This window comes from Misgurnus anguillicaudatus, chromosome 2, assembly GCF_027580225.2.
Source record: "Misgurnus anguillicaudatus chromosome 2, ASM2758022v2, whole genome shotgun sequence".
In the NCBI taxonomy this organism is placed as follows: domain Eukaryota; kingdom Metazoa; phylum Chordata; class Actinopteri; order Cypriniformes; family Cobitidae; genus Misgurnus; species Misgurnus anguillicaudatus.
Window position 1 is genome coordinate 46,373,932 of NC_073338.2, and position 256,553 is coordinate 46,630,484.

General features: G+C 37.2%; 6 protein-coding genes and 1 pseudogene across 33 annotated transcripts in view; 5 read left to right on the forward strand and 2 right to left on the reverse strand.

Moving 5' to 3' along the window:
* Nucleotides 1-20,224, forward strand: part of acsl3b (acyl-CoA synthetase long chain family member 3b) — a 23,393-nt gene extending 3,169 nt beyond the window's left edge. Inside the window, exons 2-17 of the mRNA XM_073856597.1 lie at nt 5,908-6,125; nt 6,227-6,377; nt 6,637-6,837; nt 7,129-7,306; nt 10,042-10,151; nt 10,281-10,419; nt 12,526-12,676; nt 12,943-13,066; nt 13,486-13,557; nt 13,654-13,793; nt 13,883-14,055; nt 14,433-14,507; nt 14,645-14,836; nt 15,375-15,487; nt 17,726-17,885; nt 17,987-20,224. Coding sequence (XP_073712698.1) covers nt 6,228-6,377; nt 6,637-6,837; nt 7,129-7,306; nt 10,042-10,151; nt 10,281-10,419; nt 12,526-12,676; nt 12,943-13,066; nt 13,486-13,557; nt 13,654-13,793; nt 13,883-14,055; nt 14,433-14,507; nt 14,645-14,836; nt 15,375-15,487; nt 17,726-17,885; nt 17,987-18,144 — 2,136 coding nt within the window. The 5' untranslated portion in view covers nt 5,908-6,125; nt 6,227 and the 3' untranslated portion in view covers nt 18,145-20,224. The remainder of the gene's footprint in view (nt 1-5,907; nt 6,126-6,226; nt 6,378-6,636; nt 6,838-7,128; nt 7,307-10,041; nt 10,152-10,280; nt 10,420-12,525; nt 12,677-12,942; nt 13,067-13,485; nt 13,558-13,653; nt 13,794-13,882; nt 14,056-14,432; nt 14,508-14,644; nt 14,837-15,374; nt 15,488-17,725; nt 17,886-17,986) is intronic.
* A 25,227-nt stretch (nt 20,225-45,451) lies between these two features.
* Nucleotides 45,452-48,434, forward strand: scg2b (secretogranin II b). 4 transcript variants are annotated; one of them, XM_055203497.2, is made up of 2 exons: nt 45,452-45,604; nt 46,167-48,434. In XM_055203497.2, the coding sequence occupies exon 2, from the start codon at nt 46,172-46,174 to the stop codon at nt 47,909-47,911; it is 1,740 nt and encodes a 579-aa protein (XP_055059472.2). In that variant the 5' UTR covers nt 45,452-45,604; nt 46,167-46,171; the 3' UTR covers nt 47,912-48,434. The 4 variants fall into 4 exon arrangements, with proteins under 4 accessions (XP_055059472.2, XP_055059475.2, XP_055059473.2 ...); XM_055203500.2 differs by lacking the exon at nt 45,452-45,604 and adding an exon at nt 45,744-45,764; XM_055203498.2 differs by lacking the exon at nt 45,452-45,604 and adding an exon at nt 45,904-46,040.
* A 757-nt stretch (nt 48,435-49,191) lies between these two features.
* On the reverse strand, nt 49,192-70,941 carry ap1s3b (adaptor related protein complex 1 subunit sigma 3b). Its single transcript, XM_055203501.2, has 5 exons — nt 70,797-70,941; nt 58,140-58,318; nt 54,241-54,349; nt 52,045-52,182; nt 49,192-49,715 (listed from the first exon to the last, which is right to left on the reverse strand). Exons 1-5 carry the CDS (start codon nt 70,797-70,799, stop codon nt 49,680-49,682), a joined length of 465 nt encoding a protein of 154 aa, XP_055059476.1. The 5' UTR covers nt 70,800-70,941; the 3' UTR covers nt 49,192-49,679.
* A 694-nt stretch (nt 70,942-71,635) lies between these two features.
* Nucleotides 71,636-85,189, forward strand: dhrs12lb (dehydrogenase/reductase (SDR family) member 12-like b). Its single transcript, XM_055203502.2, has 10 exons — nt 71,636-71,786; nt 72,376-72,509; nt 75,297-75,379; nt 75,463-75,558; nt 75,667-75,748; nt 77,761-77,822; nt 78,067-78,171; nt 81,187-81,277; nt 82,498-82,635; nt 84,330-85,189. The coding sequence occupies exons 1-10, from the start codon at nt 71,731-71,733 to the stop codon at nt 84,470-84,472; spliced, it is 990 nt and encodes a 329-aa protein (XP_055059477.1). The 5' UTR covers nt 71,636-71,730; the 3' UTR covers nt 84,473-85,189.
* A 2,576-nt stretch (nt 85,190-87,765) lies between these two features.
* cul3a (cullin 3a) lies at nt 87,766-126,248 on the reverse strand. The gene is made up of 16 exons (XM_073856739.1): nt 126,038-126,248; nt 120,983-121,180; nt 120,381-120,495; nt 117,927-118,086; nt 117,315-117,429; nt 110,043-110,271; nt 109,655-109,800; nt 109,133-109,309; nt 96,896-97,066; nt 96,674-96,781; nt 93,113-93,237; nt 92,565-92,661; nt 89,034-89,168; nt 88,721-88,907; nt 88,371-88,516; nt 87,766-88,294 (listed from the first exon to the last, which is right to left on the reverse strand). Exons 1-16 carry the CDS (start codon nt 126,119-126,121, stop codon nt 88,163-88,165), a joined length of 2,325 nt encoding a protein of 774 aa, XP_073712840.1. The 5' UTR covers nt 126,122-126,248; the 3' UTR covers nt 87,766-88,162.
* Nucleotides 126,249-126,682: 434 nt separating this feature from the next.
* Nucleotides 126,683-221,594, forward strand: mbnl1 (muscleblind-like splicing regulator 1). Of its 25 annotated transcripts, XM_055203509.2 has the most exons (14): nt 126,683-126,699; nt 153,082-153,202; nt 176,849-177,452; nt 204,823-204,993; nt 205,407-205,640; nt 207,206-207,445; nt 207,995-208,048; nt 208,886-209,039; nt 211,959-211,994; nt 213,020-213,070; nt 213,335-213,425; nt 213,928-213,982; nt 215,327-215,396; nt 218,477-221,594. In XM_055203509.2, exons 3-13 carry the CDS (start codon nt 177,279-177,281, stop codon nt 215,381-215,383), a joined length of 1,317 nt encoding a protein of 438 aa, XP_055059484.1. In that variant the 5' UTR covers nt 126,683-126,699; nt 153,082-153,202; nt 176,849-177,278; the 3' UTR covers nt 215,384-215,396; nt 218,477-221,594. The 25 variants fall into 25 exon arrangements, with proteins under 25 accessions (XP_055059484.1, XP_055059485.1, XP_055059481.1 ...); XM_055203510.2 differs by lacking the exon at nt 126,683-126,699 and having other exon boundaries at nt 153,063-153,202; XM_055203506.2 differs by lacking the exons at nt 126,683-126,699; nt 153,082-153,202 and adding an exon at nt 159,107-159,274.
* A 1,320-nt stretch (nt 221,595-222,914) lies between these two features.
* Nucleotides 222,915-226,376, forward strand: LOC129443093 (tripartite motif-containing protein 16-like; annotated as a pseudogene).
* The last annotated feature ends 30,177 nt before the right edge of the window (nt 226,377-256,553 follow it).

Below are 256,553 nucleotides of genomic sequence, written 5' to 3' on the forward strand. Positions count from 1 at the left end.
CTATGCTGATATAGCCAGTGGCTGGTACAACGGGTTTGTTTAACTCGTGGGTAAACTTCATGTGGCGCCACAACAACCAAAAGGCAGATGACATCCAAATCCCTTGAGAGCGATTGACGAGGAATCATAAGAGGAGACTGCTTCCGAAATGCTCTCGCGCGACTTTGATGTCATCCACCTGTCGGTTCTTGCAGTTGCATTTGCGTGTGGTCACAAAAACGTAACATTTGTACATATATTTAAGCACAGCAGTTTAAAAACAAGTGAATTTAAGCCATTCAAACACAAACAACAGTGCGTCCGCTGTTTCTGTGTCAGAGGAGCACGCTAGCCGCGCATTCGTTTCTCATTGAGCTTGTGTTGTACGTATTTTTGCCGCTTTATTGGCCTTAAATAACACATATGCCTCAAAAATCCCGTCTTTGCAAATATCCTCATATAAACACGACCATTTAGGTCTTAAGAGAAAGTAAACAGCAGAAACATTGCGCACAAACTAGCACATCAGCGCTGCCTCTATTGTAACATAATAATTTGTTGATAAAGGTACAGTCATTCAATTTACAACTGTCACTATGGTTACAGACATCCTGTGCGAATTCTACACGCGTTTGACTCGAGTTACTCGTTCAGGGTTTATATTCATACACATAACCTTACTGTATTAGAGCTGTGACTGTAAGCTGTTGTGTGAACAGAACAGACCCTGGATTATTTGTTTATGTGTCCTGAATAATATGATATGAAAAAGTTGTATTTGTTCACATTAGTAAATGCATTATATAACATAAACAAACAATGAAAAATATAGAGTATATAATCATTAATTAATTCTTGTTTATGTCATTACAGTAATTGCCGGTGGTTCATGGTGCATTCACTAATGTTAACAGTTTCAACTTTGATTAAAAAATTATTAGTAAATGCTAAAATAAATACATTTACAATTAATAAATAATCAATAAAAGATTCATTAAAGGTGGTGATATTCATGTTTTCTTTTTATACAGTATAGTGAGTTATTTAGCTGTTTCGCCTTAATCTGAAATGCCCTGCAAACTACAGCTAGCTATATGCCACATGAGACTTCAATATGGAATTTATGGCAAAAAAATCTCCTCTTAAAATGCTATTGGTCTCGCCTACATAAAGTGTTAGGTAAAGGAATATGACTTGCCCTGAAAAATATTTCAGTCAAAAGAATTTTTTTCACTTTAATTCTTTTTTGTATGTTATATATGTCAAAATCTGTGTAAATAATAGAAAGGTCGCTGATGAACACTTGCAATTCAGTGTCGTGATGGTTTTAAAAAATATTCTGAAGGTAGTAAAAAAGGTAGTAATAAGTATTAATTTTAACTAAAGTATTTCTGTATAAACCCTGTCTTTTTAGTTTTACAAGCACTTACACAGTGAGCCGGAAGACAACGTTTGTGCATTTACATCTGTTTGATCACAAGAGAAAAGGGGAACCGTTCCCTAACTTAGCCCACAGTTCCTCTTACCCACATTATAAAAACAGATTCATCACCTCCTTTCAGTATGCTTGAAGTAGTAATGCTCAAGTCTTTTGAATGTTTGGTAGTACTTTGCTTTGTGGATACTAGAATATTATGGATAGTTGCTTTCTGACCAAGTCAGAGGAGACCACCTCCAAATCTCTGATACCTAGATATGCTTTGGGTTTTTTCTATAATGTTAGTGTATGGGATTTCTTCTTACTCTGGTAACTATTTAATACTAAGCCAAAGTATTAACAATCATAAACTCAAAACATTTATATTAACGCATGCAAAAATAGTGGTTATGGGAATATATGTGTGTGTTGTAGAAGTGAAGTCCTGGTCTAAAGTTGTATATTCAAATTATTCAGGGAGCTATCAGTATTGTGATCTTGGTTGTGTTGTTGCATCATAGGTGAGTTTGAACAGGTTATTGAGAGGAGATAATATTCGATACCTGAATTTGGACCTGAAGATATTTAGTGCACCTCTATCTACTACAAACTATAATACCTTATACCAGTTCATCACATGTGCTTGTATTAAGGCCCATAAAATGGCTGTAGATTAAAATAGTGAATGATGTAGTAAGGACTGGAATTACAAAGAGGTGTAATAAGTGGGTTATTATTGTGAATGGCCAGAACATTTGTTTATGACGTCAATGGTAATGGTTGTTTGATTGCACCTGGTTATGTCTGTCCCACTATGTTTGAATTGTAAATATGACGATAACACATTAACTTGGAAAGTATAAAAATGATGTTCCACAAGTTTCAACGTTTCCAGTTTAGGTAGGTTCATGTCGTTACGTGTTTGGTCTCTTGTAAGTAGGTTTAAACTTCTCTATAGAAATTACTTCTGTCATGTATGGCTTTTCTCTGCATACTGACATGGTTCACTCTGTCATTTTAAAGAATTGTTTAAATTGTTAAATGTTGTTAATGTGGTAATATATTTACATGTGCTGTATTTGCAGTTTCCATAAATGGCCTGGGCGCACTGGAAAGGCAGCTTAAAGTTATAAACATAGAGTATGTGTCTACATTATACACTTTTCTATAGTCTGTGACATTCCACTGATAGGAAAGTGGCATGTAAGTGCTACTGTTGCCAATCAAACATTACCTGGTTTGTCAGCGAGTCCATTGCGTTATCACAGCGCTGGAGGCCATTTACTCTCTTAAATAATGTTTATAACAGCAACGTTTTTCCAACAAATATTTTCTAAGAATCGTTTTAAAAAGCCTTACTTCTCCCCTAAAGGTATGTTGAGCCCTAATATAACTTTAAATATAGTATTTCACAAGCATTTCATTGTTAGTTTCAGTTAGTCTGATGAGATCATGTTTTCTGGTTCAAGAGGAGCACATGTTCTGATGATGCACCTAAAGAATGCATTGCTCCGATTAAGTCAGTTGTTAGTCGTAATGCAGGATCACACCACAATGAAACCATAATATTTTACATCTGTGAAGTCAAAATAGGATATCATATAATTATTCAACCCATTCTCACCAAAAAGCGTACAAATGACACGCAGTGTGATTATCGTGCAATAGATACGCCAAATTCCGATTTTGCGTGCATATGATACGCCAGTCCTTCCCATTCACTTATATGGCGAATCGTTTCGTGATGTTTTATTTATTGTTTTCTCATTTGTTTTCTGTTTTTTTTACCATTTTCGCTTGGGTTTAGGGTTAGAACAACTTTTTGTTATATAAAAATGACATCCTAACCCAAACCCCAACTCTAACCCCAACTCCAAGCGACCATGGCTTAAATATAGATAAAAACATAGAGAAACCTGTATATTAAATAACCTGCTTAAATAAATGTGAAATCTAACCCTAAACCCAAGCGAAAATGGTTTAAAAAACAGAAAACAAATGAGAAAACAATAAATAAAACGTCACGAAACGATTCGCCATATAAGTGAATGGGAAGGACTGGCGTATCATATGCACGCAAAATCGGAATTTGGCGTATCTATTGCACGATAATCACACTGCGTGTCATTTGTACGCATCTTGGTGAGAACGGGTAGAATTATTAGTTGTTAGCCACTTTGCTCATACTGGAATCGGATACTCACAAACCCACATTGGTCAAGCAGCATCCATGATGTCCTTTAACCTCTCTTCTGTCTGATGGACTTTACACTGAGAGGACATTTCCGCCGTTCTGGTTTGTCTCTTTGACTTTTCTCTCGAGTTTTGACATAAGACACATGGACTGCGGAAGAAGTCTGTGGTTTGTGTTTTTCCCAAAGAGACCTTGGGAAAAGGAGACTGTTTCCATCTCAATATTTCCTTTTGTATTATAACATTGTGAAAGACTGTTTTGTTTGTTTATGGCTGCACAAGAAGGATTTTTGTCATTGAGAACAACTAATCCATTTCAAACGTATCAGATTACTACAGTGTATGGTTCAGTATTGTTCTGTCATTACATTACATTTATGCATTTAGCAGATCCAAAGTGTCTTACAGTGCAGTCAGTTGTTACAATTGTATTGTCACATTTGTTTTGTGTCCTCTGGAGACCGAACCCAAGACCTTCTACATATTGAGCTACCAGATTAAACTCACTGGACTGAAAGGGTATACAAGTTCTGCAAACGTTTATAATAAGATTTTTTGATTAAAGCCAGGTTCATGCCGCACGATTTTTGGCTGTCCCAGATGAAAGATGGCCGTGCAATATTCATGGTGAATATTCAATATTACGGTAAATGCGTTAATGTAAACTACATGCAAGCTTACCGTGCAAAAGTGGAATTCGCCGTTAACAATGGTGTTTGTTTACAACTAGTGCATTCTGGTGACGTTTACAGTAGGTGTCGTCACTGTACAGTCTGCAAATATGTCCCACCCAAGTTTATTAGATTTATGTCGCACAGTGCGATCTGTCATGATCTTATAAGATGGTTGAAATCACACAGTCTGTAGCAGGCTTAAAGGAACAAAGATATGATGGAAATACCAAGTGTGCATATCGACAGTAAAGACCAACATACTCTATTGAACAGTTCACAATGATGAGTTTTAAAATGTCAGTTTGTAACCAGACAGCACCATAATAAAGAGGTCATTATCAGGTTTTAGATTGCTGATTTTTTCGCTTTCATGGATTGGAAATCTGCCTAGCCACCCTATCTTTTCCTCCTTTTTTGTGTTAGTGAATGCACGTATACATTCACTAACACAAAGCCCTGTCTGTTTGTTTGCTGATCTCAAAGTCTTTACTATATTCCAGCTGTCCACAGTTAAATTAAAAACATTACTGAACCCATCAGAGCCATGGCGTAACTTTTATGAGGACCTCTTAACAGAAATGTAATATACACTCACCTAAAGGATTAATAGGAACACCATATAAATACTGTGTTTGACCCCATTTCGCCTTACGTGGCATTGATAGCATCTTGCAGTTGATGGAGATTTGTGGGATGCACATCCAGGGCACAAAGCTCCCGTTCCACCACATCCCAAAGATGCTCTATTGGGTTGAGATCTGGTGACTGTGGGGGCCATTTTAGTACAGTGAACTTATTGTCATGTTCAAGAAACCATGCTGCATTATTCTGCTGGAAGAAGCCATCAGAGGATGGGTACATGGTGGTCATAAAGGGATGGACATGGTCAGAAACAATGCTCAGGTAGGCTGTGGCATTTAAACGATGCCCAATTGGCACTAGGGGGCCTAAAGTGTGCCAAGAAAACATCCATTACACCACCATCAGCAGCCTGCACAGTGGTAACAAGGCAAGATGGATCCATGTTCTCATTCTGTTTACGCCAAATTCTGACTCTATTATCTGAATGTCTTAACAGAAATCGAGACTCATCAGACCATCATCAACAAGGCATTTTCGCCCACAGGGCTGCCGCATACTGGATGTTTTTCCCTTTTCACATAATTTTTTGTAAACCTTAGGAATAGTTGTGCATGAAAATCCCAGTAACTGAGCAGATTGTGCAACTGACTCAGACCGGCCCGTCTGGCACCAACAACCATGCCACACTCAGCTCTGGTGTTAATATAACCGTGTGAGTTTAATGTGGCATTCACACCAGCTGCGGTAGAGGCGGCAAAATTTGGACCCTTTAACATTTTGAGTCTACTCGCATCATTCACGCGTTAAATTCTAGTCATTCACTAGGAAATTTGCGTCATGGGAGGGGCTTCTGCGACTCTGCTTGCTCCCTGTAATCAGGTCACTATAGGGTAAGCTACTGATTGGTGAACGCGGTGTGAATATCCGCCAAAGTTGAATGCCTATTCGCGTCTTGGCATTGACTTAACATATTAATCACTCGCGCTTGCCGCCTCTGCATATCTGTTCATACGAGTCTAATTTTGTCTCAAAGTCTGTGTTTGTCTTTTTTTTCCCTCACAGGATATCTCTTCCTGATTCCCAGGTGTCAGAGCAAGAAGCTGAGCAGGACATAGAAATGGAACAGGAGGTTGCCCTATCACCCTGTAGGTTTGCCTAAAAAAAGCAGAAAGACGCATTATTAACTTCATATACTGGACAGAGAAAGTGGCAAATAAGATCTTGTTAAAAAGGCGAAACGCAATACGCACACTCTGAGAGAAAATAAAGACCAATACCAGGTGAGTAGATGAACCCGATGACGAAAAAGATTGTGTACAAATACATTTCCGAATTGACTAACTTTACTTTTCTCCTTGTCCTCTGTTGTCATTCCTCTCAGGATGAAGTTAAAAGAAGAAATGTCCCCTCTCTTGCTGAAGGTCTTTCAATCTGTGGTTTGGGTTTATTCAGTCATCACTTTTATACCGTGGTACCTGTTCTCAGGGGACATCGGGAATCAGGCCCGAGCCAAACGGCTAAAAGCACGTTCAGTAAGTAAATCTGTGGGATTAACAAAGCTTTGTAATACGAACAATGCATGAATAACTGGGTGTGACATGATCACAGACATGAGATTAAAATCTCTTTCATTACTTATTCATTGCACTTAAGTGAATTGCTGAATGAATACTGTAATACTTTAAATGATGTGATGAGTCAAGTGGGTTTATAGCAGTAGTACCTGGCATGTTTAGGTGGGCCACTCCAGATTTGACCCATGACCTCATTCTGGTTTATCTTTGCTGTCAGGTAAGCGGGAAACCTGCTGGGCCGTACCGAGCAGTGAACAGCCAACATCGACTGGTGTCCCAGTTTCACGTGGGCGTGGACACTTTAGATAAAGCATTTGAATATGCCGTAGTCAACTTTCCTACAAGAGACTGTCTCGGCACCAGAGAGCTGCTGAGCGAAGAGGATGAAATTCAGCCTAATGGCAAAGTCTTCAAGAAGGTAAGACGCTTTATATTGCCACAAACACTTAGTGGCTTGTGTTCACACCACATGCAATTCTGAATTGGATCTGTTTGTTCGTGCATTGTGTAGTCAATGTGCAGTAAGAATGTTGAGGTTCATTCAATGCAAAAAAAGTAAAACGACAGAAATTCCAGAGGAAAAGCTTCAGTCTCTCTCTGTGAATGTTTATCTGCAGTCTATTATTGTCCAGAAATGTTTACACGATACTGGAGACAAGATGTCACGTGGTGCTGATAGTGTGCAACTCAAATCTTTTTCTCTCTCTAGGTGATTTTGGGCGATTATAACTGGCTGTCATACGAGGACACTTTCTGTCTGTCACAGAGGTTTGGTAGCGGTCTGGCAGCGCTCGGTCAGAAACCCCTGTGTAACATCGCCATTTTTTGCGAGACGCGTGCAGAATGGATCATAGCGGCGCAGGCCTGTTTCATGTACAACTTTCCATGTAAGCACACACAGACAGAGCCATATAGTGGATGACGCCGAGTTGAGGAAAATAGAGAATATATATCTCTCAAAATATCATCACTGCCTTGACCTGTCTATAATAAATCCATAATCACCTCATGGTGAAGTCCAAACTGTTATTTGCCATTCAAACGCGCACACACACATAAGCTGTGTCCCAATTCAAGGGCTGCAACCTAATAAGGTGAGCACTCGGTCTTTCAAGGTGGAAGCCTCGGAAGTTCGCGAAGAGAACTACAATAAGACGGTCTAAACCTTCGGAGGACCCATAATTGGTGTCACCTGCTGCACGCGCCCACCGCGCCTGTCAGCACGACACAGCAGAGACGTTTCTGACTTATTAAAATAAATATGGAATCAGAAATATATTAATTTATTTTAGAAAATATGACACGTTGATGTAGATTAAACTATTTAACAGTATATCAAATTAATCAACCTTAGAAATATATGCAACATAAAAAGAATAATATTTACACAAAATATAACTTATAATACTAAAACAGTGACAAGAAAAATGTTCTGCTAAATACATACTTTTATTTAATAAAGGTTTTAATTGTTTATTTTAGGATATCCAGCCGTTATATGCAGCCGTTGCAGGCGCGCAATGAATCTTGGGATATCCTCGGCTGTTAAGGATCCATTGGTTCTATACTTAAAGGATTAGTCCATTTTCTTAAAAGAAAAATCCAGATAATTTACTCACCACCATGTCATCCAAAATGTTGATGTCTTTCTTTGTTCAGTCGAGAAGAAATTATGTTTTTTGAGGAAAACATTGCAGGATTTTTCTCATTTTAATGGACTTTAATAGAGCCCAACATTTAATACTTAACTCAACACTTAACAGTTTTTTCAACGGAGTATCAAAGGACTATAAACGATCCCAAACGAGTCATAAGGGTCTTATCTAGCAAAACAATTGTCATTTTTGATAATAAAAATAAAAAATACACTTTTAAAGCACAACTTCTCGTCATGTAGATCCGGTCGTGATGCGCCAGCTGACCCCACGCAATACGTCATGACGTCAAGAGGTCACAGAGGACGAACGCGAAACTCCGCCCCAGTGTTTACAAGCGTCTTGAAAGAGGACCGTACCTACATTGTTGTATGTCAACTAATACTAATTAATGTCTTTGTGGCAGTTTATTGTTTAAAATGGTCCGCAAATGTGCGTTTTATATATGTAACACGTGACCTCCCTATGTCACTACGCATTTACCTTAGGTCGCACTGGACCGGACCTAGACGAAAAGTTGTGGTTTAAAAGTACATATTTTTTATTTTTCTTCATTTCGCTAGATAAAACCCTTATGCCTCGTTTGGGATCGTTTATAGACCTTTGAAACTCCGTTGAAAAAAACTGTGAAGTGTTGAGTTAAGTGTTAAATGTTGGGCTCTATTAAAGTCCATTAAAATGAGAAAAATCCTGCAATGTTTTCCTCAAAAAACATAATTGCTTCTCGACTGAACAAAGAAAGACATCAACATTTTGGATGACATGGTGGTGAGTAAATTATCTGGATTTTTCTTTTAAGAAAATGGACTAATCCTTTAACAGCGCGAAGAAATAAGGACGCATTTTTAGGCTTTTTTCTAAGCATCCTTTGAATTGGGACGGCCTTACTAGCCTCAAGTCCCGCTGCTGTGACGCAATCGGTCTTAATATACGTCCCTAGAAGGTCGCAGCCTTTGAATTGGGACACAGCTATAATCTCACTTATTAAATGGCAATCTAAAATGCTTGATTCTGATTGGCCAGTCGCAACATTTCAAGATAACAACTGCCTGAAACAAATTAAACACGGTAACCCAAAAGCTGCAAATCATTTTGAAAGGAACAGTTTCATATTATAATATAATTGTCTTTTAATAACATGCATGACATTATATTTATATTACATGTCTTATCTTAAAACCCGAAAGTAGACAGGTTTTCCTCACATAAGGTGTGCATTTGTTGAAAATGAGAAATCAATATTTACTGCTCCTTACCTTGCTTTCTTCTTTACTTTTGTGATAACAACCTGTCGCCTATACATTATCTTTTACCTGTTGCATCCATACTATCCATTCAAAATAGGATGCAAGGTTTGAATGATCATGTCCCAAATTATTTACATTTTTATGCATTATATCCAAAGCGACTTACAGGGTATACAGTATGTGTGTTTCCTGGGGTTCGAACCCATGACCTTATGCACTGCTGACACAATGCTCTACCAATTAAGCTACAGAAACACTTATAGCATTATAGTGCAAAAAAACATCCCTACGGTGTCAGGGTGGCATGCTACTTTTGACAGATTTTCATATTACAAACATTGTAGAAATAATTTTACCCACAATTCTTTGCACTGTGAAAGAGAGGGTCTTATTTTCTTTGGCTTTTTCTATCAAAAAACTACCCTGAACTACTACCTCTAGTCAAAAGGTAGAGCAGTTTTTGAATGTAGGAACCTCAAAGTTATGTAATAACTCAATTTAAGCAATAATGCCGAACACCGCTGATGCTTAAATGCAAAATGTTAGCAAAACAGCACCTGTACCATGTATCAAAAGTATGTAGTTTCCTCTTTACCAGCAAGGTACATACTTTTGTTCCATAGTGGATGTATGCATAAGAAGGAGTGTCTTGTTTATTGTTTCTGTAAATGACAGGTAAAGTTAAAGTTCATGTTGTGATTGATTGTCTCTCTGTTTCAGTGGTGACCTTGTATTCAACATTGGGTGGTGCAGCAATAGCTCATGGTCTGAATGAGACTGAAGTCACTCACATCATAACAAGCAAAGATCTGCTGCAGAGCCGCCTCAAGGTGAGAACATCATACATGCATACAAACTTGAGTTTAAATAATGGATGTCTATATTTGAAACCATGAAATTGGAATAGCCAATCGACTCGGAGCTTATGACTAAAATGTGTTTTTCTCTTTCACTTTTAGGCGATTCTGATGGACATTCCCAGACTGATGCACATAATATTGGTTGATGAGAAAGCCAGCAGCTGGCCTGATCTGCCCCGAGGCATCTTGGTCCATAACATAGCAGCTGTGCAGGAACTTGGGGCCAAACCTCAAAACAGTAAGAGACCAAACTTCAATATCACTCACTAACAGATAGGAAATTTCAGGCTACTCAAAGTCTCACACTATTTTTGCGTTTTGCATGTATATTTTTCACAAGTGGTATGCAAACTGTGAGCTTGGAGAGTGCCCAGATGAACTATTACATTTGCCTAAATTTGCAGCATAATGGATAGGATCAGATACTGTATCCCACAATGCAATGCACTCAACCGATATATTTCACTTTAAGTGCATTAATTTGCATCTGTCTGTATATACTTATTTTAACATATTTTCTGATGTTTTGATGTGGCCAACACAATAAATATACTAAAGACAGAAGCAGTGGAGATGGATTTTGTTGGGGAAAAAACAGATCTGATATTTCTGTCAGATGAGGTAAAAAACTCAGAAATCAGATCAGTGTTATGAATTTGAAAAGGCGTCATGTTAACACCTTAATCAAAACGATTGAGGTTGATCGAGTCAAATTTTTATCGTATTGAAAGGGGTGGTGTAGTTCGATCTGTGATCCAATAATCAGGAGAAAAGTATGCATTTCAAGTGGATGCAAAAATACCTTGTGCACATGTGCAGAAAAATTGTGCTTAAGTTCATGTCTTATATTTACCTCTTATTTACATATCACATGATTCTAGTCACAGAAATAGCAAGGCAATGGCAACAGGCATCATTAATGGTAATGGGGTCACGTACTGAACATTCTGCAGCGTTCATGTGCACTTTCATAACATTACATAACACAATATAATCGGGTCATGCTATTTGAAATTGTGTTTTCATTGCCTATATCTGAAAACCTCTTAAGAACAACTTTTTCCAACTCAGCTTTGACTTTGTACATTTATCCAGAGATAAAGCGTAAACTCGACGAGAGATGCTGTGCGCAGCGTTGCCAAGTCCCCTTTTTTTATATTTGGGCTACTTTTAAACCGTTTCCACAAGTTTTTTTTTTCTGTGGGTTAAAGATAATTGATTTTGTTTATTAGTTATTGTCATTTGGGCTGTGAATAGTCATTGGGATGCTTTTGGGCTAGATTGAATGTCCATTGGGATGGTTTTCATACGCAAATCTGGCAACCCTGGCTGTGCGCAGTTGGGGATGCATAACGATTAATCGCGATTAATCTATAGCACAATAAACGTTTTTGTTTACATCATGTATTTGTGTAAACTGTATATAAGAAGTTTGTATAGATAAATACACCACATGCATGTATATATTTAAGAAATGTTTGTGTGTGTGTGTGTGTGGGTGTGCGTGTGTGTGTGTGTGTGTGTGTGTGTGTGTGTACCTGGTAATTATCACGTTGTGGGGACCAATTGTCCACACAAAGATAGGAATACCAGTGTTTTTGTGACCTTGTGGGGACATTTTGATGTCCCCATGAGGAAACAAGCTTATAAATCAAACGGAATGATGTTTCTTGAAAATGTGAAGTAGTAGAAGGGTTTCTGTAATGGTTGGGGTTAGGGAATGGGGTAGGTTAGGGGAATAGAATATACAGTTTGTACGGTATAAAATGCATTACGTCTATGGAATGTCCCCACAAAACATGGAAACCAGAATGTGTGTGTGTGTGTGTGTGTGTGTGTGTGTGTGTGTGTGTGTGTGTGTGTGTGTGTGTGTGTGTGTGTGTGTGTGTGTGTGTGTGTGTGTGTGTGTGTGTGTGTGTGTGTGTGTACATTTGTATATTTATGTATCATTTATATTTTAAATAAATATAAATACTTAATATATATATATTTTTCTTAAAATTATACATGCATGTGTTCATATTTATATATACATAATTATAATTCACACAAACATATGATGTTAACAAAAACTTTTATTCTACTATTAATCGCGATTAATCATTATGCATCCCTAGATTATATAGAATGTATATGTAAACAGATTTTTTTAATCAGATTGCAATGTTTAGGACACATGTAAATTGTACTGTCGTAACCTGCAATCAGATTAAATTCAGTCGGATTCACATGGTTACTGTCAGATAAGAGCAGCTGTTCAGGATCTTATCATTATTAGCTGGAGCATTAAGACCTGTCTGTGTCTCTCACCTCTGAAATGATTTGTGTTTTTTGTCTCTGGCAGTCGCGATCACCCGCAGGCAGCCAGTTCCGACTGATATCGCAGTCATCATGTATACCAGCGGCTCTACGGGCATTCCTAAAGGAGTCATGATCTCCCATAGCAACGTCATCGCGGCCATCACCGGCATGGCCGAACGCATCCCGAACCTGGAGTACGTCTCTCTCACAACCCTCTTTCCCATCAAATTTATTTACTTGATAGGACTTCCTTTAAACTGTGTGAGATCTGTATTTATTTAATTGCGCTAGCTAACGTAATGTTGATTACTGATTTGCTATTGTAAGGTTTATTTTTATGTAAATAAGTGTGCAATATCTGCTGTGTTAGAACATTTTTGAGGCTTTGATTTCATAATCGCTGTGCTGGGTGTTTTCAAACGTATTTTATTTGTTAATGCGTTTTATTTCATTCGAGCAGTGAGAATGACACCTATATTGGCTACCTGCCCCTCGCTCATGTCCTGGAGCTCAGCGCCGAGCTGGTGTGCGTGACGCACGGCTGTCGCATCGGATATTCATCACCTCAGACGCTTGCTGACCAGGTACAAACACACATTCAGGTCATATGCCACATTTCCACCGCATATTACGATTAGGGTCTGCTTTACTTTGGCTCGGTTTGCTTTTCCACTGCAGTGTAGTATCACTTCAAAGTGGGTGGGATTATGGACGTTTTCTTTTAGTTGCACCGCCTCTACTGCCATGACATCATCGTAAATTAAAAATAAAAGTTTTTGAAGTTAAACATGCAAATGTGCTATTAAATGATCAAATTATATTTCCTTAACATTTCAGGGGGTACTTCAAGTAAATAATAGAGTTAAGGGGGTTCGGCTGACAAAAAAAGTTTGAAAACCCCTGGTTTTAGCCATGAGAATACACAAATTTTTGTCACTGTCAAATATGTAAGAACATATCAAAATGTTTATATTGGTATATAATTAATTTTTTTCCCCAACAGTCATCTAAAATTAAAAAGGGCAGTAAAGGAGACACAAGCGTCTTGAAACCAACGCTGATGGCAGCTGTACCTGTAAGAAAGTTCATGTGTACACACATATACATACACTAACAGCTGTTGTGTTTGATACGACAGTGAAGCATCTCTTCCTCTTTTGTCAATCTGTAGGAGATTATGGACCGCATCTATAAGAACGTCATGACTAAAGTTGAGGGGATGAGCAAAGTCCAAAAAACGCTTTTTGTTCTGGCGTACAACTACAAGATGGAGCAGATCTCTAAAGGATACAGCACGCCACTGTGTGACAGGTACTGTATATCACTTTTACAGCAACGTTTTTACTATTTTCCCCTCTCGTTTCTGACGTCCGACCTCTCGTTTTTGTTGCTGCGTGTAGGTTGGTGTTTAACAAGGTTCGCTCATTGCTAGGCGGTAAAACGCGCGTGCTGCTGTGCGGTGGAGCTCCTCTGTCTGCAGCGACTCAACGGTTCATGAACATCTGCTTCTGTTGTCCTGTGGGTCAGGGCTACGGCCTCACCGAGACCTGCGGCGCCGGGACCATCTGCGAATGTAAGCATCAGGACTGAAGCTAGGAGTTGAACTTTTTGTTAATGTTGCTCGATTGGTAGAATGTGGCGCAAGCAACGGCGAGGTCATCGGCTTGATTATTAGGGAATACACATTCTTGTGATTTATCATTTAAGTTTACTGCATGTGTCTGCCATGAATGTGACTTCAGGTAGGAGTAAAGAAAGTGAAACTAGAAGTACAAGAAGGAAGAAAAAGCAACGTGGGTTTTAAACCTACGACCTTGGTATTTAATAAAGCATTCATTCATGTGAGCAGGACATATACAGTGAGACTGTTAAATAAAGTTTGTTTGGAGAAGATTTTGTCAGTGATGTTTTAATGTTTGTGTTAAATGTTTTTTTGTGTGTGTTTTGCAGTCGCTGACTACAGCACTGGACGGGTCGGAGCTCCTCTGGTGTGTTCGGAGATCACTCTTAAAAACTGGGAGGAAGGTGAGATCTTCTGCATATGTTGGCATTTACGTTTTGAACGTTACATGTTTTTGAAGTAAATGTTTTATGCTTGTGAAGATTTGGAAAAATTTGATTTGATATTACGTACAGATGAGTCTGTTTCTTTCCATCTGTAGGTGGATATTACAACACAGACAAACCAAATCCACGAGGAGAGATTCTGATTGGTGGGCCAAACGTCACCATGGGTTACTATAAGAACGAGCAGAAAAACCGGGAAGATTTTTGTGTGGATGAGAACGGCCAACGTTGGTTCTGCACCGGAGACATCGGAGAGTTTCATACTGACGGCTGCCTCAAGATTATCGGTACAGACAGATGATAATGTACTGTATATACACATACTGTATTATTTAAAAGTTAAGGGTCACTTGACTGAATTTTTTTTTTACTTGATCTGAAGATATATGGTCTGAATGTTAATGTCGAAAGGGACAACATAATTTCCATAGTTTGATATTTTCTAGTTTTGATATTTTCAAAATGTACTATTATTCTGAAATGTAAAAAATAATAATAATTAAGTGACCCTAAACTTTTGGTGTTAACTTTAATATGTTTTATTTTCAAAAGCATTTGAGTGTCATGCGTATAAATGATGTGATTTTATGTTTATTTGTCTTGTTTGTTTGTTATTTTTAGTATGAATTTGATTACATTGTGGAAAGCACATTGGTCAACAGCCGTTGTTTTTTTGTGCTGTTTAATATACAGCATATTTATTGTTTGAGTACAAATGGTTTATACAAACTCCGTCCGAACAGACAATTATTCAAGATTCAATAGCAAAGTTTATGTCTCTTGATTTAATTTCCTTAATGTTTGTGTGTGTTTATGTGTGTGTAGACCGTAAGAAGGATCTAGTGAAGTTACAGGCTGGTGAATATGTGTCACTTGGGAAAGTGGAGGCCGTCATGAAAAACTGTTCACTTGTTGACAACATCTGCGCTTACGCCAACAGTGAGATATAACACACATACACACTTAAGTACACGATTTATACTTATGCGTCGAATTGTACGGCATTGGTGTGAGCCAATACTACGCAGACCACAAGCGCTGTGATTGGTTTGCTAGAAACCAAGGGGCAACCTTCCGGTCTCTCTCATGAATCCAATACGGAAGTGACTGCCGTTAGAGACCATACGAAAATGTCCAACTTTACAGCAGAAAATAATGTTTACAGCCTGGTACCAAAAAAATTTGGTCTGCATAGCTAATTTTGCCTTCATGGCAACTGTGAGAGGGGTGAATTTTTTTTGCAACTTATTCGTTTGAATTATATTAAGCCCAATTAAGTTTTGCATAATTAAGGGCGTGTCCACTTAAATGAAATGTGGATTGCTGCTGTGGTCGATCTAGGCTGGCGTGGTTTTAGCAGCCAGGCATCTCAGCTCCCCCCATGTTCCACCTCTTTTTTGCCCATTTTGGTTATCCAGGAGTGACGAGCTGCCAAGAATGCGATGCCCAGCTCCGCCCAGTTTAAAGACCTACGGGTGATGTCACAGACACAACGTCCATGTTTTATACCAGGTTTTTCACACTGTCTTAAGTCTTAAATTCGCTGTTCTAGGTCTTAAATTATTTTAAACAGGTCTTAATTGTCCATGTAGTTGAGGTAACTTTGCGTTACTATGGTAAAAAACTTACTGTCACAAGATAATAGATAACAAATGTCCCTCCTCTTTTAATAAGCATTTAATAATTTCTTTACTCTGTAAATATCCAAGTATTTTATGATAAATATAAAAATTTAGTGGTGCGGTCTCTCACTCTGCCATGCATGAAAGCTCACGTATCCTGTGCATTAGGCGTGCCAATATCTCCTAAATTTAATTCTGTCTATTTTTGCCATAAAACATATCACTGCACTGCCATTTTTTTGTCTCAAGATGCACACAAAGATGCACAAACTCCTTAAGGGGTGGTTTTCCGGACAGGGATTAGCTTAAGCCAGGACTACGCATTAGTTTAGTTAGGAAATATAACTAATTTTACCAAACATGCCTTACTAACAACATTACTTTTGTGCATTTTGAGACAAAACAAATGACACTGATATATTTTAAGATATGTCAATGCAAGTTGTTTCCAGTTTGGACAGCTCTTAAATTTATTTTAGTCTAGGACTAGTCTAATCCCTGTCTGGGAAACTGGCCCTAAATGTCCTAATATAAATAAGACTTAGTCCTGGAATAATCTAGTCTGGGAAACCACCCCCATATATTTTAACTTTGTTTAATAAAACCATGTGTTTATTTGGTTTTGATACTTTATTTAAACAAATAATTTTTTCTCATTATTGATTTCATTTTAAGAGCTTTTGTCCAGTTTAATTTCAGATTACATCATCGTTAGTGAAAAGTTTAGATTGGTTAAAAATTTCAAAATTGTGTGATTTCAGTTAATTTAAAGGCTATTTTATATTCATATATTTCATCATTGAGGATTTCTTAAAATTTCATCCTCAAGTCTCATAATATCAACAATAATATCAAGTGTAAAATACAATAACATATTGTAATATTCTTGAGAACCCAATCTCATGTCTCGTTTTCGTCTTGTGGGGTGTCTTGTCGCACCCCTTGTAAATGCATCTTGTTTTATGTCATGAAAGATAAAAGGTCTTAAAAAAACACATGGACGCATGCACACTGGACTATAACATTGGACTTTATTGTCGTGATAACGGTCTTAAATTTTGACTTTGTGAAACCTGCAGAAACCCTGTATACAGTCTACGACTAGAAGCCCTCCTTCTGGTCAAAAAAAAAAAATAACCGTCGCATTTCCATTTGTAAAAGCAAATATGGACCCAGTTAAGGAGGATATTTAACAACTCAGGCTATTAACAGTTGCTGTCTCTTCGGCTGTTTTCTTTATACCCAGGTAGCCAAAACAGTTTGGCCCACTAATGGCCCAAATCTGGCAGCCCAGCCCAGATCGGGATGAATGACGGCCCAGAATCTGCCCATGTTCGGGTGCTAAATGTGAGCCGACATTGCTGTTAGTGGGCCAAACTGTTTTGGCTACCTGGGTACTGTGGTACTGTACACCAATAAAATGGCTGTCGACAATGTTGTACAGCTAGTAGACAATGAAGAGCTATGAATGAAAACAGATGCGTAAAAATCAGCCTTTACTGTGAGAACTATAAGCATTCAAGTGTTAATGCAAAAAGGTTTTTCTCTCTCCAAAGTGACCAGTCTTATGTGATTGGGTTTGTGGTGCCCAATCAGAAGCAGTTAACCGCCCTCGCCCAGCAGAGAGGCATCAGAGGATCATGGGAAGAGATCTGTAACCATCCAGAGATGGAGAAAGAAGTTCTGCGTATCATCACAGACGCGGCTTTAACAGGTCCGAAGTGTACAGTTTTAGTCTTTGTGTGGGTGGGGTGCTGAAACTCTCATTCTGAAATGTTTTGTTTATGTTACATACTAACAATAGTGTCTTAACAGGTAAGCTGGAACGCTTCGAGATCCCAAAGAAAATTTGCCTGAGCGCCGAACCCTGGACGCCCGAAACCGGCCTGGTCACCGAGGCCTTCAAACTCAAACGCAAGGAACTGAAATCACACTATCAGGACGATATCGAGAGGATGTACGGCCGCAAGTGAATAAAACCCAGGGTCGGCCAACGAAGTGATCGAGGGTTGAAACACTCCATACCTATATATGTCTATATATATACAGAAAACATCTACAATCCTCTGGCTTCCTGCTCCCTGTGATACTCCACGATCAAAACAGGGACACACTTGAATATGGTTTGAGGCCAGATTCCAGACCAAAACAAACAGAGGGAACAGGTGACACCTGCTGGTGCAGGTACAAAATAACAGAAAGTTTACTACTCGACTGTTGTGATCATTTATCGTTGTTATGAAAATGAACCACAAGAGTGACTCTCCTCCCAGAGGACATTCGGAATCCACATATACTGCTTCTTTCTGATTGGCTTGACATGCCAAAATTTTTAGCGAATTTTGCGGTCCATGCAGGGAAACATTTTACACATTGGTGATATGTTTTGTTTCTTTTATTAGTTCAGACTTTTTTTATTGAGGTTTATATGTTTGGATTGTGAGCATCAAATGCTTCATAATGCATCTGTTACAATGTTACTTTTCCTTAAACTGAACTTCATTTGTGTTTTTTGTACTTTGAACCTCCGTTTCTTTTGTTTACCTGAGGCTATTACAGTCGGCCTGTGCACAAGTTACTAAGAGTTAATCTGCACATTGAGGACCTCACAAAGAGTCGTGAGATTTTGTAATAGGAGGAGATTTAATCCGGATGATAAACTGTGCAAATGTAGCATATAGAGCTGTTATAACTATCCGGTTAAGAGTGATTTAACCCTTCACAAGCATTAACAAAAATGCACATCATCAGTAGTGTCCACCTCAGGACGCAGACTTTTTGGATTAAAGCTTTTTGTCGCTCGCATCCATTCATGCATCGGATATTTCTTTGAACTCCATATGTATGAATTTGTAAAGCCTATAAACTTTTTCTTTTTTAAATTTTCATGTGATCTTTTGTTGTCAGCCATCGTGTTGCATGCAAGTTTTTGCAGGGGAACAATTACGTGTTAGATCAGTGTTAGAGAGAGATGTCAAAGCAGTGCAGTAGTTTGGCCTTCAGACCCTTTTAAGGTCAGTTCATTGGATGATTAAGCATTAAGTTGTGATATTGTTATTGTGGGAACAGATTTGTGACATCGAAGAGGAAAGGTAGAATTTGAATGTGCAATATAAATGTGAGATGTATGAAATGAAAGGCACAGTTCAGCTCTGTTGTAAGCATGAATGTGTCCGATTCCCTTTGCTGTAACGGAGACGCTGTGCCGATATCTCATCCTACAAACGTTGTTATGAATTCGACGACGTATGCATGATTCAGATGTAAGCCAAACCAGTAAGCTTAGACTACAAACAATACGAGCAAACGTTTTCTTAATCTGTACAATTATTCATTGTTATTACTTATACAGCACTTCACGTTTTCAGAGTAGTTTTTTGGATACACTTTTGTTAGGTCAACCTGTTGGTTATAGCAACACTCCAGCTGAATCGCTGCCATGTGAAGCTCTTTGTCGTTGTTTTTTATATCGTGGGCAAATGGTGTTTCATAATGAGATAAGTCTGCCTTTCTTTAGCTCAGTGGAGGATGTCGATTGCCTTTTTTACACATTGGAAATGTAAAGTAGGAGTTTATATTTGTGATCATTTATTTTTGTGACTCTAAATCCTGTAATGTCATCGGTTCTTGCCACAAGCAGCTGACCAATCAGACAGCTTATTTCTTCACACAATTGTAATCTGATTGGTGCATCGGCCTGTCTGTCATTGCCTGGAGTATCACGGGGTTCAGTATATTAAAAGTGCTTATCCATTAAAGTGTGTTTAACCGCATACACCTGTGATGCTCTTGTGGCTACGCAAAACTTCAGGGTTGTGATAGAGAAACAAAATAAATATGCTCTGCTTTTTGTAAATATGACTTTTGTGTCAGTCCGTTGCATTTAGCAAATGTACTGAATATGTTTAATCGTTCGTTATTGAGCAGGTTTGGGATCTTTCCTCTGTGCGGGTGACTTTTCTGTATTATGACAGAAGGGTCATAGTGAGCGACTCCTTTATTTATTTGTCCTTGAAAATATGTTATACAGAATAAAAGTTTTGTGACTCCTGAGTGCGATGTCATTTTTACATTAAATGGAAATGAACATTAATGTAAGTTTTTAAATGATCAGGTTAATTATATTTTTGTCCCAATAAATATTCATTTACGAACGTAGTGCTATTTTAGACACAAGGAATGAATAACGTCAAACAGATAAGCTTTATCTAAAAATCCAATTGTATTAGTCTGTGTTTTTATCAGATGATTCATAGATGTGTGGTTACTCAACACACAATGTGTCTTTATTTTAGTCTCAGTCTCTTTTGAAACATGTTGTTTCTATACGGTCTATAAATATATGAACTACAGCAACATTATGTATTATGTAGAAGTAGAAATGGATCAAATAATCTTTATTTACCAGTAGGTGTCAGTATGAGATAAAGCTGAACTCCATATCTACTGCTTTTTAAATAAAAAAATAGCTATTATAGATGTTTAAATAGATGTCAAAATGACTTTCTAGGTATTTACATACTTAAAATGTGGAATATGTGTGTACAAATATAAGGGGTAATATTAAAACCCATTCAGAGACTTGGTTTGAACACAGAGCATGGCCTCGCCCCTAAAACAATTGCGGGCACCCATTCAAGTTGTAGATACAACTTGTAAGGTGACAAATTCTGAACATATTTATCAGATTTATGTGGACTTTACAGTTTTTTCACCACCAAGGAGTTGCATCTTTTCTCTAATTTAACAAACATGTTTCAAACGCACAAAGTTATAGCAGCCAAAACAAAAAACTAACAAGTTAAGAGTCAGGTCTAACTAAAACAAACATTGATCACAATAACGGTGACTTTAAATGGAACTGCCAGCATCTAAACCTAAGCTAAGAAAATAACTTTAAAAGATGGAAATGCAATTTTAGTTTTCAAACAATGATGGTGATAGAAGGATAAAGTGGTCTGGTGTTACTTTTGTAACACTGTAAGATTGGGAAAATATATAAACCCAGCAGTGTTCATTTAACTTTGGGGATTTTGCTGTGCAGCGAAACTGTCAAACTCACAACTTCAACCATTTTTTATCCTGTAAGCCATCACAACCACACTATTAATAATCCAATTAATATCAAAATCTGTCTAAGTGCATGTACAGTACTGTGCAAAAGTCTTTTTTTTGCAATGTTATAGTGATCATATATAATTGTTTCTCAGTCTCTTTAATAAAATACATCCAGAAAATACAGGAAATGTGTATATAGTATTAAAAACTGTGTAAAAATGTAAACTGATGTGTCAAGTTTATAGCAGGAAAATGCAGTATCTCTTAAAGCTAAATGAAATTAAATCCTAATTTCTAATACTAAAGAAATTAGTATTTTTACTTCATTCTGGTCAAAATGAAGTAAAATATATTTCCTGATATTTCCTGTATTTTCTGTTTATTTCTTAATAAAATAGTTTTAAAAATAAATATGGATGGACATTAAACCTTCTAAAACAACAAGTCTGGTGGTGGTGGTCTAAGACTTTTACACAGGACTATATATTACATAAATATCTTATGAAATGTTTACAATGTCTGCTAAACTGGTGAATGACCTGACATTGCTATAAAATTGCAATCACAACCAATCAACTTTGTAAACATATTGTACATGTAGTTTACCCACATCACAATTACAATACTACATTTTTTCGAGATTGGAGAACTGTCGCAACCCTATAAAGCAGCAACATGCTTGTGGAAAAGCAATCGAAAGACGTGTAATTAATATGGAAACTCCTTGCAGGGGAATTCAAGGATTTTTCCCCCCAGTGCATGGCAGGGGCGTAGGCAGAAATTGTATTTTGGGCGGGCCGGGGCAAAAGTGAGTGGGCCAAAAGTTTATCCTAGAATAAAATGACTTAAATAATAATTAAACCTTAGAGTAGAAAAAAGAATAGACAGTCTGCAAAAACGGTGACATCTTTCCTTTGCAATTTTCGGCGAATGCAATAATAAAACACTGTCTAAACATGTTCACCCAACACATAGCTCAATAAAGGACAAACCAGGCCAGGCAGTCTTATTTAGGCTAGTTAGTAGTGCAAAAACAGTTCACCTGAAATAAAGTAGGCTAAAAGTAACAGGAAATTGAAATAATGAAAACTCTCAGCAGAGCACGGTTTGAAATAAATAACAACACACTGCCTAATTTATATTAAATCAACCATATACAGTGCAATCAGCCTGGTGGAAATTAAGCTTTTGTGCCAAAAAATAGCAACTCGTTTAAATTAAACAATGTAACTTAACCTATAAGGCACACATCTATACACAACACACCACTTGGTTAAATCACTTCCCGAGCAAAAATTAAGGAAATGAGTTAAACAACAGGCTTACCTTTGTTGTTTTCATTCTACATAACAAGACGCAAACGCCTGGGTTTAATGTTGAAAACAGAAATGATCTCATTATAGTCCAAAGAGTCACAGAGTTATTTTTCAAAAAACAAAAGGCACAGGTTTTTGAGGCGAGTAGTACTCGTGGATTCAAATTGGGTTGTACGTAGTTCATCAATTGCCGTTAGATCGGCGAGTCAACCTGTGTCAGTCTGACCAGAGAGCGCACTGGAACGGCCGCCAGGGAGCAAGCGGCAACCGGTGCGACCAGCGCGCCTGACTAGGCGCCTTGTGGGTTTATGAGTCTGAAGAACTGAGCTGGTAGGACTCAGGCAGTGGCGTCTTCCTCAACTCTTGCTTTTTTAAATAACATATTAAAGAAACTTTAGCCATTATTGTGGCAATTTTATTATAAGCTAAAAAGCAGTTAGCAAAGTTAGCTGGCTGGCTGCCAGAGCCCGTCGCTCCCCACAGAGTCTACCTGTCAGAACCCCTAGCAACCAATTACGTTCCGGAGGCGAATTCCTACAACTTGTTTTAACAACTCCATTTTATTTAGAAAGCAAATTATACACACACCGGTCAACAATAAATCAGGATTATATTCATATATTTTCTTAAATACATTTGAATAATAAAAATAAACAAAAAATGTATTTTGATTAAACTTGCCTGGGCGGGCCAGGGAGTTATGTGGGCGGGCCAGTGCCGCCCTGGCCCATTACTGGCTACGCCCCTGGTGCATGGCAATGGAAAATATCAAATGTGATATTACTGAAAATATGTAGCCATGCAGACCAACAAGAGCGACAGGATGCCCACCAAGAATATTTTTTTCATGGATGATATTTTGTAGCAATGTTTTAGTAATTTTGGTAACAAAATGTGAAATTTACAGTAATTGAACAAGCGATTGAATTTTCAATCTAATAATGTACTGTTATCAATAGAAATGTTCAGAGTCTTTTTCCATTTACTACATCACTCACTACGTTTACATGCTGTCAATATTCGGGTTATGGTCGAGTTAAGGTCGGGTTTCGGGTTTCTGAAACATTCGGAATAACCCGTTTACATGCGTGAGCAGAGAGATTTACCCCTGTATACATGGAATTGGCAATATCCTGATGTAAACTGTGATTAAAAGGTAAATGCTGTGATTTTGCGTGGCTCACTAGTGCGCTTTGCGGCTTTACTGCCTTCATTTACTAAAATAAAAGTATTATTTAAATCCAGAACAAGCTGCACCGATGTAGAAGCAGGGTAGGCTAAGTTACATGTCTTTCCTTTTTTTGATAAAAAGATTAACAAGCTATATACTAGCCTTCAGCTAAATATATTTTTGAAAAAAAAATTAATTGAAGAACAATTTTCTAACAAGAAGGTTTTTAAGTGCAAATTTACAGAGCATCGGTAAATAGAGAACACAACCACGTCTTAAAGAAATTTAAATTAGTATTTATGCACCTATAAATGTACAAAACGAATGCAATAGCTTACAGAAGGCAATGAATATTTATTTATGGCATTTTCAATAATATATTAGTAGATAAATTAACATATATATAAAGTATGAAAACGAATAAATCATTATTTTGGCTAAATTAAGCAGGAAAGATCGTTTTTATAATTGTCATCCTTTCAGAACAAGCTTTTATGCTATCTATAATAACTTACACTATATCCTGAGTGTTACTTGGCCGAAAATATGTAGAAATACATGCAAGTAAAAAAGTACAGAACAAAAATGTTTAGCTCACGCGGATAGAACGAAAAGCCGTTAATTAAGCGGACTGAGGACGTGCAGAAACAGTCGAGTCTGCAGATGATCATCAATGTTTAATGTTTCGCGCAGGTACTGTTGATGGTAAACTTTCATATCTAAATGTCAGGTAAGAGTCAAGTATTCAGTCAGTTAATAATAAAGCCACCGCCGTTATTGCAACATCCTAATCCACAGAGCGGACGCTGCATACAAAGAAAAAACCTAAGGTTTTTATTTTAAGTGGTTTTAATGCTGGTAAGCAATCAGTTATATTATGCCGCTTTGTATTTGTGTGGATCAGTTAAATTAAAGTAATTTTAATCTTAGAAACTGCATCTATGCAGACGACGCTATGCAGTTATTCTGTCATCTTTCACTTTTTTCACACATTCACTGTATTTAACGAAATATGAATAGCATAGTATTACATTTTGAATTCAAATTCACACAAAAAAACCAAGTTAGTCTCATAACTATTGACAATCTATTTGAACTTTATTATACATGTATGATGTGAAAAACAAGAAGGGCATAGCAATATATTAATTTAACGTGCAAAGCGCGGTTGTTGCAATTGGTTTCCTCCTCGCTCTAAAAGTGTATACAAGAAGTTCCTCTACTCAAAAGACCAAGATTCCTTGCGAATAGAACATGCGCAGAACACAAATCAATGTTCCTTTTGATGGGAATATCCCGATGCGCGTTTACATGACCAAAATTTCGGGCTAGAAAAGAGGTAACCCAGGGGTAATATTCGGGATTTTAAAAACAGGAATATTAGCATATTCGGGTTTTTGCCGGTGTTTACATGGACGTGCGCGACCGGGTTATTGCTAATATTCCGGATTTGAACGGGTTATTGGCTGCATGTAAACGCAGTCATTGACTCCTCTCAACAAATATCAGATTTTTTAAAAACCTTAAAGGGGGCATATCATGAAAATATTTTTTTGTTTGTTTGTTTAAGTGCTATAATTGTGTCCCAGTGCTTCTATCAACCTAGAAAATGTGAAAAAAAACACCCAGTAACTTAGTTTTGATAAATCATTCTCTTCAAACATGTGAAAAATGTATATTTGGCTCCCATTGTGATGTTAAAAGGAAATCTTATATTAAGAATACCGCCTCTTAATCTGCACTATCCAACAACGGCCCTACCATTTAGTGTAGAGAGAGAGAGAGAGAGAGAGAAAATGACAGCACAAACCACCATTATGGCGATCAGTGTTTGCATTTTATCAGCTCATTTGCATTTTAAATGACACATCCAAAAACGGCACATTTTTGCTCACACCTACAAAGTGGGATTTTCCGAGCTAAAACTTCACATTGGCCCTCATTTATCAAAAGTGCGTACACCAAAATTCCAGCGTACACCTTGCGTACACCCAAAACCACGGTGATTTTGAGATTTATCAATATGGACGTTGGCGTACGGCACGCTCAAATCCTACGCCTGCTCAGGAGGTGGTGTACGCACATTTTGAGTTAGTACAGAAATGCGCAAACACTTCCTAACACCACAAAACGCACTGACAAACTAAAATATTTGATATATTATGTTATGACCCACTGTAAAAAAAACATAATAATTACAAACTTCAGTGTTTATTTTTATGCAACATGGACTTCAATGTTTAATTTGAGAGACTTTACCAGAGCATTTGATTTGTATGCATATGTATTCCTTAAGTTGAGAGCCTGGGCGCTTTACCTGATGTTTCAGGGCAAAGCATGTGAGCGGAGCGGAGCGGAGCCTTGAGCGGTACGGTAATATTACCATCAAAGCGCCTTTCTAAAAAGTCCGCTCGCTCAGCACCGCTCGTTGAACCCAGAACGCCCTTTGATAATTTGCTAGTTCGAGAATCTGTAAAAACGTCTAGCAATAAGTTGTGGAATTCAAGCCTTATACATAAATGTAAAGTAAAAATCAAAGTTAAGATTGGACAGAAAGAAAACATTAAAAGGAAGTGCGGAGAGACTGTAAAAGTTAGCAAATATTCATCCTGGAATCTGAAGCGGCACATTGCAAGAAAGCACAAGGATGGTAATAATGCATCAAAAGGTAAGCTAGTTACATACCATTCGATGATAAATAAATAGCTACACATGAATAGGTAAAGTAAAATGTTTGTGTTGAATGGAGCCATAAATCCGATCATGATGACATGCGGACAAAATCATGGCCACGAATGATCTTTTATCCTACATTATGGACACTTCTTTTTCTTATTTAGTCTAAAGTATGGCCATAAATATAAAATTCGTTCCCAATATTCAACAGTTTGTTCCTTGGGATTAATTATTATAATATTTCGTCATTACCATTACAATTATTATTACTTCAAATTATGAATTAGCCTAGTAAAACATGTGGATGTCGTGGAAACAAATTGTTAATTTGAATTATATCCGGAGCTCCGTATGAAACTGGATCTTAGCTAACAAACAACTGTATATGTAAATACAGAAAAACACACTAAAAAAGTTACTACATCATTATAAAATATTATTTTAAAAAAACTTAACCGAACCATTAAGCAGACATATAATTTAGATGTAGGCAACAGTAAATAATAATAATAATAATAAATAATTATTATTCTAAATATCAATTAAGCGTCATTAATAATAAAAATAATAATACAAATATTACAAAATGTCATGCAATTATTAATGTGTCTTTAATCCCGCTCTTTAAACTCCCAAATAAAACAATTTTGTTTCTTTCCACTTCCCCGGTTTGTCTTCTTTGCCGTCTTCCATGTGTCAATGTCGTAAAATGAGGGCGTGGGGGAGGTGGAGACTTGAATTTATATGGGCGTGTTATTCTAATGACGATCGTTTTCAGCCGCGGCATTTATGAAGGGCAGATATTGCGTACACCTGAATATCAACGGTACGCACAGTTTCATAAATCAGGCGGTGAGAGGAGTGTAAGCATATCTTACGCCAACATATACGCCCGTTTCTACGCAAGAATGATAAATGAGGGCCATTATGTCCTCTGGGGAAACCAAAGATTTATTTTACATCTTTAAAAAATGAAAAGTCCCCTTTAATTACGTAACACGGTCTCAATTACCGGGTTGACTGTCATGGTGAAAAAAACAACTAAACATTTTGACCAGGGTAGCTCACACGATGACAAAAATATTATATTTTGGTGGCTTTCACCAAATTACTAACACAAAAACTAGGTTTCGAAGCATAAATGAAGTGTTTTGGGTAAATACATTTTACGACTTTTTGTGCCAAAGCAAACTGTAAACAATTAGAAACCTGTAATGTTCTAATATGTCTAAATGTACCTATTTAAGAAAAGTTTGCAAAAATGTAATGAAAATCATTCAGATGAAACAAAATTTCTAAACAATTATCTTCAGGTTTAACACGGATTGGGGTGACGCGTTTGATAACATTTTCATAGACAAACGGACTCTGTGGCCTTGCATGGTTGACGTCAAAGGTTTGATTCTTTTCTTTTGTGTAGTCTTAAGGACTTTTGCACATCTGCAGCTCAGCCATATATGAAAACACTGAAGTCAGTCCTTAGAACAAGAATCAGTGTCCATGGAAACCAAGGCCGCAAGCTGACGGCGGATGTCTTTTGTAGAGATCATAAGGATAGAGACGAAAAGATACAAAAATATTCATTTCAAGGAATGAATGATCTGAATGAAACTACTGAATGTCACATCAAAATGGATAGATGGATGGATAGATGCCATTTGTGTATAGCATAATTCATGGCTTACTAACACACACATAGCTACGCGGTTTCTAGATACAGCTGTGGGTTCTGTAGTGCATAGACATTGAAGTGTGTGTTTGTGACAGACTGTAGGAATGTGTTTGTTTTGCACCATCTGTGCTTCTTGTTGTGAGCGATGCATAATGACAAATAAGAAAATGCTAAACAAAATAATCATCAGCGAATGATGAGGGAAACCTTCACAAACACCCACACAAGAATAAAAACATACGTGTTTAAATACATCCATGTATACACACAGTTCAATACATTAAAAGTATAATGTGGACACATATGAGTCAATGTTACTTTGTCTATTAGATTTTGATTTAGCTACAGGTATGGACAAAAGGCTGCAAAAAGTAAAAAAAAAAACTACATTGATTGTATAATGTAATGTTAGGCATTCATATGAAATGTTAATGGCTGTTTTTTTCTCCAAATCAAAACAATATTCTGGTCCTTAACTATCACCCAGGTTTCTTGTTTAAAGGGGCCATGGCACAAGACTTTTTTAAGATGTCAAATAAATCTTTGGTGTCCCCAGAGCGCATATGTGAAGTTTTAGCTCAAAACACAATATAAATAATTTATTATAGCATGCTTAAAGTGCCACTTTGTGGGTGTGTGCGGGGGTGTGCCGTTTTGAGTGTGTCCTTTGAAGTGCAAATGAGCTGATGAACTTCAAACACTGATCACAATGATGGTGGTTTGTTGCAATTAAAACTCAATTGTGCTTTTCTCTGCATTAAATGTCAGTGCTGTGGTTGGATAGTGCAGATTAAGGGGCTGTATTATTATAATAAGAGCTCCTTATGACATCATAAGGAGAGCCAAATTTCAACGACCTATTTTTTCACATGCTTGCAGAAAATGGTTTATCAAAACTAAGTTACTGGGTTGATCTTTTTCACATTTTCTAGGTTGATAGAAGCACTGGGGACCCAATTATAGCACTTAAACATGGAAAAAGTCAGATTTCCATGCCATGGCCCCTTTAATGTATATATTTATTTACCCATCTTAACATGATCAAGTTCAATCCTTTAGAGCAGTGATTCCCAACCGGGGGTACGCGAAGAGTTTCCAGGGGGTACGCGAAGATTTAGATTTTGCTTTGATCTCATTTACATTTAATAAAAATGTATTTCGTTTGTTCAGTCATTGACATAAGATTGATTTTTGAAAATGAGGACTGCGGAGTGTGAAATTCCAGCTAAGTAAAGTACACTAAGAAGAGCCGGAGGACGAAAGATGAAGAAGTTTTGAAAAACCTGATTTGACTTCTCCTCGTATTTAGTTCAGCAAATTATACAAAGCATAGGTTTGGCAAAACTATATATTTTTATATTTTAAAAAAAAGTACATCCCATTTAATACTCTCCTCCCATTAATGTTGCTTCTAAAAGGAAAACTTTTACAAATGAACTTGCAATAAGGTCGCAAAAAGAACACCTTTTCAGAGCTAAATATCTACCGCGTGTCTTTACTAAGTTCAGTCGTTTTTTAACGGCAAAATGAATGATGGTTTGCGCAAGCTGTTAGTAAACCTGGCCCTTAAAAGGGTCATATAATGAATTTTTTAAAATTTGTAAAATAAGTCGTTGGCATTCCTAGAGTCCGTATGTTAAGTTTTATCTCAAAACACCCTACAGATAATTAATTATAGCATGCCAAAATTGCCATTTTGTAGGCCTGAGCAAAAATGTGCCGTTTTTGGGTGTGTCTTTTAAAATGCAAATGAGCTGATAAAATGCAAACACTGATCGCAATGATGATGGTTTGTTGAAATAAACATGCTTTATCAGTCAGTGATTTTTACTTTAATGTTTAAAATTAATTAATCAATTAATATTTCTAATTATTTGTCTTTAAAACACAACTTTGGTTTAGTTTCGATGAAGGGGTACTTGAGCCTTACTGATAGGGCTGTCGGGGTACTTAGGGCTAAAAAGGTTGGGAACCACTGCTTTAGAGGCACATGACTTATTTGTGTCTGCAACACCATGATGCACATTTGTTTAAATCTCCCAAAGTGAGAGCAAAACAAATAGTGTATAAGATTTTTATTAAGATGTAAAATAAGTGTTTAGTACGTAGGTGACGTTTTAGCTCAAAATACCCCACGGATAATTTGTTACAGCATGTCCAAATTGGCATTTTGTAGGTTCAAAAACAAAAATTTGTCGTTTTTGGGTGTGTCCTTTAAAATGCAAATGAACTCATATTCAAACACTGATCACCATAATGGTGGTTTGTTGAAATTAAAACTCAATTGTGCTTTCAATTGTGTTGCTTTCTTTCTCTCTGCACTAAATGGCAGTGCCGTGGTTGGATTGCAGATTAAGGCGTGGTATTATTATAATAAGACTCGATACTTAGGTCACAAAACAGGCGAAATCTGAACAACCTATTTTTTCACATGCTTGCAGAGAATGGTTTACCAAAACTAAGGGGCTGTCCACACGGAGACGCGTATCACTGTATACGTATACATTTGTTATCGTATTGGCGTTTCATCCACACGGATCCGGCGTTTTGGGAGACTGAATCCACTATTTTTTGAAATCGGGTCCTAAAGTGGATAAATCTGAAACCGACACCCTTGCGATTTCGTCTGTACAGCCAATCCGTATATTTTGTGAAGCGAAAACGTCATCACATCAGGTGTCGAAAGCGTCACACGTAACAGCAACAACAATAACGGCGGACTACGTGATTGTGTTCGTGCTACAGAAGCTACTAAAGCCTACTAGCTTTATTACCGCAAAATATATTGCTTCTATGCAATTGTGGTGACCAACAAGCAATAATGGACAACACGTTGGTTATGCGCATGCTCACAGTCTTCTTCTTCGTGTAAAGTGTATATCTGTGGCAGAATTACAGCGCCCCATACTGGTCCGGCATATATACTACACCGCTTTCAGTCGGTGGGTTGATCTTTTTCACATTTTCTAGGTTGATAGAAGCACCGGGGACCCAATTATAGCACTTAAACATGGAAAAAGTCAGATTTTCATGCTATGACCCCTTTAAGTAAACAGAGTAATAATAAAGAAACTAATTAATAAAAGATAACAATTAAAATGAGACTTTAAAAATCAAAGTATAGCAACACTGCTGTGGTCTGATGATGTAAATGTGCTGTGTGTGTGTGCGGATATTGATATGTCTGGTATATGAGTCATCACTGGAATATATTTATAGCCTATTTCCACCGAGAGAAAGAGAGAGAGAGAAGGGGAGGTATGGTATCTCTGTTTATGTGTGGGAATGAGACGACTAATGAGAAACTCACAGTATGGTCAAACAGTTTTAGCTTTATGACACAACATGTCATCCTTATTCCTAGTGTATGTGTCCACTACCTCTCTCTCTCTCTCTCTCTCTCTCTCTCTCTCTTGGTGAAGATTTTAATGAACCTAGAGACTGAAACTGTGCTCAGCTATGCAAACAAAGGTCACTGTCCTCTCGCCCATTGGACCGTCCTCCCTTCAGTGTTTTTCACAGAACTCAGATTCATTAAAGATGTGAAAACTCACCAGGCTTCTTTTCACTATAACTCTCTTAAACACACACATGCGCGCACATAATTATATGATCTTTTCTTCAGTGTTTATATTTATAATCTTCTCTCTGATGAAGAATCGGATTCACACAATCTGCCACAATAACAACAGTTCATTAACGCTGGTGTGTGTGCGTGGGCCAGTGGGTGTGACAGTAAAACACAGCAAATTCTTCTGCCAGAGATTCATACGCGTTTCCTACAGAGACTCAAAACCAAGTGTCTACAGTATTTCCGATTGATCAGATTCTTACCTGATGTTAGATCAGTGGTTATTAATCCTGATGCTGAAGATCCACAGCACTGCACACAGCATGTGTCTTCATTATCCAACACACAAGTCAGAAATCTCACTGATAATGAGCTCATGATTTAAATCAGGTGTGCCGGACTTACAAAATGTACAATTACAAACCATACAAATAGCATAAACCTACAATCTGTGTTACTATATTAATACCATGTTTTTGCATGACCATGATTTTTAAAAACTACACTTTGTGAATGACACCACATTAGAACCAATATATCAAACCAAGTGGCATCTGCAAGCAAATGCTATGTTTCTTTACGTTTCCTGTCATAACACTTACAAAGCATGCTGGTGAACTATGATCGTCACACTGTTCACCAGCAAGACTGATAAAGTTTCACACAAAAATGAAAATTCTGTAATCATGTTGTCTTAAACCTATAAGCAAAAATCCTGGGGGGGGGGTCAGGGGGACAGCACCCCCTTCTAAAATAATTATTTAAATCATAAATAATGTAAACATATATATATATATATATATATATATATATATATATATATATATATATATATATATATATATATATATATATATATATATATATATAGGGATGCAACGAATCCAGGATTAGGATTTGGCCGAATACTGGGCTTTTTGACGGGGTTCGGCCGAATCCTGTATTTTTTTCCACCGAACCCTAGGCTTGCGCTATGCTGATCGACGTCACGCGGCCGTTGATTATACACATCGGGTGCTGACGTGGAGATGAGCTTTTTCTTTCGGTGAGCCTTAGGGGCTGGACACACCAAAACTTTTAAACGTGTCTGGAAACGCCTTGAGGACGTCAAGTGTCAGCTGTTTATCAGCCGAGCGCTTGGTAGCTGTGATGCTTCAGCTGTAAGTCGGTTGGTTGCTGTGGTAATGTCCCACCCCTCCTCCACTGTAATTGGACGACCGTGTGAAAACTGACATTGACGAGCGGAGCTTTTCACTCAAAGTTGAATATTTTTGAACTCTCGGCGCTCAGCGCTGAGCGTGGAAAAAACCCGAGCGCCGGTTTTCAGCGCGGAAAAAAACTGCTAGCTGCTTGCTTATTGGAAAAACGAGCGTGTTGCACGCATCGCTTTCATTATGCATAGGTAATTGTCAAAATAGTTTTTCCAACTTGTTATCCTGGCATAATGTTGCCTATCCTTTTTTTACAGTTAAAATTAAATAAAATTAAAAATACACTGCTGTGGACGTTGTTTACTTCATTAATGTCATTTACTGTGTTAAAGGAATAGTCTACTCATTTTCAATATTAAAATATGTTATAACCTTAACTAAGAATTGTTGATACATCCCTCTATCATCTGTGTGCGTGCACGTAAGCGCTGGAGCGCGCTGCGACGCTTCGAAAACATTTAGCTTAGCCCCATTCATTCAATGGTACCATTTAGAGATAAAGTTAGAAGTGACCAAACACATCAACGTTTTTCCTATTTAAGACGAGTAGTTATACGAGCAAGTTTGGTGGTACAAAATAAAACGTAGCGCTTTTCTAAGCGGATTTAAAAGAGGAACTATATTTTATGGCGTAATAGCACTTTTGGGAGTACTTCGACTCGCCTGAAAAGTCCGCTCCCCTTCTCCCTCTCATAATGGTAGAGGGAGGGAAGTTCTCCCAAAAGTGCTATTACGCCATAAAATATAGTTCCTCTTTTAAATCTGCTTAGAAAAGCGCTACGTTCTATTTTGTACCACCAAACTTGCTCGTATAACTACTCGTCTTAAATAGGAAAAACGTTGATGTGTTTGGTCACTTCTAACTTTATCTCTAAATGGTACCATTGAATGAATGGGGCTAGCTAAATGCTATCGAAGCGTCACAGCGTGCTCCAGCGCTTACGTGCACGCACACAGATGATAGAGGGATGTATCAGCAACTCTTAGTTAAGGTAATAACATATTTTAATATTGAAAATGAGTAGACTATTCCTTTAATGGAATAAGGATGCGAGTAGGAGTCGGTTTTGGATTCGGCCGAATCTTAAACACTGGATTCGGTACTCGGCCGAATCCAAAAAATCTGGATTTGGTGCATCCCTAATATTAAATAATTCTGTAAGTAAACAATGCAAATGCAAATAGGGCAGAAAATGAGGATACACAAAAGATGATATTTTGTTAAATGATGGTAAGCACATAGTTGTTGGTACCCATTGACTTCCATAATAGAAAAACAACTATTATGGAAGTCAGTGGGTACCATCAACTGTCTGCTTACCATCATTTATCAAAATATCTTCTTTTGTGTTCAACAGAATAAAGAAACTCATGAAAATGACTCAATTTATTAAAGTATATTTTCAAGAAAGTACCATTTTATAGTGACAAATTGTTCCAGAAGGAAGCAGATGGTATTGAGATCATCACAGCTGGTGTTAACCTTGCACATCTGCCTGACAAACATGCACTGAACGCACGGTTAAAGTCACAACAAGAACACATTTCATGAAATCCCGATTGCTAATGAAAGTCAGCTGATGTGTAGTGTTTATGAATCATGAAGCTGTTGTGAAGGGTTGTTAAAGATACAGAAATGAGATGAGAGTGTAGGAGACCGGAAAACGAGAAGACTGACTGACGTCGAGGTCCATTTCTTCTCATTAGAGAATGAAAAATGAAAAGAGCCTTCGGTCCATACACACGCAAGCAATAACGTCATTCAGATCATGAGTCAGAGAAAGGTGAAGGAGGGGGGATGAAAAAGTGAGAGAAAAACAGGCTTAAATGAATGTGTGAGGGAATGTAAACCAGTACAATGTCAGAAAAATGATCCCAAGCAGTACTCTTTTAAAAGGTCCTAATTAGAGATGCAGCCATATATTGCCCAATAATTCGTATTGGTCGATAAAAGCTATTTTTCACACTATCGAGAATGAATTTGAGCTCTGTGTATAAGAAATGTAAAGAAACATCACTATGTTCAATATTAATTATATGAATAAATAACATTCAGAAAATTGTATGTTCAGCTTTTAGCATAGCTTAGCACAATCCATAGAATCTGATTAGACCATTAGCATTGCGCTAAAACATAACCAAAGAGTTTCAATATTTTTCCTATTTAAAACTGGACTCTTCTGTAGTTACATCATGTACTAAGACCATACTAAGACCGGGCAGTGCGTAATATCACTACGCCTGATGCAGTCATGTTATAGCTGCAAAGTCCTTGATTATTACGCCAGAATGAGAGACTGTTCTAGCCATATCGGCCTAGAAAATCACAACTTTTAATTTTCCGTCAGTCTTAGTACACAATGTAACTACAGAAGAGTCAAGTTTTAAAAAGGAAAAATATTGAAAATCTTTGGTTATGTTTTAGCGCGATGCTAATGGTCTAATCAGATTCTATGGATTGTGTTAAAGGAATATTCCATTTTCTTAAAAGAAAAATCCAGATAATTTACTCACCACCATGTCATCCAAAACCTTGATGTCTTTCTTTGCTCAGTCGAGAAGAAATTATGTTTTTTGAGGAAAACATTGCAGGATTTTTCTCATTTTAATGGACTTTAATAGAGCCCAACATTTAATACTTATCTCAACACTTAACAGTTTTTTTCAACAGAGTTTCAAAGGTCTATAAACGATCCCAAATGAGGCATAAGGGTCTTATCTAGTGAAACGATTGTCATTTTTGACAAGAAAAATAAAAAATATCCACTTTTAAACCACAACTTCTCGTCTAGATCCGGTCATGATGCGCCAGCGTGACCCCAAGCAATACGTCATGACGTCAAGAGGTCACAGAGGACGAACGCGAAACTCCGCCCCAGTGTTTACAAGTGTGTTGAAAGAGGACTGTTCCTACGTTGTTGTATGTCAACTGATACTAATTAATGTCTTTGTGTCAGTTTATTGTTTACAATGGTCTGCAAATGTGCGTTTTATATATGTAACACGTGACCTCTCTACCTACGTCACTACGCATTTACGTTAGGTTGCGCTGGACAGGACCTAGATGAAAAGTTGTGGTTTAAAAGAGCATATTTTTTATTTTTCTTGTCAAAAATGACAATCGTTTCGCTAGATAAGACCCTTATGCCTCGTTTGGGATTGTTTATAGACCTTTGAAACTCCGTTGAAAAAAACTGTTAAGTGTTAAGTATTAAATGTTGGGCTCTATTAAAGTCCGTTAAAATTAGAAAAATCCTGGAATGTTTTCCTCAAAAAACATAATTTCTTCTCGACTGAACAAAGAAAGACATCAACATTTTGGATGACATGGTGGTGAGTAAATTATCTGGATTTTTCTTTTAAGAAAATTGAATATTCCTTTAAGCTTTGCTAAAAGTGGTAGGGCCAGAGCCGGAGATCTTCCAAAACGGTAAAAATCAAATGTTAAACTCTAAGGGAGCTGGAAAATGAGTATATTAAAAAAAGTGGAGTGTTCCTTTAAGGTACAGAAATGTACCCCAAAAGAAAGATAGAAAAGAAAAAAAAGAAAAGGTACAGTTTTGTCCTTTTTTCCTGACAGTGCATATCTCCGATTAACTTCGCAGCTATCCTAAATGAGAAGACCTCTGAATTAGCCTTCATCTTTATTCTGCAGGAGCTCGTGTCTAAAAGTTGTTAAAGAGTATCCCAAGTTCCAGCACATTTTCTCATTAGACCATATGAGAAAGAGAGAAAAGAGTCTCCATATTACAAGCCACCTGTCACACGCTACCTCACACTTCTGCACGTATACAGAACAAGAGAGATGAGTGAAAGACGTAAAGAGGAGGGTCACCATGGAGACAAGGACTCGAGAGAGAGAGAGAGGAAGTGAGGGAGGAGGAGAGATACAACACTGATGCAGAGGATCACCAGTTTGTGTTGAAAGCTCAGAGATCTAATCTGCTAATAAATGAGAAAGATCTTTAAACAACAACATTAAAGGGGACTTTTTTTAAAATATCACATAAATCTTTGGTGTCCCCAGAGTACATATGTTTTAGTTTTAGCTTAAAGTACAATATAGATAATTTATTATAGCATGTTAAAACTGCCACTTTGTAGGTGTGAACAAAAATGTGCAGTTTTGGGGTGTGTCCTTTTAAATTCAAATGAGCTGCAGAAATGCAAACACTGATCACCATAATGTTCCCTTTTACTCCGGGTCTAAAATACCCTTAAAGGGGTCATATCATGAAAATCTGACTTTTTTAATGTTTAATTGCTATAATTGGGTCCCCAGTGCTTCTATCAACCTGGACAATGTGATAAAGATCAACCCATTAACTTAGTTTTGGTTGGTAAACCATTCTCTGCAAGCATGTGAAAAAATAAGTCATTGAAATTTGGCTGCCCTTGTGATCTCAGAAGGGGATAATACCAACCCATAGGCTGTTTTCACATGTGTAATTCGGTTCATTTGGTCCAGACCAAAAGCAAAAAATGATAAATTGTAACTTTTTTAGCAGTTTTGGTTCCTTTTCACACCACGCTGATTGCTCTGATCCACACCAGTTGAAACAACACAAAATTCTGTCATGTGATAAGATCCACATCACTAATTGGCCACATGTATTTGAATGCATTTCCCAAACTGCTTCTCGATTGGTCAGAATCAATGTGCGCGAAATTCCAACGGAACCCCGGAACGGAAGTAAACAAAAAGAAGGATAATACAGCAGGATAATGTCTCCGTGGTTGTTACACATAGTTTGTATACAGCACTCTAGACAAACCGTTCATTTTCTGAATGAATCGCGGATGCTGCTTAAAAACAACGTTTTAATGCACTACAAACGGCGAAGACACCAAATTTCTGAGGCTCCGCCCACACCTCCTCGCAACTCCAGGTATGTCCGCGATCTGTCATTGTGCTAATATTGCTAATAGAAACTGTCAACAAACAATTCCTCATCCAATTATGCACTGCGCAGCTGACTACGGCAGCAGGTTCAGTCCAAAATGCACAGTACTTTTGCAGTTAGGTCGGTTAGATTTTGGATCGTGTGCTCACCACAAACGAACCGCTCTAGAGTTTGTTTGAAAGCGTACCGAAACCACCTCTTCAAGTTGGTCTCGGTCTGTTTGTTTGGTCCGCTTTTGGTTCGGACCAGAGTTCGATTGCATTCTCACCTGCCAAAAACGAACCGCACCAACTGAGCAATGGAACTCTGGTACGATTCAACCGAACTAAACAAGGCAGGTGTGAAAACACCCTTAATCTGCAATATCCAACTACGTCCCTGACATTTAGAGGCTGTTTACACTTGGCATTAACATGTGTTTTTGTCGATCGGATCACAAGTGGACGACGTTAATGCCAGGTGTAAAAGGTGTTCAAAACGTTTTGAGCTCGTCCACTTTCGACCACTTTCAACCACAACCAGAGGTAGTCTAAACCACTTTTGATCGGAACGCTTTGGAGTTGCGGAACGCACATGTGGTTGAATGTGTTCTTCTCTCCGCCTTCTCTCCGCCCATTTATCTAATCTGAGGTATAAAACACAAGTTTTACGTCTTTTTTTTACTTCTGGCGTGAACATACGGTGAACAGCGCTATTTTTAGCCTTTCATTGATAAAACTAAAGCGGCTGATCTCCGTAGTTTCGTTTTGAAAGCGTGTGTAAGTTGCGCGATCATTTCATCAGTTGCGCCGAAAATTCAAAGAAAGCTCTTACATACACACGTACAAAATTCTGTGCAGCATGTTTACTTGCTAAACAAGCAGTGGCCTCCGACATAATATTAGTTTGCATCCATATAAACTCATTACTCCCGCTTGGGTTTGAATGACAGCAGAGAGACTCGCCCACCGTCTCACAGACCACCCCCTCACAGTATTCAGGACAGAAGCGGTCGAAAGAGGACAAAAGAGACAGATTTAAATACCAGGTGTAAACGTAATGGGTCTCTCTCGTCCACTTGTGATCCAATCGATGAAAACACACCTTAATACCAAGTGTAAACAGCCCCTTAGTGCAGAGATCAGCTAATTTGCATTTTAAAGGACACACCCAAAAACAGCAGATTTTTGCTCACACCTACAAAGTGGCAGTTTTAACATGCTATAAGAAATTATCTATATGGTATTTTGAGCTAAAACTTCAAATACGCACTCTTGGGACACCAAAGATTTATTTGACATCTTAAAAAGTCTTGTGAAATGTCCTCTTTAACAACCAAATAGCATCATCCTAGCACATTTCCTTCAAATAATGAGAACTTATCATTTGGTGAGAAAAAACATTGTTGTAACAAAACCCATTTGTATGGGTGATCACCAAGTCTCCAGAATTTCTGAGCAAACATGGACATTTATACTTTTGTTACAATTATGAGTCATTCCCACACACTTTAGTGGCTGTCTCATATTCTTCATGACACACACACAGACTACAGGGAAAGGAGGGCAACTGCAGCGCCGGTGGTTTCTGTCGACTCAGGAATGACATTCATTGATTCTGAGAGCCACACAACGGTGCTGTCAATCTCCACGGCAACCAGAGGAAGTGAGAGACAGATAAAGGACAGAGAGAAAGAAAAGTAAACGTATTAAGGATCTGGTGAAGGGGTAAATTGACAGATAGGTTTCATTCCTCATATTTATTGGATGAATGACAGTTGGATGATGCGTTCCTCCCTTTATTTCTCATTTACATCTCTGTTGTCTGTGCCTGTCAGCTCGTGACAGTGTACTGAACACACGTGACGTTGAGCTGAACGAAAACAACAGCCTTCAGAACAGATCTGCTTAATCTAAACGCTTTAGTAAACTCATCTAAATCTGTTTCGTATCAGTAACAATACACAAAGGATTGTGAGATCTGCTCAAAAGCAAGCAACAAAAAGAGCATTTGTTTCAGTGTACAACTAAACTATAATATAATATGCTAATGATTGCTAATATTGCTCATACTTATGTTAAGGGATTTTAACAAACCTTTAGCGAACCTTAAAATCACTTAACACACTCTAATAAATGCTTGGTTATTGCATCGTTGTGTCAAAAAGGACAAACCCAAGTGTAGTTCTAAACGTAGATTTGGGAGGAGCCTAAACATTCAGGCCTGTCAATCACCATTATGGGCGTATATAAGGCAGCCTCCTCCTCCCCATCTCCTCCTTCACTGCTCTCTTTCTCTGTGCAGTTTCTGTTGTGGGGGGGGTTGAACTTGGGGCTCGAGCCCCGGCCTCAGGTTCGCTCTCTCTGAAGATTCTCTCTCGTGCAGAGATTTCGGTAATTTGTTGGCGATACACAGCCCTACTGTATGGTGTGTGGACAACAGTGGGGACTGGTGACTTCTTTAGCGCCACTGGTGGACAATAAGGTTTTTGTAACCTTAAACCGTTTAAACATTTCATAACACCAAATACTCAAAATAATGTCTAGCAACATCATAGGACCCCTTTATATCTAAAATCAAAACTCAATATTATTGAAGATTTCATCTTAATTCAAAGATTTGTCATCAACAGTGTTGGGGAAAGTTACATTTAAAAGTAATGCATTACAATTAGGGCTGTCAATAGATTAAAATATTTAATCGCATGATTTCATGAGTTAACTCGCGATTAATCGCAAATTAATCGCACATTTTTATCTGTTCTAAATTTACCTAAATGTAACACTTTTTAAGATTTTAATGCTCTAATCAGCATGGATTTGGATAATATATATGCTACATGCAAATGTATGTCTACAACAGCCTGTTTACATTTTCAACAGAACCATCAGTCATAGTTTTATAAATGTTTTTGCCTTTAGAAGACCTTGTTCTTTCTCCATTTCTGTTTGCTGCTGCATCATTTGTGACCTGTGCTGGCAAATTGAGTTGGGATGAGCAAATTTTCAAAAATGTGTCATTTATATTTTAACATTCTCAATTAAAAAACTTCAAAACTATTGGACCAATTGTTGGAATCTGACAAAGCATGACAGAACTATACCTGTTAATGCAGAGCAAAAACAATATCAATATACATATATGTTTTTCTTTTCTTGTTTAATTTTGACATTGAGACAGACCACTTTAAGACTGTAGGATAATGCAAGGGTTTAATATAAATGACAGATGCTTTTCCTTAACAGTTAACCAAACATTCACTTCAGATATAACAGATTATTTATAGGTCATACCTGCGTGAATTCTTGTCAAAACAGATATTTTTAAACCTGTAATTTTGTGTTAGATATCTATATATATCGAGCCCAGTCTCCTGAAGATGCGTATAAATAGCACGAAGCACTCGCGCGTTTGTGTGCATGCGCTTCAGACGTCTGCGTCAGACATCGCTTTTGAGCCTTGTCACTCTTAATAACTCTTTTAACATCAATCAGATCCCGAACTTTATCTCTCTTAATAATTATTTTAACATCAAGAAAGTCCTGCGGTCTATTTTCTATAATTTCTGAATCCTTTTTAAAACGAAACTAAAAAGTGAAAGAAGACGCATCTTTATATGGATTTGGGACGGTACACCTCACAGAAAACGTGCAGATAAAGAAAACTGCACGTGCAGAAAACGTGCATTTTAGATGTTAAATGACCATTTAGAGCATTGGATTCGCTAGACGAGAGCTTAATGTTATTATTTTTATGAAAAGCTCCGACTCATCTAGACAGCGCCAGTCACTTGCTGTGTCTCAATTCATCCAGCTGTGAGTCAAACAGAAATTGCGTGTTGCCTTAATCGCGCGTTAATAAAATTAGTGCCGTTAAAATGAATTTGCGTTAACGCGTTTATTTTGACAGCCCTAATTACAATATTAAGTTACTCCCCGTCAAAGTAACTCATTGCGTTACTTAGTTACTTTTCATGGAAAGTAATGCTTGAGTTACTTTTAAGTTACTTTTAAGTTACTTTTAACTTACTTTTGCGTTACTTTTTCTTACTTTGCAGGTGTTTTTTATGACTGAGAAGTTCTGCATTCAAAAACTGCATATTTCCATCACAAAAATGTCAAGCTCTGGTCTGCCATCTCCATTTTTGACTGAAACTGTTCACGCATAGAGTGTGTAATTCTGTGTTAATATGTTCAGTTTAATGCAGTACATTGTTTTTTTACATCTAATTAATTAAACTGAAAAATAACTCACATTACTTTAAAGAAAAAGAACTCGAATATTAATGTGTACATTTATAAAGTAATGCGTTACTTTACTTGCTACTTCAGAAAAGTAATATTATTACGTGATGCACATTACTTGTAATGTGTAACTCTTAAAATTGGTCATCAAATTATCCAAATCCAGATGATTTTTCAAGATGATTCAAGTTTTTTTTTTCAAGTGTAAGTTACACTGCAAAAAAAAAGATTTTCAAGAAAATATTTTCTTTGTATTTTTGTCTTGTTTTCAGTACAAATATATACAAATTCTTAAATTAAGATGCTTTTTCTTGATGAGCAAAATGACCCAAGAAAATAAGTCTAGTTTTTAGACCAAAAATATCAAATTTAAGTGATTTTGTGCATAAAACAAGCAAAAAAAATCTGCCAATGGGGTAAGCAAAAAATCGTGAACATTTTTCTTAAACACTAAATTCATGAAATATTCAAGAAAAATTTTCTTACCCCATTGGCAGATTTTTTTTTTTTTTTTTTTTTGCTTGTTTTATCCACTTAAATTTGAAACATTTTGTCTAAAAACTAAACTTATTTTCTTGGGTTGTTTTGCTAATAAAGAAAAAGCATCTTAATTTAAGACTTTTTAGATATTTTTACTGAAAACAAGGCAAAATACTAAGATTTTTTTTTTCTTGAAAAGCCTTTTTTTGCTGTGTACAGATGTCAGTGACAATGCTAAGTGTGAGACTTATGCAAAAACTACAGCAATGTAGTATAAAGAGTTAAGATTTAAGTAAAAAAATACAGTATTTACTAATTTGGTATATTTACAGCTCTTAATGTATTTTTACAATTCCATTTTTATTTTTCCTTAACAATTTTAGTAGAAACATTTATAAGACTAAGTTGATATCAAAATTAATAAATGAAACACAACTGAAAAAAATCAATAAATCTTCCGAGCAACATCTAATCATTAAATGCACTGTTCACACACAAATGAAAATCATGTTATCATTTTTTTTCACTCTCATGTTTTTATAAACCTGTATGAGTCTTCTCATACAAAAGAAAATATTTTGATCATATGGTAAGCACACAGTTGACGGTACCCATTGACTTCCATAGTATTTGTTTTTCCTACTATAAAAGTCAATGGGTACTTTGTGCTTATCATCATTTATCAAAATATCTTGTTTTGTGTTCAACAGAATAAAGAAACTCACACAGGTTTACAACAACATGTAAATGATGACAGCATTTTACAGTCTTTAACTATTACTAGTTTAAAAGTCACGTTCTTCCTGATCTCATTTTTCAAACTTTAGTTAGTGTGTAATGTTATAAATAATACCTGCAAAATGATAAAGCTCAAAGTTCAATGCCAGGCGATATATTTTCTTTAACAGAATTCACCTTTCAAAGCCTACAGCAAATGGCCGGTTTGGACTTCAGCCCTTCCTGTTTTAATGACATCAATAAAAAAGTTTTTGACTAAACTCCGCCCACAGGAATATGTCAGTCGCCAGCTTTGGCTAAAACGGCTTTGCTAAGCTAAGCTGCTGTCAAATCACAACACACCAACAAACTACACAATCAGAACTCATTACATATTTCTGAAGGAGGGACTTCATAGAACAAGGAAGACATCAGCCGTTTTAGGCGCTATACAGATAAGTAATTGAAATACGCATTTTTTTACACGTGAAACATGAACACATGTTATATTGCGCTGTAAACACAATCAAAGCTTCAAAAAACAGAAAAGACGGGACCTTTAACTAACCATACTATACTGATGAATACATCAAAAATGCTGATAAAAAATAAACAACCACCCTTCATTTGGAAACAGCTGAAATCATAAGGTCGTCCCCTCTAGTTTTTCTTATTTTAGGCCATCAACATACAGAATCTTCATGAGATTCCTTTATCAACCCCGCCCACATTTATCTCAGCCTATCAGATTGTCCGTCCAACTGCAACCTCCTGCTGACACCTCCACGGCATCTATTTATAGTCAATTCCAGTAAGACATGTTTAAGAGTCATCACTGTTTTCCCCATCCACAAGCGGAGGTTGTGCTAAAATAATCGTCATGCCAACACAGTAGGATGCTCTGATGATGTTAAGAGGAAAAAATTGTAAACCGTGGATCAATTTTTATTGAGGATTTAGTTTTCTAAAGCCTTTGAAACACAGCTGCTTTCACTCCTTCTGATTGCTAAAGGATAGATGCAGAAATAGAGTGGATTGTTTTATATTACAGGCGTGAAGACTCCCTCCAAACATACACACAAACAAACACAGGCTCATGACTCATACAATCGTGTGACGTCAGGAGAGCCGTCTCTCCCCAGAGTGCAGTCAACTGGCAGTAGAGAAATGAGCTTGTGCTAAAAACAGTACGGCTGTAGGCTGCGAAGAACTTTACCAGGTACAAAAATAAAGTCTATATAACCAGTTTATGTGTATTTGGTTATATTGAAGTTTTAAAAAAAACAATATTGTACAATGCCATCACCATTTCGGCATCAAAACAAACATGTCTTGCTAAAATGACATTATACTTTGTTTTTTATTCAACCACATTGGATTTGGCTGCTTAAAATACTTCAGATAATGTGCCTTAAATAAATTGAGGACAAAGCTCTCTATGCAAAGACCCGGTACATTATGTTTTCCAGGAAAAGTGATCAGGCCAAGTGTCACCCTGTTACTGATGGCGTCTAATTCACAAGGATGCAGAAAGATGCTCAGCACATGAGGAGAGAGAGAGCTAAAGCATCATCTGAACATCTATCAGAGGACTTTCTTCCTCCCTCCATCTCCATTGAGCTCTGCAGTGTGTGCGTTTGTGTGACTCATCGCCAGCCGATTTAACTCCGTGATGGCCATGTGTGCTAAGGACAATGAAGGAAACATTTTTATCTGGAACAACTACTGCAGTTTTCATTTTGTGTTAAGCGATACAACCGTGAGATAGAAATAAAAGTACTGTGATTCACATTTTGATATAATGGATCAGAGAAATGTTTAATTTTGCATTTTCTCTAAAATAAAGACTTTAGAAATTATACAAATTTAATGTTTCCACCAAAATGCCATTGTTTGTTAGATCTCAAAGTTTATTATATTATATTAAACTTATGCTATAATATAAGTATGCTATTATTATTTATATGACATTTTAACAGAAACCATGGTACATTTTTGTAAGGATATATGCAAAAATCTGCTATAAATAGCCTATATTATACAATTAAACTACTATGAGGTGTGCTATTATTATGTATATGACATTTTATCAAAAACTGTAGTTAGGCTATATTTGGTTTTAAAGCAATATCCAAAAGCTAGTTCTGTAAAAATATATAAATGAAACTATACGTATACTACACCTTGTCTATCGTTTACAAAATTACAATATATCGTGATTTGTGAATAAGACTGGAACAGCAAGCGGCTCATGTTAAAGGTTGGTTGATGAACGTGCGCGCAGGCTCGGCATTGCGTGCGCGCGGATGACGCATGGGTCAGGTGACGCCTCATATAGCGCGAGGAGCTGTCCAGTGCTGAAACACACCGGGCGCGTTCACATACACGGACATGCTGTTTAGGCTCATTCAACTGATCTGAGATCTGCAAAAAGGTAAGGGGGTTCGTTTTAATATTCATTCACAGCGTTGGATGGCACGCGACTTGGAGCTTTTTCTCCTTTTCCTTCCTGCTTTGTTTGTTTTGATTTAATCACCAAGCGCACCTGATCTGTGGTTTAGAGCTCGAAATCTCTTTGTTTTGTTTGTGATAAGGTTTGTAAAATGTGTTTTGAGTAGAATAATGCTTAACCAAGAGCTTTCTTTTAATAAAAATGTAAAATCTCTCATTGATCTCTATAAGAGATGGGTAGCCACAAGTGAAAGGTTACCTTGACAACAGGCGGTGACTCATCCGGTGCTGTTGTCCTTTATAAACATGTTGTGTTCCGACTTTCTTTCATTACCGCTTTGGTGCTTGCAGCATCTCTTCTGCTCACTCCAGGAAAAAAAATTTGGGTTGCAAAGCAACTCTGAAAGCTGCACAAATAGGTTGTTTAAACTTGGTGAATTTTAAATGCTTTCTTGTTGTTACATTACAAGCATATTGCCTTAAAAAAGTATAGTTGCAATATTATGACAAATCACTAATTTTCCTGTTTATTTATTTATCTCTAGGCGGTATGATGTCGTCGCTACCAAAACTGTCTGCCGGAGGAGTGGTGGTGCTGCTCGCCTCCCTCCTCCAAACTCTCACCGTGCAGGGCGCCTCCATGCGTCACCACCGCCTGCGAGGTGGAGACCAGGGTGGCTTCTTAGCTCCCAGCGCTGATATGATCAAAGCTCTGGAGTACATCGAAAGTTTGAAGCAGAGAGCCGACGGACCGGAAAATCCTACCGGAGACTACGATGAGGTGGACAAATTCAGGTTTCTGGTGCAGCTCGCCTCCCTACAGGATGAGAACCCGGCCAATCGTGAGGACGCCACCCACTGGCCGGACAACAAGGTGCCTCAATGGGTTCGATCTTTGCTTAGGATGCTGGAACAGGCTGGAGAGAGCGTAGACACCCCGGCAGTAGCCGGCAACGAACGACGCCCTCACAAGAGCAGGCGCCCGATGGCAGACGCGGAGAGCCCCATCGGTGACTACGCTGGCTCTGTGAAGCCACACAAGAAATATCCGCTGATGTTTGAGGACGAGGAGAACGGCAGAGACAGCAAGCGAGCGACTGAGGATCTGGACGAGCAGTACACCCCTCAGAGCCTCGCCAACATGAGATCCATATTCGAGGAGCTTGGTAAACTGTCAGCCGCACAAAACCAGAAAAGAGAGAAGGATGAGGAAGATGGCGAGAATGACGATGACCTATACAGGGTGAGAAACCAGGCGTACGAAGACGTGACTGGAGGAGAGGAATGGGTGCCATTGGAGGAACAGATGGAAACAGAGGAAATGGTTAAAGGAAGTCGTGAGGAATATGAAAGAGGATTGGCAGATACCGGGGAGCAGAGTGAGATCATAGAAAGGCGAGCCAGCCCCGTGGACGAGGACGATCCAGACAATGACACCAAACTTGAGGATTACTACCTACTGAAGGTCTTGGAGATGACAGATCAAGCTCAAAAACGAGATCTGACGGAGGGAAGGAGAAGGCTCCCATCACGACCCTCTCTAATCGACCCCAGGGCGATCAAACAACTGCTATCGGCTATTTCGACAAAGCTCCAGGTGCCTCCTGAAGACCTGGTTGGAATGCTATTTATGGAGGAAACCAGAAAGCAACAGCGCCTTCCTGAAAATCAGCCGATTAGAAATCCCAGCCAGCCTCGGTACAAGAGCCGGGTTATCAAGTATTACAACGGCCGACAGCCAGAAGTTACGGTGAGCAACATCCCTCATGACGTCAAGACTGAGGATATCTTAAAAATTCTTGGTATGGGGAACCTGGCCAACAAAAACGCAAAATTATCTTTTCTAAAGCAAAGGCCCTACAAAACAGCCATGACGAAATACTTCAACCCAAGCGGAAGACGGGGAAGCTTGATCCTGTCTGACTTAAACAAACCTCTAAGCAAAAGAAATGATGATTACGACGATGACGACACCGTAGACGAAGAGTCGACCTTTCTCGCAGCCAAACTTCTCACGGAGTACCCGGACACCGATCGCAAAAGAGCCATCGATTCTACCCCGAACGGACAGCTACCTTACGAGTTATACGAGGAGGCTATGAAAGATTTCTTTGATCAGGTTGACAATGGAAAAAGCACGCCCTCCAAAAGAGACACCCAGGCGAAAGAGGAGGCCGAGGCGCCCCAAAAGCCGCCCGCTCAAGATTCAGAGAGCGGAGGGCAAACACCGCCCGCACCTGGAACAGAAGAAGTTAAAGAGCATCACGGGAAAATAGCTGCAGGAATGTGAAGGGTCCGATATGTTTTTTCCACACCCATACCCTGATAAGTCCAACCTTTCATCTTTTGACGGGGTTGCAACGAACGACTTCTGAACTGTCCAATTGCAAACTGCTTGTAGTAAGATCCAACCAGTCAGTCCTGCCGCGGGAGACTCTTCAGATTATGGGTGGGGTTAAAATAACACCCATGGGACATGCCTATATCTCCTTAAAAGTCATTTTAAAAAGTAAACCAATGTTTAAAGTGCTTTAGTTTTCATGGAATCCTATATGATGTAAATACATATATATGGTATATCAGTGTGCAGGGAAGTTTAAGTGTATTTTATCTGTTTGGTGGTCCTCAAAACGTTTTCTTTATTTGTTGGTATCAAGAGAATGTCCCTGTGTAGTCGTATAGGACTCCTATTGCTGCAATCTTACAAGCTATTTCATTATGAAACCAATAAAGGTGGATGTAATTCTCATTTCTACATCATTTTGTACGTGTTCTGACGTGTGAGAAGAGAAATAAAGCATTACTGTATTATTTTTCCTCTCGTTGCATTGTGCTGCCTTATTAAACAGAGCTGTGGATATTTCACACAAGTGTGTACAAGTGCGTTTGAAAGCCGAATTACAACTAAAAAGCTTTATCTCTGCTAGGCTACTATAGATGTGGTACTATTTTCCATTTGTATATAGAATGCATTTGCATATACTTATATTTACATAAATATCACATAAATTACATTTGATTTCAAATAATGAAAGATGCCTACTAGAAAGAGAGAAAGAGAAATTGATAGCACAGTTGAATTTCATTTCAATTTATGGTGATCAGTGTTTGCATTAAATCAGCTCATTTGGATTTTAAAGGACACACCCCAAAACGCCACATTTTTGCTCGCATCTAGAAAGTGGCAATTTTAACATGCTATAATAAATTACCTGTGGGATATTTTGAGCTAAAACTTCACATAAGCACTAAAAAAATCATAATATGACCCCTTTAAAAGGTTTTTCAGTGACAAGAACCATCTCTGGTTCCTCAAAGAACCATTTCTTTTTTTACATTTTTATAATCAAAGAAAACTTTTTTCACCACAAATAACTTTTTAAGAAAACCATGTGAAAACAAAATATTTTTTCTATAGCATCATGAAGCACTTTTGTAAAGAATCAGAGATGCATCGGCAGGGATAGCAGAGAGATTATAAACCGTGAAGTAATGAACAGACTGTCTGTCACTTCCTTTTCATGAGTCATACTGAACAGACTCAATCACAGGAATAAACATGTGACAAGATCATATCAAAAACATTTTTAATAAGACAACATCAACAAAGTGGGCTTACAAAGCAGCATTACAATTCCTTCGAAGACTCTTTTAACTCTCCATCTAAACATCTCCTGAGACACGCGACATGTTAAATAACATGAAAAGGCACTTTAAATAAACCAGCTTCAAATATATAATCCTATTATAAAATGATTTTGGTAAAAAGTTGAGTATTATGCACACTGCAATTATAATATCAAAATTCAGTATTAATTGAAAACACAAACATACTGTAGCCAAAATTTAAATAATTAATTTGTGAAATCCAAGTATACCCTGATACAGTTGCATAAAAATTGAGTAGTACGTCCATCTCTGAAATAATAAATACAACAGTTCTTACGTAGCCCTCATGTATAAAGTTACGATGAGAAATTGTGTCCTGAATGAAGGACACAAGCTACATTGCATTGACGAATCGTTTCCTTTGTCATCTTTCATTGCATCTGCTGTCATCAGAAGGCTGGTTTATTCATGTATTCTTCCATCGTCTGAAGAAGAAAAAACAATGCGTCACACACGTGACAAAGACTCGTTATCTTATGAATATATTTTAATATAGAACAGATGCAGATGACAAAAACAAAACAATTAAATGTGCTAATGTATACAGATGTTAATGTGCACCCATTTATGTGAGGCATGCTGGGAAACCTGACATTTCTCTCTGACTCTCTCATCTTCAAATCAATAATGTTTTATGAAGGTGATGTCCAGAGTAAAGCTTTATAACTGAGAATCATTAAAACAGCTGTAGGTTCATTTCCAGGCAGGACGCTCAGGGACGTTCGGCTCAGAAATGAGTATTGATGAAAGCCTTGTGTTCAGAAGTCATACAAATTAAACCTACAGGCATGTTCAAGGACGACAAATAAAAGGCTAATCTTTTATGCATGAGCATACTGCTGAACAAAATGTACTTATTTTTCTTAATTCTCAATTTTCAATTGCAATATTCAATTTCAAAAGTGTAATGAGGATCACATCATCGCTCACTAATGCTTCTTGATAATGGCACAAACTCATAAGCTACATATTAAAGCAAATACCTTATGAATAAAACATACAGCATAAGCTCCTACATGGTATAAAACCAAACTGAGCTGTACTTATTTCTGTAGATACATGAAACAGCTTGATGCTAAGCATGCCAAGGTCATGGGTTTGATTCATGGCAAATGCATGTACTAATAAAAAAATTCAAGCCTGAATGCAATGCAAGTCTGCCAAATGCATTCAAATAAATGAAAAATGAGGTTAAAATATTCAAGCATTTTAAACAATAAGTGAATAACTCATGAGAAAAAAAATCCACATCCAGGCATGCACAAAGATTTTATAAACCTTTTTTGCAGGACTGGACCACAAAACCAGTCATAAGTCACTCGAGTAGATTTGTAGAAACAGCCAACAATAAATTTTCTACCATAAATAAAAAACATTATTTATCACTAGTAATACGTGTTGCTAAGGACTTCATTTGGACAACTTTAAAGGGGATTTTCTCAATATTTAAATTTTTTTGCACCCTCGGATTTCAGATTTTCAAATAGTTGTATCTCAGCCAAATATTGTCCTATCCAAACAAACCATCCATCAATGGAAAGCTTATTCATCTCAAAGGTTTTATGGTTCAGGATCACATATTAAAAACACCAAATGGGTGATTCTCACGAAACCATTGAAACACCACGGCACTAATGATTTTAGCTTTAAAATGTGTAATATAGTAACATTAAAAAGCATCAGAATTAACACAATACTGTGTTCTACTTTGCACAATGTGTGATTTCAACATAAAAATTTATTATTGTAAATTTTATCTCATTTTCCGCTGAAATTCTCATTACCGCAATGTATCCGGCTGTGTTTGAACATGCGTTATGTTGTAATTTAATCAAATTAACACAAAAATATTAAGGAAAAAAATAAATGGATGTTTTGCTAGACTACTTTAGATGACAGAAAAAATATTTACTGAATATTCATGTATTATAATAATGAAGAAAAATTAGGAAAATTATGTGTCCATGTCTGATGTTCTCATCCTCCGCAACACTTTTTGAGAACAGTTTAAGCACACATACAGAATTTTAATAAAGTTTGATTTTGAGTGACCAAGCACATGGACCAGTTACTTCAAGATGGCTACCAGGTAAGATCATTTTTTTACAGTTAATTTGAAATATTGTCTTGTCAGAATGCTTACACGACATTTTGATTATCATTACCGCAACAGATGCTTATTAAATGTTAATTTAATTAATAGAAGCATAATACTTTGATTTTAAATGCATGTGCAGAATCTCCAAATTATGTTCTTGGTTTGTCATGTCATTTTGAAAATATGTCAGTGTTGATGTTTTCTGACTGTTGCGGTAATGAAATTTTTTAAGACTAATTTTTAAAATTATGTTACAAAAAGTGTTAAATGATAAGTAAAAGTTTTTAAATTAATGTTCCCATTTACTCCAGACTTCGTTTTTCAATGTCTGGTGGGGGAAAAAGTAAATTTAAGCAATTTTTACATTTTCATGCTTGACATTTTTAAAACCAAGTTTTCGTGAGAATCACCCAAATGCTTTTGGAGTTATAAGATGTTACACTACAAATAAAGACATTTTTTAAAACAAAAATCAATGCATTAATAATTTCTTTGAAGTATTTTGAATGGCAGCATTGTAACAAAACCTATTATGACAAAAACATATTATACCTAGGTTGGTAGCTCACTAGAATTCCAGTCATCTATACCTTTAACACAAGTTCAAGATATCTGATCTGAATTTTTAAGATTTGTGATAACAGCACTGATCTTACCTCCTGCAGCATGTCTGATGCTTCCACAGACTTTGCAATAGACTGTTTGGACGTCTCTTGTACCTCACCACCCATCAGAAACTCATCTAGAATAAAATAAGCCTTCTCGAAATTAAAGATGATGTCGAGCTCACACACCTGTGATCAAGGTGAGACAAAAAGACCACATCAGACAACCATGACAGATCTGTTCCTAAGAGGTCTGTGAAAATTAACCTTTGTAAACATAATGGCCCTCATTTATCAAGTGAGCATACGACAGAAAACTGTGTGTACGGTTGTTTCCCCGTAAGACTTGACATTTATCAATATGGACGTGAGTGGCAGCTACGATCAAATCTCACATCAGGTTTCAACTTGTGTACACAAGTTTTGAGTTAGCATTAAGATATATGTTTAACTACATTAAATACTTAGTAATTATGTGAATTATTTCATTATTGGAAATTAATTAAACATTGATCACCATAATGGTTGAACAGCCAACATCTAAAACTAAGTTGAGAAAAGAACTTTACAAGTAAGGTGTAAAATGAGTTTTACGTCTCAAACAGAGATGGTGAGAGAGAGAATAACAGAGCTTTTAACTCTGCTTCAGTGTTACTTTTTAACACTCTGTAAGATTAGGACAATATGTACAGATTTTGATGTGCAAGAGATTTCATTTTAACTTGAAAGGTCAAAGTTCAGTATCCATGGAGACGTGGCCAGGTTACAATCTTTAATGTTGTGAACTCTAGGAGTGAGGCATCATTTATATGGGAGCAATATTCAAATTACGACTGATTTCTGCCGTCACATATGTTAAAGGCGGAGTCCACGATGTTTGAAAAACACTTTGGAAAAGGAGACGGGACGACTACCAAAACACACTTATAGCCAATCAGCAGTAAGGAGCGTGTCTACTAACCGACATCCTTGCCGGGTTGCGTATGTGTGGGGCGGGTCTATCAACAGAAGGTCCAGATTCTATTGGGGTAGGGGCGTGTTTGTTTAGGTGATTTCAAATATCAACATTGGCTTTCAAACATCGTGGACTCTGCCTTTAACAGCCGTTCATTTGTGCAACGAAAGTGGTTGCATATGAAACTTTAAAGGCGCTCTATGCATTTTCTGCATTTTTGTCAAACAGCGACCCCTAGAATCGCTGGAGAATACTTGCAACCGTCGTAATTTCCCACCCCCACTCTGTACACCTCCGAAGATGTCTACTGTATCATTTCATTTGTGTTCTTTTATTGTAATGTAAACATTACAAAATGCATGACAAAGTTAATTGTGTACGTTGCATTAAATAACATGGGTGTTATAATGTCACTATACATGATTATTGCTATTTATCATTATAGTTTGCAAATTGTGCATGTTTACACTATTTACAACCTCTAGGCTTATTTGTCCTGATATTTATGTGAGATATTGACAACTGTTGTCATGATAATCGCATGACATACTACAAGCAAGCGCAACAATATACAACATAGACCGCAAACAAGTTTACAAATAAGAGATTTACTTACTAGTCCATCAACAAGATCGCCAGATCAGCATCCCATCCAGTGCTGTCTTTTAGCTCATGCCAACGAGTAAAAATCTGACCGAGTGGGACTTTTGTCCGGTTCCTAACGCGGTCAGATTCTCTTTTCCTGCTCTCTTCCGAACGCACTTTCTTAACTTTTAAATAGTTTGGCATCACGTCTCAAATTCGCGTGCGCAGTTGTTGTTATAGGCTTGATCGACTTCATGCGGCGCTGCAAGAGCCAACAGCCGGATGACCTCAAAGTGCCGTCTCGGATCATTCTCGCGGTACTTTGACGTCATCCGGCGGCTAGTTCTTGCAGTGCCGCACGAAGTCGAACAAGCCTAACGTGTGTGACGTCGTTGCCGTAAAGCAAGTTGTGATTCTCGCAAGATTTGTCAGGGGCGGTTCTCTCAAGCTTGCATTGCTGGTTTTTCTAGCGGCGTCATCACCGAGCTTCAACAGGAGGATGATTCGCCCTACTATGACTTTGTTTACCACCGAAATAACTTTGAAGCTGTTATATAAGGTAAAATAACTGCATAGTGTGTCTTTAATAAATCAGATTTTTTTGCTCGGATATACGCTGGTTTCTACATCCGTGGATAAATGAGGGCCCATATGTCAAATACTTGACCCTGAGATGAGACATAAAATGAATAATTATTCTCACACACATTGCCAAAGTATTTGTCAAGTAGTTCCACGTAACGGTGCAAAATCTCTAAAGCAAGAAGTTCGTTGTCTTCATTCTCCAAACCACAGCAGAAGTATAAACTGGCGTATCTATATAAGCAAACAAAACACTATAATAAGGTGCAGTACAAAAGTCACACTACAAATGCTAATGCCTCTATTCTGTTTCATACTTTCTAACTTATTACATTTATGCATATGGCAGACACTTCAATTCAAAGTGGCTTACAGTGTATTACAATTTTATCAGTATGTGGATCGAAACCTACTCTATTAGTACTGTATCCATACCATCTTAAACATTTTTATCTATAGTTTCTATTAAGCATCAGTTGGCAGGAAGGTGTAAAATACCCAAACAGTGTGATGGCTCAGAATTATGATATTATTAGGACCTACTGTAGCATAAAATCGCTGCTGTGACCTATAAAACAGATACCCTTTACAGAAAGAAAGGTTAGAAAACAACTTTTAAATGAAACATTTTTAATTAAACTGTTCTTGAAGCGAAGACATTCGCCTCCTCTTTCCAACAAGTCCTCTTTCCTACAAGTTTTTTAAACCGACCCCATCATCATTTTATGGGCACTTCCCGTGGAAAAGCACGCTCACACATCAATCAGAGTGAGAGCGAGAATAAGGACGCTCATTAGCGTTGTTTCTTCAAGCAGAAGTCACAGGAATCATTGCACGCGACAGCTTTGTTTTATATCAAGAGTCAACAATGGCATGAAAGAAGCAGCATGTTTTTGGATATGAGGAGAAGAAAGCCTTGTTCAGCTTTCCAAGCCAGCCTTATGGAAACAATGGATATGGTTTGTTTATCCGGAGTAGCAGTGAAGTTTTGCGTGTGTGTTTGTTTAAAGCTGGATTTCGTTAAAATGGGGTGGTCCCAAGAGGGTCATGAGTTGCAGGCGGTATGTAAAACTGCATCAAATGTCTGTGTTTTGTTGGCGATGGCACATAACTGCAGATAATGTAGATGACACAAACATGTAGTGAATCAAAAGTTATCTAGAGATAGCGGAAAAATGTTTTTTTGTGTGTTGCTTGCTAGTGACTCACTCCTGACGCTGGATGCCTCCGGGATGCCTCATTTTTTGGAAAATATCGCTAGAGCTGATCTGTGTTTTAGAAATCGGATAAAACTAAAGACCTTTCAGAGATAGGAAGGATGTAATACTACTGTATATGAACTCAAGATTAACATGAGATGAGCAGAAACAGCACGTGTTATGTGAGCTTTAAAGGAACAGTAAGAAATTTATCTCAATTAATCATAAACTGGCCCTGATATGTTACTAGACATTAAGAATTCATTTTCATTTCAAATACTTATATCACTCACAACACTTGTCTGGCCAGGATATTGTCATTTAAAAATTGGAGTTGCAGCCCTCAACTGATGTTTATGTTGTCATTTTGTGTATTGGCCACCAGTTGTTTGATTGCAGTACCAGTTTTAGCCACAAGTTTTGTTATTGCAATACCAGTTTTGGCCACAATCCTACATACTGTTCCTTTAATAATAAATACACATTTTTGTTTTGGTATCTGAAACTTCTAAAAAACGCCAGCAGGACAACTGTCAGAACAAATTTGCAGTTTAAACCAAGTGTTAAAAATTCTGTTTAAATTATACAAAATTCAACATAAGATACTTGGGCATTAATTTATATTCAAAACCTTTCCTATATACAAATTTCACGAATATCAGTAGTTGTTGTGATGTTAGGCTAATTGAAAGCTTTTGTAAAACAAGGATGTTCTCAAATGTCAAGGTAGTACAACCACATAATGCGCCTTTAATTTTAAGACGATAACAAGTATGAACAGTAAACATGATATCACATCTAGTGAACCCCAGGTGGTCTTTATGGCTAAATGAAAAGTTTGTAGATTCCCACAAATACTGAAAAAATTGCCACTTTAATGTAATGAGTAGGTTGGTACACTCTGTGTCAGCTGGTACAACCAATGTAAAACTAGAAAAAATGCCATTTTATCAAACACATTTTAATTGCTTTCAAAAAGTATTTTTATGAATTTTATATCACAGGCAAAATTTTATACCAGCATTAAAGTAGAGGTCTGTTAATTGTAAATTCATTGCAGAGGTCAGGTGCTGCAACCAGAAAGTCAAAGGGTGCATTTGCTATAAATGCCCCTACGCAATAAAACACATTAAGCTAAATTATTTTAATAAGCTAATCATTTAGCTAATCATTTTAGCTTTAATAAATGCAAGCTAATGTTGTTTATAGTTGGGCGATATGCCCCATATATAGTGAGATTGTCCTACACTGTAAAAATAACTTTGCTTCCTTAAATTTTTTTGTTGAATCAACTGGGATTAGCGGAAACAGCACGTGTTATGTGAGCTTTAATAATAAATACACATTTTGTTTTGGTATCTGAAACTTGTAAAAAATGCAGACGGGGCAACTGTCAGAAAAAAAATTGACAGTTTTTCCATTTAATGGTGCACTTTTGAACAAAACTCTGGTACGGCATGGACACTTTTCAACCATCTATTTATTCCTGATACAGTATTTACACAACTTCATTCTTTAATATAAGGTTTTGCTTTTAAGTGTGTAGCATTTACAGAAGTGACTATTAAATGATAGATGGATAATGCTTCAGAAATAATAAATAGGCAAATATTGTCATACAATATAAGCATGTGGGTATATTTTCAGACTTTGCACTGGGGTAATAGGACTCCATTGTTTTTGAAACCAACAATTCAATTCAAATGTATTTATATAGCATTTCAACAATGTTGCATTGTTTCAAAACAGCCATTTTACTTGAAAACAAGAAGCACACAGACTGAGCTCTGACATCAGCCAATGACATCTTTAATGACAGCACAAAAGGACTGAACCGCTTTAGAAACTAACACAACTATGGGTGACAAACACCACTAGGGTTTACAAAACTCTGAATGTGGGATTTTTACTAATAAGACAACATCAGACTTTGTATGCTGAATGACAAACTGTAGGGTATGTAAGAATTTAGCTCACACCAAAAATTAATGACCAACATGGGGCCCAAGATCAAAGGCTGCGTAACGATTAATCGTGACTAATCGTTTGCAGAATAAAACTTAATACATCATATATATGCGTGTACTATTTATAGATGGTTTCAGTAACAACATAAACACGCGGCTTTCGTGGTCATCACGTAACTTCCGGTAAACTCTGTGAAGAATAAATAGCAACAAAATCTTTTTAAAGTAGTTTATTTATATATCAAGCAAAATAAACAACACGTAGATTACATAGGAACCCAAAAATGGTTATTTTCGACGAGGTATTTGTTTAAGAGTTCAGTTTCAGCAACTAGTCAGACCATTAAACAAACAGAAACGGGAAGTAAAGTTCGGATAAGACACTTATCGCGTCACTGCACGTGCGCCCAATGAAACGGTCTATAATAATTATGTATATAGTAAATACACATGCAAGTACATATTTAAGAAATATTTGTGTATATACATTTTTATATTTATATTTAATTTATTTAATACATCTTCTTAAAATTATACATATATGTGTGTATTTATATATACATATGTGATGTAAACCAAAACGTTTATTCCGCAAACAATTAGTCGCGATGTATCGTTATGCAGCCCATGTTTTGTCAGCGCTTTCATGTAGCTCAGCTGGTAGCTCAAAAAGTCCTGAGTTTGATTCCCAGGTAGTGCACATACTCATAAAAAATGTATAGCATAATGCACTTTAAGTCGCTCTGGATGAAAGCGTCTGCCAAGTGCATAAATATAAATGTTTTATAACATAGAGAAAATGGTTAATTTCATTCATGCTGTATATGACACTCCTGACTGCCTGGGATTAACCCTCACCTCTTATAGACAATCTTTAGGTCCCTCCAGTGCAAGAAGTTACACGTGCGTGGTTTCCGTGCCAACACCATAGTGGTCATGTCCTTCACGATCTTCTTCCTCTCTCTCTCGGGAAGGGGCAGGAACCATTTCTGCAGACGTAACTTTCCCTGACGACTGAACAGTAACAGGAAATGCATCTGTCAGATAGAAACAGAACGGCATTTAATTGGACTTTAATAAATGGTTTTCATCATTTCATTTTTGGGGTGGGCGTGGTTGGTAACCTAAAGCCTGTAGGTTAAAAGCCCAGAGGTAATGAGTTACTAACATACCCAAGAGTACAACCTGTTCTACCCAAGAGTACAACCTGTGCACTTTTCATTAGCCTTTGCATATGAAGTAAATAACATCAACAATCGTTTAATTAACACTTTTTTATGTTGATATATATTTATATAGTCAATTTATTAGTTATGCAAAGTTCATCTGACAGACACATTTATATTCCCCTTTAATCCTTCCCTTGAATGCTTAAGCGCTTAACTGAGTTAAAATTTATAATTTGTACTTCATTTACTTAATCAAGCAGTAACTACCCAAATAACATACTGATGTCAAGTTAACGTGTGAGACAATCATTGTTTCTTGCAAATCTCATGCCAGCGTGTTTTCTCAGGCCAACTAGTCGTGAAACACACAAGAACCCAGTCAATATGCCATGTGTGGCACGCCATCTCAACGTTGGTAAGTAAGCCTAATAAAAAAAAAGATTGTCTATTTAAATGGCAGTCACATTAGGGTGATTCCCGCGAAATTAGACTTATGAGGTGTCATTAAACATTTTGATAAAAAAAAGTAAATGCAAAGTAAGAGTATCAAAATAAGAAGCATACAGTTAAACATCTTTTTGTGTACTATTTTGCACATGATTTCAAATGACATCATACAAAACAGTTTTGTTTTTTTCCACATTTAAGGGGAAATGTGGATTTTGGTTCTTTGACATGGAAATATTTATAATTAAAAAAAATCTAAAAAATAAGAAGCTTCAGTGCATGTTATACTATAAACATTTACAATAAAGAAACATGTGGTATTTGGTGATCATTGGTAAATGTAGAGACAATAATAAGGAATATAAATGTGTCCAAGAAATGTGTCTCATCCTCCGCAACAATTTTCAATCATTGTTTAAGCCCTAAAAGAAATAACATTTTCAAAAAAAATTATTGGAAGGAACATAATTGACTGTGACACTCAAGATGGCTACCAGGGAAGCAGTTCTTATTTTTTCTCTCCAGATAAAAGCTGAAATTTTGTTTATCATAATACCTAGACAACGTTTTAGTTCTCATTACCGAAACATAGGTTTGTAAATGCATATATTTAATGTAATATCATGTTGCGGTAATGATAATTTTTGATAATGATAATCTAAAAAATTGTAATAATTTTATAGGAAATATATTTTTTAAATCCTCTAAAAATAATGGTTATAGTAAGTCCAGACCTTAATCTTATATGTGCAAAAAATAGGCTTTAATGGCTTTTTTAAAAAATCTGGTGCTGGACACCTTTTAAGTCTGGATTTCGTAAGAATCACCCCATTACAGCTAACATGACAATAATCATTTCCAACATATAGAATAGAAAAATATTGAACAAATATACAGAAAACGAAAATATACAATTAAAATATAATTAACATAAAGAATAAAATAAAATTAAAAAGGTAGAAGATTATCATTCAAATAACGTAAAAGCGTCACATATAGACCTAGTTCAGTGGTTATCAAACTGGGGGGCCCTGGGATGGTGCCAGGGGGCCCACGGTTTAATGACATTTTACATTTTATAAAATACATTTATTTTCATAAATTCTGTGTTATAATAATTAAATCTCAGACAAATAATGCTACTAACCAACAGCACTACACTGAATAATTTAAAGATTTGTTTAATTCACAATTTAAGTTATGGAATGTTTTATGAAATTCATTTTCTTTGTGGGCCCCAAAGTGATGCACGCTGAACGTATACGCTGAGAAAGTTTGAGAACGTAGGTTACGCATGTAACCATGGATCTGTGGGACCGAGGGATGACCGTCACTACGGTCTAAAAAGGAATGATCGCCTTCGTTCTGCCTGTCACCGAGACCATATGTCAACAAAGTCATGTCCATGACCTCCGGAAGCAGAACGACCCGCGTCTATAAATAGCAGAGAATGCTCCCGGTTCAGTCTCCTACCTTGAGCGCCTCAGAATGGTCCGAGCGACAAGGATAGTGACGGTCATCCCTCGGTCTCACAGATCCATGGTTACATGCGTAACCTACGATCTGTTTCGACCTCACTCTGACCGTCACTACGGTCTAAAAAGGGATGACACATACCAACAGAGTCGCGAGGAACCCAGGATCAATTAGAACCTCGCTCAGTCACAGACATGAGGGCAGCGTCGCCGACCGGAGCTGGTCGAGTCACATCCACCCGGTAAAATCTTGTAAAAGTGCATGGCGTAGACCACGAAGCCGCTGCACAGATGTCGCTTGCTGCCACACCCTTGAGGGCAGCCCAAGATGTAGCCATACCCCTAGTAGAATGAGCCCTTGTACCTGTTGGAACTGGTATCCCCTGAGCCTTATAGGCATGGGAAATAACCTCCACCAGCCAATGAGATAACCTCTGTTTGGAAAGCGGCAGTCCCTGCCTTGCCGCCCCATAACAGACAAACAGTTGAGAGTGCGTTCTTCTTAAAGCCTGTGTACGGATCAGATAGGCTTTCAAGGCCCTGACTGGACACAATGTGCTAAGCTTGTCATGCTCTGCCTGTGAGGCAGCGGAAGGCTGGAATTGGGCCAGCTCCAACACCTTGTTCATGGACTGCTGATCAAGCACTTTTGGCAGGAAAGCTGGATTCGGCCAGAGTGACACGCCAGTGCCCCCTGCCTGCCACCTCAAACAGTCATCACTAACGGAGAGAGCACACAGCTCCCCGACTCGTTTAGTTGAACAGAGAGCCAAGAGAAATGCTGTCTTAAGAGACAAAGACCGTAGATCTGCGTCTGCAATAGGCTCATAAGGACCTTCAGTGAGAGATGTCAGAACTGTAGGCAGGTCCCAGCTTGGTGCCCGCAAAGTGCGACCTGGACGTAACCGGCGGGCTCCCCTTAAGAACCGGCTAATCAGAGGGTGCCTACCCAGGGATGTGTTATCTGCCCCCTGGTGAAAAGCTGAAATGGCCGAAGCATAGACCTTAATCGTACTGGCTGCTTTGCCCAGATCAAAATGGGACTGCAAGAAGCATAATACTTGTGGCACGGGACAAACCGTTGGCTCGATGCCCAAGCCAAAACACCACTCTGAAAAGATCCTCCATCTGAGTGCGTAGCCAGCTCTGGTAGATGGGGCCCTGGCATTATTAAGTGTCTCCTGTACAGCCTTATCTAGCTGTCCATCGATGGGCTCTGCAGGGGCCAAACCCATAGACGCAGGGCTCCCGGGTTCGGATGCCAAATCTGCCCGTCTGCTTGCGTCAGGAGATCTGCTCTGCACGGCAACTGCCATGGCTGACCCTGCAGCATCCGGAGGAGTTCTGGGAACCATGGCCTCGCCGGCCACCGTGGCGCGACCAACAGGACTGAGTGTTGGCCCTCTCTGATCCGTCGGAGAACCTGAGCTATGAGAGGGAGTGGAGGAAAAGCGTATAACAAGCCTGTTGGCCAGTCTTGCGACAGAGCATCCAGGCCCGAACTGCCCTCCTGCCCCATGAGGGAGTACCATTCTGGGCAGTGTGTTGTCTCCGCTGAAGCAAAGAGATCCATCTGGGCCGCACCGTAACGCATCCAGATCTGAACAACTACGTCGGTGTTCAACCTCCACTCTCCCGGGAGTGGCCCTGTCCTGGAGAGAATGTCGGCCGCTCTGTTCTCCACACCTGGGATGTGCACTGCCCTCAGTGAGGAAAATCGAGGCCATGCCCATATCAGCAACTCCTCTGCCACCTGGAGGCATCGCTGGGACCTCGTGCCTCCCTGGTGATTGATATGATACACTGCCGAAGTGCTGTCTGTCCTCACCAGAACATGTTGGCCTTGCAACTCTGGCAGGAATTTCTGAAGAGCAAGATGAATGGCCTTCAACTTGAGGACATTTATGTGCTCCTTCATCCACAGCGGCTGCCATGTGCCCCTCACTGCCCTTCCTTCCCAGACAGCCCCCCAGCCTGTCAGGGACGCGTCCGTTGAGATGACCTGCCTCCTGTGGGGAAGGCCCCCCAGTGGGACACCTTGTAAAATGAACTCCCGGTTGCTCCAAGGGCGTAGGGCTTTGATGAAGGTTTGAGATATACGCAGTTTCCTCTGCCTGTCGTCTCTGGGGTGAAGATGGAAAGCATTGAACCAGCACTGCAGGGGGCGTGCCCTCAGCAGGCCCAGAGGAATCACTGCTGCTGCTGCGGCCACCAAGCCCAGTAGCTTTTGAACTCTGTGAGCTGTGACAAGGCTGCCCAAGTGGAACTGCTTCGTCATGTTGATCAAGCTGTCTGCTCTTTGTGAAGTGAGAGATGCAGTCATGCTTACCGAGTCCAGAAAGATGCCGAGGAACTCTGCCTGTTGGCGGGGTTGCAGGTTGCTCTTTCTGTGGTTGACCGTGAAGCCTAGCATTTGAATGTGGGCCAGAACTGTGCTCGTGTCTCGTACTACCTGCTCCTGAGAGGGGGCGCACATGAGCCAATCGTCCAGGTAGGGCAAGATCTTCAACCCTCGAGCCTGGAGGGGGGACAGCGCAGCTGACACCACGCGAGTAAAGACCCTTGGGGCCAGAGAAAGACCAAAGGGAAGGACCTGAAACTGGAATACCCTGCCTTGAAAGGCAAAGCGCAGGAAGGGCCGGTGTTCTGGACAGATTGGGACGTGGAAGTAGGCGTCTTTCAGATCCAGGGACGTGAACCACTCCCCCTGCTGGATAGACTGCATCACCACCCTTGTGTGGACCATTTTGAAGGGTAGCACCTTGAGATATCGGTTCAAGGGCCTGAGGTCGAGAACAGGCCGATGACCGCCGTCTTTTTTTGGAACAATAAAGTATTTGGAGTAAAACCCAGTGAGCTGTGCGCTGGGCGGTACTTCTGAGATGGCCCCTTTCAGAAGTAACTCCTGGACCTCTTTGACGAGGACGGACATTAAAACAGGGTCTTTTACGGACGTTATCTTGATCCCTGAAAACGTTGGGGGTCGCCGCCGAAATTGTAATCGGTAGCCGCGAGCCACCGTAGCCACGACCCAAGGGTCTGGCACAATGCCTTCCCAGGAGGTCCGTGACAGCTGGGAAGGACAATCGACGGGCGACCCGGAACTCCTATGCAGGACCGCCACCGCGGCCTGCACCCCTGCCTGTGCCCCGCTGTGGTCCTCGTCGTCCCTTAATTCTGGAATTTGAGGCTGTACGTCGGTCAGGTGCACGAAATCGCCAGTCCCGTGCCTCTGGGTTGTCACCTGCTGATGGAGGCCGGGTAGGCTGCCGCAGCCTATACCTACTGACAGGTGGGCGGCTGGCAGTTGAAGCAGACCTAGAGCAAACCCTCTGGACAGCTTCCCTAGATGCTGCAGTCCGGTCAATCCGATCAAGCACCTCCTGGAATCCAGGGTAAAAGACGTGTCCTGGTACCACAGGGAGGTTGAGTAGCTCCTGTCTGATGGCATTTGGCAGGGAGGTTTGTGCCAGCCAAACTTGTCTGCGACACAGCACTGCAGAGGCCATAGCATCCCCCACGTCACGTGTCAGCTGGGACTGGGAAGACAGAGCCGCGTCGACCAGGGCCCTGGAATCATGATCGTCTGGGCCCAGTGTCTTCCGTAGAGCCGCCAGGGTGATGGCTAGAGCGTTACCCATAAGGGCCGCTCGAGCTGATGCGTTGAAGGAATTAGTGACCAGACGGTCCGTCTTGGCACACTCCTTGCGAGGGCACCGTGGATCGGAGGATACACGGGAAAACCCCAGAGACGTCAATGCAGCCATAGGCGACTCAACTGGTGGCATGTTCCCCAGTCCAGTTTCAACCGGATAACTAGCATTTGCCAGCTGGCGACAACCTGCATTAAACTGGGGCCGTTTCGAATTTGTACCCCATGATGACCTCAGCATTGCAGTATAGTCATCTGCTACAGGTATCGAAGGCCGTGGTTCAGGTCGGGAGATGCCCTCCCAAACACCTCCAGCGGGAGCCGGAGCAGATGTAGGCCCCTGAAGGCCCAAAACCTTGGCAGCGCTCAGCACCCGTGACATCAGGGAACTGACAGGGGCCTCTCCTGGCTCCGTGGAGCCGTCAGCTGGCTCAGCAGAGCTGGAACGTAGCTCCCCTTCGAGGTCGTCGCCACCTGTGGTGTCGTCCACCACTGTGTGTGAAGCGCATAGGGATAACACATCTACATTGTCTTGATGTTCCTCCTCGCCGAAGCTCTCGGGCCTGGCTGAGAGGGGATCCTCATGTAATAAGTCCTGTTGGTTACCTTCTAACTTGTCCAACCTCCGTGACAGAGCCTGGAGAGCCGCAAGGATCTCGAGTGACCCCGTGTTGCTGCTTTCTGCCACCGCAGCTGAGGCAGGGGGCTTAACAGATTTGGGTGGCTCAACCTGGGTAACTCCATGGGGGAAATCCCGCTGTCGATCACGCGAACGTGAACGCTTGCGCTTGTGTTTATGCCCATACCTACTGGAGAGGGACGGCTGGTCAGGGGAGCGCCGCTTCCCGCTCCCTTCCTCACGCACATGGCCGCGCACCTGGCTGGCCCGGCGCCGTCGCTCGTCCCTGGAGAGATCGCAGGCTGCACTACAGGGATTGTCCACGTCTTCCAGCACGTGGGCAGCTCCAAGGCATGTGGGGCACTCCCTGTGCCCATCCCTAGAACTCATGGAGGCGTTGCAGATCCTGCAGTAGTGGGAAGCCATTGCAGCAACACAGAATCCCAATATAATGCCTGGAGTCCTCCTCCAGCAATCCGCAAAGGTAATACGGTGGGCCGCACCAGCGCACGAATGCACTTAGCGGTCGCACACTAGCCCCACCAGCTGCAAACAGGGGTATAGGGTGTGTCAGAGGGGAGTATTGCAGGAAAAAGTGTGATTGTAGCCGCCACTCAAGGCGAAAAAAAGCACCTAAGAGCAGAAAAGCACAACACACAGTATTATGATGGCCCGCACCGGCGCACGAATGCACTTAGCAGGCACACACTAACCCCTTACCAGCTGTGAACAGGGGTATAGGGTGTGGGGAAATACTGCCACAGCCCGCACCAGCACGTAAACGCACCTAACAGACTGAAATAGTGAACAGAAAACACAATAATAACAGGGCTGTTTATAATGTACTGGAAAAAACAGCCCCCAACCAAATAATTCAACAAAAAATAGCACTAGCAGCAGACACAATACACAAGCTGAAAACAGCAGTAAATACAAACACAGATAAAATGGCGGCCCACACCAGCGCGCGAACGCACTTAGTGGGCTCGCACAAAGCCCACGGCTGCGAACAGCAGTAGAGGCACACGGATAAACAACTTAAATTACCCGGAAATCTAGTGCATATAAGTTTAAATGAAAGGTATATACCTAAAAATAATAAGTCAATACACAAACCACAACAATTCTCGGGGGCACAAGGCACCCGCACCGTTTAGGTAGCGAATTAGTGGAATGCAACAAGAAAACAGTCAGGAATTTCTTACCTGAATACGTATTCTCTTACTCACGGTCTCGTATGAGGCGATCAAGGTGAGAGACTGAACCGGGAGCATTCTCTGCCATTCATAGACGCGGGTCGCTCTGCCTCCGGAGGTCATGGACATGACCCCGTTGACACATGGTCTCGGTGATAGGCAGAACGAAGGTGATCATTCCTTTTTAGACCGTAGTGACGGTCAGAGTGAGGTCGAAACAGATCCACTGATCTAGTGCATTATGCTTTAAGCTTATTATTTCTCAACCAATGTAGTAACTCCATATAATGTTTAAATCTATCTGAAATAACAAAAAGTTGGGTTACCCATTTCTGGTAAGCCAATCATTGGCTCTTGCAAGTCTTAACTGTGTGTTTTGTCAAAGCAAAACACATATGAGGAATAGTCACAAAACTTTTGAGAACTCATGACTGTTTTACCTATACCGACATAGAGCGATTTTAGGTTTTAGATAGATAGTGTTTACCCAAATGTTTAATGTCATGAAGATTATTAAGATCTATTTACATTACTTATCCAGTTGGCTACTTTATCCATGATTTAGCTGGCTAAGCCGCATATGTAAAGTCAATAACGAGAAAAAGCAAACTATATGCAGCTGTCAGCTAAATTAAAATACCCAACAAATCAAAATCTGATTTTAGTTCTTTTTCATCATCACTGCAATAGATCTTTTTTGTTATTTTGAATTGTGTTAAAACATAAGCAAATTAAGTACAAGACTACACATATAATATACATGTATGTAATTTCGATGTTACCAGTGCTATTTCACAGACGTATTTACTTATTCATATAATTAATATATTTTTAATTATACATTTATGTAATGTAGCACATTTTCATGGTTCAGTACTGTTGTTTTTAACTTTTTTTAATACATTTCGTTACTGTTTTACTTTAAGTGTTTAGGCTGTTTTTTATCCAGTATCAGTTGATTAATCGATTGTCGGCAAGTACGGACCAACCTAGTTATCGGTTTCTGTAAAATTATGTGACATAGAGACAAAAGCTGAGACAGAAATAAAGTCCATTTCAGATTGAGAACTAAGTAAACTACACAGACATGAACAAAATCAATATGACCCTCAGCAACAGTGAGACAAAGAGTCCATGCAGACCTCACGATTGATCTGTTTGTGAATATTTTTTCCCACATGGGAGCTGATCAGCTCAAGGCAGTGATACTGAGAGCAGAACCTGTGAAAACCTCTTCTCGTATTACACAAAACACTTGTTCTAACCAAGACGCACATCACAATTGAGCAGTAAATATACCACAGCCTATTTCTTGTGGTAAGTCATGCTATAAAATTCATCTAATAGCATAGATAAGACTCAGATTGAAACAGGTGACACTAGCTGCGTTTCCATTACCCTTCAAATTGCGCAATTGAAACACAGCAATTTCACATAAACTCCTATTAGGGCTGGGATGATTAATCATGCAATTATGTTTGCTATTCTTCTCCATGAATCACAGTGAAATTCATCCAAAAGTCAGAGGGCGCTCTTGAGCAGAAACTCAATGTGCACCGCAGAAGAATTTCCAGTTCCATGAAAATGCCGATAAGCATTTTTAAATCGCTGTTCTACAAACCTTTCAGGTATTTTAATGATGATAATAAAGAATATTTATACTGATTCTGTTTGACGAATATTGCCTTTTCAAATGCATGTTAGAAACAATTAAAACTCACAGTGATTTTAGATTGATAAGGACTTCCTACTCATCAAAGAGCCATAATAGAGGTATGCACGTGACGTTACCTTTGGCGAAAGTGACTGCAGTTACGCCCACTGAGTGGCAAAAGACAGAGCGGCAGAATGTGTACAGTGTGAAATCAGCAGAAACGCATCTAAATAGGAAAAAAACTGTTATGCGATACAGATTAACAAAAATTCGGAGCTATCTATAATTTTGTTTTTTCATAGTACCTAGATGACTTTTTTAGTTCTCATTACCGAAACATGAGTTTGTAAATGGGTGATTCTCACGAAAACTTGGTTTTAAAAATGTCAAGCATGAAAATAAATTAAAAATTGCTTAAATTTATTTTTTTTCCCACCAGACATTGAAAAACAAAGTCTGGAGTAAATGGGAACATTAATTTAAAAACTTTTACTTTTCATTTAACACTTTTTGTAACATAATTAAAAAAATTAGTCATTAAATATGAAAGAACATAATTTGGAGATTCTGCACATGCATTTAAAATCAAAGTATTATGCTTCTATTAATTAAATTAACATTTAATAAGCATCTGTTGTGGTAATGATAATCAAAATGTTGTGTAAGCATTCTGACAAGACAATATTTTAAATTAACTGTAAAAAAAATGATCTTACCTGGTAGCCATCTTGAAGTAACTGGCCCATGTGCTTGGTCACTCAAAATCAAACTTTATTAAAATTCTGTATGTGTGCTTAAACTGTTCTCAAAAAGTGTTTTCCTAATTTTCCTTCATTATTATTATATATGAATATTCAGTAAATATTTTTTCTGTCATCTAAAGTAGTCTAGCAAAACATCCATTTATTTTTTTTCTTAATATTTTTGTGTTGATTTGATTAAATTACAACATAACACATGTTCAAACACGGCCAGACACATTGCGGTAATGAGAATTTCAGCAGAAAATGAGATAAAATTTACAATTATAAATTCTTATGTTGAAATCACACATTGTGCAAGGTAAAACACAGTATTGTGTTAATTCTGATGCTTTTTAATGTTACTATATTACACATTTTAAAGCTAAAATCATTAGTGCCGTGGTGTTTCAATGGTTTCGTGAGAATCACCCAAATGCATATATTTAATGTAATATCATGTTGCAGTAATGATAATTTTGGATAATGATAATCTAAAAAATTTAAATAATTCTATAAGAAATATTTGTTTAATCCTCTAAAATTAATGGTTATAATAAGTTCAAACCTTAATCTTATATGTGCAAAAAAAAATGTCTTCAAGGGCTTTAAAAAAAAAATCTGATGCTCGACACCTTCAAAGTCTGGATTTTGTGAGAATCACCCAGCTACACGTCTAATATTATTCTACTTCTGTACTTCCATCTTATATAGCGCTTTTTTACAACGTTGCATTGTTTTAAAGCAGCTTTAGATAACGAAAAGAAAACTGGAATTATTAAATATGTAGAAAATAGAATATAAAATATGCCAATATTTCACATTTTATTATCCTCATAAATAGATTAAAATCTAATAAAATGTACATGTACTTTTTTCAGATTGTTTACTTTTTGTCATTTTCAGTGTGTACAGAATACCCGGATGATCAACTGCATTTACCAAAACAGACAGTAGGCCTATACACTAATAGCCCAATGTGTTAAATCATGAACTGCACTTAACATGACTCAAAACCTTATAGGACCGTCAAAAATCATGTGAACATCTGCACCCACAAACATAAAAATGTACATATCACTCAAGGTGTCTCTCATTGTTACAACAAAAGGAAAAAGTGAACTTGCTTCCTCTATAAAAATGAAAACATAAGGAAATAACAAGGAAACAGACGTCAGCTTTGCTATTGTGCTCGGGAGGAAAACTAATTTCTTCAGTGTGACACACATGGCAACAGAGAAATAAAGAGGAAAGAGTGTGCGACAGAGTGTGCAACAAATATTAACACACACAACATACACACTTAATTCCTCCTCTGTGCAACTTTGTGATTTCATTTTCCTTCGATTGTTGTAGTCGACACAGCTGCGAGCGGATAGTAAACACAGGACAACATGCTGACCAAAACACACACAGACTGCAGAAATTAAAATGACTGTTCAGTCACAGACTATTATTCTGATGTATACAGACAATATCAGATAATGTGTTGGGTTTCTTCCTAGTGTTTATGTAGATCACTTACTAAAGTATTGTGTTAGCAACATGGGTTCCATCCCAGGTTTTACACATATTGATTTAATGTATAGCTTGAATGCACTGCAAGTCACTTTGGATAAAAGCAAAATGCATAAATGAACAGTCTGCAGAGATCTGGTCATCTTTCACCATATTATATTAGGTTGCTTAAGCTAGTTTGTTAATTAATTTACCTTAAAAAGGCCACATTTAAATATGACAAAAATTTCCATTTTTATTACAACACCAGATAAATATTTTGGTTTTAATGCAATTATGTACATTGTAATATGAAGTCCTGACTGATCACAACACTTCTGTTAAAAACAAAAAGCATTTAAAAAACTTTTAACAATTAACATTAAGTTATTTAACTTTGTAAAGCTTTTATTCTTAATTATTAAACGTTTTTTAATGATTTTTTTCTTCTTGCATATATCTATTAAGGGTTATTCTTGTAAATGATATACTAGATATACTTATATATTTATATTTTATTCAATATATTTTAACAGCAAAATGTTTTCATTACGTTTCAAAGCAATGCTGTAATTTGTACAGTAAAGCACTGATTTAAATCCACACCCAAATATTAAACTCAACAGTGGAAAAGTTTACCGAGACTTTGAACACCAGATAAACGAGTTAACCGGGTATCCCAACACAAGTCAAAATTTGAGAAAAGTTTTCTATTAAAAAAAAAACTAACCCACATGTGTCAAAGTTTAATGGTCAAACTGATCATGTGACTCCCAATGACCCAACCGGTTTATCCAGGTAGATATGATGACGTAAATAATCTCCAGCGGATTTTATTACAGATTCGTACTTTCAATGAAACAAGTTTTTGTAAATTATAGCTGCTATAAGCGACAGTGTTTGCTTTGTTCGTGAAAAAGGAAAGGCAGATCAAGTTTTAAAGTCCGCAGGTGCGCTCACGCGCTTCGACAGGTGCGCGTTCACAACCAGTTCGTGTTAAATTACCACATTTGTGATATAAACCTGCGCTTTCAGCCAAGAATAAAACATATCTTTGCAAACTTACCATCTTGAATCGAAGACGTGTGACGGAGATTGAAATAGACAAAATTCCCACTCACTTCCCGGCTGGTCAGCGGGGAGAGTGAGATGCGCATGCGCAGCGGCGCCGCTCTCCTTGGGCCACATCTGTGTGAAATCTGATTGGTCGGAGGGATACACCTGCTCTTAGAAGGGGCGGAGCACAACAGTTATTATTATATTTTATTATTACAGTAATATAATTATATCATATTCCTAAAAATATATATTTTACAACAGAAATATATTTTATATTACAATTTATTAATATAAAAAGTAGGCAATTAAATAAGTAAATACATAAATAATACATTAAAATATTTGCTTTTTAATTAATTATTTCGTTTTAAAAGCAACTTTTGTGCAAAACTAACTAAATAATCAGAAAGCAGCTGCAGAAGTCTGTGTGTAATATACATACTATGCTTATTGTTGTCTCTTAAAGCACGCTCCATCTTCGCTTTAAATGTCGCTTCTATAAATCACTTTGGATTTAAGTGTCTATTAAAAAATACATGTGTAAGTATAAACTTAAAGGGATAGTTCACACAAAAATGAAAATTCTCTCATCATTTACTGACCCTCATGTTGTTACAAACCTGTATAAATTCTTTGTTCTGATTAAAATTAAGAGGGATATTTTGAGAAATGTTTGTAACCCAACCGTTCATAAGTCCCATTCACTTCCATAGTATTCTTTTCCTACTGTGGAACTGAATGGGGATCGTGAACGGTTTGGATGCAAACTTTCCCTTTAATTTCTACAGTCTATAAAGTTGACTGCATTATCTAGCTGGGTTGTAAATCTGTCATGCGTCACTAGAGGGCGCACTATAAAGTTACAGTACAGTAGTGACATAATGTAACTTTCAGCTGTCATAACACTTGAGAAGTCTAGTTGAGAAGAAACGACAGAGCAAATGTCTCTCTACAGGAATATAGTGTGGTTTATTAAGGGAATGCGGGAGTATACAAGGTAAAGGTCTCTATTTGATACAAAATTAACTTTTTTGTTGCACGAGTTTCTTTCATTTCAGTTAACTTTTGTGTTCGCAGATGTTTAGTGCACTCTGTTTGCAAATTATTTGTTTCTAAAATCAAGTATGTGTTATTGCTTCAATCGTTGCATTTACTAAAACTCATTTTTGTTTGAACGAACACTTGGTGCCTACTCAGAAATGTTAGAAATCACAGCCTTCATGTGTCCTGGCAAGCCAAATGTTGTTAGTTTTAGTGGTCTGCTTAATAAATGTTGCTTTTGTAGTCCACCAAGTCATGTTCTTTGATACGCATTCATCCAAGATCTGGGTTTAAGGTGAGTCATCATCCCATTACAACAATGGGTCCTATTGAGACCCCTGCTGCTTACCCAAGTGCCTTGTCATTGCACACAGAAGATCCTTTGGCCCCTGATCAGGGCCTCTGTGTTAGGAGGAGCAGTGTCTCCGTGTGCAGAGGTCATCCAACAATTCAGAATTGTGTTAAAACACACAAAAGTCCAGCTCAAAATAAAGGCCATGTTTCTGAAACAAGCATTTGATTTGTTTTTTGGATGTTTTGAACAGGTCTGGATTTGAGAATGCCAGTAAGAGCTTTGCAGTAAAGGACCTCGAAGTGTCCATGGTGGGACGCTGCTTCATGATCACAGGAGCTAACAGTGGAATAGGGAAGGCGACGGCCATGGCGATAGCCAAAAAAGGTTTGCACTATAATTGCATAAATACTCAGTTTCACCACTAGTTTTACCAATATGGACTACGTTCAGAATGGTATGTTATATATGAAGAGTTTGGTTCCATTTTTTTTTTTTAAATGTTAGTTACCACCAATATCAGTATTATCAGGTCAGTATTAAAAAGTAAATTCTTCATTTTAAGCAAAATTCCATTTCCGCCGTGTTATTCTGTCACCTTTTCTCCATTTTTTCCCAAAACGCGATAAACACCACTCCTCATTCTATGCAGAATCCAATAAATCTGCTTAACCAATCAGAGCGCACCATTGCACGCATCGTAAACAACAATGGCGGTGCTTTGAATACACAGGGAATCCTAGTTTTCCTAATCTACTTTGTACTTTGTGATCAACAAACAAACAAAAACAAAATAATACTTTTGATTGCATTGATAAACCTGTGGTGGTTTTCTGTGGTGGGGAAGAAACGTAAGCCATCAAAATCTAATAATTTAGATTCTCGGGCAAAGGAAAAATGCCGGCTGTTGCTAATTTCTTACACGAAAACATTGAGTTTCTGTCATGCTTGACCCCAGATGATCTTATGAAATACTTTACATTATTTTACTCAAAGTCAACGAAAATCGAGCAGGACTAAAACATTTTACAGCTAATCGCTGTCAAAAAGTTCAGAGACGACGTCCCAAAGATCACAGCAACAATGACAGTGTTCTTAATAACAATGTAAGTTTTTTTGATTAATGCCATTAATGTTGTTTTTAATCAGTGTATACCACTAGTCAATTAAATGAATATAACATGGCAAAGATGAATGCACATTTATATATTGATTTAATAGATTTATAGCATTTTGGGGAAAAAATGCGGAAAAATAATCAGTTTTTATAATAAATCTTTGAAAATCTAATTATGGATTAGAATTTTTAATGTTATTATACTTTATTACACGGCTCTCTGGAATGCTTGATTCTGATTGGTCAGTTGAGACATTTGCAGGTTCGTTCTTTTCAAATAATAACCGCTCCAAAGTAATAACGCATAGCCGGTACTACTTGTACGAGTAAAATCGCTCCGCGTCAATAAAGATCAATAAAGATTACTGTTTGGCGCCATCTTGTGACAAACACTGAACAACCACGACAAGACATAGAGAGCTTACTGAGACTGAACTTGACAAAATAGAGCATGCCAGCTACGAAGCCAACACAAAAAAATACAGAATGGGCATTAAAACTTCTCAAAGACTGGCTAAAAGAGAAAAAATGGAGACAGACAAGTATGAAGCAGAGGATCTTAATAAGGTATTACGATCATTTTATGCATCTGTGCAAAGTTTCACGGAAGGATAAAAATGTTAATTTAAAACAAATATGCCAATAAAATGTTTCAAGTTCATATTCATGTCCGTTTTTTTTCTTATGTGACAAGTAGCCATGTAATAAGCGGGATAATGTAGAGGCAGCCAGTAGTTATCGGGAAATAAGCCCCTTCAGTGTGATACCTGATCACACTGTCGGGGCTTATTTCCCGATAACTACCGGCTGCCTCTACATTATCCCTTACATGTATAAAGATGTGTAAAGATACTATGTAAAAGTTTGTAACAGAAAATAGTGTATTTCATCTTGTCACTTTCTTGGTATAGAAATATATAAATGGATTTATTGCGTTTTGGAACAAAACTCTTCATATATATATATATATTCATATTTATTTGTCAGTCTGTACCCATCTAGCAGAATTTAGCAGAATTATAATAATGAGACAATAAATCTGGGTTTATGAATACTTGGTCTGATTTTAGTAAACAAAACTGTGTGAAAGGACACTGTTGAGTAAGCATTGATAAATCATTGCCAAGTAGAGTGATTTGTGTATTTTGAATGTTGTAAAAAGACAAAAATAAATACATTTGAGAAAAGTATAGGAAAGGCTGGGGCAAGTTGTCACACTTTACTCCTATGAATATTTCTGTGTGTGTTTATTTTCTGTGTATGTTTTGGCTGGGTGAACTAAGACAGACACAGTGACTGTGGCATTAGACCTTAAAGAGGCGTTTACTTAAAGTAAATAGGGAATTAAAGTTTCCCATAAAATAAAATAGTGTCCAAGTGAAAGGTGTCCTCATGTTGAGAAGAGAGTGAATGAATGAGTTTGATGGGAATGAATGAGCCAACCCTAGCTCACGATGAATTCGTACTAATTTGCACGATTTAACCAAGTGGCTAAATCGTCAAAATCATACAAGCTGGCTCGTAGGAAATCGTACAATTTGTTTGAGACTGATATCACGGAAAGTAGTCACAAAATTTTTTATTAATTTATTTGTGTCCATGGCATGAAATTCAGCTTTTTTCTTTGTTTTTTCGTGTCAGTCACAAAAATGTCTAGGTTTTCGTGTCTGTGGCACGACTTCCTTTTTTGTGTCATTTTATGTATTGTTTTCTCTTTTTTTCTTTTTTCTTACCATTGTCGCTTGGGGTTAGGTTTAGAATCACTTTTTGTTACATTTTTAGACATCCTAACCCAAACCCCAACCCCAAGCAACAATGTTTTAAAAATAGAAAAAAAGAGAAAACAATACATAAAATGACACGAAAAGGAAAGTTGTGCCATGGACACGGAAAAATATTTATAAAAATTTGTGCGAGTGACACGAAAAAGACATTTGTGTTCAAGGCATGAAAAAGCTGAATCTCGTGCAATGGACACGAAAAAAATCAATCAAATTTTTTGTTATAACACAACTTTCCGTGAGATCATGTTGCTTTTTCGTTCCGTTTTGTCTAAGGTGGCACCGTTCATATGATCTGCCGAAATAAAGCGAGAGCAGACAGAGCAAAAGACGAAATCATCTCAGCCTCTGGAAATACTGTGAGAAACTCTTAGCATCATATCATTAGTTTACAGTAGTGCTTAAACAACTGAAAACAGCTAAGTTATGGTATCTATTACAGGAGATTTATGTCCATGTGTTGGATCTGTCAGAGACGGGAAAGGTTTGGGAGTTTGCAGAGGCCTTTAAGAAGGATCACCCTTCCCTCAATGTTCTGGTATTAGCATCATTCCTCACCATATTAAACAATATGTCATTATTCAGCTAATTGTCACAGGACAGATAAAGAAATATGCCATTTTTTTTCCCTTCACACCAACCTCAGATCAATAATGCCGGATGTATGGTGAATCAGAAAGAAATGAACTCTGATGGACTGGAGAAAAACTTTGCCACTAATACTCTTGGTAAGACACAAATAAAGGAATTATTCTCAATGTTTATCTAAAACTGTCAAATTGTCAGAAATTTGTATAAGGGCAAAAACATAATTGTCAATATGCCATTAAGCAGATGCTACTATCCAAATTGTAGTATCAATCCTTGGAGGTTCAGTGTAGTTTGCCAAATATTATTAATAATAATAATAGGATAAGCTTAAAATTATTACATGTGGTCCCTGTCATGTGTGGGAAGACAGAACCCAAGTGCAGACAGCTCCCAACCAAAAGACTTTTATTATATAACAAAAACACCCTCGAGGGGGTAAAACAAAGACAATAATCCAAATGAATAACATAACATGACACTAAACAGGGCAGGATGAGACAAAACATGCACACGACATCATCATAAGATGAACAATGATCCAGCACGAGACAGCAGACACAAGGGCATTAAATAGGGGAGAACTAAACTAGGGAACGTGGACACACAGGTGAAGGGAGTTAACTAATAATGAATAATTAACAAGGAAACGAGGGGCAGGGTCAAGACTTAAGACAGGAGAGCACGAGGTTCACAAACACAAAACACAGGCCACGTGACTCTCCACACAAAACAAGACAACAGTGAGGGCTGCCATGATCCTGTCACATGAAACACATAAGACATACAAGGCTAACAGGATCATGACAGTAGGCCCCGCTTAACGGACGCCTCCTGGCGTCCCCAGGAAACAGGTACACAAGAATAACACATGACAATAAAAAGTCAACAAGGCAAGACAGTGCCAGGGATCCGGACCCCCAAGACAAGAAGTGGGACTCCAGTCTCCGCAAGGAGGTGGGCACAGGATCCCACGCCGCTCTAGGCTCACCAGCCAACCATGCCCCCGCGGGGCTCGCCAACCAGGAACACGCCTGCAGAGCTCGCCGAACAGACACGCACCTGCGGGGCTCACAGACCGGGAACACTCCCGCGGAGCTCGCCGACCGGGAACAGGCACCCGGAACTCTCCCTCCAAAAAGCCGGCACTCGCGGCACGCCGTCTGGGAAGCAGGAACTCCTCCTTAGCTCCCCAACCAGAACCGGCACCAAAACAGCCATCCCGGAGCAGGAACCCACGGCTAACAGTCCCGGGACGCGTGCCCGCGTTCTTACCGCCCAAGATCTCGCGACTCCCTGAACAGGAACGCCTTCTTGCAGTCCTCCCTCCAGGGACCCGCGGCTCACCGACCAGGAACACGGGCCTCACGTCTCGCCGCCATGGCTCACCATACCGGGACACGGAAACCAAACAAGACGACACCAGATGACAGGAACACACTTGACGGACGCGAAACTAAACTTGGTAAACAAAACGAAAACAGAGCTGTCTGCTGGGTTCTAGAATGGCTGGATCATTCTGTCATGTGTGGGAAGACAGAACCCAAGTGCAGACAGCTCCCAACCAAAAGACTTTTATTATATAACAAAAACACCCTCGAGGGGGTAAAACAAAGACAATAATCCAAATGAATAACATAACATGACACTAAACAGGGCAGGATGAGACAAAACATGAACACACGACATCATCATAAGATGAACAATGATCCAGCACAAGACAGCAGACACAAGGGCATTAAATAGGGGAGAACTAAACTAGGGAACGAGGACACACAGGTGAAGGGCGTTAACTAATAATGAATAATTAACAAGGAAACGAGGGGGCGGGGTCAAGACTTAAGACAGGAGAGCACGAGGCACACAAAACACAGGCCACGTGACTCTCCACACAAAACAAGACAACAGTGAGGGCTGCCATGATCCTGTCACATGAAACACATAAGACATACAAGGCTAACAGGATCATGACAGTCCCTCACAGTCATGAACATCTGGTTAAATCCTCAATGTAGGTATGATTACTGTCCTTCTTTACAATGAAAAACATTAATCTTAAAAAGGGTTTGTTTATCTTGTCAGTACAAAAATCAACCCAATGGCAGAATAAACCTCCCTCGCTTTCTCTCTTTCTTTCTTTCTCTCCTTGCAGGTGTTTATATTCTGACTAAATGTTTGATCCCACTGTTGGAGAAAAGCAGAGACCCACGAGTTGTGAGTGAAAAACATTGAACGCTTTACAATCTGAGGAATGACTTTCATTCGCACAGATAATATAATTCATTAAATCTCTTTATGGCATTGAAACTGTTCTTGTGTGTTTCCATTACCTGTGATAGATTTGTTTATATTTCTTATGACAGTAATGCGTATGGAGGTCGCTGGTTCTGTCTTGTGTTATACATATTTTAAAGTTTAGTGGTTGTCTTGGAGAGATTTATGTTGATGTCTCTGGTAGATTACGGTGTCGTCTGGAGGAATGCTGGTGCAAAAACTCAACGTAGAGGATTTACAAACAGAGAGAGCTCAGTTTGACGGTACCATGGTATACGCACAGAACAAGGTATCCAGACAATTAATACCCTGTTTATGAAAGTCTTTCAGAACTCACAAAAGTTTGACACAGCAACACGCTTACAACCACCCTGACAACCACCAACACTCCAGTATTGTATGTTATGCCAAAGTTATTGGATATAACAAGATTGAGTACTAACTCAACATGATCTCACGAAAAGTCTTGTTATAGTCACGCAAAATGTTATTAATTTATTCGTGTCCATGGCATGAAATTCAGCTTTTTTCGTGCCTTGAGCATGAATGTCGTTTTTGTAAAATTTGCACGAATTTCTAAATACTTTTTCGTGTCTGTGCGGTACAACTTTCTTTTTCGTATCATTTTATGTATTTCTTTCTCATTTTCCCTCTATTTTTAAATCGTTGTCGCTTGGGGTTAGATTTGGGGTTTAAGTTAGGATGCAATTTTATGGATTGGTTTCTACTTGTTTTTCTTCCGTTTTTAAAACTATTGTTGGGGTTTGGGTAAGTATGTCTAAAAATGTAACAGAAAGTGATTCTAACCCCAACCCCAAGCAACAATAGTAAGAAAATGAGAAAACTAAGAGAAAACAATATATAATATGAAACGAAAAGAAAGTTGTGCAACAGACACGAAAAACTATTAATAGAAATTTGATAGAGTTTCACGAAAAATACATTCGTGCTCAAGGCATGAAAAAAAGCTGAATTTCGTGCCATGGACACGATTAAACTAATAAAATTTTTCGTGACTATAACACAACTTTCGGTGAGATCAGTTTGTCTTAACTATGGGGGACAATGCAATGCTCAATATGGGCACCCTGTATGTCCCGCCTTCCAGTTAAAAGAACCAATCATTGATTGATAAAATCTAATATTTATTTGGGGGCGGGGCTGTGGACAGCATCACGTGAGGCACCTGACAACCTGTTGGTACAGTTGAAATATGTTGTTTAATTGTGATTTTAGCATGCGATTGTAAAGATATATGTCTTTCCCCATTCAAGTAAATAGGACTTTAGTCGTGCATGACTGAAATAACTGCCTGGAGGCGTTGCAAATATGACCATTTACTTTTCCCCAAAGGGACTTGTTATGTTGTTTCTTTACATGAAAAGTAACACAGTATTACCATGAAAATATACAAGGTAAACATGTAGTAATCCTTTTTTTTTTTTACAGTATGGTACGACTGTTTTTGAGAGCATCAAATTAGGACATCTTGTAGTAATGTTTAGCACCATCAAAAACAAGTAGCATAGTTTTACCATTTGATGCCATTACTGCACCATAACAGAACTGGACTAAACTTAAAGGGGTCATATCACGAAAATCTGACTTTTTCCTTGTTTAAGTACTATAACTGGGTCTCCAATTACTTTTTTAGCCTAGAAAACATGAATAAAACACTTCAGTAACTTTGTTTTGGTAAACCATTCATGTGAGCATGAAAAAATTTGAAAAATTAGGTCGTTCAGATTTTACCTGTTTTGTGAGGTAGGTAGCAAGACAAATTACAAAAATACCGCCCCTTAATCTGCACTATCCAACCACAACATTGCCATTTAGTAAAGAGAGAAAGAGAGAGAAAAGATCACTGACAGCACAATTGAGTTTCAATTGCAACAAACCACCATTATGGTGATCAGTGTTTGCATTTCACCCACTCATTTGCATTTTAAAGGACACACCCGAAAATGGCACAATTTTTCTCAGGGCTACAAAGTGGCAATTTTAACATGCTATAATAAATTATCTGTGGAGTATTTTGAGATAAAACTTCACATACGCACTCTGGGTACACCAAAGACTTCATAATATTAATATAAAAATTCATAATATGACCCCTTTAACTTGCGGCCTTTATTTGTTTAATGGTTTGGAGAGTCTAAACTGAACCCTGGAAGAAATACAGTCAAGAATAACAAATGTTTTGGTTTCCTAAAGACGAGAGGAGATTGAGATTATCAATCATTTATGGATCATATGTGAAGGGTTTGTTAGCCGATCTGTAGTTAAGATTGTTTACATTATATAGTACACATTTTGCACAGTATTGTTAACTCAGTGTAGAAATGTACTACTCTTAAAGGGACAGTAAGTAGGATTTTGCTCCATCTAGTGGTGAAATTGTATTTTGCATTCAAACGAAAAGTGCTCTCTAGTGCCTCGCTTTTCCAAATGCGTGTTGCAACTACGGTAGCCGTTATGTACTCACTGATCTCCTTGTCTGTTTCAGCTAGTTCACATGTTTTGAATGAAAACGCGTTGTGGAAATGCGTTGTTAGGCTAGTGCTCTTTGTCCCTCTCTGCTTTTATAGTTTATCAGTATGGCGGAACGACATGGAAGCCTCCTTGGACTTACCCGTTCAATGCAAGTAAAGAGAAGAAATTTTAAGCTTACAAAGAAAAGTCAGATCACTGGCAGAGGTCATTTGACACCAACGAGGACATATTTATGAATAAAGACATTGATTTTGATTAATAAAACACTTAATAATAATAATGCATTTTATTTATGGGCGCCTTTCTCAACACTCAAGGTCACCTTACAAAATCAACAATAAAACACGCGTTATTGATAATTTGCGGAAGTTTACCGGATGTTACGTTTGTTCCACGAAAGCCATTTTTTTATGTTGTTACTGCTAAAACCGTCTATAATGGATCAAGCAGGTACTTAAGAATATTAATGTATTGGTTATCTAACAGTACAAAAAGCACCATGGTATTACCATCAGATACCTTTACTGAACCATGGCACTAGAAAAACACTTTAAGCATTCACTTATCAGTTAATTTGCAAGATTTCCCACAAGATTATGGTTTAAAGATGTTTTATTCATGAAACGGTAGGGAAATCAGCAATGTGTATTAAACTGAGATGAGCAGGGTTACCTTAAACTCAGCTGTTGCCAAGCAACAGGTGACACAGAGTACAGCTGCACCAATTTCTCCATTAAACAGCATCTGACGCCGTAATGGCCGTGACCTTTTACTAAACACTCATTTTGTGTATGTGTGTGTGTCTTCACAGAGACAGCAGGTTGTAATGACAGAGTTTTGGGCAGAAGAAAATCCCAGAATTCATTTCTCTGTAATGCACCCTGGGTGGGCAGACACACCAGGTATTGATCATGTCAACCAACAAATCATAAAATTACTGTTTATTTGTACGTAGCACAGTGATTATGAATTGGTTTAATGAATTTGTTGACAATACTTCAAGTGTAAATATTTGTATTAGTGGGGGCTCAAAGGTAAAGTACTATGCATGGTTGTTTCAACACATGGTTGGGTCACCACTGATTTAAACGAATCTGGAAAATGTCCATATTGACTCAATCATGGGTTGAAACGACGCAGGAATTTCGGAAATAAAAGCTGTCACTGCGGCAGCAGTACCCTTTAAAACGTCCTAATATGTACAATTTAGGTACAAATTTGGTACTAATATGCACTTTTTTAAGGTACAAAGGTGTATTTTTAAAAGGGTACTGCCCCAGTGACAGTTTTTGTACCTATTTCAGTATCACTCGATTTTCCATTGAATAAAATGATTCACTGAATTTAATCAATTTTTTAAAGGTAAGTGGTTGCAATCAATTTATTTAAGCGACATTTAAACAAAACTTTTATATTTTATTTTACTTTACTAATCTTTTTTGTTTAAATGTAGCTTAAATAAATTGATTGCAACCACTTACCTTAAAAAATTTATTAAATCATTTTTTCAGTGTGTGGGGCCTGACCTTTAAGAATTTAAATGTTTCCTAAAGTGTTTAAATCCAATTGAGTGTATGTAGTGTACTTTTTTCCCAGGAGCGCATACTCTTTAAAACAGTCCTTACTATAGCATATTTATGCATAAAGTGACTTACAGTGCATTAAAGCTATATATTGTTTCAGTATATGTATACCATGGGAATCGAAACCACGACCTTTGCTTTATCAATTGAGCTACAGGAAGAGATGGTTGAATGTAAATATATGCATTTTAAGCTAAAGGCTGTTTTCCTGATTCACTTTTTATTACTAAACATAGTCATTTGTGTTAAGATTGCATTTGTTAACTATATTAGTTTACATGTCATGATGAACAACTCAATATTATTGTATAGTGTAAAGCATTTTTTATTGTTACAAATGTAAAATGTTTGGTTAATTTTTAAATTTTTAATGCATTTTTGTATGTGACAATATTAAATTGAACCAAGTAATTATTATTTGTAACTAGTTTTTTTGTAAAGCAGAATTGACAGTAAATGTAAGCTTTCACCAAACTTAATTAAAGACGCATTGATGATCTTGTGTCAAGCTCGTGATGACTTCTTATCTCTTTACTCAGCGGTTGCCACGGCGATGCCTCAGTTTCATCAGATGATGCGAGAGCGTCTGCGTACAGCGGAGGAGGGAGCAGACACGGTCATCTGGCTCGCTGTCTCACACGCAGCCACTGCGTTTCCCAGTGGCCTTTTCTTCCAAGGTGACTATAAAGTGTGCTTTGATATGTTTAAGATAGCAATATTACAGACACTGTTTTTGCAGTTATGCAGTATGCTGAACACAAATATTAATTTATTAATTTAAAAGTGCTGTACAATAAACAATACATTATGAATAAATCGATTGAGCAAAACTAATCATGTATTACTCATCATGTATTTTTAAAGGGGCCATGGCATGAAAATGTGACCTTTTCCATGTTTAAGTGCTATGATTGGGTCCCCAGGGCTTCTATCAGCCTAGAAAATGTAAAAAAGATCAATCCAATAACTTAGTTTTGGTAAACCATTCTCTACAAGCACATGAAAAAAATAGGTAGTTGAAATTTGGCTCTCCTTATGATGTCATAAGGAGCTCTTATTATAATAATACCGCCCCTTAATCTGCACTATCCAACCACAGCACTGCCATTTAGTGCAGAGAAAAGCACAATTGAGTTTTAATTGCAACAAACCACCATCATTGTGATCAGTGTTTGAATTTCCTCAGCTCATTTGCATTTTAAAGGACACACCCAAAACGGCACATTTTTGCTCACACCTAAAGTGGCAATTTTAACATTCTATAATAAATTATTTATATGGTCTTTTGAGCTAAAACTTCACATATGTGCTCTGGGGACACCAAAGATTTATTTGACATCTTAAAAAAGTCTTGTGCCATGGCCCCTTTAAGACAACCAGGTAACTTACTTAAAAGGGGTCATATTATGAGATTTTTTAAATAAGTCTTCGGTGTCCCCAGAGAACACGTGTTTTAGCTCAAAACACCCCACAGAAAATGTATTATAGCATGTTAAAATTGCCACTTTGTAGGTGCAAGCAAGTGCTGTTTTTGGGTGTGTCATTTAAAATGCAAATGAGCTGATGACATGCAAACACTGATCACCATAATGGTGGACTTGAAATTCAATTGTTCTGTCAATGTTTTTTTCTCTTTCTCTCTGCACTAAATGGGAGTGGTGTGGTTGGATAGTGCAGATTAAGGGGTGGTATTAATTATTGTAATAAGACTTGATACCTATGCCACAAAACAGGCAAAATCCGAATGACCTAATTTTTCACATGTTTGCAGAGAATAGTTTACCTAGGTAAACTAATGGCTCTTTTCCATTTCATAGTACCCCACGATTTGGGTCGGGTCAGCTTATTTTTTGGGGCTTTTCCACTGGGTGCCCCAATACTTTTTTAGTATCACTTCGGGGGTTCCAAGCAAGCCAAGCTGATACAAAAACGTGACGTGAATACACTGTAGATCACTGATTGGTCTGAGAGAATCGTCACTACCAGCGTCATCTCTATAATGTAAAAGATTAGCTTTACCTTCGTGCTAGCTTGTGCTTTAAACCTGTTGTCATCTGTGCTTTGCTGTATTTTTCCAAACTCCCTTTAGCGATGAAAAACAACCACAGAGAATCCGGAACAGCACACCATTTTTTTTCCAGACTTGCAGTTTGGCGGCACATTCGCGACGAGCACGTCCACATATATTCTTAAATGCAACTTAAGTTACTGGGTTCTTCTTTTTTACATTTTCTAGGTTGATAGAAGCACTGGGGACCCAATTATAGCACTTAAACTTGAAGAAAGTCTGATTTTCACGCTATAACCCCTTTAAGTTGAACCAACAAATCGTTTTTTGCAATGTAGTGTTATACAGTTTCGTTTGTTTCAGATCGGAAGCCAGTTTCAACCCACCTGCCACTTGCCTGGACGCACAGCTCGCAGCATGAAGTCAAAAAGTTCATGGGCCAGTTGGAGACTTTGGCAAAAGCGGTCAAACCTTCAGAGGCCGTCGTCACATCTAGTGATACCTAAAGAAACTATAAGATGTTTTAAGTTTTAATATATAAAAAAAAACATAAAACTGAGAAAGCAATAATCAGCATGTGAAGCAAAACTTTAACATTCAAGCTAGCATACAGAGTTTCTTTTTTGAAGTTTCTGGAAAAGCAAATTTGAAGTCAGCTTAAACCAATTTTATTGAGAACATTATTTAGATTTATGCATTCCGGAGACACTTTTATCCAAAGCAACTAACAGTGTATAAATGCAAGGTATACATTTTAATCAGTTTGTGTGTCCACTGAATTCAAACCCATGACTTTTTGCATTGCAACACAACACTGACTCTGTTCTCGCTTTCTCTTTGAGTAGATTACAAGTCTCTCCAATCTACTAACACCTTAAAACAAATCAATTGTGTTTTTATTAGCCAGTCATTGTCAAACATGAATCACAGGATCTGTGATTTTACCTCTTGGGCCTTTTGACTGCAATGCTTTTGTTATAAATTGAAAAAAAAATAAACTCCAAATAACTAACAAGCTTCAGGTTGGTTCTTTAAAAGGATAATAAAAGCATGCACCTGTGACACTGCGTCATCATTTCTACGTGAGCGTGCATCTCCCAGAGGTCATCTGTGCCAGGATGAAATGCAAATAAAGCTTTAATTTACCACGCTGGTAGATAATTCATCACGCTCACAGTACGCATTATAATACTCTTGCCTCAACAAACCTCAAAATAAATCATCTTCATAAAACCATGTTAACACAAGCATTTCATGTGGAACAGTTCACACACATATGGGTGATTATATTTTTGCACATATACATATGGTGCCCAAAGATATTTTTTTAATATTTATATTTTTAATTATTTTAATAATTTGGTACTCATTATCATGAATCAGAAGACGTTACAGACCATAACAATACATTTTCTGTAAAAAGTGTCTTGTATATCTGAAAATCCTGATTACGGTTACTGTACTGTTGAGTAATAGTGTTGACAGTATGTAACAGAGACAGATACTACATGACTGTCAACACTGTTACTCAACCTTATTTAATGTGACCCTGGAGCACAAAACCAGTCCCAAGTCACATGACAAAAATTGTAACAATAGCCAATAATACATCGTATGGGTCAAAATTAGAGATTTTTCCAATGCCAAAAATCATTAGGATATTAAGATAATGTTCCATGTAGATATTTTGTAAATTTTATACGGAAAATATATTTATCATTGGTATTTATCATTAGTAATACGTGTTTCTAAGGACTTCATTTGGACAACTTTAAAGATGTCATAGAATGTAAACTGTATTTACGTAGTCATGGATGAATAATAAGATCTCTGTACATGGTAATGAATATCGTAATCCTCAAACACGATTGTTTCCTCCTTATTTAAACCTTGTAAATGCAAAAGACTGCTGGAAAACAGACCAATCTCATGACATTACAGTCAAGATGTATGCCCCAACCATAGACTGTAAAAAAGATGGACGTAGTGTCCTTGACGTCACCAATAGGTTTCTGAAGATCGTTTTTGAAGCTTAATGTAGGCGGTGCCTGCCGTCGCCATCTTGGCCGCGCGTCACTGCGCATCACTCGCGGATATCCGAAAACGGGTAAAGAGGCAGGATGTGGGTGAAGCTGAGGTGGCTGGTTGCTGAAACCACGCCCCCCTAGCTCGACTCTGGTGACCGCAGTGGCAGTTCACCAATCACTCAAGTGACCACGCCCCTAAATACGCAGAACTTTAAGGCTTAATATAATTTAAACGGATGCGTTACAAAAAAAATCACCCCCTCACAGTTGTCATGAAGGGAAAACTTCTATTATAAAGACCCTAAACAATAAAAATAAAGCTATAAAGACCCAAAACAATTTTTGTACCAGGCTGTAAACATATTATTTAATTAATATTTTAACATGGGGGGTCTATAGGAATTGACTCCCTTTTGAATCCCCTAGTGGCCAGTCGATGAATTGCTGTTTTAACCACTTCCGTATTGGCTTTATCAGAGAGATTGGAAGTTTGCCCCTCGGCCCCAACATTAAATTACCAGTTGTCATGAAGGGAAAACTTAGCTATAAAGACCCCAAAATTTTTTGTACCAGGCTGTAAACATATTATTTAATTAATATTTTAACATGGGGGGTCTATGGGAATTGACTCCCTTTTGAATCCCCTAGTGGCCAGTCGATGAATTGCTGTTTTAATCACTTCCGTATTGGCTTTATCAGAGAGATTGGAAGTTTGCCCCTCGGCCCCAACATTAAATTACAATGTTGTTACAATTCTAAAAACAAAGTAGTGACGGCTGATTTAGGGCTACATGCTAGTTAATGCTATATGCTAACGTTTAGACTGAAGTTCTTCTATTGACGTTACAGTTACGTTTTGCAGGTCCATGCTGAAAAATACAAACTTACTACTATGAAACATCCATTTACAATCTCCAATTAATTGGTTATTCCTCATATTCGAACTTCGTCTGATACGGACTCAAACATAAGGTCTGTTTACACACACAGAGAGCTACTGAAGGAGCTGCTCTGAGAAACAGCCAATCAGAGCAAAGGTCAACATTATTATTCATGACCCTTTCAAATAAGGTAATAATAGACCATTTTATTGTAAAGGGAAATTCTAGGGTTGTAAATGGACATGCAAAACCTCTCTGTATAATTTTTGCACTTACTAAAGCCACAAACCTTCTATGTAGATATCAGAAAACAATTTAACACATTATTTCAATGCATTCTTTGGCACCTTTAAAGGTGATTTTCTCAATTTTTTGATTTTTTGCACCCTTAGATTGCAGATTTTCTAATAGTTGTATCTCTGCCAAATATTGTCCTATTTAAAAATGGACACTTATGACTGGTTTTGTTGTCCAGGATCATATATCACAAGAACATACTGTGAAACAAAATAACATCAAACCCAAATGGTTTTTAACCTTTATTTCCTTCTTAGTAATGTTGTTACTCTCTTTTCATACAACCTTCAGTCCCGGAGCCTGCTGTGCAGATGCTCAACACTTTTAAGCTTTGCCCATTTATAAAAACAATCAAATTTTGCCCAAACCAGACCCACACATAATTCACGCTTGGCAGTAATGGCATTTCAGACCTTTAATGGCAGGAAATTGGAGATAGTGATGTACTCTGTAATTCTCTGAGTCATCTGGCTGCTTTTCATTTCACAAACCTCGAGAGTCACCTCGGACATCACGACTGAACATTCATTCGTTTAATAAACCCAGAACAAAACTAGTTTAGCATCCAATCCTTGGCAATAAAATGGCAAGCAGTTCGATATCAACATTTTTTTTTATTAGATTTTTTTTTGTCTTATTCCGTAGCCATGATTTGGCTGTTTTGTTAGGGTTTTTAATAATTTTGCTTTTTATACAGTATTGGAAAAAAACAACAACATGTGCAGTGCATTCACATTTCCCAAGGGATTCTTTTCATTTGATCTCTACCAGGGTAAAACAGTGAAGCTGGATCCATTCATAGCTGAGATTGAAAGTGATCTAATTAAAAATCATCTACAACACCGTATGCTTTATGATCTTGGTTTGCGCATTGAAATGAGATCCTCTACCCAGAGTCCGTCTTTTTAAAAAGGAACGTCCCAGTTCATGCGAAGAGCAGTCCAGAATCTTTCTTTTACCTTCCTTTGCTTTTCTCGTTCGTGCAGATCCACTACGCGACGTAAGTGTAAACTTTACGATCCTCCGGCGTTCGAGCCAAATATTCTCTTTCTATAAGTCCTTCAATTCGCTTTTTAATCACCACGGGGCTCGGCAAAAACCGCGCCCTCAGCTGCTGGGTCACCTGTCAGACAACCAAATATTCAGATATGAATCACAATTTAGGATTTACAATGCAACTAGTGAAAAAAAATAATCACCTCTGCCACCAAAACATTGTGCTGCATCTTCTTTCTGGATTTCATGATGCGTACGATTGCCGCCTCGATTTCATGCTTCCTGTCGTCGTCCACTTTCTGCCGCGTCTCCTTGCGTTCTGGATCCGACTCGCCCTGCTTAGCAGCAACTGCAGGTCACAGAAACACATTTTAATCCAAAGACTTTATGAACAGCTAAATTTCACTGTTAAAAGCTTTGTAAGTTTAAGCATGAAACGATTAGATAAGCATTCTGTTAAATAAGCAGAAGTAGCTGAAAAAAAAAACAGGCAAATAATAATTGAAAATGAGTTTCCAAGGGTCAACAGTGCCCCCTTGTGTCAGCACTATACCTGTTTGTATTTTGACTCTGTGCAGTTTGGAGGTAAACTGGTCGTTGACTGTAAACACGTGGCCGCTTTCGATCTCTTTACTCTTAGGCTCTTTCGTGAGCACACGCTGGGTGGGCTTCCCGCACGCGAGAGACTGCAGCCCCCGGACTAACTCCCTCTCAGGGATATCCGTCTCCTGCTGGATCTCCTCGAAGATCAGAGGACAACAGGAGTAAATGTTAGAATGGTCATACCGAATAATTTTATTTAAAAGAAAGACAATGCGGTGTGAAAGCTTTATTTTGGGTGCTGGGTAAATGCAGAAGGTTTGTACCTCGAAGGTAAATTTGTCTCTGTTGTTAAAAAGCATGAGAATGGTCATCTGGAAAGTTGAGACTTGCAGAATGTGCTTCCGTGTGTTTGACCCCGTTAGCAAAGCCCCTCCAACACCGACATCTGAGCCGTCCTCCTGCAGAAAATCATTCAATGTCAAATTATAAAGTGCAAATTGAATATTTAAGAGTCTCTTCCTGCACATAATCAAGGTTTTAATTTAACTCTTTAACTCTTTCCCCACCAGCATTTTTTAAAAAGTTGCCAGCCAGCATTTTTATAATTTTTTATAAAAGTTGAATGCCTTCTTGAAAATATTCTTCTTTAAATATATAAACGTACAATATACTCAGACCCTCTGCTTTCAAACAACAAGAAAAGTTTTATCCTATCTTTATTTGTTCTCTTTTATCACCTCTCAAATATGGGTAGGTTTCTTCAAAAATACCAAATTTTTAGCAAAATTGAAATAATTGCAATTTTGTTTATTTTTTAGAGATCAGATTTAGAGCAATGATCAAAACATACACAGTGTTTTGACTATTTTTGGATCAGTGGATGCTTCAGTGTTTTATAAGTTGGGTAAGAGCGTCAACTTGTGCATAATACAGGGTTCCCAAACCTTAGTTAACTTCAAATTCAAGGACCTTTCAAGGACTTTCCAGGTCCAATACTCTCAAATTCAAGGACTAAATGTGGGGAGACATTTCAAGTGAGAGCAAAGTTACATCTTGTTACCTTTTAAAGATACATTGTTACAGTTCCCTTTCGAGGGAACTTGCACTACGTCACTGCGGTGACACTTTGGGTACGCTTCCATAGGTAAGTTCGTCTGAATGTGTACATCAAATTCAACCAATGGTGAGGCTTAACAAAAAAACAGGGTGACGTGGGAGCCAGGAAGTATATCGCTATCTGAAATATTGCCAAAGACGGCGTTACAGGGACGCAGGAAGTATGGCAAGGGAGACGCAGCGCCTCGTTCCCTTCTCAGGGAACAACAGTTACAAACGTAACCCGAGACGTTTTCCGGTGTCAAACACAACTATTCAAAAAAACATTTTAGTATGAATCAACATTTTTTTAATACAGAAGATATAAGCATTTAAAACGAACAGTTTAGCATGTGTGTCTAAAAGGCTAGAAATTTTATGATATTATCCTACATTACACAGGGAATAATATGGATATTTTTTCCAGAAAACTTCTTGCATAAAATAGATTTTAGCACTTTCAATGACCTGTATCTATGTATGTATATTTTCTAAAACCTCCCATGGCCTTGAATTATTTTCCCCAGATTCACAAACTTTCAAAGGTTTCAATTACCCGTGGGATCCCTGATAATAGCGGAAATATGGATTGCCATAAAAACTCGTCATTGGGAGGCATTGTCTCTTAATGGTCAATGGCGGGAAAACAATTAATATAAACTTGTGAATAGGAGATTTAAATATGTGACACTGACCATGTTAACCGCAAAATACACAAAGTGAAATGTGATAAGGTTTAGGTAAGCAATAAGGTACGAGAGGCTGTGCTTTATCGTGGGAAATAAGTCACGACTGAAGGGTTTTGTTAGGCACAACGTGAAGCGAAGTCGATGCGACCCCTTCAGCACTGAGTTAGTCACGATCCCTAATCGGGACGATTACCGGTTTCACGATTAACCATGATAAAATGTCCTGACGGTTAGTATTATCGTTTAAAATGTAAATATCATTACAACCGTGTTTGATTACCGTGATTTTGAAAACTCCCGGTAAATCCTTTCCAGTCAGAATCAGCTTGACGCACGCGCGCGTGCAACATTGGTTTTTGCACGAAAAGGCGTGGCGGATGCAGTAACAGGTGCACTGTGTTTTAATGCATTGCTTATGTGTGCATTTGATGTTCTTATTTAAAGGTACTGTTCATTAAAACAGGTTCATACATCTCAGGGCTCCATGTTAATGTTCATTTAATGCAGGGGTGTCCAGTATGACCAGTCGATCGCAAATGCAATGCCGGTAGATCGCACATAAGTTAATAACCCTTTACTTAAAACAAAGTGCCAAATTGGCATTATGGTCTTAGAAACAAGTCTTTTTGAGTTGCTGCGCATTTCTTCTCAAGTGTGTTTTTATCAATCTTATGCCTGCCTGCTGCAGCTGAGTCGTCTAACTTCCGAAATTTGGATGCACATTCTTGTATGTGCGCGCGACCGACCGACCGAACGAGAAAGAGAGAGAGAGAGAGAGAGAGAGAGAGAGAGAGAGAGAGAGAGAGAGAGAGAGAGAGAGAGAGAGAGAGAGAGAGAGAGAGAGAGAGAGAGAGAGAGAGAGAGAGAGATTCATCTGATAATGTTGTCATTTTCTAGTTTATTTCATCAAAACCGCATCTCCGCTATTCCGCTATAAGGAGTACTCGGCATGTACTCAATGATTTTTTTTAACTCCTCAAAAAGAATGGAGTAATGGTGACAGCCCTAAATTCAACGTAGAAATAGTCCTCCTAACACACATTTAAAGTGTTATTAAAAAATGTAACAGTGTTTTGTTAAAAAATGTTTTTAAGCAGGTAGTTTTTGTCGGCTTTATCATTTTAAAAGTAGTTTGCCACACAAAAAAGGCTGGACACCCCTGATTTAATGTTTATGCTTAAAAAAGTGCATATAGCTATAGCTTTAATCAAAAAGTTACCACACAAAGCAAAAAATAAAATATAACGCAGCTTTCATGAAGAAAAATTACTAAAAGTCTTCTCTTCCGCTGGAAAAAATAGTCCCTGAGCAATTGTGAACAGTAACAGAATGTTTTACATTTGTTTGTTAACTCTTTCACCGCCAAGAGAAAACGCTTCCCCGCCAATGACGAGATTTTCCGTCTTTCCGTCTTTCCGCAATACCGCTATTATCCACCAGGATAACCAGGACTTCTGCAACTTATACAACCCGCAAGTAGCACCTCACGCGAAAGAGAAAGAACTCCGTGTATGTTTTAAAGATCGCTCTGCATCTGATCTCTATCAAAAGTCCTTCGCAAAAATGGAATTATCTCAAAATTGGCTGTTTTTGAAGAAACCTACCCATGTTTGAGAGTTGATTACAAGAGAACTAATGAAGGTAGGATGAAACGTTTTTTGAAAGCAGATGAAAGCAGAGGGTCTGTTCTTTCATCTGATATATTGTTTGTTTATATATTTAAAGAAGTACATTTTCTGGAAGGCATTAAACTTTTGTGAAAATCATGAAAAATGCTGGCGCTGGCTGGCAACTTTTTTTTTAAACGCTGGCGGGGAAACAGTTAAGGGTGCTGTGCAGTGATCAGAATCGAGGAATGGAAGTAACCGTTTTATAAACAATAATAAACATTTTTGGTCCCAATTGAAAAAGATATCAAGGCACATCTAATGTTATACAGCTATATAATCCAGGTTTTTAGGCCAATGAGATTCCATTGTAGGCAGAGCTAAGCAGCATATAACTTTACGGGTGGTTAGGACAAGTTGTTTATGAGATAGCATTTCCAACAGTAAATGTGATTGGCTGTACCTTCTTAATAGCGCCGTAGAAGGTGGCGTTGAGGTCTGCGGAGCCCATGTGATGCTGGAGTGTGAGCTGTCTGCCGCTGTGCTTAGCCAAATAAAACCTACAGGAAATACAAATCATGTAAAACCCAGCAAAGCAGATTTCAGAGATCTTGAGATATATGCATACAAAATGCTTTTGTAAACCCTACAACAATTAAAAATTAAAATACGCAAACATAATGAAATTAGAAATACACTTGATTGATCTCATGGTAATATGAATCAATTTTGAGCATCAACATTTGATTTCAAATTGATTTCAATCTTTGACATGACATTACTCAGTCAATATTAAAGATATCAAAGTTTTATTTTCACACAATGATCTTTACATTATGTAAGTTGATTTTATGTAGACAACTGTGAATTATAAAAAAAAGACTAGCTGGAATTTCATTAACTGTGCCATATATAAAAAAAGAAAGAAATGTCTCATATGCAAGTCACTTTGGATAAAGCGTCTCAAAAATTAAAAACATAAATGCAATGTAAATGTATCAAAGTTTTCACCTTCTGAAGACCTCGAAGGCGTGACGGGGAGAGGGTGGGATGTTGCATTTGGGCGTGGCCGACTGCGTGGGCCAATAACCTGTGGTCAGAACTCTCACAGTGAGGTCAACACCACAGAGAGACACCTGGGAACGAAATGTCAGGATTCATGTTATTCATAATATTATATATATTTTATGCGATATTAAAGGGGGTAATGGTATTTCATGCATTCTGAATTATAAACACAGTTAAAGAGTTGTAATCCTCATGCTAATCAAAGGCAAACTGTCAAAAAAGTTTTTTTTCCCCCCGGAAAAGCACGCCCACACGTCAATTAGAGTGCTCAACGCTCATCATCAGCATTGTTGCTTTGAGTACAAGTCACGAGCATCACTGCATGCAAAAACTTTGTTTAATATCAAGTTTGTTTTTAAAATGAAGGAGAAGAAAATCTTATTCTACTTTCCAAGTAACGCTGTCTTAACAGTGGATGCAATTTGTTTTTCCCGGAATGGGTTTATATTTGTTACCTGCATTTCGGAGACGATTGCTTTACAAACAAGGGCCAGTTCGACGCCGAATTTGCCAATGGTTTACAACCGAGTGATGGAGTGGTCCCAACGTTAAAAGATTCCGTCAAAACCACAGGTGTAAGTAAATAAATATTTAATCTCAAGTGTTTTGTTTGCAATCAGCACATAAGTGCATATAAATGTAAACAACACAAACAAATAGCTGCGCTGTACTCGTAACTCTTTATCTCCTCCCATCGTACGCTTCCAAGGGTTTGGCCTTTTTTGGAAAAAACAGAAAGGCTGTTCTGTCTTTTATAAATCTGACAACATGAAAGACTTTTTCTGGACATATGAAGGATGAAATACTACTCAATATATATACCCAAGATTAACATGAGATTGGCAGAAAGTGTGTGTTATGTGATCTATAAAACGTCATGAAAATTCTCGTGAAGGTGAAAAGCTGTCTGGAGATCAGCATAAAGTTGTGTTCGTGGCTAAACCTTTCACAATGCCTGCATTATATTATTCTGTCTTTTTCTGCGAGTTAGGGATGTGAAGGTAAGAAAATGTTCCCACTGGTTAACCAACGTGTGACAAACCTAGTTTATTCATTGCTTTTGTGGTAACCATGGTTTAATTATAGTAATCATGGTTTTTGGTTTTAACTGTAGTATAACCAGGGTTAATTATCGTAAAGGAAGTGCTTAAAGTGGCCTTGTGAACACTGGTACTTCTGAAATGTTGTTCGAATTAGAGGTCTACACGGAAGACCAGAGACCCGAAGACCCGGGACCCGACCCGAGACCCGTACCGGTTCGGGTCTATATTTTAAATAATCAGCCGGGTCCGGGTCGGGTCTCAATCTATTACTTCGGGTCCCGGGTCTGTTTAACATTGTGGGTAATACCCGAGGTCGATTGGACTCGGAGAAAACACACTCACATTTAAATAAAATATTTCAAAAACAGCATCAAAAACTTAGATGAAATGTCACATAAATTTTTTCTATGACGCTAAAATTGCATTAAAAAGTTTCTATTTGGTCGCTCCAACCAGGAAGCTAACGCGCATGCGCTCTTTTAATGTTTCTCTGGCTACCAGTCAGGAGCTTCTGCAGTGAGAAGCAATGGCTTTATGTTTTAACAATTGGCTCTTTTATTTAGAAGGCGGGACCTATTCCGCCGTACCGCGCATTTTGCACTGACTTCTCTCATTTTTATAATAATATTATAAATTGACCATCTTGCTGTTATATCTATAGTTTTCACGATCTGTTCAAAGAGCACAGAGATGATATCAAAGAAGTAAAGCTAACAAAAGCAGCCATGGCACTGAACGAGCAATCGTTATTATAATCCACATGGGCAAACATTATTAAGCAAGCTGACCCGATACACAACAAATGTAAAACTGCGTTATTAATCACCATGACTGTAAAGTGGACTTTTAAAGCTGGAATAAGCATTAAACATTTCAATCGTCAAGAGAGGAATAACACGATGGAACTTTCTTGGAAATAATGATTGTGCATCACACAGTCAGGTACAAGGAGGGAGAAGACTAACTTCTGGGTAAGACAAAAAGTTTAATTTTCGCTACTTGTTTATTGACTTATTAATAACATTTAGCTAAAGAATATTTGCCGGTCGGGTCTGTGTCTTCCCGGACGGGTTCGGGTCCAGATTTTAAATAATAGACGGGTCCGCGTCGGATCCGGGTCCAGCTTTTAAATAATAGACGGGTCCGGGTCGGTTCCGGGTCCAGCTTTCAAAACAACAGACGGGTCCGGGTCGGTTCAGTGTAGCACATTTACGGGTCTGATCGGGCTCGGGTAAGAATTTTTGGACCCGTTTAGACCTCTAGTTCAAATGCCCGCCCATCCCAAGCTTTGTGCAAATATTTAATGGAAACAAAGTTAGAGTCTCGTATATAAAAACAAATGTATATATAAATACAATTTTTCTTACATGTATTTGTGTATTTATATATATATATAAGAGTTTGGTTCCAAAACGCAATAAACGCCATTTTTGAAAAAAATGAGTTACTGCCAAAATCAGTATTATATCAGGTCAGTAGTTAAAAGTAAATTCTTAATTTTATGCAAAATCCAATATCCGCCGTGTTATTCTATCATCTTTTCTCCCCTTTTTCCCAAAATGCGATAAACGCCACTCCTCCTTTTTTACAGAACGCAATAAATCCATTCCTGAAATTACAGCCCACTAGTCACGCAATGTAAACAAACAATGGCGGCGCGCTGAGTACACAGAGTCCTAGTTTTCCTCATCTACTTTGTACTTCGTGATCAACAAACAAAACAAAATTATACTTTAATTGCATCGCTAAACCTGTGATGGTGTTCTGTGACGGGAAAGAAACATAAGCCATCAACATCTAATAATTTCCGCAAGAGGCACTCGGGTGCTTGTTCTCCAGACAGCATCAAGCCTATCATGCTAAAACATTGACCCCAGAGGATCTTATGAAAAACTCAAAGTCAATTAAAATCGAGCAGGACCAAATTTTTTTACAGCTGATCGCTGTGAAAGATGTAAAGAGACGACGTCAAGTATAACCGCAGCAATGACAGTGTTCTTAATATAACAAAGTAAGTGTTTTGGTTAATGCCATTAATGTTTATTTTTTAATCATTGTATACCACTAGTCAACTAAATAAATATAAAATGGTAAAGATGAATGCACATTTATACATTGATTTAATAGATTTATAGCAATTGAAATAAAAAGCTGTCATGGATTTATTGCATTTTGTGGAAAAAAGAATTCGTTTTCATAATAAATCTTTGAAAATCAAGTTATGGATTTAAATTGTTTATGTTTTTATAACCTAAAGATGCTATGTGAAAGTTTGTAACAGAAAATAGAGGTTTTCATCTTGCCACTTTCTTGGTATAGAAAACACGTTTTTACCGAAATTTGTTAAAATGGATTTATTGCGTTTTGGAACGAAACTCTTCATATATATATATATATATATATATATATGAAACAAGAAGTCTTTTGAGAGATTGTCAGAATCATTCGCACACAAACACACCTGTGATGTTTGCAGGTGATGGCGAAATTCATCCATCGTTGTATTAGAGATGCTCATGTCCCTGAACATGCCCTCCAGTTTAGAGGTGAACTGACAACCACACTCCGTCTATGAGAGAGAGAAAGAATGAGAGCATGTGTGTGTGAGAGACAGACAAAAAGAAGTCACAGACATATGTTGGACACATAGATGAATGATGGCAGTAAAGGACATGCAGTTAACCTTTAGTTTAGAGATCATGTTTTTCTCAGAGTCATCCGAGACGCTCTTGTTGGTGAGAAGTCTTCTAGCCAGATGTTGTTTGTAGTATCGCTCAAACACGTCTTTCTCCTGCATGAATCTGAACAGCACCATAGCTTTATCCAGGATAGACTCCACCTCCTGTTCTGTCAGCTAAACACAAAGAAGAGATCGACTTATCGCATGTTGTTTGCTGTGTGGATGTTAATTTATTCACTAGTTCATCCTTTTAGATGGCTCTTTGTAATATTAAATGCCGATTGGCCAATAGTGAAATTATGCTATCAAATGGGGGGGCAGTCGTAGCATAGAGGTTAGAGAGTTGGGTTTATAATCCAAGAGTTGACAGTTTGAGTCTCACGACTTGAGGTTTAATTATAAAGAATATATAATAAATTCATGTATTTTATAAAATGTCATAAAACTGGGCCCCCCCTGGCATCCCCCCATTTGAGAACCACTACCCTAGATGAAACCCCTAGTAGCACCCTCCCAAACAAGATCATACAATTTTATATGCAATATTAAAAAAAAAAAAAAAAACACAAATCATGTAAAAATCATGTGATCATGTAAATCTTAAATTCAAATAAATACAAAAAAAAAATAATAATAATTGTACCATTTTTTTCTTTGTCTATTAAAGTTTAATAATGGAAAATAATTTTGTGTGCTTTTTACTGAACCAATTTTTAAACTGACCTTTGATCTAATGGTGGTGTTAGGTTAGGGCAGTGCTTCTCAAATATTTTCTGTCACGCCCCCCCCTAGGAAGAAGTAAACATTTCGCGCCCCCCCAACTCTCTGCTGCGACTGTAAATAGTATAATTTGTCTATAAAATTTCACATCTGCAAAACATTGTATCCTTATTAACATTAAAGAAAACACAAAAAAAGAAATATCTATCAACTTACAACAAAGAATAACTTTATTAACATTGTTTTTTAGTCTGAAACAGAAAAGACTTAAAATGCATCAATTTGCCTGAAAAAAAAATCAATCCTTATTTAAAGTATAATTTTTTTGACCATTTGATACTGAAAAATGACATTAAATATAATCAATAAATAATAATAAAAAACTCAGCGTGATTGGGTTGTAATGTCTTTAAGTGACGGTGCAAAAAAAATCACTTCCTGAAAAAGTATTTTCCCCGGGGTCTCGTGCGCCCCCCCTGGTGTCGCTTCGAGCCCCCCCTGGAGGTCCCGCCCCACTATTTGAGAAGCACTGGTTTAGGGCACTAAAATGCAAACTTTACATGTAATTAATGATCAGGTAGTAACTGATAGCCCTCTGATCCAATGGCATCAGATTGACAGTAATCCAGCCTAATGGTGCTAAGGGTGGGGCGGCAGTGGCTCAGTGGTTCATGTAGGTTGTCTACAAACCGGAAGGTTGCTGTGCCCAGGTTGTGCTAGCCGTTGGACCAGGGGTAGGTAAATATTTTTGACTCAATAGCCACATCAGGTTTTGAAACACATTTAAAGAGCCAAGACAAATTTAGCTTTATTTATTCCAAATCACAATTATGTACTAAAGTTATATAGGCATTTAACTTTACCCTGATTTTAAGAACACAATTTCATATTTTGGAAAAAAATTACCACTGTTCTGGTGCATATCACATTAAAAGGTGAGGATTCTGAGGGAACAGGGTTGGGGGACGTGTTAAGCAGGACAATTGTTAATCGTTTATTAGGGGTCAAGCCCCGAAGGGGCGAAGACCCCTATTGTATCTGTTAGTTTTCTTCTTTTTAGGGGTCAAGCCCAGAATGGGCGAAGACCCCTATTGTATCTGTTAGTTTTCTTATTATTATTTATTCTTATTAGGGGTCAAGCCCCGAAGGGGCGAAGACCCCTATTGTATTTGTTAGTTTTCTTTTTATAATAATTATTATTATTAGTTATTCTTCTTCCGCCATTGCGGTCTATGGCAGCCCATAGAACCGTACGTAGGAAAGTTATGAAATTTGGCATACTGATAAAGGACACTCCAGTGTGTCCCCACAGCAAATTTGGAGTCTCTATGTCTAACCCACTAGCGCCACCAACAGTCCAAAGTTGCACTTACATTTTTGCTTATAACTTCTGACCCGGAAGTCCTAGAAATTAAATTCTTGTTTCCTCTGATTCCTTGGCTCAAGACGATTCGAATGGACCCTATGACGTCATTTTCCGTCATGAAAATTTTCCCGCCATTTTTAAATATTCTTAAAACCTACTTTTGCGAACTTGTCCTAGAGCTTTTGCCGGATTGCCTTGAAAATCGGTATGCACCATCTAGAGACACTCAAGGCAAAAAGTTATTAAAAGAATTTGGATAAACCAATCCGTTGTCATATAGCGCGTCAACGAATTTTACGTAGAGCGCAAAAAAACGGATTTTAGGCTGTATCTTTGCCAAACTTAGGCCTATTGACACGATACTTTGTATTTGTGATGCCAGTCAGGAACTAAGGGTGCATGCAGAGTTTCGTCACAGCGCCACCTAGTGGTCAGACATATGTTTTACACGCCTATAACTTTGGCTCCGATTGACGTATTTTCACGGGACTTGTTTCCTTGGAGTTCTGAATAGTTGCCGAGTCCAACGGTACCAAACATGCCAGAATTCGCCTTACGGTTAACCCTGCGCAGCAAAATAGCGCTTAAAAAACACGCGTGAATATCTCCGCGAGCTTTTTTCCGATCGACTCGAAAACACCATAGGAAGAAACTAACCTTACCTTCTGAATAAAAAGTTCTATTGGCGTTATATTAAAATTTTCATCAGAAATGGCCGAAAATTGCAAAAAACGAAAAATTACCTTCAAATTTTGTGTTTTTTACACATAAATGGTTGTAACTTCGTAACGAAAATATATTTTTTCACCAGATTTGATACGCTGATGCATGAGCACATTCTGAGGCTACACAAAAAAAATTGTATGCTTGCACCACCAGATGCCCTTATAATTGAACAAAACCTTTGATAACAAGCCAGTCCTATGGTCATACAACTGTGTCTTCACTAAACTAAAGTGTATGGACATAAAACTAGCCAGATGTAACACAATCATGACCTGATGTTGCATGCACAATTTTGTCATTGCGCCACCTACTGGTTTTGAGATAGAAATATGGTATTTTTGCCTAAAACTACTGCAATAACACATCTAAAACCATGAGTCATCATGGATTATTCCTTTCATGGCTTTGACTATGATCACTGGTGGTTGCCAATTCACTCCCTAGCAACCATTGAGAATACCTTACTAACCGTTTTTGCAAAAGCTATATCTCTGCATCAGAACATTGTAGAGACACGGGGATGGTCTCTTTTGACTAATTAAACTTGTTATAACATGATGTGACCCATGTTTTGCCACTGCAAACACCACTCACATGTCCTTCAGTCCTCTAATGTTCCCTGATTGTCAATAACAGAAGGACGATTGCAGTAGACATGAACTTAGATTATTTTTGTGGATAACTTTTTTGTTTTTTCATCTAAAATTATTAGGTTTACTTAGGTTCTTCAATCTGCTTATCCAATCTCAATTTTACATCCTTTTGTGCCCTTTTCGGCTTGACCCCGGCATTGCTGCTTGCAGCTATATTTCTTTTTCTTATTAGGGGTCAAGCCCCGAAGGGGCGTAGAACCCTATTGTTATTGTTAGTTTTCTTATTATTAGGGGTCAAGCCCCGAAGGGGCGTAGAACCCTATTGTTATTGTTAGTTTTCTTATTATTATTATTATTATTATTATTATTATGTTTCCTCTTCCGCCATTGAAGTCAATGGCAGCCCCTAGAACCGTACATAGGAAAGTTATGAAATTTGGCACACATGTAAAGGACAGTCTCAGAAGTTACTATAGCAACATTGGTGTGTCTGACTCAAACCCTCTAGCGCCACCAACAGTCCAAAAATCCACTTATGTTCATGCTCATAACTTCTGACCTGTGAGTCCTAGAAACTAAATTCTTGTTTCCTCTGAATCCTTTGCTCATGATGATTCAATTGCACACATTGATGTCATTTGTGTCATGCACATCTTTCCGCCATTTTGAATTTTCCGTAAAACCTACTTTTTCGAACTCCTCCTAGACCGTTTGTCCGATTTTCATGTCCTTTGGTATGTAGCATCTAGAGGCACCCCAGACAAAAAGTTATCAAAAGCTTTTTGATAGACCAATGCGTTCTCGTACAAATTGCCAACATATATGGCGGCGAGCACGCCAAAACGGACGTGAGGCCGTATCTTCGCAAAACTTTATTGTATCGACACGAAACTTGGTATATGTCATTACAGTCATGACCTGAGGGTGCCTGCAACGTTTCGTCACAGCGCCACCTAGTGGTCACGAGATTCGAAAAATGCCTATTTTCGCTGATAACTACTTCAAAGTTGAGTCTAAAATCATGAAATTGGTCTTGTTAGATTCCTTGAGGCATGCCGAGTCAAACGATACCAAACGGTTTTCGGTCGGCCATTTTGGGTGTCGGCCATTTTGAATTTTCTCATTAAGTTCAGTATTTCACAAACAGAATGGCGTATCGCTATGAAATTTGGCATGGTTCATCAGTGACATGTTCTGAGCGCACCTATAAATCTTTAGGACGGCGCCACCTAGTGGTCAGGATATGTAAATAAATTGTTTAAAATCTTTATATAATTTGATTAAATTGCCACTATGACATAAGACTTCACTCTATTGTTTCCTTGGCTCATGCTGAGTCCGACTGTACCAAATATGTCTGAGTCAAACCTACTTCCTGTCGGCCATTTTGAATTATATTGAACACCTACTTTTTCGAACTCCTCCTAGAGCGCTCGTGTGATTGGCTTGATTTTTGGTATGCATCATCTAGATACACTCTAGACAAAAAGTTATCAAAAGCTTTTCGGTAGACCTATCCGTTGTCGTATAACGCATCAAAGAATGCGAGGGCGAGCACGCCAAAATGTGTTTGAGCCTGTATCTTCGCAAAACTTTTGCGTATTAATATGAGACTTGGTATATGTCATAACAGTGATGACCTGAGGGTGCATGCACCATTTCGTCACACTGCCCCCTACTGGTCACGAGATATAAAAAATGTCTATTTTTGCTTATAACTACTGCAAATTTGAATGTAAAATTATGAGACTGGTCTTGTTAGATTTCGTGAGGCATGCCGAGTCAAACGATACCAAATGGTTTTTGGTCGGCCATTTTGTGTGTCGGCCATTTTGAATTTTTCTTTAAGTTCAAGTATTTCAGAAACGCAATTGCGTATTGTTATGAAACTTGGTATGATTCATCAGCAACATGTTCTGGGAGGACTTGTAAACTTTTCGGTGCCCCCTAGTGGTCAAGAGATTTGAAGCTATATCTCTGCATCCCTTTATTGTATTTACACCAAATTTGGTGGGTGTCATCACAATCAAGACCTGAGTCACAATTTATTTTTTTGGTCAGTGCCCCCTAGTGGTCAAGTCATTTAAGGCTATATCTCTGCATCTCTTTATTGTATTTACACCAAATTTGGTGGGTGTCATCACAATCAAGACCTGAGTCACAATAAATTTTTTGGTCAGTGCCCCCTAGTGGTCAAGTCATTTAAGGCTATATCTCCGTATCGCTTTATTGTATTTACACTAAATTTGGTATGTGTCATCACAGTCATGACCTGAGGCACCATCTATTCTTTCAGGCACAGTGCCACCTAGTGGTCTCAAGATACGAAAAAAATGTTTTTTTTGTTCATAAAACTAATGCAAACTTAGATCTTAAATCATGACAGTCATCACGTATGAATCATTTTTTGCCATGTTTGGCTTGACCCCGGTATCGCTGCTTGCAGCTATATTTATTCTTGTTCCTCGTTCTTCCACCCAAAAGTCAATGGCAGCCCATAGAACCGTACATAGGAAAGTTATGAAATTTGGCACACATGTAGAGGACAGTCTTAGAAGTTACTATAGCAACATTGGTGTGTCTGACTCAAACCCTCTAGCGCCACCAACAGTCCAAAAATCCACTTATGTTCATGCTCATAACTTCTGACCCGTGAGTCCTAGAAACTAAATTATTGTTTCCTCTGAATCCTTGGCTCATGATGATTCAAATGCACACATTGATATCATTTGTGTCATGCACATCTTTCCGCCATTTTGAATTTTTCGTAAAACCTACTTTTTCGAACTCCTCCTAGACCGTTTGTCCGATTTGCATGTCCTTTGGTATGTAGCATCTAGAGACACCCAAGACAAAAAGTTATCAAAAGCTTTTTGATAGACCAATGCGTTCTCATATAAATTGACAACATATATGGCGGCGAGCACGCCAAAACGGACGTGAGGCCTTATCTTCGCAAAACTTTATTGTATCGACAAGAAACTTGGTATATGTCATAACAGTCATGACCTGAGGGTGTCTGCAACGTTTCGTCACAGCCCCACCTAGTGGTCACGAGATTCGAAAAATGCATATTTTTGCTTATAACTACTTTAAACTTGAGTCTAAAATCATGAAGGTGGTCTTGTTAGATTCCTTGAGGCATGCCGACTCAAATGATACCAAACGGTTTTCGGTCGGCCATTTTGGGTGTCGGCCATTTTGAATTTTCTCATTAAGTTCAGTATTTCACAAACAGAATGGCGTATCGCTACGAAATTTGGCATGGTTCATCAGTGACATGTTCTGAGCGCACCTATAAATCTTTAGGACGGCGCCACCTAGTGGTCAGGATATGTAAAAATAAATTTTTAAATCTTTATATCATTTGATTAAATTGCCACACTGACATAAGACTTCACTCTATTGATTCCTTGGCTCATGCTGAGTCCGACTGTACCAAATATGTCTGAGTCAAACCTACTTCCTGTCGGCCATTTTGAATTATATTGAACACCTACTTTTTCGAACTCCTCCTAGAGCGCTCGAGTGATTGGCTTGATTTTTGGTACGCATCATCTAGAGACACTCCAGACAAAAAGTTATCAAAAGCTTTTCGGTAGACCTATCCGTTGTCGTATAACGCATCAAAGAATGCGAGGGCGAGCACGCCAAAATGTGTTTGAGCCTGTATCTTCGCAAAACTTTTGCGTATTAATATGAGACTTGGTATATGTCATAACAGTGATGTCCTGAGGGTGCATGCACCGTTTCGTCACACTGCCCCCTACTGGTCACGAAATATAAAAAATGTCTATTTTTGCTTATAACTACTGCAAACTTGAATGTAAAATTATGAGACTGGTCTTTTTTAGATTTCGTGAGGCATGCAGAGTCAAACGATACCAAATGGTTTTTGGTCGGCCATTTTGTGTGTCGGCCATTTTGAATTTTTCTTTAAGTTCAAGTATTTCAGAAACGCAATTGCGTATTGTTATGAAACTTGGTATGGTTCATCAGCAACATGTTCTGGGAGGACTTGTAAACTTTTCGGTGCCCCCTAGTGGTCAAGAGATTTGAAGCTATATCTCTGCATCTCTTTATTGTATTTACACCAAATTTGGTGGGTGTCATCACAATCAAGACCTGAGTCACAATTTTTTTTTTTTTGGTCAGTGCCCCCTAGTGGTCAAGTCATTTAAGGCTATATCTCTGCATCTCTTTATTGTATTTACACCAAATTTGGTGGGTGTCATTACAATCAAGACCTGAGGCACCATCTATTGTTTCAGCACAGCGCCACATAGTGGTCTCAAGATACAAAAAAATGCTATTTTTTTATAAAACTAATGCAAACTTAGATCTTAAATCATGACAGTCATCACGTATGAATCATTTTTTCCCATGTTTGGCTTGACCCCGGTATCGCTGCTTGCAGCTATATTATATTATTCTTCTTCCTGTTCCATTGCGGTCTATGGCAGCCCATAGAACCGTACGTAGGAAAGTTATGAAATTTGGCACACTGACAGAGGACAGTCCAAATAATATCCATAGCAATTTTGGAGTCTCTATCTCAAACCCACTAGCGCCCCCAAGAGTCCAAAATTGCACTTACGCTTTTGCTTATAACTTCTGAGTCCTCGAAACGAAATTCTTGTTTCCTCTGATTTCTTGGCTCAAGACAATTCGATTGGACCATATGACGTCATTTTCCATCATGAAAATTTTTCCGCCATTTTGAATTATTCGAAAAACCTACTTTTGCGAACTCGTCCTAGAGTTTTTACCCGATTGCCACGGAAATCGGTATGTAGCATCTACAGACACTCAAGGCAAAAAGTTATTAAAAGAATTTCGATGCACTACTCCATTGTCATATACCGCGTCAATACATTTTAAGTAGAGCGCCAAAAAACAGATTTTTAGCTGTATCTTTGACAAACTTAGGCCTATTGACACGACACTTGGTACTTGAGATGCCAGTCAGGAACTGAGGGGGCATGCATAGTTTCGTTGCAGCGCCACCTAGTGGCCAGACGAATGTTTTATAGGCCTATAACTTTGGCTATGATCGACGTATTTTCATGCGACTTGTTTCCCTGGAGTTTTGAATAGTTGCCGAGTCCAACGATACCAAACATGCCAGTATTCGCCTTACGGTTAACCCTGTGCGGCAAAATAGCGCTTAAAAAACACGCGCAAATATCTCCGCGAGCGTTTTTCCGATCGACTCGAAAACACCATAGGAAGAAACTAACCTTACCTTCTGAACAAAAAGTTCTATTGGCGTTATATTAAAATTTCCATCAGAAATGGCCGAAAATTGCAAAAAACGAAAAATTACCTTTAAATTTGGTGTTTTTTACACATAAATGGTTATAACTTTGTAAAGCAAAGAGATTTTTTCACCAGATTTGATACGCTGATGTACGACCACAGTCTGAGGCTACACAAAAAAAATTGTATGCTTGCACCACTAGTTGGCCTTATAATTAAACAAAACCTTTGAAATCAAGCCACCCTATGGTCATACAACTGTTTCTTCACTAAACTAAAGTGTATAGTCCTAAAACTAGCTAGATGTAACACAGTTATGAACTGAGGTTGCATGCACAATTTTGTCATTGCGCCACCTAGTGGTTTTGAGATAGAAATATGTTTTTTTTGCCTAAAACTACTCCAACAGAACATCTAAAATCTTGGGTCATCATGTATTACTCCTTTCATGGCTTTGACTATAATCACTTGTTTTTGCCAATTCACTCCCTAGCAACCAATGAGAATACCTTATTAACCGTTTTTGCAAGAGCTATATCTCTGCATCAGAACATCGTAGAGACTTGGGGGTGGGCTGTTTTGACTCATTAACACAACTGTAACATTTTGTGAGCTGAGTATTGCCACTGCAAGCACCACTTACTTTTTCTTCAGTTTTCTCGTTATTATGATTATGCTAGTCGAGAAGAGAGGGAGAGATTTCATTAAATGAGAACACAGCTTTTTTGCTGATAACTGTTATATTATTTTGTCTGAAATCAAGAGATTTTCCTAAATTCTTTAAACTGCTCATCCGAACTCAACTTTACTTTCTTCTGTGCACTTTTTGGCTTGACCCCGGTAATTGCTGCTTGCAGCTATATTTGGTTATGTGTTTGTTGTATAATGTGGGACGTATTGTGATGTATATGAAACAGCTATCCTTGTGCTTTAGGACCCCCTCGAAAAAGAGATGGATCATCTCAAGGGGCTATCCTTAAATAAATAAATAAATATCATATTTACAGTTCTGAAGTAAACATTATAATCAAAGTAATATATTTAGTATAGTAAGACACAACATTATCATGAGGAAAATTTACCATGGCTTTATTTTTGTACCATTTGTATTACCATAGTTTTACTACAAATAAAAATACCATTGTTATTATGATGAGAACAGAATAAATTTGTGGTTACTTACCACAAATAAAACTATGTTTACTATAGTTTAATCAAGATTCATTTTCTTTAGAGCAAATTATCACAAGTGCATAATATGAGGTAAGGGCTATGTTAACTTTCACATACTGACTTTTTGCGTTCTGGTGAGATCCTATGACAGCACCATGCTTAAAGTTAATGAGTTCCTCAGAATTACCCATTTATTTAAAAAATGTTTGTAAATGCAGAATGTATGACTAAGCGCTCGGTTTTATAAACATGTGGTAAAGGAACAACCGAATTTAATATTAAAAAAGGTGTGTCAGTACATTGTCCTTATAAGGGCTTTCACGCTGCACTTAACCCCAGGTTATCTTCGTTCTAAACCCTGCTTTTAACCCTAGATTAAGGATCATTTCACACTTGTAATTTAGAAGCTGGGTTATCACTGAAATTAACCTAGGGTTATGAAACCCTGCTTGGTAATTTGATAATTACAGACAGGTGTGTAGAAGCAGGGTTGGAGACACCTGACCTAGGGTTTAGGATTGATTATGAATACCCAGGTTTGCCTCTTAACCCGTGGTTAAGTAAGAAAAGTGTGAAACGCGAAACAGAGTACTCCGTTTCCGTTAAAGGGGTCAAATTATGAGATTTTTTTTTAAGATGTAAAATAAATCTTTGATGTCCCCAGAGTTTGTTTGTGAAGTTTTAGCTCAAAATACTCCACAGATAATTTATTATATTTATTAATACCATTGTCAATACTATCATTATTAATATTATTATTACTCATCATCCCTATTACATCTACTATTATCATTAATATTATTGATATTATATTAAGATTACCATTATCAATATTACTATTATTTATTTATTTATTTAATTAATATTATTATTGCTATTACTACTACTATTACTTATTATTTATATGATTTTTTTATCTTCTTCCTGATCATTCACTCTCCCCCTAAGTCCGGATGAAATTAGTATTTTTGTTAATTTGTCTATCATTACTATTATTGCTATCTGTCATTTCATATTAATATAATTTTTCATTATTATTATTGTTAATAATATTCCTATTATTATTATTATTATTGCTATTATTATAGCATGTTAAAATTGCAAATTTGTAGGCCTGAGCAAAAGTGTGCCGTTTTGGGGTGTGTCATTTAAAATGCAAATGAGCGTTTAAAATGCAAACACTGATCACAATGATGGTGGTTTGTTGTAATTGAAACTCAATTGTGCTGTCCATTATTTTTTCTTTCTCTATGCACTAAAAGGCAGTGCTTTGGTTGGATAGGGCAGATAAAGGGGACAGTAATATTGTACCGTATTTTCCGCCCTATAAGGCGCACTTAAAAGCCTTTAATTTTCTCAAAAAATGACAGTGCGCCTTATAATCCAGAGCGCCTTATATATGGATCAAGGCAAACTCCGGGTCAATGTCAAAATGTTCCGGCCGGCTCCCGCGAGGACGCTTCCGCGGCCAGACTATTTCATTTACAATGTGTTTACTGAATTAGGGAAAAGTTCCCTTCCACGTTTGGGAGAAGAGTGAGCAAGGCTGGGAGATATTGTTTATATGCACATCAACGTTTGAACAACGTCACCATGGTGAACTTAGTTTTCAGAAGGCCTAATAAAGTTTGACTTTATCTGACATTCCCTTAAGCACAGCTCCATCTAGTGCAGTGTTTCCCGGTCCTGTTCCTCGGGCACCTCCTCCCAGAGGGTTTTGGATGTCTCCTTGGGTGGAACACCTGATTCGACTCATCAGCCTCCTTCTAAAATGGTAAACATGTGTCCCTAACAAGCTGATGAGTTAAATCGGGTGTGTTAAATAAGGAGACATCTAAAACTTTCTGGGAGGGGGTGCCCGAGGACCAGGGTTGGGAAACACTGATCTAGTGGATGCATAACGCAAACCCAGTCAAACGTTTGACTGCAGTATCTTCTATTCTATGCGCCTTATAACCCGGTGCGCCCTATATATTAAAAAAATTCTAAAATAGGCCATTCATTGAAGGTGCGCCTTATAGTGCGGAAAATACGGTAATTCGCCTTGCTACCTATGTCACAAAAAGGTGAAATGTGAACGACCTAATTTTTCACATGATTGCAGAAAATGGCTTACCCAAAGAAAGTTACTGGGTTGATCTTTATCACATTTTCTAGATTGATAGAAGCACTGGGGATCCAGTTATAGCAGTTAAACATGGAAAAAGTCAGATTTTCACGCTATGACCCCTTTAACCTGGGGTTTAGAATAACCCGGGGTAACTATTTTCAGTGTGAAAAGCCCTATAGTGTATTTTTGTTGTCCCACACAACATGTCTCTGCTGTTCAGGTTACTCTGTATATCGTTTTTCACATTACTTTATGTTTATTTGAACCTTTTGTCAATATTTCACATCTCTTACCCCCTTGACTCCTTTCTTGAGCTTGTCGTCAATGAAAAGCGAGAGGTATTCGGGTGACCTGGAGTTGAGGTTGAGGAAATACTCAAAGTCTCCGGCAATAGTTTGTTTGAAAAGCCTGTCGTCGTTGAAGGACTCCTGCAGGAACCGGTCGAAACGCGACTTCAAGTCCAATAAACCCTGGATTCACACAGAAAAAAAAAACCCATGAATGAACTCCGACAAGATTGACTAATATATATACAAATTCTAATATATACAAATTTAGAGGCCTGTATTATTTATTATTACAAGTGTGTATTGTAGAAGCCTACAGTCCTGGTCCTAAAGTCCAGTTAGTTTTAACTCTTCTAACCATCTTGACATTGCATGAAAATAACAGGCAGGTGAGTTCAAGTAGGATTGAAGCAGTGATCGGTCAAGACCCTTGATAGATCATCTTCAATACTGCAGCTCAAAAAATGTTAAACTTTTTACTACTTCATTTCCACAGACAGGGTTCATGTTGGGTTAGCGCCAGTGTACCTGGATGTAGTCGACGGGATTTTTGCCCTCTCCCTCCTCTGACACCAGCGCTTTGCCTTGCTCCCTCAAATACCAGCTCATACACTCGCACATCGTCTTTAGTCCGTTCGGTACTCGACCAAACAGCTTATACATGCACGCCAGGTCTGAAGAGAGAGAGGAAAAGTGTATAGAAGGGAGAGAGAGAGTACTATGGTTATGTCTGAACTCCTAATCCATATGCATTTATATTGTACCAAATATCTATTGTTATTTGGTTTATCCATCCATATTGACCTTAGAGGAACCCTTATTCTCAAACATTATGCTTAACCCACTAATATTTCACCTAAAGGCTCATTGAAGAGGTCAAAGCTTATTGTTATAAGTTAACACATTGGAACTGAACCTTCTGTTTTGCCATTCTTGAGCATATGGACCAGTCCAGAGTTCTCCATCTCTACGATGGTCTTCATGTGTTTGGAGATGAGCTCTCTCTCCACCACCTTCACAATAGGCTCCTCTGTGGTTTTGTCCAGGCAGTGCATCACTCGCTCGATCTCCTCGTTTATCCGAGCCTCCACTTTCTTGATGTAGACGCTGGCGCTGTTCTCCGCCAGAAACTTCTGACTCTCCATCTACACACACACATGTACAAATAGTAAGACAGAGACTTTAAAAAAAACTCCAGACTACCATTACAAAAAAATGACGAATGAATGAATTTAGTTGGGCTGCAACAAGGCATGGGCTGGTATGATATTTTGGCGATATGATAACCTTAAAAGGTCAAGCGGAGATTTTTCTTTTTCCGGGTGGATCATTAATACTATTGGTCATCCTAGTTGTTAATCATTCTGGTGGTATGTTTACGTATGGTCGTCGTACGTGCTCGTCCCTAGGTTCGCTTACATGCACACTTTCAGGTGTATATGTGTGGTGAGCTACGGTTTCAGCCATTCATTAAAGCTTGAGTTCTCACCGTTTTTTTTTTTTTCAAAATGTCTGAGGGTCGCAAGAGAAAAATTGTCTATGAATTGTATGACAAAAAGAGAAAGGGCTCTAAAGAAAGAAACAAGACCAGAGTGTTTTTGGAAGAATATTTCACACGCTGGCGTGCGCTAAAAGCACAGAATGGGCTTCCCACTGACGCTTCAGTCGCGAAGTTTCTACTTGACAGGTAAAGTTCACCATGCTATTTGGAGAAATCCATTTAAAATCACTGCTAGTAAAAGTTGATGTAAGCTATGATTAGCGATGCTAGCCCTGGCACAAGTCACAAACCGTGCAGACACGGTAAACATCTCAATGTATGAGCCATGACGGCAGCAACTTGTAAACAGAGCGTGCACGAGAAGAACTAGGCTCGTGCATGCTCTCTCGTGCACACGTTTAATAGGCGCTCCCTCTCTGGAGCAGGTAGAGTGTTGCGCAATTGCATTTTTTTTTAAAGTGGAGAGGGCGTTCTTTTCTAAAATTCAGGAAAATCTTCCGCTATACCTTTAAGCAAAAATACCACGGTTTCACTGTGTTGCGGTATTGCCATTGCAACAATAAAATGTGTTATATTTAAATCAGGGTTTCTGCAGGTTTCACCAAGTCTAATTTAAGACTTTTTAAGACCTTTTTAAGACCATAATGAATTAAATTTAAGACCTATATCACCACAATGAAGTCCAATTTTATAGTCCAGTGTGAATGCATCCATGTGTTTTTTAGAACCATATATATTTCATGACAAAAAACAAGATGTATTTTCTAGGGGTGTGAAAAGAGACTTGTTCCGCAAGATGAAACGAGACTGGGTTCACGAGAATAAGATCAGACAAGATTTTTTATCTTTGCTTGATATTACAAGTTTTCACCTTAAATGTCATAAGAAGTTTTAGGAAATCCCCAATGATAAAATATATGAAGAAAAATAACATTATAATTAACTAAAAATCACATAATTTTAAAATGTTTTAACCAATCTAGGGGTTTCACTAACAGTTATTTTGGTAAGGATGATGATCAAGTAATCTGATTTTTTTGGTAATAAAAATGGAGCTAAATGGGCCAAAGCATTTACGATGACAATAATAATGAGACAATAATAATTGGTTCAAATAATGCATAATGTGCATAAAATAAACACATGGTTTTATGTAACAACAATGTTAAAATATTATGTGTGGTTACCCAGATAGAATTTAGATTAATCCAGGACTAGGTCTTATTTATATTAGGACATGTAAGGAGGATTTTTTATTAAATATAACTTACAAAATACATTACTGGTGTGCATCTTGAGACAAAGAATGGCAGTGAAATATTTTAAATAAATAGAAATACAGTAATTAAATTGATGAGACCAGGGGCCTCATTTATAAAAGTGCGACGTAGGAACTGTCCTACATTTCATCTAAGACCATTTCTGAAATGATCGTAAGTGTGATTCAGAGAAAAGGAGCTTACGCACAAAAAAACGTGCGTACGCCTTTTTTCCAGATGTGCGGTTTATAAATCACATATGATCTTAAAATTGTGCGCAGCTGAATGCTTTTAGAACTCCGCCTTGTAAACGCCCCTAATTTAATTCATTAGCATATAAATATTAAATTTTCAAAGGCCAAATTCAATGACTGCTACAATGGCGAGTGGTAAGAAAACATATTTGTTGTCGTTTGCTTAAGTTTTTAATATTTCTAAATTCTAACATGGAAACTTTATTGACATCACTCAAGTTAAGCCGATTATAAGTGGATCTTTAAATTCACGTGTTTCATTTAAATATAGTTTTACACGTAGGCTAAACGTAATATTTGTGTCTTTAAAGTTTTGTTTCAGTTTGCCATGCCTCCTGCGCGGCGGTGTTAAAATAAGATATTTTCGACTTTAAAATTCAAAGATCGTATCTTAAACTGTCGGAATATATTCCATATTGATTCATTTGGATTTACAGATGTTTAACATTAAAATCGATGCATGGGAATAATTTATATTAATTTTTGAAATACCCATCACTCTTAAATGTCGCATGTCCCTTATTGATACATCGAGGCTTCACAATTTAGTTCCTTTCACTACGTTTTAATCATTAAATTCGATCGGTTTTACTTTTATTCAATAAAGCGCATGTTCTGTAACATTTACGTGCGTTAAACACCGCGAAACAATTTTGCTATATTTTTAAATATTTTTTGAAAAGATGACGAACTACAAAATCGTTTCCTGAACATATAGCTTGGGCGCCATCTTTTTGCATTAGAATAGGCCTACATTTTAAAATATCAAAATAGGCCAACATATTTTGTTTTAAAATATATTCTAAAACCTGGTTAAATTATTTTGGAGCAGCCTAGTAGGCCTTCTCCACAGTTCATTCTTGTTCATTTTCTGTGTGCATCATTGTTGCATGTTTTTATGTTTCTATTCTGAATAAACAAACAGCGCAGTTTACACGCTTCGTCCTTGTTGCATTAGTTCATTAAGATAATTCTAAACAGATTTCTGTAATTCAAACAACTCTGAATTGTAGTTGAGAACGTCACGGCGCACTATTAAAACATTGTCGGTAATGTGTCGGTCGGGCCGGGCTCGGACACAACGTGCAGAAGCTTCGGTTATGGTTTTTTGTGCCCGGTCTAAGCTCTTATACAGATGATGTTGACGCTGTAAACGTTTCGAATATTTATTAATTTTTTATCAAACATATTCAACACTTTTTTTACATTAGCCAGGGGATGAAAGAGAAAAAGAATTAAATAAAAACATGGAAATTAGGGATGGGCATTTTCCAGTAATTTACTATTCGAATATGTAAGCTCATAAAGAACGAATATTCGAATATTCGTTTATTTAAATTATGTTAATTAAGACATGCGTCTTTTGTATTTTTCGTTTTGTCATAATTTCACAGAAGGCTTATAATAAATAAAATATCCACAACAAGCTAAACTTATATTCTGTATGTATATGTATGTATGTATTTTTAAGTTGAATACAAACATAAATTGTATATATATATTTTAAATTCTTCTTAAAAAATATCCTACAGAAAAAAAGGCATTAAAACCCCATGCGGAGCGCAGTCTGAGTCAGTCAAACCCCAAGTTTCAAGTCGATCGTTAGTATGAATTCATTACTGTTGGATCCTACATACATTATATTATACCAAATATTATACATTAACCCCAAATCTAAGCGAAGTTTGAGGACTTGCGAAGTTTAAAGTTTGAGGACTTGACAAAGTAGGCTATCATCATTTAAACCCTTAAACAGACTCCAAATAAGAGCCCGGAGCAAACGAAAAAACGCATCTACATAACCGACTGCTCAGTCAACATATAAATATCTTCTCAGTTTAGTTTGACATGTATTTGTGAATGAAGAAACCATCTTTACCCTACCTGCTTCGGTGAAAGCCCGTTCTTCTGACTAGATACATAATGCCGGTGCTGCGGAGAAAACTCTTCCTCGTGTTGCACGTGATGATGATTATCGGATAAAAACAACAGACGGATTGAACAAGATTGAATATCTGTATTTAACATTATTTTACAAATAACGTAAGCTGGCTCGATAGATTATTGGTGAGTGTGCAAAGTTAGCGTTAGCTTAATTTAACAAGATTTCACAAAGACGGAGCTTTGCTTTTAAACAGCCATGTGCAGTTATCCGGTTCATTTGTGAAAGAGCACCGCATATTATAAATGTTCTCCGTTTCATTTCGTTCTCCGTGTCTGTCTCGTTATTAACAAAATAAAGTAGACTTTATAACAGAAAGCTTCCAAATCTCTCATGATGTGTTGATGCGTGCGGCGGAGAAGCACGTTTAATAACACGTGAGCCTTCACTGAGCCAGTTGCCAAATATGGCGCTGCGCGGACAAACCCGTAGATAAAAGAAAAAAAAACTTAAATTCGTCTGCAATCTGCATTGCCAAACAATCAGAAATATATACGAATTAATGTTCATGTATATCTTACATTTAAGTCTGTAAAAGAGGATAGATGAAGTGAAAAAGCATTAAATAATTCGTAACCCTTTGGTGGCACATTAAAAACAAACAAACATTCGAATAGCATTTTTTAAATTCGAATTATTATTGCCGATCGAATATTCGAATATTCGAATATCCGTGCCCATCCCTAATGGAAATGCTGACATACATCAATACATTTAGCAGCTTTCTTGTTTATCAGATTATTAATAGATTTTAGGTAGCCTATTGCTTAACTTCTAATAAAAAATACGGAATAATGGTTTATAATCACCATATTTACATTTATTTATAATAAACGTTGCAAACAAAAGTGACACATTAATCAAATAATATTTCTTATGTAATAAGATATCATAAGAGAAAAAAACTAATTAAATATTTTCCAAACAAAGTCTTAAGCAAAATATATGAATTCTAAAAAAAGAGGGCAAATCTAACCATTTTTTTTTTTTGAATAAGGACAACTCCATAACAAATGAAAATTTTTTTCTGTATGTTGACCACAAAAGGTACAAAACAAAAAGTTTCGAATATGCCTACCTGCAATACTGCAATATTGCCACAAGGAAACCTGCGTACGTCAAGTCGGAACCTGACGTGGAGGTAAGTACTTTTCCACGTCAAAGACAAGTTTTATAAATCTGAGCGTTTGAGTGGATTTGAGCGTACGCACGGTCTTAGATCAAATCTGTGCGTAAAAACGCTTTATAAATGAGGCCCCAGGAGTAAGGGAAAAAGTGTAGTAGATTCACCCTCCGGAGCAGAGGGGGCGCTAATGCACCTATAAGCTAGATGCCAACCGCCATTAAAAGAGATAAAGGAGACAAACGTTTATCGGATGTCTGATAGAGCAGATGCCGCGGTGCTTAAAACTGCTCATGAAGATTTGCATGTCGTGGTGCTCTTTAGGGCTACTAATGGTGTCACAACAGAACAGAACAGAAAGATGCCGGGTGTTTTTTTGACAGGTTTCTGCAGCGGCTTTATGTTTCTTATATTGCATGTGTGACACTAAGGCTTTGAATCCCATTGTTCCGAGTTTTAAAACTTAAATAAACAACGGACCCCGTACGCTAACTGGTCTGTAAAACGGATCAAAATCAGGGTTAAGTAACCAGTTTTCACTAAATGTGTACTTCCCCATAGCTAAAACTCACACTTTTCTCCATTTGCTTATACCCGGTCCACGCACTTCAGCGAACTCCCCGCAAATTTGTGCTTTAGTAGATTCCAGTTTTCCCTGACACATGAGACGAACCTATATAAAACAGTTATAATCTTCTTGGCGTTGTTGGTTGGACAACATTTTAAGACCTTTGATATGCGGATTTAAGACATTTTAATGCTTATTAAGGCCTTATTTTCATACTATGGAATTTAAGACGTTTTAAGACTTTTTAAGGATCCGCGGACACCCTGTAAATGTCTGCGTATACAAACAAACAACTTTTCAACTGGACACAATGCATTTTATTTTTAAGCAACATTTATGCCAGGTAAAAAAGCATTAATATTATACTATTCTTTCAAAAATAATGGTTATGAAGCTCTTTAACATTGGTATACGTGGAAAATGGTAACCGGCCCATGCATAGCTGCAACGAATAATTATTTTGATAATCAATTAATCGAACAATCATTTTTATTAGATAAAAGTATAACAAGTACTCAATTAGATTTTTCACTTTTTACTAAACAAAATTAAGTCCTAAATCAGGGTATTCATGTCCACTTTAAAAATGCATTTTAAAAAGCGTAAAAGTTTTCTAATTTAATCTTTAATTTTGGCTTTTTAAACCTTGAATAAAATGTTTCTTGAGTTTTCAAACAGTAAAACCTCTTTAAATGTCAAAAATATAAATAAACAAAACATACTGAGTTGCACCCTTTAGCATCTTTTTTCGAACAAAAATACTTATTTCGAACAAAAATATTAGTATTTGTTATTAACAAAACAAATAAGCCAAATGATATGAAACTGATATATCTGCGTTATACCTGCCTAATATACAACTGGATTTTCCCTTTAAAACGAATGTCCAGTTTGGGGTTCATTATTATATTTATAAAAACATAACAACAAAACATTAACACACATACATAAAAGGAAGGTTTCTTGTGCTTTTAACCTGCATCATCTGTGTGCTGCGGTGGGCAAGTAATGTCACAAACTAACTAATCGATAATTACATCGGTTTTTGTCATTATCGATTTTGCATAATACAAATAATTTTCATAAAATACAACATCATGACATCATTTAAATTATATGATATCCTAATATATTTTATAAAACATTTTATCAGCTGCTAAACAGATATTGCAGGGCTCAACAATAATGATAGCCCAATGGCTAGCATGAACGATGCTCAGTAACTTCCCTGACCGGCCTAGTGTGGCACCGTTATGAAAGTTTATCAATTGTTCGCGTTTGGACGCCCTGCCAATTTAAATATTCAAGCAGAGACGAGAGATGTCAATGCACTATTCATCGCTGATGGAGAAGTAAAATGTAATGTAATAAAATGGGAATCCAGTGATGTGACCATAAACCACATGTAACGGCCGATTAAGCTTTTGTGTTTGGAACAACTGCATAAAGTGAAGTGCTTCATCTCATCCGTGCTTCATCCAGCACCTGCACCTGTGTCCTCAGCAATGACACTGAAAAAGCTGAAAGCTGATATCACCCACCTGAAAGAACTCGGCAGACATGTTTAAGAAAGGGATTTCAAAATCTTCCTCGTAGACTGAACGACCTTCTAAGCCCAACACCATCAGCATCTGACAGGCGTTTCTGATGGCCCCCCTATAATCACAAATGTTAGGAAAGTTTATTCCTCTACAACTACACGGAAAGGAGTTTTGTATGTGATCAGGGGCAAGTACATAGTTTCCTTTAAAGGGGACAAATCTAACTTTTTCCTTGTTTATGTGCTATAATTGGGTCCGTAGTGCTAAAAGAGCACATGAAACTGCAAGCATGTGAAGAAATAGGTCATTGAAATTTGGCTCCCCTTGCGATGTCAGAAGGGGATAATACTGCCGCTTAATCTGCACTATCCAACCACGGCACTGCCATTTAGTGCAGAGATTAGCTCATTTGCATTTAACAGGACACACCCATAACGGCACATTTTTGCTCACACAAGTAGCAATTTTAACATGTTAAAATAAATTATCTATATGATATTTTGAGCTAGAGCATCGCATATGTACTCTGGGGACACCAAAGATTTATTTGACATCTTAAAAAAAGTCTTGTGAAATGTCCCCTTTAATATTGCATTGACAGACAAGACAGACCTGTCGACCACTTCTCCCCTGCGCTCTCGTGCGATCATGTCCAGTAGAGTTTGTCTAAGGTGATCTCTGATGCAGCCGTACCGCACTACCTGATCTCTAAAGATGATCAAGCCAAGATTATAGACGTTCTCCACATTATTCTGCTGAACATATACACGGTCCATAAAGAGAGCGACATAAATAGACAGAAATGATTTACAATGAGTTATGACCTCTTAAAAGATCATACAAAGTCTTTCATACACACTGGTGTATGTTTTTGTCCAATAGTGAATACAGATTAGGGACGAAGCCCTATATCGAATCATATCAGAGATGGGAAAAGTACAGACATCCTTTACCCAAGCAGAAGTAGAAATACTCATGTGTAAAAGTTAAAGTATTGACTACACTTTTTTACTCAAGTAAAAGTAAGGAAGTATCAGCTCTCACATTTACTAAAGTAAAATGTAGCCTTTAATACTACGCAAAAAGATTTTAGCTTATGAAGCAGCTCACCTGTTTAAAGCGGAGGTGATTATTCCTCATTTTTTGTCTGTGACAGAAGGCACTTCTCATAATAATTTATTTTTAAGATTTTTTAAAATAAATCGTTACATATGTTAAAGCAGTGGTTTGGGCCACGAGATGGTGCCAGGGGGGCACCAGTTTTATGACATTTTATGAAATACATTATTTATCATGAATTCTGTGTAATTACCCCTAATAAAAATAAGACTACTAACCAAAAGCACTACTTTTTTGTATAATTTAATGTTTTTTTATTAAAATGTAAACAGTTTTTTGTCACAAATTTTCTTTGGGGGGCGCGAAGGAATGCACCGTACACAAGGGGGGCCACACTCTAAAAAAGTTTGGGAACCACTGTGTTAAAGGAATAGTTCACCCAAAAATGAAAATTCTTTCATCATTTACTCACTCTCACGTTGTTACAAACCTGTCTACATTTTTTTGTTCTGAAAAACATGAAGATAAATGTCTGCTGCCTAAATGTAAATGGAATGAAGGAAGATATTTTGAGGAATGTTTGTAACGAAACAATTTGTGAGACCCATTTACTTCCAAGTAAATGGGGCTTATGAATGGTTAGGTTACAAACATTCCTCAAATATCTTCCTTCGTGTTATTCAGAACAAAGAAATGTAGATTGGTTTGTAACAACATGAGAGTGAGTAAATGACAAAATTTTAGTTTTTGGGGTGAACTGTACAACTCTGAATTCTTTACCAATTTATTTGAATTCCCTTACACTCATGAATTTGGTTCATGCTCAACAGATTTTGTACAAAATAATCAGTTCATACTGAGACCATGATCTTCTTTAGCATTAATTAGCAAAATTACTAAGTTACTAAAAAAACTTATTCATGAAGTTTTGAGATTTTGGTTTATTTTGCTCATGTTTCATGTCTTATTTTAGTCAAATGAAAAACTTCCAAAATACACAGTAAGGGCTCAGTCACACCAAAAGCGCTTTAAACGCTTGCAAACGCAATGCGCGACGCACTGCCTTTTTTAAAAAAGAGCAGTGCAGCGCGGCTTTTCATATTGCTAAGCAACCACCGAGTCAGCTGTCTTGTCAATCAAATATTGAAGCGTGAGCGCTCTTTTGCTGTTAACTGTCATATTAGCAGAAACTTTAAAAAGAGGGCGCTTGCTCTGACCTTGTTTGAGGATAAGAGGAGCACAAACACGCAGGAGAGAGTGAGCGAGTGGAGTCCGGTTCTTCAAAGCAACTGTAAACTTCACTCGCCACAACGTAAGGCCCGCCTCTCCCCTCATTCGATTGGACAATGGAAGACGCGAATGACGTCAGGCGCTCCTCCGCTCTCAGCGCTCCTTCAAAAACGCGTGCGCGGCAGGCGGCGAAAACCGCAAGGCGCTCGGTGCGCATAAACAGCGCGCAAACGCGCCCTGCCCATAGAATATCATTCAAAAAAGGCGCCTGCAACTGCCATAAACGCTTTTGGTGTGACTGCAGCCTAAGATGGTATTTGTTTTAAGTCTACTACCCTTCATCTGTTTTTATATGTAATAGATTTCTTCTAAATTAACCAAAACATGCTTATCTGTATATTTAAACATAACATTTCAGGGGAAAAGTCATTGACGGGGAAGATAAGTGGTGATACGCCTTAGTTATTTTATTTATCCTATTCACATGCAGTGCTTTGTCAATACAATGCACATGACATTAGTGAATTTTAATTTGCATGTGTTGATTATGATGGCATTATTAGATGCAAATTTGACTGTATCCACCTGTAGTGTGTCTATAATGAATGGACTAGTGCAGTACATTAATCTGTATGGCCATGATATATTATTGCATTAGCAAAACTTTAGCTAACTTATTAGCCTGGTTTAAAAAGTACAGAAATTTGAAGAAAAATGTAAGGAGTAAAAGTAAAAAGTTTGATCATAAAAAGATGAAACATTCAGATAAACAACCTACCATATACATTAAGATATCTCTGATCATGACCATGGCCGTCTGATGATCGTTCCATGCTTGGTTTAACGTTTGCAGGAAATTGTTGTTTAATGAGTGCAGTACATCTTCTCGTACCTGTGAACAGGTAAAAAGGCAAAGCATTTATTGCACCTGTGTGTAAAGTGACTTTATCTCAATAACTCCTTTAGGGCAACACCTGCTTCTGCATCTCCACCGACATCATTAACCAAAGCTGGAAACCCTTCGAGTCTTATAACTTCATGTACATACAGGGCAGTCTTATATATGTCCCAGAACATCACTGTGTAATATGCATATATAAAAATCACATATACTCAAATTCATCGACTCAATTTAAATTCATTTGTCATGAGATGCTGTGTGTTAAGAGTGATTTTTCATCATGCGGACACTTCCACATTGCTGTATGGAAAATGCTGCTTATTGTATTTACAAAAAATATCTGTGCACAGACATGAGCATCTATTTTTAAAAATATTTCTACTATCTACTAAGTTTAATATAGCTGTGAAACCTCATATTCTCCAGATCTGATCAACCTGAACCAGCTGAATATGAAAATCAAAAAGGGAGGGCATACTTTGTTGATGAGGTGTTCGGTCACCACCTCCCTCAGGCCTGTGTAGAGCTTCTCCCCATGTTTGTGAAGCACCATGGTGTATGCGTTCCTGTATAGCTCCTCGAAGCTCAGCCCACTGTTGTTCTTCCTCTGGATCTCCTGAATGGCGTTCTTCAGAAGATCCCAGATGTTATTGACATACTTCTCATCCATGGTCATCTATAAAACAAACAAATCACACAACGTCAATATTTTTGCATTTGTTATTTAGCCAGGCATGTTCAAGTGATTTTAAAAACAATGTTTAGGGACATAGCAAAGCCTCAACTTCTTTGATGTTCAAAAACAAATGGACATTTCTCCAGCAAGCACATGGTGATTTTAAATAAATGTACGATCAAGAACGTAGGCTATGCGTAGTTCTGCGTAGCCTGACGTGCACCTCTGCAAAAATGTAAATGCATTTCTGTTCTAAGCGGGCCACAAGTGCTGTGATTGGTCCGATTGTTCAGGTCCCAAAAAAATCTGCATCGCATTTCCTCATACGAAGTTTAGTCCTTAAACCAAAGCATCTGTCCACACAATACAGCGACTGACTAACCCAAAACCAAACAAACCAAAAGCCTATGTAATAAAATGTTAACCTATGCTTATTTATTAGACGGGTATTACACAACATCTGACTCAAGTCTTTCTGCACAAATCTAAATCTCATTACAGGGGAGGAAAACCTTTGTGCCCACACAGAAATACGTGATCTTTACAAAAAATCTATTACAGTGGTGTTTAATTTATGAATAACACCACAGGTTGATCTTCATCACTAACCCCTGGTAGATGCTGGACAAACAAAAATCGATTTCTCTTTACGGCTCGAATCTGGAGCTACAAGTGCAGGTGACTCAGCATAGCTAATCTTACTAAAAATAAGTGTGACCGGAAGTTCGTGTCTAATCATGTGTGTGAATTACACACGTCAAAACATTACACTTCAGCACAGCACCGAGACATAGCTCCAGTTAATTATTATTCACGTCACGGTGTCACAAAAGCTTCTCCGGCTCGGTTACAAATCTGCCAATGTGATGGTAGACGGGTGTACTGGGTCAAACACAGAATCTGCAAACACCTCGCCTGTCTGTCTTTCTCTTAGTCCTGCAGACAGACAGGTCATCATGAGATAGACAGACCCGTGCAGGCAAGCCTGTATCTGATCAGAAGCCATAAGCGTTATTAAGGATGTGCGTATGTGTTGTTATCGACTTGAATAGTGGTTCTGCACTGACTAGATGACCAGTAAAAACAGTTTTTAAATGTTGACTAGTTTAATACAAGAGCTAAGGGTTTTTTTTGTGTTTCACAAACATCAAGAAATGTGTTCTGATTTATTTTTTGCATGCATTTTTTCATTATATAATCTACTCTCAGACAGACAATACAGGGAGTTGCCAAATATTGTGTTGGATATAAACATAAGCCTCAGAGGACACAGCGGTGTTTGACAGCGGTCAGAGCAACATAACATCATGCACACAATAATAAACAATATGAATAAAGGCTCATTAAACTGCACCTATATGGTAAATAAAAAGAAATGAACTGTGGGAAGATCTTGTCAACATTATTGACTTTAGATTAGATTGGGCTAATTGTTTGCTTTGTGGGAACAACCCATGGTGTGTCCCTATAAGTACAGACAAATAAATGTTTTACAGTTTACGATCAAATAATCTAACAATTACTAAGAAGGATTAAAAGCAGCAAGACCGGGTGAGACAGACACTGTTTGTTGCAGAGTAAAATATTGAGAATTGTTAAAACCAAGTGATGGCATTATTGAGTTGAGCACTGTGAAAAAACAGTTGGGGTGTATCAGCACTGAACACATGGAGGTTGTTGGGAGGGTAAAGCTATGAGAAAGATGTTAAGACAGCTGTGAGATTACTGATGAATTCCTATGGCAGGGTAAGACATGTCAGATCTCAAGAATAAAGACAACTTATCTGAACAGGAAAAATATCTTTCTCACTGTACCTGCGATTGAACCATGTTTGTTGACTTTTTGGCAGGTGTCTGACTCTGAGAGGTTGGATGGGAAAGGGGTTTTCCAAGAAAAGTATTAAAATGTAAATCTTTAGATAAACATTTCTGTACGTCTAAAAATATTCTCATTTCTGAACACTACAGGTTTAACGATATTTCACAACACACACTATATACTACCTGTTCGATATCGATTCTGAATCACAATGGCAATAATATGCACAACTCTTTCATGTACTACAGCTATTTGATTAAGTTCTTATCAATCTAAAAAAATCGCTGTTAGTTTGAGTCGTTTATAACATGCATTTGAAAAAGTAACACTTGTCAAACATAATCATTATATATATATTCTTTATTATCATAAAAATACCTGTAAATGTTTGAAGAACATCGTTTATACATTTCCTGGAGCTGCCTGTGTAATGGTACTTCTTCTGCAGTTCATTTTGAGTTTCTGCACGAGAGCGCCATCTGGCTTTTGGATGTAGCAGCATTTCACCATAATTCATAGGAAGCAGAATCGCACGATGTATCGTTACACCCCTACTGAACACTTGACCTAATTCAATTTATATGAGCACTACTGAAAACCAAAAATCCTGCAATGCCCCTTTCTGATCTGAATGGGGCTTAAAAAGAACCGAATGCATAAAGTGTTGCAGTGTATAAAGAAAACACCACACACCAACATCACTGAGTGTGTTACATATGCAAAATATGCAGATATCTATAAAAAACTGTTTATTACAGTAACCTGTTTTAATACGTCTACATGCAAATTAATAAACCGGCTGTGCAGAAAACTTTGTCAGCTATCTCACAGGCAGTAAAGTCAATCAAAAAGCTGGCGGGAAATCTGTCAAAAACTAAACTGTATAACATCTCTTCTCATGTCTACAAACTAGGGCTGGGGAAAAAATCGATTTGATTTTAAAATCGAGTTGGTAGGTCAAATCGATTCATATTTTCAAAAAAATCAATTTTTTTTTTTATTTTTTCTCCCCCTCTGCAGTATAGCGCAGTACATATAGTGTTTCCCAAACATAGGCTCTACTGGGCGTTCCGCCCAGGTAAATTGCGACCCGCCCAGGAAAAAAAATCACTTTACGAATTTCCGTATTTTCTGAAATCGACAGGATGACCCGTGTTGTGATTAGAGAGTCCGTGAAGATGCACGCGTCATAAACTCATCATCCAGCACGGCAAACTGGATCAACTGCAGCACATACTGAGCAGCCAGGGAACTACACTGCGACCAAAATGGTTGCATATGCTTATGTGCATATGTGTTTATAGCATCCAAGTTGGCTTCATTTTGCGTGCAAGCACATCGTGTCTCTCCCGTTGAGTGTGCGTTCACGTGCTCTCTGTTTCTCAATGAATTGGATGCGACACGAAGCAACCTCAGTGTCACAATGCATCCTTCCATGTTTCTGAACTTGATCAGAGTTTTACCATTAGAGGTCTTTCTTCACTGAGAAGACCCGTACTCAATTTTTTAATAATCTTACTATTAATAGACCATATCTTTTCTAAAATCTAAAAAGTTTGCACAGAGATTGTAGCAAAAAGCAGTGCTAATGTCAAGCCCATTGCACTGAACGAGCAAAGCTCAAGCTGACTCAGGATATAAAAAACGCTAAGCTGTATTGTAAAGCCTGTCATCGGGACAGCAAGTAGACTTTTAAATCTGAAATAATGAGTGGATTAAGCTTTTTTATTTGGCAAACGAGAAATAGAAAGCAGAAGCAGTAACGTGCCTATCTAATAGAAATTATTACCATTATAACATCAGTCACATTTATAATAAATATATAAACCTGCACTGTCTATTAATATACTGTACACCACTAATACAACACCTTCACCTGACTATAACCCAAAAAACACCAACAAACCACACAACATCATCCATTATCCCAAACACCAACCATGAATACAACACCTTTACCTGACAATAACCAACATACTACACAATATCATCCATTATCCCAAACACCAACCACTAATACAACACCTTCACCTAACAATAACCAAGAAACTACACAACAGCAGTCACTAGAGAGCAAGTATCACTAGTAAAGCATTGCTTTGCTGGCCCGGTTGAGCCAGTACTTCAGAGCTGTACTTGCCTGACCCAACCAGAATAAAATGATTCATTTAATCTTTAAAAATGTACCAACAAAATGCTGGCACACCCATTCAAAGGAAAAGGGTACAGAATCCAAAAACTAACCCAAAAAGATACCTTTAACCAAATTGTATCAGTGATGTCAAAAGTCAAATGAAGAACTATGAATGGGCTCGAAGTGTCACTAACAAAATCCTGTTATGAGACATTTTACAAGTGTGCATCTCATTGTATTTTAGCAATGTATTCTTATGTGTCAAAGATATTATATACATGTTTTATACATGTGTGTGTTACTCAAAACATGACAGACAGTTATAACTAGTAGGCTAGTATGTGACAGGACTGTTTGATAGCTATCTTTTCATAGTTATTAACTCATTCAACTGAGGAACATTGTAAGTAAATTTAACCTTAAACAAAATATCTATGTCAGCTAGGTTTGGAAGAATTTTCAACAACATTTTTAAAAACATAACAGAAAACGAAATGTTTGCGTTTGTAATAGGACGTCCAAAACCCACAAATGTACATTACGGATACAAAACAGCACCAGCCAACTATGACAAGTGACAGAGGTGTATTAATTAGACAAAAAAAAAAACCCTCTTTCATACTGGACCCATCCTCATTGCTAAGCCCTGTGATAGCTAGAGACACAACATCATACCACAACACTACAAGAAAATAAGAGCAACAGGATAGAGCTTATATCCTCTGCAAGATCCGCACTAATGCCATTACGACTGCGATCGTCTTTTGCTCCAGAGCCTCCGTAAATCTTAAAAATTGTGACTCAAAACATCTAAAGCCGATGTGGCCTGCCGCTCTTTCCGATCCCCGGCCCTCGAGTGATCCCCGCTACCGCCTGAGGTGCACTCATCCCAGATGATACTCACGGGAAATGCGCGGATCCGCATCTTGGTGTCCTTCTTGGTGCCGGGTTTGAGATTGGACATGTTTGGGTTAGGGAGCGATGCCATCAACAGATATTAGGATGGGTTTGCTGAGGGCAAACGCGGACAATTCTCGCCCTCTTTCCCCCCCAGGTTTGAGTTTCTCGATCTCACTCGCTATCGCTACAGCGATGGCGGATGACGAGATCTCGCGAGATCGAAGCTTAAGCATGTAGGATTAAACCTAATATCGCGAGAGCATAGGCCAGCTGGGGTTGACATGTGGTAAACAGCGGCCGTCTGTGAGGAAAGATCAACGTTCATTAACGTTCATCAAAACTTAACGACAAGAAGTTTAAACATAACATTACTACCCATTAGCATCGAATAGTATTGTTTTTTGTTTGTTTGTAGCTGTTCCTTCTTTCTTTGTTAGTATAACCGTAATAATTTGTCAGGTAAAATACACTTTAACATCAGGTTGCATGTAATTACACTTTATGCATTAGAATTGTTGCAAAATACTGTAAATATAGTAAGTAAAGTTAAATTTATATTATATTTATATTCAAGTTGTAGTACATAACCTAACATTACATTATTTTTTATGTAGTCTGCAGGTCCCATGTGGATGTGATTTCCCTTCGGATGCAGGATGCTGGTTTGTAAGTAGGCTACTGCAACCAAACAATGATGCACATTTGTAAAAATGCCCGTGTTCTGGGGTGTAAGATGCTGTGTTTGTTTGAGTTTGAAAGTTCAGTCTCTGTGTCTTAAACAATAATTCCTACAAAACACTGATAATTTAATTCAATTATGGTATCACAATGGCACAATAAAGCCACATAAATAAATACAAACTATTGTCATTGTATGTAGAAACGTTGATGTTGAAGAACACAGCCTTACTGAAAGTTATTATTTGGATATTACAGTATGACTGAATAAAAAAGGTTAAAGTGCACCTATTTCATTGCTAAAAAACAACATTACTTTGTGTTTTTGCTATAATGCAATGTGTTTGCATAGTTTATGGTTAAAAAAAACGTTATTTCCCACATACCGCCCTGCTGAAAAAAAACTAAAATCATTACAGATTAAAATACCAATAGGTACCATTAGCTTTTACCATTAAAACCACTACACTGTAGTGTGTTTTGGGCCATATTCCATTAGAACCAATAAAATTCCCAATAAAACCATTAGCATTTTCTGTAATGGTTTTATTGTTTTTTTCAGCAGGGCGTACATTTTTGTAGCTCCAAATTTTACTTTCTACCTGAAACGCATGGATGTGAAAAGCTCTGTGTCCCTGATTAGCCAGCTAATCTGTACGTTGTGATTGGCCTGAATACCTCTGACGTCAACTGGAAATGTGACCCTCCTTACCATGTTTGAAAGATTCGGTTGCTAACAGGAGTTAACTTACAGGCTGTGAGTCCAAGCGGGAGGAATTATGATAATATCGGTTTTGTCCACGTCAACAGGCCCAGGAAGTAAACTATACAATCCGTGTGTTTGTTGTAGTCCAAGAAAAGAGATTTACATTGGAAATATTTGGGGGGAGGTTAGCATGCAGGTTTGGGAAACAGTGATAAAACTTTTGCAATAATTTTTAAAACTTATTTTTAAATAGATTTTTGCCAGGCATATGCCTTGATTTAATTTAGGAGACCTGGAACGTTTGAACTTTTTAATGAGTGCAAATTCATTTTCATAAAACCACAAACTGCTTGCCTGTCCTTCTGCCTGCCTGTTTGCTTCTCCTCAACCACCTGCTTTTCAAACTGGCATTGCTTTCGTCCACACAACAGGAGGTATTAGACATTATGTTAGGTACTAACAGAGTCTCTATTAACTTTTATTTTTTATTATAATAAAAAATTACATTTGCATCATTTTTAGTAAAAACTGATTGGACCTGAAAATGTCAAATGGTGTAGCCACCAATTGCGCCACAGATGTTGCCTTTGTTATATTACTTGCAGCCTATATCAGTGGTTCCCAAACTATTCATTTTGCGACCCACTCAAATGGATATAATCTATCATGGGACCCACAAACATATTTTTATAAGGACAAACCAGAAAAATACACATTTTACCTATTTTAAAATTGGTAGTACATGATGGAGGCAGGCTGGGGCTGAAGCCAAGATTCCCAGTAAGCAAAAGCCATAATTTCACCGTCTAGGTTAACTATAGACCTGATATAGTCTGGCTATAAGTAACCCACTTCTAGCCAAAATAACTTGTGAGATGTAAAGAATAAGAAATATACAATATTTTATCCACCTTGATGGCATGTAAGCGTAATCATCAAAAAAAAAAATATATATATATTTTATTAGTTATTTCTAAATGTACATTTTAATGCGTTTTTGTAATATTTGTCCTGACATATGCTGAAAAGCTCTGTTTTCTAAATAATCTTTTGACAAGTAAAAATGTATATAACACTAAAGTAGATGATTATATTTGATTCCACATTTGTTATAAATATATTTATATTTTCATTTAAAAATACTAGTTACACCAATTGACACAGACCGGTTACACCACATTGACATTTTTGCAATTATCCCCAAATATTCTTTTAAAATGAAATAAAACCAGAAATTTAACTTGTTCCTCAAAAAAGAGAATGTATGTAAGTAATCTGCAAATTTATTTTGAAATTTTAACCCTTTTGAATTTAATTGAACCATACGGACACAAAATAATTAACTTCATTTAGCTGTAAAAATCTCTTAAGTTAAATATCAAAAACATTATTTTTTGCACTGTAATTGTTGGTCTATTAATATGCAAATAAAACATTTGAATAGTCGTTGATGCTAGATTTGTTTACTGGGCAGAGATCAGCAGACTAATGTTTAACTGTTTAATCCCATACGGCACAAAAATATTTTCAAATATAATTTTTTATATATTTCAAAATATAAAAAAATGGCAAAAAATATGTTCAAATATAATTTTTAATATATTTCAAAATATTCAAAAAATGGCAAAAAATATATGTGCTGAAATATACTATGAAATATGTTTACAAAAATGTATTTTTCACCCATATAGTTTTTTGGCATTTTTTTATATTTTAAAATATATTTTAAAAATAAATATATTTTAAAGCATTTATATTCACACCGCATTGGAAGAAAAACTTAGTATGTTACAAACCTGTAAACAACAGGTTTGAAGAGGTTATAATTATATTTTCAACTGCAAAAATATACTTCTAATTGTATATTTTATAAATACTTATACATTTTAAGGATTTTATACAAACTTTTATATTTTGACCAGGATTTTTTATTTTGCTATATGGGTTTTAAAAATTAGAAATAGTGAAATACTTTTTTGAAATATATGTTAATATATAAAAAATTTTTTCAAAGAAATAAATATATTGTCAAATAAAAATATATTTAATTAAGCTTTACTTTCTACAAAATGTATTTAGAATATATTTAAAAACATATTTTTGGCCAGAAAATTTATTTTTTTGCCGTATAGGATGCACTTAAACGACACATTTAACATTCTTCAATACACAGTTCACTTTGAAATGGCTTAATTTAATTTCTTAATTTGCATATTGTAAATAAAAAACAAAGCTTTGTTGGAGCGGATGGTGGGCAGTGCTCTGACATATGGTGCAGAGGCACTTCTGGCGACCCAAGTTTGAATCCTGGCTCGAGGTTTGCCAATCCCATACCCCTCTCTCCACCCTGTACTTTCATGTTGTCTCCTTAAATAAAGGGAAATCAAATAAAGGCAAAAATACACCCCCATAAAAAAAAACATAGCTTTGAGTACCTGCATGTATAGCAATACCTGCAATATTAATCAATCCAGCATTATACATTTTTGAAAAATTGCATCCCTGATTATGAAATTGCATTTTGTTTCTTCAATGCCAATCTGAACCACCAGGTGGGAGTGTAGTAGTTTTGTGTGTGTCTGTGGGTGCATGTGTGTGTGACAAGTATGCAAACATCTTTGCCAGCCAGTTGGATATCTTAAATACTAGGCTGTTATTTGATATAGATAAATATATGTTACTTCTTTGGTATGTGTTGTTGTAAAACGAGTTTCTCCACTAACACATGCACAAGCAGTTATTTTGATTGACTCTTTATTTTATGTGATGATTCATAAGCGGGCAGCCTAACCCAGCATTGCATTTCAAACATGGTGTAAACTAAATCCAAAGTAAGAACCCAGAAGCTGTATCTGTAAAACCTGAATTGTATCATTCCAGTTTATAGCTGTGGACTTTAATATTAATATCATCAGATTTCTTTTATTAATAGAAGATATTAAAAAGTGTAATAGAGTTGGATTAATATAATTCTTGCAATTTTAGGACCCAGCATGCATTGCCACATGAATAAATTATGCAGATTGGTGTTTATTTTCATGATTTACTGCTTAACTTATGCTGTTGTTGTTGCATTTGTTGTCATACATATTTGTCATGTGTGCCGGTTTTAAATTCTTGACTTATTTATGAATTTAATTGGCTACAGTATATCCGGTCTCTCACCTTTTTGAGGTATTAAGTGGTAGCTTTAATTTGCCAATTAGGAAGTGTTTACAAACAAATAATAAAGCAGAGGAAGCAGATGGTGCTTAATGCATTGCATTAGTCATTTGCTGTTTAAAATGCATTGCAAAGTTTAAAAAAGCATGTAACACATAAACACTTAACATTGCATATAGATAATTTACTGAGATAATAAGAGAGCAATTAAACGTTGTTTACAGGAATAAATGTTGAAATTTTACAGTCATGTAGCTAATATTGAACCCAGCAAACCTATTACAGAGTCGAGCGGCACTTTGTGCATTAGTGTGATTTTGAGTATTGCTGATGGAAACCTCACGCTCAGGTGTGAAAACTGTGTTGCTTAAGACGCTAATGATACAAGCCAAGACAAAGCAGCGATCGGGCGTGGTGACATGGGCGTCGGTACTGTCTTGATACATGTGTCAGCAGAAGGGGATTTTCATGCGGTCATTGCTAGATATTCATATGCCTGTTGGTCAACTACATGTATTTTTGGAGTTAGTTGTGGCGCTCGGCTTGCTGCTTAGCTGAGCATGGTACTGTAGTCATGCATTTCTGGGTGGAAGATCAGATAATGCACAAAGTGGATCATTATGGATTGTTATGAACAATTTCTCAGTTTAGATACAGTTTAAAAAACCCATGAGGTAAAAAGTATGAGCATTTAAAGAAATGTCCTTGATCTCAGTGCGTTCTTATATTTTATAGTGCACTTCATTCAGTTCTTATGGTGTGTTGGTGCATTGTAAGGAAGTCACTGTAAAGATATGGTGCATTTATGAAACAAATCATAAAAAAACATTAAAAGTCTGGACACACAGATTAAATGTTAGTCATTAAAACTGATGCATAATTCATACTTCATAACGATTTCTGTCCCTTTTCAAATTATGGCTTAGTAATCAGTGTTATTTATCTGTTTTATGCACATGACTGTGACACTAATAGTGACTGTGAACTATTTTCAGACATTATGGTGAAAGCAACTGGGATGGAATTTAATATTGCTAATAAAATCTAAATATAGTCATTTGAGTGCATCAGCGTTTCTATGCAGGGGTCAGCAGCATGGGACTCTAATGATGGAGCATAACAGCGAATTACTTTTTCTTTTTTCTTTCAAAGGCTTCTAAGTGCTTCGTGCTTCGTAATTTGTTTGTTCATTTTACATTTTCCCACATTTGCACTTACATTGTAGATTTCTCAGTATGCAAAATGCCAAGTTCATTGCTCTGGAATAACATGTATCGATGAACCCTGCACAAAACTACCAGTAATTGTGTGACTTTGTGTAAATTATAGAAAATGATAGGCTCCTGCAAGTGACCAACAACTATTTGTTTTTACAAGTCACATACAGTATAGGGGGCTGTAAATTTGCAAAAGCAGACAAATATAGTAGCATCCTTACGTTTTTCATCGAAAGTGAAACTAAAGGAAAATTTTAAGTTAAATAAACTTACATTTTTAGTTACCAATTGAATTAATTTTTTAAGTTGATCCAACTTTTGACTTTTTGCAGTATGTATGCTTTTAGATCTCTATGCAATACAAGACCTGGGCCCGTATTCTGCTTTTTTATAATCCTCTTAGAGAGCTCCTAATTCAGCTTAAAAACCTCTATGTAGGAGTCTTAGTTTAAGAGCAATTCAGGACCATCTCAGAGCAACTCTGAGCAAGAAAAATACAAAAACTTTTATGTTAGTGAGGAGGCTGATCCTGTTGCTATGTCTTTTGAAGACTGTGATTGGTTGGTTGTCCAAGATGGAAGAAAAAGAGTGCTTTAATAGGGTCTATTAAAATCCATCAGTTTGAAATTAAAGGTATACTTCCTATTTTATATAAATAGATATTCATTTTTATAATAATAATAATAATTTGTTACATTTATATAGCGCTTTTCTGCAGCAATCAAAGCGCTTTAAAGGGGGATTCTCCTTAACCACCACCAATATGCAGCATCCACCTAGATGATGCGACGGCAGCCATATTGCGCCAGAACGTCCACCACACACCAGCTTATTAGTGGAGAGGAGACAGAGTGATATACCCAATTAGTATGAGGAGATGATTAGTAGGCCAACGGGTAAGTTTGGCCTGGATGCCAAACCCCAAGCGACAATGGTTTAAAAATTGGAAAAGAATTGAGTAGTTACCGTCCAGAAGCGGCATGATCCTGCCGATCGTCGCATAACGTGACTGCATCACCTTCGGGCATTCCCTTTCGTCTATATCCGACGCTGATGGATTAGCATGAAAGCAACAGAGTTCCCATTTCGTCGATATAGTGACGCATAGGGGCACCCTTCGCGTCTTCATACTGACGCTGAAGGCGTTTGAACATGCTTCAGATTTTGACGCCTTGGGAAGTGAGAATGTGTTGATACAAAATACAACAATATTGGAGTTTAAGACCTCTTTTAAGGGTTAAGAAGATGCTTTCTGATTTACTTCTTTCTTTACTAGGATCTTTTTTTTAATCATAAAGAGGAAATGCACACATTTCTAAAAAAGTTTTATCTCTAGTAGCAACTCTTTGCGCTAAAATGTTTCATGAATACAGGCCCTGATCTAAAATAGCCTAAAATAGTCGATATAATGTAACATAAACCCTGTAAAATGTGAAAAGCTGAATCAACATTAAAAAATTACGTCAATTGGTAACACCTAAAAATGTAAGGTTTTTTTCTCAACCTAAAATTTTACTTTAGTTTCACTTCAGGTGAAAAATGTAATTTTGAAAAAATATTTTTAGGGGGTTACCAATTTAAGTATTTTTTTTTATTGATCCAACTATTTACTTTTTACATTGTAAAAAGGAAGAGTATTGTTATGTTAAACAATTTACGCTTAAAGTAAAAGATTATATGAATCTTAGCATTCATAGTAACTTTTATTACCCTTGAATAAGAAACGGTAACAATGTGGGATCCAGCCGGCTGTCGTTTGAACTGCATGACCATCTGTGAATTTAAACACTTTCCACAAATAATCAATCATCCATCAGTCAAAATCAAAGAGAGAACAGTCACGATCCAGACTGCATCATTTCACACACCTCATCTCTCTCTCTCTCTCTTTCTCTCTCTCTCTCTCTCTCTCAGATCCTCTTCTGCTGAGCACATGACCTTCGATCCATGTGAAATTGTTCTGTTTGCAGAAACACAGAACCTTGATTTTATTTTGTGAGGCTTGTTCATTTGTCAGCGTTATCAGTCGTCAGGCTGTCTCTCTGATTGACGGGCCGCTCTGTTCGTCACTCCACTTGATTCTGCAAATAAAGCAATAATATCAGAGAGAACTCGCACCTAAAACACAACTCAGCATTCAGTTTAAAGCCCAACGCAATGCAGATCCTCGTCTTAGTACAATGTTTTTTTTTTTAATTACATGGTTTTAGAAAAATTTGCATGCATTAGAATTATTTTGTACTGAATTAAACCAAATTAGTTTAACAAGAACTACACAAACTTTATACTGTATCTAGCGTTTAAATTAATCCGGGATTATGAGTAGTTTTTACAAAATCGTACAAAAAACAATACTGGTGTGCAGCTTGAGACGAAACAATGGCACTAATACTGTATTTGTTAAGATATGTGAATGCAAGATGTTTTTAAATAAAGGCAGCTCAAAAATGTTTTTTTAGTCTGGGAATAGGATAAGCCCTGTCCGGGAAACCCTTTGAGTTCCCGGATAAAATTCAGGCTCCACAAAGCATTTGGACATTAAAGCCACACTTAAAAATTTATGAATGTCAGTGTGCACACTGCAGTACTGTTTGTGGCATTAACCCTGCAACTTTGCAAACAGTACAGTCCATCCAACATGATCTCACAAAGTTCTGTGGTATAGTCACAGAATATTTTGCTCATTTATTCGTGTCATTGTCACGGATATCCGCATTTTCCGTACCACGGACTTTCTTTTCTGTGTCGGTTTCACGTATTGGTTGCTAGATTGTTTTTCCTATTTTTAAACCATTTTCGCGGGGGTTTGGGTTAGATTTGGGGTTTGGGTTAGGATGTCACTTTAACTATTGGTTTATACTTTTTTTCCGGACTTTTAAACATTTATCGCCTGACGTTAGTGTTAGAGTTGGGTTTGGGATGTTTGCAGAAAGTCATTCTAACCCCAAACCCACGCAAAAATGGTAAGAAAACAGGAAAAACAATTTAGTAACCAATACGTGAAACTGACACGGAAAAGAAAGTCTGTGGTACAGAAACAGAAAAATGTGATAATCCATGACAATGACAAGGATAAATGAGCAAAATATTCTGTGACTATAACACGAAAATTTGTGAGATCAGGTTGATCCATCCTAATAGCATACTTGAGATTAATTTAAGTGTGTCTCAAATTGTAGTATGTTTAAATGAATATTAATAAAGTACCCAGCGGGTCTCCTGTTTCCATGCACACTATAATGGCTGTTTTATCCATAACTCTTTACTGAATTTATTACTCATTTAAAGGACACACATTTTTACACAAAATAATACAAGTCTCAGGTGTGCCTAGAATAGGTGCGGCCAGTGACTTCTTTTTTCGAGGGTGCTCAATGCGAAGTTCGTCACAACATGTGTGTAACCCTTCATGTGTGTGGTTCATAATTTCAAAATATGTGTTCTGCGCGTTGAGTGATCCTATGTGCATCACGTGTCTTGTCAAAATAAGTTCCTGCTGCAGACGCGTCTAAACAGTTTCTGATAAAAGAGACGCTTGCGTTTACCAGATACTCACATAATCGGATGCGTAATCAGAGTTTACTGTTAAGGGAGTGTCTAGCGTGTATTTTGTGAACGTGAGCGTCTCTTTTATCATAAACGGTTTTGACACGTATGCAGCAGGCACGTATTTTGACAAAACACGTGATGCACATAGGATCACTCGATACACAGAACACAAATTTTGAAAAAAGAAACCACACACATGAACACTTATTTTGAATTTGGATGAGCAGTCACGAGCCGCCACTGTCTAGAATGTGTCTGTGATGTTTCAGCTCAAAATACCCCACATACCATTTATTATAGCATCTCCAAAACGACCCTATTTGGATTGGAGCAAGTTTTCATGTGTGTACCTTTAAATGCAAATTAGCTACATCTGCTCACTCCCTTACCATAAGGCAGTGAACGCTTTTGGTTAATAATAGATCTGATTCCTGTGAATACAGTATGAGACAGTTGTATATTTAGTGCTGCTAACAAACACATTTAGAAAAGCTTTTGGGTAAAATTAACCAGTCAGTCAGTGGCCGTGGGCGGGGCTTCATCAGTGTGACATCATATTGACAAGAGAAATAAAACAGCATGTCTAATGAGACTGCTTTGGTTAAATAGGGATTAAAAAAGAAGGGCAGGGTGGATTTTTTTCATCGTAGGATGCAGTGTTGGGGTAGTTACTCAAAAAATGTAATTAGTTATTAGTTACTAGTTACTTCTTAAAATTGTAATGAGATTACTTTACTAGTTACTGCATTTGAAAAGTAACTTCACTACTTATTACTTTACTTTCCTTTTTCTTAATTTACCACATAGATACATGGACATGGTTTAGGCGGGGTCGGCTGATGATGAGTGACTACTTTAAATGACCGGCCAGGGCTCTAGACTAACTTTTTGCACTGGTTGCACTGGTGCGCCTAACATTTTTTCTTAGGTGCACCAGCACAAAAGTTAGGTGCACCCTAATTTTTGACCCCATCGGATTTATAGTTCGCCCAAAAATTAAAATTCTGTATAATTTATTTGTAAATCAGGTTTGTAACTCTCATGTTGTTACAAACCTGTATAAATGTCTTTGTTCTGGTGAACATGAATGAAAATATTTTGAGGAATGTTTGTAACCAAACCATTCATGAGCCCCATTCACTTCCATAGTATTCTTTTTTCCTACTATAGAAGTGAATGAGGCTCATGCTTGGTTTGGTTATTAACATTTCTCAAAATATGTTGCTTCGTGTTCATCACAACAAATATATTTATACAGGTTTGTAACAAAATTTATAATTTATTTTTGGGTGAACTGTCCCTTTAACACCGCAAGTTTAGCGCCCATGGTGGTTTCATACAGAATATAAACATGTAGGCTATTTTATAATTTTCATGTTGTCATTCCATTTTCCTTATACGAGTCATGCACAGTCCTGTTTGATAACCCGCATCCGCGTGATTAAAATAACAGTTGACCCATTATCCGACATCAGCATCAATTTATTTCATACCCGTTTTACATAAAGACTGCGACCGGCCGCACCGCAAATCGTGATGTAAGTAGAAACCTTTAAAGATCTTCATGCAGAACATTGACAAAAATAAGCACAGGACCATGCTTGTTCAAATATATTATCATTTAATGTGAAACTTTGTGAGGGTCGGCTGATTGACAGATGAGCGGTCAGCAGTGTTTGAACACTCATAAGCGCTGCACTTATATTTATTATTACCTTATAAATTGATGATATGATTGCAGTGATTCCAAAGGGATGTCCAAAAAAAACTCAAGTAGAATGTTAAATGTTTAAAGTTTAATGTCTCTTTCTCGCTGCCCTGTGTAAACCCACGCGGGTGATGGCATGAAACGCGTGAGGAGCTTGCATTTTGCATTACCTTATGGTCATACAAATAAAAGTAAAACAACATTCAAAACTGTAATGTGTAAATTTATTTATGTAAAGTTACACTCGCAATAATAACAAAACAGTGTGCTTTTTTAAATAGGTAAAAAGTGTTTTGTGCTGCATCGGTTTGGGAGCGCGTCACACAATAAATAAACTCATATAGGCTACTTTTGAATTCGTTTTGTTAATTTGCTAATTATTTAAGGGAAACACATTTCATATAGGCTTATTTATTTTATTATTTTTTCACCAAAGAAAGACGTAATCATCACGTTCTATTCATTTTAATACTTTTTGCGCATAAACTAAACCCTTGGGGGAATTATTTATAAATGATTCAACAACGCAAATCAAGGAATTAACTTATTTCTCTATTTAAGACAGTCTGGCAGGGCGGTAACAGTGATACATCAAACACCGAAAAGTTTATAGGATTAGATTTGGATTTTGGAAGTAAGATTATGAAGAAAACAGCGGTCCTGACTCCTGGCTTTTTTCTATAAATTGAGCGCACGCGACATTGCTGTTCGGGTTACGTTCAAATAATTTCTTTAAAAAAATTATGCTCTGGCTCTGACTCGATTGAGGTTCATTACCTAATTCCGTCTTCGGGTTCAGACCTCTCGATCCCTGACCGGTAAGTTAAGCAGGATCTTTCGCCACAAGTGTTGTATTGCCATGCTGAGCTTACAAATGCTCAGACAGGTTGCTCATCGCGTTGTCAGCAGTTGAAAGACACTTGTCGTGTGGGCATAGTGTGCATTTCACACGAATATTTTTGTTCTTTCGAGCAATACGCTGAAAGTTATGTGAATATCGCCCCAGTGGCTGAAACCCTCCGTCTTCATTTCCCGCTCCCCTTTGCACCAGCAGCTCCGTCAAATCAATCTCTATGGCAACGGCACACGTACAGGGACACGCATGCACGCACCACTTAAACAGACAGAACTTTACACCCAGGCAAACACTGCTTGGGTAACGCAGGAAAGCGCGTTCCTATAGTCTAGTAAAGTAGTGTAGTTACCAATATTATTAGTGTAATGCGTTACTTTACTTCGTTACCCAAAAAAGTAATGTAGTTACTGTAATCCGTTACTTTGTAACTCGTTACCCCCAACACTGGTAGGATGGTTGTGTTCATACACTGCCACACACATTTATGTTCAAACACTTTCGTATAATATGGGCCCTTGAAATCAAATAAGTAGTTGCTCATAAAATGCATACATTAAATTCTACAGCAAATATTACATGAGAAGGAATGAATGAAGAGAAGTTGAAATGCAAGAATTTGTTTTTAATATGTGTCTAGAAATTAACAGCGGTCACTTCTGTTGCACAATAGTATTGCCCAGTGCGTGCAATGCTGTGCACTAAAATAAATATGCTTTTACATAACGAAAACAGTATATACTTTAAGGTCATAGTATATAGTATAAGTAGGCAAGTATTTTTGGAAACATTGATAAAATCCGCCTGTGGTTGCTGTGCCAGGACACCTGTGTGTGAACATGAGGGGATGTGACCTCATCCATTTCATTTAGCTTTGGAGCACTTCATTTTAAGTGGAGTAGTTGCAGAAATAACCCGGTTAAAATAAAAGTTGAAGTTGTCTGCCATAATTTGTTTGCAGATGCCAGATGGTTTGTTATTTTTTTCTGGCAAACACATGCGTGCCATTGCACACACTCGTACATCAGTAATTTCGGATGAATGGCATCATTTGAGGAAGGCATATTATTTAGAGAAAACTGTAATTTTGCACCCACAGTTTACACATTCACTTGACAAAAACAACTCTGTTTTTCAAGTCAGAGTATTTATATTCTGAGAGTCGTCTGTTTATTCCATCTACAGTATTCATTACAATGACACTTTTACATCATCCCATCAGGACCCAAGGGTGAGCTTACACTTATAAATAAAGATTCTTAAAGGCAGGGTGCATGATCTCTGAAAGCCAATGTTGATATTTGAAATCACCTAAACAAACACACCCCTACCCTAATAGAATCCGGACCTTCTTTTAATAGACCCGTCCCACACATACGCAACTCAGGCAACGATGTCGGTTAGTAGACACGCACCTTACTGCTGATTGGCTACAAGTGTGTTTTGGTACTCGGCCCAACTCCCTTTTCCAAAGTGTTTTTCAAAAATCATGCACCCCGCCCTTAAGTGTATTTTGTTGCACTTTTAAGTGGAAAAGAACCCTACTCTTTTCAAAAACCACCAGGGCTGCAAAACGATTAATCGCAACTAATCGTTTGCAAAATAAAAGTTTTTTGGTTTACATCGTATATGTGTGTGTACTGTGTATAATAATTATCTATATATTAGGGGTGGAATGGTACACAGAAGTCCCGGTTCGGTTCGTACCTCGGTTCAGGCGCCACAGTTCGATTCACTTTCGGTACAATGGAGGGAAAAGCAAAACAAAAATGAAGAAGGCATTTTTTAGTACTTAAGATAATCTTAAAAACATAGGTGTCCTTATCAGTGTTATTTTGAGATGTCATGAATATGAACTGAAATGCATTTAACATACTATCTTGTATTTCAAAAATGTATACCACTTTAAGTAATCTTGTACTCATCTTTCATACAAATATGGGTTCAAATGTATTGTTACCTAAATACATTTTAAAATTACATTTTGGCCTTATTTCATATTAATGTACTAAAGAACAAAAAAATAGGCTTGTAGGATGAATTAATAGGTGTGTACGACTTCATGAGGCGCTGCAAGAAACGACAAGTGGATGACGTCAGAGTAACGCGAGAGTGATTTGAAATCAGCCTCCTCCGCAAGATTTCTCGCGGTACTCTGACGCTGATGGCGCTGCGTAAAGTTGAGCACAGCACACTTTAAAAAAGCAGCTGAACTCGACAGTGAACTGCGCCTCGTCCATTAATTGTATATTAGCAGGACAATTTATCTCCTACTTCTCAGCATGAGAAATACAAAGTCGTGTGAACTGACTGAAATGCGTGTGTGTCAAGGTGAATGCGTGAGACTTGAGAGCCCTGATTAGATGTATTTCCACTCACATACCTAACAACTGCTGAACAACGCCGACGCACAGTCCTCGTCTTTTCCACCACTCTCTCGCCTGTACTATTGTAACTGACTGGAAAACTGAAGTTTTGCCAAACTTGCGATCTTAAAGAGGCTGGCGGAGCGTCTAACTCTTGTGGAACACCACTTGCCATCCTCGCTATCGCTGCTCACTAACTGACTGGACCGGCGGACCCTACAAAAAACTGCAGAGTGCCAGAATGTAGACAGGCTCTGATAGAGCGCATACATAGGCGGAGCTCGGCTGCATCGGCGCCAATCAGAGCTTCAGAGCTAAAGCGGGGCAACAGATTAGCTGTCCATAAAGAACCCGCGTATCTATCAGTAGTTCCGCATTACATTAATTATTTTGCACGCAAGTTTTTTTATTTTCATACCGTGTATTCTCCGTTTAAATTCACGCACCGAACCGTGACCCCCGTACCGATTCGGTTCGAAACGAATACATGTACCGTTCCACCCCTAGTATATATAAATACAGACACATACAAGTATATATTTAAAAAATATTTATATATTTATGCCAGGAGCTATATATGTGTATATAGACGGTTTCAGCAGTTACAACATAAACAAGCAGCTTTCATGGTCAACGCGTAACTTCCGGCAAACCCCGCTAAGAATAAATAACAACAAATAAACAACACGTAGATTACCTAGGAAACCAAAACATTTCTTATTTTCGATGAGGTATTTGTTTAAAAGTTCAGTTTCAGCAACTAGTCAGACCATTAAACAAACAGAAACTGGAAGCAAAGTTCGGACCAAGTGCTTAATCGCGTCACCGCACATGTGTCTGATGAACCGGTCTAAAAGTATGTGAACCACTAGAAATAAACTGTTTTTTTTCAGGCTGATTGTACATATTTTATGAGTTGGCTAATTCGTATTAATTTATATCAAGTTAATCGTGCAAAATTGTATGATTCTCATGAAAAAAAACAAAACAAAACCGAACCCTTGAAAAATGTAAGTGAACCCTTGGATTTAATAGCTTGTTGAACCTTCTTTGGCACCAATTACTTCAATCAAGCGCTTTCAGTAGTTCTGAATCAGACCTGCACATCATTCAGAAAGTATTTTTACACATTACCCTTTACAAAACCAGACTCAAACACATTTGTAGGATGTCTGGTGTGAACCGCTCTCTTGAGGTCATTCCACAGGTTAAGGTCTGGGCTTTGACTAGGCCACTCCAAATGGCGCATTTTGTTTTTCTTAAGCCAGTCTGTAGTATTTACTGCAATGCTTAAGGTCATTGTCCTGTTGCATCAACCAACTTCTACTGAGCTTCAACTGGTGGACAGCCACCCTGACATTATCCTGTAGGATTTTGTTTTTTAACTTAATAATTCATTTTACCCTCGATGATGGCAAGGGGTCCAGGCCATGAGACAGCAAAGCAAGCCCAAATCATGATGTTCCCTCCACCATACTTCGCTGTTGGAATTATGTTTTTATGTTGGTAAGCTGTGGCATTTTTGCACCATAATATTTTTCCAGAACAATTCAACTTTTGTTTCATCATCCATAAAACATTTTCTCAGTAGCACTAGGGTTTGCCAAGGTGCTCTTTTGCAAACTTCAGGCTGACAGCAATGTTTTTTCAAGAGAGCAGCTGCTTCCTTCGTGGTGTTTTGCCATAGACACCGTGCCTGTTCAAAGAGTTGCGTATGGTAGACTCATGAACAGAAATGTGTGCCCGTTCCAATGATGTCTTCAAGCCTTTAGCTATTATTTGTTGGTTCTTCTTTACTTGCCCAGTTCTAAAAAGGGTAGCTACAGTATTAAACTGTCTCCATTTATAAACAATTTGTCTAACTGTAGACTGATGGATGTCTAAACATTTTGGGATTGTTTTGTATCCCTTTTCAGCCTTATTGAGTGCAACAACTCTTGATCTGATATCTTTAAAGAGCCCCCTCCTTGCGTGGTATGGTTCATAAGAGCTGATGCTTCTTAAGGACAGCAATCTTAAAATGTTTGAGTGTTTTTTAATCAATCAAAGTATCACTAAACCACACCTCTGAACTCATTTTATTTCTGACACAAGTTAGCTTTCATTAAAGTAATTTGTCTATGGGTATACATTTTCAGGGTTCCCACGGGTCCTTGAAATCCTTGAAGTTTGTGAATATTGGGGGGAAAAGTTCAAGGCCCTAGGAAGTTTTGAAAATATACATACATAGATACATGTCATTGAAAGTGCTTGAATCTATTTTATGCAAGCAGTTTCTTGGAAAAAAATCCATATTATTCCCTGTGAAGTGTAGGATAATATTATAAAATTTCTAGCCTTTAAAGCACACATGCTAAACTGTTCACTTTAAATGCTTATATCTTCTATATGCGAATGTTGATTCATACCAAAATGTTTTTTTGCATAGTTGTGTTTGACACATGAAAACGTCTCGGGTTACGTATGTAACTGTTGTTTCCTGAGAAGGGAACGAGACGCGTTGTCTCCCTTGCCATATTTCTTGTGTTCCCGTAACACCGTCTTTGGCAATATTTCAGATAGCGATATAATTCCTGGCTCCCTGTCACCCCGTCTTTGTCGTTAAGCCTAACAATTGGTTAAATTAGATATACACATTCAGACGCACTTACCCCTGGAGGCGTCCCCAAAGTGTCACCGCAGTGACGCAGCGTGAGTTCCCTCGAAAGGGAACTGTAACAATGTATCTTAAAAGGTAACACAATGTAACCTTGCTCTTACTTGAAATGTGTCCCCATAATTAGTCCTTGAATTTGAGGGTATTAGACCTGGAAAGTCCTTGAAAGGTCCTTGAAATTGAAGTTAACTAAGGTGTGGGAACCCTGATTTTCCTCCAGCATTGTGAATGTTTAATTGGTATTTTCAAAACAGACACAAGAAACTAGAATTAGTTGTGTTGTCAGCATATGCAAATTGTGTTTTTTATGTGTGCACATTTTATGGCAAATCACTGTAGAAAACCAGTTCATTTCTAGGGGTTTACATACTTTTTCTTGCCATTGTACATTTTGATATGTAAATATAACTTATTTATAATTATAAATATACTAAAAAAAGCATTGAGATTAACCGAATGCTCTCGGCACATATTATACCTTCATCAAATACTTTTGCTTCGATTTTGCTTAATCTCTTCCTCACACCATAAAAAAAGGCTTTGTTGGCATAAACCATAAAGGTGATGAAAAACATGCCAAGATGCACTTAGAGGGTTTTGCATCTGATGTCTTCAAATGATCTTTATAGCTCCATAATTTGTTTTTTAACATTAGGAGAAAAAAACAGACAGCTCCATTAAGTCAATTTGGCTAAGTATTAGCGTTTTCCTTTGGTATTTTTTACTATGGTTCTTTGAGATTTTTGATGTGGTTCTGGGCACCAAAAGGCCCTAAAACTTGACATACCCATACATGGACCTTTTTTGTGTGTCGACCTCACGGCCCTGGGGCGTGGATGAGAAGGGCAGAAATTTCACACATTGCATCATCTGATCACACAGGTGATGTCAGTGTCTTATTAAACCCGCAGCGTCTCAGTGTGGGGGTTGAGTAAATGACTGTATTTAGCTCAGCTAGTTTGTGGGCTGTTGTTTTCCTCTTGCTTTTCCTTCTCTCGCCCCTTCTTCATTGAGGCCGAGAGGCGTGACAACTGGATGACTGCCAGTCTGTAAATTGTCTGTAAATCGTCTAACAAATATTTAGACATTAGTGATACCAAATATTTAAGAAAAAGTTTATCCAAATATAAAAGTTTTCTTACAGTTTACTCATCCTCATGTCATCCTAGATGTATATTATGGCTTTGTTTCTTCTATCTTATTATGCCAAAATGTTAAAGGCACCAAAAAGCACATCCATTGATCACAAAAGTTATCCAGATAAATCAAATGAATCCAGTGTGTTAATATGTATGTCTTCTTAAGAGAAATTATGGCCCGTTTCACAGACAAATTTAGTCTAGTCCCAGACTAGAAACATGCATGTTTGAGCTGTCTTAACTAAAAATAATTTGCTCTTACATAATCTTAAAATATATCAGGGCCACTGTTCAGTCTCAAGATACACCCCAGTTATGTTTTTTGGTAACACTTTACAATAAGGATGTTTCGTTAACAATTAGGTAATGCATTAGTTAACATGAACTAACAATGAACAATACTTTTATAGCATTTATAAAATTGTATTTGTGCTAATTTCTGCATTTACTAATACATAAAATCAAGTTTTGTAACTGTTAACATTAGTTAATGCAACCTGAACATTAATTAATACATGCTGAAAAACTGTATTGTTTATTGTTTGGTAATGTCAGTAAATGCATTTACTAATGTTAACAAATACAACCTTATTGTAAAGTGTTACCGTTCTTTTCTAAGACACATTTGTAAAAGCTATTTAAATATCCTATGATTTACTCCTGGTGAGAAAATGTTTAATATTTAGCTTATGTAGTGATCGATACTTTGTATAAGATATGGAACAGCGCAGTATATTTTTTTTAACGGACGCATGCACGTGATTGCGGTTACGCACCTGAACTGAACTGTCTGTATTTATTTATCGGTCTGGCTAGTGGCTAGTTGGGAGACGGTGAGCATGGATCACAACTGTGCGGAGAGGTTTGGCAGCCAGGCAAGAATTCAAGGACCTGTAGCTAACATTGTATACATTTATTTTACACAGTAAAGCTCACTGTAATAGTTGATATGCGTTAGATATATGAACAGATTTTGAATTGAACCTTTTCACTCAATAGCCAATTTGGCTACTAGATTTTGAAGTTACCATCCATTAAGAACTTCTACTGGCCTAGTCTAAAGAAAATAACAAGATTAACTATATCAGTGTGTCATATTTGTAAACATTTATTAAACATTTAATTATTATTTATTATAAAATCTGAATTGCATATTATTCAAACAAAATTCTGTCATCCTGCCATCTCCTCCCTTCCTCTTTTATCCTTGTCCTTTTCACCAAAACTGCAAATTAGCACACTACAATAACGCATTAAATAAACACCATACTTTATGTATTTATATTTGAAGAGTTTGGTTCCAAAACGCAATAAATCCATTTTCGGTAAAAATGTGTTTTCTATAACAAGAAAGTGACAAGATGAACACCACTATTTTCTGTTATAAACTTTCACATAGCATCTTTAGGTTATAATAATATAAAAAATTCAAATCCATAATTTGATTTTTTAAAGATTTATTACTTTTTTCAACATGCTTTAAATCTATTGAATCAATATATAAATGTACATTCATCTTTGCCACGTCGTCGCTATACTTTTTTGACAGCGATCAGCTGTAAAATGTTTTGGTCCTGCTCAATTTTCGTTAGCTTTGAGTAAAATAATGGAAAGTTTTTCATAAGATCCCATGGGGTCACTGTTTTAGCATGACAGAAGCTTGATGCTGTCGTGTGAGAACAAGCAACAGCTGGCATTTTTCCTTCTCATGTAAATTATTCGATTTTGATGGCTTACATTTCTTCTCAGCCACAGAAAACCACCACAGGTTTATCAATGCCATCAAAAGTATTATTTTGTTTTTGTTTGTTTGTTGATCATATGAAAAGTAGATAAGGAAAACCAGGACTCAGTGTGTATTCAAAGCGCCGGCATTATTGTTAACAATGCGTGGAATGGTGCGCTGTGATTGGTTAAGCGAATTTATTGCATTCTGCAGAGAAAGAGGACTGACGTTTGTCGTGTTTTGGAAAAAAGGGAGAAAAGATGACAGAATATCACAGTGGATATCAGATTTTGCGTAAAATTAAGAATTTACTTTTTAATACTGAACTGTTACAATACTGATTTTGGTGGTAACTTTTTTTTTGTATGACGTTTATCGCATTTTGGAACCTATCTCTTCATATATTTACTTTGTTCTTGTGAAACAGAATATTTAAATTGTTTTTCATACTGTTCTTTAACCAGTTTTTTAAAAAATAAGTCAGAGAGATGTCGTTTCTGGGTGTTGCTTATAAATACCAGTGGTGATGCACTGTAAAAAAATCCGTAGAAATTGCAGCTGGGTTGCCGGTAACTTACTTTAGATTTAAATTAATGTTATTTACTGGCAACATTTTGTTCAAAGTTAAATGAACATTTACAAGTCTTTGTCTTTACAGAATAAAACTAAAAAAACAGCATCAAGCTAAACATTCTGGGAAACAAAATCTGAAGCAAAAAACAGAAAAAGGTTGATGATGATTTCTGGTTCCCAGAATGCTTTGCATGAGGCTGTTAATGTATAGTTTTATTCTGTAAAGATAAAGCCTTGTTAATATTTAAAATTTATTTAACTTTGAACAAACTCTTGCTAGTAAATAACATAAATTTAAATCGGTAAATTACCCACAACCCAGCTGCAATAACATTGTAATTTCTACGGATTTTTTTACAGTGTGTCTTATTTTTATAAGCACGTTATTGAAAAATAAGTCATTAGTGTCCCCAATGTATACAGTAATGAGCCAGTGCCCGGCCCCTGTACATGACCTAGGGAGCTGGGGAACTGATTGAGACACGCAGATAGATAAGCCATTCACGCCCAGTTTGCTACTTGGTATTAAAACCTTTTGCGGTGAAAAAGTCTTGAGTCTAGCACTGTTTTTTGTTGTATAGTAACGGGTGTGTTCAAGTAACCTGCTAGTGATTTAACAATGTTACCCACCAGAGCGGATTTTTACCCGTACAAATTGGGGGGTCGGCAGGCATTAATTTCAAACCCTGTGAATGAAGGTAATTTACTTGTCATTTATTTCCCTTGTTATCAGAAATAAACTACTGTTAAAGGACTCTGTTGTTATTGTTTCTATGTGGAAGTCTACCGGAAGTTCTGTTTAGTCCACAAAAGCTTGTTTATGTTGTTGCTGCTGAAACCGTCTATATATTTATTTTGTATTAATTTGTGATTAACTAAAGAAATGAAGTCATATACATTTGTGATAGCATAACGGTCTCTCTATGGTCCTTCAGTTACTTCCCCCCTTACTTCCATCATTGGCAATGAGTCAGGTCTGTGTTTTTTTCTCTTTTTGTTTTTCCTCACCCTCTCTTTTAGTGCATGAATCCTATAAGCAGATATTGGCATTCCAAAAGCAGGCGCTTGTTGGCTTAACCTGGGCGTGGCCTGTTGCTATTTTCAGATGCTGCCACGTGATTGACTCAATGAGGGTATAATTATGTTCAGTGCCCGGGAAATCTCTCTCTCTCTCTCTCTCTCTCTCTCTCTCTCTCAAAATTGCAGCTTCCCTTGGTTTATGACTAAATAATGTAATGGTCTCGTAACAGTTTGTTTAGTTTTATCAAAAAGGTGATTGCAGTTCGCAACACATGAGTGAAAATATAAACACGCAGACGGACCATTCCTCATGTCGGGTGACTGCTGTAAAGCAAACACTTTGCTCATGTAAACACACTCATTTGGCATGTAGCTGCCTGTGTTTGCAAGTGACACATTTTGAGCAAAAAGAGTACAAAAGCGCATACAGAGATGCAGACAGATGCTATTTTTTTCAGCTGGACTGCAAGTGACCCATTTAAGTTCCTGCTTAGATGCCGATGTGTGTGTCTATATATTGATTCCTGCTTTATAACAAATCTTAACTTGTATCACAAAGGCAGAGTCACACACATTCACACAAATACAGAGAGACAGACTATCTGCATTGTCTACTTTTTTGGGGGGTTCCCAAACTTTGATGATGACCCACTTAAACAGGTATAATGTATCCTGGGACCCACCAACATATCATAGAAATATGATAAAACCATATTGTTTTTCCTATAATAAGAGTAGTTTTTTTCCTTGTAATTTTATTAATTAAGTTTAAGTTTATAATACTTAATAAATTATATACCCTATGGTTTATCATATCAAATTAATTGTCATTGCTTGTCATTAGTTGGACTATACTCTTTTTGTGCCATTCACTGCTACAGCCAAGCGACTTTGCGTGACCCACCTTATCCCACTGTGCAACCCACAAGTGGGTTCCACTTCCACACTTGTAAATAAAGATCACCTATTATTCGATTACCATTCCTTTGGTGTGTAAGTGTTTATTAGTACATGTCAACGATATGCAAAGTTACAAATCCCAAAGTAAACGATTACACGAGTTATCGTCTCCAACTTAAATCTCTTTTCTTGGACTAACACAATTGTAGGCAACAGTTTACATCATTGGCCTGTTGACGTGGACACGACGGACATTATCATAATTCCTCCCGCTTTTTACTCACAACCTGTAAGTAGTCTATGTTTTCATATTCAATGATTTACTACTCACTAAACCATGATTCAACCACAAGTTTTGTTCAGAGTAGCACTTGATGTTTCTCACAAATGCAGACATGGTTTTAATGTTTTAGTAACCTTAGCAATCTGTCAAGTCCTGCTCAAGCCACGCTGGCAAAGTTTATCGATCAGCTTGGTCATCTGCATTTTCTGGATCAGATTTAGCTGGTATTGATAAGGTAGTAAAGATGATATTAACTCCTGTCAGTAGTGCATTGTGAGCTAATCTTCCAAACATGGTAAGGAGCGTCACATTTCCAGCTGACGTCAGGTAAGCTGGCCAATCGGAGGACACTGCACTTTTCAGAACGATGGGCGCGTTTTAAACCATGCAAACACATTTTATTACACAAAATAACGTTGTTTTTAGCATAATAGGTGCTCTTTAACCAAATGCTTTTAACCATACTGGTCTCAGATGTCAATATTAGGTGGCTTAAATACCCATACTAAGTCTCGAGTTAAGTTTTTTTTAACTTTTTTTAAATAATCTTTCAGCTCGGTAAGCACAGATTTCAGAATTCTCACGTCCATAACATGAAATCTCACATGCATAACACTGTTTTACCCACACAAAATTAATTTAAAATATTTTCTTCTTTTGAAGAGCCTTCCCTTTTGTTGGCCCATTTGTTAGTTATTATTGCTTTTGTTTCTTCCATTTTTGTTCACAAATTTCGTATTTGTATAGACTGATATTATTCTGATGTCTGGAGTTTGTCATTAGGAGTTTATAAAAAACATAAACAGATGGTTAAATATATTGGTAATAAAAACATTCTCTGATAAATTATTTTTAAATTTTATGTCAAATCTATAATGCTGTAATTGCTCAAATTTATAATTCGGTGTGCTTCTTATTGGGTGAGCACAAGTGACATCATTCGCATTTAGAAAATCTGAGACCATAATTTCATGAATCCGTGGTTAAGTCATGACATAAGGAATATTGTTATATAGGATATTATTCAACAGCCATGTATGAGCACTATTTATTCATATTTAAGCAAAAAATGTATGAGCTCCGCGTACACTGCCGTCTCCAGGCTCACGGTATCACCGACAGCAATAAAATAATAATAATTCGTAAAAAGTCCATGTCTGGTCATCTCAGATGTTGTTATAGAGATAAATGCATTATGATACGAATGTATTTCCCTATGGCATTTCAGATCGGTTGGACCCGGAAGCGCTGCACGACGTCAGACTTTAACAAAGCTGTTCTACATAGAAATAATTATTCATATATGCCACTCATAATCATCTCATGGGTGACTGTGTGCGAACAATACAGCGTGAACAATATGATTATGTTAGAATGAACAGAGAAAGAAAGAGCTTTATTCAATAAAGACAGCTTAGTGTGGTCTGGGATCATTTCTAACTGTCTCTCTCAAAGTCTAATCCTTCTTATATTTACACATGATTATATTCATAATCAAATGCATCCTTACAGCTGAGACAGTCAGCCATCTGGAGCTCTGAGGTTTTTGTGTGCTATGAAATAATTAGATCACTTCGGGAAACTATTTAGATGGGAACAAATTGCAGTTGTGTTTGGTATGATATACATTCAGTGTTTATTATCATAACAGCAAAGAACATCAAATTATGTTCATTACAGATCCAATTAAATTGTTTTGTAGACACTCACTGTTGCAGGCTTGGTATTTATAATTGTTAGGAAGGAGACATTTTCTATATGGGAAATTTTATAAGATTAAAAGCTATATGCGACCCTGGCAGCAAGATCACATATATCAATTAATATCTATTAGATATCTATTAATGTTAGATATCAATATTAATCAGATATATCAATATGAATCTATTTTTCTTGAAGAGAAAGACAATGATATTGTCTCAAGGATTAGATTTAATCAAACCAACACAGCCACAAAACTCCAAATATAAGTCTTTAACATAAAGTTTAAATGTATATGAGTGATCTTTTAAAGGTCACCTAATATGGCAATTACTCAAGGGTTCATGAGATATTTTTAAGATGTAAAATAAGTCTTTCGTGTCCCCAGAGTGTGTATGTGAAGTTTTAGCCCAAAATACCCCACAGATGATGTTAACATTGCCACTTCGTAGGTGCGAGCAAAAATGTGCCGTTTTTGGGTGTGTGTTTTAAAATGCAAATGAGCTGATGAAATGCAAACACTGATCGCCATAATGGGGGGTTGTTGAAATTGAAAGTCAATTGTGCTGTCAATTATTTTTTTCTCTCTCTTTCTTTCTGCACTAAATGGCAGTGCCATGGTTGGATAGTGCAGATTAAGGGGCGTTATTATTGTAATAAGACTCGATACCTATGGGCTCTATCATACACCCGGGCAATGCAGCGCAATGCGCGACGCAAGTGTCTTTTGCTAGTTTCAACCCTGCGCAATTATCATTTTCACGTTTAGCGCCACGTTGTTTAAATAGCAAATGCATTTGCGCCCAACCCTTTTCAACTGTGCGTTCGGCTCACAAACCATTTTCCCATCGTTAAATTAGCCAAAGTGGCATCGGACACGCCCATTTAGATAAGACAATGCGCTTAGATCGTTAAAATAGGGCCCTATGTCACAAAACAGGTGAAATCTGAATGACCTAATTTTTCACATACTTGCAGAGAATGGTTTACCAAAACTAAGTTACTAGGTTGTTTTCATGTTTTCTAGGTTGATAGACGCACTGGGCACCCAATTATAGCACTTAAACATGGAAATGTCAGGTTTGACCTCCTTTATATTAGGTGTGCCCAGAGTAATATTAGGTGTGCCCAGAATGTGCATGTGAAGTTTAAGGTCAAAATACCCTATAGATCATGGGTCTTCAACCGGGGGTCCGCGGCCCCCAGGGGATCCGTGACGGAACTGCAGGGGGTCCGCCAAATGATGTTTAACAACAAGCTATTTTTTGTTTAAAACGTAAAATATATGTACAAAACGTAACGTCCCCTTTAAGTTGTGCACGTGCGTGGCCGCATAGGTTTGAAGGCGCGCGTTCAGTTTAGCCAGCGGACCAAAATAAAATATCTAAAGATTATAAATGTCCATTCAGGAAGCAGCAGTAGCGACAGAAAAGTCATCATAAAACAGGTAAATCTTACGTGTGTCTTTCTTTCAGAATATCATTTTAGAATCAATGCAATCTATATTTCTGAACTTGGACGGCTGTTTCACGCGGTTCAGATTTAAAGCGCTAATTCAACAGGCAAATGACACCACACCGCGTCTGCATTTTAAACTGTGACAAAACTATCACTTGAATTTAAAAATTAATGAAACGCGCGCCGTGATGGTGCTTTGTGCAAGATTCATAGTCAGGTTGAAATCCGCCTCTCAAAAAGTTTTCCCAAAGAGATGCGCTCGGACTCGGGCATCTTGTTCTCCTGAGTCTGATATGCAGAAAATAAACCTGCGTTACTCAAACTGGTGACAATGATGATACACGAGCAAGGCAACAGACCTCAGAATTATAAAGTAGCACAACCTCTATCCCCACCAGAATAGAGAGTCTTTGTGCCATTCACCATAATCAGTCATCTTTATAAACTGAAAGCCCTTGTCCACTTCACAGTAAAATGAAATATATATCACACTGCAAATACCTTAAAATAATATAATATTATTATTATTATATTAATTTAAAAACTAAATCTACTTTAACAAAAAAAAAAAATGCATGTTAATATAGTATGGCTGTGTGACAATATGGTTTGTTTCTATTTATAAAACAGTTTCAGTTGATTCTGATTGGTCATCAGTTGTACTTTACTCCACTTTGCGTTGTGCCTAATACGAAAAGGCAGCCTCTCGTACCTTACTGCTTACTTAAATATCTCTATTTTACACATTTAGTATTAGGGGGTCCCTGCTCCATGCCTCTCTCATCTAAGGGGTCCACGACCCAAAAAACGTTGAAGACCCCTGCTATAGATCATTTATGACACCATTTTTAAAAGGCCCATTTTGGGGTGCTCAGAAACACCAACACCAGGAGATTATTTACAGGATTTATAATTTTCTTTTTTAAAGTGAGGAGTTTTTAATCATTACAGGGTGGTTGTGAATACACAGGGAACACACCAGTATGTCCAAACACCATATAAAAGTTAATTTCTAATTTTAAGTGACCAAGGCAAATGTACTTATTTTTATTGATTTAGATGTCATCTATATCTGCTGATGTATCGGTATTGAATCATATAATGCTTCTGTCCATGCAAACAATGTAATAATACAAATGCATTATGCAGTTACCTCATACTTTTATAGATCGATACTCTGATTGGCTGATCAGAATCTGCTGACCTCACATTCACAATAATAGATGATTTTGTACAGTATGTTCTTCTTACCCTGTGCTCTTTCTCTCTCTGTTCTCTCTATCTTTCTCTCCCTCTTTCCTGATGTTCACATCATCTGTCTCTCCTCTCCTCTATCTCTCCTCTCTCCATCAGCTGAGGTTGAGCGGTGCAGGAACGCACCAGCTGTGAGCCGTACTGCAGTGTCAGGGGACTGTAAATAGGGACGCACCGTATGAGCTTCCTGCCGGCAGACATCAGAGAGGACCGGAGTCAGGTAAGATCCCAGACTTTGCCTCTGTATTAATGTTGAGAGGGCTGAAGGACGTCCTCTTGTCTACCGGTTGCTCGGGAATACGATTGGATTAGGTATTTTACACTTAGGATATTTGGATTCCTGACATTCAGTGAGGTGCCAAGTTAGAAGTGAGCAGGAAAAGGTTCAAAATCTGCCTTGAAATGAGCCATTGTATGTTGACCGCTCTCTCTGTCTCACTCTCGCTTTTCTTTCCATCCCACTTTTTCCATCTCTCCTTTTTTCCGTGACTCAGTAACTCTTAAAAATAAATGTTTTTCAATGGATCTTTGTAGCATCTTAGGACTTTTTTGACTTTTGTATTGCTCTTTAGAGATGAATAATTTCCTTATGTGATTATTAGATGCTCCTCCTATGGCATAATAGGACATTTAAGTCTTTCTGTAACATCATAGAGCTTTAAATTGTTTACAGGATCATACAGACGTTCTCTTGTGGCTTTGCATAAACTATACATATTTATATTTCACAGGAGTGTAATTATGTAAAATCAAAATTTTCCTAATGGACTTCCTAGACCTTAGTCATCGTCGCTTGTTATTCCAAAGGAAACAATGTTTGTATGTGTTATCGCAAATCAAATCATAATAACTCGCCCCGCCTCTGAAATGACTTTTCTTGTTTGGCTGATGTAACCAATGCTGTGTGGATTATTGGTTAATGTTTACCAGTAACCAAATAGCAGTTCGGACTTTGTTTCTGACTATGGTAATAGGTAATGTAGGCTGGCCAGCGTGGTGATGCGGTGGAAAATCCATCTTTAAAGGTGCCGTAGAATGCAAAACTGTATTTACCCAGGCATAGATCAATAATAAGAGTACTGTACATGATCACAAACTGTGATGTTAAAGTTCAGATGTACGCTCTTAACATTAAATTACACATTGAATAAGGTACAATGTTGTTACAAAGCTAAAAACAAAGTTGTGACTGCTGAATTAGCGTTATATGCTAGTTAATGCTATATGCTAGCATTTAAGTTGAAGTTCTACTTTTGACGTTACATTTTGCAAGTCCATACTGAAAAAACGAAAATGAAATATCTCAATCTTTAAACAATTAATTATTTCTCAAATGTTGGATCTTTGTCTAATACAGACTTAAACTTAAGGTCTGTTTACACACACACAGAGCTACCCAAATGAGCTTCTCTGAGAAACAGCCAATCAGAGCAGAGCTCAACATTATTATTCATGACCCTTTCAAATAAGGTAATAATAGATAATTTAATTCTAAAGGCAAGGTAAATGAACATGTAAAACCTCTCTGGATCACTTAATAAACCATATGTAGATAAAAGAAAACAATTGAACACATTATTTTAGTGCATTCTTTGGCACCTTTAAAGCTGATGTTTATTCATCCTCTGTAAACAGCTGCAAACTCAGATTTAGATCTGTAAGTTTGTCAAGTTTTGTAACAGCCACATTTCACTTTCACATCATAATCAGTTTCAGATGGATATAAACAAGTCCCTCTGTTTAACTTAGAAAATATGTCACATTATCCAACTAAAATTATTTAAACAATGACTGAATTTAGGCTGTAAACCCTATTTAAAATCTTTATTTTTAAGAGAAAGAAATGCATCCATCACGGGTATAAATAACACACAAGGGGTTAAATAAGTGAGATGTGTGTTTTCATAGCAGGTGAGTGATTCCAGAAGAGGAACTCAGTCATGTGGAAAGTCAGAGATAACACACTTGGCATGACTGAACTGTGGACCTCAAGTAACCTCTCGCGCACACACACAACTTACATATACATGCATGCACACTCATTCAAATGCAAACAAAATCCCCCTGCTAGAAAACGTGTTTGATCCATTGTTGCATGTTTCTTCTGAAGCTTCTGAAGACCATTTTGGACCAATGAGAAACTACCTACAGGTTGTTCATATATCAGCGAGCAAGGTTTTTGATCATGGTAGCTGCTTATCTGCAGTATTTTCTTCAGTATAGGATAGACTAGGAAACATCTAGCTGGTTGGTCCAGATAAAAGAGCAGCTAAAGAAACCCTTAGATGGATTTTCAGGGCTTATACAGACACACATACAATACTGTGCAAAAAACAAAACTCTCTTCCTGTTCAAGACCTTCTGCCATGTTCTCTTTAACTGTGTGTGACAGCTGTTTCCTCTTTCTAATGCTCTGACTTGCAGGGCATTATATTAGTTACTAATCAGGTTGAAATGTTTACACAATGTGTGTGTGAATCCAGTGTGGATTACTGGATTAGGGGAAGTGTGTGTGTGTGTGTGAATCCAGTGTAGATTTCTGTATTATGGGAAATGGTAACTTTTTTCCCTAAAAGTTTATGACTTCCAGAAAATGTTCTGCTTTAAAGGGACACTCCACTTTTTTTTGAAAACAAGCTCATTTTTTAGCGCCCCTAGAGTTAAACATTTGATTTTTACCGTTTTGAAATCCATTCAACTGTTCTCTGGGTCTGGTGGTAGCACTTTTAGCATAGCTTAGCATAATCCATTGAATCTGATTAGACCATTAGCATTGCGCTAAAAAATAACCAAAGTGTTTCAATATTTTTCCTATTTAAAAATCAACTCTTCTGTAGTTACATCGTGTACTAAGACCGACGGAAAATTCAAAGTTGCGATTTTGTAGGCCGATATGGCTAGGAACTATACTCTCATTCTGGCGTAATAATCAAAGACTTTACTGCAGTACCATGGCTGCAGCAGGCGCAATGATATTACCCAGCGACCAAAAATAGTCCCCTTGATAACTTTCACTAGTCAGGTTAAAAATAGGAAAAATATTGAAACTCTTTGGTCATTTTTGAGTGTGATGCTAATGGTCTAATCAGATTCAATGGATTATGCTGAGATACACTGTAAAAAAATTCTGTAGAAATTGCAGCTGGTTGCCGGTAACTTACCGTACATTTAAATTTATGTTATTTACATTTTGTTCAAAGTTAAATGAACATTAAACATTTACAAGTCTTTGTCTTTAGAGTAAAACAAAAAAACAGCATCAAGCAAAACATTCTGGAAAACAAAATCTGAAGCAAAAAAACAGAAAAAGGTTGATGATGATTTCTGGTTCCCAGAATGCTTTGCATTAGGCTCTTATTGTATAGTTTTATTCTGTACAGATAAAGACTTGTTAATATTTAAAATTTATTTAACTTTGAACAAACTCTTGCCAGTAAATAACATAAATGTAAATCTACAGTAAATTACCGGCAACCCAGCTGCAATAACATTGTAATTTCTACGGATTTTTTTTACAGTGTATGCTAAAAGTGGTACCACCAGACCAAAAGATCGCTGAATGGATTCCAAAACGGTAAAAATCAAGTGTTTAACTCTAGGGGAGCTGGAAATGAGCCTATTTTCAAAAAGTTGGAATGTCCCTTTAAATATATAAACATACAATCTATCAAATGAAAGAACATTTGCTTTCAAAAAAATTTAATCCTATCTTCATTTCTTCTCTTTTATCACCTCTCAAATATGGGTAGGTTTCTTCCAAAAATTCGTCTTCAGTGTTTAATAAGTTGGGTAAGAGCACCACCTAGTGGATAATAGCGGATATTTGGATTGCAGTAAAAACTCATCATTGGCAGGGATGCGTTTTCTTTTAATTTACAAGATCAATGGCAGGGAAAGAGTTAATCTGTGTGTGAATCTAGTGTGGATTTCTGGATTCCCGTACACAACTTATATTTATTTGGTTGTCACTTCACCTTTTAATGCTTAATCCTGTTCTGTACACACACAGTTCAATAATTTATGGGACTGACAACCGCATTCTACAACAGAATTAACGAATTAACTCCCGCAAAATGCAGGTAGTGACAACCGCATTTACAGAAACTCGGCATAGTGTGTACATAAATGAAATGAACCAGTAGTAGTTAATAAAGTGTTTAAACGTGCCTTATGGACATGACAGGTCTCTCTTCTGAAAAAAGAATTCCTAGAAGGTAGAAAAGTCTTATGTTTGCGCGGTGCAGAAAATGACAGAGGCACGAGCGTTTGCTGACTAGTGTTGCCAGATCTTGCGTGAAATAAAAAACAGCGAACAAGAAAAATCCAATAATAAATCCAAATGCTTTACCTCAAATCAAAATATTAATATTGATATCAATCAAAATATTGGGACCGCCATCTTTACACTTTAATAACACCAGAAACTTGATTGCTTCAAGAGCCAATTTTTTGTCTGATACCGCTCCATTGGGCTGTGATCATGGGGCGTGTTTTAACCAAACCAGGACAAAAAAATCCCTCAGCACTCAATTAAATAAACCTACAACCAGTCAGAGCAACCGAGTGTGACGTATGTTGAAATCACGTCTGTCCTTTTGCAGCCTGACCTAAACTGCTAGTTATTTCGCTACAATGGGACTAACATTACGATTGTACTAAGTCTGAGTTAGCGAACATACATCAACACCTACTATAATTACAACATTTAATTCATATCACGACATTGTGATTTAGTTATATTCACGTTGTCGTGCACGCCAAGTTGCCCATTTTCATTGTGTCCCATCTTCTTAGCGACCATCGGAGCCAGCTGATAAATGAAACTTTTGACGAATCTCGTAAGAGGGAAGGCAAAAACATATTTCCATTCCATTTCTTTGTTCCTCTTTTAAAATCAATGCACTGTCGATATCTTCTAGAACAGACTCGATGGCAGAATCTTCACATCTCAATTCTCCAACGGCAGCCATCTTTGTTGTAAACAAATTTCACACAAGTGGTTGATGTTACTGTTGATCATCTTTCCATCATCGTATAACAATTTGATTGGTTCAACCAGCTTTGGTTTGAGCGAAGTTGCGCCTCAATGGAGCGACACCAGACCGAACTTCCCAATCTGAAATGTTGTGGGCGTGGCTAAGTTCAGCTGGCAACCAGGCTACACAAACAGTAAAGTGCCAAAACGGTATGTAAGTACAAAAAAGACGAGGACCCGGCAACATTGCAAGACAGCGCGCTGTCTAGCAGCCTTGCAAAACATAACGCTGTTAATTTATTTGGTCAAAGCTGCGAGTGATAAGCACGAGACGTTGCTATGGTTTTCTCTGTGTCAATCATCACATTTTCAGGGGTGAGTCTTGTTCTGTACAGACATGAAACGAACATTTAGGAGATTCAGTCCTACATTTAAATGCGGTTGTCACTCCCGAAAGTTTGCAGTGTGTACGAGGCCTATATCTGTGTGTGTGAATCCAGTGTGGATTTCTGAAAAATGAGAAATGTTTGTGATGTGTGAATCCTGTGTGGATTTCTGGATTAAGGTAAATGTTTATGGGGCATTTTCCCAGACAGGATTTATCCTAGTCTCAGACTAAAATGCATGTTTGAGCTACCTTCTTTTAAAAACACCTTGTACAGACATATCTTTAAATATATCAGTGCTATTGTTTTGTCTCAAGATGAACACCAGTATTGTTTTAGTAAGGTTTGACTTAAATGTACTAATATAACGAAGGCCTAGTCCTGGATTAATCTAAACCCTTTCCGGGAAACCACCACTAAATGTGTGAATTCAGTGTGGATTACTGGAATATAAGAAAATGTTTTTATGTGTGAAATCTATGAATCCAGTGTGGATTTCCAGATTAAAGAAAATGTTTATACGTGTGTGGATTGGCTGTCAAACTTCTGAGGTCTCTGTCGAGGGCTTTTTTTCTAAAGGGGAAGATGACACAGCTCTCTGCGGCTCATCCACCCAGATGCAAATAAGATAAAACAGGTTTCCATGGTGATCGAGAGACTGATCGCTGCACACACACATTTGCTTCTGTCTGTGCTTTATCATGTGATCACACATTGAAACCATAAACACACACACGGGCGCAAGTCTCTTAGCAAAGTGTTTTGCATGCTTTTCTCTGTGTTCTTCGTTTGGTTGTGCACTGCGACACACTGAGAGCATACGTTAACTTCTGACCCAGAATGCATTGCGGTGAGGCACATTGGTTTGGTGACCCATGTGTGAGTTCCTGTCTCTCTCTCAGTGGAGATACAGCTCTTGCACAACACGCGGGTAAGAACTAACTGCTTTACTAAATGTATTGTGCTCACAATGTAACTCACAAGTTATTTATGGTTTGTAGGGAACTTTGTATTAATTTGTGCTTGTATTATGTAATGAGCCGTTTAGTTATGTAGATATTGCACTTTTAATTTTTAATGGTGGATCTGCTTATATCAAAATATATATTTATTTTGGAAGATACTTATATTTATGGTTTAGAACCTTCACTGAAGATTTATTTAATTAGTCAATCTTTTAATTAGTTGGGTTGGGTGACTTAACATATTTAAAAAATTGTTAAATTTATGGTTAAAAATGTATACATTTTTTTTAACATGCATGACTGTTTCAGTTTATCTCTTATGAACATGCAGCAATACTCAAACTATTTATGTGCTGTTTGTGTACAAGTTTTTAACACTTTGTTAATTTCCGTTTTATGGGTGATTGGTGACGTAGAGTCCTAAAATCTACTGATCATTCCTCTCTTACGTTTAATCACAATTGTATTATTTTTTAATGATTTTCAATTTATTTAATTCGAAGAATTTGTGATGTATAGCCTACTGTATGTATATATGTCGTGTGAATAGCAACGGTGCTTCAAAAGCCATTTTATTTTTAGTCAGATTGCTTTATAATATCATTAAACTGTTTAAATGTAATATAAGGAAATGTGATGCTGAATGGCTTCTTTGGATTGTTGTTTTGTTTACTGCGATACATCTGTAGCGGGTGTTAATATTTGGCGGGAGGGTGCGAACAGTTGTTGTGTTAAGTCATTATAAGCTGTTCTTAGTTTTTCTGTTTCTCTCGACGTGCTGAAATGAAGGTTCTTTCTCAACACACATTGGGTCAAACAGCGTTGTGCTTTGTTAGATTTTGCAAGGAGATTTTGCAAATTTTCCAAAAGAGGACGTTTGCAAACGGAGAACTTCTCACTCGCTGTTACTCATATACTTCCTGTTTTTTCACTGTTTTAAAAAAGAATCAGCAAGTGAAACAAGTTTATTTCCTAAATTGGTACCTGCACAGAGTTTAAAATAAAAACAAGCTGGTCATATTTTTTCTCATAATCAGTTGTGAAAACCTATAGCTAAAGTCATTTATTTGTCATATACAGTAAAATCTTAGGCCACCATCACCAGCTTGTTGTTTTAGCAAAGTGTGCATCCATATTTATGTTTCACTCTTTTAATATACAAACAGAAAATAAAGGAAATATAAACACACAAAATTAAAAAAAAAAACAGTTTTCAGAACTAAATGTCTTCAGTATTTAGTGTGACCTCTTTTGGCACGAAACACATCTTGAGCTTTTTTAAGGAGGCTGAAGTCCTGAAGTCATTCGGTTTGAATTAGAAATTAGGAAATTAGCAGTTTCCTGCTATTGCTGAAGTGGAAGGGGAGTTTACCCTAAATACTTGACACTTCGGCTTATACTTTTATACTGTTTTTAATACTACATACACATTTCCTGTATTTAAAGAGACTGAGAAATAATTATATATGATCACTATACAATTGCAAAAACAACAAATCTAATGCTAGCATGGTGACCCAAGACTTTTGCAGAGTACTGTACCTGTACTGTTTTCTACACAATATCATCCTTTTTTATGTAAAGACCATTTTGTAAAGATGCAACATTGATATCGTTGATATTGACTAAATAAGGTCATGTCACAGATTGAAATCGTAATGAAATTAATCAAACTTTGATACTTGATATCTCAGAATTTGATTTTTGAGACTTTAGTCGTTTTAATATTCTCTGTTTTTTTTCATGACCTAAAAATAAAATTTTCAGGTTCAAGCCCTCATTTCATATGAAACTGCAACCTCAACAGCCGTTTATGAGCGCTATTTATTTATATCACACTTTTAAGCTATATTTTTATAAACTTGCTGTGTACACTACATTCTCCAAGCTCACGACGTCCCAGGCGACGATACTTTAACAATTTATAAATGATTCATAACTTTCTGGACATCTGGAATTTCAGTATGAAGACAAAGGTTAGGAACCCAATATTTCTGTAGTTTTACACTACACTGTGATTGCTTTTAAGTAAAGTTTGTTGTTTCCTTAAGGCATGTGATAGAGCGTTTGGACCTTGACATCAGACTTAACAAGCAGATAGGCATTTTCGATCACGCAACAGCACGACACACAAATATACATTGATATTAAAAAAAAGATTAATAACGACAAACCTAAGAAAAGTACCACTGTTATTACTGCACCCACATTTAAACAGAGGTAATAAAAATTTAAAAAAGGCAATTACAAGGTGTTTGGTTTCCATTGTTTATTTCATTTTTGACAAAACAAAAAAGAATCCGCACACTGAACTCAACATCAATTTGTTTAATCACCGAAGTAGCGTTTCGGGCACCTGCCCTTCATCAGACATCATTTTTGGATTCCGGCACCTGCTAGTGTTTGGATGTGCACGTCTCCGTCTTTATTATTTCATTTTTGAGCCATGGTTAGAGGTGTACCCGCCTTGTTTGGACGGCTATTAGACATCTTTTAAATGCAAAATCACTTGCTGGCAATGTTGCAGTAAGCAGCTTACGTTTTCATCAGAAATGTCTTTGGTAATGTAGTTAGTACTAGTCTCAGGCTCGGATCATTGGCTGAATGTAGGCTGCATATGGCAGAAAGTTGAAAACACTTAAGGAAGTGGTTCTCAAACTGGGGAAGGGGCAAGGATGGTTCCACGGGGGCTTCTGTTTTATGACTTTTTACAATAAATTATTTTATCATTAATTCTGTGCAATTAAATCTCATAAAAATAAATAACCAACTACATTGTATCATTTATGACCCTTTTTTAACAATCTATGCGCATGGTCTAAAGCGCATGGCGCAATTGCACTAAGGGCGTGTCCGAATCCACTTTTGCTAGTTTAACGACGGGAAAAAGGTCTGTGCGCCTGGCACACAGTCTAAAAGACCTGTTCCTGTTCTCGTAATGAGTAGTGGGTGTGTTTTGGGCGTAACATGCAATAAACCAATGACAGTCTCATCTCCCATGCCCTTTAAAAGCCAGTTGCGCTCTCAGAATACAAAGCTGAACTGTGATTGGTTGCTTTAGATGTCAGCCAGACGGCCTTCTGGCCGGACCTTGGCCAGTGAAAGCTACGTTAGAGGTTTTTAAGGTTTGGCTACATGAGATTATGTTTGAAAGTACCAAAAAGCAGATATAAAAACGGGATTTGTAGCAGAATAAGAGGGTTAAAAAGACTAGACTGTCAAAAATAAAGGTACAAAGCTGTCACTGGGGCAGTACCCTTTAACTCTTTTGCCGCCAGCGTTTTTTTTAAAAGTTGCCAGCCAGCGTTTTTCATGGTTTTCACAAAAGATTAATGCCTTCCAGAAAATGTTCTTCTTCAAATATATAAACATACAATATACCAAATGAAAGAACAGACCCTCTGCTTAAAAAAAAAAAAGTTTCATCCTACCTTCAGTAGTTCTTTTGTAATCAGCTTTTGAATATGGGTAGGTTTCTGCAAAAACACCACATTTTGAGCAAAAAGCAGAGATAATTCAATTTTTGTGATCGATTTTTCATAGAGATCCCATTCAGAGCAATCTTTAAAACAGACACGGACATGCAGCCGCGTGCCATAGGGAAATATTTCCGGGTTTAAAAAGTTGCGGAAGGGTGGTATTGCGGAAAGCCGGAAATACTCGTCATTGGCAGGGAAGCGTTTTCTCTTGATTGACGAGATATCTTGTCAATGGCGGCGAAAGAGTTAAAAATGTTCTTAATATGTATTATTTAGGTATAAATATGTATCTTTAAATTGCCAATATGTACCTTTGAAGTACTAATATGCACTCTTTGGGTCAAAGGTGTACCTTTTTGAAAGGGTACTGTCCTAGTGACAACTTTTGTACCTTTTATTTTTGAGAGTAATACAAAACCATTTTCTGAAGTCTGTGCATTGGGATTTTATTCTAAATAAAGACAGTGAGTAAAAGTATACTGGTTAATGATGCTGTCTGTTAAATTTAGACTGATGGCAAACATAACCGTCATCTTCACACCGTCCCAACACATCTAACGTTCCTCTTCCCCACGATTATGTCATTTAAATAATAAAGTGATGCCCACACATACTAAATAACTATTTGGAGATCTTTTAGTGTGAGCATGGACAGCTTGTATTATCATCAATAAGAATTTTATTGGGACGCAGTGGTTTTTGACTCAGAGCATTGTGATGTAGGGCAGTGCTGGAAACTGTGAATTGTAGCAACACAAGGCCATACAGCACTGAATGTGTGCCATAAATCAGTAAAGTAGGGCAGCACAATGCTGCTTCTGTCAAGGACATCTGAAACATCGCTGGTGACTTTTAAAACTACCAGAGCTTCATACTTGTCCTTAAAGATCACACAGAGCTTGGTTACTGGTCCTACATATTGAGCTTTTAAGGTGATACTAAAGTTGGGAAGCTACAGAATATTCACAAAAAACTTGATTTTATTCATGATGTAGAAGATTATTTTGTTTTGTGTAGCTCCATCCAACTAATGTACAAAAATATGAAAGATGCTTCTCATTCCTAGTAAGAGCTAATGCACACCAGCTAGCGCAATTCACAGCATCCTGACACATACTGATGCTCAGTCAGGAGGGAAGGGACGTAGTCATCAAATGCAAAATTTTTTGCATCGAAAACGCCTGCCTATTTCAGTGTGCATCTTTTGTTAGCACAGGCTCGAGAGCTAGAAAAGGAACCAAGCAAGGGCGACATGTAATAATCCACATTGAAAAGGTTGATAAAGGTGCTAACAGTTGTCTTTGTCAGTGCTTCGTTTTCATTTCCTGTTCAGAAGGCGAACTTCCTGTCTGTGCTTCATGTTCAGGTGTGACTTTCCTATTTTGAATGATTCAAAATAAGCTTGTATTTTTTTTTCAACTTTCTGTTCACAGAAAGCCACATGAGTCAAACTGAGATCTCTAGTGGTTTCTCAACCTCATCGGGGGAATTTATCTTAATGTCCACTTTTACTTTACACATTCCCAATCACTCCTTTATAAAAGTAAATGATTTTTATCTATTTATAGCTGTTAAATGCCTGCATTTCTCACGGCTGAGGATAGATCACAATACTAAAATACTTTAACGGTGTTTCCTGCCACGCAGGAAATGACAATGTTTAGTTAAAGATACACATTTAGCTCATCTGGATGTGTGCCTATAACGCCATGTTATCATTTGCTGCAAGAAATAAAACTTGAGATTAAAAACTGTACTTCTGTACTCATAACAAGAAGTGAATATTTGAATCAGAATGGGAAGTGAATTAATCAAATCCTTTATTGTACATACCCACATCCCCGCCCAATTGTTTTTACAAAGCCACGGCCAAACACATTCACTTTACGCAGGCACACCCAATGACATTCCTTTTACACAGTCTCACCCAGTCACATTCACTTTACAAATCCATGCCACCTTCACAATAAGTGTGTTCGAGTTGCGCATGCCAATCGGCGAGGTTTGCCACATGCAGTCGACAATGCCGTCAAATCCGACATCTGTAGTGACGTGTGTGCACGTGCGCCCTTTTTTCGCGACTAAAGTTCATTAGATTGTGAATTTGTTAAAAACAAACCTTTTAATAAAAAGTTGTAACCAGAAACACTTTATATTGAATATTTTAATTGCTGCTTATACGACATGACCGAAAATAATGGGAAACATTATAAAAATACCAATAGAGTTTGGTCTTTCACTTCTTTTATTTTTAATTTATTACATGGCACAGTATAACATATTCATGTATATTAATGAGTTATACCTGTTATAAATCATACATTTATAATGTTTTTTGGTGCAACTGAAAGTTGGATTAAACATGAAACGCACGTGATTGTTGTCATCAGTGAGGCAATCACGTAGAGCCGTGTCATCATCAGGACTCACCAGCCGGCTACTTTCGAAGCGCTCATGCGATATTTTAAAGGTGCAGTGTGTAAATTATAGGAGGATTTGTTGTAAGAAATGCAATATAGTATACCTAACTATATTTTCAGTGGTGTATAAAGACCTTATAAAATGAAATGTATTGTTTTTATTACCTTAGAATGAGACGTTTTTATCTACATACAACGCGGGTCCCCTTACATGGAATTCAACATTTTGCACCGCCATGTTTCTACAGCAGCCCTAAACAGACAAACCGCTCTACAGATCACGTCACGTTTCTTCAATATGTTGTCTCAGACGACAACATGTTTGTCCTGTGGCATCTACCGTAGCTTCTCTATGCGTTTCGTGTAGTGATGCACCGATGTATCGGCCACCGATATTTATCGGCCGATTTTTTATGAATTTGAAACCATCGGCAATAGCACGAGACAGGCCGATACCGATTGTTTATTAATTAACTGCATAAAGGAATCCATTATATGTAAAAAATGAGTTAATGTTGTTAATAAAATAAATGCTAAATAGCAAAAACCACCTTTGAATGTTGTCATGTTGTCTTATTATATTTGTTTTAATTTGTGCCTCTCTTATTATGTTAATCAGTTGAATGTTAATTAGATCCAATCCATGTTCAGTAAAAATAATTTGATGCAGAAAAAACTAGCTAATAGACCAACTGTATAGTATTATATACAAGTGTTTGATATCGGTATCGGCATCGGTCTCGGCCAGAAGTTGTCTGTTTAAATCGGAATCGGTATCGGCCCAAAAAAATCGGTGCATCCCTAGTTTCGTGGACTGTGAGCTGTGGACTGAGACCATTAGATTTACACACTGCACCTTTAAAACCATACGTCACATGCCTTCAGCGCCAGCTCAAATCGGACACATTTCTAACCGGCACGCACTGCTTCAAGTCAGCCGCACACCTAAAGTCGAACACACCTAATCACTTTACCAAGACATGCCCAATCATTTTACACAAACTTGCCCAATCACTTTACAAAGCTACAACCAATCACGGTCACTTTAAACAGACACACCCAATCATGTTACTTTATACAGCTACACTTTCTTGAGCTTTGTATTGTTAACTAATTAATAAACAAGGTCTAGTTGGACATGATGATGATATGAGAGAGCGAGAGAGACAGTGATTGCACATTTACATTTAGCAGATGCTTTTATCCAAAGCGATTTACAAATATTAGGAAATACTAAAGTGATTTGTCATAGGTAGACAATAGTACAAGAAGTGCTTATACAAAGGTACAAGTTTTCACTATTGCGAAACAGTACCTGTTAAAAAAATTATTTATATTTTTAAGATGGAAGAGGTGGAAATGCAGTCAATATTATTTCGGCAAGTATTTTTGGAAGAGATTTCAGTTGTGTTTTAGTTGTTGCAACAGATTTAAAGGAAATTTCTTTCTGAATGTGTGTTTGACGATCATGTGTTCGTCTAGATGTCTGTTTGTTGAGTCAGTGTGTTTGGTAGAGAAGTATAAAAAAATGAAAGAGTGAAGAATTCAGATGTGTTGAAGCCAGCAGCTACATAAATCATTTTGATCCAGTCAACTCTGGCTTTAACTGTCTTCTCTGTTCTTCATAATACATTCATAGCACAGACAGACAGACAGACAGACAGACAGACAGACAGTTTTAAAAACTTAATGTTCAATTTACAAAAAAAATTGGAGTTGCCAGAAAAACTGTTTAAATGCAGTGATGATGTTCCAGGCATTAAACATTGAATCATGGTGCATATTTGTATATATAATAAAGTGATATTATGTTAAAATAAAATGTAACATAAATACAAAATTGTATATACCAAACTATTAAAATTTTATCATTACATTGGACTTTTACACTTTAAATTGTAAAGGTGTCTCTTTCACCAAACTCGGCAAAGCAACTTACTTTTTTCTATAAAAAACAATACTTTTTACAATGGATCAACCCTCACTAATACACATGATGTATGCATGTTTGTTTGCACACACACGCAGCATGAAGTTAAAAAAACTTGGTTTTGCAAGTCAATTCAACCTACTTTTTTAAGTTTTGACCTGTGATAAGTTGACATAACTTACAAAACAAGTTGAAATTGTTTAATTTAATGTTTAACTTAAAGTAACATAAAATATGTGTATTTAATTTATGTACATTTAACAAAAGTGATGCATTTTTTTACAGTGTGTGGATGCAAACCTCGCCCCATTTTCAAAACTTCAGTGAAAGTTGACGGCCATTTTAACGATCTGATAATACATTTCCATTTGTCATAGAGAGAGAGAGAGAGAGAGAGAGAGAGAGAGAGAGAGAGAGAGAGAGAGAGAGAGAGAGAGAGAGAGAGAGAGAGAGAGAGAGTGGTTCAGTGGAAAGTATGAACATTTTAACTGTTTCTGCCACTATCGTCACTCTTAATACCAATAACAACCTTTCTGAAATATGAGGCCGTAAAAATGCAAAAGGAAGGAGGAGAGAAATTATTTGAAGATGGCTGACACATATTTTCCCCATGTGTGAACGAATTGGTCAGTTTAAAGTCATGGAGAGAGAGAGAGAGAGAGACAGAAAGATTGAGTGTCTGCTTGTTAATATAAACCAGAGTTGAACCGTTGCCTTGGTCTTCAGCGTCAGCAGCATAAATTATCATACGCTTATCGCAATGGCAATGCCAACTAAAGACTTCCTGACCAGCTCAATACCTGTCATATTTTAGTTCATGTTGATATCTAAAATAAAGCCAGTTTAACCAGTACATTTGCACTGAATATAATTATATTTCCTATCTTTTCAAATTCTTATCAGCTGGGTTAGTAAATTGATGAGCTATAAAAATCGTACAAAATGTATACATTTTGCAATTGTAAATAAAAATGTACTGAAAAAAATGTTGACGTGTTAGTTCCCCCACTGTATATTAGTAAGTATTTATTATTATTATTATTTAGTACAATAAAACAGAAACAATGGTAGATGGATGTACATAATGCATCATAAAGTGTTAGTTACAAAAAATACAAATCTTGCAGCTAAGATATTGGACCTAGTATGTGTACTGGTCTTGTACTGTGCTACGATTCGATTCGACAGCGCAAACAACAGACAAACTGTAATTTTCCTAATCTTTGCACTTTAGCACAAAAGCTCCAATAATTATTATTTTATATTATTATAATTATTGCATTGTGAGACATGAAAAAGCTAATCATATTTCCAGCAGTCAGATAAAGTCATAACCACAGTCACTTGCTGGGAAAGGCTCAAATATGCAATAAATGAAATAAGGTAATTCTCACAGGATAATTAACTGATATCACTGATTTCTCATTTTATTGCCATCAAGGAAAATGCTGTGTAGTTGTGTGTTTGTGTGTGTGTGTGTGTGTGTGTGTGTGTGTGTGTGTGTGTGTGTGTGTGTGTGTGTGTGCTGTTTAAATATAATTAATGGGGTGATTATTTCACTGTTTTTCCACATATAGTGCCGTGTGTATATGTTTATCAATTATTACCTTCGCTTTTAATCCGTTTAATCCATCAATTGCCTTTTGTGTCAAGTGCTGTCAAAATTTAAAATGTTAATGATTGAGGTTTTTTTTATTTTTTGCTTTTTCTTCTTTTTATTTTTTGTGTTATGTGATGTTGTATTGTGAAGCCAGAGACAAATTTCCACTAAGTGGACAATAAAGTAAAGTAAAGTAAAGTAAAGTAAAGTAAAGTAAAGTAAAGTAAAGTAAAGTAAAGTAAAGTAAAGTAAAGTAAAGTAAAGTAAAGTAAAGTAAAGTAAAGTAAAGTAAAGTAAAGTAAAGTAAAGTAAAGTAAAGTAATCTTGCGCAATTCAGAAATACTGTGTTTTTGTCAGAATCTGCTAAACACCACGCAGACTCTGTGCACTTGTCCTCTAAATGCACGAAAGGAGAACAACAATCTGCAAAACATTAAAATCACATGTGGATCACATTCAAACGTGTGTCCCTTGTGAGTAGCCTACTACCTGAATACAATGATCCGAAAGGAGGAAAAAGGTCTTATATAGTGAAACGATTGTCATTTTTGCAACAAAAAAAAAAACACTTCTTGTCTTGCACTAGCTATGTGATGCGCCAGTGTGACCTTACATATTACGTAATTACGTTTAAATGTCTTTACTTCCGGTTTCAGTTTTTTTAATGGTCTGACTAGTTGCTAAACTGAACTCTGAACAAATACCTTGTTGAATTGGTTTCCTAGGTTATCTACGTGTTGTTTATTCAGCTTGTTATATAAATAAACTATGTTTAAAGTACTTTGTTGTTATTTATTCTTAGCGGAGTTTACCGAAGGTTACGTGTTGACCACGAAAGCCGCTTGTTTGTGTTGTTACTGCTGAAACCGTCTATATGTGGAATGATACTAATTAATGTCATTGTGTCAGTTTAGTGATTAAAATGGTCTGCAAGTGTGCATTTTAATGTGTGACCTTTCAACATGATCACGTAATACGTAAAGTCACGCTGGCGCATCACACGGCTAGTGCAAGACGAGAAGCTGCAATGAAACTGCAAGTAAAGTAATCTTGCGCAATTCAGAAAAACTATGTTGTTGTCAGAATCTGCTAAACACCACGCCGACTTTGTGCACTGGTCCTCTAAATGCACGAAAGATGAACGACAATGTGCAAAACATTAAAATCACATGTGGATCACATTCAAACGTGTGTCCCTTGTGAGTAGCCTACTCCCTGAATACAATGATCTGAAAGGAGGAAAAAGGTCTTATATGGTGAAACGATTGTCATTTTTGCAAAAAAAAAAAAAAAAACACTTCTTGTCTTGCACTAGCCATGTGATGCACCAGTGTGACCTATTACATAATTACATTGAAAGGTCTTTACTTCCGGTTTCAGTTTTTTTAATGGTCTGACTAGTTGCTAAACTGAACTTGGTTTCCTAGGTTATCTATGTGTCGTTTATTTAGCTTGTTATATAAATAAACTACGTTTAAAGTACTTTGTTGCTATTTATTCTTAGCGGAGTTTACCGGAAGTTACGTGTTGACCACGAAAGCCGCTTGTTTGTGTTGTTACTGCTGAAACCGTCTATATGTGGAATGATACTAATTAATGTCTTTGTGTCAGTTTAGTGATTAAAATGGTCTGCAAGTGTGCATTTTAATGTGTGACCTTTCAACGTGATCACGTAATACGTAAGGTCAAGTTGGCGCATCACACGGCTAGTGCAAGACAAGAAGCTGCAATGAAACTGCAGTTTTAAACTGCATTGAAACTGTCCACTTAAGTCCACTATATGGACAAAAATCTTGGAATGTTTTTCTCAAAAATTTAAGAAAGACATAACAGCCTAACATAATAGCCTGATAAAATGCTAATTTACAAGAAAACATGTCAGACGCACTTAGAGGGTTTGCATCTGACCTCTCCATAAATCCATTAAAATGAATTGAGTTTAAACAAACGCTGAATTTGTTTGATTTGCCCCTGCTGTCTGGATTATAAAGTAAATATATCCGTGCAATGATGCATTTCATTCCTGAAACAGCTGTAAATGAAACAGGGTGACGATTCAAAGAAAAAACCTTTCTTTCTTGCAGCAGATAATGTTGCTGCACAATGCACCAGGTGAACACAAACACCCAGCTGTGTGTATGTGTGTGTGTCTGTGTCCCACTGCAGTCTGGTGTTAAAGGCAGACGGGCTTATGGGAATAGCACGATGTAATCTCACAGGCACACTCGTTTTCATTTTCTTCACCTCCCTTTCCTTCCTTTTCTTCCCTCCCCTTGTCATTTTCTTAATCTCCACCTCTCTCTCTCTCTCTCTCTCTCTCTCTCTCTCTCTTAGCCCAGCAGCACTTCCTGGTCATGTTGGTGGGCGGTACGGTCGAGCGTGATTGGCCCTCGAGTTGTGTGCTCTGCGCAGTGCTTATGTTTCAGCTTGCACACTCTCTTGCAGACACACACACACATACCTCACACAGTGGCGCAACCAGAAGCCACACATGCAGCTCCCTCTCTCTCTTGCTCTCTTTCTTGCTCTCTCTCTCGTTCTTCTCTGAGAATGGTCCACCCGGTGCCTGGGGCTCTGCTGTCGCGGCCTGCCGCCTGCATCTGATCTCGCACACATACACACGCACACACACAGTGAGACGGGCTCATTATTAATCATGATGTGAGAGGTAAGCCTTCTCTTCTAAAGTAACACCAGCTGTAGGTTTTTGCTGCGAGCTCGAAGCAATGCAGCACTTTGTTTGCTTCTTCTGGTGCGGGGGTTCGCCTAGTGCGTGTGGGTTGTCTCGATTTTTTATAGGGTGCGTTTGCGGTTAACTGCAGTTTGTTATGTCTAGGCGACCCTGAACAACTCTGCAATGCTTTTTCCTCGTCTCATTCCGAAAACTTGTGTCGTGTGTCTGGCAGAAAACTGCCTAGCGCAGGTACCCCTCCTAAACCGGCTACTTGTTTAGACAGTGTCAGCGTGCTATTGGTTAACTGTTGAACTGAAGAGCACTTCTCCTTTTTGAAGCCCCCCTCGTGGTCTCACTTCCTGTTTGTGTTATGCACGCAACAGTGCATGGTTTTTTTGCATATGCTGTTAGATCTCTGTCGTAAGAGCTGCGTTCCCCGCCCCCGGCATGTAAATTACGTGTGACATGCTTAACTGCTGTTTCCTAATATGGCTCGTGCTAGATTTCAGAGCGGTAGGACCCAGTCAGGCACCCTGGGACTGCACAGGGGCGTGTGTGAGGGAGCGTAACTGTCTGCCAGAGAGAAAAAAGGCAAGAGAGATGTTGACGCAGGTTTTCGCTTCTGTCCGACTGCGTCACTCTTCCCTTCAGTCATGTAAGTAGATGTTGAATGCGCTCTCTTACTGCAGAGAGAAACATATGGATTCGACCTCTCGCAGGCTGCGTGCAGCATCGTCTTTCCTGCTCTTACGGAAAATGGAAACATGGAAGAAACTAGAACGTTAAACAGGTTATGCTGAGTTTAAGGGTACTTACTGGTTATTGTTTTACCTGCTCTGACATGCTACAGTACAGAGTATTGTAAACAGTAAAAGCGGTATGTTGTCGCATGTCATGCGTCTTTATGAACTCAATAGTGCCGATTGGTGGTTTGCCATTGGATTGTTTTTTGTTGTTTGGACAAACTTTTTTTGGGAGTATAATCTGTGTTGTTCACTTTGGCAAGGGTCTGGCGTAAAGTCTTTGGGTTTTGTTGATGGCGTGGTGTAGGTAAGAAAGTGAAAGTAGTTTAGAGAGAAATTGAGCACATGGAGACGTTTATAGGAAGCACGCTTCACTTTAGTTCTTCTGATTCTCCAAATTGTAAACTTCTCGCTCCATGAACAATATTATCAATCTGGCTTTTAGTTTGGAAAGTTTGTACACTTAACTTGTCCTGTTAACTTTGAATACATTGTACAGTTACGACTTACCGTGGCTTGTTACCGATAATGTATAAATGATCCCTTGTAAATCGGTTGGATATAATAATCCCATGTGTTAACTGACTGCTAAGATGATAAATGTCTCACGCCTGTGTTACGTATGGCAATAGCACATCTGGGTGTTCGCACCATCTCAAATCTTTTCACGATCGCGTATGTGCGCCAATGTGGTATCTCACTACTTTGCTGTGTTTTTGTCCGTACATCCTAGTGTGCTATTTGCCAAGGGATGTGTTTGCATATTTGGTTTTGCATATGAGTGATATATGCTGTCTTCATTGTCAATAATTAGGCATGTCTGATGAAGACCACTGTAAGTTTACCCTCTAGAGGGCATCGTTGATAAAACACGCAAATATTTTACGTTTAAGCATTTAGTAGATGCATCCAAAGTACGTTGAGGTAATGCAACTACGTCCATCCCCGAGCAAATTAAAAGCCAAGCTGCAGGAATACAGTGATTTAATACAGTATACATATGATCGATCCTTTAATTGCTAGTTGTGCAGTTTTAATAAATAATGTAGCAATGACTGACCTTTGGACAGATCTGCCAACGGTGATTGTGGATTGATAAGTGTCCCTTTTTCTGAGTTACTGGGTAGAAGGGCTTTGGCTTCAAGCTTTGTACTGTGTAACCATGGTGATGATACTATTTTCAATCCTTTCCAACATGGCAATCATCACCTACACACATCTGAGTCAAACCATGTAATGCTGTGGTTTAGATAACCACTTCTGCAGCCCGCACACCTTTCTGATCAAGCACTCCACCCATTCAACTTCATATTTTAATGCTAAAAGAGCCGATCTGGGTTCATATGTGTTGTTTCTTGTTTGTTTTCATACTGGGGGGATTTAATATCCAACACTTGTTTAAATACGAATACACTGAATATGCGTGCATGCAATGTTTTAAGTCTGTAGTTCCTTAAATGGAACACACAGGTAAATGCTTGCATGCACGATTTTACGTCGTAAATGTTAATAAAGAGAAGGTCAACAGAAGAAATGTGAAAACACCAAAAACATCAAAAAATGTGTTCATTTAAAGACTTTCAAACTTTTCGACTTTTCTAATATGATTTTTAGTCAAGCCACCTCAACCATGCGAGGTTGATGTGCGTGCTTTTGTTTTCTTTTTGTTCCACAGAAGAACCATTAAAGTATGTCGTTTAAATACAATAAAGTACATTTAATTTATTCCTTATAAATCAGGGTAGGAAAGTTAAAGACAGAAGAGTAAATAATGGCAGAATCATTTCATTTTTGGGTGAAGTATTTCTTTAAAATCACATTCATGTGTAACGTGAAATAGTTTCCGTTTCTTTAAAGAGAACATAACATCCAGTTCTCCTCCCAGTGGCAAAAAATGCTTGACTTTTTAATGGGCTTTGATTGGCTTACTTCCAGATAATTCCCATTCTCTCTCTCTTTCTCTCCCTCTTGCTCGCTATCGTTCTTATTTTCTCTCCTTCGTTGACCTTACAGGAACTTCTAAGCATTGTGTTGTTCCACTGCAAGGCATTATGGGAGATAAACAGTGACATAATAGCCTAATCATGTCATAAAAGAAAAGCAAAAACTGAAGTTATGCCAAAAGACAAATATCTTGAAGGAAAGCACCCAAGTCTGAGCATGAACTACATTAAATGGTCTTGGAGATGATTTTTTTCATGGGAAAGGCAGATGTCACAGGCATGAGCATGTTTATTACCAGATCACAATCGTGCTGCAAGGCTCTTGGACTTACATCATCTGTTGTGATACCTTTCATGTTTCCCCTTCTCAAGTTTACCCTTAACTCTTGTCCGATCGAGATATAGATATTGTTGTGTGTGGGTTTGTTTGTTTGTGTAATAATTATATGGTTGGATATTTTGATTTGATTACATTTTGGTGTTTATATTGTTTACTTTATAAAGTACAGATTCTGAAAATAAAATGCTGTCATGCTAGGTTGGTTACTGGGGTGTTCTGGGTGGATGCTAGGGGTGGTTGTTAATGGTGTTCTGGTGGATGCTGGAGGTTCTGGGTGGATGCTAGGAGGTTCTGGGAATCTGGGTGGATGATAGGGGGTTCTGGGTGGATCCTAAGGGGTTCTGGGTGGATGCTTGGAGGTTCTGGGTGGATGCTAGGGTGGTTGTTATGGTGTTCTTGTGGATGCTAGGGGTTTTGGGTGGATGCTAGAGGGTTCTGGGTGGATCCTAAGGGGTTCTGTGTGGATGCAAGGGGATTCTAAGTGGATTCTAGGGGTTTCTAGGTGGATGCTAGAGGTGGTTGTTAATGGTGTTCTGGTGGATGCTGGAGGTTCTGGGTGGATGCTTGGAGGTTCTGGGTGGATGCTAGGAGGTTCTGGGTGGATGATAGGGTCTTTTGGGTATTTACTAGGGTTTATTTGGTGGTTGATATGGTGTTCTGTTGGTTACTGAGGTGTACTGAGTGGATGTTAGGGTGTTCTGGGTGGATGCTAGGGTGTTCTGGGTGGTTACTAGGGGGTCTGGGGGGTTGCTATGGTGTTCTGGTGGGTGACTGGGGTGTTCTGAGTGGATGCTAGAGGGTTCTGGGTGGATGCTAGAGGGTTCTGAGTTGGTGCTAGAGGGTTCTGAGTGGATGCTATGGTGTTCTAGATGGTTATTAGGGTGTTCTGGGGGGTTGCTATGGTGTTCTGGTTGGTGACTGGGGTGTTCTGAGTGGATACTAGAGGGTTCTGGGTGGATGCTAGGGGTTCTGGGTGGATGCTAGGGGGTTCTGGGTGGGTGCTAGAGGGTTCTGGGTAGATGGTAGGGGTTCTGGGTGGATGCTAGTGGTTCTGGGTGGATGCTAGGGGTTCTGGGTGGATGCTAAGGTGTTCTGGGTGGTTGTTATGGTGTTCTGGTTGGTTACTGAGGTGTTCCGAGTGGATGCTAGAGGGTTCTGGGTGGATGCTAAGGGTTCTGGGTGGATGCTTTGGGCTCTGGGTGGATACTAGGGTGTTCTGGGTGGTTACTAGGGTGGTCTGGCCGGTTGCTATGGTGTTCTGGTTTGATACTTAGGTGTTCTGAGTGGATGCTAGGGTGTTCTGGGTGGTTACTATGGGATCTAGGGGGTTGATATGGTGTTCTGGTTGGTTACTGGGGTATTCTGAGTGGATGCTATGGGGTTCTGAGTAGATGCTATGGGGTTTCGGATGGTTACTAGGGTGGTCTGGGTGGTTGATAAGGTGTTCTGTGGGATTGCAAGGGTGTTTAGATAGGGTGTGAATTTTAGGGGGTTCTGGGTGAATGCCACGGGGTTATGGATGGTGGCTAGGGGGTTTTGGGTGGTTGCTAGGTTGTTGTACTGCCTTAAGTAAGAAAACTCATAACACAGTTACATTCACAGTATAGTAAACGCTGGGTCAGACATCTTAATCTGCATCTTCTGTGTTTTTGAATAACATGTGTGAATAATAAACTGTCATTTTGGGTAAACTGTTCCCTTAACTGGCACGTGGCCGGGAACATTGCTTCATCTCCTGCTCCGATTGGCTCATTGTGGGTCATACAATATTTTAACAAAATGGAGAAAACAACCTCTCTGTTCATTTCCAATTCAATCTCACTTTGTTAAAAGATACGTCACAGATCATAGCTTCAGTTGTGATGATATGCTGCGTGTTTTAGGTTTTTCTCAAGTTGGATAGAAACGGTTAAAGTGTGAAGGGCTGCTTTGTATGTGTTTTGTGTGTGTGTGTGTGTGTGTGTGTGTGTGTGTGTGTGTGTGTGTGTGTGTGTGTGTGTGTGTGTGTGTGTGTGTGTGTGTTTGTTTGTACAAGAATGAGGCCTGTGTGTGTGTCAGTGAGAAGGAGGTGTGCGTGTTTGTCCGGGAATGCATGTGACAATGTTTTATTTGCTCATACTGACCGTATTTTGCAGACTTCAGTGCATTTCTGGCATTTTGAGGGGTGTGAAGGATTTATACAGATGGTGAAGTAGATAGAGATAGAGTGTGCGGGGACGGGATGCAGAGGCGGAGGAAGATTATCTCTCCCAAGTAGTTAGATGAAGATTTAGATTAGTGACTTTAAAACAGTATTGTAATAAAACACAGACGTGTGCATGCTTCTCAGGCTTATATTACAATGAATATTATATATGGATATAAAAACAAAATGTATAATTTGGGCTTAATCTTTTCCTCCTCTGTTGCAGGTGGGTACTAAATATTGCACCCTCTCTTGCGTCTGCCGCTGCTTGGACCTGCTTATAGTATCAGCCACAGCTTTCTGCCCGCTTGCTGCACCACAACAGTAAAAACAACTCCCCGTGCAACCCTAAAGTCCTGCTAGTGACCCTAAACCACCTCGACGCTCGAAAAGCAAAAGTGTGCACTGTTCAACCGGCCAACCAGAGCCTGAGGATTTTTTGCTTTTGGATCCATTACTGCACTTTTCCTAACAACAGCATTCTTGTTGCTCTGACCTGGCGTGCATTTCCAAGTAGAAGAGGAGTTAAATGATCTAAGAACAAGAGCAACATTCCTTAAAGGACAAACTCTGTCTTTGACAAACATATAAATACACAGTAGGTTGGGATTTTAAGGAGTTGAAGATCGCTCACACGTGCCGGCCCCACTGTCGACATGGCAATGAACATGGCTCACATGCGGGACACGAAATGGTTGACGCTGGAGGTGTGTCGAGAGTTTCAGAGAGGGACGTGCTCTCGCTCCGATGTCGAGTGCAAGTTCGCTCATCCCGCCAAGAGCTGCCAGGTGGAGAACGGACGAGTCATCGCTTGCTTTGATTCGCTGAAGGTAAGAAACGCACACGTCTGCCTTTACTGTTGACCTCAGTTGCACAAGACCTCATCTGAGGTAAAGAACCACCTAGAGCTTTTTTTTCATATAATACCGTCTGTAATGGTACTGATACAGTATGACAACAGAAGCTCTGCCAGAAATGTACACTGAGGTCAGGCATCAGCTTGTATGTTGTACAGCTATGCATTTTTAAACAGGGAGGTAAACCTCACGTTGTAGAAAATACCAGGATATTTATTGTTTATGGCCATTCTTTCAAAATTTGCCAATATTTTTGTGGTTGTTTAATATCGCCCAGCCCTAGTACCACTTCATAAGCTATTTTAAAAACCAACACGTAAAACTTGTGAAAGAGATTTAAGTGAGGAACTGTATTCAAAGTGTAGGTCACAGTTCATCGACCATGAAGCAAAAATCAACTTGTTTCAATACCTAGTAACCTGCTTAGGGTCATTTCAAACATTTGACATTCCCCTTAAAAAATTCTGTGTACATAGACAGCTAATCAGAGTTTTTAAAGTTTGAACAGGCCTGTAAAGCCAAAAAATGTGAAATAATGTAGTTCATTCAGTTACAGTTACCATACGATGCCCCGTAATGAGCTCACTAGGTTTTGCAAAGTTTAGACCAGGGCTCTCCAACCTTTTTGTGAGCAAGGGCTACCACAATGGATAAAACAATACTTGTTTTATTAACTTTATTTAACTTGTTGATATGTTTTATCATTGTTAAAATGATAACATATATAAAAGAAGCAAAGCTTATATAAAAAATATGTATTAAATATCAAATTTCTGGCTTTTAATAGAATGTGCTTTGGCGGGCAACTCAGAGACTCTGTGTGTGCAACCTGGTGCCCGCGGGCACCATTTTGGAGACCACTAATTTAGACTATTAACTTTGCAGGTGTTGTACAGAAGTTCACCTATTTACTCAACACAATTGAACAACAAATCGCAATTGCAGGATAATGGTAACTGTTTAATATTAATACAGTAGAAATGTGCTGTTCCTACACACTTGCTACAGTGTGATTTCTAAATAGATAAAAGTACTGTTTATTTACCATAATAATTTTCATATTTAAAGACACAGTGTTAGTTATGTTTCATGCAGTCAGTATTGTAGGAATGATTTGCATAGCATCATCAGTTTGGGTTATATCAGGTCTGGGTTATATCAGTTTTTTCAGATGTTCTGTGAACATAACAAACACAACTCATGGCCTCATTTTCTGTATGTATGTTGTTCAGTATGAACAATTTGCTGCATACATTGTAGTATTCTGGATCAGGGTTATATAGTCTGTGAAATGCAGTTTAAAGTCTCATAATCTGATGATGAGATTAAGAGCATCAACGTTTGATTTAACAATGATTTCAATCTTTGACATGATCTTACTCACACATACAGTGCATATATCCCATAAATATTCGATGTAGACGTTTCCATTGGTGTAAATTTATTTTTTTGAATTGTTAAGAGTTTACTTTTTAGTCAAGTAGCACTTTAACGGGAATGGTTAGTTTCCATGATCTGCCTTTATAAATGGTTCAGTCTTCTATCTTGGATTGACACACTGAGTCTTGTGCCATAAATTCCTTCTTCCTGATTTGGATGCTAGCGCAAGCATTCCAGTAGTTAACATAATAAAAATGTAACGTCTGTAAATGAACTGCATTGTGAAACTTGTATGGGAATTGAATTTGGTCGGTCACAATAACTCGATTTGTGCAAGTCTTTGTTTTTAAAATTGCCGGAGGTGAAAGTGATTTTGATACGACAGCATTCTCTGCAGTATGTTAACACCTATAGCACACAAAAAAGTAGTTTTTAATATACATTATATGTGACCCTGGACCTCAAAAGCAGTTATAAGTAGCACACATATATTTGTAGCAATAGCCAAAAAAACATTGTATGGGTTAAATGTATCTATTTTTTTTACTCCAAAAATCATCATTAGGATATTAAGTAAAGATCATATTCCGTGAAGATATTTTGTAAATTTCCTACCATAAATATATAAAAATGTATTTATTATTAGTAATTATAGTGTTGATAAGGACTTCATTTGTACACTTTAAAGGCGGTTTTCTCAATATTGTAATTTTTTGGCACCCTCAGATTCTAGATTTTTAAATAGAATTATTTTCAACCCAGCATTGAGTCAAAAAAGGATGAGCCGAGCCTGCTGGGTTGTCATTTAACCCATGCTGGGTTGTTTTAACCCAATGTTGGGTCAAATATAAACATTTTCTGGTTGAATTTTAACCCAGCTACTGGACTTGTCTCTTTTTGACCCAACGCTGGGTTGAAAATAACCCAGTGTAGACATTATATTTTCAACCCAGCATTGGGTCAAAACTGGACAAACCCAACCTTATGTTAGGTTTCAATCCATATTTTGGGTCAAATATAAACTTTTTTGTTTATTTTAACCCAACAGCTAAAAATGTGTCCCTTTCTGACCTAATGTTTGGTTGAAAATAACCCAGTGTAGACAAGACTCTCTTATATAGTGCATTCAACCTTATGGTGCCCAACGTATTTCTGTTCACCATTTTCAGTTACAGCAAACATCGTGTTCAGATCCAGGTCTCTCAGAGGACGAGACTAACTGATTATTCTGCACTGCACATTGAATCTCTTTTGTTTGGATAAGAGTCGCTGAGGTCTGCTATATGTGGTGTTACTGAAATCTATTAATGATGATGGTTTTCATTATATTTGACAACTGAATAACTTTCAACCCTTTGATTATTATGCATAAAGTCACTCTAAACGTGTCATGAAACCAAAGAAATGTGTTAAATATAGAAAAAGATCAGAAAAGCCACAGCTACTGTGTTATTCCCATCATATATCTTGTTGAATATTTTCTCTCTTCAGACCGAATCCCATATGTGACCCTGGACCACAAAACCAGTTATAATTAAAGGCATTTTTTAAAAATTGAGATTTATACATTATCTGAGAGCTGAATAAATAAGCTTTCGGTTAATGTATGGTTAGTATAGACAATATTTGAAAATCTGGAATCTGAGGGTGCCAAAAAATTAAAATATTGAGAAACTCACCTTTAAAATTGTCCAAATGATGTCCCTAGTAGAGGTCTTCACGGGTCTACTAATTCTAAGATACGAAAACCCAATGTTTCACGTGTGCCTCGGACACGGGTTGGGTATAATAATAGCGGCATCACGTCTTTTAATCTTTTACATTTAAAATGAATGTGTTTTGCTGAACAAACCCGAGACGTCCCAAACTATCTTGAGTGTGTGCATCGAGTCCTTTTCCAACCCCTCCTTTGCTTTCCTTCATTTTAGCGGTTACCTTGGTGTCGTCATTAGATTACAAAGTACAATAAATGGAGCGGCGCGCCAAAATTTAATGCAAGCCCAACAGCGTTTATTTCAGTCTGACTGTCTGAATGCTGACAGTATCTGCTAACCTGTCTGAGATTTCATCTCTATCCATAAAAAGCCCACGATCAGTCCTACCAATCGGTCCTAACTTTTTATCGCATATATTACTGCACTTCGTTGTTTATTGAGGATATATTATAGTGTTCTATGACAAGATCTTTATCAGTCAGTTTATCATTGATGATTCAAAGTTTGCAGTAAAGTAATGTACACATGCTTTAGCTCACTGAATTATGGAGCTCACACAGGCAATGTTTTTTTAAATGCGGTGTGCAACATATAAGGATCATAAAACTGTGTGTGTTGAAAAGAAATACTGTGGCCAAGAAAAGCAAGTCTTTAAATAAATATTTGGTTATGGCACATCATTTCAGTAAAGTTCAGGCCTTTATAAATGACTTATGGCATACGGTACATCGGCTCAAACTGAACTGTGAAATTCCACCAATCCCCTACACTGGTTTGTTTGTTTATAGTGTTAGGGTAATAAATTATTAAAGCAAGCACGTACAGGAGAAGCCTGAATTATTAAAACGTTTAGATGATGCTGAAATATAAAAAAGCATCAGTTTAGAGTTTATTATATTGCCATCTTCTGAAGGATCAAGACATTGAATGTAAGTGTGTAGCCTGTGTGTGAGTCCACTTCCTCTCGGTGGAGTTGGGAATGCCACTTTGTAATTTTCCATCTATTTTTACCCGGCAGGAGAAAAGCAAACACACACACAGACTCACACTGGGGTTCAAGCTTAATCGCAGGTCTGCTGAGAAACCCTGGCAACATTTCAGGGGTTCCCCTATCAAAAGAACTCAACACATCTGAATGATAACATTGTTTTATTTAACTTTTATTTAAGTTCATTATTAATCGTGAACTACAGCTTAACACTTGCTAAAAAGAAAGTGCTTTGGTGTTTTTTTAGCTGGGTGGTGCTTGTTGGGTCATTTTCTTGGGAATTGCTGTAAAAAGCAGTGTGTTTTGATTGATAAAGCATTGTAGCACCACAAAGGTCATGGGTTTGATTTATACAGTAGGAAACAAAAAAATCTTTATTTTGAACAAAATATGCATGTTTTCATATTTGTCATTCTATTCAAACACAGATACCTTACACTGCAAAAAAAAGACTTTATTACTTAGTATTTTTATATAGGTTTTAGTACAAATATCTACAAATTCTTAAATCAAGATTTATTTTGTTTATGAGCAAAATTACCAAAGAAAATAAATCTAAAAATCTAGTTTATAGACAAAAGATATAAAATTTAAGCGAATTTGTGCCTAAAAAATGAATGAAAAGAAAAATGTTCTTACCCCATTTGCAGATTTTTTTGTGCTTGTTTTACGCACAAAATTATTGCTATTGATATTTTTTGTCTATAAACTAGACTTATTTTCTTACGTAATTTTGTTTATTAAGAAAAGTGCATCTTGATTTAAGAATGTTTAGATTTTTTTACTGAAAACAAGACAAAAGTAATACTAAATACTAAGTATTGCTATTGCTCATCAAGTATTAGTAGTAAAGTCATTGTTCAATGCGTATTATCATTTTTTATGATGGAAGTTTCGCATGGCGTGTGTAATCGTGATTGACACAACGTGAGATCGTATTTGTTTTTCAACGTGGACGAGAATTTCGGACTTGGAATGTTTGTACATGAAAAGCGATGTTGATACGACTTAAATAAAACATTTAATAGATGTTTAATGTAGCGTCCTCCATTTTAGAATTACTAATAAATGCCGATAAAAATAATTTATTTACATTTTTAAATGATTTTAAAGCAACTATCTGTAACTTTTGCCTCTCTATCGCCATCTCTGTTTGAAACATAAAATCTGGGTCACTTACTTATTTTTATGTTTGTTGAAAAAAAACTAAAATTTCCACACAACAGCTCAAGTTTTAAATCATTATTATAAGCTGACCATTCAATTAGGGTAAGGAACGGCACACTGACCTAAATGGATGGTTTCCCAGACAGGGATTAGATTAGTCCTAGACTAAAATAAATGTAAGAGCTGTCCAAACTGAAAACGACTTGCACTGAAATATCTTAAAATACATCAGTGCCATTTGTTTTGCCTCAAAATGCACACAAGTAATGTTTCTAGTAAGGCATGTTTGTTAAAACTAGTTATATTTCATAATTAAGATGAGGCCTAGTCCTGGCTTAAGCTAATACTGTCCGGGACACCACCCTTGTTTAATTCAATTAAATTCAATTTTATTTATATAGCGCTTTTCACAATAGTTAATTGTTTCAAAGCAGCTTTACATTAATAGAAGCAGTAAAAGCACAGAAAAACGACAGATAGCACAACATAATACACGATAGCATAAGCAGTCAAATTTGCTGCGGCTATGACTCGACATTATAGGCGAGCGTATTACTAATGTAACGTCTAGAAGAGGAAGCTAAGTTAAGCCCAAGAAGGCTCCGGGGTAAAAAAAACCCCTAGGAGAAAAAAACCCCAGGCTGTTTAGCCGAGGAAAGTCCTAGGAGGGAAAAACCCTTGGGAGATATATATGTATATACACACATATAAACGGATAAGGAGATTAAGCGGAGATTAAGCGGGTGTGTTTATGTACTTGCAGATATCTAATTTTTCTTTATTTCTGCAACAAGTTTATACATTTTATTAAAAAATACAGCTTTAATGGTTTAATTATTGAATTCTTAAACAAAAACTGTGTTATTCATCTAAAGTAAAGCCATTTGGAACATAAAATTAAACCACTTTTCCTGTAAAGCAGCGTTAGATTAACCTAACAATTATTAACTCTCCCGACCTCTTTTTAAACCCATCTAGACTGTTTAGTATTATTTGCGATACCTTAAATTAGATTTTACAACCATGATACATGTTAATCATTATTTTTATCAAGATTTAAAAAACATTTAGCTATTTATTTAATAACCATGCAACATATTGCTCAAAATACACATTTGTACCACACAGCCCTGTAGAGCCACAGTTCCGTTTCTGGAAGTGGATGTAGAGTGAAAACAGATGAAACCATAAACAAGTGCTTCACGTCAGACGTTCATTTCATTCCTGTGAGCGAATATCTACTGTAAATAAATCCACAGAGTCGTAAATGTAGCGCTGGCCATGTGTGTATGTGCGCATGTGAGAGCAGAACGATCTGAATTGTTTGGGTGCAGATGTGAACAGAGGAACATTGTCTACACTAGATCTGCACTCATAGGGTCCGTGTGTGTGTGTGTGTGTGTGTGTGTGTATGACAGTCCATGTGTGATCTCGCTGGCTGAAAGAAAAGCACACTGTGAAGCTGCTGACGCTGTCTGCCACGGGCCAAAGTCCAGACGCACAACTTTCTCTGTCATCCATCCATCTGACAGTATGATAGATCTGTTATCTGTGACTATGTATAAATAACACCAGACTGAGAGAGAAAGAGAGATAGAGGAAAATGAAACAACAAGTGAAGTAAATAAAACTGACAGATAGGATCATTTTGATATGGAGGAAAAATTATCTGTGAAAAATAACTTTCATTTTGCAAGAGAGAGATGCCTATGACTTTGGTGTTGTTTTACACTTTTGCTCTGAGCGTAATGGAAGACCATGGAGTGGAAAAGTGGATTGTGCGTGAAGCTGACGTGGGTGAGAGAGGTTTAGGCCGACTGGCCAGTTTCCTCATCTCTAATGAGAAACAGACCAACCGTATGGTGCACAGAGCCAAGATGGCCACTCTGATAGTTTGGGTAGAAAGAAAGAAAAAGGAAGATCAAGTACGGGTCAAAACCGACAAAGTAGCTGCAAGTCATCTTCCAATAAAACACATGTCGTCTTTAGTTTAAATGTCGACAGATGTTTAAGATACATTGCATGAAATCAAAATGTTGTGCTAATTCATCTTTAATATAGCATCTGTAACTTTTGCCTCTTTATCCAACACAATCCAGCAATACCCACCGATGTTATGAGGAGACTAATTCATTTGAATTTCTATTATCTCGTTCATTTGTTTTAGTACGATCTGTTTTTACCCCAGTGACATTGAGGTTTTTGAAGTAATCGTACGTTTATGAATTGTACGAATTCTTACAATATGAAGGTTGAAGGGATCTTTAAGTAGGTTAAATGACGTCAAACTAACAAAAGTTAAATCGTACACCATAGCTCAACTTAATTCATTATTATACAACAGTTCTTTCTGGTTTTCGAATATGATTGGCTAAGAGCTATGCGATATTGTACTGATAATGGCACAGTAACCGCTTCACCTTTCATATCATTCCGCCACCTAGTGAATGGAGGTCCTAAACAGGCTCATCTCTGAATGGAAAAACACAGACGCAGTGTTTTTAAACACTCTCCGTGTGTCTCATTAGTTCACCAGCTCGTAAATCAGTCGGTAAATCCCAATCGGAAGTTATTATTCCGTTAAAGATCAGCGCTCTTGGATGTTACGTTAAACTTAATGGGAGTAATGTCTTGTCACATCGTGTGGACACTTGGAAAGAGGAATGTAAACACTCATTTTTTTCTGGAGCTATATCTCTTATCAGAACACGAAAACACTGTGGAACTGCAGGTAAGCACCGCAGCTTTTAAATGTGGACATTGATCATTTATTTAATTGCGACGTGACTATTAAAACATGTTATGAGAATATCGCCACTGGTATATTTATAAGCAGCATGCAAAAACATTTTTCTGACACTTATAAAAACAGTTTTATATATTACTGACAAGAACGAAGTTTAATAATAATCGAGTGCTCGTATCGCGTTAAGAGTAAATGGGAAACCAATAGTAACATTATATAAGTATAGTTTTATTAACTTTTACCTCGCGCAAAAACAATAACAACACAAAAGACACTAAATATGAATAAGAAAACAAGTAATAGTTTTATCATGACACCAAATACTGCTGATTTGATCTCATTTTGACCATCAAAAACAAACAAGGTGAATATCAGAGCCAGGGAATCCCTGTCAGAGATGTAGCCCAGAGAGGGCGGTGGTCAGCGGGGCGAGTCAACACTGACGTCCGCTCATGCTTTGGTTCTCATACGTACCGAATCTCACTAAGCAAACGTTCAAACTGGCGCTATCTTTACTAATCGACTGTAGATTTAAATATAATAAATATATATTCTCGACTGAACTAATCTTAAAACTACACTTTGTGACCAAGAAACGTTAATATAAAGAAACGCCTATCCGTCCATTGAGTTATTATGAGATTCAAAGCAGCCGAAAGTGTTACCTGTCATTCTGGCAGCCCTCAAATCCGTGGCGGAAGAAGTAGTTCTCAAACAAAGAGGCTTTTAAAATAACTCCGTTGTTGTTTTCTAGTTTTCGTTTTTCAAACGTGTGCCGTCGAACTGTTGTATAAAAGCAATATCGCTCTCGGAGTCGTGTGATATAGCTCTATATCATCACGGCTGTGATTAGGCCAGAGGCACGAGGCCGTAGTTATTAGATTTTTCCCACCCCATTTTTGCTGATCTGAAAAATAATCCAATCCGTGGCTCAAAAACTGTAATGTGATCCGAACCGTGAGTTTTGTGATCCGTCACACACCCCTAGTAAAGTTAGTACACAGTGATAGCCATAAATGCATTTATACTAATAATTGGCATAATAATTTATTTTTGTGTTTCGGTTTCGGTTTTTCGGCCTTGGTTTCCTCTTTTTCGGTTTTCGGTTTCGGCCAAGAAATTTCATTTCGGTGCATCCCTAGTTTATAATGCAAATGTTTTACATATCTCGTTTTTTTATGTATGTCACTGCATTATGAGAGCAGCCCATGGTGTAATGATAAGATCCAGGAGACGATGGCCTTCTTACAGATGATATTATTAGAACAGGTATCACATGACCAGCCATTCGAAACGCAAACTCAAACACACTGGCACAAACTTGCAGCAACACAACCTCGACAGAACTACAACCCTCCTCATTGTATATAGTATATATTTGCATATGCAAATCAGTTGACCAACGGTTGATTCTGCTTTGGCTTCTCCTTTTGAAACGACAGTACGTTTGTTAGCAAGCAAAATAGCTGAACAGGTGTCTTGTCTCATATATGTTACTATATTGTGTATTTTACAGCAGAACGCTGGATTTCTTTTACATTTTATTTAACCCTAGCTTATCTTCTTATTAAACCTCTCGGTTGGCCGCAGGCAGAGCAACATTTCTCACTCTTTAATGAGGTTTTTGACCTCATTAGTTTGCAATTAAGAACATTAACACAGTTTTATATATTTATACATTTTTAAAGTAATACTTCACTCAGAAACGAAACTTTGTCATTATGTACTCACTTTCATGTTGTTGGAACACCAACAACCAAATTTGGATTTTTATTAAAGTGTTGTTTTGGATTTTCTGGATACTGTTGGAGTACATGGTGACAGAGACGGTCACCATTCATTCCCATAGTAACAAAAAAAAAAAAAACATTCATGCTTCACAAGGACCCAAAATTGTTAAATAAATAACTCCACTTGACTTGTTTCATATATTTTAAGTGTCTTGAAGACATTTATTCCTCTTCTTTTTTTTTGTGAATATTGCTGTTGTTGTTTACAGTTGTTACACATTGTTTTAAAGTAAACATCCTAAAACTGCATAAACAACACATAGTGCACTGAGAGAGAGGCACAGGTCAAGACTTTGGACAAATAATGGATTATATTTTAGTTTATTTTCTTCCCAACCCTTTTAGTTTGCCTTCAGGACACTTAAAATATACAGCATGAGTCGAGTGGAGTTACCATTTAACACTTTTAGGTCCTTTTGAAGCTTAAAGAGGCGAACACATTTACTCCCATAGTAACCAGAAAACCCCAAAACAACACTTTTTTAAAAATCTGTGTATGGGTTCTAAAAAACAAAGACAGACATTGAGACATTTTTCATTTTGGGTAAAATATCACTTTAACCATGTAAGTACAACTTGAAGCATAACCTAGGATAATGCTAAAGTGATAGTTCGCCCAAAAATGAAAATTGTATCATTATTTACCCACCTTTAAGTTGGTACAAACCTTACTTTGTTTTGTTGAACACAAAGGAAGATATTTGTAATTAAGCAGGAAACAGGCACACCATTGACTTCCATAGTAGGGAAAAAATACTATGAAAGTCAATAGTGTCTAAAAATGATTTGGTTACAAACATTGCTCAAAATATCTTCCTTTGTACAAGTTGAGTAAATGATGACCGAATTTTCATTTTTGGGTAAACTATCTTTTTAAGAATGGGGCTGGTTTTAAATCTAAAACCCTCTCTTTACTCTAAAGGGAAAATCTTATTGGTACAGAAGTCCTGTGCGTGCCGCATGTAAAACCTGAACCGAGACCTTTCAAGTTTCTTAGCATTCATCCGTCAAGCATGAACTTGCCCTGCTCTTGTTAAATTATAATACTCATCCAGAGAAAAGAAAAACGCATGATATGAGCTTAGCATGAAGACAGCTGAAGAATGATAATTCTGAGCGTAGAGATGCTGAAAACAGATCCAGAGTTTGTTTTAAATGTTTTGGAGTGGACGACTAAATCTCTGGCTAATCTCTGTGTTGGTTTAGTGACATAGCTTGACATTAGCACAGATGTTTAATTCATTATCCTGGCATGAAGTTGACTTTGATTAATGCAACTTGACTTTGGCATTACAGCTATTTTTGGCAGGAACCTGACATTAATTCCTTCTTATAACAAATAAAGCTCTGCATTGTTATGTATGACTTTACCAGCTACAGAATTGCCATCTGTAATTGCATTAGCAAAGACTTCTCGCAGCTCATGAACCCATGATTTTGGCAGCAATTGTTTTAATCTGGATGAAGATAAAGATGCCAGGTTACCTCAATAGATGGCAACTAATTCAGATGTTTTTTTCTGGATAGGCTTTGTGCAGTGTTTTTGTGGAGGCAGCTATAAAAACGTGGGGTATTCATATCATTTTAACAGAAATGTCTAGTTTTATGGGAAAAGCCATGGATGGATGTGATTAATTTAGGACCCAGCAGAAATCAGCCACAGTTATATACTGAATAAATGGCATGGGTCTGCTGTGACTGCAAGACAAGGGCGTAACTTGAAACAGGGGCGTAACTTGAACACAGAACCATGCGAGATGTCAAAACGATACAGCAAACGGTGAAATGTCGCCAGATTAGCCCTGTTTTCATCCTAATCCTAATCTCAAACGTAACCCTAAACCCAATTTATCATGAGATTTAGGCATTTGCTTTATCCCTTCTAGGTAAAACACTGCATGATGTGGGGCACACCAAGTAATGCATGTATAAGAACACTTATACACATTTATTTACAAAAATAAGAGCACGACATAAAATACACAATACAATTTTATTCAGTGTTGTCAATTAATTCATAATTTACCAGACATTGACTTCCTTGGGATGTATGTAGGACATCATATATTATTTGTAAATTAAATTACACATTTTAATAGATTATCAACTCCAGAAACAATCCAAAATGTATTAGTACGATATGACTTACACACTATAATTTATAATTATGTTCAATAGAGTTGAAAATATTTGTACCGGTGAGTGCCCATCTTGTCAGCAACATCTTTTTTTGACGTTGCATGGTTATAATTATATAATTTATATTATATATCATATATAAATTTAAATACTTATTACATATATTTGTTTATTTTTTCAATTATATATGCATGTGTGTGTATTTTTATGCATAATTATAAAAACACAAAACTTTTATTCTATGAACGATTAGTTGCAATTAATCGTTATACATACCAAATGTATACATATCTGTACCTAAATGGTACATGTTAGGACCTTTTAAAAGGGTACCGCCTAGGGGTGTGCATTTATGTCATTTTTATGTCACATTGCGATTAATCAATAGGTCTGAAAAACAAGTACTCGATTAACTGGGGGCGGGGCAATCAAAGGGGCGGGGCGTATAAGTCATGGTGAAAATGAATTTTTTTATCACTTAACACTCAAATAAAACTTGAGTAATATGACATACTAGATTTTTAATGAATTACATGTTTTAACAGAAACCTCTAACAGGAAAAGGTGCGTAATGAAGTGAAACTAAAGGGTTAATAAACGCAAACTGATGCGCTTTCTATATGACGCACTCTACATAATATTAAGCCTTATATACACAACATGAATGTATTATACAATGTGCATATATCAGCACAAAATGCAACACTTAAACTAAGTTATGTACTGAAAGTTTAACTGCTCACCTCTAGTACTGCCTCAGTAAAGTACATTTTTTGACATTTTATTTCTGACGGTGTACCATCAGCGTTCACAAACAGCTTTTTCTTCCTGTTTAATTTTGGATTGTTTAGTCAGTGCACAAGGGAGTCCACAGCCTTGTATCCAAATACCAGAATCTATTTGTTTATATCAGTTGATCTTCTGCGTCTGAAGATGTCAGCGCTTAGGAATACACCAAACACAGCCAGCTTCTGCTTTAACCATCGCGGCACACACGCGCAGGTTTTAAAATTCACGTCATCTCCCATCATCTCTGCTCGTGTGCTTACTTTCTCTGTATATGGCTATTTTTGGCACCAAGCTTACATTCCAACGTCTTGGAGACTGAAGAAGATTTTTAAACTTTTTGAACTGAACTTTTTAAGTGTGTTTGCTTGTATGTAATGACAAACAACCTCAACACACTTCAATGTTTGAGTTTTGCTTTAAACACCATTTTTCGAAACATTATTCAGATAGTCTATACTGTCATTGTGTTTCTCAGACACATTCACTTGTTGATTACTTGTAAAGTGAACATTTTGCATATCTTATTTGTTTCTCCCACTGTGCATGGACTTTATTAGATAAAGAGCAGAACATTTTGACTTTTGCCTCCCGCTTTTTCTCCTGAAAGAAAATGTAATCTTGAAAATCATTTGTGACCCTGGACCACAAAATAAGGGTCAATTTTTTTTATTGAGATTTTTACATGATCTGAATGTTGAATAAATAAGCTTTCCATTGATGTATGGTTTGTTAGGATAGGACAATATTTCAAAATCTGGAATCTGAGGGTGCCAAAAAATCTGAATATTGAGAAAGTCGCCTTTAACTCTTTTCCTGCCATTGACAAATTAGAAAACACTTCCCTGCCAATGACGAGTTTTTACGGCAATCCATATTACCACTATTATTTACTTTGTGGTGCACGTACACAACTTAAAAACAATGAAGCACCCACTGATTCAAAAACAGGAAAAAACTGTTTGATAATTTTTCTAAATTTGATCTCTAATAAAAGTCCTTTACAAAAATGCAATTATCTTTATTTTTAAAGGAAAACTATTTGAGAGGTGATAAAAAGAGAAGAAACTTTTTTTTGTTTGAAAGCAGAGGGTTCTTTCATTTGATGTATTGTATGTTTATATATTTAAAGAAGAACATTTTCTAAAGGCATTAAACGTTTGTGAAAATCTTAAAAAATGCTGGCAACTTTTTAAAAAAATGCTGGCAAGGAAAGAGTTAAAGCTATGAAATTGAAGTCCTTAGCAACACATATTACTAATGATAAATACATTTTTGTATATTTACGGAAGGAAATTGTATAGCGTTTGTATAGACAAACATTTGAGACAAGATTGGAGACTGTAGGGTTGACAGATAGTCTCAGATTCGTCTCATGCTCGGTGGTGTGGTATGAAAAGTTACAATAACATACAGCAAACGATCCTTCTGAACAGGACCGGCAGCCACTAAAGTGAGGAACTCAACCCAGTCTCACCATGTATGGAGACAAGACATCAAATGCCCTACTGGTGCTGAAGTTTAGTTTGAGTCATGAAATACACACACACACGCTGGGTATTCACAGAATAAATGACTGCTGGAAAGCGTAAACATGATGACAGTAAATCCACAGAGGACGTCTTTATTCCTGAATCATGTCACAAGCATACAAAGAGAAAGAGAGAGAGCTCAATCTTATTATTTAAATATTAACATTACATTTTTGTCACTTATAAATGAATGCTGAAATGACCCATGATTTAAAGTCTGTGTAAAGTCTGATTTTAAATGTGTTCTAAGTTTGTCACACCACAGAAAAAATGTGATAAACCATCCAGGCAAATTTGAATTATTAAAAAAAACAAATAATTAAAAAAAAGCTGGAAAAAGAAGAAAAAGCTGCTGTTTCTCTTAACTTTTAAATATTGCGATTGTGTTAGAGGCGGGGCCATGCTTGGTGGCTCTAGTACATCATAGAGGCAGCATTTTAGCCACGCCCAAATAATCCAGGACTTAGAAATTAAGAAAAACTGTACGCTGTAACTCCACAATTCAGTACACTGTAAAAAGTGAAAAGTTGGATCAACTTAAAAATTACTTCAATTTATAACACCTAAAAAAATTCAACTTAAAATTTCACTTTAGGGTGACATTTTTAAGTTTTAATAGACATTTTTTAGGTGTTACCAATTAAAGACATTTTTAAGCTGAACCAACTTTTTACTTTTTGCAAAAATTACGTTCTTACTTAGTAGTTTTGTCTTAATTTTAGTACAAATATTTAAAAATTCTTAAATCAAAGATGCAAGTCTGTGGTTTTAAGACAAAACATATAAAATTTAAGTAGGGATGACTTCTTATAGTCGAGGATTCGACGATTCGATTTGGAGAGGTCTGATTCGACTATGAACCTCAAAGTCGAATAGGAGGGAAGTGTTATGTAACCAATGAGCAACAGCACTGAGAAGCTTAACCGCACGTATGGAACCGGCAAGTAACCGCAACAACTGCACTTTTCACGTTAAATTCATATATAGCTCTTGTTTTTCACATCATATGTAAAATAAAGGCAAAATAAAAAGAGTTAAGAGAGTAACTTGTTTTTCGTACATTTCTATTCAAAATGTAATACTATGCAAAAGTGAAACTAAGATGAATAACTGTAGCGTAAATTAAATTACTTTAATTTAACTGATCAACACAAATACATAGCGCCATAATATAACTGATTGCTTTCCAGCATTAAAACCACTTAAAATAAAAACCTTTAGCCTATAGGTTTTTTTCTTTGTATACAGCGTCAGCTCCGTGAATAGCTGCAGCCAAAAACGCCGGTGGCTTTATTATTAACTGACTGAACACTAGACTCTTACCTGGACATTTAGATATGAAAGTTTTTCATCAACATTATCTGCGTGAAACATTATAAACATTGATGATCATCTGCCGACTCGACTGTTTCAGCACGTACGCTATGTTACAGAGAGTCCGCTTAATTAACGGCTTCTCATTCAGTCCGGGTGAGCTAAACATTTATGTTCTGTAATTTTTTACTCGCAAAAGGCTATATTTCTACATATTTTTGACCAAGTAACACTCGGATATAATGTAAGTTGTTTTGTAATGTAACTTGTTCTGAAATGATGACAAATCTTTCTGACTAAAAAGGATCTATCCAGCTTAATTTAGCCAAAATAATGATTTACTCGTTTTCATACTTTATAGATACACATTCATTTACCTACTAATATACTATTGAAAATGCCATAAATAAATAGTCATTGTCTCCTGTACGGGTGCATAAATACTGTCTTAATTTTAATTTCTTTTAGACACTGCTTTGTTCTGTATTTAAATTCCTTCACTGCGACAGCCCTAGATGCTATCTAAAAAAAAGGGGTTCGACTATCAGTCGACTACGGCAAAATCTAACGAAAATCCTTAGTCGAAAACAGCCATAAATTTAAGTAAATTTGTGCATAAAAGCATAAAAATCTGCTAATGGGGTTAGCTAATTTCTCTTGAATTTTTCTTGAATTAAGTGTTTAAGAAAAAAGTTTATGATTTTTTTTTTGCTTACCCCATTGGCAGATTGCAAAGTTGTTTTGTGATGGAAAGTGGTCACAGAGGCATTTCCATAATTGTTTTGGTTTTATGTTTAACAACTGTAAAATGCATTTCTTGCTTGAGAATACATGGCGGTTATCAGCAGACATTACACTAAATTTTACCTCTATCTGGTGCTTATTTTTAGTGACTTGCAGTCCATTACAAGGTATACGTTTTATCAGAATGTGACAGGTGGCTAAATAACCAATAACAGCTGAACACTGTGAATATCAGTTATAAACAACACTGACGATACGTCATCTCACCTCTAGTGACATAATACATTGCTGTTTGGATATGTATCCTGGTATTCTTTGAAAAGTCTGTAAATACCATCATACATGAATATAGATTCTAGGAAATGCTGGGTTATTTTCAATCCAGCGTTGGGTCAAAAACAAACAAACCCAACAATGGGATTAAAACAATCCATGATTTTGTGTTGAAACAGCCCATCAAAAGTTAAATTAAAACCCAACAGATTGGGCTCAGCCCTTTATGACCCAGCGCTGGGTTACAAATAACCTATCATTTTTTGAGTGTGGTAGTCATTCAGTATCATTATATATATATCAAAGTTCAATAGTCCAGCAATCTGATACCATGGTAACATTTAAAGTAATTGCTTTTTAAGACAATCATACCCTTCCAACAGGGACAAAAATATATACTCTACTTCAGTCTACTGTAGGAATGTAGTGTGCATGAGCAGTGCCGGGCAGTAGCTTTACTACAAGTAGCGAAGCTAGTAGTTTAACTACATTTTTCAGTAGCTTGGCAGTAGCTTAGCTGCTTTCTAAATGAAATAGCTTCTTAGTAGCTAAGCTCTTTTTTTGACCAAGTAGTGTGGTAGCTTCCACACAAGCTACAATTTTCCAAACATTTCTGAAGTCGTCCTGAATTTGTGAATAAGCGCGTCATTTTGAATCGACACGGGACATTGTTTTCCTGTATTTTTAAGTTGTGCAGCCTTTATTCATACAAAACATTACCACTCGCATCCTGTGAAGACTCGTGCTCTACCTCTGATTGGGTAATGTCACTGCCATCATCAGTTTGATTAGTTGTTTCATACAGTCAGGGTCAGGTCGGGGCCAATCAGGGTGAAAGGGAGGGCGGGTCTTGTTTCTGTGTCTGGAGTTGATTTTAAATGATAGAGGTAGCTCCAGATCTGCGTACACCTCTGAAAGTTTCGGAGCTGTGTTAAGGTATGCAGGGCAAGGTGTTTTTAAATTAAGGCAGCTCACTTATGCATTTTATTCTGGGAGTAGAATGAGACCTGTCTTGGAAACCGCCCCATAATGTGAAGTACCTAGGTCTACATTATGTTTTAATTGCCTATAATTATCAAAATTCTAAATGGAACTGAATAAATAATTACATAATAAAACTGGTTAAAAATAAAAAAGTAGCTTGGATGTAGCAGGCTACTATTGATGTAACTTAGCTTGCTACATTTCCCAGGGGGGTAGCTTCAGTGTAGCGAAGCTTCATTTAATGTGAAGTAACTGGTAGCTTAGCTCACTACATTTTGCAAGTAGCTTGCCCAGCACTGTGCATGAGTTTTGAGACCTTAAAACCTGAAATGGCCCCTAAAAGGACTGAGATAGAGAGCTTATCAAGAACGGCCTGACCGTGGCCTACTTCAGTAACACACACACATACTGATGGCCCAACCCTGTGTGTCTCTGTGAGAGAGAGATTTCAACATTACATGACTCAGCTTCCAAAGAAACTCAGGACTAACAGGAAATACATCATCAATCTACACACATCAATCATAAAGAAGAGGAAGGAGAAAAAAGATGAAGGGCTCACAGAACGACATTATTTATAAAATAAAAAACTAATTACACATGAGCATCTTTTACACAGTAAATTACCATAAATGAGAGTAGCAGGTAGCAAAACTGGTGATGTTGATCCGGAGCTAAAAGAGATCAACCACACTTTTGGGGTAAGTGGGAAAAGAAACATAATCCGATGGGGACTATAGGGATAATCCTGGGATTATAATCTTAATCCTGTGTCATACTATGCTGCTTACATTTGCGTTAATCGACTGTAGTGCCCTAAAGCCTGAGTGAGCACTTTTAATCCTGTTACTTACATTCATATAATCTTACTCTGATAAGATAATCATATACAGAGACGTGTCTGTGTGTGTGTGCATTTACCTAAGTGATATTAACAAAAGTTTGCATGAAAGTTAGATTTAGCTTAACAATAGTTAATAGAAAGTGCTTTTTTAAAGAAAAACAAATGTGTGCATGTGTGTTTACATTCCTGAATTATATTAATGACCCAAACTCGTTCACCCCAACCTTTTGGTTCAGGTCAGCTGTTCATGTAATCTTGTGAAATGTGTTAGTAAACCTTGACAGATGTGAAAGAGTCAACGTGAAAAACAAAAGCCCTCGGCAATGTGGGGCAATGGTGTCAAAAGAAATAGTACAGCAAGAGAAATACAGGCATGTCTAAGATTTAGCAGACGGAGTGACAGACAACATGACAGCTGACCCAGAGTTTTTAAGAGTGTACTGTATAGTCAAAAGTTCTTGTATGGTATATCAGTCCTTATATATGGGTCAGGTAACTTAGCTTCATCCAGTTTGTTTAAATCATTTACTCTAATTGTGAATCAAATTAATAGAGATACTTGCCTTAAAAAAGCACCAAGAATAGATTAAAGAATGGTAGCTTATTTAAAATGAAGAGCATGAATCATTTCACAAATAATGCATGATGCACAGACACACACACACACACACACACACACACACACACACACACACACACACAAACACTTACAAACGTGTGTGTCTGTAAACTGTCAGTCATCACCAGTACAAAGAGACTCTGTTACAGAGGGACATCAGTGACTGACACTATACCCAAACATGTGACCTTTTTCTAACCTCTTAAATTCACACACATACACATCATCTATACTAGTATCATCCATGTTCCTATAACAGTCAACAAATCTGTTTTATTAAATATATAAATACACAGCCGCAGAAAAAATTAAGAGCCAATTTCAATAGTTCCTTTTAAATTTCTAGTTTTACTATTTAAAGGTATGTGTTTAAGTAAAATTCTATTTTTTGTTTCATTTTGTCAACTACTGACAACAGTTAAGCCAGATTCTTAATAAAAATTACGTTTTTATTTGCATTTATTTACTGAAAATTGAAATGGAGAAAACAAGTTCAAATTAATTTCTCAACAACAAAATACTAATGTTTTTACTTGTATTTTAGGAAATAAATGTTGTTGTTTTTTTTACTTTATTTTAGTCACACTTTATGTCACTCCCGAGGTTTGCATTTGTTGAAATTAAACAGACACTGGACTGAAATGGTTACAATATATCTAGAAATTATGATAAAAGTCAAAAATATATATACAATACTGGATAACACTTTATTTTACGGTGTCTTTGTTACACATGTTACATGTAATTGTTATAGTAATATTATGCAGTTAATTATGCATAATTACATGCAACTAGTCAAATAAAATAAAATTTGATTATTACTTGGTACTTAAATATATAATTACAATGTAACAGTGACACCTTAAAATAAAGTGTAACCCAAAACTGTATCCCATAAAAAAAAAATATATATATATATATATATATATTAATACAGCTAATTACCACAATATTGACATTCTAACCAATACATTTTAGCGCAGACTGACTATTTCAGTTTTAGGACTTTAATTAACTTAATGCATTTTATTTTTACAAGATTTTTGTGTCATGTAAATTTTTGGTTAAAAGTAATGAGTGACACAATATGCACTTCATATATTTCAGTGTGTTTACTATTCGGTGACAGTGTGCAATGTAAATACATTTTCTAATAAATTGTAATGAAAGTTATTCACCTGCTGAGTTATCAATATAATGAGATATGCAATGTGAATGCATTGCAATATACGACAATACACTGCAGCATGAAGTTAAAACAACTTGGTTTTGCAAGTGAATTCAACATACTGTTAACCTGTGATGAGTTAACATAACTTATAAAAACAAGTAAAAATTTGTTTAACTTCATTTTTTTAGTTAAAGTATGTTGATTTGATAAAAATGCTGCATTTTTTTTACAGTGTATGGCAAAATATTGTGATATGTTGTAGCACAACCCACATATGTGTAATATGTATCATATCATGAGGCCCTTGCTAATACACCGCACTAATAGACAGTGCATGGCGCAGAATGTATTGTAACGTATATATATTTTATCGTGGCCAGTGTATCGTGATATGTATTGTTTCGTGAGGCCCCTGCTAATGCACAGCCATATTAAACAGCTTTTTTCTGGCATTTATTGCCTTTTATGTGAATTTTAGTAATTTGTATAAATTCTTAAAACTTCTAGAATTCTTTTACATGATACTTTTGTTCTCATGTTGGAGGTTGTGGTAACCTATTAAGCTTTGGAGCAGAATTTATTTACTGTATGATCATATGTACCTAATGACCTTAAAGACCTAGCTATGGTCTCTCTCTCTCTCTCTCTCTCTCTCTCTCTCTCTATCTCTCTCTCTCTCAGCTGTTTAAAGGCAGAGTGATGGTCAGGCATGACTTTTTCTATAGCCTCTCTGATTTCACTGACCGGGCTGTCCATAGTGCAGTTCATCTGAGGATCCAGTTTCAAATGCATTTCCTACCATACACAGCTGAAAGTTTTTCATCCCTATGGAAAAAACAAAAACAGAAGTAAAAAGAAAGAGGTTCATGTTACCATTAATTGTTACCATTAATACCACAATTGGCCAGACTGAACTGGATTCTCAATTGCACACAGAATTGAATTATATTTCTATATTTCTGTTTTTTCATTATTTTCAAAAAAGACATTAAGACTAACTTTTCGATTATTGCTGAGCAACGACTAAATACAAAGAATGAAAATGTATAATTTATGCTTTTGGCAGATGCTTTTATCCAAAGTGACTTGAAGTGCATTGACGCATTTTATCCATATCAGTATGTGCGTTTCCTGTGAATTCAATCCATGATATTTGCATTCTGTAACACAATGCTCTACAAATGACCCACAGGAGCTCTTACATACTGTAATCTAAAATTAAGGCAAATTATTTATTTATTTTATTCATTTCAATAATTTGCAATCTCAAAAGAAAAAAATCAAAGCTATTAAAAAACTTTACAAAACACCATAAAGGGCAAAAGAGCATTAAACTTTAGGGTTTTGTATTGTGTAAATAAAATTAGCGTTGCATCACTATTATCATGTAAACGTCTCTTGTTTTCAGTTAAAGCTGCTATAGATCAGTGAATCACAACTTTTTTTGACTTCCACAGCAATATTTTAAGGCCTCTCCCCATGCAAATAGATGTCAGACAGAAGACAACATTCAGTATGCGAATATTACAATGGCACCATCACTTTGAATGCTGATTAACTTCATATTTAACATTGTATTGAATATTTAATTACTAAAGAAGAACAACATAAATAAATAAATATCTTATGTCAATGTTTGCTTTGAATGTGCTGTAATATAACCGATTTTTTATGTATAATTCTAGGTTCGGCTTTTAAGGTTTGGCTAAGAATCAACTATAAAATGAATGGAGCACAGTGTTACTCAATAGCTCTTGGTTTGATTTAAAAAAAACAAGTCATTTTAAGCCAGTGAATCATCATAACACAGTAAGACTGTGAGTATCTTTAAAGACGTTTACGGTTTGCATGTTTCTACACGTTTTTTGCCATGTGACCTCGCCCTTGCGCTGCACCAGTACAGACGTTTACAGGAAGGGGCGATCGGGGTTAGTTTGGGTGAATGCAATTTGACTCCTTCACCCCAAACGCACGACTCACCCCGTATCACCCACCTCATATAAACACTTCTCTCTTTCATTTCAGATCCTCGCCTCATTCTTTCCCTTCCACCCTGCTGCTTCTCCCGCACATGCTCAGTAGCACCCGCAGGCCCAGTCACACCTTTATGAATTGTTCTCACCCCACGCACCCTTATGCATGCACAGACCCGCTTACAACACACATCAACATCCACACTTTGCTTTCAATACCTACACCTAATGTGTTTAGGTGCGGTGGGTTTATTAAATCAACTTTTACCTGTAGCTGATACATTATGTCTCTCATTTAATGGGAGATCATAAAAGCATGCAAAAAATAAAATGCCTTTTAAGGGCTCAGTCACACCAAAAGCGTTTATGGCAGTTGCAGGCGCCTTTTTTGAATGATATTCTATGGGCAGGGCGCGTTTGCGCGCTGTTTATGCGCGCCGAGCGCCTTGCGGTTTTCTGCCGCCTGCAGCGCACGCGTTTTTGAAGGAGCGCTGAGAGCGGAGGAGCGCCTGACGTCATTCGCGTCTTCCATTGTCCAATCGAATGAGGGGAGAGGCGGGCCTTACGTTGTGGCGAGGGAAGTTTACAGTTGCTTTGAAGAACCGGACTCCACTCGCTCACTCCTGCGTGTTTGTGCTCCTCTTATCCTCAATCAAGGTCAGAGCAAGCGCCCTCTTTTTAAAGTTTCTGCTAATATGACAGTTAACAGCAAAAGAGCGTTCACGCTTCAATTTTGATTGACAAGACAGCTGACTCGGTGGTTGCTTAGCAATATTAAAAGCCGCGCTGCACTGCTCTTTTTTAAAAAAGGCAGTGCGTCGCGCCTTGCGTTTGCAAGCGTTTAAGGCGCTTTTGGTGTGACTGAGCCCTAAAGTACAGTGAACGTTAGCATGCTGCACTACTATTGAAAATGCTTGACATGCCACGTTAATTTCCCAGTTACAACATCTGAACAATTTTTGTATAATATCAGGGCCTTAAATTCCTTAAATGACTAAGTACTGTACACATATTAAAAGCAATTTTGAGAGTAAACAAGCTATATTAGTTATGAGCCACTTGTATCGCACATGGATGTCTAGAGATGCCGATTATAAATGTGATGGGTACTACAGTATAAGATATAATTTTTATTTTTATTTTTGCACAAATCAATGTCTCCTTATAAAGGCCAGCGTTCTTAATGCCTTTAACAGATGGTAGAAACTTAAGCTCACAGTATGCCAACTGAAAGCTTTTGATTGGCCAGCACACAAACGTATGTGTGTGTGTGTGTGTGTGTGTGTGTGTGTTTATTTTTTACATGTTGCATAGACAGGATAGCAAACTTAGTTCACAGTTCTAGAATGATCTGCAGCTTTCACACTTTTATGTTTGGATACTCGCCTTTCTATATAACCAATTATTATATCATAAAATGACAAAAATAATAGTCTCAAAGCAGCAATCTATAACTTTTTTTTTGTTACAAATAAACAAAAAATAATAATTTTGATGATATACAACAGTAAGCTTATCATTTCAGCTTAATCTCATATTGCGTTCTGTAACTATTTGTATAATTGTTTTTATCACCTTAGAAAGAGCAGTTTTTTAATCTAAAACATGTTTGTCCTATGGCGGCTACCGTAGTTTTTCTATGCTTTTAAAAGGGAGGGGTGAGCTGTGGACTGAGCCATTGGTTGCAATTCACAATCCTACTACTAGATGGAGCAAAAAAAATTATACAGTGGACTTTTAAAAGTGTGAAGGTACAAATACGTATCAGCAAATATTTGTTTTACTTCATTAAACAATTTCAAGTTGTTTACAAGTTATGTCAACTATATACTTAGTCAAAAACTAATAATAGTAGGTTTTATTGACTTGCATAACCAATTTTATTAGCATTGCAACATTTTTTACAATATGTAAAGTAGCCTACAATGTAATGTTTTGAACAGAGATGGCGATAAAGAGGCCACCAGCTTTATATATGATCAATGCACTTTAATTTTAATAACATACATTTTCACTAAACTGGTGTTGTTGAGGTGTGATTGTTTACATTTTGTATCATTGCAGGTCAGCGTTCTTACCTGTGTTCAGTAATAATGAAGCCATAAACCATTTAAATGAGATGTTTTGTGACGTAGTACGAAGTTGTCTGGGCACTCCATTTTAGACATTAATGTCATCAATGAACAATTATTTTAAAAAAAGAGCAAAAATAATATTTTCCATTATATGAACTCTTGAAATTGTTACGTAAACCATTGTGTAACTTAAGGTTTGAAACTTTGCAAAGAATGTTTGGATTGTTGTCCACTTGTGTTTCTGACGTGGTTTTAGTGAAATCCAGACCTAAAAAGGACATGCGAGGGAAAAATTCTTGGTTTATTTGTGTTTGAAAACCTCAGTGTTTCGTAATTCACTTTGTATTTGAAACCCATTTGACGTTTCAATGCATGCTGACTTGTGACATCATCGCACTGACCGAGATGAATCGATTGCACCTGTCGAGAAATGATAGTGAAAGAAATCTTTGAGAGGGCTCAAATCAATTGCGTATGTGTGTGTGCTGTATTGCGGGGAACCTGACCCTCTGCTATGTTCCCTGCATGACCTGACCCCTCTCTCACAATGTTTATCTAACATATTTAACCCTCCAAACACACACATACAATATACCATGAACCTGTCCTTATGTGATATACATGTGCTGACAGCCGAGGTTGGAGGGAAGCATTAAAAAACTTTACAGCTTGTTACATAAATATTAATTAGGAGGCGTGGCATTTGCAAAGTACGCCTACCTGATTTACTGGCAGGCAGGTGTTGGGCAATAAACATGAGCTGGAGATATCCATTTTGTTCATTTGGCAGAGACTTCTGCTTGGGTTGACATTTTACTCATCCAGCTGTGTTTATTTTATTCCGAGAAAATTAGAATACAGTATTTGTTCCTTCAAGTTAATAGTGCTTGCACTCTTCTGTTGAATGCATTTTAATCACTGTAGCCACCGAATTGCTGTGCTGTTGGTTACTATGCATTTCTTCTCGACTGCAGCTGTAAAATGATGCAGAATACGTGAGCTCTACTGCACGCGCTCAGTTGCAGTCAATTAATTCTGCTTTACATGTTTGCAACTTGTTGATGATTAATGATTTTGTCACGGTGATTTTGTTAACTGTTATTCAGTTAAATTCAGAATCATTACCGCAGTACTTTTCATAATGCATATTATTACAGAGATACTGTATAAAGAGAAACAAAAGCAATGGCATTATTGCAAATTTTACATTAACCATATTCACAATAGCCATATTAAGTGTGAATATAATTGACTATAGGCTTATAAACAGACCTTTATAATCATAATGCTATTATTAAAGAAGTATGTTTAATATCAAATTTCTATAAGATGTTGTTGTCAGTGTGTAAGCTTTATAAATAAATGAACTCTATTTCTGTCTTCTTTTTCCACCTTAAGAAAATCTAATTGTATGACCTCACTTTAAAAAGCAACACTTCAAAATAAAATATTAACAGTATTTAGAATAGATTATTATGAGATGGCACAAATAATATATAGTTTTTATTAAAAAAAATAAAATGTGAAAAGTTGGATCAACTTAAAAAATTACTAACACCTAAAAAATAAAAAAATTGTTGGAAAAAAAATATTTGTTGAAATTAAGTAATTTTTTAAGTGGATCCAACTTTTTACAATGTATTACATTATATACGTGGATAAAAAATGAGCTGTTAAGGTCTTTTCTTAAGGCAGAGGGTTGTATATGTTATTCATTCCACGCGGTGTTACTTTTGCTGCTCGTATTTATTTGAATTTACAAAGCTTATCAACAAAACTTTAATTGAAATGAATAAACAAATTATATGAAACGAAATTCGATCTAAAGAAGCAAACAAAACTTATGAACTGGTCAAAAAATATCTCACTCCTGACATATTTCCCTTCAATCCACTTCAACATCCTATATATGATGTTTGCAATTAATTTCTGTCTTTCATAATAAACAAATTAAGCCAAAATATAAATAATATTATAACAATATTAAAAAATAATAATTATTAAAAATAAATATAAAACAAATACATTTTCTTAAATGGACACAATATTAGCATGTGGCAAAATCTGATGGAATGCATAAAGTGGAACCATTTATGTTAAAAGTTGTACATGGTCCCTTTTTAAATAAACAAATAAAATACAATTATTAAAAAAAATACAATATTTCTGAAAGCGGTAAATAAAGGTTTTGAGGTCTATTTATCCAAAAACAAAGTTCTGTCTATAAGCTAGTTACTGTGAGAATTAAACTTCCAGAGAAATGAACAGAAATGATTTATGGAGGGTGGGCTGCTTTGGGGAACAGCAGACAGACAGACAGACAGACATGACAGGCGTCAGATTAAGATTGGACTGCTTTACTAAGGACGGTGTCCTGATATGATCTCTCCATCATAGTCCAAATAAAGACACTCATGGTTTCAGTGTGTGTGGACAGGGGTTACACAGGGTTACTGTAGATCCATAAATGCATCAGAGGAGTTTCTCCTGCTCGTGCGTGCTTTCAGTGATCAATATGGTGACAGTCTGTCAGTCCAGATTCAACATGAGCTGAAAATAGCTGTAGGGTTTGGTCAGATGCATTAGAGCAAAGGGCTTTCCTATACGCTCAATGCTATTAGCTGGACTGGAAACCTGATGCTAAATTTGTCACATCTAATGCACCAAACACAAATGCAAATATAATGATTGTTTTCAAACAGATTTCCCGTACACTCCAACCATTTGACCAAACAGCCAGAGTCTCACCATAAACAAACTTCATCGGGTGAGCCAATGTCACGGTGTGGGGCTGGTTGAGATATTTCAATAATGAGCAATGTTTGTAGTGTCACTTGTTACACTTTTTGGGGAAATTCACCTTCAAGGGTTTTTTATTATTATTCTCACATTATAACATATATAGAGCATGCTATTTATTGTATAGTAAAATAATCAGATTCATATGACACCCGGGTATAAATTTCCATGTTGGTGTACCAGGCTGGTTTATTATGCTTAGTGTTGACGTGATACTGGTGGAACACAACATATTCTGGTGATCAGTAATCTTCTGGACATGATAGTCATGTTTTCGTTCTCTCTCTCTCTCTTTGTCTTTTAGGGACGTTGTTCCAGAGAGAACTGTAAGTACTTGCACCCTCCTCCTCACCTGAAGACACAGCTGGAGATAAATGGTCGTAATAATCTGATCCAGCAGAAGAACATGGCAATGCTCGCTCAGCAGATGCAGCTAGCCAATGCCATCATGCCTGGAAGTCAGCTTCAGCCAATGGTGAGGCTTCATTTGTGTTAAAACTCAAAACAATACTTAAAACAAAAATATATAATATATAAGCACATTCTTTTGTATGTATTTGAACAATTATTCAAATCTATATGTACAAATATCTATGTATGTAGGTTGGCTAAGTTAACAAAATCTTTTATATTACTCCCACAGTATAGCTTATCAAATTATAACTTATCAAATCTGTGATATAATAAAATATATCATGCAAAAAAAATATGCTACTTGGTACTGTACCATTTAGAAAAAACTCTATACAACCATGGTGTATATAAAGGAACTACGGCTTAACCATCTAAAAAGATCATTGAATCATTGTACAATACAAATATCACAAGCGACAACCATTTATAGTATTCAAGTTGAATTCATTGTACATGTTTGTGCTTGTTTTATAGCCTATGTTTTCGGTCACGCCAAGCCTCGCAACCAACGCCAGCGCAGCTGCTGCTGCAGCCGCTGCGGCTGCATTTAATCCGTACCTGGGTCCGATGTCACCTGGCTTGATGCCTGCAGAGATTCTACCCAGCGGACCCATGTTGATGGCGGGCAGCCCCGGGGTCGCATCCGTGCCCTCTGGCTCCAACGCCGCGTCTGCCGCTCAGAAACTCCTCCGAACAGACCGCCTGGAGGTATGAAGTCATCACAGGGTGATGATGTCATTGCACGACACCAGTAACAGTGTTATTTGGCCCATGTAGAGCTTATAGGACTTTTTAAAATGTGTACCCAGATAGCAAGCAACCATTGAAACAATGATTCAAATTGATGATCGGTCAAGTGTTAATCCCTTTAAATCAATATCACGTTTGCATGCTCCATTAATACTGAAAAAATATGATAATTTCATCAAACGTTCATTATGGTGATACGTGTTTGCTTTAGTTGCCCCCTAACTCTTGTGTTAAGTTTTCTTTGGCCGTTGAAGCATGTTTTAAGATACATCTTCAAAAAAACTTAGATCTAATCTAACCAAGTAATTTAATTGTAGATTTACCTAAATAATATTTATTGTGTGTGTGTATGCAGTGTTGATGATGTGTAAAAAATGAGTGATATTACAGTGCTAGTTGGAAGCAGTGTCAGGTCTGTTATTTTCTCACATGAATTAGTTTGATGATTGTCACTATTGTTGAGGTTTTTAGGATTGAGTGATGGTGTCTAGGTTTGTCAGTATTTTTTCAGTTTACCTTGTTACAAACCAGAACAATTATAACAGTCACAAAAGAATCAACATGTACGCAGCTTAATTTAATATCATCTTGATGTCTAAAAAGCAACCAATTTCAACTTTGAAACACATATTTTTCCAGTGCACATCTGTTTCTACATAAACACATACAAATAATGAGAAAAGAAAGATTTAACTTTGTGAATGTCAAGGGCTTAACTAAAGCAAACACTAATCACCATAATGTGTGTTTATTGAAATTTCAATATTTTTTCAATATTAATGGAGGGTGCAAGTCTGGTGTTGATTCGGTGGGATTAACATTGACAGAAATCGACGGTTTCTAGCATTGTTTCAGTGGTTGCTTGCTATCTGGGTAGTTTGTAACGCACTGTATGTAAATGTATATTATGGACACATGCTAAATATATACATTGCGGGTCAAACGTTTTTAAACACATTCTCATTCTTTTTTCCTTTTTTTTAAACTATGGAATAGCATTAATGTAGTTATGAAAATTATGTTGTGACTTGAAGCATTCAAAATAATTTAAAACTATCTTCAGTGTAGTGACCATTTTGACATGGCCTTACTCCAACAATATTTAAGATATCAAGGTTATATTTTATGTTGAAAACAGTAAATCACAATCAAATGAAATATCTTGGGTCATTTGTGACTTGGGTCATAACAATTCAATATACTTGCAGAGTTAAGAGCTGTAGGGGGTTGTTGTCTCCCCCTGCTGACCACTTTCTAAAACAACATCTCCCATTATTGAAAGCACTGTATATAGAAGACAATATCAAAATATTTGGAATACTGGTGTACTGATTAATACACACAATGCAGTATGTAATGCTAAGATTTTTTTTAATTGTAGTGTTGAGATTAAAATTGATACATTTGGCAGAAACTTTTATTACTTAAGTGTGTTTTCTAGGAATCTTACCCATTTCCTTACTGCTTACACAATGCTTTACCAGTCAACATGCTTAACATGTCACATTTGTGTGTGTTTACAGGTGTGTCGTGAATACCAGCGTGGTAACTGCTCTCGCGGGGAGACGGACTGCAGGTTTGCCCACCCTGCTGACAGCACAATGATCGATCCCGGTGATAACACGGTGACCGTCTGTATGGATTACATAAAGGGTCGCTGCTCCAGAGACAAGTGCAAATACTTTCATCCTCCGGCACACCTGCAGGCCAAAATCAAAGCCACCCAGCATCAGGTGAACCAGGCCACGGCCGCTGCGGCAATGGTGAGTGCGTTCAATGCATATTCATTTATAAATATGAATTGACATAGACATTTAGTAGGCCTATACATACAGTAGGACAATTTGAAGATCAATTTATGTACTAACTTTATCAACCATTTTTTCATGCTATATGAACATTATTGTATGTACAATTATAATAACGTTTATATATCTGTACATTCAAATACATGTTTCATGTTTAAAACTATGACGCAAATATATTAACACGTGTTAAAGTTGTACGTTTGCAATCCAGCGCAATGCTGATAGAGACAGTAAATGTTGACGTAATAATGTATATGATGAATGAAAGCCTTTAATGTTACCAGACTTTTCTAAAAACAGAATGGACTGTATTCTGCATGCTTTAGTCCTGATATCCCCCTTGTATACTGCATTCCAATGATTTGTTTTTATTTGTTTTGTTTTTTTCTCACCTACCCGAAATGCACTGCTGCCCCCATGATGCACCTCTGCTTGCTGTTTATGTTAATGCGCTTGAACCCCATTGGCCCATTGCCATCATGTGCTCGCTGCCTGCTAATTAAGACTCAGTCGGCTGTCAAATCACTGAAGCGACCCCTCGAAGCCACCTTTGACCTGGTACTATGACCTTTCACCTTTTTGCTTGGCATGTTGCTTTATTGTAGTGTCTTAACAACGAGATAATTTGCAAGCATAGTCCTGTGTTATCTGTTTGATTTAATCGCTCTGTGTCGTCGCGTTATCATATTGTGTGATCGGCTGACTGTGGCGACCGTATATTCGAGCGAACGAAACCACGCGTCTCGGATATACGAGTTCGCCACAATCAGATCATCATGCGCTTAAAGACAGGACCAGACATTCTTAACTCTAGCCGTACGGCTTCTGTGTGTCTATAATGCATTTGTGTTTAGTGTCTTAATAGGGTGCATGTTTAGTATGTCTATGTAGTGCATGTTACTAGGGGGGTGGGGGGGCAGCGAATGCTTAATACTAGAGCTTCACCACCAAACAAACAACCAACCAACCAACCAACAGAGAAGTACTACTGTAGTGTCTCTCACACTTATCATGGAGTGAGCAGTGCAGTTTATTATTTTGATTTTCTCTTTTTTAACAAGTCAACGCTTTCGGTTTATTTCAAAAGTTGTACTGTAGTTGTCCGACGCTTGCATCGACTTATAGCATTGTGAATGTTGTAAAGTTAACAAATCCTATCCTGATATGCAAACTAACTTATCATGCATTTTTTTTAAGTGTAGCGAGGAAACTGGCTTTTGCTCGTGCCGTAGACGTGTGTTAGCTGCCGCTTGCTTGCTTGTTTGTCAGAATCGAGCCCCTGTGATGTTTTTGCTCTCTGATGATAATTCTGTCTTTTTCTTCTGTCCTGTTTTACTCTCTTCCACACGTTCCCACCCCATTTCTCCACCCTTCCCTCCTGTTATATCGGAGCAGGGAATTCCTCATAGCGTCATGCCGCCTTTACCAAAGCGACCTGCGCTTGAGAAAGCCAACGGCGCCACTAGCATGTTCAGTACTGGCATGCTTCAGTACCAACAAGCTCTGGCCAACATGCAGTTTCAGCAGCAGGCTGCCTTTTTCCCATCAGGTAGGGACTCTCATCGCTCCTGACCATCACTTGATCTCAACTTTCACCTGTCCTAATCGTCAAGGCTGCATTAAAAGATGCGACGGGGTTCCCAAGGTCATGCAAAAGCTGAAAATATAAGGGAATTTGAATGTTCTGCTATCCTTGCCTGGATTCATGAAACACGAGCAAAACGACTTTAAAGGCAGATGTTTACAATAAAATATCCCCCAAAAATTTGGGCTTGCACATGTTAATGGGGTTATGTCCAAACTATCCTCGGTTTCCGCTTTTGCTGCCATAAAAACATAGGTGTGTTTTACTTCATGTGCCGCTGCGCAGACCAATCGGACTATGAGATCATAGTATCGCTAGAGCAGTACTATCGAGACACTCTTGCAAATTACACCGATCAATCTGCACAGCGACACATGTGGGGGTGATATTGTAGCATCTTGCATGCTATCAAACACACTTTATTGGCTTACGTTGTAACATAATGGTTGCAAAACTTTAAATTGTGCCTTTAAAGGGACACTCTACTTTTTTTAAATATGCTCATTTTCCAGCTCCTCTAGAGTTTAACATTTGATTTGTACCGTTTTGGAATCCATTCAGCCGATTTCTGGGTCTGGCGCTACCACTTTTAGCATAGCTTAGCACAATCCATTGAATCTGATTAGACCATTAGCATCACGCTAAAAAAATAACCAAAGAGTTTTGATATTTTTCCTATTTAAAACTTGACTCTTCTGTAGTTACATCGTGTACTAAGACCGACAGAAAATTAAAAGTTGTGATTATCTAGGCAGATATGGCTAGGAACTATACTTTCATTCTGGCATAATAACCCAGGACTTTTGCTGCTGTAACATGGCTGCAGCAGGTGTAGTGATATTACACACTGCCCAAAAATAGTCCGCTGCCATTGAAAGTTACTAAGGCGACTATTTTCGGCTGCTGCGTAATATGATTGCGCCTCCTGCAGCCATGTTACACCAGCAAATCATCTCTGTAGAGCAGTTTGTCCGTTTAGGGCTACTGTAGAAACATGTCGGCGACTTCCATGTAAGTTGATCGGCTCATTATAAGGTAATAAAACAATACAGTTCATTTTGTAAGGTCCACTGATAATAAAGTTATGTATATTATATTGCAGTTCTGTCAAGAGATCCTTCTAAAAGTTACACATTACACCTTTAATAAATATTCAATAACAAAAAGGATTTATGATAAGGTGACCAGATTTTTTAAATGAAAACCCGGGGACATTTCCTAGATCAATGGTCAAAATATCATTAAAATATAATTTGTTGTTATTCTTTGAAAGTTTTCTTCTTTTTATTGTTGTGGGTTCAATGCAAAAAAATACTGACTGACTTACTTACTTTTTACTTAATGGTATTTTTGTCTTGTTTTTAGTACAAATATCTAAAAATTATTAAATCAAGATGCATTTTCTTGATAAGCAAAATCCCCTAACAGAAAATCTAGCTTTAATACAAAAATAATAAATTGAAGTGAATTTGTGCTTAAAACGTAAAAAATCTGCCAATGGTAAGACATTTTTTCTTGAATTAAATGTTGGCAGATTGTTTTGCTTGTTTTAAGCACAAATTTGATATTTTTGGTCTAAAAACTAGACTTATTTTCTTAGGTCATTTGTCTCATCAAGAAAATGCATCCTGATTTAAGATTTTTTTATATATATATATTTGTACTGAAAACAAGAGAAAAATACTAAGAAAGTCATTTGTTGCAGTGTTTCTAATTTAACATGAGTAGTTAGTACCTTAACCCCCAATAACTTTGACTGTTTTCATATCTTATGATAACTTGGCGGGTTTCTTGTAGTAAATTCTTCTTCGCTAAAGCAGTGACGCGCAATCAAGTAGTCTTTGTAGCTCGCGGCCCCCTCTGCTGGTGAAAATAAGCATTACATGAATGCTCCGGTCTGGTTACATGTTGATTGGGGTTTTCAGTGTATTTGCTGGTTGTTTTGGACGTGCTGTAAAACGGGGACATTTCCAGGGACAGAACACCAAAAAACGGGACTATCCCCGGAAAACGGGGACGTCTGGTCACCTTAATTTATGAACGATTTAGACAGAAATTTGTTCTGCTCCTGTTTCATGAAAGACAACTGTAAATAAATCATTTGTAGGATTGTAAATACACATTTAAAGTCACCATGATATTGTCATTAAATACTTGACTTGACTTATTGTGCGCTTCTTAATTTTTGTGCTTTCTTTATTATTTCTTCTAAAAAAAAATATTCATGTGCCCAATCAAACAAATAAAAAATATTAACCTTCTCGAAATTACCACTTACTGTCACAAGGAATAGCGCAAGGTTGGGACTACCAGAGACTTTTTATCTAGACGAAATCAAGTCCCACCCTACATTTTTTCTTATTCCTGAAGCCGCTTCACTCGGATGCATGTCACGATACTAAAAAAAGACAATTAGTACTTACATTTCATGGTGACTTTAAATGTGAACATTTCTATAGTGGATAAGAGTTATTTTGGATACTGTAAGGTGTGGGAACCCTGCCTAGATGTTTGTGTGCACTGATATGTCCGTTTTCCTGTATCATCTCATCATTGTATCACATTGCACTGCTACATAGTATATAACACATAGTATAAAGTCGATTTCTGATTACCCTGAAATGCCCCAGTCATACTAACAGCCACGATCACATGAACACAAGTTTCTGTTAGCACACACACACAAGTACACACACACGCACACATTCTCCTGTTGCTTCTACAGTTCACAGTTTTATCTAATAATAGACGTCATGCTGTGTCACTGTACTGATTATTGTCTTCATTTACCTATGATTACCTCACTCTAACCAACCTTGTGATGGGCTGTTGTGATTCTTCTCCCCTTCCAATCCACTTCCTGTTGCAATGCATGATGGGCAGGCTCAATATTGTGCATGACCCCTGCAGCGAGCATGGGTAGGTTTCTAGACTTCCTCCTCTTAGTTGTTCTCACGCTTTGAAAATCCACACAGTACACAACCTTGCACAAATAACCTGAGCGCTCGAAATAAAGCTTTAATGTGTTCGATTTGATTATGTTTTGGTTAAAGTCAACATGAAATGGCCATTTCACTTTCATAATAAGACAAAGATGGAAAGGAAAAAATGGAAATTATCCAATGGGTATTGAGTGGATTCAGTAATAGGGGGTTAAGATTGAAATTAAGATGAATTGGAGGCAGAGCATGTTATTACATTTTGATTAGGGCTGCATGGCGATTAATCGCGACTGATCGTTTGCAGAATAAAAGTTTTTGTTTGCATCATACATATGTGTGTGTATAATAATTATTAGTGCTGGTCAAAGATTAATCGCGATTAATCGCATACAAAATAAAAGTTTATTTTTTCATAATATATGTGTGCTGTGTGTAATTGTTGTACATACATTTAAAAAGTTTGTATGTAAAAGTTTCTTAAACAAATACATGAATGTGTGTGTATTTATATATACATAATAATTACACACAGCAAACACTTGTATATTATGTTACAAATTACTTTTATTTTGTATGCGATTAATCTTTGCCTAGCACTAAAAATACACACACATACAAGTATAATTTTAAGAAAACATATATTTATATTTTAAGTATAATATAATATAAATGATATACAAATGTAAATATTTTTTTAAATATACAGTATACATGCATGTGTGTGTATTTATATATACATAATAATTATTATACACAGTACACACACATATATATGATGTAAACAAAACTTTTGTTCTGCCAACGATTGGTTGCGATTAATCGTCATGCATCCCGAATTTTGATAAAATATACATTTTTTCTCTTTAAAATAGCATGCGCTGTATTATGAAAGCACTCTGGATTTCATATTGACTTTAAAGATGCAAAAACTTCTGTTTCCTTTCCATTATGTGGGTTTCGATGGCTTGTAACTCCTCACGCTCCTAACGCTGTACTTTGTAGATGGAATTTTTTATCTGGTTCCACACAAAGTAACAGAAAATATGAATAAAGGTAAAACATGTTGATGTAGTACTGTACAGTTTGTGAAACCTGAACGTTTACGAGATGCCTTTTCTTCTTCTAGCTCATATGACGTAGTTGCTTCACTTGTGTTTTTTTTAGAAAGACCTTTCACTTTTTGTTTGCCGTTATCACCTTTGATGCTCACTTTTCTTTTCATACCGCTCTGTGTGTTCACTCACTCACTCATCATACTGTATGCATCTATTGGCCACACTCCCTGTACGTGTGCTTATACCATTTTCCCTCTGAAAGTTCCCATGATGCACGGCGCTTCCCCGGCCGCTGTGTCTGCAGCGTCCACATCTGCCACAAGTGTTCCCTTCGCATCTGCATCAGCCAATCAGGTTTGCTCTTTTTTGGCTTCTCTCTCTCTCTCTCTTACAATATTACACACAAACAGTCTCTCTCTCTCTCTCTCTCTCTCTCTCTCTCTCTCTCTCTCTCTCTCTCTCTCTCTCTCTCTCTCTCTGTGAGTGCTGGGGGTTGCTTTGTGATCTCTCCCCCTTGTTGGCCTACACAGGTTTTTAATAAAGCTTTTCTGGTACTTCAAACAACAAATGCATGCTATAATGAATAATTTATTCAGACATTTTCGGACTCAAAACAGAAGTAAATGAAAATCCGTATGAGTTGTTTGAAGTATCTACTGTAACGCACATATATTTGACGCACATATATTATAGAAATTAAACTACAGTACCACATTTTTAAGAGAAATTAAACTAAAACAATACCAAACAATATCAAATGAACATAACTTCTTCGATCCATTAAAAGTGATACTTCTTGTTATATTTGATAGTTGTAAATAGTATTTTAATACTGTTTTATTTTTTTCACCTTTTGTATTTTGAGGACTCTTCTCTATCAAAGCTGACTACCAACGAATACATGCAGTTGGTATGTATGAGGTAGTTTTCTTAGTTGTGTTGCAGATACGCTATTGTCGTCTGGTCTTAAGAAATAATATTTGCATTGATTCACGCTTGATTTTCTTTGTTTATGTTCTTTTTTGCTTTTTTTTACAAATCATATACTGTATCAAATTACTTGTTGCACTTAAATTGTTAAGTTTATAAAAATAAAATATATATAATTTATGGGCCATTTCACTGAATCTTGTCTAAAATAATCTAATAGCAAAAATATATATATTTTTGAATCTAAGGTAACTATTTTGAATGGTTTTGGTAACAGGACTGAATGTAACAGGACTGAGTTTTTAGCATAGATTTAGCAAATACATAAAATATAGCTGCATTAAATATGTGCTATGAAGACACTGAGCAAATTCTAGTGATTTACCAATATATTTCATTTTAAAATAAACCAAAAACATAAAAAATAATATAGGTAACAGGACTGAAAATTGAGATTGAAATTTACAGTCATAGCATCAATATCATAAAATATACAGAAAAGAAAATAAGAAAAGTAATTTTTGACCTTCACATGACCTTCAGAAGATCCAGATGATGTCAACGTGTTGGGTAAGAGGACCGTGTGAAATCCTGGGGATGTGACTAAAATTAGGATTTTATCTAAAATATTATTACTTTTTCAATGGTATAAAATATTTAATATGGGATATGGACCCACACAAAATAAAAAAAAAATAATAAAGATCTCTGAATAATTGAGTGCTTATATTTAAAGGTAAAGTATAGAGAGAGCAGGGACTGATAATAAAATGTATATTAGAGTTAGTTTTCTTCCATTTTTATACATATAATGTACTGGCGGCAGAAATGGTACAGATTGGGTGGAATGGCCGTTAGTTGTCAAAATGTTGAAATTAATTGTAATTTATAGTTGATTAAACTTAAACATGTAAGTGCAACAAGGAATCATTACGGTGTAGGCTTTTGTTGATGGGTTATCAGCTTCAATAATGCTCACATACATGCTTATTATATTTCTCAGTAATCCATACAGCAACATTAAAGAGACTCTGCTATTATTCATTTTTTACAAGACATTACAGACTAAATTTAGTGCTCTGAAAAACTTTGAATATTTGAAAATAAATGATTCAAAAGGTGAAGGTCAACAAGTTGGAAATCTGGAATGTGCATGGGAAATGATCGACTTCTCCCTGTTTTGGATTTATACTTATACGCAGTTATTTCTCCTAATGGCTTTTTTATTTGTGTTTGTGTTGTTTGACTCACTCTCTTCTTGTGACTTTAACAAATGTCACATTGAATCTTGTTTCATGCATTTGTTTTTCTTATTCATCTTTAGATTCCAATAATATCTGCAGAGCATCTGACTAGTCACAAGTACTTGACGCAGATGTAATCCCAATCCAACAGTGAGTTCATCTCAGTTTTCTCTTCTCAGCGCTCGGCTTTGTATTGCTTGCCTGTAAATTTACAGTACCGTACTTTCCGGACTATAAACCGGACCGGAGTATAAGCCGCATCATTCAAAAATGCGTCATTAAGACGAAATAACATATATAAGTCACAGTGGACTATACGTCACGTTTTTTTAGAAAATTATTTCACAAAATCCAAGCCGAAGAACAGACATTTAATCTGGAAAGGCAAGTTATTCAATTAAACAATAGCAGACAGAACAGCAGGCTGAATAGATGTCTGTACGTTAAAGTAATATCAGTTTTTTAAAGATAAGCCATAGCATACAAAACTTCCCTGGAAGGTTAAATATTATAAGTTAACGAGTATTTGACGCCTCAGCATTTTTGTCAGTAAGGTTTCTAAGTGGGCTATTGAAACAAAGTTTCCACCAGATATGGCCATCGGGCCAAGTATTGGATTCGTGGAAAGAGGTCAGAGCATTTGGGTATACAGGTTGAGTCGTAATAAATAAAGTGAAATGACACAGGGAATAAGTATTAAACACACTTTATTTAATACTTTGTAGAAAAGCCGTTGTTAGTGATTACAGGTTCTAGACGCCTCTTGTATGGAGAGACCAGTCATCTGCATTGCTCAGGAGTGATTCTGGCCCAATTTTCCACAAAAATGGCCTTTAAATCTCGAAGGTTCCTTGGGCCTCTTTTATGAACTTTGATCTTCAGTTTTCTCCATAGATTTTCTATGGGATTTAGGTCAGGTGATTGACTGGGCCATTCAAGCAACTTGATTTTCTTTCTTTGAAACAACTTCATTGTTTCTCTTTTCATTTTCAGCTTTCTGAATGTCCCGGTACATTTCTCCATTCATCCTGCCTTCAATAATATGAAGTCTGCCTGTACCCCTTGCTGAAAAGCAGCCCCAAGCAATGATGCTTCCACCCCAAAACTTAACTGTTGGTATGGTGTTCTTGGGGTGGTGGGCAGTGCCATTTCTTCTCCAAACATCTTGTCTAGAATGACTGCCAAAAAGTTCAATTTTGCTTTCATCTGACCATACTATAGTCTCCCAATAATCCACAGGCTTCTCCAAATGCTCTTTTGCAAACTTTAACCGAGCCTCCACATGCTTTTTGTTCAGCAATGAAGTCTTGCGTGGTGTGCATTCATGGATGCAATGGCGGTTAAGTGCATTGCTTATAGTTTTCTTTGAAACAACAGTACCTGCTGATGCTGATGATTGTTCTTGGCTCTTGGAGAACTCTCCTGTTTATTCTTTGGACTCCTTGGATGGGGATCTTGCGTGGAGCACCTGATCGTGGCTGGTTTATGGTGAAGTGATGCTCTTTCCATTTCTGGATAATGGCACCCACAGTGCTCACAGGAACCTTCAGCAATCTGGAAATGCGCCTATAACCATTCCCATCAAAATGCTTTTCAACGATAAGATTACGAAGATCTTGAGAGAGTTCTTTGCATTTACCCATCATGAAGTATTTCCTGTGTGCCACCTGAGTAATGAGAATCCTTTATAGGGCATCAATTAGGACTAAAGCAGCTGATATCAATTAGTACTGATAGGGGGCAGGGTTTCTCTCTCAATACTGACAGATTTCAGGTGATGATCTGGCTTTCTATGCCATTTTGTACCTTGTTCTCTTCATGAGTTCAATACTTATGTGTCATTTCACTTTATTTATTATGACTCAACTTGTATGCTTGGGTGTTCTGATTTCTTTGTATGAGTTCAATGTTTGGCTTGATGGCTACATCTGGTGGAAATTAGAAATCCCTTTACTAATAAAAATGCTGATGTGTCAAATACTTATTTTCCCTGCTGTAAATTTAACTACACATGACTATTTCAAGTGTCCTGGAGGCAAAAAAATGGGTTTGGTAAAAAATATAGATATATATTAAGACATTTATTTCGATGTTTGTGTAAATGCTCAAAGAGACAAATAGTTATAAGAGTTAGATACTTATATAAAATAATGCATTACAGTATATTTTAGTCAACAAACCCTCTAGGAGGCTTAAATGCAGAGAATAAATCGCTTAAAGCAAAGATATTGGATATAACAAGAACTATGAGTAGAGGATTAAGCAACGTTCAATATGGCCGCTCTGGTGACAGAAGTCCCGCCTTCCGGCTAAAAGAACCAATCAAGATTAAGAAACAAAACTTATGGTACAGTTTTAGTATGTTAGCATTAGTTGTTGCAAACATCACCACCTGGTGCATTACTTTCCTCAAAGGACTTTGCTTGAACGTATACGCTTTTGTATTAAGTTTGAGAAGAGGCGGTCACAACACACTCCTATTATAAAAAGAAAGAAAAAATTAAAACATCTTATCGGTCCTAAAGAACAAAGAAAGCTGAAAGGGATTCGATTGACACAAGGATGAGTAAATAAATTAGAGGTCTTCTCGGGTCCAAAGTAATCTACACCAGTGGTTCTCAAACTTTTTCAGCGTGCGGCCCCCTTTGTGTACGGCGCATTCCTTTGCGGCCCCCCAAAGAAAATTTATGACTAAACCTGTTCTAAAACTCAACTTTTAATTAAACAAAACATATTGAATGATACAAAGTACTGCTGTTCGTTAGTAGCCTTATTTTTTAGGTTTAATTCCACAGAATTCATGATAAATTAATTTATTTTATAAAATGTTATAAAGCTGGGGCCCCCCTGGCACCATCTCGCGGCCCCCAGTTTGAGAACCACTGATCTACACGACAGTGACCCAGATTACTTTTTCCCAAACCTGAGGTGCATGAATTTGTTTTTATTTTTTGAGAAAAATCCAACCAGAGACAAACCTGAGAAATTGTACCCTAGTCCGCCCCAACCCAGTGGCAATTTTTTAATAACCTGACTTGTCCTGAATTTAAACAGCACCAACGTGTGCGCAGTCTGCAAACCCCTGTACGCACCACTTAGTTTTTGGATCTAATTGGACTCGTGAAGACCCCTGAAATAAATACTACAATTTTAAGTTTAGTGTGAACAAACACATTCATTTTATTTGGACACTGATGTTTTCTAAAAGTGTTTTTCTATTTATTTTCCAGATCAAGGGAATGTGCTGTTCCTGTCAAATGTCAACCAGCCAAAATTCAAAAAATTAACACGCCGGACAAGTTCAGCTTTGAAGATTACAATTTGGTCATATTTGAGATTGATGGTAGACTTTAACAACACAGGGTGAAACTGTGTCGCTCTGTGTGATGTGTACAACTCAGATTAACTACAGTACATCAATATGTTAAATGATTTAAAACTTTTACTCTCAACTGGAGAATTATTAGAAAAAGTTGTTTTTTATCACGTCTGACCCAACACAGTTTTGGCATGTTTGTAGACCAAGAGATTTTTTTTATTTTTTTGTGATCCATGATTTGTTTTCTGCCAAATTTATCTGAAGGTTTACAAAGATAGTAAAATAATTATGAATATGGCACAAATCATCCATTGAAATATCTCAATGTATGTTATCTCGATCTCATCTTCTGGCTTCTAGTCAAACTAGATTGTAAACACAGAGTCAGGATCGGACATGACGGATGAATGTCTAGGGTAGAAACCGATCACCTAAAACTTTTCAAAAGCACATTCTGGCGATAACCACGATCTGAATACCATACGCCAAACCTAGTGTTATATCAACAGTGTTATTATGTTTACTAGAGATTCATGTTTTTTACAGCGCTTGTTTTTATACATAATTTCACGACGTGTGTGGGTTTTTTATGAAACATGCCATTTGGATTTAGTTTGTCGATCATCCGTTAGGCCTTGCAGATCTCTGAAGCCTTTTTTGACTCCTACGAGAACAGGGTCGCCTTGTTCCTAATGCCCTGTTTCTTTCAATTGCCTTGATTGACAGAATGTGAAACGGAGAAATCGAATCGATAGTCACCGAGTGTCTTTAGGACGTCGAGGTAGACTCGACCGTCCCGCTTAGGCTTGAAAGGGAGCGACGGCGCTCAAGTCTTCACGATCGAGCGTGAGGACTCTAAAACTGATGCTGGAGAAAGCGCTGCTTGTTTGAGATTGTGAGCTTGTGTAGGTACATGAAAAGACGAGGTTAGCGATGGGTCAGGGTTTATCTTCAGTTCTCATGTTTGTTGATTTTGATTTGTTACTTTTTGGACTTAATCTAAGACAACGTCATTTAGTGGCTGTATAACAGAGTATAAAATGAGACGTTTTTACTATTAAGTTGTGCCAAAGTTTTTATTTTATTTAAATGTGTTTTTAATGGGTATGTGATTATGAAAGGTGAATCATTTGTATAGCCTGATTTTACATACAAAGCTGCTTGTGTACCCTGGCCAAAGGCAGATCCAGTAAACCAGGAGACAGATCATTCACATTAAAGTTCACAGATGTGTTCACAACCAGACAAAAAAAATTCTGCTAATTCAAGATCACTTGAGTCTGGATTACAGGTTTGGTTGTCCTGGTTTAGGTGCACAGATTCATAAAGATGCACACAGCATTGCAGTTTTCTCACTAAAGCCTTATTTCAGTGTTTGAACCCACACAGACATTCAATCACAAACCCAAAAATTACATCTTATATTTTATTGACTTTATTAATCATGTTACACTTAACGTTCACTCTTTTATTTCAAATCTTTTTTTTTTAGAAATTTATTGTGTTATTGTTTGCATATAAAGTTGTGAAATTCATTTTTTGTATTTGACAATATTGTCATCGAGCTGTTTTAGACTGTAGGAAACGAAATATTTCTTCTTACCGTCACTTCTTTTACATCATGTTAAGTTCATGTTTAGTTAGTAGTGTTGTATACTTAATCCTTCATGTTATATTTCATAGTAGACTGTTTGAAATTGTCAGATTTAAGGACTTTGGTTTTGAATTTGTTGAACAAAATGTTTTCTTTCATGTTGTCTTAAAAAAAATGAGTGAAAAGAGAGAAAGAAAAACGTAACGTAAGAAATAAGAATTGTACAAAAGGAAGTTATTTTCTACTGTATCATTTCAGAATTTAAAATCGTGTTGTGATATTTTAAAAAAAGATATAAAAAGTAAAAAACATCCCTCAATATCAAGCCAAACAAGAGCAGCAACATTTCTGAATATTTAAATCTATAAAAACAGATAGAGGTCACGAGGTTTGTCCTCTGGATGTAAATGAAAGAGAGAGAGAGCCATAACTTAAGGGACGAAGGTTGACTTTTTGCACTTCTTGTACATAGTCAATATAAAGAAAAGAAAATGAACATGTATAATATTGAGATCTTATTTTGAATAATAAAAGATTGTATAACTATGAGAAAATTTTCTTAGGATAATTTAAGAATTAGAGTAATAGTCCAGCTAACAAATAACGCTTGCAGAAATGGCACGCAGCTGTTTTAATTTAATTTTCGGCCAATCACAGTACAGATAATAAAGCTCAGTGTTGACTGCACAATGAGATTCATCAGAATTGACCGTACACTCCGTCTCTACATAGTTTCCACTGTGAGAAATTGACTTTGATTTATCTTCAAAAACACAGTATTTGTCATATGATGGACAGAAGTAACTGCATGAAGAAGAAAAATCTTAATTTTCATCATAGATAAGTAGCTAAGTTCATTTCTCACAGTATCGTAACTATCATTGTCACAGCGTAGTGTATATCAAGTTATAAACAGTAAATATCTCAATACATTGACTGATCCGAGTATAGCAGCAGTGAAAACAATAGGATTATAAAATCAGCTCGAGATGTTAAGAAAAGACGTCCACATAACTCACAGCACACACATGAGAGAGTTGCTTTGTGAGCAGGGAAAGGACACAAAGCACAGATGAAAAAAACTAAATGAATGTACCTGTCAAATCCTCCAGCACTGAGGTCAGCGTTTCACTCATTTCAGGTTGCTGCACAATAGCTATGAAACCAAAGCATCACTTTTCCAAAACTAAACTCAATGCCTGAAAGCTGTCAGTTGTGTTACAGTTCAACCACACAGGTGATCTTACCTGCTGAAAGCACCTGCTTGATGCTTAACATCCTCCATGAATCTTACACCTCACCTTTGCTTATAGTTGCTGTAAGATATTGTGCTGCATTCTGAAAGACTTCTTGTTTTATGCACATTTATTATTGTTAGAGTCGACTCTTACTGTTATGAGTAAAACTAAACTTAATAAAACACAAATGGATTTGATCAAGAGGTGTCGCTGTGTCAAATCATTTACAGTTATTTGCCTCATTTGTGTTTATGTGTGTCTTTAATGTTTAAAGCCCTACTTGATTTGGGGGGTTTGTTAGTCTCTCTACAGTAGCAAAAAGAGAGCGAGTGTTGTTTATGTTGTTGTTTATAATGTTTGAAAAGAAGGTCTGTCTAGCTGTGCCTATAGTTCTACATTGAAACCACGAAGACTGTGCTTATAGATGCTATAATGTACTTCAAGTTTTGTTTTCCGCCACATACGTTCAGCTTTTAATTGAAATGGCCTCTTTAAATGTGTAACCTTATATCATGTACAGTAAATACTGTGGTATACAATGAAGATAGAGTGAAAAAAGGCTCTTCTGGCTAAATGTTGATCATTTGTGTTGTTATGTTGCCCTATTTTGACAATCTACACACCTCCCAATTATGACACTTTAACCCACAGACAAAACTTCAGCAAACTCCAGACTAAAATGCACGTTTGTGCCGTCTTAACTAAAAACAACTTACTCTGACTGATCTTAAAATATTTATGTGCCATTGTTTTGTGTTGTGCACACCAGTAGACTCCTGTTTTTATCTGAGACACATTTAAACTAAAAGCTACTTAAATGTCATCATTAACTAAAACTTATTCCTGATTTAATCTCTGTCTGTAAAACCAGGCCATGTCTTTTTAAACATTATAGAAGCTTATGCTTGTTTTAATGCATTTATTTAAAAATGTATATAATCAATTATCTGTAGTTTAAACTTCTATTTACTTTTGTCCTATCCAAATATGAATTGTATGTGTAAATATCTGACCACTAGAGGACAAACACTCACACTGGCTGCGATGTTGAATCAGTTTAGTGACACAAATCAGAGGGATTTGATCTGTTATTCTCTTATTTCACCACAAAATTCAACTCATATTTATGCATTTATGTCAGAGCATTTTCACAAAGGTTTGGCTACTTGAGATGATAGACATTTCTCAGTGTCAAGGAAGGATCCTCGGAAGCTAGAATTTCAAGGATGCTACGTCATCGACGTCCGTTGAAGGACTTTTCCAATGTCGAGGATCCTTGAAATTTCAGCCAAGGACTGAGTCCTTCGTTCGAGAAATATCCCATATACAGGAAAGGATGCAAATTTGTATCCTTCGTGCTCTTCAAGCGCTGAAATCACCCACAATCCTATGCGCGCAGCACCGAAAGCACACCTTTCTCTGAATGCTTAAAAGAAGCCTCGCCTAGCCTCTGAAGGAAGTGACTTGTAAGGACTAGTCCTGCCAAGGATCCTTGACATTGAGAAACGGCTTGTGACTTTCTGTATGAGACTGACATCTAGTGGACTTGTTTATTATGTGACTGACACACCTGTTTGCACACGTATCATAAAAACAACCAGGAAATTTTTGAGTTAAGAGAAAGTGAAACTGATTCCGGGCTGTTGTGTGTTTAGTTTTACTGTTTGTAAGTAAAAATAGTGAAATGGCAGAAGCCAGTATTTCAGTGGTTCAGGATCAGTTCATCTGTTCAATCTGTCTGGATCTACTGAAGGATCCAGTGACCATTCCCTGTGGACACAGTTACTGTATGAGCTGTATTACAGACTGCTGGGATCAAGATGATCAGAAGAGAGACTACAGCTGCCCTCAATGCAGACAGACCTTCACTACAAGACCTGATTTAAATAAAAATGTGGTGTTTGCTCAGATGGTGGAGATGCTGAAGAAGACAAAACTCCAGACTGATCAACCTTCTCTCAGTTATGCTGAAGCTGGAGATGTGAAGTGTGACGTCTGTACTGAGAGAAAACACAAAGCTGTCAAGTCCTGTCTGGTGTGTCTGAACTCTTACTGTCAAAATCATCTTGAACAACATGAGAATTTATTCAAAGGCAAGAAGCACAACCTGATAGACGCCACTGGACGACTTCAGCAGATGATCTGCCCTCAACATGAGAAACTTTTAGAGATTTACTGTAAAACTGATCAGATCTGTATATGTCTTCTGTGTATCGTGGGGAAGCACAAAAATCACAACACTATACCAGCTAAAGAAGAGAGGACTGAGAAACAGGTAAGAGATGAAAACACTAAGGGATATGTGTTAATGTGATCAGATCTGAGTTTGACTGGTAAAAAAATAACTCTACTGTACATTTTATCTGTTTAATTATTATTTCCACATCCAACAGAAAGAACTGAAGGAGATGCAGATGAAATACCAGCAGAGAATCCAGGAGAGTCAGAAGAAGCTTCAGGAGCTGAGAGATGTTGTGGAGACTCATAAGGTGAGTTTTGATCAGATGAACAACTGCTGTCTGCTGTTTCAGATCTGTTTCAGACTCAGTTAAGACTCTCATCCAATCAGTCAGTGAGGAGTTCAGTGCTGGATGACTTTCACTGAAGTTGACTGTGTGTAACAGACTGTGTGATGTACCAGTAAGAGCTGAATGAATGCTGCTGATTCTAATGCTCCTCTCTCTGTGTGTCCTAACAGCGCTCTGCACAGACAGCAGTGGACGACACTGAGAGGATCTTTACTCAACTGATCCAATCCATTGAGAGAAGACGATCTGAGGTGACACAGCTGATCAGAGATCAGGAAAAGACTGCAGTGAGTGAAGCTGAAGGACTCTTGAAGCGACTGGAGCAGGAGATTGATGATCTGAGGAGGAGAGACGCTGAGCTGGAGCAGCTTTCACACACAGATGATCACATCCATTTCCTCCAGGTAACAGAGATCTGAAAAACACAACAGTGATCTTTAGGAAGTGACGAGCATGTTTTACTGAGATTATATTTTCTATTAAATGTTTCAGTGTCATCAGTTTATGTTTGTGTTGTTTGTCTTTGTGTTTGTGTAGAGTTTTCAGTCTCTCTCTGTTCCTCCTGGATCTTCAGACTCACTCAGCATCACTGTCAGCTCTCTCATCTCTTTTGATGATGTAGGAAAATCTGTGTCTCATCTGAGAGAGAAACTGGAGGATTTCTGTAGAGAAGAGATAGAGAAGATATATGATAAAGGTACAGCACTTATTTATCTCACATCATGTTAAAATAATATTATATTTTGTAGAAATAGAGAGAATGTCACTCACTGATTCTGAATGAATATTTTTTCATCATAGATACTCCTGAACCTGAGACCAGGGAGCAGTTCCTAAAATGTGAGTCTTAACAAACAACAAATAAACACACTGATGCTGATAAAGACATGAACAATGATAATCTACATTTCAGTCATTTTAAACTCCTCTAAAGATACTCATGAATCGGAATGTGCAGAATAAACAGAAAATAAATAACTGTGCTCGCCCACAATGAAACAGAACTGTGATATTAAATAGCAGTTCATAAATCAAGTTTCTTATTTGATATTCAAATTTCATAAGCCATAAGGTTTTTCTATAAACAAAAATTCTTTACACTTAAATGAAATGATAACAAAATATATTTTAAAGTGTACACTTACAGAACAGAGGGACTTTAACAATGTTCACACATTCATAAACCTTTTACACACACATTATGATGAATATATCCATAAAACAATCAGATTAAATTCTGTCTATACTGTAAATGATCTCTGTTCACTTCTTAACACATTGACAGTCTTCAAAAATTTTAATAAATAAGACTTGAAGTTTTATTTCAATTATACAAAATGTACAATTTTACATTCAAATGATGTTTTTGATTTGTCTCCATCAGATTATCATCACTTCACTGCAGATCCAAACACAGCACATAAACGTCTCTGTCTGTCTGAGGGGAACAGAGTGATTACTAACACTAACACAGTCCAGCCGTATCCTGATCATCCAGACAGATTTGATCGTTATCTTCAGGTGTTGTGTAGTGAGAGTGTGAGTGGACGCTGTTACTGGGAGGTTGAGTGGAGTGGTGCGGTGTTTATATCAGTGTCATATAAGAGCATCAGCAGGAAGGGAGGTCTTGAGTGTGTGTTTGGATATAATGATCAGTCCTGGAGTTTGCGCTGCTCTGACTCCAGTTGTTTATTTAAGCACAATAACATTGAGACTGAACTCCCTGTAGTGTTCAGATCTTCTAGAATAGGAGTTTATGTGGATCACAGTGCAGGATCTCTGTCCTTCTACAGCGTCTCTGACACAATGACCCTCATCCACAGAGTCAACACCACATTCACTAAACCTCTCTATCCTGGGTTTTTTGTTTGGGGATCAGTGAAACTGTGTGATATAAAGATATAAATGATACAGAGAGTCTTTAAATGATTTTGTCATATTGGAAATCTGAACATGATGAATCAACAACAAAGAAATAATAAGTCTTTACTTTTTCTAATCATCAATTTCAAATAACTGATTGTAATGTTATATTTTAATAATTGTATTTTGTACAGTAGTTATTCACAGTTAATGTTATTCATCTACGGCCGTGTATTCTTTTATGTGTACAAACCACTATAGATAAAATGTTATACAAGCCACTAAAATGTATTGGTCTGAATTCGAATTGATTCATTTTTAAGACAAACATTTAATTTTCACATTTAGTTTGACATTTATTTTAATCCAAAATGTAAAATGCTGAATATACAACGGTGGATTTATACTAAACATTTCTTATAATATGTTTAAAGACCATCACTAAAGTTAATCAATGTCTGAATTGCACATTACTTAAACAAAATGATGTCCCAGTACAATAAATCCATTAATGGAGACATACCATGAAAATCAGACTTTTTCCATTACAGATTATGTAAAATATAATACTATCTTTCTTGCTGGCAAATGAAATTAATAAAGAAAACGAAAAAGTGTTCATACAAATATTTCATATTTTTTAAATCTGAATGATGTGATGATTTTGGGGGGGGGGTTATATTAGCTGGATTTGATTTTTGCGGGGGTAACCCCTGTGCAAATTACGCACATGCCAGGACTACAACCTCCAAGAAGTTACCATGATCAATACTAAAGTCATCAAGCATGCATGCTGCCTCATCCTCTGACCTATAGCTAAGGCCTCTTTTGCCAACACAGTCTCACACCCTATTCGTCACATACTGCCGTTTGGTCATGACCCCCTCACGTTCATAGCCGACGTTGAGGGTACCCCCTATTCGTCGCTTGAAAACGTAGAGGGTCGCCCTGTAGATTTGAATGCAAACCCCTCATCTTTGAATTTTGACGAAATGGGTTTATCGGTTTGCCTGCGCAATATGGTTTTAGGCGATTGATTTTATGCTGCAAATGTGCATTTTGCACAAGCGTGCGGCGCATAAACGGTTACTATTGATGCGGTGACCAAACATTTTCGTGGAGCGGAAACCCTTGTCTGAATCGGTGTATCACGACTTTTCTCTCTCTCTTTTTTATATATATATATATATTTGGTATACAATAAAATGACATATTTACAGGGCTGTATTTGCTGTGTGTTTAAAACATGCCTTAATTAACGTAGGATATTTTATTATTTTCGATCACGCACAGTTGGTCATTCCCCCTCACGTCCATAAGCTGACGTTGAGGGTACCCCCCAATTCGTCGCATGACAACGTAGAAGGGTCGTCCGCGATATTTGAATCCAAATCCCTCATCTTTGGATTTTGGCGAAATGGGGGTATTCATGCCTGCGCTGCAAAGTATGTTTTAGGCGATTGATTTTATGGTTCAAATGTGTATTTTGCAGTAGCGTGCGGCTGTTACATTGGTGCGGTGACTACATTTTCGTGGGGCAGAATCCCTTGTCTAAAGCGGTATCACGACTTTCTCTCTCTTTAAGTTATATGCTCTACATTAAAATGACTGTATATTTGCTGTATGCTTAATTAAGATAGGACCCAGTCTCAAGGCAGTTCGTGTAATTTAATCTATTGATTCGTGTCCATGGACACGATTTTCCCCTTTTTTCGTGCCAGTCAGAACGACTTTCAATCTAATGTATTTCAATAGGAAGTATTTTTCGTGCCTGCATCACGGTTTTTTTCCTATTATTTTTTTCGTGTTTATAAGCACGAATTTAATCTAATGTATTGCAATAGTATATACCAGGGAGCTGTGTTGTTTTACTTTATTTGTCATTAATTGATTACACTTTAAGCGCTACTTTACTCAACATTTAATCAGGAGATGTTTATCGTTTTTTATTTGTTTAATATTCTGCATGATTGTTGTAAACCATCGTCAGCGGTACAAAATTGTTAATTTACGAGAATGCAGAGTTTTTCTACTGCTATCGTTTACAAATGTTGCCGTTTTTTCTGAGAAATATTGATTTTTCGATCGGTTTCGTGTGTTAAATACAAGAGTAAATACTACAGTACCAATGAGCCTTATCGACATCTACTATGGTGAAGGCACCAGCTAAAACTACATGTGGGCCCGCTGCAGATCACAATATTTTCTCAACACATGAACACTAACGTGTGCTTGATAATTCAACAATACGATGTTATGGCCATCAATTTTGATTGTTTCTACTTTGATTGTAAAAAAAAATAAGTCAGTTTCGGACGCCTGCATTTCCCAGAATCCTCTCTGCCTCCGTTGCTATGGAATCTGAGCCAGTCCTCTTTGCTATTGGGTGATTTCTTCTTCGGTACTCGTGACAGGGATTCTCTCATTACGCGAAAATCACTGCCAGGTGAGTCACGATGCTTTCGTTTAAAGTTCACTATTTGTTTAAATGTTATAATTCACGCCTTTCTTTTGGCATTAGGCTGACATTGCCATACCCGTACGAAAATTAACCATGTTTTTGTGGTAAAAGTGTAGTAACTACGGTTTGTGTATCGATTATTTGCAAAATGGTTTTAGTAAACCAAACATGGTTTAACTTTTTTTTTCAAATTCATGGTTCTTTCTTAACTGTAGTAAAACAATGGTTAATTTTTGCAAGGGAAGTCTAATTAAAGTCCCATTAATAGGCTAACGTTAACCTAGTTTAAGTTATCAACCTTTAGGGTAACTTAAAGTGGTCATTGCTTTATTGTGTGAGCTTAATATAGTCTAAAGTTTAAATATTTGTCTTATAATATTTGTAAGAAAATAGGAATCCCCACTATTGGGGTACACTATTTAAGCCTTATATTAGAGCTAATTTACACTACATAATAAACATTTTCTGTTCTCCCTGCAGATCCTGTCATTCGAATCACCTGTTACAACTTAGATTTAACGTTGCTTATTTTATAAACCCAAAGGCACTTTTAAGAGCCATCATTTACTGCACAAAGCCATAGTTCACTGACAAGCTGGGCCATATCACAGGCGATAATTAATGCGGGATTGCCCTGGTTGTCAGTGAACTATGGCTTTGTGTAGTAAATGCTGCTCCATCTGAAAGCAGGTGATGTTGGTGTACTACTAATCAAAGAACCGGCTTTACTGACGAGATGCGCATGAAAATCACATGTGATTTATCGTGCAGCCGTAGTAAGTAGAATTTCTTACATATTCTTATATATCTCTTTTAATATATTGTTTTTTTTTAGTGCCAATTCTCTTCAGTAACCACATTTTCACTTTAACACATCACAGTCCTAAATTATCTACCACAACAAAATATAAGTGACACTCGGGAATTCTGTGAATGACAATTAACAAATAGACTGCATTCATACTACTATTGTAGACTCTGTAGTTCATCCAAAGCAACCCATTTAAAGGCTCTCTAAGCGAATTCACGCGTTTTAGACCATAAAACATTTTTTGTTACATATAGCAAACATCTCCTCACTATCTGCTTGCTGCCTGTCCGCTGATCAAACTGTAAAAAAGCGATCTCTGTAGACAGCCCCGGCTCTACAAACTTCAATGTAAGCACAGTGGACAAACCTGCACCACAAAACAAAAAGTGTTCCAATCAATAAACACCAAGAAGGATTTGGGGGTTGAGTTTGGGCGCGTTCATGAAAGCACAGAAGGGAGGGGAAGGGGGAGGAGTTAACTACGCTCAGTTTGTTTGAAAAAACATTTCAAAAATCAACACAGCGATTCGCTTAGAGAGCCTTTAATGATTAACGTTTGGCCTTTATTTTGAATCTATACAGTAGATTGTCACTGTCCAATTGCACAATAGTTACCATAGTACCAGCCAAACCTACTAATGTTACAGAAAGTTCTATTATAACCTTATGATGTCATTTATGTTTTTGCTGTTTTCTTTTAATGTATGACTCTTTCCTGTTTTCACATACTTGGTTATGCAAAAGCTAAACTCACCATGAAGTAAAAAATATCCTGAATGACATTAACCAATATTCCATTCAGTAAATACACAATGTTGTCATTGCAGCTTGAAAAACTCCATGCTACTGGATACAAGCCAGTTCTGCTTCGTGAAAAGGAGACCAAGAAGCAAAATATTAAGTGTGAGAGATTATCGCCTATGCCCAGGACTACCTTCAGAAGATTGGTTCTTTTTATGAATACCTTTGTGAAGGTGAGATGCATGCACTGTATTTTTAAAGTCACATTTCACAGCTTGTGTTGAGTAGGCAAAAGATTTGATCAATATTAAAATCTTAAAGGGGACATATCATGAAAATCTGACTTTTTCCATGTATAAGTGCTATAATTGGGTCCCCCGTGCTTCTATCAACCTAGAAAATTATTTTGAGTGAAATCTAAACAGACATTTACAACAAAGTAGTTTATTGATTTCACGCATTTAAGCTAAGCTTTTATAAACTCACACTGTGCACTACATTCTCCAGGCTCGCAGCACTACCCTTGTAACGACTGAACAATCATCTGGGATGTCCACATAGAGAGAGAGGTTAGAATTGTGATTGTATATCAGTATTTTTGTTGTTTCCTCAGCATCTGATGAGCTTTTGGACCCGGAAGCGGTGCTGTGTGATGTCAGACAAACAAGCGGATGGGATTTGGTACCCATAGTTAACTTGGTTCAAGCATATACCTGAATTCATACTATGTTAACTTTGGAATTATTATGTTTGGAATGTTTTTTTTTTGTAGAAGCCATATTTTATTTGTTTTCTGCCCACATACAACACTATTTTTAATGTTTAGGCACACTGACTAAAACACTTTTTTGTAGGGACACACATCAATTAGACCCATGAAATTTGTAAAGTCCTTTTTTAGGTCACTCAGTTACTGAATCAAATGAAAATGAATCTCATTATACTCTTGTATATGAAATGTAGAGCTTACAATGCAGATGGACCATTAGCAGAAATAACACAAAAAAGGAAACCATCAAATGTTGGCTGGAGACATCATACACTTGCGCTGCTGCTAACTTGAAAGCGTAAAGTATACATTTTTCTTTAAACAAACATCACACTTGGTGTTATTCTTTGAATTGATAATATAAGCACTCTGTTTTTTCCTGATCAAAAGATATATTGTATTTGTTATAGTCCTATAGAATCAATCAAATATAGATTTGCACATATCTAATACATCCAATAGTCTATCATTACCTCAGCTCTAATCTAAAGTGCCAATAAATCTGGTTTGGAAAATTAGACTATATGATTCAAACACTTAAGAGGTATAGCCCAATCCCATGGTTAAAGGATTCTTTTTTTCAAATGAACACAAAGAAAATATTTTGCCAAAATATCTGTTTGTGTTTAACAGAAGAAATCAAATTCATACAGGTTTAGAACAACATGAGGATCAAAAATTATAACAGAATTTTAATTTTTTGGTCAACTATCCCTTTAAAGTCTTATGTTTTATAACATCCATATGATTTAACCTGCACAGGTTGGACCCAGGATTCCAGTGGCATTATGATCAGCTGGTTACACTGCACCTCACACCCTGTGACCCACTGGAGAATGCAAACAACTGGAAGAGATGACAAACATGGTGGAGCAGGCGACCACTACAGAGGGACAGGTGGAGGCAGCGAACACTATGGAAGGGCAGCTGGAGCAGGCGAGCACTACAAAGGGCCAAGGTAATTAAGACAGATTTTAAGAGTTGCCATTTATATCTGGGTTTCAAGTATTTAACCTATGGGTTACCTTAACGCTACCTGTTGTCCAGTGTTTTTCCCATAGAGCTTTATTCAGGTTAAGGCTGATATATTTTCAGCACCAACATTGCATTGTGTGCATGTGAAATGGTCACATTGCAGGACACATGAAATCAAGTTGCAAAAATGAACTCAAACATGTCATGTTATAGGGTTTTCTGACATTAAAATAGGTGTCTTTGTCATGTGTCATCAAGACATCAAAAAACACACAATGTGGATTGTCATTTGTAAGTGCAAAAAATCTTAAGTGCAAAATTACTATTCCTATGCGTTTTACGTTAAAAATAATTGATGACGGGCAGTTGAATATTCAAAAATAATGCACATTCAAGGTGGTAATGTGGCATGATGCTTTGAATGGGATAACAGAGGAAGATTGACAGCACTAATCTGTATTTACAAGATGACATGTAACGTTGTATAAATCTGTTCAGCCGCACCAGAATATTTTGCCACTCAGATCAACCATAAAGTAGATTTGATTTTGGTCATGCTTCATTTTTTGTGCATGCAATACACTATAGACATTTTTAAAAGTAAAGCAAACTCTTGGCACCAGCTGAAACACAGTTACATTGCTTATAGATCACCCATAACAAAAGGCTATTTTTTTTAAATCCAGTAACAGAAGATATTAAGTATCATATATACAGTAGATCCTTAATGTCCTTGTTTATAAACACTTAACTTAAAACTTTAAATCACAATAACTATACATGTACTTCACACTTATACATGTACTGCAGCACAGTGATGTTGTGATTGTCCAGTATTTGAAATAAGAAGTTAAAGGTTTATTTGGTTAATGAGTAATTTTCTTTCTTCAAACCCACAGGTGTCTACACATGGTCAGCCACAGTCACAAATCTTGCACTCTGTCGCAAAAAGAAAAAGCCAGGTATGTAAATAATGTTTGTAGAGTTATTATTGGTGGTATTTAAATTGATCTGTTTTACAGATGGATTAACACACTACAGTTGTGTTAAATCTGTGCTATATAAATAAACCTTGATTTGATCTGTTTTGTCCACTTTCGACCACTTCATCCTAATTACTGTGAGAAACTGAGCGAGTCCCTCTGCTTTCGTTTAAAAGTGAGCGGGAGAATTGGCGGGTTTAAATTGACGCAAACTAATATTATGTCAAAGTCGCTGCTTGTGGTGTTAGTAAACATGCTGCACAGTGTTTTGTACATGTTTATGTAAGAGCTTTCTCTGATATTTCAGAGCCATTGATGAAATAAGTTTGCACAACTTTTACATGCTCACAAAATGAAAGCCTACCTCTGAATGTGGTAGAAAGTGGATGAGCCCAAAACGTTTTGAACACTGTTTAAACCTGTGTTTAGTGTAGTCCACTTGTAATCCGATCAACCAGAATGCATCTTAAATCTTAAACTTGCATTCAGACTAGCAGTGACTAGCGCAGAGCGACGCGATCTCATTCATTTCAATGCCAGCTCGATGACACGAGCAACAGTGACCTTTGGCGACCAGATTGGGCATGTCCAGCGGACGACAAATTTAAGAAAAGTTTAAAGCCTCATACATAGTACGTGTGACTTTGTTACTATGTGCCGCTTGTCTCTTTCAAATAGGTCGTTAGGGGAGTGTCTAAATCTAGTTGTCATTAACGTCCACTCCAGTAACTGACTACAGATGGATGACAGGAACTCAACTGCTTTGCTCTCATTGGTAGTCACTCCAGAAAGTAGCTCATCATTTGTATAAAGTTAAACTTTTCTCAACTTTGTCTCAACTTTGACACACCCATTCAGAAGCCAACGGTCATTGTTGGTCGTGTCGCCAGAAGTCAGCAAGCTTCCATTGAAATCAATGAAATCGCGTCGCACTGCTACTGCTAGTCTGAATGCAGCTTAACTTTGTGCAAATGATGAGCGATTTTTCTGGAGCAACTACCAGTGAGAGCAAAGCAGTGGAGTTCATGTCATCCGTCTCTTATCAGTTACTGGAGTGGATGTTACTCATTTGTTTATGACAACCAGATTTAGAAACACCCCCAAACGACCTCTTGAAGAGACGAGCGACACACAGCGACAAAATCGCTTATGTGAATGTACCTTTAGTCTTTTCACTTGTCAGAGCACCGTCGATCAAGTCTATATCACTATATCAGTGTTCTTCAGCCCTGGTCCTGGAGGACCCCCTTCCAGAAAGACCCTGTCCCAAATGGCGCACTGCATGTGGACTTTCGGTCTTGTGGCCTTAAATTGCGCGTGCTCGCTTAGTCTACGAGGCCGTAGTGTGTCCCATATGTCATTTTTACGCTTTGAAGTGTGCTCATCCTTTCCCCCCTTGATGCGGTCTTCAGTGAAGCCCGCACTGCAGCAGGCTTTGCGCACTTTACCAACCCAGAAGTCCTAGCGAAAGAGTAATCAGACCAATCAGACGACGGAAGGGAGTTCACACTGACGAGCAACTTCTCTACCTATTTCCGGTGTGACGCTCGAGTCTGTCCCAAAATACAACTCCTGTGCACCCACGTGGACTCGCATCAAGGGTCCCTAAAGTCTGGACTACATGATGTCATCAAATTGTGGACTCTGAGGAGGACCACAGGTCCGGAGTGTGCCATTTGGGACAGGGCCTAAGTTTTAGATGTCTCCTTATTTAAAACACCTGAACCAACTCATCAGCCTCCTTCCAGAATGTCTCCCTAACAAGCTGATAAGTTAAAACAGGTGTGTTGATTAAGTAGACATCTAAAACATTCTGGAAGGAGGTCCTCCAGGACCAGGGTTGAAGAACACTGCACTAGAGTAATGCCTTAATAAATTCAACTGCGTTCCACGTTTTAGTTGCTGCTTCTTCAAATCCGTTTCCCTTGTCTAATTTAGAGTCCCTATAAATTAAACTCCATTTTGTTTTTGTTTTTACTACTTTGCATGATGCACTTCCACAACACAACACGCTAAACAAAGCTTTTAGGTTATAAAAGGATTTTTTTTTTTTTATTAAAATGCACTAGAATACAAGAAAATGGTATCTACCCCAGTAAATATTTTTGACCCACCCACATTTTTGTTTCTGATGCCCATGTTTAGTACTAGGCACAAATTACAACTAAGCATTTTGTCATTTTTTATTAATGAGTTTTTAAATGGGTATATGACTGGACTGTAATCTTCTATCCTACAGGTGGACCAAAGCTTATGCCTGATAAGGAAAAGCTTCAAAGGAGTAAGTGTACATAAACATTGATTGATGCTTTTATCAGTGTGTTGACATTGCTATTTTAACCCTGGTTATTTGTTATAGTTCTATTGTCTATTTCTCTAACTACTTACAACAGTCACAAAGGTTAGACAGTCATAAAAGAAATGCATAGTGTAGACCATTTGCAGAGTCTAATATAGGATTCAAATACTTCCTTGTAGGTAATAAATAACATTGATATCATAATTGTTAGATGGATACTTTGTGTTTAGTCTTTTTGAATTACAGGCTAAGAAGGAACAGAAAAATCCATGATCAGATGCTGTAAATATCAACAGTGACCCACTGTGTTAGTTAAACTTAATGCCTATAGCCAAACATAATCTAAACATCATGCTAAAAATGAAATTCATGTGTTTGCTTTTTTGTTTTGTTGTTTCCTTAATAGGGCAAAGCAGACATTTTGGTGGACTGGGATCCCTGTCCAGTTTGGTATGTAATTTTCTGTTTGCTTGCTTTATCAATTAATGCATGCATTATTTATTTATTTATTTATTTATTTATTCACTTTAACTTTGTTTGTTTTTTTATTTGGCTACAATAATTTTCTTATCTGAACTGTTTCACAAATGACAAAAAAGAAACTTATATTTATAAAAGACATGTTATAATTTGTGCTCCACACTTTCTCTTCTGTTTTAGTGATGAGATTTGGACCCATCCCTGGCAGCCAAAGGATTCTCTCCAAATTAATTAAATAAACATTGTATTACACTAAAATTCCATTTTGGTTTCTGACTATTTATTAAATTTTTCTGTGCTGCATTTGAAGTCGTATTTTCCTTCTGTAGTGGTAAAAAGGTGGAAATCTTCAAGAAATGTGACGCATGGAGTTTCTTTATTATTCTTTATGCCATTCCAGCATCTATGGCTATTTTCATGGTGAGAGGGACAATTTGACATTTCCAAATTGAATAACTAGCATGTTTTTGGCCTATGGGAGGAAACCGGAGTAAATTCATGCTGACACAGGGAGAACATGTAAACTCCACACAGGAAGGCCACCTGACCTAGTCTGGGCTCAAACCCGGGGACCTTCTTGCTGTGAGGCACCAGTGCTACCCACTACGAATGGAGTTTAATCTCAAAATGCTCAAAAGAAGATCTTCAGAAACATGTTTTATTTCATGATTATACATTGCACTATGCCAGGGCTATTCAAATCTTACCCTGGAGGGCCGGAGCACTGCATAGTTTAGCTCCAACCCTGATCAAACACACCTGAGTAGTGCTCCATCCCTCCAGGGTAAGATTTGAATGGCCCTGCACTATGCTATTCTATGTTGTTACTTCCTAAACCAATCATATCTTACTCTCATCTTATGTTACTCTCTGCTGTAGTCAGTTGTCATTTCAGGGTAAAGTGATGCAACTCTCTTTCACCCCATTTCCATCTGCAGACAGTCCTCATTGCTTTAAGCTCCTAGGTATCCTTCCAGTGCGTGTTCATCAGGAGCTTGAGCATTGCTATTCACCTCTTCATCACCACCACCACCAGTGTTTAGACTCCACGGATTCCTTTATATATCATGCATTTCTCTGCACCTACATGTGGTCAATTTGCCAAAGGCTGCATCATTTAAATTTGTTGTGCATCTCGATAATGCATTTGTTTGATCACTCTTTAAGCTTCTAGTGAATAATTAAGCAATAAATAAGCGTATGGTCTCTTTTACCTGTATCTTTGTGAAGAACCACAAATATTGCAAAAGATAATCCTTTTTGTTTTCACTATTCCATACATCATAATTCCAAACACAATATGACGGTGACATATGAAAAAGTAGACCAAAGAAATATCTTTGCCTTAGGTTGTTTTAAGTGGATGGTTTTGAAATGCCAATTATAATACTTAATTATAAATAGGCTATCTGGATCACTATTATATACTAGCAAACCGTTTTTTGTCACTAGTTAACAACTATTGTGAACTGAAAGTCTTTGTCTGGAGAGTAGACATTGCACCTTTTGAAAGTATTTATTGTTGTGGTACTGTTTAATATAAGATCGCTATTTGAAATGTACAGTAACACCCGCCGACACTGACCTTGAATTCCTACAGTAGGCTACTAGCTAAACTACCCCGAATGAACTGACATACTGCCGTGTTTTTCAACCTGAACATGTAAATACAAAATAATAATTTATGTTTCGGCTGTTTAAACTAAAATATCGTTGATATATAAATAGTAAATCTGTATAACCATATTCACGCTCTGAAAACCGGAAGAACTACAACTATTATGGCTGATTTGTACGAAGCTCTATGGCGCGTTACTCTGGATGTTGTAGTTTATAAACATATTGGAGACGGCTGAACGCTCTACAATATCACCAATAAACTGACGTCCTCGCTATATAGTATAATGTATGTTTTAGCTGTAGTAGATTATTGAAACACATAGTATAAATACATTTTATAACCCTAACCCTAATTCAAGTCTGAAGAACTTCAAATATGGACACCGATTTGCATGCTTAGTAAAAAGTTCAGGGCGTATCTCTGCTGGGAATTGTAGTCTTTAAATACATTGGTATATTCACCATAATTAGAAGTAGGTAATATAAAACTGATGGTACTTCTAGGGGTTTTAAGGGGTGGGGAAAATATTAGTGTTGTCAGATTTTAAAAGTCTAATTGTTAAATGGGTGAAAATTGCTTATGGGCTATTTGTACTGCACTTTCAGATGGTGCCCAGTAGTGACTATACTCATGTGATAAGTGAGGTCCAGAGCTGTGTATAACTATTGGTCTCACATCTGTAGACATTCTTGTTGCTGGATTATAAGCTTTCAAAAATGGTAAAATGTTAAGGTTCAAAGGTCAGAATTTAGAAAGCATGAGCCATGTAGAATCTTTATACTCACATATGTTACTCCCCAGGTCAAGACCTTTCCAAGGATGCATTTGGTATAGCTCTATGATAAAATGTTTTTTTTCCCCTCATTTCACTGATTCAAGCTGTCCCTGGCCTAGAGAGCACTTACACAAATAAACACAAAGCTTCATTTTTATTTTGATATTTTATGTAGAAATAGTGCCCAAATTAGTTTGAGTTCTTTAATATGTTTAGTCATGTGACAAAGTTTTAATTCTCATACTTTCTTGGACATGACTTTGCATCCATAGCTTCACAGAACCCTTTGAAAAGAAATTGTTTGACATGGCCTGAATTATTACCTTATTTGGATGATGACATCCAAGATCTGTTGTCTGCCTTAACCAGTGGTTTTCAATCTTGTCCCAGGGGACCCACAGCTCTGCATAATTTCTAGGTCTACCTTAACTGACAAACCAATTTCTGTTTATGGATCTCCCTTAATGAGCTGATGATCTGAAACTGTTCCCAGGTGATCCACTGCTCTGCACATTTTGCATGTCTCCCTTATCTGATTTAGATCATCAGCTCATTAAGGGAGAGATCCATGAACAGATCTGGGTTCTGGGTGCATCAGTTAAGGAAAACATACAAAATATGCAGAGCTGTGGGTCCTACTGATCTAGTTTGAGCTCTACCACTGCTAGAACACTCCAATGTCTAACCACTACCCACCACATCACTCATTTCCCTAAAAGTTAATGTATAAATACTAATACAAAATCATTACATCATCAAATATAAGCAAAAGCAAGCGGTTTGAAGTTAAGTAAAATATATGCATTAAAGGAAGGGTCACCAATCTTGCTCCTGGAGGGCTGGTGTCTCTGCAGAGTTTAGCTCCAGCCCTTCAGGTGAGTTTGATTAGGTTTGGGGCTAAACTCTGCAGAGACACCGACCCATCGGGAGCAGGATTGTTGACCCCTGCCTTAAAGCATGGGTCTCCAACCTTTTTGTGAGCAAGGGCTACCACAATGGATAAAACAATTCTGCAGGGCCACGTTTTTTAAATAGTCTACTAAAACTTTTTTGTTTTACTTGGTGATTTTTATTTTATTTTACTTGATGTTTTATAATTGTTTAAAATGTAAACATACATAAAAGAAGCCAAGCTAATATAAAAATACGTAATAAATAAATAGTCCAGAGTGTGCTTTGGCAGACAATTCACAGGGCAACCTTGTTGGAGACCAATGCTTTAAAGCAGGGGTGGGCATTCCTGGTTCTGGAGGGCTACTGTCCTGCAAAGTTTAGCGCCAACCTTAATCAAACACACCTGAAAACCCTAATCAAAGGCTGCAATCAAAGGTTTGATTAAGGTTGGCGCTAAACATTGCAGGACAGTAGCCCTCCAGGACCAGGAATGCCCACCCCTGCTTTAAAGTAATGCATTTATTATATAATGCAGTCTGTTGTCAAATTAACCAAGATCCCCCATATAAATATGCATAATCACATTTTGTTTTTAACTAAAAATGTATGAACAAGTAAAAACATAATATGCTCATGTTTAGAAACACTTTATTTTTTGTCTTTCACAATAAAAACAGTGAAAATACATGAAATGCAAATTTGTCAATCAAGCCATAAGGCTGAATTTAATAACACTAGACTGTGAAGTTCGCTTGAAAACCACCAGCAGAACAGGGAATAAAGTTATCTATCAAATGTAGTAATACACAATATAAGTATAATCATAAAATATAAATGTAGTGTATTTTTCTTTTGCATACTATAGTCTTTAATGTACAATGTGCTTATAAGAACAGAACTGATAGTGACAGACACATTGCCAACAAATTATCCATCTTTAAGAAAGAATTTATGATGTTTATCTTCAATGGTGCACAATCCTATAATACACTCAATCAAGTAGAGTTTTCACATTTTGGCCTAAATGTGGTAATAAAGGTCAAAAGGTCAGCAAAGTCATCCTGATGAATGTGCTTACAATATTTCATATCAACTTACCCATTATAAAACTTACTTTATTATCAATGATTATTCTGATTGGACTGAGCTCTGTTCAAAGCCATTGTAAAACACACCAATGACCTTACTGCATTACATCAATGTTACTGCACCAATGCAAGTACATAAACACAATAAGGCACAATAAGCAGTGTTTTAACAGTGAGTTTGTGATGTGGCTAACAATGCCCATTAGCAACTTTAAATACACAAATTATGAATACACTAGCCAAATATAACATCAGTTCAATTATTACATCTGATAATATCATACAATGGTTGCACCTATATTGAGATGTTTGTGCATATTTAAGGAGCATCAACGTGCTAAATAACATGCTTGATAATCTAGACACAGGTTGAACAGTTCAACAATATAGGATGCATACAGATAATAATGTAGTTAGCATACTAACACTACACAGATATATGCCAAGTCCATTTCCTTAAACGCAGTCCTTTGTGTAGTTTCTATCTGGGAAAGCAAGAGGTAGGAAAAGAAGGTTAAGTTCAGCTGTTTTAAGTGTGTAAAGCATTATTAATTACACAAAAATGTGATTTAATGTAACAGTAATGGGGATATTCCATCAATGCAGCTAAGGAAAGCTGTGCTCACTTGAAAACGCCTTGCTTAAATTAACATTGTCAGTGAAATGGCTTGAGCCTACAGTGAAAGTCAGTGTAATATAGCAATTACAAGTCCATGTTGACTTTAACCGAGCCAGAATAGGTATATAGTGAGCTCGTGCACAGTGCACATAAGGTGCCCTGAAGAGTTAAGTACATTTTACGTTTTTAGGCAAACAGACACAGCTGTTCCTCAAACAAATAAACTAATTGTTCCCCACTTTCTTTCGTCCAAAACTTGAACCAGCCAATAGTTGACTTAGTTGAATAGTGACTTGACCAGTTGACTCTGTTACAAGCTGACTATGTGTTGAAACCTTCTAAAACCAGCAGCTGGCAAATTGAAAAGCTGTGTTGCAGCAACCCCATTAGCTGGCTTGAGTAGAGCTGAGACGAGCCAGTTCATGTTGCTGCAACTTCCCCCTGTTAACTTTTAAAACAGCTTTGTCTTGTTGTGAATCTTTGATCTGAACTGGGCTTAAGCCACAGTAATGGAACAGAACTCCCACTTAAATTAGTGAGACTTATCAAAAATCTTTTCCTTTATCCACTTTGATGGAACAGCATCTGGTCAATTTTTGAGAACAAACATACAAATAAATAAATAAATAAAAATACCTAAATTAAGTTTTCCTCTTCATCCTCGCTGGTATCTGGACTGCTGAGGTCACTTTGATCTTCTTCTTCAACATGTAGAAGGACAGAGGCCTCAAGACCTAATGCAGTCTTGTATTGTTGAAGGACGACTTGTAACCCTTCTGACACCACTGACGATCTTCTTCTTAAGAGACAGCAAAGTCCTTCATTTCCCTTGTCTAAAATACAAATGAGATTACATTAAAGACAAACTAACTTGATATTAATTTTGCTTTTTGAGGCCAAAGAACTTCAATAGAGTAACAAATTTCACCCATTCAAATCTACATACAAGAATGGCTGTCATTTTTCTGTGCATTGTTGCAATGGTACCCGGCTAGATGACTCTGTATAAACCGAGGCAACATGATGGCTCACTGAGGTAATTTAATGCAGAAAGACCAAAAGCAGAAAAAAGCATTTTGTGTTTCAGCCAATGTCTGATAGGTCCTTTTGGTTAACCGTTTTCTTCTTTAATATAGTTGTGCTTAAGTACACAGCAAAATTGGAAAGTAAAAATTTCAGTGTTAAACATTTCTGACTTGAATTGAACACCTAAAGAGTAAATTTAACATATTCAGAGTAAATTGTTGTTCAGAGTTGGAGTTAATTGACAGAGTAAATAATGCCAGTTTCCTTACTATGCGTTCACACCGCCACCGACGAGAGCGTTAATGTGGCCGGAAGTCAGAGAAAACATTCGGCGGCAACCAATCAGAAGGTGGAAAAGGATTCCAGAGAATGTATTCGAGTGTCTGCTACTCTTTTTCTATAGCGTCGTTTGCAGGGCAGCCAGAGCGTTTTTTTTAAGCAGTCTCCATCAGCGTTGTGAACATACAGTTAAAGATGCAATTACAGTCCACCCACACATTTCAGTCTTCCGTTTGGGCTGGTCGCCTGTCATTTAGTGAAACTAAATTATTTAAACTAATTTTTAATGCTCCGATTTTAACTGTAATGAACTTTTATAAACTTTTTGTGTTCGTTGTCCTTGAACTCTAGTTAAACGAACACTGGTGGGTTATATATATATATATATATAGAGTCCCAATCTTAAAGTGTGTTAAAAAGTAACACTGATGAAGATCTGCAATCTTTTACTTTATTCTCTCTATCACCATCTCTGTGTTGTGTTTTTTTCTTAGCTCAGGTTTAGATGTTGGCTGTTTCCTTTAAAGCACACACTCCAAAACGGCACGTTTTTGCTCGCACTTACAAAGTGGCAATTTTAACATGCTATAATAAATTATCTGTGGGGTATTTTAAGCTAAAACTTCACATATGCATTCTGGGGACACCAAACATTTATTTCACACAATAAAACATGTCATAATATGACCCCTTTAACACTTTTGTGAGTTAAAGAAACTGGCATTGTGTTAAATATTTAACTCTGTCCCGTGTTAAACTAGTACTACCTAAATCACAGTCTAGCAAAGCTGTATTTGTTGTGAACAACTATAATGCCTATTTTATTATGTACAAGCCAAATGACCATGGTAAACAGAGCAATAACCGTTCTACTCCATCCAAGTTCGGAGACTGAGGGTGACTTCTTTATTCATACTTTGAATTGACAGGATTTTTATTTAACTTACCCTCCTCAGCCATCTTGTTCTTGAGAGCCACTGCCAGGCTCTGCAACCATGTGTATTGTTGAGCCATCTCCAACACCACAATGCCCCTTTCCTCATGCAGTCGCATTGTCAACATCACTTGGTCATGCAATCGTTTCTTGACTGAAATGTTTGCTAAGAATCAATAACAGTTAGATGTTACTTTGAGACAATATTGCAAAATAGCATTATGCATACTTTTTACAAAATGATACATAATAAGCAAACACCAATAAATTAAATGAATATTTTAACACTGACTATGTAGCATGCTTTTGTTCAGAATACTCTATAAAACAAAACTGTAAATAAATTCTTGTGAAGTACCCGAATAGTGACATACCACTGCCATGAAGGTCCCGCGGCCATATCTGAGACACACTGCTCTCTCCAGTTAGGGAAGCTTGCTGCTGTCTAGAAAGACATGTACAGGGGTTTGTGAACTGTTCACCAAGAAAAAATTTTACAAGCAAAAGGGAAAGCAGCAATTGAATTTTATGTGAAAATTACAATTTAGATTGACAAAGAGGTAACTGAAAGATCCATTTAGGGGAGGAAGCTAAAATGTTACAGCTACATAAATCCTACAGACTAGACTTTTCAAGAACAGAGTTCAGAATTAAATGCTAATTCCATGTAATTGTTGTTGGAAAGTAGGATGCATACATTAGCTTGAATTTATCAAGCTATTAAATTATAATAGTTATACCATTCTGACGGTAGAGAGTTTGCTTGCGCAGCATCACACCAAGATAAAGCCCCTCAAATGACTGCTGAAGTTTTCTGTGTGTGGTACCTTGACTGGCATGAGATGTTTCTGATGTCTCTGTAGAAGTGATAATGAAAGCAAATTCACTGTTTAAACAACACACAAACATTTCAGAGGATACATTTGTATATAAAAGCCATTTTAATGGTTTAAACAACTTTACTTGATATGTATGGTTCCTGCAAAGAAACTATAATAAACATAAACACAACATAAATGTGCAATAACATCTGATGGTGAGATGAAGTTGGCTTGTTTTTGGTGGCAGGAGATGTCACCAACTGTTTAACCTCCTAAGACCCGAGCTTTGGTTTGGCTTGCATTTTAGATTTCTTCCAGCTATTTGGGGTCAGGAAAAATCTATAAATATATTAACCAAATATTTTTTTCTGAAAATGAAGCAGTGTAATTGTTCATGTTTGTGTACCAGGTTCCAGTTACACAGAATAAAGTATTATGATGCAAACAACAAAAAACGTGATGTCCATGTATATGGACACACCAGGTCTTAGGAGGTTAAGAAATAGATGATAAGCCTACCATCTTTGGCACTTGTTTAATATCAAAATATCAAATAAAAAATTCACATAGTAGTGGGAAGAATATTGGTCTCACTTACCATGAGCTACCCATTCTTTCACATCAGAAAGCCATTGTGATGCCCCTTTATCTGTGCGATGTAGCTTTGTTTTTAGTTCTGCTAGCCTTGCAGTCTCGTGCTGGATGTCTGATGAACAGTGTTATTCAATAATCAGGATTGTTGTACATTGTACAATTAACAACAGGCAAAATGCACACAACAACTAAAAGACACACAAAACATTTATAAAAAAATAAAGAAAATAAAAACTTACTTTCACATATATTGTGGAAAGTGCCTGATGTAGAGAGATACTTTTTATGGTTCCAGCCCATTGCATGCAATGTAAGCATGTCCACCCCTGCCGTTGAAAGAAAATAATGAGGGTATGATGCTCAATATAAAAAAGTATGCAAAAATCTTACAAACACTCTGATCACCTGCTGTGGACATACATTTGGTTGTACGGGCACAACGTGATAGGCAGCTGTTCACTTGTTCCACACACCGGTGGTTGTCCCTGTACCTACCACTTCATTTAATCTGTGAATAAATGGTGGAAGACTAATTTAAGAATTCAAGACTAATTCAATTCAAATAAATTTTATTTATATAGCCCAATATCACATTTGTCCTCAAAGGGCTTTTACAACCTGTACAAGAAATGGTTATGCCAAACAGAATCTAAATAATGTAGTCAAGCCATTAACTTCTATTTCTTATGAATGTACATTACACATGTACATATGAAGCAAAAATATTATACATACCTCACACTTTGTAGCGTGGCTCAAGCATGCATGACATTAAGGAAAGGTTTCATTGAGGTCAGCTCCTGAAGATCAGGAAGGACACTAGCAACTTTCTTCAAGTATGGCCAATATTTGCAAGCCACAGTCTATGAAACACACAACAAACACAACAAATCAAATTAAAATGATGGTGTCATACAATACAGTATATGGCATTTATTCCTAATTTGATTTAGGAGTACTTGGTAGGCAAAAGTAGAAATCAACTCCGAACAAGATTTTTTTGTGTAACAACTATTTTGTCAAGTTATGATTCAAATTGCATTTTCAGTGCTTTTTGTATGGTGTTGACAAATCTAGACACCGCACTGTCTTCAGCCACAAAAAGCCCCTCAAAAAAGAAAACAAAAAACAGGATCACCAGAGCTAAGAAAGAAAAATAGACTATCCATCAATTAAAGTAAATAAATAAACCAATAAAAATACTGGAATAAAGACCACCTTCTGTTTGGGCAAAAGCGATATAGCTTTCTGTTTCGATCTGCTGAAGCAGCCAACAATTCTAGCGTTCAGGCTGGGCAGGTGAAAGGAGCACCACACCAGAGCTGGTCTGATTCAAATTAAGCGTATGAAAACTCCAAGAAGCTGCGTTGCAGTGCATCGCCGTTGATACATCCAGACTGGAAGATATATAGAATGAAATAGTAATTGTGATATTGTCTGCTTATTGAGTTTTGAATAAAATGATAACATTTACACTTACTCTTCCTCCACACTTCGTGCGATGCTCCAGCAGCTTTGCGAAGGCTTGTCTGGAGAATCTTGGAGAGATGACCTTGAGTTCTTGAAAGGAGACCAGGAGGTCCAGTGTGTAAAGTGTGGTGTTGTTTATTGAAGCTGGTCAATATCCACTCCTCAGAAGGTCTTTCAGGTCTGGGGTCCTTTGCTGTTTGCATGTTTAACAGACATACAGTGGCTGATGCAAGTCAAAACGCCCTTGGAAAAAAAAACATTTATCACGTACTATATTTTATAACAGTTAGTTCATTCTGCACATTGTGAATGTTTAAGAGACATCTTATAAGTTTCTATAATCCCAGTATAGCACTCCTTCTGCCTAACTTCTCGAGTAGTACCATTTGCTAACTCACCAAATTGCTTTGCAACAGCTAATATTTTTTGTTTGTCTGCAGAGAACAAAAACATAAAGATATCTGTCTTTGTTTCGATTAATAACGATACCATGTGTGTAGCAAGGTTGAAGTCCAGGGAAGTGAGAACTGGTGAATGATGAACATATCTAAAATCACAAAATAAATAAATAATAACTAAACATAAATTGTGTGCAGTTGACCCCCGTTTAGACTCCCACAACAGGCCTTGCTCACGATGCCCTACTTGGATTGTAATGTGCTATACAATGCACTTTGACTCTACTGCACAATGCCACAGCATTGAAAACATCAAAACATAGTGTGAAAAACATCAAATCTAAAATGGAAATCTAAACTGTGAATTGGTTTTACCATTGATGGTAATTAAAATGATTGGTTTGCCTGAAAGCATTATTACGTTTGTGCGTTTACAACAGCAGTATGTCATCTTGCCGACTGCCAAAAAGAAAGAAAACCACTAGTTTAGATTACCTGTTACTGGCTGAAGACAAATAAAAACATCAAAATTAGGGCTTTTGTGAGAACATACCTTGTGTTGAGTGCAATATCCATCTTCCCCTTTAATGATGCATTTGGTTGGACGGATGGATTCAAAAAACCTATTAAATTACACATTCCCTATTGTGGAGTGGCTGTTTTTTGTGACGTAATACATCACGGTCCCCACAGAACCACTCTCTGCACCTAGGGAGAAAAATAAAATAACATTATTCTAGGTGAATAACTCATATAAAAATAATACACTAACCCAGACTATTCAAGATTTAGTTGGATTCTAGGTTTGATTTTTTTTTGTATAGGATTGCATAGTGGCTCAATGATTAGCACTATCACCTCACAGCAAGAAGGTCCTAGATTTACTTTTCTCTTAAATGTGTTTTTATCTGGTTTCTCAAATCCCCCCAAAAACATGCATCTTAAATCATATAGCAGGGCACTGTGCATTAATTCTTAGCAAGCATACTTTAAGTAATTAAAGTTTAATATTATTGACTAAATAATATTAAACTCAAATTAATCAATGCGATTTACCAAATTCCTCATGAGGATTTAGTTTTGCTGAGGGTACAGTTAGGTGAAATCTCCACACTGGATGACAGGAAGCACTCAACCTGTAAAAGTGACTGCAACAGTACACAGAACAGGTTAGGCTATCACTACATACATGATCTTTTTCAACTTATATACAGAACTGTTTATGAAATCAGATGTATTTCTGTTAAGCATTTGGTAAAGACATTACCAAGTACTTGACATGATAGTATACTTAAGTGTTATACTCTATTTTTTTATGTGTTTTATCATATTGAAATGTTTTAAACTGTTAATACTCAAATACAATTACAATGTTATTCCGTAATTTGATTTGGTCCACCATTTACATTTCAATTCCTACAATTTTGAAATAATTCAGATATAACGTGTAGCTGAGGCTTGGCGTCACCCCTCCTTGCCTCCCAAGGACTCGGCATGCCCCAGCCAACAAAGATCCTTTTAGAGGTCTGTGAAGGGTCTCTTCTAGGGCATAAACGTTTCGTCTCCACAGCTGATCTCTGTGTGTTGAAGTGAATATTTCTTGTAAGACTAATAAAGGTACGGGACGTGAAAGACATGCAACAACTAAAAGGAAACACAGCATAGTGTAAGTATTGAAACACCTAAATGAGCCTTGGCATAGATTCTCCAAGTCTCTGAAACTCAGGGGATGAAACCTCTCTTTTCCAAAATATATTACCTTATTAAAACATGCCACAGAGCATTATAGGATGTTAGTTGCTAAATAAGTTGCTATTACAATATACCGTATGAAATCTTCAACACTCATCTCTTTTCCATATTTATCATTTTTATTTTCAGTTGTCCCACATCCATTATGTTTAAGTATAAACTAACAGGTAAATAAAAACTCTAACCTTGGCTTCAGCTAGAATGTGGTCATGGTTCAGCTCAAGAGCCATGAGCCTCCCCTCTTGGTAGTGGGGATCCTGTTTGTGAGGGGTATATCTGGTGGCCATTGCAAAGCAGACAAAGACAGAAAGACAAACACACAGCTGGACAGACAGGTACAACAAATGCAGTATATAGAGATAGGTTGCAAGAAATAGACAGAAAATGATAAAGAAAGAGAGGATGGATGGCTCTTAAAAGTGCCTTTGGGTTTATAAAATAAGCAACGTTAAATCTAAGTTGTAACAGGTGATTCGAATGACAGGATCTGCAGGGAGAACAGAAAATGTTTATTATGTAGTGTAAATTAGCTCTAATATAAGGCTTAAATAGTGTACCCCAATAGTGGGGATTCCTATTTTCTTTCAAATATTATAAGACAAATATTAAAACTTTAGACTATATTAAGCTCACACAATAAAGCAATGACCACGTTAAGTTAAACCTAAAGGTTGATAACTTAAACTAGGTTAACGTTAGCTTATTAATGGGACTTTAATTAGACTTCCCTTGCAAAAATTAACCATTGTTTTACTACAGTTAAGAAAGAACCATGAATTTGAAAAAAAAAGTTAAACCATGTTTGGTTTACTAAAACCATTTTGCAAATAATCGATACACAAACCGTAGTTACTACACTTTTACCACAAAAACATGGTTAATTTTCGTACGGGTATGGCAATGTCAGCCTAATGCCAAAAGAAAGGCGTGAATTATAACATTTAAACAAATAGTGAACTTTAAACGAAAGCATCGTGACTCACCTGGCAGTGATTTTCGCGTAATGAGAGAATCCCTGTCACGAGTACCGAAGAAGAAATCACCCAATAGCAAAGAGGACTGGCTCAGATTCCATAGCAACGGAGGCAGAGAGGATTCTGGGAAATGCAGGCGTCCGAAACTGACTTATTTTTTTTTACAATCAAAGTAGAAACAATCAAAATTGATGGCCATAACATCGTATTGTTGAATTATCAAGCACACGTTAGTGTTCATGTGTTGAGAAAATATTGTGATCTGCAGCGGGCCCACATGTAGTTTTAGCTGGTGCCTTCACCATAGTAGATGTCGATAAGGCTCATTGGTACTGTAGTATTTACTCTTGTATTTAACACACGAAACCGATCGAAAAATCAATATTTCTCAGAAAAAACGGCAACATTTGTAAACGATAGCAGTAGAAAAACTCTGCATTCTCGTAAATTAACAATTTTGTACCGCTGACGATGGTTTACAACAATCATGCAGAATATTAAACAAATAAAAAAGGATAAACATCTCCTGATTAAATGTTGAGTAAAGTAGCGCTTAAAGTGTAATCAATTAATGACAAATAAAGTAAAACAACACAGCTCCCTGGTATATACTATTGCAATACATTAGATTAAATTCGTGCTTATAAACACGAAAAAAATAATAGGAAAAAACCGTGATGCAGGCACGAAAAATACTTCCTATTGAAATACATTAGATAGAAAGTCGTTCTGAATTTAATCAATAGATTAAATTACACGAACTGCCTTGAGACTGGGTCCTATCTTAATTAAACATACAGCAAATATACAGTCATTTTAATGTAGAGCATATAACTTAAAGAGAGAGAAAGTCGTGATACCGCTTTAGACAAGGGATTCTGCCCCACGAAAATGTAGTCACCGCACCAATGAATGTAACAGCCGCACGCTACTGCAAAATACACATTTGAACCATAAAATCAATCGCCTAAAACATACTTTGCAGCGCAGGCATGAATACCCCCATTTCGCCAAAATCCAAAGATGAGGGATTTGGATTCAAATATCGCGGACGACCCTTCTACGTTGTCATGCGACGAATTGGGGGGTACCCTCAACGTCAGCTTATGGACGTGAGGGGGAATGACCAACTGTGCGTGATCGAAAATAATAAAATATCCTACGTTAATTAAGGCATGTTTTAAACAAACAGCAAATACAGCCCTGTAAATATGTCATTTTATTGTATACCAAATATATCTATATAAAAAAGAGAGAGAGAAAAGTCGTGATACACCGATTCAGACAAGGGTTTCCGCTCCACGAAAATGTTTGGTCACCGCATCAATAGTAACCGTTTATGCGCCGCACGCTTGTGCAAAATGCACATTTGCAGCATAAAATCAATCGTCTAAAACCATATTGCGCAGGCAAACCGATAAACCCATTTCGTCAAAATTCAAAGATGAGGGGTTTGCATTCAAATCTATAGGACGACCCTCTACGTTTTCAAACGACGAATAGGGGGTACCCTCAACGTCGGCTATGAACGTGAGGGGGTCATGACCAAACGGCAGTATGTGACGAATAGGGTGTGAGACTGTGTTGCTTTTGCCAATCATTTTTACAACATCAACTACACGCAGGGCTGGTTCTAGATATTTGGAGGCCCTAGGCAAAATTTATGTTGGAGACCCCTCACAACCCTCTAATTTTCATAATAATATGATGTGTTTTTTCTACCCTGTTAGAAATCATTTACGCACTACAGTTATTAAACATGTTTTCCCCATTACTTTTTTTTTATCAAGTTAACAAATTGATTAAATTTATGTTAAAATTTGATTAGAAATTATGCAAAACCACATGTGTTAAACATTTTAAGGCAGGTCAAATTTGTTGTTGTTGTGGATGTGGTAACTTTAAAGCACAACCTTTTTGGAATAACACAATATAATGGTTTTGCTTTCTCCAACGAGTAAAATTAAAAAGACAACACACTGCAAAAACCCTAACCATAAATAACTAGATAACAGATGAACACCTCTAAAAATTGTTTTATCGTTTTTTATTTTAGCTGGGTATTAAAGGAATAGTCTACTCATTTTCAATATTAAAATATGTTATTACCTTAACTAAGAATTGTTGATACATCCCTCTATCATTTGTGTGCGTGCACGTAAGCGCTGGAGCGCGCTGCGATGCTTCGATAGCATTTAGCTTAGCCCCATTTATTCAATGGTACCATTTAGAGATAAAGTTAGAAGTGACCAAACACATCAACGTTTTCTATTTAAGACGAGTAGTTATACGAGCAAGTTTGGTGGTACAAAATAAAACGTAGCGCTTTTCTAACTGGATTTAAAAGAGGAACTATATTTTATGGCGTAATAGCACTTTTGGGAGTACTTCGACTCGCCTGAAAAGTCCGCTCCCCTTCTCACTCTCATAATGGGAGAGGGAGGGTGTTACTGCGCCGAGTCGAAGTACTCCCAAAAGTGTTATTACGCCATAAATTGTAGCTCCTCTTTTAAATCCGCTTAGAAAAGCGCTACGTTCGGCCCGTCTCCTTTTCCAAAGCATTTTTCAAAAATTGTGCACTCCGCCTTTAAAGTCAGTCAGCTGCAGAGATTTGAATGCTGTTCATCTAGGCTTCTTTAACTTCATGAGGCGCTGCAAGAACCGACAGGCGGATGACATCAAAGCACTGCGAGAGCCAAAGGAGAAACCATACAGAGGAGTCTGCTTATCAATCGATCTCGCGTTACTTTAATGTCATCCGCCTGCGCTTCTTGCGGCGGCAGCATCGCATTAAATCGAACTCACCTTAAAACTTTATCTATTGCTGTCAGTAAACGTTGTCGGATTAGCGCACATTGATTTAGCAGTTATGGAGGCCCTAGGCATTTGCCTACTCTGCCTATAGCTAGCGCCGGCCCTGACTACACGCTCCAGTACATGTCTTTCTTTAGGATTTGTTTCCTGTGTGAGGACAACTGACTTCCACTACAGTACGTAAGTCTTTCACATCAGGATTTGTGAGCCATGTATTTTTCGTGTTCCTCTAAGCGCTGATGCACATGTTTCCAGTCTGTCATACTACTAATGAAGGGAGATTTCTCAGTTGACTTGGCAAATGCTAAGCAGACATAGCAATGTATAATGCATGAAGTTTTGGCAGTAAGTAAGCCACCTTCTATTAGTGCCATCCTTGCAACAGAACAGAACTTTTTGCACTACTGGATTACTTAATGTTTGTTGAGGATGTTTTTTCAAAAAGGTCTTCAAGCTTTCATGGTGGGGACAAATTTAGTTATCAATTTGTCCCCAAGTTTTGTCACTTTCCTCTACTGTGTATGTTCTTACTTCTCCACTCTCTCCTATTCTTTCATATACTTTATCCTCTACTCCATCATGTGTTCTTTCTTCTCCTCTGTCTTTTTCCTCTCTTCTCTGTCCTGTGTCCTCTCATCTCCTCTCTCTTCTTCACATTCTTCTCCTGCCTCATGTCCTCTCTCCTCTCCACTCTCCTCTAATATGGACCTACTGGCCCTACCCTGAGAATAAAACACAGATGATTTGAACCCAAAATCTTCCTAATCTTAAAGCTTGAGTATCTTGATCTCATCATCTCAGAGGTTTGATTCCTTGATCTCGTCATCTAAAAGGGCTGACTCATATACGTGATTAACTGTTGAAAATATATGTTCTTATATATTTAATAAGATGACAATTTTATATTCATGTGTGATATTATTTTAAAGGTCATGTGTGATTCGTAATAAGGTGTAAAGTTCTAAATTCTAAGATAAAGTGTACCAAAGTTAAGAACTTTGAGCATAATCTACACTCCTGTCTTTCTAAGGAGATACAATGCCATTTGGTGCCCCAGGTCACAAGATCCTGACCAACCAAATCCTGATGTGGGACTTTGATTTCCTACGTGTAAAGCTGTGTATAAAGAGTGGCCTGGCAAAATATTTGGGGAAGCATTCTTTAGCCAGAATCTTCCCCACAGTTTGTGTGTGTATTTAAACATCATGAAGCAATTATTTAGGAAGAAGCTCCCTCACAGTCTGTGTGTGTATTCAAACATTATGTAGGCATCTGTATTCAGAACTTCCCACACTGCTATGTGTCTTTCATTACCAGGTATGAATTTTCCTCTGTGAGTTTTTATTTTCTATGCTGATCTTTTAGTAAAGGCTTTGAGCTTAATATTTTTGGTTGATGAATTGGAATAACCAAATTATTGCACTGTAAAAAATACTTTGCTGCCTAAAAATTTTTTGTCAAATCAACTCAAATTTACAAGTTATCTCAACAGAGATGAGTTGTCACAACTTATAAAATATAGTTGAGAAAAGTCAACTTAATTGTATAAGTTATAACAACTCACCAGTAGTTATAACAACTCATCTGTAGTCAAGATAAATAAGATTAAGTTGAAATGACTTGTAAATCCGAGTTGATTCAACAAAAAATTTTAAGGCAGCAAAGTATTTTTTATAGTGTGATTTAAGTGTAACCTGCCTGGCAAAATAAATTGTTAAAGGGGACAGAGAATGAAAAAACATTTTTACCTTGTCTTTGTTGAATAATAGTCTACCCGCATTCACGAACATTCAAAAAGTGCTAGACATGCTAAATATCTCAGTCTCATAGAAATTCCTCTTTTAGAAATGTCAGCCAGAAAACGGCCCAATCTGAAATACTGATGCTTATGACATCACAGGCATCTAACTGCCCCTCCACTTTAAAATAATTGGCTACATTTTTTGAGTGGCAGCAAAGTCAGCCAATCAGTAATGAGATTGCAAGTTAAGCCAGTAGGAGGAGCCAAATAGGTGCAAAACCACTTGTTTAAAATCCCCCACCCTAATAGAGCTATCTTAGAGAGGTAACGATGTAACTACAGAAGAGTCAAGTTTTTAATAGTAAAAATATTGAAACTCTTTGGTTATTTTTTAGCGTGATGATAATGGGCTAATCAGAATCAATGGATTATGCTAAGCTATGCTAAAAGTGCTAGCGCCAGACCCGGAGATCAGCTAAATGGATTCCAAAACGGTAAGAATCAAATGTTTAACTCTAGGGGAGCTGGAAAATGAGCATATTTTCAAAAAAGTGGAGTGTCCCTTTAACCTTTATTCATTTTAAAATTTATCAATTCTTTTATTATATTTTCAGTGTTTATGATAAATATATTGAACGGGGCCTAGATTAGGAGTATTGCCTCTGAAAACATGAGTGGAGTAATTGCCTCCCCGTTTAAGGTTGGATTGAGAATTGCCTCAACCTAAAACATAGTTGTATCCTCTTATTTTCAATGTTTTGGAGAAACCTCTAACTTTAACACCTTCAGAATTACATTTTATTCTCTATGTGAAGAATAAATATATATTGTGATCAGCATCAAAATAATTTTGATAATTTATAAATTGGATACAGATAATAACTTAACCACACAGGTCAAAGTAATAAATTGAAACTTAATAACTGGAATTATTTTATAGAAGTGCTGAGGAAGATAAGAACACGAGACCCCTTCACTACGCCATTGGTGTTCTGTCATTGGGCCAGTGGGTGGCGACTTACACTGAAATTCTGGCTTCTGCCATTGTACTGACAACGCAAATACACTGACACATTTACCAATTTAAAAAGGCTAAAGTTTCGGTTTCTTTTACGCTTCAAATGTTTCAGATCGTGTTGCAGAATTATTTATTTGTCGTTCAATAAATGTCCACTAGTGTCAAACTTGCACTGACACTCTTAAAATGATTTGTCTGTGCTTGTATTTAAAGAAATTATGTTGAATAAAGATTATTTAAAGAAGTGTTCAGAGATTATTTTTTACAAATGTTTTAATGAAGATTATAGAGTAATGTTGAGTGGCAAAATAACCATTTACCAGAAAAACATAATTTTAAAAGATAATGTTTTAGACAGAGATTTTTGCTGTGGTCAATAACTCACAAGTGTGGTCTGGTCTAACAATAGACATTTTTGTTCAAATGTAGATGAAAGAAACACACAGGTGAGACAAAAGTAACACAACAGAACAAGATAGATTTTTGTGTTACACTTGTTTTCAGTAAATATACATGACTTGTTAATAACTGCAAACATATTTTGTCATTTATAGACATAACATTTTGCTTTAAGATATGTTTCATCACAATTAATTTCTCTGTGCTTTTACTTTTAAGCATAGTGTATGCAATTTTCTTCAAATCAAACAGATGTGTTAGTAGATACTAAACTAATATGATGTGAATTCTTAAAGAACAGGTAACATACAGAAGATTGTTTGTCAGATGTCTTCACAGATTTACAGGAGGATTGATACTGATCTTCTTCCTTTCATCCTCTTTTCCTGAGTTGATAGATGAAGGAACATATTTATAAAGCTTTCCCTGCAACAAGCCTCTGAAGGCCTTTTATGGTCCCACCTAGGGCTAACCCTTGTTTGACTCTGTGGACCCTGTACCAAGTCCAGAATTATTTTATTTTGACTTAATATAAAATATTACATTTTTAATGGTCTGTCTGTCATGGACCCGGTACCACATATGAGGTACTGTTTGAAAGCTTAGACTCTCTACTTTCTGCAGATACGCATCACTTTGAGATATGTTTTACTGTAAGAAAGTTATTAACACTTAATGTACACTATCACCCGCCCCCCATATTTTTTATATGATTTAATATTCACACTTTCATATTTTTCAAGTATGACAAACATGGCTACATTGTTATTTTTTTTCCATTATTATCACATATCCAACAATCGTCGAATAAATAATGAGGTAAAAAATCGTCTTTTGTAAACATATGGGAAACTTGAGTGTGAACTGCCTCAGATAGCACAGATAGCCACAAATGCTACACCATCTTTTCTCTTAGGTCCTACTCTAAACAATGAGTCCATTCACAGCATTGTCTTTATGAATGCTGAAAAAATTCCTTTTTCCTCTATAAGCTGACAATTGCTGGAATCAAACAAAACTGTCTGCAGGTTTCGTTACCAATCAGGGCCAGAGTTATACACTTTTAAATACAGACTTTAGAAAAAAACATCAAAAAGAGCCTATTTATTTTTGTGTTTATTAGAGGACTGACAACACATACAACCATATTGAGCACTTTAACAGTGTTTTATAAAATTTCAAAGGGTTTCCTGTAAAATAATACCAAACTTTTGTATGTGCACCTCTGCATGTGAGTATGGGAAGCTTTTGAAATTAGGTAGGCCAAAAATTGGCAGAAATAACCAAAACAGCCTCAGAGTGTAAGAAGGGCCCCCAGCAGGTTTTGCTCATTTACAAAACGATGGCCCCTTAGCTGCTCCCGACAAGCTGGATGGGGCCTTGCATGGCTGACACTGCTGTCAGTGCAAACGGGTGAATGTGAGGCAACTTCTAAAGCGCTTTGGATGGCCATGGGTCTGATGAAAGCGCTATTTAAATGCAGTCCATTTACCATCATTCTGATCAGTTTTTTTACATTTCATCAGCTCATTTGCATTTGAAAGGGCACACCCAAAAGTCACACTTTTGCTCAGGCCTACAAAGTGGTGATTTTAGCAACGTGCTATAATTAATTATCTGTGGAGTATTTTGAGCTAAAACTTAGCGTATGTACTTTGGGGACACCAAAGATTTATTTTACATCATAAAAATGTCTTGTGAAATGGCCCCTTTAAAGGAGTTACCTAGTATCATGTACAGTTCATACTTTGGTATACAATGAAGGTAGGGTGATGAAGGCTCTTCTGGCTAAATGTTGATCATTTGTGTTGTTATGTTGCCCTATTTTGACAATCTACATACCTCCCAATTATGACACTTTAACCCACAGACAAAACTTCAGCAAACTCCAGACTAAAATGCATGTTTGTGCCGTCTTAACTAAAAACAACTTACACTGACTCATCTTAAAATAAGTATGTGCCGTTAATTTGTGTTGGACTGCACACCACTAGACTCCTGTTTTTATCTGAGACACATTTAAACTAAA

Coding starts and splice junctions, on each gene's coding strand:
- cul3a (XM_073856739.1), bottom strand. CDS start 126,121: ATGGCATCGCTCCCTAACCCAAACATGTCCAATCTCAAACCCGGCACC. Junction 117,430..117,926: donor AGGGGAGAAGTGGTCGACAG/GTCTGTCTTGTC, acceptor TTGTGATTATAG/GGGGGCCATCAGAAACGCCT. Junction 110,272..117,314: donor TGTCTGCCGAGTTCTTTCAG/GTGGGTGATATC, acceptor GTGTGTGTGTAG/ATGGAGAGTCAGAAGTTTCT.
- scg2b (XM_055203499.2), top strand. CDS start 45,928: ATGTTGTGTTCCGACTTTCTTTCATTACCGCTTTGGTGCTTGCAGCAT. Junction 46,055..46,166: donor AAATAGGTTGTTTAAACTTG/GTGAATTTTAAA, acceptor ATTTATCTCTAG/GCGGTATGATGTCGTCGCTA.
- mbnl1 (XM_055203509.2), top strand. CDS start 177,279: ATGGCAATGAACATGGCTCACATGCGGGACACGAAATGGTTGACGCTG. Junction 204,994..205,406: donor GAAGTCAGCTTCAGCCAATG/GTGAGGCTTCAT, acceptor CTTGTTTTATAG/CCTATGTTTTCGGTCACGCC. Junction 211,995..213,019: donor GACCCCTGCAGCGAGCATGG/GTAGGTTTCTAG, acceptor TGTACTTTGTAG/ATGGAATTTTTTATCTGGTT.
- ap1s3b (XM_055203501.2), bottom strand. Junction 54,350..58,139: donor CTAAAGATTGTCTATAAGAG/GTGAGGGTTAAT, acceptor TTGCTTATATAG/ATACGCCAGTTTATACTTCT. Junction 49,716..52,044: donor CATCAGACATGCTGCAGGAG/GTAAGATCAGTG, acceptor TTTCTTCTTCAG/ACGATGGAAGAATACATGAA.
- dhrs12lb (XM_055203502.2), top strand. CDS start 71,731: ATGTCTCTCTACAGGAATATAGTGTGGTTTATTAAGGGAATGCGGGAG. Junction 75,559..75,666: donor ACCCTTCCCTCAATGTTCTG/GTATTAGCATCA, acceptor CACCAACCTCAG/ATCAATAATGCCGGATGTAT. Junction 75,749..77,760: donor CTTTGCCACTAATACTCTTG/GTAAGACACAAA, acceptor CTCTCCTTGCAG/GTGTTTATATTCTGACTAAA.